This window comes from Chionomys nivalis, chromosome 2, assembly GCF_950005125.1.
Source record: "Chionomys nivalis chromosome 2, mChiNiv1.1, whole genome shotgun sequence".
In the NCBI taxonomy this organism is placed as follows: Eukaryota; Metazoa; Chordata; class Mammalia; order Rodentia; family Cricetidae; genus Chionomys; species Chionomys nivalis.
In genome coordinates, this window is record NC_080087.1 from 86,119,651 (window position 1) to 86,405,909 (window position 286,259).

Below are 286,259 nucleotides of genomic sequence, written 5' to 3' on the forward strand. Positions count from 1 at the left end.
AAGGGAGTGGCACTATTAGGAGGTGTGACCTTATTGGGGCAGCTGTGGTCTTATTGAGGAAGTGTGTCACTATGGAGGTGGACTTTGAGGTCTCATATCTGCTCAAACCATGTCCAGTAAAACCGTCTACTTCCTGTCAACATGTAAAAGCTACCTCTCCAGCTCCACGTCTGTCTGCAAGCTGCCATGTCCTGCCATGATGATAATGGACTGAACCTCTGAACTGTAAGTGAGCCACCACAGTTAAATGTTTTCTTTGTAAGAGTTACCATGGTCATGGTGTCTCTTCACAGCAAAAGACTTAGTTAAGGTTAACTAAGACACACACACATGCACACACACTGATACACACAGATACATATTCCTGATGCATTGATGTTCTTCAGACCAAACACATCAGTCAAGTGACCATGGATTAAACGCTCTGAAACTGTAAGCTAAAATAAGTCTTTCCTCCCTTTAAGTTATTTCTGTCAGACACTTGCTCACAGCAACAATAAAACCCACACACATAGCTGTAAATGGGAACTGCGTGTTCGTTTCTTAGACACCCAGACCCGAATAATCACACAAAAGCTATATTAATTAAAACACAGTTTGACCAATTGCTTAGGCATATTCCTAGCTAGCTTTTACATCTTAAATTAACCCATTTCTATTGATCTATGTATCACCATGAGGCTGTGGTCAACAGAAATATTCTGGCGTTGTTTTCCTTTGGCAGTTACATTGCATCTGCCTGACTCTGCCTTTTTTCTCCCTGCATTCAGTTTAGTTTTCCCGCCTAGGTCTATTCTACCCTGTCATAGGCCAAAGCAACTTCTTTATTAACCAATGGCAATAAAACATATTCACAGCATACAGAGGGGAATCCCACATCACATAGCAAGTGATCTCTTATGAGAGCAAGGACAAGGTTTGTTCTTGACACAAGAGACAGAAAGTTTTCTGCAGTGTGAAGTTGAAGAAATATCCACAAAGATTAAGTAAGCTGTCAGCCTGGCTTTCGCCACCGCCTCCTTTCAAGCACAGGTAGTACCTGGAAGAGAATTTAGGTCAGTTCTCCAGGTCCCTGTGAACAAAGGCTTGGCTGCCCATATCCTGTGCTGAGGCTGGGACGTCCGTTAGTCAAGTGAGAAAGCTTGGAAAGGCTTGGCTAAGGCAGACAGCTGACTCTGCAGGTGGAACCGCAGCCTGAGCACAGTGATTAGGAGCCTCTTTGGAAAGCCACCTGTGCCGAGCCACCTGCCTCTGACCTTCCCACTGTCAGACAAGCTTCAATCTATTGTCCCTCAAGCCCTAAACAGAGAGTGTGATATTGATCTTTGAGATCCAGATAAAATCGTGATTCTTCCCACAGGCTGTTTGACCCCAATGTCCAGACAGATCAAAGGAGGAAGTGAGGCTCCTGCTAGCTCACCCTGCAGCCTGTGAACTCTGGACTGAGCGAGGCAATGGCAGCTTCTTGGGTGTCTGCTAATTTTTCTGAATGATGATTGGTATTTAATAGCTGGTGTTCTGAATAGGGTGAACCCCCCCCCGCCCCAGACCCCCTACTAGCACCTGGGAAGAAGAAACCTCAACTGAGAAAATACCAGCACAGTGGTCTATAGGCAAGTCTGTGGGAGCATCTTCTTGGTTAATAGCATGGGCAGTGCCACCCCTGGGCAGGTGTGTTGTGTTAAAAACAACAACAATAAACCGAGATAAATAAGCCGTGAGAGACAACATTTCTCCATGGCCTCTGCTTTAGTTCTTGCCTCTTTTCCCTCAGTGACGGAGTATGACAGGGAAATAAATGTCAGACAAAAAAATTCTTCTCCCTGAGTAGCTTTTGCACATAGTGTTTGTTACAGCAAAAATAAATAAATAAATAAATAAATAAATGAATAAATAAATAAATAAAGGAACTAGAGAGGTGGCCATTCGGCTTGGTCAGGTCAAACCTTTGCCATGGATCTCAATGGCAGGACCCTTATCGCCAGCACAGTGGGCACAGTGCTTCTGTCCCGTGGCTCTGTTCTTGGTTCCCTGTAAGTGCTGATGGTCAAGGCTAGTCTGGGATGACCTCCTGGCTAGTCTGGGATGACCTCCTGGCTAGTCTGGGATGACCTCCTGGCTAGTCTGGGATGACTTCCTGGCTAGTCTGGGATGACCTCCTGGCTAGTCTGGGGATGACCTCCTGGCTAGTCTGGGGATGACCTCCTGGCTAGTCTGGGATGACCTCCTGGCTAGTCTGGAGATGACCTCCTGGCTAGTCTGGGGATGACCTCCTGGCTAGTCTGGGGATGACCTCCTGGCTAGTCTGGAGATGACCTCCTGGCTAGTCTGGGATGACCTCCTGGCTAGTCTGGGATGCCCTCCTGGCTAGTCTGGGATGACCTCCTGGCTAGTCTGGAGATGACCTCCTGGCTAGTCTGGGGATGACCTCCTGGATCCTTCTTATTTCCACATCCAATCCCTACCATTTTGGTCTGAATCTGAAACATCTCCTACAGTCTTATGTTTTGAAAACATAGTCCCTAGTTGTGGGGACCCCACAAACCTCAAGGCCAGGGAGACAATCCATGGGAGAGGACGAATGATAATCTATGGAAGGGTCAGTACCATCTTTTCAGGCACTGGGTCAAGACTTCCAGAGACTGACACCATGGTTTATTCTTCTTACACACATAAGCATAGTAAAACTTTGGGGGGAAAGTCTCCACTTGGCAGTTTTTCTAACAAAGCTCCAGGATTGGCTACATCAAAGTTCCCTTGCAAAGTAGAAAAGCTCCTGTGACCTTTACGGTAAGAATGAATTCTTTTGACTGACAAGCAGAGCTGGGGCTAGGGCCTAGGAAGGATACGCGATAAGCCCAAGGACAGATTTTATCGGTGGAGGATGCAAAGCCCATGGGCCTCTTTCATAGGCATGAGTTCTATGCAATGAGAGACAAAGCCCGGGATTAGGGCCTAGACACTGCTGAGGATATTGGGGAGGATTCAGGTGGAGGTTGACTCCTAATAGAAGAGCAGAAGATCTCCAGGTTGTTTGACCACGTCACTGGCATTCCAGGTGATGTCATTCAAATTTCCGTCCTTTGAAGAAGACAGGCTTCTGTGATGGACAATCCTGGCTTCTCCAATGTTCACTCTAAGCTGTGCTTCCAGCAACTAGTTGATGGTGCTGTCTGGGGAGGATCTGGAAACAAGGTCATGAGTGGGGAAAGAGGGTCCTCAGAGGTCTGTTATCTCTGCCCATTTCCTGTCTCACTCTCTGTCTCCTTATCTGTCATGATGTGATGGGTCTCTGCCACTATGACGGAAGCAGATCCACCATGCCCTTCCTGCTCTGATGGGCTGAAATGCTCTGGAACTGTGAGCAGAAGGAAATCTTTCATCCCTTAAGTTTTTTTTTTCTACTAGTCACTGTGAACACAGCACACGTAAGTGTCTAATGTAGCTGTTTTGTGAACCCCACACGAGTCTTGTTCTGTATCCTCTCATCTGTGCAGGTGGAGTTCCATGTTTGTCTTGGTGGCTCTCTCTAACACAGAAATCTTTCCATCTGAAAACACCTTCTAGAGGTTTTTCTTGCTTGAATTATTTGAAGTAGGAAACCCCACTATAAATCTGGTTCTTTTGAGGTGGGAAGACCCACCTAAAATCTAGGCCACACCTCTTCCTGGTGGTAGCCTATATAAAGGAAGAAGGAAGCATTTGCTCTTTGCCTGCCTGTCCTCACTCTGGCTTTGCTGGCATGGAAGCCTACTTCTTGGGGGTTCTGACACACACTGAAGAGCAGTTGAGACATCCAACTTCATGGACTGAGCACCTCCTGGATTCCTGAACCTTCTGCTCATAAGCAGCATTGTTGGACCAGCTGGACCACAGTCTATAAAGCCTCTCTAATAAATCCCCTTTCTGTATAGAGATTTGTTCTGTCCTGTTCCTCTTGAGAACACTAGTTAATACCACGTTCCTCCTTACTGCCCATGCTCTTTCACAAAATTCAGGGTCACACTAAGGAAAGTTTCACGTGTGCATCATGTTACACGTCCTCCAAGAGCCCCGGTGTGCCAAACTTCTTCTGACCCTTGACGTTCCCTGTACAGGAAGCAAATACCGCTTGGTCTCAAAATGGGAGTATGACAACCAGATGTCCCCTGTCCTGACTCGACGCCTGTCTGCTCACTTCTTCCTCACTACACAAACAGGCAGTGTCATGGAGGCAGAGCCATAGAAGAACTTCAGAGCCCAAGAAATGTCATGTATGCATCACCGCTCATAAACTGAAATTAAAGACTATGCCAAACTGTGAAACAAGAACCTCGGACTTAGCCAGAATAAAAATAGCTGCAGTTTGCAACTGCATTCATTATTCAGGGTAACATGGCGGGGGGGGGGGGGACTTTTCAAGATGTTATATGGAGGGACACTTGTATCCCCAGCTGATCCATCATTGTCCTATTGGGCTTTGTGGGTGTCTGTCAAGATCTTTCTATTTGGAGATAAAGTGAAGTGCTGTTGTAGTTCAAGTTTGAACCCCATAGGCTTGTCATATGCGGAGAGTCCCCAGCTGGTGGCAATGTTTGTGTAGGTGAGGCCTGGCTGGGGAAGTGGGCCACTTGGGTGAGAACTTTGGGGTATCCTGCCTCCAGCCCTCTCCTTTTTCTCTCTGTTTCTTATCCACTGTGAGGTGAAGAAGTTTTCCCACCACGTGTCGCTGGGACAATGCTCTGCCCAAGCACATGAAGTCAAGCGACTAAGCAAATCTTCCCCCTGCCCTACACACACTGGCAAATGTTTTTCTGTACATTTGGACACGTAATAAAAAAGCTAACAAACAGATCCCATACTGTTCCATCACCCCCTTCCTCACCAGAGGCTAAAAGGAACAGGATGGACAAGCTGATCACAAGCTCCTCTAGGGACTCTGGCCATGCAGAGAGTGAAGCCAGGATGCAGCGTCAGTGCAATGCTGTACTCAGGGGCAGAGGTGGTAACAACTGTCTTGGAAGCAGTGACAGCTGCTGTGGTTATGGCTGAAGGATGCACTTGGTTACCAGCTTTCCCAGGCCCCATCTGCTTGCTTGCTTTTCTTTCCTCCCTTCCCTTTATTTACTTTTTTTGGTGTATATATGCATACATGTATGTATTGTGTGTGATATATGTATGTGTTTGTGGGAGTGTGAACATGTGTATAGAGGTCAGAGGTCAACACTGGGTCCTTCCTCTATCACTGTTTACTTTGGTTTTCGAGACAGGGTCTCTCTGAACCTTGGTCTCATCGTCAATTCAGCTAGCCAACGAACTCCTGTCTCCATTCTTCCACCCAGTACAGGAGTTACAGATGTATCGTACCATGCTCAACTTTTACCTGGGTACCAGGGATCTCAACTTAGGTGCTGATTCTTGCACAGCAAGTCCTTACCTGCTGAGCCATCTCTTCAACCTCATCTGGAGTGTTTCCTAAGCCTGCTTTTCTTCTCCTCTACTATGAGATATCCTCCTCTCCGAAAATTCCTCTTCTAAGCGGGGTAGCTGAGTTGAAGGTCTGTTTGCTATTGAACGCTGATGAATGCGAGACCTTCAGAGAAGCAGGGATATAGCCAGATGGGCAGCCAGCTTGGGGACCTTGGTGGTCACACGGGAAAGCCACAGAAGAAATGGATGGGCCATGGAAGGGAAAGTCATGGAAGAGAAAGGTGATAAGAAGGCAGAGATCATGAAAAAGCAGAGGTCACGGAAGGGAAGGTTCACAGAAAGGAGAGGTCACGGAAGGGAGAAGAGAGAAGCTAAGGAATAGACTAGGTCCTTAAAGACAGAGGTTATAGGGCTAGAGAGATGGCTCAGAGGTTAAGAGCACTGGCTGCTCTTCCAGAGGTCCTGAGTTCAATTCCCAGCAACCACATGGTGGCTCACAACCATCTGTACTGAGATCTGGCGCCCTCCTCTGGCGTGCGGGCATACATCGAGGCAGAATGTTGTATACATAATAAATAAATTTAAAAAAATAGACAGAGGTTACAGGGAGGAGAGACAAGCACTGAGGAGGAAGGGTGGACGGTGTGAGGTCAGCAGCAATTCTGCAGGAGGAGATGACACAGGTGTTGCCTCTTAATCATTATCACCATTTTTTTTTTAAAACATAGAGTCTCACTTTATAGCTGTGGCAGTTTGAATAAGATTGACCTTAGGACTGGAGAGATGACTCAGTGGTTAAGAGCACTGACTGCTCTTCTTTCCTTAGGACCCGGGTTCAATTCCCAGCACCCACATGGCAGGTATCAACTGTCTATAACTCCCAGGTCTGACACACTCTCTCTCATGCACACATAGGCAAAAACATCAATACATATAAAATAAAAAATGATAATAAAGAATGGCCCCAATAGGTCATGTTTGAGATGTTTATAAGGATTAGGAGGTGTGGCTTTGTTAGAGGAAGAATTTCACTGCAGGTGGGCTCTGAAGTTTCAAAAGCCCAATTCAGGCCCAGTCTCCCTCCCTTCTCCCCCCCTCCTGGGTACCTGCAGGTAGGATGCTGGACTCTCAGCTACTTCTCCAGCATCATGTTTGTCTTGGGCTTCCATGCTCCCTGCCGTGATGATAACAGACTAAACCTCCGAAACTGTATTGAAGCCCCAACTAATGCTTTCTTTTGTAAGAGCTGCCTTGGTCATGGTGTCCCCTCATAGCAATAGAACACGGACTAAGACAGTAGGCCAGGTTGGTCTTGAATTCGTGATCCTCCTGATTGCTGGCTTATCGTACCTGTCTCAGAGATGACCCAGTCTTGATATTGGCATGGACAAAAGTATAGATGACGGCTGGGGACAAAGTATATAGGTGCTTTTCCTCAGGGCTACCCTACTGGGAACCCTCAAATGGGATGCCTTCTGAATTCCATCAGAGACCCATGTGCTGTCTCACAAAGACATCCAGTCACTTGCATCGGAGAAACAGCATACCATCACCCTTTGGGGGTTTCTCTCCTGGACACCCCCTATAGAAGCAAGTCCTCTGACTTTAGAACCTAGCATCCATACTTTTGAAATTAGAAGTTTCATTCATTTTTGTATCAAGATCTTGAAATAGGGTAATGGAGTTACACCAATGAATAGCCCAGCACCACACGGGCAATGCAATAAAGGGGAAGCAATAAAAGCGGACCGCAATCGCCTGCACCCTGGTTTGGCTCATTTTAAGAAATAAAAGTAATTATCACCTGTGCAACCCGGCCGGCCCACTCTGTTCGTGGGGAAGAAAACAATTTCAGAACTTTATTTCCTATATTGAACGTCGATAATTGGATGTATTTATAAGTCTCGCTGGAAGAAAGCAGCCTGTGATTTCAAGATGAGAAAACAGTCTTCCAAAGACCGAAAAACAATATATTCCCCATTTTCACACACACAAAAAGAGCTTGTTCCGTCGAGGTGTTGAAGGGGCTGCTGGAATGATTTGCTTTTCTGAAGCCACCGTTCCATTTCTCATCTTGAATTGCCTCGTAGACCCTGGCAAAGCACACAGCGGGGACCACTTCATCTGACGTAGTGACGGGGGCTTCACGGGGAAGGCCCCTTGGCTGCCGCCTGCCTCTTTTCTGCAGGAAGATGGATGCCCGGATGAACCGAGCCAGTGAAAGAGGGCAAGAGGAAAAGGGTGTGATGTAGGGCCTTCCTGGGGCTCATGATGTGGTCCTGGACAACACTTCAAGCCACACTGGCCTTAGAAGTAGGAAGGGTGAGGTTGGCCCAGCCATTATCACAATGGGCAAGGACTAGGGCCTGCTGGTACCATGGCAGAAGAATAAGCACCAAGGTGTGTGCTATGGTTTGAAGGAGAAATGTCCCCTACAGGCCTGTGTCTGAACACTTGGTCCCCAGCTGGTAGTCCTGTTTTGGGAGATTGCTGAACCTTTGGGCTGTGGCCTCGTTCACAGAAGCAGGCTCTGGAAGTTTTGAAAGTGACAGCTGCTTCCAGTTCTGGCCTGAGTTTTCTGCTTCCTGATCCACTGAGACGTGGGGAGCTGCCACCCCATGCTCCAGCCGCTGTGGCTAGAGCTGCCCTCGGAGCCATGCACTCCCTGCCATGGTGGACGATGACTCGTCGTTCTACTCGTTCTAGTTTTGTTTCTGACGCGGTGGCAGAGAGCAGCTTAGGAGAGAAAGGGGCTTACTCTTGATCATGGTTCCAGGTTGTAATCCATTGCTTTGGGGAAGTCAAGGCAGGAGTGCCACACAGCTGGTCCCGTCATGCCCACAGACAAGAGCAGAGAAACATGAATGCGTGCGTATTCAGTTGTTCATTTGCTTGTGTTCAGTTCTCTATCTCTACTCATAAAGTTCTGTCTAGGGAATGGAGCTGACTACAGTGGGCTGGGCTTTCTCATATCAATAAACTTAATTCAGACAATCCTTTCCCCCATGACGTAATTCAAAGTAAACAGTCCCTCACTGAGATGCTCCAAATAATGGTGGGTTGTGTCTAGTTGACAATACAAGCTTAACCATCACAGCCTCTGAAGATATGGGACCAAATTCACTGTTTCCCTTTTAAGCGCTCCTGTCAGGTTTGGGGGCACAGCAAGGAGTAAGGTAACTAATATATCATGTCCTGTCTGTCATATGCCTTCCTGTCCCATCTGGAAGAGGTGAGGTTGGAATACATCCTCCATCCCCTATCTGTCACACACACCCCATGTTGACTTGAGTCAACACGGGTCAGAGACCTAGTGGGTCAGCAGTATCCATGGAGCTGTGGGGGAGTAGTGGTTTAGGCAGAGGGAGCGGGTAGGGCAGGGTAAGTTGGTTCAACACAGTGCCAAAGGGAGAAAGAAGGACCTTGTCCAGAATGGATCTCCTGAAGGTGTGTCTAGGGCAGGGCACTTCTGGTAAGTACTGCACTGCACCAGCAACTGGGCTAATAAAGCAGCTACCTCTCAGGGACCTGTAGGCCATTACAAGGCCAGACCTCATCTCCAAGGACCCCATGACCTCAGCCGTGCTGTGGCAGAGTGTGAGGCCTGAGTGCACTGCCTGGCGCACTTCCTCGGCTGATTTACACACTCCCACACTGACTCTGTAAAATCAATCTTTGCCCAATTGCCTCCTGGCTCCCAGCAGCGTCCGGGTCTGTCCTGCATGAGTAACTCCAAAATGTTCTCCCGCACTCTGAGCGGCTTCTCCTAGAGTCCCTGCCAAGGCCTCTGCCGGGCAGGAGCAGGGGAGGGGAAGGCTCTGCCACAGCTTTTGATGGGGAGACTGGAATCTGGTGGAGAGCAGTGAGGGATCTGGCAAGGCTTGCTGGAAAGACTCTTGAGTGAGAGTGGGGGAGGGGCAGCCCCGCTGGAGCCTCTGATGGGGAAGGGGGGGGGGGTAAGGCAGGGAGTGTCTGACGTACAAAACTAATGTCTGAACAGACCCTGCCTGGAGGCCCACTGTCCAGATGGGCCTGGGTGGGCAGGAGCCGTGGGCAGGACTTCCCAGCTACAACCATAGAGCGAGCGCTCCATTCAGCGGCTGGGTGTTCTCTGCATCTCTTTTGTAAATATTTAGGATAATTACTTCTTTTACAAATTAATAAGCATTAAGCTGGCAGTTGGCTTAATTTTGACATATTTTATGTCAAAAGAAGCGGGGTTGTGACTAGCTGGGGGCAGGTTTTCCTACTACAAACTGACACGAATAGCTCTCTGCTCATCCTTAGCTATTTTTAAAGTGTCCCTTATTAGGGAGTTGAGACTCTTTAGCTGGAGATGGAGCTAATTCGTGTGTGTTTTCAAGTTCTCAAGAACAGGTGAACCCGTATAAACTCAGGCGTGTGTTACTTACCCTTCTGGGCCTCAGTCTCCTCGTCTGTAAAATGGTGCTAAGATAGTACCTACCTCACGGGGCTTTTCTGAGCAGTAACATCTGCAAAGAATTTGAACCACTGCCTGTAAGTGCTTGGGACCTACTGAGAGTAGGGAGGGGGAACGTCTGCCTTCTGATGTAGGACTTTAGTCAGATGTAGTCCATTCTCTTTAGGACTCTGCCCTAGCTCCGGACCTGGCTCTCTGCCGGCTTCCCCCCACCCCCCAGCTTCTCTTCCTTCAGCTCCTCCATTCTGCACTTGAGGAGGTTTGGACAAGATCGTATTAGATTTAACTTCCCAATGTTATATTCAAAGACCTGCAGGTCTTGCTTATCTATCTGTCCAGAGCCCCTCGCCTCTCTCCCCATACTCCCTTTCTAGGATGTTGAAGGCAACTGTTACAGTTGCTTCAGTCCTCTGCCATCTTTGACCCTCCTCCCCATGGTTTCTTTATTCCTGTATGTTCTTCCCGCGGGTGGGCTGCCACAACATAAGGTCAGGGGTTGACCTAGAATCAAGTTATCTCCTGTCTCAGGACACTTCTTCTCACGAGGAAAAGCCTGGAGAGTCGCCCTGCTCAGGTCCCTCCAGGTTGCTCCCGGGAGCCTGAGACGCCCTGCGCAGACCCTTAACCCCTCGAGGGCTCCGCCTCTTCTGTGTGCGGTCCGGAGCCGGAGGGGAGGGACCAAGGCTGTCGGCCCCGCCCCCACAGGCTTAAAAACCCGCCCCTGGTCCCGCCCCATCCTCTCGTCAGGACCCAGGCAGGTTCAGCTGACGCCGCACTCCACGTGACGCTCGCGCCGAGTGAACATGGCGTCCACCTCACGGTGAGTGCCGAGTTTGCCCCTCGCTCCTGTCCGCGGGAGCGGAGAGGTGGCCTGCCTCGGTGTTCCGGGCTGGACAGTGGGTGACAGCTCCCGGGCTCTTTCTGGGGTTGCTGTGTGGCCGCGGGCCGCGCACTTCTAATCGCGGGCACTGAAACCGAGCGCCGGGCGAGTAGTACCCGCTGTGTCCCTGCACGCTTGCGACTGCCCCCTGGCCCTTGGGGGGTTGCCCTGGAGCCCAGCGTGTGGTGGCCTCACAGTCCGTGGCAGAGATAGGAGCTTGGCAAACCTGTTCACTGCCACGCCCCTCCGATGGGGTGGGCTCCAGGTCCCCAGGCGCTTCCCCAAGAATGAGGGTAGCTTTTGGAGTGTGGTTTCTCAGGCCAGCTCTTCCCCTGATTTCTTTCCTGGCCCAAATGTCAGCTCCTCCATGACATCTTCCCCTAACTAACTGATTAGCTCTGTAGTGCCTGGTTTTCCATGTGTCAGTTGCCTCCTCTCCAATGCAGACTTCGAGCTGGGCCTCACTAGAATTAAAGGAAGGTCGGTGGTCCTGTTGGAAGGAAGTGTGGACAGATGGGTGCACTCAATCTTGGGGACAGGAAGAGTTGGGTGCATCCCTGAACTAGTAAGTGTGGTGACCAGTGACCTCTCCAGACTTTGTCCTGGGGGAGCAGGAAGGGTTATCATCTGGAATTCGCTTTTTAAAAATATTTAGATAAGGGTCTCACTATGCACCACAGTCTGGCCTCAAACTCTGTTTGCTTTGCCCTTCAGAATGCTGGCATTTCAAGCATGTAGCACTGTCCTGTTTAGGATCTATCCCTTTTTTTTCTTCTCCTTTTTCTTTTTCTTTTTTGTTGAGACAGGATTTCTCTATGTAGCCCTGACTGTCCTGGCACTCATTCTGTAGACCAGAAGGGCCTTGAACTCACAGAGATCTGCCTGCCTCTGCCCCCCTAAGTGCTGGCATTAAGGCGTGCACCACTACCACTACCTGGTGGGATCTGCTTCTTAAAGAGCCTTATAGCTTGAGCTGTGATTTCAGTGGGAGAAACTGTGGACTTAGTGGTACAGGGTGTTAGGAAGGGTGGGGTAGAAGAGGGCAGCTCTCCACATACAGGGTTGAGAGCTGAGATAAGTATAGGGAAACTAGTGGACCAAATGCATCTCTCTGTGTAAGATGGGGAAATGGAAACACATTGGCATCTTAGATAGCTTCCAAGGTTGGGAGAGCTTTGACTGCAGCAGTCACTTAGTGGGTGCCTGCTGTTTTCTAGGAACAACACTGAGCCATTAAAGCTGATGGGCATGTGGGATTCTGTTGTCTATATCTCTGTCTTTGATTTTGGTCTGTGCCAGTGAGAGGCATGGGCTCTGGGGTCATGGGGTGATCTTTGGGATGAACTTTAAACAGTGAGACATGCTTAGGGTGGAGAAGTGTGCAGACAAAGTCCTGGTAGGTGTCCAGGGGGCCAGGACCAGAACTTTGAGCCCAGCCTTTGACCCTCTGTTAAGAAGCACAGTGAGCAATAAGTAAGGGCAGGTATCTGTCTGTGGCGTCTCATCTGTTCATCTGGGCTAGCCTGGTAGTCACTAGACAGTTCCAGCGGCTGCATTTGGGTTTGAGGTTCCAGGCTGGACCAAGGCTTGTTTCTTTCTGGAAGGTTCCCAAGCTGGGATAGGACCTGGCCAAATCTTCAAAGGAAGCCTCTTGTAGCCAAGCTGATCTCTGGGGTCATCATGCAAGATGACTGAAATGGCGACCCAGATCTTGGGGAGGCATATTTATTGGAAAATGTAACAGATGTGGGGAGTTTCCACAGTTGGCCAGGGCCTCCTTGGGCAGAGCCATCTCAGAATGGTTGTAGAAGTGTCCTCAGAAATGCAGAGCCTGAGTTGAGTCCACTGATTTCCTTGAGGGGACAAGACTGGAGGATGTTCCTTAGAAAGCTTGGCTCTCTGCTGCTGCAGGCACATGATAGATCAATATGTCAATGGTTTTCCCCCTTTTTGGAAGTGCCAAGGTTGTAACGCAGGACTTCCTTGTGCCAGGCCAGATGTTCTCCACTATACTATATTCCCAGCATTTTTTTTTTAACTTACATTTTTGAGATAGGAACTTGCTCTGTATAGGTCTTGAACTCATAATCCTTCTGCATAAGCCTCCGAAGTACTGGGATTACAGGCATAGGCCACCGTGCCCAGCTAAGAGTGTCAGATTTAATGCTTCTTAACTGACTGGATAGCCGCAGGCTTCCGATGAGTCAGGGTTGGTTTCCTACAAAGTCCTAGTAAAACCCCAGAGCAGGAGGCTCATGAGAATCTCAGGTGTACCTCGTACGAGTTGAGGAGCAGTAGATGCCCTAAGTAGCATCTCAGACTCAGTGAGAAGCTTCCCTAATTCTATGCTCTGGTAGGAGATGACTGTGCTTTCTCCTTGAGCTATGCTTTGAGTTGTCCATGTACCTGTCTGCATTTGTTGCCCTGTGTTCTTGTTCTGGGGCCTGCTCACCTAATGGCCCTGGAATACTCTTGGCTTCTAACATGATTAACAAAAAGGTTGCTCACAGATTTGCAGGTCCAGTCCGGATGGTTCCTCCTCCCACTAACAGGCCTCCCGTTGAAAGGTCCCTGAACGCATCTTCACACCTGCCCATCATGAGTAACCATCTCGACTTTCTGTCATTGCCTTCCTGGCATCCTTGGGACCCAGGGCCAATTTGGTTTGTATCCCTTGGGCCATCAACTTATGATTAGAGGTTGGTGAAAGGGTGTCATGCGAATGAAAGGGACATTTACCCTATGAATTTTTCTGGAATCCTGTTCTGTTTTCCTGGGAGACAGTAGTGGCCAAGGACTTGTGGGTAGGAAGGGGAACAGAATTCCAGAGTGGGATAAAGAATGGTCTCTGGTTCTTCATCTGAACGGCACTCTAGGAGCCATGCCCAGTCAGCAAGGGCCATCGCACCAGCTGCCCTGGGTGTGTGTGATGAGCTACTTGCCATGCTGGAGTAAGCATTCTAGACAAACAGTGTTGGGAGGAATCAGGGTCTTGATCAAACGCTGTCACACCCTCGTGTGAGCCTTGCGCAAAGTCCTCATGCTGACACTGCAAAGCTGAAGAGTCGTGGAAGCCAGGCTGGCCCAGGTGCCCTTTGCCCTCTCTGGTTCCTCTCTATTCATTCTTCCCTCTTTGACCCTGCATGTGTGTGCTGGCTCTCCAGTCCTTCTCAGCGACTGGGAAGTGTCTGTGGGGTACCTGCCTCCTGCCTAAAGCCCCCCCAGTCAGGGATATCTCCCTGTAGTTAGGTAGCCAGTGGCTACTGAACATTTCAATGCCTGGTCCTTCTTGTCTGGCCTGTCTTTTTCTGGGAGTTTATCCATGTGGTTCTATCTAGAAGTGGCATCACATGGTAGCATAGGGATCTTGTTATAGCCTGTGCAGTGGAGCTTGTGGGTGTTAGTGAAACCTGTGTGCTTGTCTTCGTCTGTGTTCTGCTGCTGTACCTAAATACTTGAGGCTGGAACCTTATAAAGAAAATTCTTTTATTTTGCTCACAGTTCTGGAAGCTGTACCAGCCAACTGCATCCAGTGAGAACCTCACCTGGTGTTAGAACTTGGTGGCCAATGGGAGGAATACATATGAAAGGGACGAGTAGCTTGTGCATAAAAGAAAGGTCCTGTGGCAAGACAGCCAGCTGACCTCACTTTGTGACAACTCACTGTCTCAGTACCTGCGACAGCCCCACGATGCCTAACTCATTCCCTTGAGAATGAATAATTAGCTTTATTTCCTAATCATCTCCCAGAAAGCCCCAGACCTTTTAAAGGTTCGTGATACTGTTACACCGGGAGACAACCTTAAAGACAGACCAAAGCAGCAGCACCCTTTAATACCACTTATTTATTAGCCAGATATAGGCAAAGGATCTCAATTGTGTGGCCTGGGCTGGCCTCTGAGTTTCGATCCTCTTGCCTCAGCCTCCCAAATGCTAGGATGCTACCACGCCCAGCTTGGTGTAATGTTTTAGAATGCATTAAATGAATACAAAATTACAAGGAAAACCAATGGAAATGCAGCTATCAAAATGTTAAATGAATTTGTGGCGCGGTCCTGTGTGTTTATAATAATACATTAGATAACAGGAGCCTGGAGCAGGTCTAACAGGTACCTTGATTTTGGAGTCGTGATAAATAAGGGTGGCATCTTGAGAAAGTATTGCAGCAATCCTGTGAAGTAAAAGTGTTATGAGTTCTGTGGGTGGCAGATACCCAGGCATTGCTGATACTCAGTGTTTAGTTGCTTACATCAATAATTGAATAAAACATAAGTTTGAATGATGGCTTAGAGAAAACAAAGCAGTGATTTTTTTCATCAAGAAGATGAGGGGTTAATAGTCTCTCCATGGCTCTCTGTGGGCCCAGAAACCTTTGGCCACTGGGGGCAAAGGAGAGGGTGGTTGTGTTGGCTAGCTTTATCTCAACTTGAAACAAAACAGCCAGAGTCGTTTTGGAAGAGGGAACCTCAGTAGAGAAAATGTCCCCATCAGATTTGCCTGTAGGCAAGCTTGAGGTCCACTTTCTTGATGATTGGTGTGGCAGGTCCTGGGTTTTATAAGAGAAGCTGAGCAAGCCATGGGGAGTAAGCTAGTAAACAGCACTCCTCCGTGGCTTCTGTATCGGCTCCTGCCTCCAGGTTCCTGCCCTGACTTTTTTGGATGATGGACTGTGATGTGGAAATGGAAATAATAGACTCTTTCCTCCCCAAGTTGCTTATGGTCATGGTGTTTATCACAGCAATAGAAACCCTGAGGCAGTGGCACTGGGAGTTTGGGACAAGGATGGACTTCAGGGGCGGTGGCACTGCACTCTCCCTGGGGGCTGGCTCTGTTATTAGTCAGTCTGTTGTTGGCCCTGGGCTGCTTCCTCAGCCTTGGTGGATGGCCTGAGAGGGTCTGTTTTATGGATGTCCACCAGCCACTTTCGCTGTCTCAAACATACCCGTGCCCTGGCTGCATGCAGTAGACTGTGCTTTGTTTGTCCCAGGACACAGGAATGACATGCTTGTGCTTTTTAAATCCCAAGGGTCAATTAGTAGCCAACAAACAAACCTTCATCAGAAACCAGTTTGGTATCCTCATAATCTTTGATCCTGAGTGTGTCCCGCAGTACTCAGTGATTGCAGCACATGGTCTTGCCTGGTGGTTTAGGCTGAGCTGCCTTTCTTAAACCCAGCCCAGGACAAGGTGGGTGGTGTGACTGAGCCCTGTGGAGGGGTAAGTGCAGTCACCCTTCAGTCTCCCAGGGGCTTGTCCCAGGAGCTCCTTTAGATACCAGAGTATTCAAGACCCTTATGTGATACAGGCAGCAGGCCCCAAGTCTGAGTGTCTGAAGGGATTTTAGGCCTTTGAGACAATTCTGGACAAGAGGACAAGAGCCTTCCAGATGGAGTAATCACATGCCAGGAGCAAGCAGCACTTAGTAGACTTAAGGAGCTGGGCCACAAGGAAGGGAGCTGGGAGAGGCGGAGAAGCTAGATGAGCATTTTTAACCAGTGGTGCTGTGGGAGGGGTGATTTGGTCTGAGCCCATCCATAGCAGGGGACCCTATGCATTTGCTCATGAGGACCCTGTAAAGATGAGTTCCCCTCCTCTGCTTGCGATGACTCCTTCCATGGGTGTTACTGAGTGGGTGGGAAGGGTGTGGCAGTCCCTTGAATGTGGGTGCTAGAGGATGCACTTTTAGTTCCTGTCAGCCAGGCCACTTGGGAGCCTTGTTTACAAACTGTTAGCAGGATCCTCCTGCCCTTTCATCCTTGTTGCTGAGAATGACAGACGTCAGCCCTAGCTTTGTGAAAGCCCTGGCTACTCGTGCCCACCCAGCCTCCTGCACACTGTCCCAGGAGGAAGGAAGGGCAGATGCTGGGGTAGGAGTGAGTGTCCAGAGCATGGGCACGTGCGGATGTTCTCCTCTCCTTCACCCTTCCTGCCGCACAGTTGGAGCTGATTCGGTACCCGCTAATCCGCACAGTTGGGGTGTGGCTCCCCACAATGGCATACGCAGCATATATTTATCAAGCACTTGCTGCATGTCGGTCAGGGTGCTGGGCAAATGACACGGTGACTCAGACAGATGTAGGTCTGTCTCATGGAGGACCTGTTCCAGTTAGGGACCTGGTTGATGCCGGCAGTTCGCTTGCTACGGGGATGGTTTTACAGAACTGTAGGAATGTGAAACGAACCAGGAAGAAGAGGGGCCTTGTGGCTCTGCTGTGAGAGACTGGCTCAGGCCCTTTAGTCCTCTGGCCTGCCAGGAAAGGCGGCAAGGGAGCAGGTTCTCTATGTCCACTGTTCTGCTTCTCTCCCTCCCCCATCTCTCATGCCTCCCATAGGCTTGGCCCAGGCCGATGGACTTACCAAACTCACAGTCTGTGTGTTCAAGACAATGTAGGTGGGGTTGGCTCTGGAGGACAAGTGGACTGACCTAGTGCTTTGTGGGGCCTGTGGTAGTGGTTGGACCGGAGAAGTGAGGATAAGAGGGAATGCTTGGCATCGGGCCAAGATGTGTGGGAGGGATATGTAAGGCATGAGGGTCCCCAAGGCCTCTTCACGGTCCACTGTGGTGTAAGGGGAGGCCCAGCACAGTCCTCGTTCAGAAGCTACTGTGCTGGTAGTAGCCCTAGCTTGAGCCTGCTATTCTTGAACTCTTCCACTTCCCCCCAACTGGCCACTTCAGGGGCTCCCTCTTGTACCCCCTATCCTTTGTCTGATCTCTAACTGCCTGTCATGGTCTGCCTGCTTGCCTGCCTGAGTTCATTCGTTTACCGGGCATCCACACCAGTTCTGCCTTTGTCTTGTGTCCCCTGTCCCCTGGAGAGACAACAGCAAATGAAGTCTGTGCTTGGCACGTAGGAAGAGGCTGCTAAAGGCTGAGAAGCTCAGACCAGGAAAGCATTAGAGAGCTTTTAAAAATTGTCCAGGTGCAAGGTGGAGCTGGGCCACCTGGGGGGAAGTTCCCTAGTGGGGAGAAGGAGGTTTTAGGTATGTGTGGGTGAGGGATCAGAGGTGGAATGAGAAAGCAAGGATGGCTTGGACACTGTCAAAGTACAGCTACCTCTAGTGGCATGAGTCTTTGTCATGCTTTCTGGGTTTGAGGTGACAGAGATGTCAGGGCGGGGTGGGGGCTCTACATCTGGAGGGACATCATTGGTCTGTGGCAATAAATGGGACTTAAAGCTGAAGCGCTGAGTTAATTCAGCTATGCCCAGTGGAGGGAAGTGTATGGACCTAGCCCTGGAGTTCCAGTAGGAAGTCGGTCTGGAAAGGGTGGGGGAAAGGAACTGAGTGAGGATGGAGGAGCTGTGTTAAGTGGAGTTCAGCAGTAATGTCTACCAGTATCATGGCCACAGAAAGGCCTGGTAAAGACTAGATCAGGACCCGCTGTAGGTTCAGGAATGTAGGGTCATTGTGGCCAGATGGATTATGTTTGCTTAGGGGAGCGATGTGTAGGCCTCATGGGGTAAACTAGGGAGCATGGGTTGTCAGGAATGCCAGAGTCTGGGTTCCTCTTTAGAGCACTTACTGCAAAGTGGAGGAAGCAATAGACTGCTGAGAGCAATGAAGAAGCGTTTTTTCTGGTTTTAGGGTCAGGTTATTGTATATCTGAATGATGAAGTTGCCCCAGTGGGGGAAAATACATTGCAGAAGCAACCTGTGGATGGGTAGGAGGATGGGGGCAGGCTGTTTGTAAGCCACAGGTATGATGTGGAACTTCGGCTATCCTGGAAATCTAGGGAGGCACATTTCCCAGTGATGCCAGGCCTGGCCCTTCCCAGCTCCTGTAGACTTTTCCATAACACCAGCCTTGCAGGCCTTGAGGTCTGCACTCTATACCTGCTGGTCACAGGAGCATGGTGCTGTAGGGGTGCACTGTATGTGCATACCGAGGGGTTGTGCATTGTTGGCTATGGGAACTACCAAGGTAGGCTCTAAGGCTGGCAACATGTGTGAAGTGGGGCAGAATGATGAGTCCATGGTGGTGGCCAGTGCTGTCTGGGTCAGAGCTCAGCTTTCCCACCTGTTCTAGAAAATCCAAAGCAGATGGCAAGCCCTGAAGGGTGACACATGAGTGATATCTCTAGCCCCTGCCAAAACTTTCCCTCACAAGTCTTGCCTGCCTACTAGCTGAGAAGGTACAGTTGTCCCTCATCCCCAGGGTAAGCCAGGTGCTTAGGAGCAGAAGGATAGAGTATGACGGACAAGCCTCTGTAGCCTTGGTTGGCTCAGTGAGGGACTGGCTCTGGGCTCCAATAGGCTAGGTTCAGGCTGGCTTGCCACAGGTTGTCAGGAGTCCCTCACAGGCCCAGACCACAGGTGAGGGATGTGTGAGGGAGGTGCTAACCAGCTGTGCTGTATATGTTCATGTCTCTGCAGCCCTTCCTTTTCCCTGGGGAATGAGACCCTGAAGGTGCCACTGGCACTGTTCGCCCTGAACAGGCAGCGCCTGTGTGAGAGGCTGAGGAAGAATGCAGCGGTACAGGCCGGCTCAGTTGTTGTGTTGCAGGGCGGGGAAGAGATGCAACGTTACTGCACCGATACCTCCATCATCTTCCGCCAGGTGAGCCTTCACCCTGTTCTTACAGGCCTGTCTGCTAGAGACTTGGCGGGTTGGTTCCAAGGGTCCCTGGAGGCAACATGGGAGCAGGGATCCCACATCTGTTGGGCAGAGCTTTCAAGGCATAGAAAGATATCATTGGGGGAGCAAGCAGGCTTCATGGAGGAGCTGGTCTCTGGAGTGAACCAGAGCCAGGGTGAATTTGGACAAGAAAGAAGACAGTGTACATAGGAGGACCTATGGTCTGGGCCACTGGCTACGGTGTTGGGGGACAGCAGAAAATCAAGCTGTAGATGAGGGGTTGAGTTCCTGTGACTGGATGGTGGCAGGGAAGAGAGCTGGGTGGATTGTGTGGATCTACCTGTTTAGAGGCCCAGCCTTGATTTGATTTGGCCAGTGCTCACCCTTGGTACCCTAACTGGGCTGTGCACCCCACATATGTGTATCAAGTGCCCTATCTTCTAGAACTCTGGTGTACAGCCTAGGTATCCTGTACTTGGCTGAGAATTACTCCAGTATACAAAGTCCCTCGGGGTAACAGTGCTTGCCCAGGAAGCTAGGTTGATCCAGCATTGGGCCTACTGTCACTGATTCTAGCATATTGCCAACTTTACAGAGGAGGAGACTGAGACCTGGGGAAGATAACTTGCCAATAGGTAGACCTGGAATTAGAACCCCATCTTCTAGCCAGGCCTGATGATGTAGACCTATAATCCCAGCACTCAGGAGGCTTAATTTGTTGGATCACTAGTTCAAAGTGAGACTGGAAAACTTAGACCCTACCTCAAAATGAAAAAGAGAACTGACCATGTTCAGTGGTAAAGCACCTGCCTAGAACTCCCTAGTGAGGGGCTAGGGGCATGGCTCAATAGTAAAGCATCTGCCTAGAAACTCCCAGTGAGGGGCTGGGGTGTGGCTCAGTGGTAGAGCCCCTGCCTAGAATCCCCCAGTGAGGGGCTGGGGTGTGGCTCAGTGGTAGAGCCCCTGCCTAGAATCCCTCAGTGAGGGGCTGGGGTGTGGCTCAGTGGTAGAGCCCCTGCCTAGAATCCCTCAGTGAGGGGCTACACACACAGATATACACAGTGTATAAATACGAATTTTAAGAGAGAGTAGAAGGCAGGGTCAGAGGGGGCCCTGTCTGCTCTTGTTAAGCCACAGCATAGCAGACGGAGAGCTGGTAGCTAGATGGGAACCAGGCTGTGCAGGGAGTCCTCAGCCTCTGCTCACCTCCCTCTTGTACCTCCTGCTTCTACTCTGGTGCCTGGGTAATGAAGCCGCTTGCTCTCCGCAGGAGTCCTTCTTTCACTGGGCCTTCGGTGTCATCGAGTCAGGCTGCTATGGTGTCATTGATGTGGACACTGGAAAGTCAACCCTGTTCGTGCCCAGGCTTCCTCCTAGCTACGCCACCTGGATGGGAAAGTAAGGAGTGGTCCCTGCCTTGGGGGTGGTGATCGGGTGGGGACAGGAGAGGGGCGGTTAGTAGTCAGGTCCTTTACTGGCGTGTTCTGTATTACAGCCCTGAACCTCAGTTGGGAAGAGGGGTCAAATCAAAGCTGTGGTGTGGAGGCATGGTTTATTGAAAGCCCAGATTCCCTGCATACTAAAAGTGCTGGCAGCTTTTGTACCAGTAGGTGTTCGCTTCTGCGTGGCGTTGATAGGGGAGTGTGTGCTGTCCAGGCCTCCTTTCTGAGGCTCATTACCCATGTCCAGGGGTGTTATTAACGCCTACCTCTGTCCTTCATTGGCCTCTCTGGGAGAGATGGTGGAGGATTAGGGCTGTGCCACAAGAGGAGTTTGGTACCAGAGGCCAGACTAAGCTTCCTGGGAGAGACTGTCCCACTTCTACCTTCCAAGATACCTGGCAGCTCCTACCTGCTCACAGCACTGAGGCAGATGCTGTGTACCCAGGGATGTTTGAACCGATCAGAGGATCTTGTCTTCTGGTCTGTCATTTCTGCCTGGAGAGTGATTATTCCAGGCTAATGTGGAAATTGCAGCCCTTTGTTAGCTGCTGCCCCATCGCGCTCATTACCAGGTGGGTTGATGAGTCTGAGTCTGTGGCTGGTTTGAGTGACATGGCACCTGGCTGCCACAGGGACTCTGAGCTCTTTGCCGAGGGCCAGGGCCCCTAAAGGGCTGTCCTGCAAACTCCCTCTGCTTTGTGTGCTGTCTCTTCTGCTCCAAGCAGACTCCACAGTGTCTATGGCTGGTCCTGGCATGCTGCTCTTCTGCTGTCTTGGGGGAGGGCATCCAGCTCCACAAATTGGCATCAGTTCTGCTTTTAGGCCACTGGGCAGCATGCCAGGCTGGCCCTGGGCCATCAGTGTTGCTGTGAAGATGCAGCTAAGACAGAGTTGGCAGCAGGAGAGAAACAGGCTCTGGTTCTCCTGTGAGGTTTTCTCAGCTTGACCCTTGGGAGCGACTCAGAAAGGATGGGGAGTGGGCATGTCTTGTCTAGCTGCCTTTGGGATAAACAACATGGCTGCCAGGGGGAGGCTATACCTCATACCTCCCTAGCTTATATTCCATTTGCAGCCAAATCCTTACCACTTCCTGTTACAAGGAGGAAACAGGTTCAGTGTGCTGGGAAGACCTGTGTTGGCACTGTGGTCTGTACTTGTGGGAGCTGTGATTGGAAGTAAGGCTTACCTGTGATCTGCCATGGCCTCCACGTGGTGGCCATAAAGTTCCAGCAAGTGAGGCTGACCGCTGCTCTAATTCCTTCCTAGGAAACAATACCATCATAGTACAATGGTGTGTGGTTGGCTTGGTTACACCCGAGGTGACAGCATGAGGTGATGGTGCCGCTAGGAGTGCAGTTATAATGTCCCTGAATATCTGACCTGGATGTCATGGGATAGTTCCAGGCTGGCACTGAGCTTGTAACCTGCCTGTTCAGAAAGGTGGAATCTGTTTTACTCCTGCTTGACCCTGGTCAGGACTGTGCTGTAGGATGTTGGCTGTTGACTTCCAAGGCTAGACCATAAAGTGCATTGAGGCTTCACCCTGGTTCTCTCCATTGGGACGGTTCCCTCCAGAACTCAGCTGCCCTACTTTGAGGAAACCCAGACTCACCCATGTGGGGAACCTCCAGCTGGTGCAGCACCACCGTAAGCATGAATGGAGCGTGAGATGAATCAAGCTTCTGCTGAGGTCACAGGGGTCATGAAGCAGAGGTTAGCCCTGCTGCCTAGGCTCTGTCTCACTTCCTGACCTTGAGAGTCCACACATCAGTGACCTTTCTCATTCCAGCAGAATACCTGACAGAGCAACTTAAGGGAAGAAAGATGCGTTCTGGTTTCAGAAGGCACAGCTCATCACGGTGGAGAAGGCAGCAGTGGAAGCAGAAAACAGAACCGAGCATGTGGCTAGGCTGTAACTCAAAGCTAGCTCCCAGTGACTCAGCTAATAAAAGTTCTCAACCTTCCAGAACAGCAGCTAGGGATCAGGTATCCAAACACATGAACCTATGGGAGACATTTTAATTTCAAACCCCAGCAAGGATAAATAGTTTCTGGATTTTGTTCCACTCAGTTTTAGGGTTGGGTATTACTTCACTGAAGTGTCTAAGTCAGGTTTTCACTGCTATGACAGAGTACCCGAGAGAAACTAATAAATAAAAAAGAGGAAAGGTTAGGTCGGGCGGTGACGGTGCACGCCTTTAATCCCAGCACTCGGGAGGCAGAGGCAGGCGGATCTCTGTGAGTTCGAGGCCAGCCTGGTCTACAAGAGCTAGGTCCAGGACCGGAACAAAAGCTACGGAGAAACTCAAAAATTCAAAAAAAAAAAAAAAAGAGGAAAAGTTAATTTTGGCTCATGACTTCAGAGGTTTTGTTTTATGGTCTGCAACCTCCATGGCTGTGTGTCTGACATAAGGTAGAATACTATAGTAGTGGAGGCTTGTCACACAGCTATCCTCATGATAGAGTGCAAGGGGTAGGGGAAGACAGACAGATAGACTATGTAGACCAGGCTCACAGAGATCCTTCTACCTCTGTGATGTGGGATTCTCATCTGTATGCTATGAATATGTTTTACTACCATTGGTTAATAAAGAAGCTCTTTTGGTCTATAGCAGGGCAGAATATAGGCAGGCTGGAAGATATATCTATCTATCTATCTATCTATCTATCTATCTATCTATCTATCTATCTATCTATCTATCTATCTATCTATCTAGAGTAAGCAGAGTCAAAGAGATGCCATGTAGCTGCCTAAGGAGACAGATGCTGGATCCTTACCAGTAAGTCACAGCCTTCTTTCGATACATAGATTAATAGAAATGGGTTAATTCAAGATGTAAAAGCTAGCTAGAGATATGCCTGAATCATTGGCTGAACAGTGTTGTAACTAATATAGTTTCTGTGTGATTATTCAGGTCTGAGCAGCTGGGAAATGAATAATGCACAGCTTCCACCTATACCTCTGCTTCCCAAATGCTTGAATTTAAAGTATGCACCACCACCACCCAGCTGAGACTAGGGTTCTGAAATACTATTTCAAGGATATGCCTTCCAGTGCCTTACTTACTTCAATTAGACTCCACTTCCTAAAAGCCCAGTAGTTAATCCACTGATGAAGTTAATATCATTTTAAATGTCTCCTGAGCATTTCCTCACAGGGGAGCAGGTCTTCAACATGACATTTCTCTTCCAAACCATAACATCTATAACTGGACCAGCCTTCTCATCTGGGTGAGACGCTCCCAGAATCCTTCCTGCACACCAGGCTGTCCTCCTGAGCAGAACTGTGGCTGGCTGCTTTTTCAACATCCCCTTGGATGTTAAGATACTTTCTGGCTCAAGCTGAGCTTATTGAGATGCCCCGTTGCCTAGAGAGTCAGCTCAGAGGTTGACAGACACTGTCATCTGTGAGCTGTGGGGATGGACCATGGGGGGTCTGTTGACCTTCAGTTGACCCCACTCAGAGTTTCTGTCTGGAGAGGTGGACGGTCCCTGAGTGTGTCTCCTTTATTGTCCTCCTGCCCCTTCTTTCTTGAATGTCACTATGTAGCCTCGGCTGGACTCAAACTCAGATCCACCTACCTCCTCCCAAGTACTGGGATTACAGGCGACGACCACCATGCCCTGGCAAAAGAATGATGTGGTTACATGTGTGCATATGTGTGTGTGTGTGTGTGTGTGTGGTGTTGTGTATTGCTGGGGATTGACTCCACCACTGAGCTGTGTACCTAGATATTCCCTTCTAATGAAGAACTGGCACTATCAAGAAAGGAAGGATGCTGCCTGTGAGTTGAAGACAAGCATCTTCTACAGCTGGAAGAGTGGGGATTGATCTTGCCGAAGGGACTCTATCCCAGTTGCTGAACCTGTGTGAACTCCCATGTCTCTTACACTTACATCTTGGCAGCTAAATAGCCTTTGACTAAAGGGTTTAAAGCCCAGGATCTGATTGGTCTGGCATCAGCTGTTAGCAGTCTGTTTTCTGGGTGTATAATCTTCAAGAATACAGGAACTAAAGTCTACGCCTCGGCCGCAGCTGAGTCTCAGAGACTGTTCAAAGCTCTCCTTTAGTCTGTCGTGCTTTGCTGAGGCAGCTCATTGTCTAGTGCAAAATAGAGCCTTGAGTAACCTTGAGGGTAGAAGTGGGTCTGCAGGGTTGGCTCCCCTGGTGAATGAGGCTGTGTGTGCTGTGCAGGCTAGACCCAGGAGCTGTGGTCCCAACTGAGTGTGCTGTGCAGGCTACATCCAGGAGCTGTGGTCCCAACTGAGTGTGCTGTGCAGGCTAGACCCGGGAGCTGTGGTCCCAGCTGTGTGTGCACAGTGCAGGCTAGACCAGGGAGCTGTGGTCCCAGCTGTGTGTGCACAGTGCAGACTAGACCAGGGAGCTGTGGTCCCAGCTGTGTGCACAGTGCAGGCTAGACCAGGGAGCTGTGGTCTGAAAGGAAATTATGACTCTTTGGCCAAGACGTTTCTTTTCTCTTGTATCCTTGACTCCCTCAGCAGACCTTTCCTTTCTGTACCCTGGGGTGACTCTCTGTCTCTCTGTCCTGAGTGTTTGGGAGGAAAGGCCTGGTTGTAATGGGCAGGTGACAAAGGGGCTGGTTGTCTGGGCTTGAGCTGGGAAGCAGCCAGATCTGATGTGCTCGGCTGCTTCCAGACGCGCTTGTAATCGATAGGGCACCGGGAGCAAGGCTGATGGGATTACCTGGCCTTTGCAATCAAAACCCACCAGACTGAACATTTGACCTTAAGCTCCTCAGCTTCCTTTGGAGTCTCTATCTGATGGCTTTTGAAAATCCATCTGGCAGATACTACAATCCAGAGTCACTCAGGGAACCAGCGTTCCGCTGTGGAATCCACAGCTTCAGTGAGTGCAGCTTTGCTGTCAGGGTTGATGCTGGGGGAGGGGACTGGAAGCCTACTGACCTGTGCCTCACCCTACACCCTCACTGAAGTGGGAGGGTGGGAGTCTATCCAAAAGAGGATTAGCTGCCTGTAAGTGTGGCCTGGGGTGTGTGGGCTCCTCTAAGCAAACTGGAAGTTCCCTCTGTGACACAGCACATCAGCTCAGGGCCCGTGCAAAATGAGCAGCTTTAGGTAGGGATGGAGGATCCTCTACAGTCATGCCTGTTGCTGACCCAACTGGAAGGGGAGATAGTGTGCCTGGCGTTGGTTGGCAGGGAGGAGTACCTGTCTGGAAGAGGCTACTGTGAGCTCTCTAGGGCTGAGTCCCAGAGGCCCTGTGCACAGCTCCTTTTGAGAGTAGAACCTGTATGGGCGTGTGTATGTGTGTGTAGGGGGCATGTGTGTGTGTGTGAGGCGTTGTGTGATTTGTAGTGGGATGCATATGGGGTGACTTTTGTTGTTTGGGACAGGGTCTTGCTGTGTAGCTCAGGCTGACCTTGAATTCAAGGTCTTCCTATCTCAGCTTCCAGAATCAGAGGCACGTGCCATCACACTTGACTTGCAAGTGGGCTGTTTGTGGCATGAGATGTGGTGTGTGGGAGGTGGTCTCAATTTATTTATGATACTGGCCCCCCACTTGCGCACTTTGAGTTACAAGGACCACAGCTTCCTGAGCCTCTCTGGACCGTACTCTGGCTCCTGCCCTAATTAGGAGGAGGGATGGGCTCTGTGACAGAAGTAGTCCTTGAGAAGGGGCTACTGAGTTCTTATTGGCTCCTCCTGCACCCATGCAGTGACACCAGCACCTAGGGATTAACCAGAGTCCCAGCTTTCATGGCTACCCTTGTCATGGGTGGGTCTGTCTCCATCACATCTCCTTACAGTGTGGCCATCCTCTGCCTGACTTCTTTGTCAGGTAATCTCAGCGGATGCACTGCGGCTGCTCCAGTTCACACATAGGAGCAGTCTCCAGGCTCAGACACCTGCTCTGATTTGCAGAAGGCTACTTTCCTCTTTGACAACTTAATGACATCTTGACATGGTTGCTGACTTCTGCTCTGTACGCACCGTGTTGTGCCACCAGTGAAATAAAAGCAAGTGGCATTGTTTGGAGCCGAAGGCAGGCGCCAGGCACCAGAAACTGACAGTGACTACTGTCTTTTGGCTCTTATTACTTATTCATTAACGGCGTGCAGGTGGTCGGCTAGCCACGAAGACCCACTCCTTTAAAATTTCATTTTCTGGAGGGTTCCATCATGCCTCCATCATGTGGCATTGATTTAATGGCACCATCTCACCTGAGGCCTCACCAGGGCTTTGGGGCTCAGGCACTGTGACCAAGCATTGTCTGCCCTAACTCTGGGCTTGTGCTGGGGGCCCAGATGCTGGTGGAGCAGGCCTGCATGGGCCTGGGTGCCCAAGCACAAATCCTCTCTACAGGATGCGTATCCTGTCAAATGAGGGGACGTCTCTCTTCTGCCTTAACTGCTCTGTGCACTTGAATGAGGAGTGTCTGAGTGAGCGCAGCTTCTCTTCTGACCTGTCCCTTCAGTCTGCTTCTTTCCATTGGGCCCTCCCATGTGACAGGGCCAGGCATGAGCTGGGACTGGGTGTAGACCCTCTAAGACTGTATAGACCCTTGTGCCCTGAGCATCACAACCCTCAGAGTAGTCAGAGATTCCCAGTGACCTTCCTGGCAATGTCACTTGCCATGTCACTGTTCCCTCACTAAGTCTTGGCTGCCAGGTGTGTTCCGTGGCTGGTTTGATCATGCAGCCTGGCACACGTATCCCTTCAGGTAACATTTAAATGATTTTTACTGTAATTAAACCACAAACATGAAAAGGCAAGAACTGTTCAAACTTAATTATCTCTGCCCTTTCTAAGAAGAATGTGATGTGCAGAGTAGCAGACAAGATACTCACAGCACTTCATATTTTATTATATGTTGGCGGTTATTCCTGGCAAGCATTAATGCATGGGAGGTTTGCACTTAGCTTAGACTGTGGCATCTGCCTCTATAAGGAGAGCAAGTACTGAGCAGGGGACACTTGATGGGACTTGTACCTGTACCCGCTTCTTCCTGTTGGGGCTCTTCTAGGGGTCAGCCATCAATTGCTCTGCCTTACCACAGACAGAGGAATGGCTCGTGGCTGCTGTTGTGGCTTAAATATAGATTGTCCCCCATAAGGTCATGTATTGGATGCTTGCTTCCTACCTGGTGGTGCTGTTTTGAAGATTTAGAAACTTTAGGAAGACTTTGGAGGAAATAAGTCACTAGGGATGTGTCCTTGAGGGGGGGGGGTGTGCCCTTGTCTCTGCTGTCAGCTTCCCATCCATTATGAAGGGACCCGCCTTCGTACATGCACTTCCTGTTAACTCAGTCAGTGGAGTCAAGCAACCACAGACCAAACCCTCTGAAACAAAACGACCTGAGCCCAAATAAATAACTCTTATCTTAGAATGACTATAAGGCATCTCATCATGTAGAGGTAACTTGTATAACCACCATGTGGATGTTTATAGGTGAGCACAAGCAATGGGGACACCCACTGATCACAGCCCACTATGATCACCTTCTCTTTGCTGTCACTTCCTTGACCTGGGGCTTACCACCTGCAGACCTCACCAGGCTTCTCTGGTGTGGCATGTCTCTGATGAATCCTAACTTGTAAACTCCCTGGGGGAGGGAATGGCAGGGAGATGCTTCCTGGTGACTTCCCACTAAAGGACATTTTTGGAGGGAGGCTTCAGGTGCCCTATGGCAGTGGGCATGGAAAGGTTAGGTCCCCCATGTTAGTGGCTGGCCTGACCCTCTGTACAGAGCCCTGGAGGCTGAATCAGGTCTTTGTGCTTCTGAATCTGTAGGGAGTTTGCTTTTCATGCCTTTCCCAAGGGGTGATGAGGAAGTAACTGGGACTGGAGGTGGGACTGGGCTGAGTGGGCACAGCTGGAGCGGGAATGGGGAAGCTTAGCAGCTGTTTTGTTGGTGGCCCTGCCTCTTGCTTTTCCAGCCTGCAGCTGGTACTCCCAGGATCCAGGTGAAATGATACATCCTGTCTCAGCTCTTGAGGCCTCTTGCTAATGGAAGTGTCACATCTTGGCCAGTTAGCTTGTGAGTCCTGTCTCATGGCAGAAGTCAATGTGCCGAATTGTGCAAATTTAATTAATAACAAGAACTTGATACTCGATGGATTTTTTAGAGGTCAAAGTTGGTGGGGGGGGGAGCAGAGGGCATTCTGTGAGATCAGAGTTCTCAACCTGAGGTAGGTTTTCTACCTGGGCTGTGAGCCCCTTGCTGCTGCTTGCGCTGCCCTCCCCTGTCCCCTGAACTTGTAGTCTGCACCTCTGACAGCCAGTTTTGCTTGCTTGGGTGGAAGGAGATCGATAGTGGGCCAGAGAGAATCATGGGCTCCTTGTTGGGACTCCCAGAACTGCCTCCCCCACAATCTACAAACCCATCCTGGCTGTGGAAGTAGAATATGAGACCACCTTCTATATGATACTGAGGCCTCTGCTGGGTGGGATACCTGCTGTGAGACCTCCATAGGATGGGAAGGGGTGGGTATCTCCCCTTATGTGGCAGTCAGGTGTGTAATGTAAGGGCGGCATATATACATAACTGGACTTGGCACTTGGCTGGTGACATCACCCCCTCCCCATGTAGTTTTCTTCCATATGTGAGCACATTGCCCCAAACAACATTGACTCCTCTACTAAGTGGGACCTGGGGGTGGGGACCAGGTGGGGTGTGGTGTGGTGGCAGCCTTCTAGATTCAGGAGAGAACATCGAGAGCTGGATGAGGGCTCTCTCACCTCACCTGCTCCATGCTTTCTCCCTGGCTAATTTTTCAAGTTTGATGACTAAGCTTAAATTCTTCTCATCACACTGAGAAATACTGATGCTGACTTCCTTAAAGAGTTAGTTTGTTAACCTTCTTTTAAAGAGGTCCAGCCTGGGAGGTTACTTATTCCGTGCCCCTGAAGGTGAGGCACACAGGCTGGCTGCCCGGTGGATCAGTGATGTGGAGGGAGATGGTGGAAGCAAGAACCATCTTCCACAGCTGCTGCAGGCGGCCAGGGGCATCATGGACTGAGTCTGAGGTTCCAGGGGCAGCAGAGATGGTTCAGTGGCCTGGTACCCTTTATCAAGTCCTGGGTGTACCTGCTGGGTGCTAGATCCTCACATCGTGGCAGGCATGGAGCCAGGGCGTAAGGTGGCCAGGCTGAGGTGTCGCCAAGCTCTGACCATGGCTTTCGTTGTGCTTTCTTTTGAGGATCCATTCCAAGGAGCATTTCAAGGAAAAGTATGCTGTGGACAATGTCCAGTACACAGACGAGGTAAGTAGCCGATGTGGCACTCCTTTCTGAGCAGCCCTGGCTCAGCCATTCTTCTGCCCTGGCTTCTTTTACACTCTCACAATCTGAGGACACTGCCGCTGGCCACCAGCCCCTCAGGAGCAGTCCTGTGTAGGAAGAGCAGACAGAGAAAACACAGCGGACCCCTCTGCCTGAGGAGGCTGTTTTCAGTCTGGGATGTGCATCTCCCTCAGGTAGAAGCCTCTGGCATTCAGGTTATGGTGACCACTGAGGTCCCTCTCTGAGAGCCAGTGTGCCTGCAAATGGGTCATAAGCATATAGGTGTAATCAAAGCTGTTGGGACTTGGTCTAGATCTTCATGTGTCTGGGTCTTCATGTGTTGAGGGGACTATTTATAAGTCCCCACTAGGCCAGGTGGTGCACGCCTTTAATCCCAGCACTTGGGAAGCAGAGGCAGGTAGAATTCTGTGAGTTTGAGACCAACCTGGTCTACAGAGTGAATTCCAGGATTGGCTTGATAGCTACTGAGAAAATCCCTGTCTCAAAACACAAAAAAAATAAGCAAACAAAAGGCCTCACTAGCTATAGGTGCCACTGTCGGAAGAACCCCAGGGTAGGAATGCTAGTGAGAGGACGGGAATTGGGGGACTGTGACTTGAATCTCCCTTCCAGCCTGGTGGCCCAGCAGTGTCGGGTGGTGTGGGTAGATTTATCAGCGTCGTCCTGAGGCTGTGAGTCTGCCCCGTGTTCAGGAGGTGAAAGGGGCTCTCTTAGCTCCCACTGCTGACAGAACAGGGCTGACCGAGGCAGAGATGGGAGCACAGCGAGGAGCTCCAAGGTCTGAGTGAGCAAAGTCCTCTGATACTGTGGCCACTGCTAGGCACACAAGAGGCTTCTCTGCGTCATCCTTGGATGCTGTCACAGCTCCATGTCCTATACAAGTCAGAGCTGGATAGAAATCTGCACCTGCCACCAGAGATCCAACCTGGACCTGGCAGAGCCAGCTGGACAGGGCACTGTGGCCACATTGCCCTAAACAGATCTTGAGAGTGGACACATGCTAAGAGCTAGGGCCGCCAAGCTATGGAAGCAGCTTAGATTAGCCTGTCCACAGATGAGTGGAGAGAGGAAATGTACTGTATGCACGCAGTGGAGTGTTATTCAGACATGATGTCATTTGCAGGAAATGGCCTTATTGGATGGCACTGGGGACCTTTGTGTGAATGGAAAGAAGCCAAATGCCATGAGTTTGCCCTTGTGTGTAGCGTCTAGAGGGGTGGTTCTCAACCTTCCCAATGCTGCAACCCTTTAATACAGTTCCTCATGTTGTGACCTCCAGCCATACAATGATTTAACTGCAATTTTGCTACTAATGTGAATTATAATGCAAATATCTGATAGCAGGATGGTCTTAGGTGGCCCCTATGAGAAGGTTGTTTGATCCTCAAAGGGGTTGTCTTCCCCAGGTAGAGAACCAGTGGTCTAGATTCTAGAGAAAGCCTACCTGCCTGCCTGCCTGCCTGCCTGCCTGCCTGCCTGCCTGCCTACCTATCTTGTGTGGCGTGAAAACAGAAGGATTATTTGGGAAGTGGAAGAGGACCAGTGAGGGGAGGAGGGAGAGACGGGGAAGGATAATAGAGCATGTGATCCAAGGTACATGAGGTCATCCATGAAAACAGCACAGTAAAGCACAGTTTTGTGCTGTAAATATACATTATTAATTTCTTTTGAAAGACCATGAAGAAGAAGAGGGGTAGTAGTTGGAGAGGAGAGGAGCGTTGAGGGCTAGGGCTAGGGTTTCAGGGTAGAAGTGATCATGTCATCTGTCCAGTGGAGACCAAGCAGAAACCCCCTTCCCTCTGGGCAGGCCACAGCTATTTTGGGGTGAAAGCACCAGATAAAGAAGCAGGTTTTGGGACTCTAGCCAGATACACTGCACTGTGAGGAGCCCACCTATCTCTGCTTAGTGTTTTGTGACTGGCCCACTTGACATTTTGCACTTACAACTGAAGGGAGGAGAGAATTTAACTCCTGTTTACACCATAGGGAAAGGATGCAGGACAACAGAGGAAGAGAAAGTATCCAGACGGGGAAGTCCTTAGTGAGGGTGTAGACTGGCAGCTATATAAGCCATCTTGCTCTTAATCTTTTAAGGCAGAGGTCAAAGGGCAGAGCTGTTTTAGGGTTCTGGAGTACTCTGCAGGAGCAACATAATCATTATTGTCATTGATCAGCTCTGTTGATCACCGTGACTGCTGTTCTGTGTTTTTGATTTCTCTGCTGGAAGGAGAACCAAGGTGCTCTGAACCACACCCCCAGCTTTGACTGCTGTCCTTATCGAGGCAGGGACTGCTCTTAACAGTAGGACAGGTGCTTCACTCTGCGCGTTTAAATGATTCCTCCCACCGTGTCCCATGGTGAACCCCATTTACAGACCAGAAGGTCAAGACTGAGAGGTAAAAGACCTCATCCATAGCCCCACAGCTGGGGTGTGGCAGCATTGGGATGACCCTAAGACTTCTAGATTCCAGAGGCTGTCCCTTCCAGCTCTATACTTGGCCTGTCAGAAGTGAAAGGCTCACTTACAAGAGGCTTGCTTGTGTGGAAGTGACCCAGGCTTCTAAGCCTGTGATGATTCCTGAAACTGGGAACGAACCCCACCAAAATGAGCAAACTGCTGCCATTGAGCCCTGTGGGCTGGAAGCATCTTCTGATGTGGGCAGCACTCTGGCCTAGTCCGTCATGGAAGGTAACAGGAAACTCCTTAGGCAGGTATTCCAAGGCCAGTTCTATGGTGCTTAGGCTATCTAGCCTTGGCCATCCTCGGCCATCTTTATATACCAGACAGCTAGCTACAGGTGCATACTTGCTCTGAAAGAGGGTAGGAGTGGCCCCAGGTCATAGCTGATCCCTTGATGTCTCAGAAAGTAAATGTAGGTATCAGAGAATGTAGCTAGGTTAGTAGAGCCTGGCATTCAGGAAGCCCTGAGTTCGGTGCCTATAACCATATTAATGAAGCATGGTGGTGCATGCCAGTAGGTAGAGGCAGGAGGATCAGAAGAGCAAGATCGTTTTCAGCTATATAATGAATTCAAGGCCTGGGCTACATGAGACCTTGTCTCAAAAAACCAGACCTACACAACAATAACAAAAATCCGCAGATGCTTGCAATGACAGACTGGGTCCCCTCCTCCTCAAAGAAGAACCAGAACTTAATTACTGGGAAGTTGTCACTCAGAAAACCCCCGGGAGGGGCTCCACAGCATTGCTGTGTACATTGGGTATAGAAGCTACTGTCGCCTAACTAGCTGGGAGCTGGCAGGGTGGAGGGTGATTTTTGCACTTGCTTTATGGCACTGGGCAGATGTTCGAAGGTCTCAGGGTCAGTTACTCAGCTGTAGGCAGGCAGGGTGTAAGAGAAACAGCCACAGCTGCCTGTGGGTAGATGCTGCCTGCTCCTCAGCCTTGGTGTGGGAGGCTTCAGTAGAGGGGTCTATGATGGGACCACAATTGCTGCCTTGCTCTGAGCGGCTGCTACCTAGTCTGATTGTTCAAGAATAGAATAGTCTGCCATCCATATTGTTTGTGCTATTTTCATTTTGAAAGTAGATTAAACAAAATCTAAGGGCATTTCAGGCCGTTGGTGTGCACTAGTGTTTTGGGAAACTGCCATGAATAATGGTTTGTTTTTAAGAGTTTCAGTGCTGGGAGGGCAGAGCCCTGCACACTGGGCCACAGGGGCTTTCTCAGCAACACAATTGAAGCGTGTCTAATTTCTTTGTTCAGAGTGACTCACTGCTTTGGTCGGAGTCCTGGTTAGGAACCTGTGTAAGGTTGCCTTGGGAATCTTCTGGATTGTCCCCAGGGCAGGATCTGGGCTCACAGGGCTCTGATAAATTCTTCGGGTGCCTGTCTACCTAGTCTAGGCTGCCTGGGAGATGGATGCTGGCCATGACCTGCTGTAAGGCAGGGGCATTTAACAGCCCCTCTAGGGAGAGCGGATGAGTCCCCTGTGGCATGCACTCCTGGAAGTGAGGCCTGGGGTTGTTAGAGCTGTGCTGTCTAGTCCTGGGGCTACGTTTGGAGCCAGTGACACAAAACCGCATCTTGTTCCCTTAATTTTTGAGGCATGGTCTCCAATCGGCGTGCTGATGAGTGTAGCGCTAATGGGTCCGCGGGGAAGGCAGATGGAGCTGCTGGGCTGGGAGAAGTTCTGCAGCCATAGAGGTAACCAGGGCCCACTCAAGCAACTGTGATCAATAAAAGATGTTCGTCTGCCAGGACTCCGACGCCTGGCCTGCTCTCTATGTCCAGCCTCTGTGCATCTGAGCGTCAGGCTGGTGTGAGGGGGCTTTTTCCTCCATTGTTCCTAACCAGCATGTCCAGAGAGTCATTGCGGAAAAGAAAACCATCAGCCTGCACATTCGTTATCCAGCTCCTCTCTCCCAAGGACAATAGCAGATACAATCCCCAAGTGCCTCCGCGCTCTGAGTCTGCTGCTGTAATTGACGGCATCGTTGTGTGCTGATGAATTAGACCCTTCATGTCAACAAAACAACACACTCAGGGCCTGACACACTGGGCTCTGTTGGTTTTAATGAACCTTCTCCCCTCCAGGAGGGGCAGGCAGGAGGAAGGGACTTTGCAAGCCTCCATTTGTGCAACACAGAGGCCAAGGGACTCAGTCATTCTCTAAGTGGTTACTGAGTAGGGGAGGTAGAGGCTGTACCCGGGGAACCACTGTCTCCTGCCCAGATGACCAGACCATGGTTGGCCCTCTTAACTGGGTCACTTGATTTCTAATTTTTTGTTATTTATTTATTTATTTATTTATTTATTTATTTATTTATTTATTTATTTATTAGTATTACATCTCTATCCTTTTGTCCTTACCTTCATTTTAAGGTAGGATCCCATGGAGTCTATGCTGACCTTGAATTTACACTCCTCCTACCTCTCTGTCCAAGTTCTGGGGAAAGAGCCACATATTATTATGCCTGCTCATTTGTTTATTTGTTTGTTTTTTAAAATAAACTTCTTTTTTATGAGATAGGGTCTTATTACATATTTCAAACTAACTTCAAAGTCATGATCCTCCTGCCTCAGCTTCCCAGATGCTGGAATTATAGATGTGAGCCACCACACTGTATCAGGAGAAATCTTTCAAATAACATAAATATATGTATATGTATATATATATATATATACATATATATACACACACGTGTGTGTTCTTATATATGTGTGTGTTCTTATATGTGTGTGTGTGTATGTATGTATTACATATAAACTATATATGCCAGGATGGTCACACAGTATTTATAATAATTCATTATTAGAAATAATTTACATGTCCAGCAGAGGGAGAGATTAAGTAAATGATGCTGAGTCCATTAAGAATTTCCTATAGACACATGGTAAAATCTAGGCTTTGCTCTTTCTAAAGAGAGAAAGAATGTGTGTGAGTGAGTGTATGCGTGTGCACGCGTGGGCCTGCCTGTGGAGGCCAGAAGAGGGTGTTGATTCCCCAGGAGCTGGAATTCTAGGGGTTTTAGGAACCAACTTGGATCTCCTAGAAGAACATTCAGAGCTCTTAGTCATTGTGGCATCCCTTCTGTCCTGGCTTTGCTACTTATTAACTGTGAATTTAGGCAAATCCTGTAGCCCTCACACAGGCATTTTCATCTCTGAGTCCTGGACGTTGTGTAGCAGCGTTTTTACGGGTGGTGAAATGAGGTGACGTGTTAAGATGACTGACACGGGCCGTAATCAAAGACTTATTGGACGTTTACCATCCCCAGTGGTAGTGACTGCTAAAAATTGCATGTTTGAAGAATATTTAATGACAGGAAATAAGCGAAGCATATAATTTCATATGATCCAAATGTCATTACAGTTCTCTGTTTCTATGCACAGAGCTGAACTGTCTCTGGGGATGGCAGGTGCATCTTCTCTTTCATGGCTTTCAATATGTTCCAGCTTTTCTCTGGGAGCCTTTTAGTATTGAAAAGTGCGTATACTTATGTCAAAACTCATCAACGTATCCACCTTAAATACGTGCAGTGTAGAGTGTTTCTGCAATAGTGCAGCCAGTCCGTTCCAGCAGCCCACCTTCCTCTTCTGTGTTGAGGGTGTCAGAGAACTTACGGTGGGGGTGAGGAGCATGACTTGTGTACAGCCGGCAGAGGACCGGATTGCTCCCAGCAAGGTGGTCAGCGCTCTGGGTTGCAGGTTTCCTAGCTGGTGAATGATGAGTGCTTTGGCGGGAGGATGGATGACAGTCAGCTGAGGGTGGGTAGAGAAGGGGGTGACTGAACCTGCTTGCAGGGCTGGGGTGGGATGTGATGGAGTGCCAAGATGGTGGAAGATGGCCCAGCCGTCAGTGAAGATGAACAGAGATGAGGGCAAGTGAGCCCTTGTCCTCTCACTCACGGTACTGGAGAGGAAGCGTTCAGCATGCAGGGCAGAGACCCGAGTGGGTGGGTGTGAAAGCTAGAGTGGAGTTGAGGAACACTTAACTCCCTTCGGGTTAGTCCAGGAGATCGGGGGGGAGGCAGGCAGGGAGGGAGGCATCTGCCCCGAGGACGAGAGGCTGCTGGGGCTGGTATCTAATGGGATGGGTCTTTCCGGAGGGCAGGGAAGCTGCACACAGGTACTGGCCTTGAGAGTGGGCAGCTCCAGCTGTTGGAGCCAGGGATCTGTGTGGTGCCTGGAGGCAGGTCGCGTGATGAGGAGTGTGCCAGGTTTAGCTTTGCACCCTCTGTACTGTTCCATAGTGTGGGACTTTCCAGAGACCGTCTGCTTCTCTGAGCCTCAGTTTCCTTGTCTTAAGGTGGGGTGACTATGGTACCTGCTCCACAGATGAGTGCCGTCTCCGTTCCACTGTGTTGATGCTTGGATTGGTCCAGCATTGCTGTGGCAAGACACCGAGACAAACAGCTTGAAGAGGGAAGGGTTCTTTCAGCTCCGTGTCAGAGGGTTTCAGCCATGGGTGCAGTGTGATGGCGGGAGCACGTGGTGGCGAGTATTCCCAGCACAGCAGACCAGGAAGCGGAGGGAGGCAGGAATCAGGAGCCTTAGAAAATTCTTCAAATGCCACCTCGTGACCTGCTTCTGCCAGCCAGACACAACCTCCTAAAAGATTTGCAGCCTTCAAAGTAGTGCCACAAAGTAGCCACTTAAAACATGAATCTGAGACATTTCCAATTCAACCCCGAACACTGCTCTAAAGTGGGTTTTCTTTTGATTTTCAGATTGCCAGTGTCCTGACCTCACAGAAGCCCTCTGCCCTCCTCACATTGGTAAGTGACTGGTGTGCAGAAGCCATGCGTACTTGGCATCAAGGAGGTGTTTGTATGGAGCTAAAAGCCTGCCTCTGCTGCTTGGAGGATTGTACAATAGAACCTAGGCATAGAGGGAGGCTGAGGCAGGGCAATCAGAGTTAGAGGCTAGCCTGGGCTACATAAGACATGGTCTTAAGTAAACACAGAAGAGAAACTGAGAAATAGTCATCTGTGGTAAGTTAGGACACCGGTGTAGTCCTAATGGCTGCCGTGTCTAAGATGCTGTCCTCACATCTGCGTGTGCTGTGTCTGGTCTTGTGGCCACAGTGGGCAAGGCATTGCCAGCATTCCTGGGATTAAACAAGCCTGGGAGATGGAACCGTATCCAGCTTAAGCTCATGGCATTATTTATTGTCACTCTTTATTTGCACCCCGAATCCCCTATGATTATATAGTTTGAAAAGCACACTCTTGAACCTTAAGGAGAGCACAGCCTTGGGTGGGGCAGGTGTGTGGCGTGGGCTCCTGGTGTCCAAGCGGGGCTTGGGAGGTGCAGTTGTCCATTCGTCTACCTGGACGGTAGGACTCTCACACACAGAGCCCTTCTTGCTTCCAGAATGGCCCTTCTTTCCTTCGTCGACTGACTTATACAGTAATGCCAACCCCTCCATGTGTTCTCTTTGCTACATGCTTCTGTGGCTAAGCATGGAGCTAGCTGTCTTGATTGCGGTCAGAGCTGGCCCAGTGTGTTCCATCTGGGGTCTCAGTTGGTCAGAGACCAGCTTAAGATTCTTGAGAAAGCTGTGGCTGCTCAGAGTGTCTCCCTCTCTGGGGTGGCTTGCTTTTCTCTGAACCCCTTGTTTTATCTCAGTGTATGGCTGCGTTCCCATTGGATGTCTGTGTACAGTTAGGAAAAGGAGGCAGATGGAGGCCGAGGCCGTAGTTGTCCCTGCTTATCTATGGAGAGTTGGTTCCCAGACCCTCTGGAGATCCCAACAGTACAGGTGCAGGAGTCTCTTATTCCATTAACCTACGCATACCGTCCCATATCCAGTAAATCATTGCTAGGTTAAATATAACACCTAATGCAATGCTAAGTGCCTATCTTAGGGTTTCTGTTGCTGAGGTAAACACCATGACCTAAACGGGCAACTTGGGGAGGAAAGGGTTTATTCCATCTTAGAGCTTGTAGTCAGGCATCTTGGAAGACAGGGCAGGAACTCTAGCAGGACAGAGACCTGGAGTTGATGCGGAGGGTAAGAAGGAATGCTGCTTACTGGCTTATTCCCCATGGCTTGCTCAGCCTTCTTTCTTATACCGAATAGGAACACCTGCCCAGGGGTGGCACCGCCCACAATGGACTGGACCTTCCCACATCAATCATAATCAAGAAAAAGCCCTACAGGTTTGCCTGCAGGCCAATCTAATGGAGGCATTTTTATCAGCCATGGTTCCCTCCTCTCAGATCACTCTAGCTTGTGTCAATTGACATAAAGCTAGCCAGCACAGTGCCCTGTGTGTAATGTTACACTATCTTGTTTAGGGGACGATTACAAGAAAAATCGGCAGCTGTCGTTTTTTTTTTGGGGGGGGGTTCTTTTTTTCAAATATTTTTGTTGGGCTGGAGAGATGGCTCAGTGGTTAAGAGCACCAGCTGCTCTTCCAGAGGTCCTGAGTTCAATTCCCAGCAATCATATGGTGGCTCACAACCATCTGTAATGAGATCTGGCACCCTCTTCCAGCATGTGGGCATACACGGAGGCAGAATGTTGTATACATAATAAATAAATAAATCTTTAAAAAACAAACAAACAAACAAATATTTTTGTTCTATGATTGTTGACTTTGGTTAAGGTGTCTCAGGTTCTTGCTTGTCTTGCCCAGCTCCTGCCTGGGCCTGAGTGTCTGAGCAATGCAAGCAGTGTGCTCTGGCCATCCAGACCTGTCCCTTGTTGTGTACCCGGGATGCTGTAGATCGCAGTGTGAGCAGTGTGAGCAGTGTGCTCTGGCCCATCCAGACCTGTCCCTTGCTGTGTACCTGGGATGCTGTAGATCTATGGTGCCTCTGCTTCTTCTTCTTCTAATTTTCTTCTTTCTCTTTTGTTGGTTCCTGCTTTTGTTTTTGAGACAGAATGTCTGTAAAGCCCAAGCTAGCTTTGACTTGGTGATCAGCCCTCCTCAGCCTCCCTAGAGCTAGAACTACAAGCATGCACCGCTGTCGTTGGATTTCTGTGTTTCACACTGAACAAGGAAAGAAGTTCCATTTTGGCCCTGTGGCCCAGCTTAGAGTTATCCTGCTGTGGAGTCTCTGCCAGGGAAAAGCTTGAGGGGCAGGGCATGCTGGGCTGCGGTAGGCCTCCTTGTTCTCTTCTATTAGTCTGGCTGGAAGAGGCAGGCATCCCGAGGCAGGCCTTGGGAGTGCCCAGTGGTCCTTGTGTGACACACCTGTTCTCACACCCCCTTTTCTCCCTACAGCGTGGTGTCAACACAGACAGTGGCAGTGTCTGCAGAGAGGCCTCCTTCGATGGCATCAGCAAGTGAGTCTGACCTTTGTCAACTGATCTTTCCCAGACTGGCCACACGGGACATGAAATATGGGAGGGTGATAAAAATGGATTTGATCAAGTGTTTGGAGGAAATGTGTAGAGAAATAATTTGTGTAAAATCACTCCGTCTTTTGCCTTAAAAACACCCCTTCTTATTGGGCTCCATCTTGGAAGAGCCCTAGAGCCCTGGGCACTGTGTGACAAGAGTAGCTGTTTTCTTTGTTTTTTACATTGATCGATTGGTTGTGTGTGTATGTGGGGGGGTGAGTGTAGTGCCATGGTGTGTGTGTGGAGGTCAAAGGACAGCTTGTGGGGTCTGGTTCTTTCCTTCCATCTGTAGATCCTGGGAATTGAGCTGAGGATGACAGGCTTAGGCAAAGCAAGTTTACCCTTTAAGGCAATTGCCCACATCCACAGCCTTGTTTTGTTTTCTGTTTAGCCCAGGCAGGCCTAGAAGAGCTCTGTGCTGTGGCTCTGAGCTTTATAGTCTTTTTTTGTATCAACCCCATCCCCAGTCCTGGGCCAGCCCAGTTCTCAACAACTCCCAGTGTCTCCCACTGCCCTAATCCTTAACTCACTCCCCAGTTAGGCTCTGGGTTGAGCCCCTAATCCCTGTTTAGGAAGCGGGTCCCCTCTCTGGGCAGTCTCCTTGTCACCCCTCACCCATGCCCCCAGAGGGTGCTGCCTGCTGGCTGCACTTGTGCTACCAGGTCAGACTGAGTCCTCAGGTCTGGGCTGGAGTGGCCGGGCTGCTACTGTTATAGTTGGGCCCTTGAGGAAGCAAACAGCCCTCAGCCATGCTGTTGCACCTGAGCCACAGTGTCCCCAAGCACAGGTTCTCTGTAGCCACTTTGTCCTCTGTTGTCCTTTTGTGGACTGAGGTGGTCCCGGAAGAAGCTCCTTATGATTATGTATGAGTCTCAGCCACAGGAGGGAATCTGTGTATGTGTGATGGAGGGTGATTAGCAGGGATTATGAGCTCATGAATATGTATTGTTTCTCCCCTGATAAGAGCTGTGGGGCAGGGGCACTGGGTATCCAGTTTGCTTCTTCATGGCACAAACTGCTGAATCCTCTTGGGGATTTGCCCTAAGTGGCCTGGTAGTGACCAGCTTAGCTTGCTGAAATGCCCATTGCCTTGTCACTGGCTTCCCCTCCTAATGCCCCAGAGCTGCCAAGTGCCTGCGCCCCAACACCCTGCTCACTTTTCACAACCCACACCATCTGCAGCCTCTGCTCGGGTCTCAGCCATGTGGGAAGGGCCCTGTGCTGCATGCAGGTGGCTGATTCTCACTGACTGGCTCTCTGTCTTTGGCTACCACAATGTAATACAGCACTGCTTGGGTGGTGGAGACCAACGGAGACAGCTGGGGGCCAAAGCCTGCTCAGTAGCTCAAATCTGTTACCCCCATGAGCCTTGGTCTCCCCAACTGTGTGATAGCCAGGTGGACCCAGCATGGTCAGTGGCCTGATTCCCGTTTGACTGTAAGCTGCAGCGTCTGAACCCTGCCTGAGAGGATGCTGAGTTTCCCAGGCCAGGGTCTGCGGGATTATGTGACTGGTGATATCCTGGGGTGAAGCTGCTGTGGCAGATCACTGCTGTACTGGGAAGTTTCACCGAAAAAGGCAGGTGGGACACCACACGGCCATCACAGTCACTGGGGGCTTCACTGAGAGGATTCCCTGCTGCAAACTCCAACCTTGCTCTCCTCTCAGCAGATCCCAGCTTCTGCCCCTTGCTCTTCCCCTGAGTCTTTTTGGTCATTCTCAGAACCTCAGGGAGCTTGTGCCCTGTAAGTCTCTACTCCATGGACATCTTGAGGCTTGTCTGGTTTTGTTTTGAGACAAGATCTTGCTCTATAGCTTAGGCTGGCCTGTAGCTCACAAGTCTCCCATTATAGATGTGTACCGCCATGTCTAGCTTGGAGCTTTTCCTGAGAGCCAGGGGCTGCCTTACTTTTCCACAGTCTTCCCACTCATGGGATGCACCTATATGGTGAGGGGCTGCCTATAGTGTTCTTCGGGCCCCATAGCAGCTGAGCTGGGTGACTGCTTTCCATGCTGGGTATGGGCTGGCTTCTGCACCCATGTGATGAGCTGTTGGCCAGAGTCTGACCCATGATCTCTGCTTTAGCGTATCTGGCCTGTGTATGGTACCCATATTCCCTCCTCTCTCTGGTCCAAAGTAGGCTTTTCTCTTATACCCCTTTTCTATGGGCCTCGCCTCTCACTCTGTTGCCCTTTGTGTGATTTTCAGGTGCTCTATGCTGGGACAAGAGCCTTCATCACTGTCCTCTATTCTACATTTCATGAGCACTGACTTCGGGTCCTGGCATTGGCTTAAGTGCCCCCAGGTCCTCTCAGTTAAAAGTCATGTCTGTGTTCCTGGGCTCTGGGTGTAGCCCAGTCCCATGCCTCTTACCAGGTAGCTAACACCTTATTTCTGTCTCCAATTGGTCTCTGAGCCAGGCTAGGGAGAGACCTTGTCCTCAAGGGCCACCATGACTCAGGACGGCATTTACCTGCCTGCCGAGTGACCCAGCTGTTTGCTGGATAATAATAGCCCGTTCCCTAAGCAAGATGAGTCTTGTTGTTGTCCTAGTTTCCAGCGTGCGACTGCTCTGTCCCCTGTCACCTCTCACTGCCCGAATGAGATCCACAGTCCTGGTGCTTTTGATCTCTTGAAATGCCTCTTGAACCTATCTGACCTTTGGCCTAGACGTCTACTCAGGTTTAGCTCTCTCCATCTGTCCTGATGGCCTCCCAGGCTGCCGTTTCCCTTTGGCCTGCATGAAGGAGGGTAGCAGTAGTCTTAGTAATCTACCCTTCCCAGACCCTCCCAGCCAGGGAATTGGTTTGTGACTTTACTTCAGAGTGTGGCTTCATGGGGGTTACCTACCTGGGGTACTGTCCCATATGTGTAACCTCAGCTTCAGGCCTTAGGCCTCCTGAGGCCCACAGGAGAGTGTGCGCCTGGTCTGAGAGAGGTGGGGACAGTAGACTAGCAGAAGGAAGAGGGAGGTGGAAGTGAGGGAGGAGGTAGACATGTTGGAGGTCAAGGAGATCTTGCTAAAGCCACAGGTCACTGGGCTCATAAGAGGCTATGGCGTCTGATCATTTTGTGGTCTTTGTGTTGAGTGAGGGGTCTGCCCAGCCCATGGTGCCAGGCTTAGCCCTGTGGTCTTTGAGTTGAGTGAGGGGTCTGCCCAGCCTATGGGCCATGCTTGGGGGCCCTGCTGGATCAGAGACAAGTTCCAGGGAGTGTTTAGTAGAAGGCCTCTCCATCTGGTGGACAGGAGCAGGGTCAAGTACTCATTGCCAGGCTCTGCTGTGGGTACAAGGTCTGGTGTGTAGGCTGGAGCTGGGAGAGGTAGAGATGGGGACAGACCTGAGTGAAGAGGACTGGAGACCTCTTCTTGTGTTCTCCAGGCACAGGGTCCCTAGAGCAGTCAGCTCCTGCAACCCATGACTAAGTCAAATGGCATGGATCTTTGTTAGTGTCCGGGGAAGTAGATTTTAGGGCAGTTCCTGGGACTGGGAAACTGACCATGAAGGTTCTATGGAGCGGGCATGTGGCCTGAGCTGAGGGCCACCCATCCATCAGAGTCAAGACATGTAGTGGGGATGCTTCCCTGGTATGAGCCCATCCCCCTTCCAGACAGGCAGAACCTGTGCCCATGGGCTCTTCGTGGAGACAGCAAATTACCAGAGTTCACCATTCATGCCGTCATCTGAGAGAGAAATACGGTCCTTACGTCACATCAGCTGGCTACTGAGAAGAAGCATATTTCTTATCTTTTGGCATTTAGTTAAATTGCCTTGCATATTTGAAGACAATTGGTTACAAATTAATTCCATTTAAATAAGCAGTTAAATATGAAATGCTGAATTTGGGACTTGCTAATGCAAGGATATTAATATTCAATGATGTGAATTTTAAAACCCAGGAAGTTAGAGGGACATTATTAAAACTTGATGATTTACAGCAAAATGCCAATTTGTGGTTTGAGGACCATGACTTTTGGGTAACAGTTAACTTGCATATCAAGTTAATATTTAGGATTGGATTTCAAATTATGGCCCATGGAAATCTCCATGATGGGAGAACCTGCCCCAGCTTAGAAACCTTAGGGTAGGGGTGGGAGGAGATAGAGGCCCACCCTGGGCCAGGCCCACCCTGTTCACCCTTACGTTGTCCACCTTCCCCTGCGAGGATACCCTCTCACCCTCACGGGCATGGTAGGGTTTTGAGTTTGTGATTTTTTTGCATAATGAACATATTCTCCTTAGTGAAAGTGCTACTAGCACTGAGGCTACGATGTGGACTATCTGCGTGCATCACTTAGAGTGACATCTATCCACACAGACTCTTCGACTCTTCTGTGTGTCCCTGTTTATGTAGTTGTGGGTCTTTCCATATATGTGTGCCTGGCTATTAGAATGAGTGTATGTACGTGTCTAGATGATCCTGTGTGCTACGTATGGCTGCCTTTGTCTGGGCATAGGGCATAATTCCTCCTTTGTCTGTATTTCTGATTTCTACAGTCTCACAGTTAACCACATTCTGAAAATACTACATGGAAAATTCTAGAAATCTATAATTCATAAGGACCCCAAGTCAGTGCTCATAGCCTTCAGGATAGGGCACTCATTGAAGGCTCCTGTTCCAGCTTAGGAGCCCCGAAGACCATGCATGGGGTAACAGAGTAAGAGGTGAGGCCCAGAGAAGGAGGTAGTAGGGGACAGACGTGGGAAGGAATGGGATGCTGTGCACAGGTCAGGCACCCCAAAGCACGCGGCCCACTATGGAACTATTCTCAGGTCTCACTGTGTAGTCCAGGCTTGCCTCAAACATAGTCCTCTTACCTCAGGCCCCTGCATGGCTGAGGTTGCGTGTGTTGTTATGCTTGGCCAGTTCATAAGTTTATGTTGTTCTGGGTTCCATCTTTCATCTTTTATCTGGGATGCATGTGATACTCACCCATCAGTCTCTCAGTGGCTGTTATCAAATCAGCCAGTACTTGTGTTCAGAAAGCCTTATTTCACTTGTAATTAGTTTTCCAAAGCACAAGTCTATTGATGCTGGCAATCTTATTCTAGTATGTTGTAATTGTTCTGTGTTATTATTACTTATTACTAACCTCCTACTGTGCCTAATTAGTAAATTAAATTTTGCCATAGCTATTCATGCTTGGGGGAGGGAACCATGATCTCTTTAATGTTCAGTACTATCTGTATTCTCAGGCGTCTACTGGGGTTCTAGGAATATGTTCTTCCTAGCACACAGGTGACATATCTGTCCATCTCTAACTTGGATAGTTCTCTCTCTTTTTATTGTTTTTATTAAGCTATATATTTTCTCTGCTCCTCTCCCTCTCTTTTCCTTCCTCTTCAACCCTCTCCCATGGTCCCCATGCCCCCAATTTACTCAAGAGATCTTATCTTTTTCTATGTCCCTTGTAGTTTAGATCCATGTATGTTTCTCCTAGGGTCCTCTTTGTTGTCTAGGTTCTCTGGGATTGTGAATTGTAGGCTGTTTTTTTTGCTTTTTTGTTTTTGTTTTTGTTTTGTTTTTTTTTTTGCTTTGCTTTATGTCTAAAAGCTACTTATGAGTAAGTACATATGATATTTGTCTTTCTGGGTATGGGTTACCTCATTCAATATGATGTTTTCTAGATCCATCCATTTGCCTGCACATTTCAAGATGTCATTATTTTTTTTCTGCTGGATAGTACTCCATTGTGTAAGTGTACCACATTTTTATTATCCATTCTTTGGTCTAGGGGCATTTAGATTGTTTCCAGGTTCTGGCTATGACAAACAATGCTGCTATGAGCATAGTTGAGCACATGTCCTTGTGGCACTATTGAGCATCCTTTGGATATATACCCAAAATTGGTATTGCTGGGTCTTGAAGTAGGTTGTTTATTAATTTTCTGAGAAATTGCCATACTGCTATCCAAAGGGGCTGTACCAGTTTGCACTCCCACCAACAATGTTTTAGTGTTCCCTTTATCCCACATCCTCTCCAGCATAAGTTGTCATCAGTGATTTTGATCTTGGCCATTCTTAAAGGTGTAAGATGGAATCTCAGAGTTGTTTTCATTTGCGTTTCTCTGATGACTAAGGATGTTGAGCATTTCCTTAAGTGTCTTTCAGCCATTTTAGATTCTTCTGTTGAGAGTTCTCTGTTTAAGTCTGTACCCCCATTTTTTATTGGATTATTTGTTCTTTTGATGACCAATTTCTTGAGTTCTGTGTATATTTTGGAGATCAACCCTCTGTCTGATGTGGGGTTGGTAAAGATCTTTTCCCATTCTGTAGGCTGTCATTTTGTCTTGTTGACCATGTCCTTTGCTTTACAGAAGCTTCTCAGTTTCAGAAGGTCCCATTTATTAATTGTTTCTTTCATTGGCTGTGCTACTGGGGTTATATTTAGGAAGAGATCTCCTATGCCAATGTGTTCAAGGCTACTTCCCACTTTCTCTTCTATAAGGTTCAGTATGGCTGACTTTATGTTGAGGTCTTTGATCCATTTGGACTTGAGTTTTATGCATAGTGATAGATATGGGTCTATTTTCATTCTCATACATGTTGATATCCGGTTATGCCAGCACTATTTGTTAAATATGCTTTCTTTTTTCCATTTGATATTTTTTGCTTTTTTGTCAAAAATCAGGTGTTCATAGGTATGTGAATTAATATCTGGGTCTTCCATTTGGTTCCATTGGTCCTCCTGTCTGTTCTTATGCCAATACCAGGCTGTTTTCAGTACTGTAGCTCTGTAGTAGAGTTTAAAGTCAGGGATTGTGATATCTCCAGAAGTTCCTTTATTATACAGGATTGTTTTGGCTCTCCTGGGTGTTTTGCTTTTCCATATGAAGTTGAGTATTGTTCTTTCAAGGTCTGTAGATTCCTTTTGGTAAGATTGCCATTTTTACTATGTTAATTCTACCTACCCAAGAGCATGGGAGATCTTTCCATTTTCTGGTGTCTTTTTTAGTTTCTTTCTTCAAAGATTTAAAGTTCTTGTCATACAAGTCTTCCACTTGTTTGTTTGGTTAGAGTTACTCTGAGATACTTCATGCTGTTAGTAGCTATTGTAAAGGATGATGTTTCTCCGATTTCTTCCCCAGCCCTTTTATCATCTGTGTACAGGAGGGCTACTGATTTTTTTGAGTTAATCTTGTATCCTACTGCATTACTGAAGGTGTTTATGAGTTATAGAAGTTTCTTGTTAGAATTTTTGGGGTCGCTTATGTAAACTATCATCAGCAAATAGTGAAAGTGACTTCTTTTCCAATTTTTATCCCCTTGACTTCCTTTTGTTGTCTTATTGCTCTAGCTAGGACCTCAAGAACTATATTGAATAGATATGGAGAGAGTGGACAACCTTATCTTGTTCCTGATTTCAGTGGGATCGCTGTGAGTTTCTCTCCATTTAGTTTGATGTTGGCTGTTGGCTTGCTGTATATTGCCTTTATTGTGTTTAGGTATGTTCCTTGTATCCCTGATAGCTCCAAAGTGTGTGTTGGATATCTCTTAAGTACGCATCTGTGTATGTCTTCTGTCTAGTCTTCTAAAGCTCACAGCTGTCTTTGTGTGTGTGTGTTTGTGCAGCTGTGTCTGTGTGCCATCATCTTACCCTGTTCCACCTTGCTGCCTGTGCGTGCATGTGTGTTTGCACAGCCGTGTCTGTATGCACGTGGGTATATGCATTGTGTGAAATGAGATACAGCTAGCTAGTCCACAGTTGCGAGATGGGAGGAACATCTGTATTGTCCTGATTTGTGTGACTTGCTGCTCTGTTCTCCATTCTGAGCTACATTGGCTGTCTATAATCTCTTTGATACTCCACAGGTAGGAATTTGATTCTTTTGTTCTCAGATTCATTTATTTTTATTTTATGTGTATGAATGCTTGCCTGCATGTATATCTGTGCACAACATGCAGGCAGTGCCCTTAGAGGCCAGAAGAGGGCACTGGATCCCCCGGAGTAACAAATGGTTGTATGCTGGTAGGTGCTGGGAACTGAACCCAGGTTCTCTGTAAGAGCAGCAAGTGTTCTTAACCACTGAGCCATCCTTCTAGACCCATGACTTTGATTTTGAAGTATTTAAGTTGATTTAGAACCCAGATGTCTTGCTTGTGTACTTCAAGGTCTCCAAAACTTCAGAAATGAATCCTCTAAGGCTGCTGGTACCTTTTCATGCCCATCCCTATTCCTTTCCTTGGTCAGGGTAAGGCTATTTCTTACAAACATGGCATTAGATCAGTTCAAATTCCATTTATGAGGTCATGAAGAGTCCCTGGGCTGTATGAAGTCAGGAACTCACAGCTCAGCCTATGCCTCTGTGGAGGAGATTGTGGAATCCATAAGGCCAAGTGCTTACCCATGGGTCCTCTGCTGATTCTCGTGAATAGGGTTGGTGTGCTCACTGAGTTATGTGACCACCATCTTTATCAGTTTGGGAACATTTTCATCATCCAAAGGAAGCCCTGTGCTCCCCTATGGTCAGTGTCATTTCTCCAGGCCCCTCACTCCAGCTCCTAATGACCTGTCTCCCTGTTTACCCGACGCTTGATGTTAAATGGAGTTAGCCTGTTTGTGGGCTTTTGCATCTGATATCTTTCTCTCTTTATTTTGTGTGTGTGTGTGTGAGCAAGTGTGCGTGTGTACATGCATGTGTATATATGCACGTGCATGTATGCATGTGTCTGTTGGTAATTTTTAAGACGTTACAAGCAAAAGCTACATTTCTGCTATCTCCATATTTACCTATATGGTCACTGGTAAAGGTTAGTGACCCCTGCTAAAGGTTTATTTTTATTCATATCTGTGTATGTGTATTCAAATCTGTGTGAGTGTATATATGCATATTTAGTGCCTGTAGAGGCCAGAAGAGGGAATTAGATCCCTTGGAACTGGAATTACAAGAGCTACCCAAAATGGGTCCTGGGACTCGAACTCCTTTCTTCTGGAAGAGCAATATATGCTTCTAACCACCAACCATCTCTCTGGCACCAACCTCTGCCTTTAAAAATAAACCAAAAAATCCCCCCCTTTTACATTTATTCATTTGTGTTCGTGTGCATATGTAATGTGTGTTGTTTATGTGGAGGTCTGAGGACAACTTGCGAGAGTTGGTTCTCTTTCACCAAGTGGGTCCCAGGAATTGAAGTCCAGTCATCAAGCTCACAACAAGCGCCTTTACCTACCGAACTATCTCCCTGGTCCATCAGTGCCTGTTTCTTCATGTAGAGCTATGCCACTCTGTAGTGCCCGTTCAGGCTGAAGGAATTCTTGGAGGACAAATGTATTAGGGAGGATTCCCTCGTATTTTGTTTATCTGAGGTGTTTTAATTCTCCTTTTTTTTCAAAGCAATGCAGGGAGACTTTTTGAAGGATTTGGCCGTAACTGTAGTGAACATGCTCCAAGCTGTAGTCTGTCCTTTCCTTCATCCCCATCTTCGTAGGAGTTGATGCCTACTTCCTTGTAATTCTTCTCTAGGACAGCCTTGTCCTTCTGACCTCAAGAAACTCACCTTTCCATGTCCTTCCCCTGATACCAGTGTACAAAAGTCCCCTTGGCATACTCCAAGTCAAACTCGTGGTCCGTGCAGGCCCAGGCCTCTACAATGGCAGGCATATTGCTCAAAATACAAAGCACACTGCGCTCTGGCCAGACTCCTGGGCACCACACTGGGAAGCAAGTAGTTGATACAGCCTTGAAGTCCATGGGGCACCAGTCCACATGGCTGCTATTCTTAGTTTTGGTGGCAGTGATGGCGGCGTTCCCATCCTTGGGTGGCACATTTCCACAGTATGGGAGACGGCAGGCCATGTGTTGGGCTGTGCTGAGGGTCATGTGTTACCGTCTGATTGGCAGGTCCAGAGCAGCTGTTACTGATCTCTGCTAGGAACAGTTCTCACAGTGGCCTCTGCAGAGATGGCTGGGGCATAGGCAGCCGAGGGGAAGTAGGTACGAGGGTAGGGTACGAGCTGCTCTAGAACTCTGTCAGATTCATGGCGGGGCCCCTTTGAACAGTGGCTCCGTTATGCTGGAGGAAGCATTTGAGTGAGGAGTGGCTGAGGTTGGCATGGGTTGGGGGTTTGATGTCACACAGCCTCATTGTCCTCCAGGAAGCCACAGTTTGAGTGCTCCAGGCGGGGTGGGGATCAAGTTAGAGCTATAGGGTATGAACACTTGGAGAACGCCAGTTCAGACATATTGCCACAGTCGATAGAGAGCCTCAGCATCAGCAGTGAAGTAGAATAAGAACCTTTAAAGCTGAGGAAACCAAGGAAGCTGCAAGTCCAATTTGACTTGGTCACCTCGCTAGTGATGCAATGGACATAGTGTTAGTGGCATCATTTGGGTAGCATAAGTCACTTTGGGGGATCTCATCAATCGCCATGGGCTCCAGATCTACAAAGACTGTCCGTGACTCACGGATTCTGGTCTAACAGAAAGTGGTGAAGGAGTTGGACACTTGTCAATCAGACTGAATCCTGTGTTCCAGACAGTTGGGCTCACAGCAGGTCTTACCCTTCTGGACATACAAACTGACATGCATTCCCACATGATGAGCCCTAATGGTGCTTCTCATATAGTCAGGGTCACAGGTCACAATGAGACCCTTTTCTTTCATTTTTGAAGCATATCTTTGCTGAAATTTCTTTGTTCTCAGTTTTTTTTTTCTTTCAGTTCTTTGAACAGTCTCCCACTGCCTTCTGGTTGTCATAGTTTCTGGTGCGGAATTGGCCGCTGATCAGAACACACCAGGATCGTACCCTGTGTGTGGTGAATTGAGTTTCTCATTATGCTTGCAAGATGCAGAAACTCCTTGATTGACAGCTGTGTTGTATCCCATCAGCCTTTTGTAAGGTTAGAAACTGAAAGTTGAACCACTCAGTTGTAGAACCTTCTCATTAAATCCCAGTAAAAAACCTTAAAACTTCAAAGTCTAACCACTGTGAGTTCAGGACCACCAACATATGCGCTGTTGTTTGGCATTTTGACTATGGTATTTCTTAGAGACTCAGTCCCAGGGATCCAGCATTCTCTTCTGGCCTCCACGGGCACCAGGAATGTACACAGCGCACAGATACCCATGTACCTGAAATGAGTTTGTTTCTAAAATGGATGTGTAGATTTGTGTTTTCATCACATTCATGAAAAGCTCAGTTTCCTCATCCCGGTATTCTTTCTGTTTTCTCTTTCTGGTTCCCCCATTGTGTGTGGGTTAATAAACTTGATAAGGGCCTGTCTAGTAGGGAAGAGGACCCCTCTTTTATTTTATAGTCAAATGCTTGATCTCCAACTGACCACACTTAGAGGTGGCAGCCCAGGCTTCCAGGCCTGCAGGAGGCGAGCAGCAGCTTTCTCCGGGTCAGAGAGTCAGGAAGTTAAAAGGTGGGGCTGCTTTTGGTCATGGTGTGTTTGTGTTGAATGAGGTACGATATCGGCCATCCAACCAATGCCATTGTTGTGTTTTCTCTCTATAGGTTCAATGTCAACAACAAAATTCTTCACCCAGAGATTGTGGAATGGTGAGTCCTCAGCTTGTGACTACCTGGGCTAATTGTACTCAGTTCATGGATAATGGAGACGGTTCTTTTGACCACCTTTCTTAGAGAACATCTTGACATGTGGACCACCCTGTTACCCATGTTCTTCAAGGCTGTGGCTCTTCCATAGGCAGCTCTTACATGCAGCACGGCTGGCTTGTCAGGTGGCTTTGGGGGTGAACCTTCTCAGGCTGGGCATAGCTTCTCTATGCCATTGCTTTTCTTCCCAGGCCACTGAGATGCTCTTCAATGGTAGCAGAACAGTTTTTCTTTGTTGAGTGGCTGCACTTCCTGTGGAAGTGGGAGAGAGACAGGCAGACTCCACTGGGAGGGGTGCAGAAGGCTTCTCACTTCTGATCCCGAGTTTGTGTGGTGACATTTTTCTGCCTAGTTGGGAGATCTGACTTGTGAACCCTAAAATGTGGGGATACTGTGTGCTAAACACAACGGAGGTGAGGGTGGTGCATGATGCGGTGGGGGTTGAGAACCGTGGGCTAGGGAACCCTATGTTCAAGGACATGGGGGACCTTGTGTGGCTGTGCAAATCAGGGAAGTGGACCCTGAGTGGATGGAGGGATGTTGTTGCTGTCAGGCTTTTGGCTTTGTCCCGAGAGGAGTAGAAAGCGCAGGAAACTTGAAGGGCTTAGGAGAGTACAGACCAGGTTTGTATTTTAGCCTCTAACGGGAGATCACTAGGAGTCAGAGGCAGTTGCACTGAGGGGACTGCTCAGGAGCCACATGGCCATGGGCCAGCAGGTGACAGAACTGGGAGTAACAGATCTGGGACTTGTCTCGGGTGAGTTGAGTTTGAGGCAGGTGCCATGGGAGACAGGAGCAGCTGACAGGTGTCAGTAGTAACCCTGGCCCTGCGCCTGTCACAGCCACTCTGTTACACTCTGAGGATGGAGACTATCCTCCAGGCTCATGGCATCTCTTCTTCAAGTAACCAGCGTCCATCTCTCTGTAGCTCACTCAGCAGAACAAGTCCCCAGTACTCGAAATTGTCCTCTGTCCACCATCTGCCTCACTGTGATTTTCCCCTGAGGTCATTGACAGTGGGGAGTGTGTTGGAGACCACAGCTGGCTTGTGAGCTCCAGCTTCTCCCTGAGGGATGAGCCATTAGTTCGTCAGTTTAGAGCAAGCTCACTCTAATTCCAGTGACATTTGCGAGGCTCCAAGGTGGAGTCTGCGTTTATAAGAATACCGCTCAGCTTTATTAAAGCGAGCAGCAAAAAGGACTTATTTGGCATTTGATGGTAGTAGAACAATTTCAGAAATGTCACATTGTCCTTGCCGCCTCAGGGGTGTGTTTTAATAGCACAGGGCCCAGTCTCTGCAGGGATACAGTTGAGCTTGGCAGATCCATCATAGCCACAATTATTGCCCTCCTTGCCAGAACCCAAGGAGGGGCTCAGGATGCAGCAGCAGCGGGTCTTTCATCTCCCAGAGCAGGTGGACTTTCTATGATATTAAAGTACCATTTGGTGTCACATTTTTGGGAGTTCTTGGGTTTCGCTTACTCGGGGGTGGGGTTGTTACCATGCAACTCAGGCTGGCCTCAAACATGAGATGTGCCTGCTTTTTCATCCCCAATGCTGGAACTGTAGGTCCATGCCACCACACTCAGCCACTCCTAGGTCTAGAATGCTCTGGGTGTCTGCTCTTTCCTACTCGGCCCCATGGTGGGAATCTGACAGGGAGACTGTCAGCTCAGGTATAGACTAGCCCCAGTCTCTGTCCCTTTCAAGACCACCGTACAGAAGTGTGGTCATGCCCAACTTATGGTAAGAATGGAAGGATTTACCAGTCCCTGTTTCTTCATCTGCAAAGCTGATGAAGTGATTGCATGGTGTAGTGATTACATGAGACAGGAGTCAAGCTGGCGTGCCTGAATAGCGCTGGTCCCTATCGAGACTTCCCCTGCAAGGCCAGTGCTCATAAACACTGGACATGCCACTCTATTTCAAGAGGTTGTTGCTCCTGACATATGAGGCAGCTGCTCTAGTTATTCCCGTACTACAGATGAGGAAACTGAGGCCCAGAGAGTTAGTGACTCACCCAAGGAAAAGCCATGAGTCCAGGCTGTTGGCTTCATAGTCTGACATAGCCTCTTGTTGCTCAGCTAAATGCCCTGGAGTCTGAGGCTTACCTGAGTGCCAGCTTTCTCCTAGCTCACTCCTAGCCCCTTTGGAATCCTTGGATTGAGTCTAGGGTCAAGTACAGCAGGGCCAGAGAGCAGGGACTGTGTAGGAAAGCATCCCTGGCATCCACCACAGACCCAGATTAGCATTTGGGCATGTGGGGGCTTTTTCAGAACCAGTCTGATTGGGAGGTCTCCCGGCATGGGAGCCGGCGCTCAGGTTTTGTGTTTAGTTTTTGGGTGGCATTCATTTCCTTTGTGTGACTGTTTTATTGTTTTCCATCCTCTCAAGCGGCGCCTTTTTTGATTTCCTGTAAATTCCTCCATAATTGTACTCTTCCAACAAACACAAGATCATAACTGCACATTTCTTTCCTTTTGCTCAGCATTGCGGCCGGAATGTATAGGTCAAAAGTTGAATCTCACTAAGAGCAGGCATGTCACTGCCATAATTCAGGCTGGGCTTCTGCTTTGCTGTTTTGTAGAGGATGAAATTGATCTGGAGGTAGGGTAGGAAATAAAAGGAGATGCCTTCATTCTTCTCATAGCTGCGTGCCAGGGGCTGCAGCTAAGTACTCACGGAAGAGTGAGTGTATCCATGGCTGCTGTGTATCTCCTTCGGTTTTAAGTGAGACCGTGTTCATTTGAGTCATGCGCCGCTTTTAGAAGTGTTAATTACATGGAGTTAAAGCGGCCTGCATGCATTAAAATGTGGCCTGTAGGTACCATTTCTGCTCCCCTGACTACTGCCTGTACAGGATATAAACTTTAGGGGCTTCAGGACAGAGGTGCACCCAAACATGTCCCAAATTTGTGTGCAGACCATGACCTAGATACCTAGCATATGGGAAGTACAGACCACCATCTGTGTCTCCTGAGTAGTCCTGGCACCCTTCACAGATCCTTTATGTAAGGACCGGAGAGTCCCCAGGCAGAGATAGTACTTGGTTCCTGCACACCAGAAAGTGGGGAGACAGGTCGGGGAGCATCACTTGCCCAAAGTTCTGTACCAGACATCTGACCCAACAAATTGGATCTGGTCACTAGCCTTAGGAACCAAGCGGAAAGGAGTGTAGTCACCGTGACTACATTGGGAAGATGGAGAACAGGAGTCTCAGCCATTGGTGAGCGTCATGTGAGTTTTTGAGGGGGGCAGGTAGGACTGAGAAATTTGTACAGTTAAGGAGTTTGGGTCAACTTGGGGTCCAGCTGATCCTTGTGTCAGTTCTGGTTCTGGCACGTGACTCCAGAGAAGTCTTAGCACTTGAGGGAACCATCTGTTTTCATGAGATGCTTGCTCCTGCTTGGGCAGACAAGACGCCCTTCCTTTCTCAGTGTTCTCAGTCCTTGAGACACTTGCTCCATTCAGGGGTGATCTGTCTGTGAGGCTCTTCTGTTCTCGGCATGCAAAGTGACTAAAGGCTCAGAGCTATAATTGGGGACATTGACATGTCTTTAGGGGGTATCTTAGTTAGGTTTCTATTGCTGTGATAAAACGCCATGACCGGGCTGGAGAGATGGCTCAGTGGTTCAATTCCCAGCACCCACATGGCAGCTCACAACTGTCTGTAACTTCAGTTCCAGAAGGTCTGATACCTTCATACAGACACACATGTAGTCAAGACACCAATGTACATAAAATAAAAATAAATCATTTAAAAAAAATAAAACACCATGACCAAAAAGTAATTTGGGGAAGGAAAGGATTTATTTGGCTTCTTGCACTGGTATATCACAGTCTATCATTGAAGGAAGTCAGGGCAGGAACTCGAGGCGGACCCTGGAGGCAGGAATTGAAGAAGAGAGCATGGAGGAGCGCTGCTTACTGACTTGCTCCCCATGGTTTGCTTAGTTTGCTTTCTCATGCTCTCCAGAACCACCTGCTTAGAGACTGCATCACTCACAGAGGGTCAGGCCATTTCACATCAGTCATCAGTTAAAATACCCCATGGACTGTTTTACAGATCAGTCTTATGGGAGGCATTTTCCAAATTAAAATTCCCTCTACCCAGGTATGTCTAGGTTTGTGTCAAGTTGACCAACAACCAAGCAAAAAACTACCAGCACAGGGCATTAGACTAGGATGTTGTAAAGTTCATAGTACCATACCTTAGTTAATATTTAGTTTTGTGTTTGAGACTGGGTATCACTACATAGCCCACACTGGTCGTAAACTCTTGAGCCTCCTGTTCCCTAGAGGCTAAATACCTTAGTTACTCTCTATGCCTTGAGCCTTGGCGGGGGTGGGGTGGGGGGGATGATCTAGGTCAAGTTTCATGGGATTGTAGACAAGCATTCCTTCAGTCATTAACGTGGCCTTGAATAGGAATCTGACCCAAATAAAGGAAGCATTCACAGGACGAGAGCAGAGACTCAAAGCTTCCTCCTGCTCTGTTTGCACCAGTGCCCAAGGAGGAGTCTGTACTTTGGCAAAACCCATGTCTGAGTACCTGTTCTGTGTGTGCCATTATAGCCCCAGTCGGGTGTGGTCCGGGTGTCTGAGCACCTGTTCTGTGTGTGCCGTTACAGCCCAGTTGGGTGTGGTCCGGGTGTGGAGTGGACTTCTTCTCACCTGCCTGTCCCCAACTCCTCTAGGGGCTGAACTTGGCTCTGGCTTGTTGGAGAGGACTTGCTGGAGGAGCCTCCCGAGGGCATGGAACTCCAGCTAGCCCCTTTCTTTCCCTCCTGTTATTGTGTGAGCTATCTCCCTTTGATTGCTCAGTCTCCAGTGTGGAGGGGATGTTGGGGGCAGGGCCTGGGGAGTCCTTTGGTATTGAACTCCTGCCCACCTGGCTCCCACAGAACCATTCCCTGTGCATTCATCTTTGGGAGAGATGGAATTCCTGGCCCTTTTAATGGGTTTTATTCAACAAACTGGCACCTTGATGCTTAGAGACTGATCTGGGAAATACTTCATCCTGTCTTGCTACTATTTTAATCAGTGCTGCATTCAGACCTCAGTTAATTGATGTCTTAATCCTGGGTTTAATGCCTAGAGGCAGTTTTGTGACCTGTGAATATTTAAGGAGAAAAAAGATTGCACAAATAAATCTCTGCCTCGTATAGTTCTTGTCATTTCAGGCCTGTGGCAGGAGACTCCAGTTTCTGTTTCCAGGGTGAGGCCTGAGATCCCTCGTCTCCCCTTACACACGTTGGTGCCTCTGTGTATGTGGAGGGGGCACATGTATGTGTGTGTATAACTTCTCTATTACTGAGCTTCATATCCAAGCCATTGGCTTTTTGCTATACCCAGGCTGGCCACAAACTCATGATCCTTTTGCCTCCACCGACTGAGTGCTCAAGTTATAGGTATGTGCTGTCAGAGCCGGTTTGTTGTTGCCTTTCTGTGTGAACAGCCCCCTGGGTATAATGATACTCACAGCCATTATCCCACAGCCAGGCAGCACCCACATCTTCCAGCACCTATGCCTCATTCCCCATCTCTAAGCTCAAGCTGCCTTCCACCCCAGCTTCATAAAGGACTCAGGTTGTCTTAGCCTGCACCCTGCTCTTTGGTTGCTTCCCTAGGAGGCGGCCTTGACCTCTCATGGTGGTGTCAAACTGGTAGGTGGATCATATAGCCATCTCATGCCTCCTTAGATGATGAGTCCTTCCCTCAGGCTCTGACCTATAGAGGAGCACCCCCTTTCCTTTTTGCTCAGACATGGTAGACGTGGCCTCATCACTTGGGAGAAGCTGTGCAGTCTATTGGACAGACTAAGTATTGTCTGCAGTACCAGAGCATGTGTTTTGTATAAACCAACCAGGTAGGGTAGGCACTATCCCTGGCACCCAGGAGAATCCGCAGGCCAAGAGCACCCAGGACTGTATAATTAGTTACATACCTACTTAAACTTTGATTAAAAGTCCAGCCAGGCCTCTGAGTTCTACCTTTCCAGGGTCATTTGCCTTAGTTCTATTTTTGTTTGGTTGGCTTTGCTTTTCTGTATTTGTTTTTTGAAACAAGTATCTCTAGATAGTTCAGGCTGCCTTCAAATTCCAGCTTCCTGCCCCAGTTTCCCCAATTCTGGGATTATAGGGATGGGCTACTCCAGCTCGGTTGGTTTTTTGTTTGTTTGTTTGTTTTGTTTTGGGATTTGTTTTTTTCTTTTTTAAAGTAGTCCTCATAAATCAGTTAGAGTCTTAATGGCAGGGCTCTGAGCCTCCAGCCCCACTGGCTGCTCGTGAGCATATCTCTGCTTGGGGAGAGAATTGTTGGGATCTGACCTTCTTTCTCCCACGGTGGAGATGGCAGTCCACTGTGGGGAGGAGCCGGGGGTGAGTGGGGGGGGATGGAGGGGTGAGAGTAAGAGAATTGGTGTCAGGGGTCTAGCCTGGGCCTCTTGTAAGGATGAGTGTGGGGAATAAGGGTGCTAGAGGGGGATCTAGCCTGGCTCTCTTCCAGGGATGAGTGTGTGGGGAATAAGCTCATTTCCCACACATTCATTCCTAGCCTGGGCCTCTTCTAGGAACGAATGTGTGGGAAATGAGAGCACTTCAGTGAAGGGGGTCTAGCTTGGGCTTCTTCCAGGGATGAGTGTGGGGGCAGTAAGGGCACCAGGGTGTTCTAGCCTGAACCTCTTCTCTGCGGCCGAGCAGTAGTTCCCAGGAGGTTGTCCTGCTCGCCCGAGAAGACAGCAGTCCAGTCCTGGTGGGCGCCCCCTGGCTCTGAGTGGGACTGAAAAGGTACCTGGCTAGGACTAGGAAGGCAGTGGCCTCCTTTAGCCTACCTCCAACCCGTGAGAGACAGGGTCTCACTGTGTAGCCCCTGCTAGCCCCAAACTCGTGCTCCTCCTGCCACAGCCTCTTAAGTCCTGGGGGTTACAGCTGTATATTAGCATGCCTGCCTTCTCTTTTTCTGGAAGTGAGGTCAGTCATGCTTCAAAAGTCCCTAACCTGTGTGCTGTCGTGCTGTCTTATTAAGACAAAGACTGATGAGTGCAAATTCCTCGGCTCTGGGCCACAAATGTCCTCCACTGTCCCTGCTCTTCAGGTCCACTCTAGCCTTTTGAAAGACACTTAAGGAGGTTCTCAGTGCATTCATTCTAGGAGGATCCCTCTCCTACCTGGGAGCAGAGACGGACTTGACCTGGAGGGGACGAGGGAGCCCTCTCCAGCCTTGAAAAAGTTGCTTCCTGGCATTTGGGGGCTACTGAGCCAGGTGAAAGGGCAGAAACTGGTTCCTGACAGAGGAGAGGCTGCGTGCAGTTGCCTGTGAGAAACAGTCAGGGTCATGGTGTTTTCCTTCATCTAAGGGCTAACTAGGGGCTACTGAAAGTTTGTGAGCAAAAGGAAGGCAGGGACTGCCCTGCCCCACCACGGCCCCAGATTCTGTGTGCAGCAGGCAGGGCTGGAGCTGACAGGCCGCAGATGCAGAGATGTTGTGCGGGAAGCTCTGCAGGTGAAGGGCAGCCTTGGGCTGTCAGGAGACCAGAGGGCGAGGCCTAGCATGCTATGCCAGGGGTCTGCCTTCAGCTGCAGGAGGGCTGTGAGACCAGAGCACAGTGGGAATGTTCCGTGCTGGGTTCTAGTGGGAGACCTAGTCCAGAGGCTTATACCACAGACAGGGAAAGGTATAGAAGGCAAAGTGGAAGGGAACCAAGGGCAAAAGGTAATCAGCGTGCCTGAATTCACTGGTGAGCCCTGGGTACGGGGATAGGTGAGAGGAAGGTTGGCAGAGGCTAAAGGGGCAGGATAGCCAGAAGGAGGAGTAAAGGACAGAAGGATAGCCAGAAGGAGGAGGAGGAGAGGAGGTTCCTGGTGTATGAAGAAGCTGCTTTTGAAGGACATGGCTGGAAGAGAGGGGAGTGAATGCAGGGGATTTTACTGCAGAAGATCCAGCTACACTGGCCCAGGTGGGCAGCTGGTGTGGTGCATATGCCTGTAAGCCCCAAATGCCTGCTAAGGCAGGAAGGGCTAGAGTTCAGAGCTAACCTGGGTTATATGGTAAATTTGATGCCACCTTGAGCTATAGAGTAATATCCTGTCTCAAAAACCGAAAACAAAGAGGGTAAAAGAGGTGTTAGGTATCCAGAATCCATGGGGGGCGGTAGGGCAGAGAGTAGCCTCAGGAGAGAGGAGGAGAGGATGTATCTGGAAACACTTGGCAATTGTGGCAGGAGAGGCAGAGTGGCCGACCCCCTAGCTTGGTGTTCAGTTGTTTATCTGCTGGGAGGAGCCTGCAGGGAGGGTAGAGCAGGAGGAAGAAGTTGAGAGTCTGCACCTCCTGAATGCTCCCTCCAGAGATGGGGACCGTGCACTGATCGGGTGAGGCAGGTGGCTGGCAGCTTCTGTGCCAAATACCCGATCCCATGTTTTCCCTGTTCTCTGCGGTGGGGTTCTGTGGATGGGTGGACACAGGTTGAGGGACTGTGATGTATTGGTAGGAGCAACCATGAGAGGGATAGACCGGCAGTCTAAGCCCAGGGAGTGGGCACAGAGCCCGAGGTGGCACACCTACGTCTGATTTAGCTGCGTTATTATTCTGAGCATCACTGCATCCAAGAGATGCCTGCAGTCTGTGGAGGACGGCAGTGAGGAATGAGACGGTGGTCACAAGGTTATCCTGTGGGTAGATTTGGACCTCTACTGTGAGCTGCACCTCCCTTCTGCAGAATACCAGTGAGCATTCCAGTCCCCTGGCTGTGGAATCAGAGGCTGCTCTGACAAAGTGTAGTCGGGCTTCAGGAAAGAGGGTGTCTGCTTGGGAGCAGTCTCCTCGTTGTAGTTATTCTGCCTCCCTATAATACCCTGACGGAGTGCTCTAGAGCCTGTTTTACTTTAACCAGGGGCTGGCTGCCCCAGATGAGTGTCATCGTGGAGACACAGCTGCTTCTGTGCTGCCCTGAGGGCTGACTACTTCTGGTGGAGTCTGAGGAATGACTCAACTCCTTGCCACTCAGAACCCATCCTGTTTCTGGCCATTCTTTCCTCCCTCTGGCTCTCTGTTCTGAGCAGCACCACCAGACAAGGTCTGCGACCAGTAGAGGACAGACAGGTGGACAATAGGTGCCTTCTGGACAGAGACACAGGTCCTGGCCACTCCAGCTTGGCTGATCTTGGAATGCCTGGTTGCCCCTTTTGAGAAGGAAAGGTGGTCACGTGGGAGCTTAGTGAGGTGAGTAGCCTTCAGCCTTCCACAAAGGAGCTTAACTGACCATTAGAGGAATGTGCAGAAGACCCTTGACCCGTTCTCCAGTCTCCTCCGGGTCCTGCTGTTGGGGGCCTCTTCATGCCTGGGTTCTTCCTTCCCATCTTCACCTCCTGTAGCATCCAGAGTCTCCCCGTGGCAGCCTTCTTCCTGCTTTATAATTGCTTTTTCTGTCTCTTTGAGAGAGGGACATTCTTAACTCAGCACCAGTGCTGGGAAGTCAGATCGGCATGTCCTTATTAGCAAGGTGAATGCACACTGACCACATGGTGCTCCTCATTATAGACTTAAAAGTGTTACCCAAGCAGTATATGTACCTTGTTAAAGAGCTCCGCTAGTTTTCTCGGTAGATAGCCATGCTGGCAGAGTGAGCTGGGAGCTCAGTGCATTTCCCTGATGGCTGAGGCTGCTGAAGGTTTTTCTCATGTGTTTATTGGCCATTTTGTATGCCTCCTTTTCAGAACTGCCTGCTCCATACATTGCCCATTTATTGATTGGGCCATTTATCCTTTCAGTCTTGTGGTGATTTGAAAAAAGATGGCCCCCAAAGGGAATAGCACTGTTAGGTGGTGTGGCCTTGTTGAAAGGAACATGCCACTGTGGAGATGGGCTGATGGCAGAAGTTACAAAATAATCTCACACCAGTTCAGAATTACATATAATAAAGATTTATTTATGGGAGACTTATAGATCACTGTCCTAGATCACAGTCCTGTGCGCGAACAGGGAACAGGAACAGAGTCCAGCAGCCGGAAGTGAGAGCCAGAAGCAAGAGAGTGAGCGCAGGCTTTACAGCTGCATTTATAGTATAAGAGATGATGCCCAAGTGGGCTGGTATCTTAAAGGCTACTGGATGAAGGAGCTGAAGGAGCTCCCACAGCAGTGGGCTTTGAGGTCTCATATATGCTCAAGTCAGGCCCAGTGAGTCAGTTTACTTCCTGATACCTGCATATCAAGATATAAAACTCTCAACTCCCTCTCCAGCACCATGTCTGCCTGTATGCCGCCATGTCCCACCATGATGATAATGAACTAAACCTCTGAACTGTAAGCCACCCAATTAAATGTTTTCTCTTATAATAAGAGTTGCCATGGTCATGGTGTCTCTTCATGTGATAGAAACCCTAGTGAAGACAATTTTACTTTTCATTTTTTAAAGAACACTGGGTAGTAACCCTGTCGGGTGAATTTTCTGCCACTTTATAGGCTGTCTCAGTCAGTACAAATGTAGACATGTAGAGCCTCTGTGAAAATCAGTGTGGCAGTTCCTCAAAAACACAATAGAACTAACTACTAAGTACTGTATGATCCAGAATTTACCAAAAGACACACCTGCACACCCGTGTTTATTGCTGTACCTTTCACAACAGCTGTTCTGTGGAATCAACCCACCAGCAGCTGAAGAAAGAAAATGTGGTGTGTGTACACTGAGGAGCTTGACTCGGCGGCAAAGGACAAAATGGCGTCATTTGCAGGAAAGAGATGGAACTGGAGATCGTTTTGCGTGAAATAATCAAGGCTCAGAATGGGAACTATCACCACACAGCCCCCTCCTATGTAGAGTTTAGATTAAGGTATGTGTGTGTGGGGGAGAGTGTGATGTAGGAGGGTAGGGAGTTGTGTGGTGTGTGTGTAGAAGGGGGACTAGGAAGAGGAAGTGGTCCAGCAGTAGAGCAAGAAAGGACAAGGCACGTTGCACACATATCTGCAAGAAACTCGGCATGATGGACATGCCTTTGATCCACTCACCTAGGAGGCTGAGTCAGCCAGAGAGTCATGAGTTCAAGGATGGCCTGCACTACTATAAAAAAAATGAAAGTACAAAAATATCAAAGTGAAGCCCATCATTCTGTATAATTAATATATACTAATTTTTTTTCCTTTTTTTTTTAAAGAGAGTTGGTTCCTCTAGTGCAGAATAGTACAGGGAAGGTAGACTGAAGACCGGCCATGCACCCTGCCTGACATCCCTCACAGAACGGCTTTTAGTGCTGTGGTTTCTTGGGCTCTTCCCTGGGTTCTGTTTGCCAATTGGCCACACACAGGGCTCTCCTTTGTGACCTGCTCTGTGCACTCTGCATCATCTTCCTTTCCCTCATAAGCCTAGCCTGCAGGAAGCCCCCATCACATCCCATGCTCATCTTCAACTCTGAGCATGTATTTTTGGTTAGGATTCTTACCATTTCCTCTGTGCTTTATTGAGCCATAAATCTTACATGTTTGGGATGAGACAATAACTGTAAAAGGTAAAAATAACAGCAAAAATAAAAATGAGCAAACCACAAAACTGGGTTTGCGTAGACATCACCGTGACTGTGGTCTATGCAGAGCTTTGGAATGTTTCCCAGCTGTCAGTGCCTTCTTGTCCTGGAATCACCATCCAACCTTCCTCAAGGACAGACTTCTAGTAGCAAAACAAAGAGATTTTTCCCCATGCATAGCCACCAGTGTAGACTTCCAGGGCTTGCACGGAGCTCTGCAGTAGAGCCCTCGCCTAGTACACACGAGGTCCTGGTCCCAACCCCAGAACTGCAAAGAAGACAAATTCTTCCGTATTTTAGTTTATTCCCCTTTGGTACACCTCCCCCCCCCCCAATAAACCCCTTTCGTTAAGGTAAAAGCAGCATTTGTATGCTTTTAAAAGTTAGGGAACAACATAGCTAGAGCAAGGAAAGGATGTGTGGGGAGAGGGGGCAGTTAGTGGGCACAAGGGTGCAGCTGGAGAGACAGGACTGAGAACAGCCAACTGATTGTTTGGAATTAGCCACTGGGAAGGAATTTTTGAATATTTTTTAGTATAAAGAAATGATATGTAGCTATGTATGGTGATGCGTACCAGTGACCCTCGCACTTGAGCAGAGTGAGGAAGATGGCAAGTTCAAAGCCAGCTTGCCTAGTCTATATAGTAAGACTCTGTCTCAGAATAGAATAAAATATAATGGAAAAGATGTATGCCTGAGGGTTTTTTATAACTTGCTAATTATTCCTATAGGATCATTAAACATATTGAAATGCCTTGTTGTACCCATAACTATGTAATTTGTGTGCCTGTATAAAACAGGTTAATAAGGAGTGGCTAGGGAGATGGCTTAGCAGTAAAAAGTGCTTGCTGTTTATGCTGCCTAGTTTTATGATAGCGTGATACTAGCTAGAATCAGTTTAGAATGGGAACCTCAATTGAGAAAATGCCCCCCAATATACACACCAAATCTGTGCCTGTGGTCAAGCCTGCGATGTTTTTGTTTGTGTGTTTGTTTTTAGTTGGTGATTGATGAGGGAAGGCCTAGCTCACTGGATGGTTCCACCCCTGGACTGGTAGTCCTGGGTGCTATAAGAAAGCCATGGGGAGCGAACCTGTAAGCAGTACCCCTCCCTGGCCTCTGAGATTTCTGCCCTTAATTCTCTGGATGCTGGACTACAAGCTATAAGATGAAATAAACCCTTTCCTCCCCAAGTTGCTTTTGGTCACAGTGTTCTGTTGCAATAATAGAAACCCTACGACCTTGTTCTTGCAGAGAAACCTGGGCTCAGTTCCTGCACCTATCAGGGAGCTTACAAGCACCTGTAACTACAGTTTCAGGAGACCCAGCATCCTCTTCTGGCTTCCTCAGGCATCTGCACACATATGATGCACATACATATGCTCAGGCACACATATACACATAAATAAATTTATAAAATATGCAAATGATGAAGCCTTTTTTTTTTTAAAAGTTAGGTGGTGGCGCATGCCTTTAATCCCAGCACTCGGGAGGCAGAGACAGGCAGATCTCTGATTTTGAGACCAGCCTGGTCTACAAGAGCTAGTTCCAGGACAGGCTCCAAAGCTACAGAGAAACCCTGTTGAGCCCCCCCCCCCGAAAAAAATAATAGTAATTATAAACAGTAATTTCCCCACTTTCCTTGACACACCCAGTGTGGTTCCCATATCTTCCCTGGATGTAGTGACATTTTCTTACCCATGATTCTTAGTCATCCTTCTGCTACTGTGACAACCCCCCCCCCCCCAAGATATTCAATGTCAAGGAGGAAGGGCTTGTTTCAGCTCCATTTTCAGAGGTCCATGCCGCTCTGGGTCTGTGGTAAGGCCAGATATGTGTTTTGAAAGAGAGCTACTCAAGCTAAGATCAAGAGAGAAATAACTAGCCACCCAGTTTCTCCTGACCACCACACCTTCCTCCATTTCTGCCCCGCCCACTCGGTAAAGGTTCTACCATGCCTCCATGTCACTGCAGGCTGGGGCTGGGGCTTCAGTATTGGCCTCTAGGGGGACAACTAAGGTACAGACGATAGATAGTCCTGACTTCTGAGAGGGGTGGCTGCAGTGCGGCAGAACATTCTGCCTTCTGCATTCGCATTGGCAGCATTTAGTGTGCTCCGTCATATCCGTGTTGCCTGCAGCCTGGACATTAGCGGCACTGTAAGTGTAGGATAAGTGCTGGGATATATTGAAGGACTGCACTGCATGAAGATGCAGTAATCCTGAGTTAGCCTGCTTCACCTTGAGACTCCAGCTTCCACTTGCACGGGGAGGTATTGTGCACCGTGTTACCCTGACAGCCCTGTGAGTCATTATAACTCCTGTGCATCTGGGTTAGCCCAGAGTTTTATTTGTCTTTTTCTTCTCTTGTTGAGAGGGAAACTGTGTGTCTCCTTCAGCACATCACTGAGCATTCTTAGGCGTCTTGCGTCTCTGTGTGGAAATGAACTCACCTAGTACTCGTGGATGCTCTCAAAGCCACATACTCTGAGCACTGAGTTTATTTGCTTGACTTGCTGGTGACCTTACCTTCTGCTGCTTGTCAGAACAATGCCATTTTCTGAAAACATCCCAGGGGTTGAAGAGGTGACTCAGTGACTAAGAATGCATACTACTCCTATAAGACCTGAGTTCCCAACACCCACATCATGGCTCACAACCACCTTTAACTTCGGCCAGGTGGATTCAGCGCCCTCTTCTGGTCTCCATAGGCATTGACACTTGTGTACATGTACAAACCCCCACACAGACATCCTCATAATTTAAAATAACAATAAAAATAAACCTCAAAAGTGTCTCATATCCATTCATCATCTGATTTGCTGATGTGTGCCTGGAACTATATCTCACATTCCTGAACTTTTGAATGGTTGAACATGACATTTCTGTTGTATTTGATCTGTAGTTTGAGTATAGAGTTCCTGTTTTGTGTGGAGTGTAAGGACAAGAGAACTACTGAGGCAGAGTGGTGGGCCATACAGCCTTTGATATTATTTTGGCTAAGTCTCAGTTTACCTGACTGCAAAATGGGAATGAAGATGTCTTTTTAGTCTGAGTTCCCTGGAAAACTGATCAGGAAGTGTACTGAGGAGGGCCCTTGGTGAAGGAGCAGGCGTGGACTGGGCTATAGACACATGCATACCTAAGCTGAACCCACCAGCAACATCCCCAACTGAAGTAAGGGGGCATTGAGACTCCTGCAGAGGACTGGTTGGCTACCAGTTCTCTCAGCTGTTGGGAATTGAGTGCCGTGGTGCCTGAGAGGGTGAGTTAGGCAAAGTAGTTGCCGTGCAGGGGACCTGCATAAGTAAGACCCCGGCAAACGGCAATTTAAGAAGAAAGGAGACTGTGTTTATTTTCTAAGTTGTGTTCATGTTTGTTGATGGGCCTGCTGTAGATGCTATATTTGGAAATAAAGTTATCCCCCATTTCCATGGGTTCAGCCAGCCACAGTGGGGAAGAATTCCAGAAGATTCTAAAACCCAATACTTGAAACTACTGAGCACCATGTTGAATGTAATCTAAAGGAAGTCATGGGAACAGCCTGGTCTAGCCTCTGCTATCCCCTGGACCATCGGTCCTGCCCCAGCACTGTTTTTGTGCACACTGTTCACGTGCTCTGTGGTGAGTCCTGTGGTGGCTGTCTCAACTCCTGTCAGTCACCTTTGCGTCCATGTTACCAAAAGACCTCCCAGAGCCACTGGAGGGAGGGGGAGGATTTGTTTGGTTCATGATTTCATCCGTAGCCATTTGGTCCTGTGCTCTTGGGCAGAGCATCAGGGCAGCAGGAGCATGTGGGGAGAAGTGCTCACTCCCTGCCAACCAGAAAGCAGAGAGAGCTCATGGGAAATAGTGGTATGTTTTAAGGGCCCGCCCCAGTGACCTGTCCTCCATTTAGTCCATACGTAAAATTCTCCCCCAAATAGTGCTCTGTCTGGAGAGCAAGTAATCAAACATAAACCCCCTGCAGGACACTTCAGATCTAAGCCACCATGTAGTAGACTTCCAGAGCCCCATTTTCTTGTCATTTCTACTTGAACCATGCATAGCACCCCTCACTGTGCATGTCCTTTGTGTTGGGTAAGCCAAGTCATCAGGAGATGGCCCTGAGTCCAACAGGATGTGTGGAGGCTGTGTGCCATTTGTGGGTTTGCGTGTAACTGGGGTCCCAGGAGCAGTTCCTGTGAGAACTGAAGGGTAGAGTTCGGTGGGTGAGGGCAGCTCATCTAAGGCTTCAGGTGAGCAGTGTGGATGAGGTGGCAGCTCTGTTTTTCTCTCTGCTCACGGGCCAGACACAGCTCTGGCCGGTGCCTGGCATTGCTCTTGGTGCTTTCCAAATGCAAGGCTCTGCTGGGCACACACCTATTGGAGAGTTTGAGGCCAGCCTGGGCTACATAATGAGACGTGTCTTAAAACAAACAAACAAACAAAAAGACCAACTCTTTAATTCTCACAGCGCCCCTTCGGGCAAACAGACGAGGAAAACAAGGCAAAGAGTGGGGCATCTCAGCCACAGCTGGGGTGCAGTGGGTCCCTGGTCTGTCTGCCAGTGCTCTTAGTACCTTCCATGCCTTCCATGCCCATGGAGCTGGTGTTAGTTACTTCAGATGGTGGAGGCAGAGAACAAGCATTTGCTCCTTTTACGTGAGTCTTACTTAGGGATAAGACTGCAGCAGGGCCTGGAAACTCGGCACACCCAAGCTGATACATTACCAGGAGTTTGCCGTGAGCTCCCCAGATGCCTCTGGAATTGCCTTGTAGGAGACTCCTCAGGGTCCTCTGCTGATACATCTTCGCTTCTCTCCTCTTGCCTTCCCCAGGCTCCTGGTCTCTGCAGACTAGCTGTTTCCATGTTGTACCTGCACACAGGGTCGAAAGACCCGCCGTCCCCTTCGTCTCTTACTCCCCAACCCTGTCTTGGTCAAAGATCTGAATCACATGGTACACCTGGGCTGCCCCAAGGGCTAGAACAGGGCAGACCCAAGGGGTACCTTTGGTCAATGGGGCAGGTCCCCGGGATGCCAGCAGCACCCTGATTAAAACCCAGCACCTCTGCCATATAGATTCTGTTCTCAAGTAGGCAGGATGGGCCCTCAGCAAGCTGCCGGCAGCCATCATTCCTGCAGGCTGCCTGCCCATGGCAGGAGCCAGGACAGGCGCAGCTGCTCTGTTCCCCCAGGTTTTCTTCTGGATAGCTCAGGATCACACATTGTTATGGGTGTTGGGCCTCTCTGGCGTAGCTCCTGGAAGTGGTGGTCAGTCTCCTTGGAAAGGTCTAGGCCCTGCTGGGTCACTGACTTGGCCCTTTCTTTCTCTCTCTCTCTCTCTGCAGCCGGGTGTTCAAGACGGACATGGAACTAGAGGTTTTGCGCTACACAAACCGGATCTCCAGCGAGGCCCACCGTGAGGTGAGTTGGGTACCAGCTCTGGTTGGGCGGAACAGTAATGACCTTTCCAATTGTTGGGAAGGAAGGCTGTATTCAGGCTCACAGTCTGTCATGGTCACTCATGGGGGTGGGTGACTCCACAGTGGTGGAGCATGCAGAGACTTACATCTCAGCTTATCAACTAGGGTGAAAGTAAGTCTGGACTGTAGCCCTCAATGCCGGCTCATTGGCACCCCCTTCCTCCCAAAGGCTCCACAGCCTCCCCCAGGCAGCACCACCCACTGGAGACCAACTGTTAAGACCCACCAGTCCATAGGGGACATTTCACATCTAAGCCATCACAGACTGCATTGCTGTGGCAGGAGAACTGTTAGGGAGATAAATGTTAGTGACCACAGCCTGGACACCAAGGCAGGAAGTTTCTCTCTTTCTTGGTGGGTGCAGGGAAGGGTTGAAGAGCCTCTGCTCCCTCCATCTTGAGGCACCCACCTCCATAAAGGTCATGATCCCAGTCCTCAGGAACTGTCCCAACCAAATGCTCCTACTTCCAAGAGAGCAGGGCTCTCCTTCCTGGCATGCTGGCGTTTCCCAGTCATGTTAAAGCATCTTTTGTCTGTAACTGCAATTTCCGCTCCTATCAAGTGTTCTATTGTTGCAAAGAGACACCATGATCATGGCAACTCTTATAAAAGAATTTAATTGTGTTAACTTAGAGTTCCAGAGGTTTGGTTCATTATCATCACGGCAGAGAGCATAGTGGCACACAGGCAGACATGGTGCTGGAGAAGTTGAAAGTTCTACGTCTGGATCCAGAGGCAGCAGGAAGAGAGAGACTCTGGGCTTGGCATGGGCTTCTATAACCTCAGAGCCCACCTCCAGCCATACACTTCCTCTAACTAGACCACACCTCCTAAACCTTTTAAAAAGTACCGCTCCATGGTGACCACACATTCAAATCTGTGAGCTTATGGAGGCCATTCTTATTCAAACCACCATACCACCATCTTTTTTCTTATTTTTTAAATTTAGATTATTGTTTATTTGTGCCTGTGTGTATTTCCATGTGTGTCTGTAATACATGTGCATATGAGTGCAATGGCTTTGGAGGTCAGAAGAGGGTGATCGATCCTTTGGCGCTGGAGTTACACAGTTGTGAGCTGCCCAGTGTGAGCACTGAGATCCAAACTCCAGCAAGCACTCTTTAACCACTGAGCTGTTTCTTCTTTTCTTTTTGTTTTGAAAGACAGGGTCTTGCTATATATCCCAGGCTGGCCTTGAGCTTACCATGTAGCCTAGGCCGTCCCAAAATTACATTACGATCCTTCCACTGCACCTCCGGAGTGCTGGTATTACAAATATGCTTTACCAAGTCTACCTACCCATCACCCATTTTCCAAAAACATCTTCACATGTGACAGAAGCCAGTGTTTCAAAGCCACTCAAGGTGTCTGGGATAGTCGCCTGCTCAGGGACCGTCACAGCTTGGTGACAGGGATGACAAGGATGGTTGAAAGGCCAGGTAATCTCTTGTCCCAGCGAATTTCTCTGTAAATAAAAATTAGGCAAGGGCTGGTGAGATGGCTCAGTGGTTAAGAGCACTGACTGCTCTTCCAGAAGACCCGGGTTCAATTCCCAGCACCCACATGACAGCTCACAGCTGTCTGTAACTCCAGTGCGCATTAAATAAAGTTTAAAAAAAAAGTAAAAATATAGGCAAAAGAAAATAAATAATAATTAAAACCAATCCTTCCTTCCTTCTTTCCTTCCTTCCTTCCTTCCTTCCTTCCTTCCTTCCTTCCTTCCTTCCTTCCTTTCTTTTCTGAGGCAGGATTTCTCTGTGTAGCCCTGGCTGTCCTGGAACTACTCTGTAGACTAGGTTGGCCTCAAACTCACGAGATCCTCCTGCCTCTGCCTCCCAAGTGTTGGGATTAAAGGAATATGCCACCATCGCCCAACATAAACCCTTTCTTAATATTCAGGATTTGCCAAACATCTTGGTCAGATCTTTTGTCTTTAAGTTGCTGGCCGCCTGCAAGCCATAGCATGGGGTTTATCAGCTTCCAAATGAATGTGTTCCGCAATGGTTTAAATAAACTCTGCTAAAAGGTCCAATTTGTCACTTTTCTGCACCACTGTGCATGGATCTCCCCTCCTTTTTTTTTTCTTTTAAAGAAGAGCTTTTGAAACAGTGTTATACATTATTTATAAGGCCGTGTTAGTTATCTGCTTAATACAAATGTCTTTGCTTCATACCCACACTCTAGGTAATGAAGGCGGTAAGAGTGGGAATGAAAGAATACGAGATGGAAAGGTAAGCTGTGTGTCTCTGCGTAAAGATTAAAATGTAAACACCCCAGCTGTTTATGTTCCCCAAGCAGGTAACAGATGGGGGGCTGGCGCACTGTGTGCAGACCAAGTGGGGATTATGTGCAGCACTGGGATCCCTCTGGGGTGGCCACCTCTCTGGCTCCCGGCAGAGTGTTTGATGGTAATGGGCCCTGATAACTTTCCAGGCTGGTTTAGTGTCCCATCATTCCACTCTTGGACTTTGTTTTCTGTAATTTGTTGGGGGGAAACTTTACTAAATAGCTGCTATTGTGCCTCCAAAAGCCACTAGTAAAACAGCTTGCCGTTTTTATGTGTAAGCACCACCATTATGTCTGCTGTGCTCTGGCGACTAGGTCGAGGGATGGTTAAGTGTCTCATAAAGCACCCTGGAGAGCCCTACCTGCCTTCAGCCCCAATTAGACTTGCCACACGCAGGTTGGCATGCCCGGGTGCTTCCTGGGGCTGCCCAGCTCTGCTCCAGGACCCAGGGGTGGACTTATGGCTGCTTATGCTCAAGGAATCCCTTGACTCAGATCAGACCCACCCACCCACATCCTGGGTCTCCCACCGGTGACCACACCACTGGAAGCTCTGGGAAGTGACACTGGAGACATGAGTCACCCTACCCATCCCAGGTCCCCTGTCCTGGGAGGTCCTCATGTCACTGTGTGTCCTGTACTCAGAGGGCTTCAGCTACTTCTTGATAAAGGATTATTATAGAGACCACCTGACCACACCCAGGTCTCTGGCTCCTTTTTTTTTTTTTTTTGAGACAGGATTTCCCTGTGTAGCCTTGACTATTCTGGAACTCGCTCTGTAGACCAGGCTGGCCTCAACCTCACAGAGATCCACCTGCCTCTGCCTCCTGAGTGCTGGAATTAGAGGCATTCATCACCACCATCCAGCCCAATTTCTGGCTTCTTATTAATTAGCCTAATCTTGAACTTTTAGCTTCCAAGATTATAAGCTATACAAACCTCTTTTCTTTATAAAATAGCCTGTCCTGGGTATTTTATTATAGTAACAGAGGAAGGACTATCATGCACCCCACACCTATGGCCTTGCCTGCTACATCGGTGCCAGGAGCAGCACTGAGGCCCAGGTGGGGTCAGCAGTGGCCAGCATGACACATCTGTCCACTGTGGGCTTACAGATGGAGTTCTTTTTTAGAGTTTAACACGGAAGGGTGAGTTGAGTGTCTCTAGTTCTCTCTTCTTTCCCTGAAGGGCACGGAGTTGTTAAAATGGCTTTCTTCTGCTGATGTGATGTCCCCGGAGGGGGCATGTAACAGCTGTCCATCAAAGCTGAGGCTCTGTCTCACCAAGGACACTGGGGAAGGGTGTGCACAGTCTCTGATTGCAGTTTGCACAGCATTCCCCGTCCCTCCTGAAGGATCTGAGGTGAGAAGAGATCTGCTAGCCCAGGGAGGGAGGAGGACCAATGAGTTCCTCAGACTGGCACTGCCCCAGAAACCTGTTCTCAGTTGAGTTGACTCATAGTGACCCATAACAGATGCCTCAAATAAAAATAGCCAAGAAATCAGAGCAAGAATAGCTTACCTCAGTGTGGGCCCTCACAATCTCTGCCTGCCAGACAGCTGTGCCCTGTGCTGTTGGGGGTTGGGTCTGGAAGGGACCCTGAGACACTCTTCCCTTAGCTCCTGACCCTAACCCTGCTGCAGCTATTAGCAGGGCTACATGGGCTTTGGGTCTGTGACAAGAAATATCTTGGTATAATGGAGGGCTCTTGTTTTTCAGAAACCTACAGGACTAATAATAGCATAACGAACCCCGAGGTCCTCATCCATTGTTGTTTAGTTCTGTGTTTGTGGTTTGGTTTGCTGGCATACGTGAACAGCCCAGACATCATGTCATTTCCCATGTATGTATTTCAGGGGGTTTCTCAGTCAGTGAGACTTTTTCCTTTCTGTAACCACCCTGCCATTATCCCATCTAACCAAATTAACAGTGTAAGCAGATTTCTGTACCTGAGCATCCTGCATCACAGATTCAGCCACCTGACATCTGTGGCTGGGGCACACCTTTTTTTCTTTTAGCATGAATCAGTAAATGAACATGTACAGACCTTTCGTTGTCATTTTTCTCTAAGCCTCACAGTATAACAGCCATTTGACATAGTGTTGGGCCTTATAAGTAACCTCCAGTTGTGCTGAAGTATTAGGGAGATGTTTGTGTACAAAGGATTTGGCCATCTGGGGAGTCTGGTTGGTATCCACAGGGTTCTTAGAGCGAGCCCCCTTCTTCTTCCGAAGACTGTCTGTGATTTAGTTAGTTAGTGTGTGTGAAGGCACATGCACACCTGAGCATGTCTGTGGAAGTCAGAAGATAATCTCTCTGACCCTTGAGTCCTGGGGATCCCCCTGCTGTGGGTCCTCTGGAAGATCAGGGAATGCTTTTGACCACCCAAGTCCTCCTTCCAGTGCCCTGACTGTAATTTCTTAGGGTTATGTTTTGCATTGGTCTGCATTGCTGTAAAACTGTTTTTTTTGTTGTTGTTGTTGTTTTTTTTGTTTTTTAAGCTTAGATTCAAACAGAGCCTGAACATTGTACTAGGCTGTTGAATCCTTTTGGAGCTGAACCTGGGGAGAGCTTTCAGGCTTCCTTGTCTTGGTGACTAGATCCCTGAGTTATGGATAGCCTGAAGCTTAGCTGGCTTGCTGGGAGATGTCTGACCAGGTACACAGAGGGTGCCAAGTGGACAGATTTCCATGATGACCAGGTGGTTCTCTAACGTGTACAATGTGTGCCACATCCACCTGTGTCCCCAGTAGACTATCTAGAATTTTAGATTCTAGAGTAGTGGTTCTCAGCCTGTGGGTTGCAATCCTTTTGGTGGTGGTGGTGGGGGGGGGAGGTTGTCACATATCAGATACCCTGCATATCAAATATTTAATTACAGTTCATAACAGTGGCAAAATTACAGTTATGAAGTAGCAGTGAAATAATCTTATAACCGGTTAGGGGTCACTGTAGCATGAGGAACTGTATTAAAGGGTCATGGTGTTAGGAAGGTTGAGAACCACTGCTCTAGAGGAAAATAGTGTTTGTCCCACTCAGCCAGTGGGAGCACCTGATCATTGGGTCTCTGAGATCTTAGTGTAAAGGGGCTGGGGGAAGTGGGCGTGCCCAAGGGAAGAGTGGAAGCAATGGTAAGCAGAATGAGATGAAAAGTCTACACATGAAGCAGTAGGAAGATACTTGTCCATGGGTGTCATCTCATCTGAGGATGTGTGCCTACATTTCAGAAGGGCACACCTCTGCCCTGTGAACACCTCTAGCCATGAATTGGACTAATTCTTAGTCCCAAGCTCTCTTCCCACAGGCAGGCCTGTCTGTCATTGCCTGGGTCACTTTCTGGCTCCATTGCATAGTCTGCATTCATGAGAACCTGAAGATGCCTCAGGAGCTGTATCTCATCTTCCTGTACAGTAGCTGGTGTCAGGAAACACGTCTGAGTTGTTTGGATGGATGCATGGGTGGATGGAGAAGAAAAGGATCTGAGCTATTTTTCTAACACCCTGCATGCCACTGGAGTCTTCAGAATTACTGTCCTAAATTAGAAATCAAAGCCTTCTAAAGCAGATGTTGTTGGCTACCCAGGGGATGTGGCCCTTTTAACACGGGCTGGACTGCTGCCCAGGGTGGCCCAAGTGTTATGTGGGCAGTGGACTCAAAGTGGGACCAAAAGGAAGTGAGCTTCCTTTTTGTGTGTGCTAATGGAACCCTGCACTCATGGTGGGTATTCCTCAAACCTGCTGGCCACACAGAGGGGTTGGGGGTAGGCAGAAAGATTCTAAGCCAGGACTGGAGGCTGGGGTGGAGGATGGCAGCGCCAGGACAAACAACTTCACAGATTGAGATGCCAGCTAGAGATCACATTCTAAGCCTTGTCCCCCCCTTTTTTAATTATCAGAGATTTATTATACAATATTGAAGGCATGTTTAAAAAAGCGTAAGCTAGCTGATGTCATTTGTGAAGACACCACCTTCTCCTCTGCGCTTCGCCTGCCAGCAAGGAAATGAAAATCATTTTCCAAAATTGAGGTGCAGTAAATTGTGTTAAACCAATAAGATGTTAATGTTTGGACAAATCAGGCTCACCCAGCATCCGACTCCAGGCCCAATCAGGCGGTCCGTTTTACCACCTCGTATTATTTAATGTTAGTGGCGTAACCGGCTTGTAGCCGGCTGGCACCGGGCTGGCAGCTGAATCAATTACCTGCAAACACTAATTTAGAGCATGCTCAATTGGCTGTGTAAGCAGGTCCTGGTTCACATTTAGTACAAGGAGATTAATAACTTGATGCCATTGACAGCCTGGGACCTTAATTGGGATTGCTGTCTCCCTCACTTCCAGCTGTGAGGGGGCCGTTTGGGGCTCTCAACAGCTAGGGGAGGGGTAGTGTGAGTAAAGACAGGTTCTGTGGGTATGACCTTGTTCCCATGGCCTTGCTCCACCCTACTCCTCTCCCCTCCTGCAGCCATCCCTCTTAGCAGACCCTCAGTTCTGTCTGGAACCCCTCCACTAGGTCTGGGTTTTTCTGGGTTCCCATCACAGGCAAAGGCTCACAGTGGTAGCCTCCTGTTTTCTTTTAGGCCCGTGTTAATGAAGAACTTGCCCAGCTGTGCCTTTTTAAAATTAAAGTCTTATTGCTTTTTCCTGCCCTTTGGACAGATGGAGTGAGTCATGTGTCATTTGTCCTCAGGGTGCCTGTTGGGTCCAAATTTGGGGAGCTGGGGTAGGAACATAGCCTGAGGGACTCCATCTCTTCATCACACGCATGCCACACCCCTAGACACACTAGACACTGCTGCCTTCCACACACATCCCTACACCCCCACGTATACACCACGCAAGCATGTCTTCTGTATGCCCACTGTGTACACACTGTGCACACATCACATCTACACACACTAGCGCACTCCCGTCATACATCATGTAAATACACATACACCCCTAGTGGCCCCCTAACTTCACCCCCCAGTTTGTCCAGTCCACTCCAGGTCCCCAGGTGCTGGGACAGTGGCGAAGCGTCCAGTTTAGCAAGGACTTAGGTTGCAGAATCCTAGCCATATTTGCTTTAGGCAGCTCAGGTTCTTTGTGGGTAAGGATTAGGAACTTTAGCTCCAATAAGGACAGGAGGGATGCTGGAGAGCCTGTAGGCAAAGCCCCACTTGCTTCTCCCTGAGGTCCGAGCTGCAGGGGAGCAGGCAGCCTGCAGCACATGGACTCTATGAGCCCCAGTGCACCCCTCACTGGGTAGGCAAGCCCTGGCTGCTCTGACAGATTCCTGGAGCCATGAGCTTTCTCAGGTTCTCCTCTTCCTTATTTCCCTCCTCCTCTCCTTCCCCTTCCCTCTTCTTGTTCTCCTCCTCCTCCTTACTTCCTCACATTCCTCTTTTTTTTTGTTTTTGTTTGTTTTGTTTTTTGAAACAGGATTTCTAGGGGGGGGGGGCGGGGGTGTAGCCCTGGCTGCCCTGTGTAGACCAGGCTGACCTAGAACTCACAGAGATCCACCTGCCTTTGCTTCCCAAAGGTGTGTGCCACCACCACCCAGCTTTCTTATTCCTTTCTTGTGTCTTGTGGAAATGAAATAGGACCTTGGACACAGGCAGAACACTACCACTGAGCCATAACCCCAGCCTTTGCTTTTTTTCAAAATCTTACTATGTAGTCCAGGCTGACATGAAATTCAAAAGCCTCCTTGGCTTGTCCCGCCCCCCACCAAGTGCTGATTTTAGACATTCGTCACTGTGCCCAGATACTTGCTTCCTTGTTCATCAGTCCCTGTAAGCACACCACCATCATCTCTGAAGAATGACCTGTGTGCTCACACTGTCCTCCTCTTGTTCTGCTGTCTTTACTGGGCATGAGGTCAGACCTGGCTTTGTGTGTCCATAGCCAGAGTTGGAAGCCCTCATGGGTCATTCAACAAGATTTGGTTTTGTTGGTGATAGGTGTCACTCATAGGTACTTCCTTCCTGGAAGGTTCTGGAGATGCCCAGTTTCCCAATAAGGTACATTCTGACCTAATCTGGCTTCAGCCTGAGCATAACTGGGCTCCAGTGAGGTTGTCCTTAGTTTACTGTTGTTCCCTCCCTTTTAAAAAAGATAGTTGGGTTTTGTGGAGATGGAGGTTCTGGGGACAGGTATCGTGAGTGAGCAGGCTGTCTCAGACCTGGGCCCCATGAAAGAGATGATTGATTGATTGATTGATTGATTGATTGATTGATTGCCCTTCTCTATGAGCCTGGTTATTGTCCATATCAGACACAGGTGCACTCAGCCAATGTTGTATGCTGAGAGCTGTGTTATGGCTCATTTAGAAAGGATAGCCCACTGAGAGCCCGCATCTAGGTATGGAAAACCCTTCATGGCCTTGGTGGCCTAGTGTGGATTTCTTGCCCGTACTTCCTTGGTAGTCTGCCATGACAGAGGTCAGCAACACCCCCATCCCACCTCCCCCGGAGTGCACACAGGCATTCGTGGTCAAGTGATGAACTAGTTCAGGCTTTGGAAACAACACCAATTGAAGCACACATCCTTTCCAGTACTAGAGGTGCCGCCCGCCCCAGAACCTCAGTGAGTACCCAGTGGGCACCTTGTGGACATGCAGTTTCATCACTTAGGGCTTCTGTTGATTTCAGATAAATGTTTATCAAGAGTTCAAGGAAGCTGTCTTCACGACTTGCTTGGAGATTGTATCAGGAAAGGGTGTGGAGTGTTATCAGCTGCCGTTTAAGCATCTTCCTGGTGGGGGAGATATTCAGGAACCTTTCTGTTTTATTTTTTCAAATGTCTTTAACATTTTTATTTTATCTCTGTTTATGGGTGTGTCTGTGTGCTGTGTATGTTGAGGGAGGGGTGTCCCCAGAGCTCAGAAGAGGACATCAAAACCTCTGGGACTGAGGTTAGAGGTGGTTGTGAGCCACCTGATGGGGTCCTGGAAACCAAACTTGGGTCTTCTGTAAGAGCAGGAAGTGTTTTTAAGAACAGTTTTAGTCCCATCTGTCTTCACCTTTGCTGACGTTGCTATGGAAGCATCACTGATAGTGAGGTTATTGCTAGCTAATCTGCTCTAATTTCCTTAGTTCTCACCCAGTGTCCTTTTCCTGGCTCGGGAAAGCCTATAAAATCTAGTTGTACTGTTCCCTGGAGCTCTTCTGAGCTATGACAGCCCCTCACATTGCCCTTGTTGTGGTGACCTGAGAGGTTCAAAGAGTCACGCTTGGGTAATGAGAAGGATGTCTCCCCAGTTTAGCCCCTCAGGCTGACAGTGGGGCTGTGCGATACCCGGAAGAAGATCCCAGGTGAGGTGCCCCTGTCATCAGAAAAGAGCAAGTCCACATGCTGTCACATGACACATCCCGTCACCTGCCTTTGTCTGGTTTCTCCCTGTGAGGTCACTCCCATCCCTTCCCTCTCCAGGGTGCTCACTCTGCCAGAAGGCTCTAGGCACAGGCTGCACTTAGGCAGCAGGAGTCAGTTCCCCTCCTCGAGGGGCCGCATGCCTTATTTATGAGGCCTTGGTGCACGGTGCTCTCTTCTCTCCTGGTTATTTATTCAATATTTTATACGTATTTCTATTTAGACTCTTGGATGTTTTATTTTAGATTTTGGAATGTAATCTGGGCCCAGGCTATTCATCTCAATGTTTCAGTCATTCTAACTTTGAGAGTTGAAGGCTCTTTCTTTTGGCTCTTGTGTCCCCTTGATAAACACCTGTCATTTTGCTTTCGGAGCACTCCCTTGGCTTTCTTTCTGATTGCAAGATGCTCCAGGCTCATCTTGTTTATTCTTTGTTCAAGCCCTTGAGGGAGACGTTCCTCTAAGGAATGCTAGTTGCTGTTACTAGAGAATCATGCCAGAAGCCAGGATTGGGGGCTGGAGAGACCTGCTGCTCTTGCAGAGACCTGGGTTCGGGTTCCCAGCACCCACACGGAGGCTCACAGCCATCTGTAACTCCAGTTCCAGGGGATGCGTGGGCACACACACACACATTTATGCATACGCATAAAATAATAACTAATTTTCTTTAAAGAGCGCAACCAAGATTTAGTAGTGGGCATGCCTTGGGTGATTGATGGTAGACTTCTGCCAGAGCCAGTACAGCCTCCCAGCACACACTCTGCTTTGCTGGGGCACGTTGCTGTTTTAGACTAGCTGAAATTGGGGGGGAGGGGTTGTAGTTTTGTGGTTAGCGTTCCTAGAGACAGGTGTCCTAGGTTTGGGTCCCAGCTGTGTGATGTTGGGCAGGCTGTACCTCAGTTTCCTCCTCTGAAGTCTTTACTAATAACCCTTTATAGCCTGGTCGAGTGAACTCAGTGAGTTAGATATTGGTACAGAGAACAGGTCAAATCAGCAACTCTTAATAGCCACCATATGGGGTCACCCTATTACCATTCTCTATTTGCATTTTAAACAGTCCCAGAACAGAAGATTTAGCTCCAAATGCTTTTTTTTTCCGACCCCCTACCCCTTAGCCATATTTTAAGATCATAGTTTTGGGGGAAAGACCACCTCTGCCCCCAAGTTTCTTTCTTGGGGGGAGCGATATATAAAGCATAGGGCCTGACTGTCCCTTGAAAGGATAATAGAAGCTGGGCAGTGGTGGCGCACGCCTTTAATTCCAAGCACTTGAGAGGCAGAGGCAGGCGGATCTCAGTGAGTTTGAGGCCAGCCTGGTCTACCAAGCTAGTTCCAGGGCATAGAGAAACCCTTCTCAAAACCAGAAAATGGAGGGAGGTAGGGGGGGAGGGGGGGAGGGAGGGAGGGAGGGAGGGAGGGAGGGAGGGAGGGAGGGAGGGAGGGAGGGAAAATGGAAGGATGGATAACATCCCTGTGCTGTGGGTGGTGGGTTTTCCTGCGACTATTCAGGCTCCCCTTGGAAGGTCAGTGCATGGAAGGGTTTTGCTTTCACCAAGGATTTTAAATGATGCATTCTAGTCTCCCAGGTTTAAATTCTCTCCTCCGTATCCCTAGTCATATGTCCTTTCACTTCCCCTCTGTGGATCCACGTTCCTCCTCTATTGATGAGTTTGTAACAATTGGATCTGCTTTATTGATCTTTTCATACAATCTGTTCTTAAATTTCTTTTCTGGTTCTGTTGTTTATTTGACTCATGGATTTCCAATTTCATCATTAACTCCTTTCTCTTCCCTTTCCAAAGCGGCTTTTGAACATCCATCTTTTAACCTTTTAGATGAATCTTAGTTCTTTCTCAATTCTCTGGTAATAAATAGATTTGGGCTAGTTTTTTACTGTTGAGCACAGCTTTGGTCATATTCTAGTGAGTTTTGATTGATTTGTTTTTTGACCCGAGAAATATACTAATTTGTTTCAGATTGATGTTTTTGGATTTTTTTTGGTTAACTTTTTGTTATTAGTTACTGGGTTTGTCACCATTTGTAATAAGAAAATGTGGTCTTTGTTTTAAAAAAACTAATTAAATTCACTTTAAGATTTTTCTTCCTGTCTTATAGTATTTTTGTCAGTATTTTAGAGTACTGAGACTTGTTTAGTTTTTAATTTAGAGTGGATATTTTGGTGCACACCCATCGGGTTTCTAGCCTCATCTGGTTCCCTTTCTCTTATCTCCTTACATTTGCCCTCAGACCAAGAGATATGCTTTATGAGTTCCCTCATGAGTGCTGGGTTTGTACGCTCATTTCCAAGACAGGCAGTTGGAGGTATGCAATATGGCGCTGCATGTTATGTGTTCATTATAGTCCACCTTTTCACATAGTGCAAGAAATCCCTCTTAAACTATTTAATCATAGTCCTTGATTTTACTTGCATCTGATTTTCTTGTTGGTATTATATGCTTCCTTTGTGTTATAGTTCCTGATGCATCTTTGTTCTTTTGTTTACTTTGGTTTTTGTTGTTGTTGTTTTATTTTATGTTTTTGTTATTTTTTTTTTTTGAGACAAGATCTTGCTATATAATTGGCCTGTCTGCCTCTTCCTTCTGAGTGCTGGGATAAAAGGTGGGTGCCAGACATGTAGCATTATTTGTTTTTTCAGATTTATTTATTTATTTTGTGTGTTTGGCCTGCTTGTAAGTGCACCACATGCATGCAATGCTTGTGAAGACCAGAAGAGGGCATCGGATCTCCTGGAACTGATGTTTCAGCAAGTTGTGAGCTACCCTGTGGGTACTGGAAACCAAACGGGTCCTCTCTAAGGGGAGCAAGTACTCTCAACTGCTGAGCCCTCTCTCCAGCCCCAAGTTTGTTGGTTGGTTTGTTTATTACTTGTTTTTTTATTTTGTGGTGCTGGAGATAGATCCCAAGAGTCTTATACACACAGGACAACTGCTGTACCTGCCAGCCCTCCTCTATTCTATTTCATTTTTGAAATAGGCATCTACTGACCTGAAACTCAATATGCAGCCTGGGCTGGATCTGTCTGTCTGTCCACCCCAGCTCTAGACTTACAGGCACAGAAACACCGTCTCTAATGATTCTGGGAATTGAAGTCAGGTCTTCATTTGCTGGCTAAGCTATGTCTCTAACCCCTCTTCCTTTATTTCGGTATTTCCTTTCGCTTCTTATTTGGAGTTTAGTCAAATAGAAGGGCCTGCCTGCCTGTGTTAGCAGAGCCCGTGGTCACATTTACTGTGGTGGGCTGAGGTGTAGGTCTCTGGTAGAGCCTCAGCCTGGTGTGAGCCAGGTCCTGGATTTGGAACCCAGCATTGCAGGGAACAGCAACAACCACAAAACAAAGACAGAAAATGTCTTCTCCAACACATTTACTGGGGAAGCAGCATGCCTGTTCTCTTCCCCACTGTTCCCATTGCTTTCTGGTTTCTGTTTTAACTTTATAGCTTTGATTTTTTTTTTCCTGCTGCTTTGAACAGTTGAAGTGTCCTCTGTGTTCTTTCCTATGCGTCCCACTTTCTCTGCAGAGTCACCTGTAAATTAAGAAACAGATGACTTGCATTTCTCTGTTGTCTCTCTGTGTTAGAATTAGTTCATATCTCTGTCTCAATTAAGGAATTGGAAATTGAGCATGCACTTGCCTTTTAATCCTTTTTCCTTCTCCCTCCTACTTGTGTGGTTTTGTGGTGGGTTTTATATGACTTTATATCTCCTTTAATTGCTTTCCATGTGTACATTCTTTTGTAGTGATTAAAACTTGTGTTGCTAAAATTCTTTCCCTGGGGGAGACATAAACAGCACCTACCCTTCCTGCTCAGGTCCCAATGACAAACTGAGGTACTAGTCCATCAGAGTTCACTCTGGGGAACCAGTGACTTTATTATAGAGCAGTGGGTGGGGTTACAGCCAAGCATGGGGGTGACCCTCAAGCAGCTACACTAGAAGGTCTACACCCCACGTGCATAATGGCTTCCCTGTGGCTGCATACATGGAGACCCTTCTTGAGTCTTTCGCAGCCTATATCCTTCTGACCCTCCCCAAGGCTACGTGAGATTAGGGCAGAATTAGATACACTGTTTGGCGGGTGTGGGGGGACATTCTGGTGAGGGTCTCATGACCCTCTCCACCTCTTCTCAGATCTATGAGGGATCATCCCCTCAGTAAGCCCCACTGTGATAGCTCTTCTGGCGGGCACAGCTGAACTCATGAAAACGGCAGCCATTTGACTTAGAGGATCGTCCTCTGCAGCAGCTTGAGGCTGTCTTAGCAAAGGCTTGTGTGGCCTTTACTCACCAGCCTCGTGCTTGCGCAGTCTTGGCTCCATATTTTGGGTATCTCACATGTGGGAAAATCTTTTGGGACCAGTGTTGGCATAAATGAGTTTTGGGTCTTTGTTTCCAAAATGATGGAGGTCTTTGACAAGTTACCCTCTTGCTCTTTTCTAGAGAACTTTTAGTCTTTTTGCCTAGACAGTTGCCCCTAGGATTCTTGAGAGAGATGGAATTTCTCATGGCTCTCTCTTGGTGCTGTTCAGAAGGAGGACTGTACTCAGAAAGTCTGAGGGTAAATCAGCACACTCACCAGCTCTCGGAAGACAAAGATTAGGGAGGCTCCTAGAGCGAAGGCCTGAGAGGGGCCCTTGTAAAGCTTTCAGTGGGTGACATCTTAGGTAGCAAGATTCAGGGTGGGTTCTGACGTCAGCCCATCAACATTGACTAGAGGAGCAACCACACTAACACAGAGCAGATGAGGTGAAGGAGGGGCAGCCTGCAGACTGTAATGTGTGTGACAGGCTTATGGAGACAAGGACATTTGATGGTCAGCAAGGCTGTTCTGCTGACAGTATTCTGGGCCAGTAGTCCTACGCAAATGGTAGCATCACATGGCATATCATTACTGTTGTTATCCCCCTGGCCATCCCCAGCAGCAAGCCTTTATAACCCCTTAGGTCAGGTGGCTTAGACAGGTGATGGTTTATCCCCCGAATCCCCACCTCTCTGTGGTTTCCTTCTGTGTTATTAAAAGTAATATGGCAGTCAACTGTGGGCAGAAGTCATGCACATAGGCCTGGGGCTGTCCCTGCAAGCCCATATGACACCTGTCTTTGTCTCTGGTGCGTCTTTGAAATCCTGCTCTCACAGACTAGGGCTTCTACAAGGCATTACTGGTATTATTACTGCCCTTCCTCTTGCTCATCTGAAAACCTGCCTCTGCCTTATTCTGAGCCAAGTATAAATGACCATAACCCAAAAATACTGATTGAATTTATCCTGAGTGGCATTTTTACTATAGAAGAGGGTGTATGACGTTTTATAGTCACTAAGCAGAAGTAAGCTGCATATCAACACATTTACCAGTTACATTGGTGGGGACAGTGAAGTGGGAAAATCTATAGGTTTCTGGTGTTGTGTTCTAGCAGAGGGTAGACAGCAGAGGGTAGGGGTCTCCAAAGCTTGCCTCTGCATTCTGAAAAGTTCCCCTGTTAGTCAGTTACAGGAGTCAAGGCCATCGACCAGCAGTGATAGCCCAGAGTCATTTTGGCTCTAGGCTTGAGCCACAGTCTCTGAGCTCTGCTCTGTCAAGGTCAAGCAGTCTTCAAGACCTTTAACATAGCCAGGCCTCTTTAGAGACCTTCAGCTGTGTAGAATCAATGGATTTCCAGGTCGCCTCTTATAAGGGATCGCTGACATTTGTAACTTAACCCCCTTCCAGCTTGAGCCTCATTGTGACTGTGCTCCCAAGCCCTAACTCCCCACCCCACACTCACCAACACTGCAAGAGAATATTCCCAGAGCCACACAAAGAAACAGGCAGAGGTAAAGTAAACCCGCAAGGCAGTTTCCTGTTACAAAAGAGGATCCAAACCTGCGGACTAAGTGGGGGAGGCGTAAAGCTCACTTCATTTTCCTCCCAGCACAGGTGGTAACATCTCAACCCCACTGCTGGGAGCTGGACCTCACAATCTGGCACAACTGGCTGATTTTTGTAAATGGGCCTGAAGGGGCAGGGTATGATAGCAAATTGAGTCAGGAATGTTGAGGGTCACGCGCGTAGTTTTACATGGTGGAGGTTATGGGAATGTAGCCATCTTTGGTAGAACAAAACGTCTCTCTCATGCTGGAGGCTGTCTGAATTTCCTCTCATTCCCCATAGGGAGTGAGGTTTTTATTTGTTTATTTTTCCCCACTGTGACTAAGAACATGAGGACACCGACAATGTGAGGAAAAACTGGTTTTTGTCTCACAGTTTCAGAGACTTCACAGTTTTGGCCTCGCTGCCGAGCCCTGGTAGAAGTGTGGATGAGCGAAGTTGCTCAGCTATGGAAGGCAGGAAGAGGGCCCAAGGGAAACAAGGTCAGGCTATATTCATTGACCCCTTCCTCTAACCAGCCCCACCCCGTCCTCATACCCCAGCTATAAACTTTTCAGTGACAAGTTAGTGTCCTAGTATCCATCAGCTGCCACCAGGACCGCCTGCTGGGAGAGCCTGCCACACTGGAGCTTTTAGGGAGACATTTTATATTTTAACCACAACAGGGATTGTGGCTCCATCTCCATCCACTCGGCAGCCTGAGAGATGCCAGGTGGCCCCGGACGCTTTCTGAAGGTACTCAGGTACAGAAGAAGGAGAGTGGACATTTGAGTTGTGGACAGGCTTTGGAGGGCTAAGGAGTCGGGTGTGATCTTCACCAGCTCTCCCGGCTCTTAGGGCACCTATCAAGGTACACTTTGGCCCGTGGGCCAACCTCTGGGGTAGGTTCCCTCAGCCTCACACCGTGTTGGCACCCTCCTGCTTAGCCACACTGCTGGCCCCTGCTTACTTCTTTTTAACTTTTGAAGCAGGGTCTCACTGAGCTGTCCAGATCATCCTTGAACCTACTTCCTAGCTTAGGTCTTGAATGTGTGAGCCTCCCACCTCTGCCTCCTCTGTAGCGGGAGGGACAGGCCTCCTCCTTGAGGAACTTATCATGGCAAAGGCCAGAGTTTATATTCTGGTAGCCTCTGGGTTCTGCTCAGTAGTCAACCTCAGTTTGGTCCATACAATGCTGTTGGGTTTTTTAAATAATTTTTTTGAAATTATAATTATATTATTTCTCCCCTTTCCTTTCCTTTTTTCACTCCAGCCCAACTCCAACTTCCAGGGAGGGAGTCTCTCTCTCTCTCTCAAATCATGGCCTCTTTCTTTTTCTTGCTTGTTCATTTGATTTAATTTGAGTCAATGATAAAAAGTCAGGCAGTTTCCCCAACTTTCTCAAGAAGAATAGCACAGTTAGTAACCTTGAGCTAGAACCCCACAAAGCCGTGACCTCTGCATGGTAACAGCAACCTTCAGATGCAGGCCATGGCATCCCCCCCAACCCCTCCTAGTCCCCGCCCTCACCCCAGGGTGACTTTCCATCATACTCAGAATACTGATTCTCTCCTAGGTTATATATATATAAAAAAAAAAAAAAAAAAATCTCATACCGATGTCTCAATCAAGAGGAGGCTAAGGGTAGGGGAAGGGAAAAATCTAAAGGGTCATATATTTTAAAAAAGAAAATGGCTGTGCTATGAGTGAAAATCAAAAGGCTTTGGTATTTTATACCTAAATATCCGGTGGGCTCTGTTCCTGGCCCTGCTCCCACCTCAGGAGCCCCTTGCCCTTCCTAACACACCTCTGGCGTCCTCCGTGAACTGTCAGGAGCACTGTGCTGTGGGGGTCTGGAGGATTGCCCCAGAGGAGAGGTGATAGCAATTTGGCTCCTGGAGCAGGCAGACAGTTATGATTAGCTGCCAGCTTCCTTGCCGGTTTTTAGAGAATTCTCATCCAGACCTTGTACATGCCGGTGCAAAACGACGTTCCCTGTGGGAGCAATTATTCTGGGCTGGGAGTTTTTTCCCTCCCAGCTCTGAATTCTGTGGATGTGGTGGCGGGTTTAACCCTGGAACTTTGAAAGGTGTTTCCATATCTGCCAGTGAACACATCTGCTCCTGCGATCTGAAGTTAGTTTTTGAGAGTAGCGGGGGGTGGGATGGGAGTTCCCCTGTAGAGACCCCAGATCCTGGGGCAGTGAAGCCTCCTAGACCATGCCGGCCTCTGCTCTGCCCATGGCTCAGACTGTGTTTGGCATTCCTCAGTCAGGGAGCGTAGATGGTGAATGGTGTAAGCCCTCTGGCTTCTAAGAGCAGGCCACAGTGTGGGACCCAGACTTCCTTCCCCATGGCTACTCCAGAGCAGGTAGATGAAGAGAGCCTGAGTCAGCCAGCAGGTCAGGCCACTTCCCCCACTTAGCCACCATACCTGCAGCTGCCACACAGAGTGAGGGACTCCCCACTCACTGGAAAGAGTCTGACACCCCAGGGAGCCAGCTGCTGATGGAGGATGATGCCCACTGTTGTTCACAGGCCTCCGGCCAGGGGACAGCGTTAGCAGGATCCTGACCAGGAGCCTGGTAGGGGTCTTGGGTACCAGAAAGGACCTATAGTGGTTGCCTGCTGTTTACAGACCTAGCCAGCTGCTTTCACATGACATCTGCCCTCTTTGACAGGCTGGTTCTGGGCTGGAAGAGTCCTGCTTGATCATGATCCTGCATTTCCTTAGGCTGCGCTCTCTCTCTCTCTCTCTCTCTCTCTCTCTCTCTCTCTCTCACACACACACACACACACACACACTCTCACACACACACTCTCTCACACACACACTCTCTCACACACACATTCTCTCTCTCTCACACACACACTCACACTCATTCTACAGACTCAGCATCTCTCTAATAACACCATAGGTCCTCCTTATTTATGAGTGGAAAATTCTCTCCTCTCTGTCTGGCCTGGGTTAGTGCTGTTCCCAAGTCACACAACATTCAACAGCAACACCAGTACCTGCTCAGGACATTCTCCTGGCATAGAATTCCTGGGGCTGCTTGGTAGAAGGCTCTTCATGTCTCCCCTGCCCCTGCCATGACAGGTGCCTGGGTGGCTGAACCTGGCTTAGCTTCATTTGTGATGGTTTATTTTTTACCTGTTCATCCAAATAAGAGAAGCAGGCTCAGTTCCTCCCTAGATAGCTGATGGTAGTGGGAGAAGATTAATCTGAAAGCTGTATGGTGGAGAAAGTCTGACCACCACTGTGAAGGGAGGAGGCTGAGGTCCTCACCTTGGGATGAGCATCCACGGCTGAGCATGCCCTGTGGTGGGCTGAGGCAGATCAGATCTTGCTTTCTAGGCAAGAGAGTGCCAACAGCAGGGCTTTGGGATACAGTATGCAAACAGTGCCCCCTCCCTCCCTTTAACCACAGCTAGTTGGCATATACCCTCGGGTTGTCGATGGCATTGTGCAAGAGGTAGCGGGGACTTGTCCTGGCTTGGACACTCAAGCTACACAAGCCTCATCATTCCACATATAACTGCAGAGAGTGTGTGGTTACAGGGCGAACCAGAGCAGCAGCAGCAGCGTGCTGGCCGGCACTGGCCTCCCTTCTGCAGCTTATACAGAAGCAGCTTTCACAGTCTATATATTTCTAGCAACAGCCAGAGTCTTTGAATCATTTATCTCGGCAGCTCTTCTTAAAGCCAGAGAAAGGTGGAAATTCATCTGGGTCCTGAGAAAAGAGCCTACAAGAAAAAAGTGTCTGGTGGCTGCCGTGATGGGTGGCGTGCCTGGAGATAGTGCTGGTGGCTAGGAGATCAAACAGCTGAGAAATGGTTTTGTAGGAAGAACCTGGGGAATTCTAAGTAGATAATGAGGAGTGACTCTCTTTTGATTTACAGCAAGGCTCGGCAATCCATCTAGAATGCTTTGAAGAGGAAAGAAGGGAACCCAACAGACTCAGAATCTGGTTAGGACCAGTAGTAGTACCTGGGGGTGGGGGGTGCTCAGAACCCCATGGAGGGACAAGCAGGTCCTCTCCTGTCTCCTGACAAGCCAGGTCTCTCCTCCATGCTGCAACAAGGACTGGCCTGGAGGAGAGGGCTCCTCTGTCTTTTTACTGACTCCTGCTAAGATGTTAACTTTGGTCCAGGTAGAATTCTGGTTTAGAATTCAGGTCAGAGTGATTCAGGTCTCAATGGTTTGTGACCACAGCCTACAAACAATATCATATCTGGGGACCTACATTATACTGGGGGACCCTTCTGTCACTCCTCTAGCATAGAGGCACAGAAATTAGTCAACCCAGACTTCCATAACAAAATACCACAGACTGGGAGATTTAACAACAGAAGTTTCTTTCTCATGACCCTGGAAGCTGGTAGTCTAAAATCAAATTATGCTTTGTGTGCTCTGGAATCTGAACTCAGGTTCTCATATTTATGCAAGCAAACACTCTTGTCCACTTAACCATCTCTCCAGCCCCGTGTCTGCTTCTGTCAAGCCCCGTTGTCTCCAAATACAGGCATATTTTCTAGGATCTGGGGTCCCCCTGTATGGATCGAGAGGAGCACTGTTCAGTGTACAGCAGCGCCACTGTTGGCTCAGTATCATCTACCTTCTGAAAGATTTTACTTTTTTAAAAATTGTGCATGCACACGTGTATGTTCCTTCAGAGTCCAGAAGAGGGTACTTAGTTCATTATCATAATGACAGGAAGCATGGCACTGGGGCAATAGCTAAGAGCTACATCCTGATCTGTAGACAGGGGGTGAGGAGAGACAGACAGACAGACACTCTCTCTGTGCCTAATGTGGCTTTTGGAAGCTCAAAGCCACCTCCAGTGACACACTTCCTCCAACAAGACCACACCTACCCCAGTGGGGCCACACCTCCTAAACCTTCTCACGCTGTGCCACTCCCTGACGGCTAAGCATTCAAATATATGAGCCTGTGGGGCCATTCTCATCAAACCACCACAGAGGGGAAATGTACGTAGTAAAAGTCATCTTTGCCCATGAAAATGAGGAGCTGGCTTTGTAGCTGCCAAATGTTGGGAAGGTGTGCAGCAAAGAGTGAGACAGTCTTTGCGGGGAGGAGATGAGTGGGCAGCAGAGCCAGTTCTCAGTAGGGCTCACAGCAAGTGGGCTGGTCTGCAGTCCCATAGGTGAGGCTGGGTCTCTGGGCGGCCAGTAGATGGAGGGAGGATGGTGAGGAGGCTGGTGAGTGTGCCTGGGCAAGCTGAGCATCCCTCATACATGGAGTGGGTGCTGGGGTGAGAAAAAAGAAAAATGGCAGTGAGGCCCAGCTGCCAAGTGGTGGCCTTGGCTGGTGAGCATGGCCTATCCCCCGAGGGAAGCTGACCCAGGCAGTTCTGGGCATCTTGACTTGTTTGTTAACTTCATCCCCTGCCTCCTATAAAAATCAAAGGCTCTGCCTCCTGGCTATACTTTGTGAGCCTCATGAATGTGACAGGGAGGATCTCCCCGGGACTCTGGTGCTGTAGTGAGACACACGCACACACTGGGGGAGTGTACTGGTGGGGTGTCTATGAGAACTGAACGGACCTGTGTCTGCACTACACTCACGTCAGAACATGCCACTTCTGGCCCATTCGTTTTCCCTGCAAACATTTATTAAGCACCTCCTGTGTTGGACGTTATCCCAAAGTCCAGGGATGCGGTCCTGAAGAAAGGGGCTGCCCCATAGAGCATACTTGCATTTCCTACCTCTGTGATGTGACAGGAACCACTTAAGGGAGGAAAGGCTTATTTTAGCACACAGTTTAAATGTGGCAAAGATGTGTAGCTGTTTCATATTTTAGTAAATTAGGAAACAGAGAGCTTGAGTAGGAAGCAGGGGTGGATATAACCTTCAAGGATACCCCCACTGGTCTATGTCAGTCAGTTGGATACCTTGTTCCAAAGGACCCAAAATTTCCCCAGTGCCACTGACTGGGGACCAGGTGTTCAGATACCTGAGCCTAATGGGGAACATTTCAGACTCCATAGCAACAGTTCTTGCGACTTCCAGTGGACATTGCCAAAGACTTGTTTACAGGCCAGCTCTGGCCTAGGCCCCATTTGTGTCTGTAATTAAATGAGGGTATGATCCATCAAATATTCAAAGCATCCCCGAGAACATAGTGACCATTATTAAGCTTCTTTAATGACTGAGGAACAAAGAGTCTGAGTAATTTGTCCATGTTCATGCCAGGGGCAAGTTGGGGAGCTAGGATTTAAAGATTGGCTGTCACCCCGAGGCCTACTGCAGGGCCTACGGTGTGGCCTGATACCTAGCAGGTACCATGAAGCATGAGGTGGAATGAGACCCACAGCTCACTAGGCACGTGGGTTGGCCAGCTGCTCAGGGCAGCATCAGATCTGGTCACAGTCACCTGGGTCTCTGTACCCTTCTAGCCATGCTTCCTGGGGATGTGGTTGTCACAGCCCAGTGGTTATCGAGGAATCGGCTCCACGCTGCTGGGATGGCAGATAAAGGGCATGTTGGTGGTGTCGCAATGAGGTGTGTGCCAGTTGGTCCCCACAGCCTCCCAGAAAAATGTTAAATGTCTGCTTGTGCTTCTGCAGAGGACATCTCAGGAAGTCTTGGGGCTTCACAGAAGCAGTGGGAACCCCAGGTTCATTGTCCCTTTAAGATCAGGGGAGAGAGTCTGTCTGTCTGTCTGTATGTCAGTCTGAGATAGGGTATTGCTATGTAGTCATAGCCCAGGCTGGCCTCTGTCTCCCAAGCTTCGTGCCTGTGAACCCTGAGGTCTGGGTTTATAAGCACCTCCACACTTGTCCAGACCAGGAGTGACTGGTATTGTTTCTACAGACCCTAGGGCCTCCCCAGATCAACCAGGAATTCCATCTAAGGCTGTCTGTTAGAAACTCTTGACTTGGAGCCAAGCAAGCCGACAGGTACCACCACTCATCATCCTTGCTGGCCAGGCGTCCGGTTCTTGCTGCCTGGCCTGGCGTGTCCCCGGGCTGCCTGTGCTGGTTTGTTAAATCACAAATACTTACTGAGTAATGACAAGTGTCAGGCCCTCTTCTGGGAGCTGGGGAGGCAAAAGCAAGGAAAAGCTGTCTTTAACACTCTGGGAAATAGATCAGATTAAAAAAAAAAGTCAAATATTGCTGGGTGGTGGTGGTGTATGTCTTTAATCCCAGTGCTCAGGCGGATCTCTGTGAGTTCGAGGCCAGCCTGGTCTCCAAGAGCTAGTTCTACAACAGCTAGGGCTACACAGAGAAACCCTGTCTCGAAAAACAAAAAAAGTCAAATATGGCATGTATTTGGTGACAAATTCAGTGTCAAAAATTGAAGTCAGGGAAGGCAATGAGGGGACTGTTGGGAGCCGTTTGCCATTAGTTTTAATAGGGTGGTTTATTGGCTTCCTGTCACAGTAGTACACCCTTGGGCGGTCAGTCTATAAAGAGAAGGGTTATTTTGGCTCACAGTTGTACTGTTTCTAGTCCACCATCCATTGGTTGCATTGCTTGGAGCCTGTGACAGGACAGATGTTCATCTTGTGGCTAAGAAGCAACAGAGAAAAGGGGGCAGGTGTCTTATTGTCCCCATTAAGGGCCTGTGCCCAGTTACTTGAAGATCTCCAGCCAGGCCTACCTCTCAAGGGTCCCATTACCAAAGGAGCCAAGCCTTTCCCTTAAGTAGTGCTAAAGGCCTTCTCTATGGGCATCAGTCTAGTGAGACCCGGGGTGGGTGAGAGGCCCTAAGAGGCCCCAGGCTGTCAGAGAACATAAAGGAGGCTTAAGGATAGAGGAGCCGGGGGTTGGGGGCACAGGGGTGAGCCCAGAAGAGCCCTTATAGTGAGGTCGAGCAGATTGAAGCGGGGAGTTTGTGGAGGGGCCTGGAATCAAGATGGAACGGATGAGAATGGGTGGGCTGGGGTTGGGTGAACAATGCCTGTTGTGTTAATTTTTACTCTTTTGGCTTTTTAGAGGGCCCAACACTCAACTCCCAAATAAATCAAACATGGAGGATTATTCTTAGTTTTGAGCGCCCGACCTTTGCTTGGCTTGTTTCTTGCCAGCTTTTCTTAAGTTAACCATCTACCTTTTGCCTCTGGGCTTTTACCTTTCTCTTCTGTATATCTTACTCTTACCCCATGGCTGGCTGGCTGGGGGGGGGGGGCTCTAGCATCTCCTCCCCTTGTGCTCTCATTGCTCTTCCTCGGCCGCATTTCTCCTTCTATTTATACTCTCTCCTGGCAGCCCTGCCTTTCCTTGTTCCTGCCTCGCTATTGGCCGTTCAGCTCTTTATTAGGCCGTCATGTGTTTTAGACAGGCAAAGAATCACAGCTTCACAGAGTTAAATGCATCATAAACAAAAGTCACACACCTTGAATAGTATTCCCCAACAAATGCCTGCCTCTTTCTCACAAGGTTTCAAAGACAGCAAAGTAGGCTTTCACCCTTTACGTCCCAGACATGAACGTGTGAATCCAAAGCAGCCCCACTGGAAAATCTTCTTCCAGCATAGAGGATCACTTCTCCATAGCCCCATGGAGAGTGCCCTCTTCTGCGAGCCATCCCCAACATATACACCCTAGCACTTCCCCAGAGACCCAATGAGTGTGCAGCTAGGCAAAGCTGTATACAAATGGCTGGAATTGCTGGACACACAAGTGAGGGCCCAGTGGCCCTCCCCACACCCTCTTTCTAGGAAGGGATGTCATAGTTCACAGGCTCAGTCTTGGTGACATTCCCAAGTCTGCACAGCTGATCTCACGAAGACGTCTGCAGTGTGGCGTCAAGGATAGCACCTGCTAACACCATGGGACTGGGCAGAGAAGGGCCGGGTGTGGCGGGTTTCTGATGACTCAACAGCTGCAAGTGTGGACTGCTGAGTGAGCAAGGGACCCACGCCTGCCTAGGGAATTGAGACAACAAAGAAGAGCACATGGCAGAAAGGTTTTCCAGTCTGGGGCACCATCCATGGCTACAAATTAGGATTACATAACCCATACTATGCTTGAGGGAAAAAAGAGTGATGAACTCACATTTCAGAGCATTTAGATGGGGGCAGTGAGTGTGACTCAGCAGATACAAGCCTTCCATCAAGCCTGATCCTAGTTCAGTCCCCACGTGGTAGAGAACTAACTCCCACAGGTTGTTCTCTGGCTTTCCCACATGTGCTATAGTGGGTATACACACACACACACACACACACACACACACACAAAAGCATTTCTTGGAACCAACATTAGGCATTCACTCCTGAGAGTTTATGAGAAGTTCAAGGGTGGCAGCAACTTCAAAGGCTGTGATTAGACTCAATCACAGGACAGAATGACACTTGTAGGGACAGCCTGACAAGGACGATGCTGGGATATTGAATCTGTTGTCACTTGAGGAACTGTCTTGGCCCATTTATAGGCCAGCCCTTAGGTGGGTGGAGTAAACAGACAGAATGCTGGGAGAAAGAAGCCGAGTCAGTGAGTCGCCATGATTCTCCCACTCCAGACAGACGCAGGTTAAGATCTTGCCTGGTAAGCCAGCTCATGGTGCTACACAAAATATTAGAAATGGGTTAGATCAATATGTAAGAGCTAGCCAATAAGAGGCTAAAACTAATGGGCTAGGCAGTGTTCAAAAGAATACAGTTTCCGTGTAATTATTTCGGGGCATAAGCTAGCCATGTGGGCGGCCGGGTGCCGGAGACGCAGCCCCGCCGCTCCTATTTCAACAGGGCACAGTGTGACCCCTGTGAGAGTTGGGGTGCAGAGGACAGATGGTGTCTTCACTCATGCCTAGCACAGTGGGCATGCCCTCCAAGAGTCTTTTCCAGTTCTTGGCACTCCCCCAATTGTTGTGGAATATTAATTTAAGATGTGTTACATTGGTTTACGGTGTAGAATATTTGTTTAATGATGCAAAGATGTGTTGCATTATTTTATGTTGCATTTGTTTAACTCTGTGAAGCTGTGTTACTCTGCCTGTTTAAAACACCTGATTGGTCTAATAAAGAGCTGAATGGCCAGTAGCAAGGCAGGAGAAAAAGGACAGGTGGGGCTGCCAGGCAGAGAATGAATAGAAGAAGACTGGGAAGAGAAGATCAAGGAGTGAGAAAAGGAGGAGAGGAGGGCATGAGGGGCAGCTGTCCAGCTACACAGCAAGCCTCTGAGTAAGAAGTAAAGAAGGGTATACAGAAAAGAGAAAGAGCCGGGCGGTGGTGGCGCACGCCTTTAATCCCAGCACTCAGGAGGCAGAGGCAGGCGGATCTCTGTGAGTTTGAGTCCAGCCTGGTCTACAAGAGCTAGTTCCAGGACAGGAACCAAAAGCTACGGAGAACCCTGTCTCGAAAATCCAAAAAAAAAAAAAAAAAAAAGAGAGAAAGAAAAGTTCAGAGGCAAAAGATAGACAAGATAATTTAAGAAAAGCTGTCTAGAAACCAGCCAAGCTAAAGCTGGGCATTCATAAAGAATAAACCTCTGTGTATTTATATGGGAGCTGGGTAGTAGGCCCCCGAAGAGAAAAGCACAAGAGTTAAAAAAAAAAAAAAAAAAAAAACTATACCCAGCCTTGTTCGTTGGTGATATCCTCGAAGTTTGTGTCTGAGCATTGGGTCAGCCAGAGGGATTTGGGTTTGGGGGTGACCTCCAGCTGTCGATGAAAATCACAGAGTGCTTTCAGGCCTCCTGCCCCATGTCCCACCCTTGCATCCTGCACTGCGTTCTCCTGCGTTCCTTTTCCCTCTCCTCGAGTCTGCACAACTTGGCCATTGCTGGGAACAGCATGGGCATTAGAGCCCACGGGTTACCTCCTCCAGCAGCAGTGCACCCACATGATGGGAAGTGGTGACCGGGAGAAGATAGAGCTCATGCTCCATGCGTTTCCAGAAGGCCGTCTCTGAGTTGCATCTAATGACTCCTCCTACCTGAAAACTCCCCCGCTGATGTCACCTCCTGCTCACCTGTAGTGAGCAATTCGGTTGAATTTATGCCAATGGGCTCTGCACTTAGCAGTTAAGAAAGATATTTGTCATTTTGCTATAAAACATCAAACCTGTCATGACCTAAACGATTATGACAGCAGAAGGTTCAACCATAGTCTAAAATTTTAGCTTTATTTATGATGCTTGGAGGTCTGGTGCCTACGGTGTCTCCTTAATCCAGTCTCCATCCGGAGTGCTGTCTCCTGGGCTTGCCCGTGTGTCTCCCAGGGCTGTTAATAACCACTGCTCCAGGCGCCCCATTTGCCGGCGAAAATCCATCTGAGGTTTTTCACATGTCACGTGGCTGTTAAAAATTGACATCTCTTATTGATGTCACCGGTTCCTGCCAAATACTCAGGGACAAATAAAAGTGGCTGGACTCAGAGACAAGCAGAAAACCATTTGTTCGTGAAATTGCTAGCCAATTGATGTTGGCAGTTAAACAAGCCATCATTTAAAAAAATCCTGAAAGGAAAAAGCTGACAGTTGTAAGACGGGCCTGTGCGGGCCTTTGCCGGGCCCAGGTGGTGCTGCCTTTCTGTGGGCCAGCACCCAGTAGGCCTGGAGGCCTGACACTTTTCCAGGCTCAGTGTGTGTGTGTGTGTGTGTGTGTGTGTGTGTGTGTGTGTGTGTGTGTGTGGAGACAGGGTCTTACTGTGCAGTCCCAGCTGTCCTGGAACTTGCTATGTAGACCAAGCTAACCTCAGACTTATAGGAGATCGGCCGGCCTCTGCCTACTGAGTGCTAGGATTAAAGGCGTGTGCCACCGTGCCTGGCCCAGGCTGCATTTTTTAAGGACCCCAGCTTGGCATGGTCACTGCTTCTCTGACACACCTCTGCATTCCCATTTGCTAATTCTCTGTAGGTACCACTAACTCCAGGGACTTCGCTCAAGGCCCATCCCATGGCTGTGTTCTCCCAGCACATAGCTTGTCTTGTTATGTTCAGCATTCCTGTGAAAAGCCTTCTCTTCCACATCCTGGGAGCCTGGCTTTGCATGTTGTCACAGCGCTGTGTGACTGGCACGCAGTAGGTATGCAGTAGGACAAACGAGCCACAGAATCTCAAGAGCCAGCACAGTGTGTCATGACAGCTGTCTGCCACCACTTCCCTCTAGAGTCTGTTACAATTCAAGCACAGGTACATGAGTGCCCTACCAGTGCTCCACTCTGGGAGTGCTGGCCAGGTTCTGTCTGTCCTCCATAGTGACTGCTGTAGGCAAGCAAGTGTGGGAAGATGGCTGAGTGCTAAAACCAGTTTTACCACACAGGTGTAGTTTGTCGTGTAAGAACCGTCCTGGCATTACCCCATCCTGCTCCCCAATGAGCTCTGACTGCAAGGAGACAACAAAGGGCATCTTGGACAAGAGTTACCCGTGGAGTCCGGTCCTGTGGCCCAGGGCAGTACACGGGGACAGGTGTCTCTTTAGCCTAGCACGACTGTAATCATCTTGTACAGGCAGGAGCATCCTCATCTGGGCCACTGGGAGATGCTAAGAGGTTTATACTCCCTCTAGGTGAGGTGCTTAGGGCCCGAGCTCTGGTCCTCCTACTCCCGTCTCTGTTCGTTGCCATCATCCCCCACTGTCTTCATTTCCTTCCCCTTTCTTCTCTTTTCCCACCTTCCCTCCATCCTCACCCCTCCACCTCTTTCCCCGAACCCCTTCATTATACTTCTCATCCCAGCCAGAAGTGGCACAGCATTTGTGACAAGCATGATCTGTTCTTCATTGAATTTGTGTTGAGACTTGGCCTCCAGTGCTTTTGTGGGGACCTTTAACAGGGCTTGATGGTAGTCTTCTGAGATTGAGAGCGCTCACTGCTGCCAGGCAGGTTTGGCCATTACAAGGAGTTGTCTGCCTGGTGCCTCAGGCCCTTACCCACTCAGCCTCATACATACTGGCCACTCTTACACATGTTCCTGCCATGTGATGTCATCTGCTATGTTGAAATAACACAGTGCGTCCCTCACCAGGAGCAGCCAGCATCCTCTGGGCTTCCAGAACCGCGAGGTAAATAAATGAGCCTCTTTGCTTGATAACATTCCCAGGCTTAGATATTCGTTGTAGCAGCAGGAAACAGACCGAGGCTTAGATATTCGTTGTAGCAGCAGGAAACAGACCGAGGTGAGACAGTGAGGTCAGGGAGATCCGGGGCTGACTGTAGCTGGCCTGCCCCAGTCTCCCCCTCCCTTCCATCCTTTTTGCTTCTTTCCCTCTCCGTGCCCACTCTGCCTGCCCCCAGCATTTACAGAGTTCACTGCTAGACACCTTCCTCCTGGAGGAAGGGAACTACCAAGGGCCTAGAGGGAACATCTGCATGCCACCCAGCCTCAGGCCATCATGAGCATCCCATGGAGCTGGTGTCCGTAACCCAGCTGGAGGATAACCACAGGAAGGTGGTTGGGTACGTGAGCTGGGGCATCTGTGCCTGTAGCCTTCAGCAGTTCTCACCCTAGGTTTCTGCTAGACATTAGGGCCTTCCTAGTGAGCAGCTGGGAGACGCAAGCCCACAATGACAACCCCGAGAGCACTAGTGTCCCACTGATAAGGTAGCAGAGGCTAGAGGGACACGCTTAAAGATCTAGGAGCCTGCCACAAGGGCAGCCATATCCAAAACCAAGGAAGGGAGTGGGTTTCAGGAGCAATGGAGTCCCCCAGACAAACTGGTCCCCCATGACTTTTGTTCTTGACTGTAACTGAGAGAGTGACTTGTCTCCTCCTGACCGTCTATCCACGTGAGAGGCTGAGAAGCAGGAACAACAGGAGCTCAGCCACTAGCTCACTTGTCCTGGCCTTCCGCTTGGCTCCAGAATTCTGTTTTCCATCATACTAATTACATTTATTCATAAACTGCTGAAGCTGGCTTCTGGGGCCCCAATTTCCCAAGGCCCCAGGCTGTCACAGCAGAGGCTCCTCTGTGTCGGCTTGCCAAGGGTCCCTCATGGTTTTGGGTCAGGATCAGACATTTGCACAGCCAAGGGGCCTCAAAGTTTGGAAATGAAAACAAAGGATGCCTGGGCTTGGTGTCTTCTGCAGCCACAGCTGAGGGTGCCTGGAAATGCTGGCTGAATGAGAGAGGGCCACCCCCACCCACTCTCACCCAGCCTCATCCTATTCCAGCTCACGCCTTTGATCATCTTTCCAGTTTTTTTTTTTTCCTAAATTTTGACTTTATAGGTTGTGGAGCAGCGATGGAACCCAGGGACTTGTGCATGCTAGGCAAGCACCCACCACAGTTATGCCGTGAGCAGAGTGACTTTTTAAACTTTATCTGTGGTGCTGGGGGTGGAACCCAGGGCCCTATGCATGCTTGGCAGGCTCTCTAGCCCTGCACTTCACCCCCAGCCTTTGTGACTTTGATGTCTGAGTCTTGGGCCTGGAGCCACTCTCCAGGGGTCCCTCCGTGGAGGCTAGTGTCCACCTTACTTCCTTCATTCCAGGCTATCCTCAGATGTTTGCAGCTGTCCCAGGCCATGAGTGTCCTTGAAGAGGGCAGAGAGGTCCAGGCCTGTGCTAGGCAGGCCCCACATAGGACTTGCTGGACTTCCTGCTGCTCTTTCTGGCTTATTTCTGATCCTGTTCCCAAGGTCTACTAATGGTCCATTGACACTCCGAGGGCATGGCCTCCCGTCAGCCATAGAGAAACACCCCAGCTGGCAGCTCTAGCTTTCTGTTGAATGGAACTTGTGAGAATCTGCTCCACCCCAGGGAAGCATAAACATTACTGCCTCTTTACAAGGTCCCAAGGCAAGGCAAGGCAAAGACTGGGCACGGGTAAGGGGAGGGACCACACACAGGAGAGTGAGGAACCCCTAGAAGAGCGCCACTGCAAAGGGGTGAATGATGGCACTCCACAGCCACACAGATGGAGTTTTCCCTTGACCTTCCCCAGCCTCTGTACTCTAGTGCCTCACAGGTCTGCAAGGCCAATTAGACAGTTCTGTAGTCAGGGCAGAATTGCAATCAGATGACTCGGAGAAACAGCTGGAATCTCAGATGAGGGGCCAGTCACCCGCCCCACCCCTTCCTTCTCTAATGGTCAACCGGACCAACTTTAGGGGTCCCTTGCAAGTGGTCCTAGCTGCTCTGATGACTGAGGCTGCTCTTTTGTCAGCACCGAACAATCTCTCTCTCTCTCCCCCCTCCCCCTCACTCCCTCTTCCCCTCTCCCTCTCCTTACTCTCTTACTTTCTCCATCTCTCTCCCCTCCCTCATTTCCTTTTCCATGTAGTCTCTACTTGTAGGAAAATCTCTGCCAAGAGAAGGCCCCCTGCTCCATCACCCCGCTTCTGCCTGAGGTGAGAAAGACGGTGAACAGTAGGAGTCATGGTGACCCCACTGTTGTTGCAGTCGAGTTCAGGTCTCGGGTCCATGCTGTGGTGTGTTTGAAGGTTTAGTTTCTCTCAAGGGAGAAAGCAAACAGAAAATAGAGATTCCAGAACTGTCGCTGAAAAACAGCTGTCATCAGCTGCTAAAACTGAGCATTCCACATCTGACGCCCCAGCAACCCCACCTAGCAAGTAGCACCTAGACAGAAATGTGTAAGCACACTTGCTACCCAGACCAGCATAGGTCTGGAGCTGGGCAGAGTTTGGGCCTGTAGAGCAACTGTGCCCCAGTCACACAGTGGGGCCCAGGTCTGGAGAGCAAACCAGTGCTGCTGTGCACAGGAACACGGATGGGTGACTCAGGAGGATGATGTCAAATGACAGAAGGCTGAGTTAAAGACAGGTCTCATGGGGACCATGGAAGAGGGGTGAAGGGGAGGGGAGAGGCAGGGAGGGGAGCAGAGAAAAATGTAGAGCTCAATAAAATCAATTTTAAAAAACCAGGTCCCATTTGTTTATATAAAACTCTCAAACAAGTAAAACCCTGGTGAATGAGGAGCAAGGAGGAGGGAACAGCAGTAGAACCCCGCAGGAGACCAGAAACCCCTGGGTCTCAGAGAAAGGCTTATCGGACTTTCTCTGTCTGTGCACTTGAGATGCCTGGGTGTGCTGGATTTAGTGTGTATTTCAACAAATAAGCACAACGCAGGGCCACCCCACTACTCAGGCAGAAAGGGCACAACAGCCTCGAAACTCCCAGATCAACAGGTGTTCTCTGGAATTTAGAGCCGCCACAGCGACCACTGTCTGAATTAGTCCACTGACAAATGCAACGAATGTAAAGCCAAGACAGTCAGGGGAAGCACTGCCCTGCTGTCTGTCAAGGCCAGGACCTGAACACTGAGTCTACTAGAAGCAATTATAAAAGGGACAACATCTCTTAATGTGTCTCATTTGACAAGAAGCTTTTTAAATGTGGGGCATTAGTTAATAAAAAAAAAAAAAGTCCCCAGCAGCCCAATGTAATATATTACCTAATTCCTTGCTCATAGCCACTGGAATAGGTAAAAGGGAGGATGTAAAATTAATATATAGTTATTATTAAAATTGCCTTATAAATTAGTTAAAGCCCCCGGAGGGACAAAGTAGCCATCGTTATTCTAGGAGTATCTCAAGGGCTTTGCAGTGCCCTGTGTGTTTGCAGAGTGGGACTGACCCCTGTGCATGATGGGGCGGGCTGGGCACTGTGGTCTAAGGTTAAAATACTTGTTCCCACCATGGAAGCAGCAGCCAGGATACAGGCACATCTAACAGGAACTCTTCCTTGGTTATTGAGGTTTCCAGCGGAGCGAGCACTCTGAGATAGCACTTAGCGGATTCTGTGCTGGAGGCAAGCAACTCCAGAAAACACCTCCCCATCCGCAAGGGTTGGGCATGGCCGAAGTCTCACACCAGCATTTGTATAGCTCCTAACGCCTTGGGGTCATACTGGCTTGTCCCAAGCCTGGTAAGGAAGAAGTAATTTCCTGAAGTGTGCCCCAGGTCGTGAGTAGGATGGGAAGGAAACCTGTGATTTTAAACCTGTGATTTTAGCTGAGGCTGTCTCTTAAAAACAAAACAAAACAGTGACAACCCGTAGGCATGACTTGGATCGTCACTGTCCCCAGGCCTTATGTGCCAGGAGCCCAGGAGCCTCGACTTTTCAACCTTTGCCATGCAGTCATGTGTTTAATTAGGGGTCTAGAGGCCATGGCTGGAAATCCCTTCCCATCCGGGCTGTTTGAGAATCTCAGTTTTCTGTCCCAGAGGATTTGACCACGTGATAATCAGTTCCTTTGAGGTGACTTCCTTGGGCGTGTTGCTTCCGGGCCATGTAGATGGCAGCTGAGGTTTTCCCAGTGACAGCACTAGAGGCACGTTTGGCTGTTTTAAAAGCTGCAGGTTAGCCCCACTCTGTCCCTGGCCCCCTGGACTGCAGTGGAAGCCCCAGCTGCCACACTTTGGATAGGAATTGTGTCTTACCTTGGTGGCCTGCAGACAGAGTGCAGTGTGCATGAACGGGGCGGGTAGAGGAAGCCAACGAGGTTGCTTCCAGCCGTTCTTCCTCCCTGCTCACTATGCGGGGTTGTGAGTCCCTCTCTGTGCAGAAGGTTTTCAAGAGCCCAGATTCTAGAGAAAGACTTTTGAGGCAGAGCTAAGCCACACCAAGAACCTTTCCATACTTTCTGACACAGCAGAAGGCACTCGGGAGCGCAGTGTAAGGGGACTGGCGCACTGTCTCTAAGAGCGTGGCCTGCCCTGGTAAAGCTGCTTCTTGGCCCCTGCCTTTAACAGGCTCCTGTGGCTCCTTGACTGGTGGCCACTTCGAATGTACTTCTCAGGAAGCAAAAGAGCAATGCCATCCCCAGAGACAGGCACCTGACTTTGGGCAGAACTGTTATCAAGTGTGTGTGGTAAGGCTAGAAGGAGGGAGAGTCCCTGAGGGGGCTAACTCTCCTGGGAAAGATCTGTGCCCAGGAGACAAAGAGGCTCAAGATGGAGACCGTGAAGGAGGCACTGACAATAAGCTTTCCAAAAAGTTCCCCTCTGAGGAAAGAAAGTCCCTGTGTAATTAATTCCTGGGGTGTTGAGCCTGGGACCCTCAGCAGCATTGAGACTATGGGTGACCTCAGCCTGTCTCTGGGTTTCCTGATTTGGAGTCATGGCTAGAAGAAGGCCTGGGTTATATAATCTGCTATTTGTCTATAACAGTAGTCTGGAAAACAGATGGTCCTCACAGTCAGCTTAAAGGTATTTCAAGGTGCTCCCGGTTGGAGGCTGTTGGTGTGCACGTGCGACCTCTTGTGGCAGCCCTGCAAAGTCATCCTGGGTCTGGGCTACACTACACAGCCTCAGGGAGGGACTCAAGGCTGGTAAGAGGAGAAAGGCTGGATGCAGGGAGTCCATTGCTCTTTGATGATAGGCAGCTTGGTCACTCTCAAAAAGTATTCAAAGATGAAAATAGCTTCACTCGGAGAGAAAGGTAGAACCTCTCCCTGCTCTGTCTGCACAGAACATTGTAAACCAGATTTCCGTAACAGCCTGTCGTGCAGAAGCTCACCACCTCCGAGCCCACGGGCTGGGGGTCTCTCTGGTCACAGATGGTGCTAATGTGCAGGAGGATCATGCTGGGTGGGCATGTCCCTCCTTCTATAAGGACCTGGGGCCCTCTGAAGGGACCCGTGTCGTCTCCCTGTCCCGTCTTCCCCTGGGACTGGCACTACAGCGACGGTCTGCCTGCTTTCTCTATTCTGTGAGGGAGTCTGACGATCACTATTGTGGGGTGGATGCCTGCAGTGGAATTTCTGGGAATATTTTGAAGCACAAAGACCTGCTGGCTTCCAGGAAAGCTGTCCAACTCCTGGTGGCAGCGTTTGATGCGCAGCTGCTCAGCGCTAACTGGGATTTTCAGCTAATCTAGTGAGGGATGAGCAGCCACCACCCTACTTGGGAAGAACAAGCTAGGAGGGCTTGAGAAGCTGGGCCAAGGCCTTGGCCTCATAGGAGCTAGGTGAGTCTTCTCCAGAGGCTGCCGTCTCCACTGCTGTGCTGGCCCGTGTACCCACTGGACCTCAAGAGTAAGAATACTGTCTCCGTGCTGAGTCGTCTTCGCCTGACTGATGAGAAATGCCTCATCCCATCTTTGCAGATGCTTCCTGGACAGTTGGGGAAGTTCATCTTCACCTCTCAATACTTAGCTCCTGACCCTGTTTGCTCTTTGTCTTGTTGTTAAGGGGACATGTGGTGTTGACAGACTGCTATAAAAATACCATGTGGTGGGGTGGATGCTTCATGTTTTTCCTGTATTTTGAAAATACGTTTCCCAGTGTGATATCAAGAAATTTTAGCTGTCAACTTTCAGACTGATCCTCTCCTGTGTAATTCACACCTCTGCTTAATCACGTTTGCACCATTGCTGTTCACACTACTGCAGTACAAGGGGGGGGGGCAGTATTGTCCCGTCTTGACGGTTCTATGTAAAGATTTAAATTAATTTGCTATTTATATATGAAATTGTATTCAAGCACTAGTACATATCGCCCAGCACATGTGCATCCACAGGGGTTTGCTTTTTGCTGTTGTCTCTGCCCTGTTGGTTTAAAACTTTACCTATTCTAAATGTGTTGATTAGTCAGCAGAGAACAGCTGTTGGCAGTAATGACAAAAATCCAATTCTGTGTGACTTAGTACAGTCAAGGCTCATGTCTTGCTCATGTTGCAGCCTGTAACTGGCACATGGCTGTCCCCAGCAGTGACTCCAAGCTGCTTCTGCTTCCTACCTCGGCCTGCTCTGAGCAGCAGGAGGGAGAGCATGGAGTACATACCTCTGCTCTTAAAGAGCCACGTGTGCTGCAATTTCTTTTCGTATTTCTATTGGGGGGAACAGTCATGTGATCTTAATTTAGCAGCTGGGAGGCTCTGAAGTGAGCCCAGAAAGGGGAAAAGAGTTAAGTGGCCAAATCTCCACCTGGGCCCATCACTGGACAGGTGGAACTTAAGGTTTGCAGGAATGTGTGCATGTGCATGTGTGTGAGCACACACCATTGTATGCAAAGGTTCTGTTTTTATCGTTATGCTTGTTAAGGACAGTTCTTCGTGCCCTCTGTGGCCATGTCATCTTGTACTTTCTGAGGACCTACAGTGTATGCGTAGGTCCCTTTAAGGATGGTGTGACCCTGCCTTTAGGAAACAATACAGAAAGAGGCCAGGACTGTTGTCAGCTGCATGCCAGACTGGGAGCTCCATGGAGTTGGAGTGGGGCTGAGCTCAACCATGCGGGGATTCTGGCAGTGACAGGAGGGAGAGACTGTCCGAGAGGGGGAGACCGTGTGAGGGAGAGACTATCCGAGGGGGGGACCGTGTGAGGAAAGCCGGGGAGTTCCTGTAGACGGCGGTCATGTCCGATGTGTGGAGGCTTGCAGTGCAGGTGATCTTGGCGCTAAACAAGAGGTGAAAGTGCCTTCCTTCCTCAGCTCCCAGAGACCCCTGAGCCAAGCAGCTAGTGCTGAGAAGCCACTGAGACCCTCCACCTATCACCTCCTGGGTGGAGTGGGCCAGGAGCATAGTTAAAATTGGGAGATTACCACGATGGCGTGCTGCAAGTTTGGGTTGGCTTCTGAGTATGGACATGTATGTGATGTGGATGCTTCCCACCCTGGCTGAGCACAACAGTTGGGAAAACTGGACTACCACAGGTAAGATTTGCTCATGCCCAAGCCCTCCTTTATGCTTTATGAACCTTCTCAATGTTGATGTCTTGTGTGGCTCGTTCTAGTGAGGGCTTACAGGCTAAGCAGTAGCCAATTCCAAGGACATCCTGCCACATGGCCCAAGAGCGAGAGGGCCCAGACCTTCATTACATGTAATTGCTACTTCTGCCTTAGAGAGTGACTCCATAGGAAGCCGGAAGAGTCCTATCCATCAGTCCCTGCCTGTGAGGATAGGATACCCCGAGCTCCCCCAACCACTCCACAGGCCACTAAGATGGGGATTTTACGCATGGAAGAAATCCTTCCACTGTCTACTGGCTTCTGTGAGTAGTGTTATTAACATAAAGAAAGAATGTTTAACTTTGCATCGATAGGCAAAGAATAATTAAAATGTAATTAAAAGCATGGAATCTTCTAATTATTGGCTTTGTATAATGTGTGTTTAAAAACAAGACATCTGCAAACGCTTTCTTTTGAATACATCCAGAAACAAGAGAAGGTAGCATTTTAATTAAAAATGGATTATTTCAAAAACAGTTTAATCATCCTGTCATCAAAGGATGTAGGCCTTATTAATTAGCTATTGATATGCAGGCCTAAGTTACCAGAAATTTAAATTCCTAGGGGTTGTCTCTGGCACCCCTCTCTGGGAAGAATTTTTTCAGACTCACCCTGTGTTTTTAGGACGTCAGCAGGAGAAAGATCTGGGTCATGTGGCTCTGTCTCCTCTCCTTTATGGACAGGGAAAGATGGAGAGCGCCATGTGGCTATCCCACCACTCCATCTCCCACCTCTGTGATCTGGCATGAATTGGTACCCAGGTCCTGGTAGGTGGCACTGCTCACTGTTGAGTTCCTCCCATCTGAACCATGCCCAAGACCACTCTGACAAGTGCAGAATGTGCTGGAAAACACTAGCCAGGCAAGTCCTGGGCCCCACCCACACTGTGGCAGTAACGTCTCCTCTTGTTCAGGGCAGCTTGAGCACGGCCCCTATCCATCATCCTAAGTGGATAAAGACTTACAGAGTGATAAATTGTATTCGTGTTGCTCGCTTGGCCTGCCGTGGCTAAACTAATGCTCAGGAATCACTCAGCGCCCTGAGCAGGGATGAGACGAAGGCTCTTGCTTGCCCAGTCAGCACACTCAGCACACAGCCCCATGATGGTGGAAAGGGCTCCCTCCCAACACTCACCAATGACCCATTAGGGTCTGGTCCTGCTGGACAGCACCCCAGCCTCCCTCCTCTGTAGTTCTGGCTCCATCTTGTCCTCTGAAGTTCATGGCTGCTTCAAGAAATTTCTCAAGTAGGAAACAGACACTGTTTTAGGTCTCTGGAAGTAGGCCTTGACTGTGAACTTTTATTTCCTGACGGTAGCAGGGACTTGGCCTGCTCCTTCCAGGTCTCTCCAAGCTGGCATGGCCTCCTGATGATCCACTGACCACCGGGCTGCCTTTAGCTCCTGAGTGACTAGAGCCTTATATTTGGTCCTGTAGCTAATAGCATCTCTGGTGACTGTTTCTCTGCCTGCCTGCAAGTTAGCAATGGCTGCTTCCCCCTCTGGCCCTTCAGTATCTTCACATCTGCAGAGACATGTGGACATGGAGCCCCAAAAGAAGAGCAGGATGTGCAGAGACTGCAGAGGACCACCCAAGACTTAGAGCTTAGGTGACACGTGCAGACCAAGCTGCCGAAAGGCACTCATCCAAAGCGGCATTTCCTCCAAGTCATTCCTAAAACAGCTCAGGTGTTTGAGTTTATAAAATAGTTTAGATTATAAGGCTGAGAAAGGAGTTGACTATCTAGAAATAACGTATCACTGGAGTCTTTCAAAATAAAACAAACACCTTGGAGGGGTTCACAAAGCGAAACACTGTCTTTCCTAAAACAGTGATTTGGGTCTGCTGCCCCTCCCGCCATGGCTAGGACCTGGATTTCCTGTTTCCTGTGGGTCCAGGATCATGGAAACACCTGTCTGCTGGAAGATCTCAGGTTTCATTCCTGAAGAGAGAGCATGGAATGGGGGAGCCTTGAAGGGTTCCCACTCTCCAGTGGAGTGAACAACCACTGGGCCTTTGTGGTGCCCTTGAACCCACAGCCTGATAAATCTGATGATTGATGCCTGGGCCAGGCTGCGTCTAGTGACCCAGTCTCATGACGCTGAATAAAGCAGATGCAGCCGTGCCAGGCGTGACTGCTGCCAGCACTTTGGGCTGTGGGCGGCACCTACGCCAAGCCTCGTTAGCAGAACAGGCCGTCCTCATAAGGATTTGGCACCTGCTTAGTTAATGCCCTCCGCTGCCACATTTGCTTGGAAATGACTTCAATCCCTGACATTTCTCAGCACCTTGGGTCCAAAGATCAAGAGGCCTGTTTGGCCTTTGTCCACAGGGTCCTCTCTGGCCTGCTGTTGCCTGCCAGCTGAGCCAGGCAAAGAAGCAGGCTCAGACACAGAGGTCAACTTGGAGTCTGTTGGAGTTCATCACATAGCTACCAGATGGAAACTCGAGAGTACTGGGAAAGGGGTCCAGGCCCCAAAACCCTCTCATCTAGAACCAAACCCAGGCTTTAATTCCAAGAAGCCTTGGAGCAGAATGGCCCAGCCTTGGCCATTCACAAGACACTTGCACCGTTTTAGCCAACTTTGTATCCCTCATCTGATATTATATTTCCTACTTCTACTTTCTTTAAATGGAGACTTGTCCCTGTAAGTATGCTCTTTAAAGATTTATTTTTATTTGTGTGTATGTATGTGTCTGCATGGGTTTGTGCAGCACATGCAAGCAGGTGCTGTTGAAGGCCAGAAGAGGGTGTCAGATGGCCTGGAACTAAAATTACAGGAAGTGAGCCACCTGATAGTCATGCTAGGGACTGAACAGGCCTCCCACAAGGCCAGAAAGTAAGCCAGCTCTCCAGCCCCTTTAAAGATTTAAAAAGCTTTGTTGTTGTTGTTGTTTGAGACAGGGTTTCTCTGTGTAACTCTGGCTGCCCTGGAACTTACTTTGTAGGCCAGACTGGCCTCAAACTCAGAAATCCGCCTGCCTCTGCCTCTCCTAGTACTAGGATTAAAGATGTGTGCACTACCACCCCGTCTTAGTATAATTTTCTAGTATGACCAGTAACAAAATATGCAGAGTAAATGTCCCTCGGGAAGAAAGTGGCCTGTGGATTGGGTCAGACTGCCATCACCTTCCTCCACGGTTGGAGCCTTTCTGTTTCTCAGACATCGTATGGCCTGGGTTCCTCTGGGTGATTCCTGTTCCGGCGGACATGCAGTGAGTGGGCCAAGAACAGTGCAGTTGCTGAAGTCATGATTGTGGGATCTGGTCAGTTTGAGCAGACCTGAATCCCAGCCAGAGGTAGAGAACCATCAGCAGGCTGTACTTCCCTCCTTCTGCAGGGCCTTCCCACCCAGAGTGCCTGTTAAGATGGATGCTCAGACCTGGAATTTTCCACCTGAGCCACGTGCTGTGGGCTTGGAGCTTCTTCCAGTGTGTACTCACGTGGCCACTGCCTTATGTATCCTGCCCCAAGTACCTGTTACTCTAAAAACCATCAAAAAAGATACTCGACAGAGTCAAAGTGTGCCAACTGCAAGTCCCAGTGAGGGCAGGAGACAGTCCCTGCACTCAAGAACAGGCAAGTGGAGCTGCTGTGTGCATTGCATCACCCACCCCTCCTCCACCCCACCTTACACACACCCCTAGAGTGTAAAGAATTCATCTTTGAACAAGATGGTGACCCAGGTCAGTGTGAGGGCAGTTCGAGAAAACCAAAGGGAGCTGTTGTTACATTTGAATATGCGGTGTCTGAGAGTCTGTAGAACCTCTAGGAGATGGACCTGGCTGGTAGAAGTGGGTCACTTAGGGCACCTGTCTGCCCCTGACTCCTGCCTGCTCTGTCTGCCTCCCGGTCTGCACCATGTGAACAAGCCTCTACCTCACCCCCACCACCACAGATGGAACCACACTGTCCTCCCTTGCTGAGATGGTGAAGCTGATCAGCCCCACCCCTTATCTGTTATCCTCACCCTTCCCTTGTTAACCCCACCCCTTCCGTTGTTTTTGTCAGGTGTTGGTCACAGTAACACCAAGGTAACTAACTGGGCCCTGCCTCAATCTAGTGAATTCAAGGCTGGCTGATGAAGTAAGTGGGGAAACAGCGCCCCCCCCCAACACACACACAGGGATAGTTTATATAGTCACTGGGATAGGAAAGAGCAATCTTAAATATGATGCCAAAGGAAGAAGCCATAAAGAAAAAAGTCAACACCAGACCAATAAAAATGTAAATGATCTGTCCAGAAATACCATAAAGAAGATGAAAGAGCAGAGGGGAGAATGTTACATGGATGAGAGGCCAAACCACTGCCTAGAACCCTCCATATATAAATCCCGTAAGGATCAATAAGAAGAAGATGAACATCCACACTTTTCAGAGAGGAACAAACCATTCAGAAAGGAAGAAATATGAGGACTAAGCATGGTTAAACGTACCAGTTTATTAGTAAAATACCTGCGTTTTGCCTGCCAGATGCCCAGCTCTGTGAACAGATAAAGCCCCGAGGTGTGTTGCCCAGGACCTTCAGAGTCTTTTGTCAGTGTCCCAGGACCCGTTTTGCAGAACGTTCCCTGAGACTAAACACCATGCATATGTTTGGTCATTCCACTGGTAGGAACTGAGCCCACGCCAGTGTGAAGGCACATGGCCAGGAGCGTCCATCGTAACCCAGGTGGAAGTAACCTAGATATCTGACAGCCTGAGGCTCGCTACATGAATTGTAGGCTGTGTACTGCCAGCTGTACTTACTCAAAGTTAGTTATTCAATCATTCTTCAAAAATATAGCACAAACCTCCTGTGCACCAAACACTAATACGGGCTCCGGAACAGACTGCAGTGAACAAAACATAAATCCCAGCCTGTGGCAGGGGAGAGACGAAGGGAGGATGGATGGACGGACAGATGGATGGACAAGTAGGGTTGGCTGCATGAATGGGTAGCATAGATAAATGGGTGGGTAGGTAGATGAGAGAGAGTGGGAGATGGGATGGAAGGATAGATAGGTAGTAAGTAGACAGACTGACAGACGGATGGATGGCAGACAAATGGTGAGTGGAGATATATATATATATATATATATATATATATATATATATATATATATATATATATACACATGTGATGATTAAAGCAGGAACAAGATGCCCTTTACCCAGAGACTTAGGACTGGCCTCCCTGGGGTGAGTCTTTAGAAATGGTACCTAGAAAAGGTAAGAAACCACACTGTGGGTTTCTGGGTGAGATGGACCCTCTTCAGAGAGAATGGGGCTAACCTAGTGGCCCAGAGGCAAGAGGTCACCTGGCAATATCAGGAACAAGGAAGAAAACTAAGAAAATGAGTGGAACTAAGGCAGCGAGAAGGTGGGCTGTGAATGTTTAGCTTAAGCAAGGGAGGCCTGTGATATCCTAGGCTACTCAAGGGGACACGTGGGGAGACCAGCCAGGCTGCTGTTGCCAGTGACCAGGCAAGAAAAGGTGGGGACTGCACCAGGGAGAGGGCAGTAGCAGGGAACAGTCCTAGACACAGCATTCAGAGTGGAAACACGTGGACATGTGTACCTGACAAGGGAACAGGTTTGCTTTAGAAATACTCGGTGCTCTGGGACGGGATAGGCTGTTTATCTGCAGACTGCGTGCAGTTCGTCTCCATGCACAGGTGTGAAGTGAAGAAGTCCCCAGACAGACAGTGCATGTGGCTACCTGGAGAACCTCCTGGCCTTTCTCTATTAGAGAACCCAGGCAGGACCCTGTGACACAGTGCTTCTACTCCCAGATGTCAGCTCGACAGAGAGGCATACACAAGGGCCCCGAAAGACCAGATGTTTCCATAGCAGCAGCACTCAGAATGGCTGCGCTATGGGAGCAGCCTGAAAGCCCACTGCTAGAATGAAGAGGTACGCTGCCAATGAGACGTGACCATCATGGTGGCTTTCTACAGGTGTATTTATTTTTATCTTATGTGTTTGAGTGTTTTGTCTTCATATATCTATATATACCACATGTGTGCCTGGTGACCATGGAAGCTGGAAGAGCCTTTAGAACTGGAATTATGGATGGTTGGTTGTAAACCACCATGTGGGTGCTAGGAACTAAAACCAGATCCTCTGCAAGAACAGTCGGTCTTAACCACTGAGTCATCTATCTCTCTGACCCCAGTGGTTAATTTTTTAAATGTGTGTGTGTGTTCATGTGATATATACTTATGTGTGAAGGTGGCTATACTTGTGCAATGAATGGCACAGGTCTAAGGACAACTTTGGATATCGGCCCTTGGTGTGTTGCTACAGTATCTCTTTGTTGGTTTTGGATGTATACACTAGGCTATCTGGCCCTTGAGCCTCCTGAGGTTCTGCCTCCACATCCTGTGTCTTCCTGTAGGAGTACTGGGATCTGGGATACTAACTCAGCTCTTCACATTTGCATGGCAAGGAATTTTACCTACTGAGCCATCTCTCCAGTCCTCTGCAGACTAGTGAGCCCACTTGTGGGTACGTCTTTGATGGCATTTTTAGAAACAGTCTGTTAGCCAGGTGGTGGTGGCACACACCTTTAATCCCAGCACTCGGGAGGCAGAAGCGAAGCAGGCAGATCTCTGTGAGTTCAAGGCCAGCCTGGTCTACAAGAGCTAGTTCCAGGACAGGTTCCAAAGCTAAGAGAAACCCTGTCTCGGAAAAGGAAAAAAAAAAAAAAAAAGGCAAAGAAACAGTCTAGTCATGAGGGCTCCAGCCTGAACAGTGGTTCAATCCCTTGATGGTGTCACAATGTGACACATTACTGAGAGGTGGTGAGCCTACTTGGAGGAAGTAGTCATTGGGGCTAGGTCACTGAGAATGTCTTCTTGGGACAGCATCTTGCCCTGACCTCTTCCTATGTGTTCTTTCTCTTTCCCATCCACAATGAAAAAGCTCCTGAGCTGTACTCCCTGCCCCTGCCATGATGTTCTGCTTAAGTCATGGGACTGAGCAACCAAAATAAGTCCTTCAGCGTTTGTCACCTGGTTAGGTTCCAGTGATAGGAAAGCAACTAATGGACCAGTGACTAGGACAAATGGGCAAGAGCACCCTCCACCCACACAGACCTCACGCGCAGGATGCTGGGTGGCAGGAGGTGTCAGACACTAAGGAGAATATGCTGCCTGATCCTACTTAGAGCAAGCTCAGAAACCAGCAAACCCAGCTAGAAGTCAGGCCTCGTGGGGAGGAGGGGCCCACCGAGGGGAAGGGGCGCAGGTTGTTTATGTGGTGCTGGTTCATTACGCTGCCTCCTTAGGATTTGAATCCTGCCTGCTGGATGTCATGTTTCAGTAAAACAGTTGACAGTTAATTATATTTTAAAATCTGTGTTTATAAATTTTAAAAATGCCTCGAAGGGTGTTCAAAATATTTGATAGAGGTTATCTATCATTGGGTGATAAGATTATGGGGTGACTGTGTGTGTTAGTGTGCATTCAAGTGTGTGTGTGTGTGTGTGTGTGTGTGTGTTTTGACAGAGTCTCACTATGAAGCCTTGTCCAGCCTAAGCTCTCTATGTAGCCAGGCTGGCCTCAAACTCATGGAGATCCACCTGCGTCTGCCTCCTGGGATTAAAGGTGTATGCTGCCATGCCCAACAATGTGTATAATTTTTAACAAGGTTTATTTTTAGTTTATGTGTATGGGTGTTTTGCCTACATGCATGCTAGTGGACCTGGAGGTCAGAAGAGGGCTTCAAATCCCCCTGGAACTGAAGTTACAAATGTGAGCTGGCACATGGGTACTGGGAACTGAACCCATGTCCTCTGGAAGAGTAACAAGTACTCCTAGCCATTGAGCCAGCTCTCTAGCCCCCATTGTACATAATTTGTTAAGGATGTCACACACACACACAGATAGAGAGAGAATTTATTAGTAGTCTGCAGCCAGGGCTTTGACAGTTAAAGCAATATGAGCTCCAGTTTGGTTTGGTGTTTTTTTTTTCTTTTTCCAATAACTGATACGGACAAAGTCAGAAACTCAGCTTAATCAAGCATGTCAAGAATAAAGGGGATGATTTGTTAATTGAATGTCATGTTATGTCCTCAGTTATGCTTAATAGAAGATAGGCAATTTAGAATTCCCAATTATCCAATTAAAATGCTAATTATCTCATACCTTGATAAGGCCTTTCCAAGTGAGGGGAGCTGCTGCACGGCGGCTGCTCACCTTCTGTCTTCCGCCGTGACCACTGCAGCCCCTGCTACCGCCCTCGCCTCTGTCCCTGGGGTTCCTGCATCCCAGCATCCTTTTCCGAGTACCAGCTGCTACTTCCCACCAGCCACCTGAGGCCTCTTCACCCCTGACTGGGTGGACCCATATGTCCTTGTAGACCTGTGCACAGCTGTAGAGGATTATTGTAGCGCCCTCTGCCACCAGGATTTATGCAGCACCAGGCCCTTCCCTGCAAGATCTCATCCAGTTTCCTAGAAAGGTCTGTGATAGGTGCCCTTCCAACCCTCACAGGCTGACAGGCCCCAGGCTTTGGAGGCTTTCAGATCTGAAAGTCTGCACAGACACCAAGCCCAAACCCACTGGCCCGATCCTCCCATAACAGACCTCAGATTGCAAGAGTCGGGTTAATCTTCACTTACTTCCTGACTGGGTTTAGAGTCACCTAGGAGGCACACCTAGAGCTGTCTGTGAGGGCTTCTTCAGAGACAGTTCTCCATGGGAAGAAGACATATCCTGAATGTGGGCAGCACTGCCCCACGGGCTGGAGACCTGGATGGAAAGATTTAAAAAGTCAGCTAAATGCTGAAACTGGCCCATAAGTGAGCAAGCTGCTGTGCCTCCCCCAACAGGATGAACTAACTGCACCTTCCCATCTGAGGCAAAATAAGCCCGCCCTCTCTCCTTCCTTCCTTCATTCCTTCCTTTCTCCTCCCTCTCTCCCTTCCTTCTTCCTTCCTTCCTCCAGCTACTGCTTTTCAGGTATTTGGTCACAGTAAAAAGAAAGGTAGCTAATGCATAGAGGTACCCCATCAGGAGCAGAAAAGTTAGGACTAGTGGCTCAGGATGGTCTATGCAGGCCCAGGATGCCCGGGACCCATCCCCTGAGGTAAGATTGGCAGAACCTTTGTCTTGACTAATACAAGGGTAGTGTTGGTGGGAGGAGGGACTGTGGACACTTGGGGAGCATCTGGAAGCAGAAGAGGCTGCTAAACGCAGAGATGTCATCACAGTGATTGCAGATGGGCCTTGTGACTAATGATGCCATATTGGTGCAAGTTGTGTTGGGCCACTGTCAGCCCTCTGCTACGAGTGGCTTCACTAATGATGCATTGCTGGTTTTAGTATAAGGACTTCACGCCAGGCCCTTCTTGGCGACATACTATGTGAATTCCACTTGATCATTTAAAACACACGGAGAAGCCGGGCAGTGGTGTCCTGTTTGTCCCTAGCCTTCTCTGGGTCCATCCTCACTTGTCCCAGTGTCTGCCCTGCAAACGGCCCACATGCTGAAAGAGCTGGCAGTGGTACACGGAGGCAGAGCCTGTTTGCCGGGAGCCTTCTGATGGCCCATGGTCGCCTCAGAGGAAAGGAGTGCTGCTGTTTCCACGTGTCCCTTCTGCTGACATGCTGAGGCCAAATATCTGGTCTGAACAACCTCAGGAGGAACGGTGTGTTTGGGCTGACGGGGAGTTCAGTCCACGATGGTGGCAGCATGTGGTTGAGGCTGTTCTTCAGTTCTGAGCAGAGAATGCCAGCACTCAGTCGCCGTTTTCTTTGCCCCTTTTTATGTTGGTTGGCCCTGGGATAGGCCCAGCCGCATTTAGGGAGGGCCTTTTTTTTTTCTCTCACAGTGAATCCTTGCGACACATACCAACCCTTTCCCCGAATTCAGTTAAATTGGCAGTCAGGATTGACCACTGCACACATGTGACTCCTGGTCTCTGAAGACTGGAAACGGGAAATACTCCGTGTCTCTTGTGATGCCTCTCTTCTATGATGGACTGTGTCTCTCTTACCCTGAAAAGGGACTTCCAGTCACACAGGGAACGAGCTTAGTTAGGTATGGTATATTAATACATAAAGTATTCTTACTTAGCAAACATCATAGCTCATATAGTATAAATGTGAATTAAAAGTAACTCAGACATTAAAAAGTTACTTAAAAATAAAAAGTCAGGCTGGTGAGCTGGCTCAGTGGGCAGTGCTTGCCACTCAAACCTGATGGCCCAAGTTTGATCCTGAAATCCATTTAAAGGAGCAAAGAGAGAACCAGATCCACAAAGTTGCCCTGACTCCACACACATGTGCCAGAGCCCTCCTCCATCATATACTCAATAATAAAAAATAAAATCTCAAAGCTAAAGGTGCTGCCATACCTGATTACCTCAGTGCCATTCCTGGAACCCACAGAAGGCACTGGCTCCCGCAAGTTGCCCTCTGACCTACGCACACACACAAGAAGTGAATAAATGTGTTTAAGATGTTAAGTATCTCGGTGCTGAGACATTTATATATGACACCATTGTTTGACACACACGCCCCCAAAAAATACCTTAAGATACCTCTCTCCTCCCTGTTTTTACATGGCCAGGGCTCTGAGACCCCTGGATCAGCCCTGCCTGAAGTCACCATGAAGGGCCAGGTAGCCATTATGTGAGCTTGAATCCTGGAGCTGTGTGATGGCAAACATTTGCCTCCTCTGTGTGATGGCCTGTGCAGGGAGCAGAGTGGCAGGACTGATGCGGGAATGGTGTGGATCTCTGCAGGTTTCGTTTGGTTTTCAAGAAAGAGCCAAGGGCCAGGCATGGTTGTGTGTATCTCTAATTCCTGAACTCACTCAGGAGACTTAGGTAGATGGATTTCTGTGAGTTCAAGACCAGCATGTTCCAGGCCTATATAGTAAGGGGGGGATGTGTGTGTGTGGTTGCGTCCGTGCATGCGTGCATGCTTGTGTGTGTGTGTATGTGTGTGTACATGCGTGCACATGCGCCAAGGTCTGTTTTCTCAAAGGCTCCCATAAACTCTTTCTGTTTACTCTAACTTGTGGACACCTCTTAAGACCTCTGAACAGTGACCACAGAAGGAATGTTCTGTTCATGGCGCTCATTGTATGTCAGTCACCAAGCCACATAGTCTAAGGATTAAGTAAAAAATCCCAGAGGAAGTGGGGTACCGCTATCCTGTTTTCACAAATGTGGAGATGAGGCCCATCAGGCGCACACAGCTGATGAGTGGCAGGGCAAGGGCTTGGTGTTGAAGTCCTGAGGTCCGCGGGGCCCAGCTTGAGGAGTGATGTGGTCGGAGGCAACCCCGCTAGTGGCCTCTGCTGACCTCGAAGGCTGCAGCCAGGGAGCTTGCACTGCCAAGGGCTTAGCTGACTTTGTTAGCAGGGCAGGCTTCTGCTGTTATCTCAAGTAATTATTGGACTGCTTATCATTATGTATTAGATGATAAACCTTCCTGGGCTAGAGCTGGGCTACACGCCCAGGAACCCTCCCAAGGACACAGAGGCAGGGCCAGCCACGCTGTCCCTGGGGGTTTGTTCCTACAGGCATGGGTCTGAGTATTTGCTGCGTTTGCCCCATTAGTCATCTCCAGGCACTGACAAATGGTCCTGCCCCACTCTGTCACTGCAGTAACTCCATCCACCTTGTTATTCACTGTGCAGATTCTCCCAGGTTGCCTGGATACAGTGCAACTTTTACCTGAGCCTGGCTTGGGAAAAATTTATGGCAAGGGTGTTGGAGGAATGGCAAGAGCCTCAGCAGCCCAGGCAGTAGGGATGTGTGGAAGGCTGAGTGGCCAGGACATTGGCAGCTCCTTTGCCTTCAGAAAGTCCCTGGGTGGGAATCCCTAGTGCCTAGTCACATACCTGACTTGGTCACTGCTCTTTTGCTATGAGGAAGCACCATGACCGTGGCAACTCTTATAAGAGAAAACATTTACGGTTTAGTCCATTATCATCTTGGTGGAAAGCATGGTGGCATGCAGGCAGGCGCTAGAGCGGTAGCTGAGAGCTACATCCTTATCTGTAGGAAGAGCGAGACTGGGCCTGGCTTAGGCTTTTAAAACCTCAGAGCCCAACCCCAGTGACACACTTCCTCCAACATCTCCACACCTCCTAATCCTTCTCAAATAGTGCTACTCCCCATGACTAAGCATTCAAATATGAGCCTGTGGGGGCCATTTCCATTCAAGCCACCACGGTGCCCAGTCGTGATGCTTCCAGGTGAGCCAAAGGAGCAGGATTAGCAGTGGAGCCTGGCACCATGCCTGTGCTGTGTGCAAATCACAGATCTACAGAAAGAACAGGTTTTCCCAGAACTGTTTTGCTATCTGTTACCCTCATTGGGGAGACTGGTCACTGCCAGTTCTTCATAAAATCTACCCATTCTCTTTCCATGCTCTGTTTAAGTATTAATTATGTTCTATGTGTGTAAGGTCTTGGGCATTGTTTCTAGAAATTCTTGGGTTAGGGAGGGTTTGTTGTGTCTGAAAATTTTGTATGGAGGGGGCATGATGGGTGCGTGAGTTCATAGTGGGGGGTGTGATAGGTGTGTTTGTCCATAGTGGTAGGGTGCATTATGGGTGTGTGAATCCATAATAGTGGTATGGTGTGTCATGGGTGTGTAAGTCTATATGATGAGGTGTGATGGGTGTGTGAGCCTGTAGTAGTGGGGGTGGGGCACAAAGGGTATGTGAGTTCATAGTGTTGTGGGGGGTGATATGTATGTGACGTGTATGAGCATCACAGATGCATATATGGTCTGTGCTGAGTATTCATGTGGTATCTAGAATATGACATGTGTGGAATGTGTGGTGCGTGTCTATGAGGCGTGTGTGTGTCACGTGCGAGTGACCGTATATGTGTCATGTGTGACATGCATGTGTGAGAACTGCACTGTGGTTTGTATATGGTTATGTTATGTGTGTGACACACTGTGTATGGGATGTGTATGACTTGGTGTAAAAGCCTGTGCTGTGGGTGCATATGTAGTATGTATGATGTGTGTGATATGCTGCAGGCCTGGGGTGGCACATATGTGGCGTGTGTATATGTAAGGCCTGTGCTGTGGCGGTATCTGTAGTCCTTGACTGGCCCCTTTGAGACTGTGGCCATCCAGTTTGGATTCAGTGTGCCCTCCTGCTAGCGACTCCAGTATCATAGTATGGCTGTTTTCTTCATTCCTGCTTGGAAGTTTCTAAACCCTGAAGATCATTCCCATTTGAACAGGGAAACCCAGGGCACATGAACCTGTGTGTATGAACCCTGAGATATGTGTGTCCTTGCATAGCCCAGCAGGCTAGATTCTAGCTGCTTGCTTTGTTACAGAGTTGCCCCAAGTCCTGTGTGTGTGAGTGAGTGTGTGTGTGTGTATGTGTGTGTGTGTCACCATGCAGGGCCCTAGCTCTGTGTGCATACGACCTCTTGGTTCTAAGCCTCTGCCTCTCATTTTTCCATATGGATTCTAGGTCCCCAGGCTGACTCTCTGGCCTCTGCTCCTTTCTCTCTTGCATGCTGCTCTGCATGTTGTGTTCCATACTGCACCTCTGTGTGTGAGAGGCAGAAGGGTTTCTGGCTGCAATTCTCCATCAATTCACATACTGTAGTTCCAGAGGGGCAGCTAGCTGGTAGCCTGTAGCAAATGGTGGCCATGGGCTTGGGTGCTCGGCAGTTGGCCTTTCCGTTACTGGCTTACTCCATCTTCCATCATGCTGCAGAGGGCTCCTTTAGAAGTATCCTGGCTGCTGATGTGGGGTCAGGCTGCTCTGATAGCCTGGACCATGCTTGCTCATCCCAGCTCTGCCTGCTGAGCTCAGAGCAACCTGTACAGAGCCTCACATTGCCTCCATGTGACAGCTGTGGCTCAGTTGAAAGCATTTGATCCTCTGCTCTTCCCATTTTAAAGATCAGAAACATGGCATTACCTCTTCACGCCCCTGCATCACCCTTGCTTTCCTTAGAACTTGGGTACCTTTTCACATCCACAGCCCAGGCTAGAAGCCTGCAGAAAACTGGCCCACTTACTTCACTTATTATGACCTCAAAGCATCCGTGTGTCCTTGGATGCTTCTATCCTCTATGAGGAAAAAAATCAAAACACCAAGGGCTTAAGAATGGTTCGGTGGTGAAGTGCTGGCCTAACTTGTATAAGGCTGGGTCTTGATTAGCTGCCTGTCCTATGGCTGTGACAGAACAGGAAGGGAGACTTTGCTTCGGCTCATGGTTCAGAGGCTATCAGCCCACTGTGGCAGAAAAGGCTTGGCTATAAGAACTGCTCTGGCTGTGGCCCAGGGAGACTCAGGCGGTGTCCGTCTCCTCTCCAAGAATCAGCGTGTGGACTCAGAGTGGAGCGGGCTACCTGCGGGCCCGCTCCCAGTTACCCTGTCGACCAGCAGGCCCCATGTTCCAAAGGTCCCACAGCCTCCCCAAATTCCAGCAGCAGCTAGCCAGCAGCTGTCCAGATAACCATTTAAAGCAGAACATGCCATTGTCCAGTGTGAAGAACACCAGCCTCATTTGGGGTGGATTTTCTGCATGGGTAACTCTAGTCCCTAGAGTCCCTGCTTATGGGGGAATGTGGGATCATGCGTGTGGCTGGAAGGTGGCCCATGTCAGACCACTGAGTTTCCCTTGCCTATTAGCTACTTCTGCAGACCATGCCCTGTACTGGGCATTGCCTTTTTCTTCTACGGAAGTCAAGGATACAAGGAAGGTTTGTCTCTGCTGAGATCAGGCCCCAGGCAAAGGTGCCCAACCCACCCCAGGCCCCATCCTGGTAGAATATGTTTGCCACTTGTATATGCCAGTGGCATGGCTGTCCCTCTGCCTATCCTCTCTGAAGCCAGACAATCACAGTAGCACCTGCGGTCATGTGCAGGCACCTGTCTACACCTCTGTGAACATGGCCATATAGTCCCCTGATGTTTTGTGAAAGGACCATCTCTCCAGAAGCTGAGGGAGCCCTGAGGCTCCATGGGGTGGCTTAGAGGCTTCCTGTGTAGAGAGGGAGCTGTTTCAGAGGCTTCCTGTCCATCAGGGGATCTGTAGAGGGAGGCTGCCTGCTGGGGTGGTGGGAGAAGCCCAGGGATATGCCTAGCTCAGGCCAGACTCGGCTCTCTGGTTTAGGTCTGCTCTCATGGCCCATGTCTCCCGTTGTGAATATGAGACCAGCGAAGGAAGGAGTGGGTGTCCCCCCCCCCCCAGCTCCTGAATCCTTTGCGTTGAGAAAACATCTTACTTGTAAGGCACCCAATTATCCTGGAAGGTTTGCAGGCAAGTCTGGAAGCCGATCGAATCCAGGGAAACGGTTTCTGCATAACAACTACTTAATACCCAATCATAACAATTATACATAATTTGTGTTTACAGTGCCTAGAAGATTAAACTCCTCCATGCAGACACTTTCCAAAACAGGCCTAGAACGTGCAGGGCAGGCAGGGCTGCCACTCAGCATGCCCACGGGCTGCCTTTGATACTCTACAGATGGCATAGGCGGGATACAACCTAGGCCTTCTTCTTAGAGCAGGGTTGAGCCAGGGCCCAGCTGGGAACATATACTGGAGCCTCTGGGATGGGGTGAAGGCTTCCCCATCACCACCCCTTACCAGCTATAGTCTGCAGAGGCTGGGCATGTTGTGTTCCAATGCTGAGGTCCAAGGCATTCAGGAGGGGTGGGGCCTGATGCATTCTAAAGCTGTGGCCAGTGCAGCCTCCCTGGGGTCCATCTTTTTCTCAAAAAAAAAAAAAAAAAGAAAGAAAGAAAAAAAAGAGATTTATTTTTGCCAGGTCCCTTTAATCCCAGCACTCAGGAGGTAGCGGTAGATCTCTATGAGTTCAATTCAAGGCCAGCCTGATCTAGAGTTCTAGACCAGCCAGAGCTTCAGAGTGAGGTATTGTCAAAAAGGGGTATATGTGATTCTTTTTAAAAGGTTTATTTTTATTTTATGCTTATGAGTGTTTCGCCCACCTGCATGTCTGTATGTGCACCACATGCATGCCTGGTGCCCATGGAGGTCAGAAGGTGTCAGATCTCCTGAAGCTGAGGCTACAGGCAGCTATGAGCCTTCCAGTGCAGATGCTGGGAACCAAACTGCAAAAGAGTGCTCGCTTTTGAACGCTGAGCCCTCTCTCCAGCCCTCACAGTCTTCTGTTCGCCACTCTTGTTTGCTTGCTTATTTAGGCTTGGATTCTTGAAGACAGGATTTTGATATGTATCCCTAGCTTATCTTGAACTCATAGCAGTCTTCTGCCTCAGTGTCCCAAGGGCTGGGATTACGGGTGTGTACCTTCTGATATGACCTGTCTGGCCCATCAGTGTCTGAAGAGCCTCCTCCAAGTCTGCCCAGGAGTCCCAGTGTGAGGAGAGAGCTCGCTGCCCCTCTTTCAACATGGATACTCTCATTGCTGAACCTTCTAGAAGGCTGGACCACCTCCTACCCTCCTCGTCGCTCTCTCAGATTGCACAATATTATAATGATCCCCCACTCTCCCAAAGACACCCCTTGTCACTGGGGTCAGGGCCCATCTGTTCCTTCAGTCCTTGCTGCTGGGCCTCCCTGCTTAAGATGTGAGCATGTCCCTAAACCCAGCTGGCTTATTGCTTTCTCAAGCAGGGAGATGTGGAACCTGCCCCAAGACCTGGCCCTCCTCACCTTCCTGGAGATTGCCCTACTTGCCCACTTAACCAGCCCTGCCACCCCGTCTGCAGCCCAGGATAACACTGGGTCATTTGCTCCTCAGCCATGCACCAGTCACAGGTTCACAGGGAGACCCTCCAGCCCTGTAGAACTGTGTCCCTCGACACAGCTTGTCTCCCAAGAGTCAGGCTCCAGTGCTCGTCTTGCCCTCCTGTTGTGCCCACCTTCTTACCCTCCTGGTGACACTCTGGCCTCCATAGTTCTGTGCCCCGGCTGGCCCTGTGCTCACGCTCACTGGCGAACTCCAGCCTGCTCAGGGGCGTGGCAGAAGCAGGTCCCTTTGGAGGATCTGCATTTGAATCTGAAGACTATTCAGACCCCAGTAACATCCTGCCCTGTGTCTCTCCCCACAGCCTGTTCCAGCACTACTGTTACTCTCGGGGCGGCATGCGCCACACCTCTTACACCTGTATCTGCTGCAGGTAAGTCTTGGGCCTCATGGGAGGGCAGGCAACAGGGGACACTCCATCCTCCCAACCTCTGCTTAGCTCAGGGGTACTTGCTCACTCTTGTGCCCACCCCAGAGCCCAGAAGTCTCCTTGCCCTCTACTGCTGGCATCCCGTGCTCTGTCACATATGTGCACAGGTAACATAGACAAACAGGCCAGCCTCTAAACAGGTGCTTGTGCCATGGAGGAAAACATGGATGGAGCTGTGTCGATACAGGGATTGAGTCCTTTTCTAAGAGTGTGTGCATGGTTGGAGGCAGATGTTGTGCTCTGGGTGGGTGTCTGTGTGGCACACTGAGGCTGTGCCATCTGCACATGACGGGATATGCTCCCACGTACATATGTGGTAGAACTAACGATGACCGTAGGGGCAGCCACTGACTCTGACTGCACTGAAGTGGTCTCCTGTGAGCACGCACAGCTGTGTAAGTGGCTGGGTGCAGGTGCCATTCTAAGTGTGACTGCACGGGTACATCCTAACTGTGTGTCTGGGGCTGACCCTAGCTTGCCTCCCAAACTCCATTCCTCCTGCCTGGTCCCTGCTCAGCCTGGACAGAGGTGGGCGGCTCTCACTGATGTGAGTGCGCATCCTCACACATGAATAATACATTCAAACATCTCTGTCCTTGGAAATGTTCTTCTCTGGTGGATAGGGAGAAAAATCATTATTTCTACTTTATGATTCCTGAGACTCCTAAATGGGACCATAAATATTACACACCCAGGTGGGGTTTTCCCCTTAGGACAGACCTGTAAGTTCTTCCTAATGGCATTACTCATTAGGGTAGCTCCATGGACCAGGGAACAAGGAGCCACTAGCTTCTCGTCTCCCTGGTCCTGGATACGACCCCCTAAGAGGCTCCTGAGACAGCCAGGACCCGTCCATGAAACCTCCCTGCCATTTGCCCTTCTCCAGGCCCGTAAGCCTCTGCTCTTTGTTTATGCTGCCTATATCCCCAGCCCAGAAAGCAGCTATCAGACCCAAGGAGCTGCTCCCAGCTCTGGCACACGGGGACACCATGTTCCTCTGTTCCTGGCTGTGGGCCTGGTCAGCCTCCAGGTCCTGCTGGGTGACAGTGGGCTCTTAACTACTCTCCTACTCTCCGTGGCTCTTTGCAGTGGTGAGAACGCAGCCGTGCTGCACTATGGCCATGCCGGGGCCCCCAATGACCGGACAATCAAGGATGGAGATATGTGGTAAGTGAGGCTGCGCTGCTGTCACCCCACTGTGCACATGTCCATCTGGGTCAGCCAAAGGCTTCTGGGCTCCCGTCCCAAGAGGGTTGGCTACAGCAAAGCCCTGGGCCTGCTTTCAGCCAGGCTTCTCTGCTGTAGATGTTAGCCTGCATGCTCCCTTCCCCAGGCCTAGGCCTGCACCCTAAAAGTGAACACCATGAAGCATAGGCCATCAAGATTCCCTGTGGTTTCCTGTGGAGCTAGGAAGGGGCTGGGGGGCAGGGGCGCTTTTTGACTATCCCTAGCCTCTTTCCAACCTTTGAGCTGCTGGTGTTTGGAGCTCCCCATTCTGAAACCTGTTATCCCTGGTCACCAGGCTCATTGCCGTCTGCGGCCATTGCTTCAGCTCTGCCATGGTAGGGCAAGTACAGGCAGAGCATGCTGGACTGCCATTCTTGGGCTTGGAGGGATCTGCACTCACTGATACAGCTGTTCCTCAGTCACTCCATGATCCCAGCCAGACGTTGGCCAGGGCATGCTCAAGCCACGCTGCACTCCTAAGAGCCCCTCTACCTTGGCCTTCAGATGTGCTGTGACCATCAGTTGACCAAAGGGTTACTATCTTGCCTGGTTCTTAGATGTCCGTTTTGTGTGAGGGTCTAGATAAAGCTAGCCAAGAAGGTCGCTAGCCAATTTAGAGCAATCTTCCTGCCTCTGGCTCCCTGATGCTGGGATTACAGGCATAAACCACCAGACCTGGTTGGTTCTTAGATGTCATTCAGTCTGTTGTTCAAAACTGGGCTCCTAGGCAGCGCTGCAGTGTAGCTGGCTGGACCATCAGCTTCCTTCTCAGACACCTGCGGCATTCATTCCTTGTGGTGACTGCTCACTGTGTGGCTTTGGCCCTGCTGCAGGGAGTGGGAGCCTGCTCCACAGAGTTCCCAGCCCATGTCTACTGAGGACAGACAGATAACTAGCGTGCATGGACAGACAGATAACCAGCCACTGAGAAAGACACCATGCTCTGAATAGTAACTACCATGCAGAAGACAACCACTCAGTCCCAGGGTCCACACTGGCACATGACTGCCAGTCTGCCTACCAGGGTCAGCCACTAGGTAAGACATTCTGGTTCAAGCTGCTTAGCTCTCTGTAAGGAAAGCTTCTTCTCTCTGTGCCTCAGTTTACCCATCTGTGAGTGGAGATAACATGCACATCTTGGGACTCCCCATGATAATGACAGAAAGGGCACATAAGGAACAAAGAGGCTGCAGATGAGCCAGCAAGAGGTGAGAGGCAGGAAAAGCCCTCAAGACCAGCCTTTAGGACTGCTGGTCATTGCTACTCCTTCCCCTCCATGACTACAGCAGGACCTCAGTCAGTGTCAGTCTGCCTGAAGACTGCTCAGAGCCCTTGTCTAGACCTTAGAGCCCTGTGCGCTCACAGGCAATGGGCGCAATTGGGCCCTGGCTGGAGCTGGAGTGACTGAGGTTCAGCAGGGTGCTGGGCTCACAAGTGGTATCATGGGGACTGGGGAGAGGGGTGGCTGCCTCAGACTTGGCTCCGTTGGAGATGCATAGAACGGGTCCTCCCTCCCCCTCCCTCCCCTCTAGGCCTAGGTGGAGCCAGTGGCAGCAGGAGAGGCTGCCTGGTCCCTTCAGGCACTATGATCGCCCCAAGCTTCCCCCTCCGTGACCTCCTATATTCCTCACCTGCACCTCCTGACACTTCTGAGTACCTAGGGTCTTGAGCATGTTTGGCAAACAGTCTAGCATTGAACCATGCCCAGCCCAGCCCAGCCCAGCCCTCTTTTCATTTGGTTGGTTGTTTGTTTGGTTGTTTGTTTGGTTGTTTGGTTGTTTGGTTGGTTGGTTGGTTGGTTGGTTGGTTGGTTGGTTGGTTGGTTGATTTGGCTTTTTGAAACAACGTTTCTCTGCAGCTTTGGATCCTGTCCTGGAACTAGCTCACGTAGACCAGATCACAGAGATCCACCTGCCTCTGCCTCTGCCTCCCAAGTGCTGGGATTAAAGGCCTGCGCCACCACCGCCCAGCTCAATTGTTATTTTGAGACAGAGTCTTGCTAAGTTTTCCAGGCAGGACTTAAAGTTTCAATCCTCCTGCCTCAGCCTCCAAAGAGCTTGACACTTTGGACTGTATCATAAGCCCCCAGCGCCTAAGAGTCTTTCTGATGATCTTTAGCTCTGGCCTATTCTGGTTAGGACTGGGGGAAAAGACACTCAAACCCAACCCCAGGGCAGTCTGAGGCCAGCCACATCAGCAGTCCCTGCCATCCTGAGTGAGCTCTGACTGGAGCCCCCGTGGCCATGAGTTTGGCTCTTCTTGAGTTCCACACACCCCAGAGGAAGCAGCTACTTCTACTCTCTCTGTCCAAAAGGGGAATCTTGGTCGGGCGGTGGTGGCGCACGCCTTTAATCCCAGCACTCGGGAGGCAGAGGCAGGCGGATCTCTGGGAGTTCGAGGCCAGCCTGGTCTACAAGAGCTAGTTCCAGGACGGGCACCAAAGCTACAGAGAAACTCTGTCTCGAAAAACCAAAAAAAAAAGGGGGGGGGGATCTTGCCTGTGAAAACGCCAGCCCTACCTGCATTCCTGGGGATCCTGGAGATGGGTAGGGGCCAGTGAGGATACTTGTGTCCCATAGGCCTCTACATGACCCAACTGCTGTGACCTCAGTCCTCATGGGCAGCGTGTGGCACCTGTGCCTCTGGATACAGCTGCGAACAGGAGTGAGCTGAGGAACCCGGTGGATGTTCATGCCAAACTCAAATTGGTGATTTTGTTTTTCTAGTGCTAACTTTGAAATGTAGCCAGTGGAATCATTATGAGTTTATTATAGTCAATTTATTATGCAGCATTTAGAACATGTTTTGTTGATTACTGCTACTGCCAGATTGCTGGCGGCATTTATAATCCATTGTTTTATTGAAATTGATCTGCCAAGCACCTAGTGCGTTTGGTAAATAATAAATCACACTGTTATCCCAACATAAAGCCACAGCCCTTCATCATAAGGTAGGGGACCAGAATATGTGTCTAGAATGGAGTCTGTCCCAAAGCTGAGTGCCACCTGAGACAGGGCATGTGCTCCAGGCATTGAACACAGGGGTGCACTCTGGGCTCTACCAAACTTTTGACATGAAAGATAATTGAACAGTAATAGGGCTGTTTGGGGAGCAGTGAGGAGAGGAGATGCTGAGTGACAGTCAGACCTTCAAGTCTCTTTCAGTAGTCCCAGCAGTGAGTACACCCACGCTTCTCAGCACATATCCACGCAAGCGCACCAGGAGCCATGTTGTATGATCCTGAGCACAGAGGCTCCCCGCCCCCACTGCAGTTTTTCAATCTGTCTATGGGGTCTTAGAGCACTGACTCCAAGGGGTCGGGAACTGGTGAATGCCAGAACCTAACTGCAAAGCCAGACAGGCTGGACATCTCCCCGCTTTCTGTGTCTCCAAAGAGCATTTTCCAGCCCAGGGCCAGGGCAGAGCACAAATCAGGCCTCCTTTATTCAGGCAACTACTTTTTAAAAACAGCTGAACTAGGATCTCACACTGTAGCCCAGGCTGGCCCTGATGTATAGCAGTATCTTGACCTCCCAAGTGCTCGGATTGCAGACATGCATGACTGTTGCCTGCTTGTGTTAACCTTGGGTGGGGCTGAAAGCCAGCTAAGGCCACTTCTAGCCACTATGGGCCACAGTCCTGACCTGTGAGGTCTAGGTGTTGCCCAGGCTGGTCTATGCTGTATATCAAACTTGTCAGCCAAGTCCTGCAGGCCATCCCACATCCTAGCCAGTGCTCCCAGGCCCCACACCCAGCTGCTCTGTGTAGATCCCAAGGAAGGAGTGGAGACATGTGTGGCTTCAGATGTCTGGGCCTCCCTCAGTGCAGAGCCAGGAGGCCTGTGCAGAGCCTGTGGCTGTTGAGCCTCTTGGAGTTTTCCCATTGGCTCCCAGAGCACCTTCCGGCTGTGTCCCTGGAGTCCCCTGAACCCGTTGGTCAGGTCACTGTCTTGCAGGAAACATCAGCTGTGTCTTGTTTCCTTCTTCAAGGCAAGCAGGCAGGGCTTTGACAACAGGGCTTGCCAAGTGTGGCGGTCTTGTTAGTCAAGGCTTCCAGCATGTTCACATAAAGGGTGGTGTTGAATAAGGTCACCGGAGGCCCTTCCTGAGTGGGCGGCCACAGAAGATGCTTCCCACTGCATCTAGCTCCAAGCAGGTGGCTGTGAGCACATCTAGAGAAACAGGGAAGTCACTGGCTCTGGGTAAGGAGTGGTCCTTAAACATCCCTCTGAGCCAGCTCACAGACAGGTAAGGGCTGCACCTGGGTCAACATGCCTAAGTCCACCGGGAAGAGGGCATCCCAGGTTGGGTCATTCTTGTCCAAGACTCTCCAGCTGAGCTATTCACCCCACATGGCAGAGGATGCGTCCCCACTGGGGTTCTGATTCAGGAAGTAGATGGGGCATGCCTCCTCAGCTACCTGCCAGCCTATAATAAGAGGGGAAGCTAGGTGCTAGGACTCCTCTCCAAACCTATCAGAGTACAGGTGCACGTGTGCACCAGGTCCAGGTCTCCCAAGTACAGGTGGTGGCTCACAGATGGTGTGCAAGGCTTTCCAGCGCCGGCCAGAAGAGGGCAGTGTAGCCTCAGAACTTGGCCAGGCCTCTCTCTGGGTTGTGGTTTGCTATGCTGCCCTGGGGTGTGGGAGGTGGGCCTGCAGCCCAGCTAGGGACAGGCCCATCCCTAACTTTGCACTTAGCAGCTTGCCAGTGCACCCTCCCATTCCACCCCTGCTGTGGCCTCCGGCCTCATCTGTCTCCCTGTTCTGATAATGGCCATGTATAGAGGTCACCAAAACCCAGAGAAACGGGGGTGGTTTCATCCCAGAACAGTTAGTATTAAAAGGTACCCAGAACTGTGCTGCTGGCCCTCTGTCTGGGTCACAGCTGGAGCCTGGGTGGCATCCAGGCTGACTCACATAGCTGTTGCCATCTCAGGTTTACCAATCCTTACCCCTGGGCTGCAGATACCAAGGGCCTTAGCAGACCCCACATCACTTGAGCCCTGCACTGGGTTGTCCTATTCTGGTTGTGTGTCTGGCTGCCAGGTGTGGCCCCTAGGTAGGGTGAGTCTGTGCCCGAGGCTCTTCCCCTGCTGCAGAAGGTGTGGAGTAAGGGCAAAGGGTGGCTCCACACTCCACGTTATCTATGCCTAGGATTCCAGTCGGCTTTAGAGACTGTCATCCGGGTCTAGCTCCTGCTGTAGGCTCATTTCACATCCCTTCCCCAGCCTTGCTAGTTCTAAAGGCTTGGTGGCCACTAGGGGGCCTCATCCAGAGCATTTCATATTGGAAGATATACCAGCCTTTGGGGCAAGTGATCTCTCCTGCAAACATAGTCTGTCCAGATGAGTCGACCGAGGCTTTCCATGTCCCATTGCAGGAGACGTTAGCCTTCTAACCAGGGCTCATATTTGCAGATATGCCTCCTGGCCATAAGCAGATGCCCTCCCCACGTGTTTCCTGTCCCTTCTGTTTAGTTTGTCACTACTTTGTGACCGCACCCACTCCATTGACGTCACAACCCATGGTTTAAAAAGTGCTAGTCTAGACAGCCCGAGTGCTCACAGACATCACAAGACACTGGTCACCAAAAAAGAAAATGAAGCATGTGCCGTCTGCGTGATGATGACTGCTGCCCCTCCCCCCAGCAGCCACTGACCTGGTGCTGGCTCCCCCCGCCCCCAGCAACCACTGACCTGGTGCTGGCTCCCCTCCCCCCCAGCAACCACTGACCTGGTGCTGGCTCCCCCCGCCCCCAGCAACCACTGACCTGGTGCTGGCCCTCCACCCCCCAGCAGCCACTGACCTGGTGCTGGCCCTCCACCCCCCAGCAACCACTGACCTGGTGCTGGCCCTCCACCCCCCAGCAACCACTGACCTGGTGCTGGCTCCCCCCTCCCTCCACAGCAGCCACTGACCTGGTGCTGCCCCCCCAGCAGCCACTGACCTGGTGCTGCCCCCCCCAGCAACCACTGACCTGGTGCTGGCTCCCCCCTCCCTCCACAGCAGCCACTGACCTGGTGCTGCCCCCCCAGCAGCCACTGACCTGGTGCTGGCCCTCCACTCCCCTACACAGCAGCCACTGTCCTGGACTGACCTGGTGCTGGCTCCCCCACACACACAGTAGCCACTGACTGTCCTGGTGCTGGCCCTCCACAGACACCACCCACAACAGCCACCACCCTGGTGCCCAACCCTAGGCCCAGAAGGCTGAGGCAGGCAGCAGCTGGTCCAGGCTACAGGATGGTGCTCTCTCCTTGGCACTTGGCCTGGCACTAGTGTTCTGCACCTCTGTGACATCCCTTAGAGGGCAGTGCCATTTCTCTGTGAACATAGGGGGACCCCAGCAAAGGACTATTCTCATTAGAGTGTACATCAGAGATTTATAGGTCTGGGCCTTGGGGATGGAGACCTGCTGCTGGCACGGGGGACCATCCCTGCCTACCTAGACCCTGAGGAGCAGCTGGCCCAAGGAGTCTGTAGGAAGAGGTTCCTTCCATGGGTCAACCTGTAACCAATGGGAGCACTGGGAATGGCTCTGCTGCTGCTGCTGGCCCTTCCCGGAAGCTGCCATGCACAGAGACCTGCTGGTAAGCCGAGAGTGGGCAGCTGACCTGTGAACTGGGAAGGGGGTGTCCACCATGGCCAGCCTGCTGCAGAGACAACATGGCTGGCTACCGTCCTGTTCCATCCTCTGCTGAGGTCTGTTCAGAACCCGTCTCTCTCCCTCTCCCTCCAGCCTGGCATACAGACTGTACAAAGCAAGCATGCGTAGCACACGTGCATGGAAGATGTCAGTCTTGGGTGAGAAGCAGCCGAGTGTGTGTTGCATACTCAGATTAAAATGAGGCTACAAGCTGAGTACAAAGTGGCCCTTGTATAAATATCGCAGCATTTCCCTTGGAGGCCTTCTGCCTGTGGGCTGGCTTGTCCCTGCTCAGGGCCTAAGGGAGTTAAGCAGGACCTGGAGAGGGTCTGGGTGGGCCAATGGTGGCAGGTAGCCCAGGCTTGGCGCTGCCCCATGAAGAGCCAGAGGAAGACAGAACGTTCATCCCAGCCAGGACCACAGCCATAGGAACACATGTGGGGAGGAGACGCCAGCACATTGCTTGGAGACATGTCATCTCCCAGATGTCTCAGATTATCACACAGACCCACTCGGCCAGTGATGGAGGTGTCTCTGGTGGATGTCCCTACACAGCCAGGAAGGGGAGATCTTGCATTCTCGACTGAGCCAAGAATGATGAATTCTCCATCGTCGTTCTGCATGGAAAGGGCCGGCGCAGTAGACAACTGGAGGAGATGATTTGTAAGAACCATGGCTTTCATCCCTGGGTTCCAAATGGCTCGAATCGGAATCACTGATGCATGGGAAAGCACTGAGGGAGGATTTAAAAACAATAAACAACAGCAGAAAAGAAGGCAGAAAATATGGGGAACTGAGAACACGAAAATAGACTCCAGCCCGTGCCCAAGCGTCGCCGGGCAGGATGGAGCTGGCTGGCGGGCTGTATACTTCCTTCTCCAGAAAGTGGATGATTTTAACAAAAAATAGAGTTGAGGCCTTTAGAAACTGAGGAGAGAGCTCGGCTGGCTGAAGAAATCAGAGCGCCCATCATGCCATCTCTGGAGGAAGGTTTGGAGAACTTGGCTCAGTCTGCTATGCCCCCCAAGAATCTTGTTTTGTCCCATTCTAGATGAGTCTAGCATTTCGTGTCATCTTGTGAGCTTCCTGGTTTTTAAAAATAGTTCATTTCTGTTTTTCCTTTAGACTAGCACTGGTAGAGCCCTCTTCCCCAGGGGCGACTGCAGGTCACCCTTTATGTGGCACCTCCCAGGAATGAGTGTCTCTACATGTCTGCCCAGGCCATGTCTTCTCAGATGCTCCAGCCCCCAAAACCACAAAGCATTGTTTCCCTTACTGAGTCCGGGAAGCTCAAATAAGTGTTCTTCCAGCAACCCGAGGCTGGACCCCTTTGCAGCTCTGTCCCTACTGCTGCCTGCACTGGCTCTGAGCCCCTGCACACCTGCAGCTTGCAAGGGTCTCCTGCCCATTTTAAAGATGGGGAAATGAGGTCCCGAAGACTAAGTGGCAGAGGCAAAACAAGGTGACTGAAATGTTTCCCTCCCTTCAACTGCAGGCTTTGCTGGGCCTGTGTTCACAGCCTCAGTTTCCCTTCCGTCTGGGGCTTCACCCTCTAGGCTGGTTCGTATCCTACACAGGAGTTAACCTGCAGGCAGTTTCTGGCTCCAAGGGCCACAGAGCACCCTAGGGAGCAGATGCCTGGGTGTGTCTCTGGCCCCTTAAGTTTCATGGCCCTCTTTGTAACTGAGCTGGGTGGTTTCTCCTGAAGTGAGGCCCAGGTCTCTTGAGTCTGCTCCACACAGGGTCCCCAGAGACTTTGACCCAAGCCAAAGTTCCCTGTCATGCTTTGTGGGGAGGGTGCCTCTGCCCATCCCCAGGAATCACCTGAGATGTTATCTATGCTTCGCCTTCCGTACTGTTGACCGTTCGTTCGTTTATGGTGTTTTGCAACCAGGAGTCAGGAGATTAAAAAGTGCCCCGATGAGGACTTTTGATTCAGGCATCCTGGGTATTTGCATTTTTCCTTTAAAATCAGCTGCTGTGTGGTAGCTGGTACTATCTGGCAAGCCATGTGGCCAGAATGCATGCTCTCCATGCAGGGCCAGGGGCCCGCCCTGCCCCCCAGCTCTGTCTCTCAACACTAGCACACAGGCAGCTTCTGGAATGTCTGTGGTTACCGTTAGAGTAGGATTTGGGTGCAAGGGCCTCATAAAGAAAGCCACAGATATGCCCTGGGCTCAAACTGGCCAGCATGCATCTGGCTGTAGATGGACATGACCACCCCCACCACACTAAGCAGAACTAGCCTCTGTCGGTACAGGAAGACTGGACCATGGTCCCTCAGCCAGTTTGACTGGGATTAATGTCATGACCCCAGGAATAGGCCCTTGCTCTGTGTCTGTTGCAGGACCTTCCTGGGGGTGCTAGACTGGGGCAGGTTGGGAAGGGGTGCCCTGTGTGTACACCCCCTCGCCTTAGTCACACTCTGGCATTCTGAGGTGACCCCATACCATGGGAGACGGATCCTTATCCCCAAAGCCAGGCCAGAACCCACAGGTCGCCTTCTTGCTCTATCCCAGATGGTGCACAGGGCAGAATTCTTAGCTGTCCCCATTGTTGGGCCCTGTGGCCCACTGTGGGTTCTGCTATACCAGGAGCCATGAACGGTATCCAGAAGGGTAGCTCCATGGTCCTGACTCGGCAGGCCCAGCTGTTTCCTACCATTGTCCAGCCTCTGCTGGCTCAAGGCTCCGGCAAGTCCTCTCTACCGCCTCAGCCTGCACAGCCACCCACCTGGGGACCACATGACAGCACCTCTGTCAGCCCCCAGGAAAGCACTGCTAAATAAGCTCCACACACCTGACGTTTCCTCTGCCCCCTCAGATGCGGCCGAGACACATCTGCCCTACCTGAGCAGATGATGCCAGACAGCGGAGCAGCACCTGAGGCGCCGGCCACCTGCTGGTTCCTCCTGAGTACTGTGGGCCTGTCAGAAAGGCCTGGTGCAGCTCAACCCACTGGGCAAGCAAGGTGGCCGTAGGGAGTCTCTTGGCATGCTCATATGGAAGGCAGTTAGCATGTGGGAATCTGGAGACCAGCCATCTCCCATGGGTCTCTCCCACTGCTCTGAATGGGTCCCCACAACTAAAACTGCTGGTGCCAGTTTCCTTTTGCCTTCCCTGGACAGGCTGAGCCCGTTTCCCCCTCCCTCCCTCTTCTTCTCCTTCCCTCCTCCTCCCATCTTTCTTTCTGTGGTTCTGGAGGTTGAGCCTAGGATCTCATGTGTGCAGGCCAGTGCCATCTAACAAGTGTCATCTCCAGCACTCTTTCTACTCTTTCTAAGAGCAGGCTAACTTTGAACTTGCTCTGTAGCCCAGGCAGATCTTGGAGATTTTTTTTTTCTGGAACTCACTTTGAGATCGACCGCCTGCTTCCGCCTCTGAGTACCGGGGTTAGAGGTGTACCCCACCACCACCCAGCTTGGTCCTAAAGTTTCAGTCATCTGCCTCCACCTCCCAAGTCGCTGGGGTGACAGGCCAGCACCACCGGGCCTAGGCCCCTGTGTCGCGCTCTTCTGTTGGAAAGGAACCTGCTACACCAGCCCCATCTCCTGATCAGCCAGCCCCCAGCAGAAAGAGTGGAGGGGTGGGGTGGGGGATGGCACCCGCCAGCATCTGCCCGCCTGCCTCACGACGCCCTGTCCCTGCAGTCTGTTCGACATGGGTGGAGAGTACTACTGCTTCGCTTCTGACATCACCTGTTCCTTCCCGGCCAATGGCAAGTTCACAGAGGACCAGAAGGCCATCTACGAGGCGGTGCTGAAGAGCTGCAGAACTGTCATGAGCACTATGAAACCAGGTGAGGGACAGGAGGGCGGGGCTGCTGAGGAGCTGCCCTGCAGCGGGGGTGGTGGTGGGGTACTGGAGGGACATACTGAGTGACAGGCACCCGCAGGCAGCAGACATGAAGTCTGTCTACACCTACTCCACAGGCTTGGCCAGTTCGAGTCCAGGTGGTGTGAGCCCCCAGAGCACCCAGAGGGCACAGGCTGACCATGAGTCAGGGACAGAGCTGGCTCTGGAAGTTCAACCCCTTGTGACCCATGGCCATCCAACCCCATCTCCCTACACATCCTTCCACCCACACTGGTCATTGGGACATCAACATGCCCTTCCCTGCCCAAAACAGAGTCCACTTGAGGAAGGTCCAGGCCAGCTTTGGATACTGGTTGAACCCCAGAGCAAGCTCTGACCTCACTCAGAGGCCACGACCTTGGGTCATGAAGCTCCCCCTTGGGACTGTTTTTTGTCTGCATGTGAGGCAGCACCTGTTCGAGTTAAGCAGAGTGGTAGGAAGCACACAGACTGCCAAGCACGAATTAGTTACTTGCTGTGATCACTGTCCCTGCTGCAGTGGTGGTATTGGGCCTGGTGTCCTCTCCATGGAGCCAGCTGCCCCCCGCCACTTCACTGTATGGCCACTGCCTGGGCCTTTTCCACATACTACCCCCCCCCCCATAGTGCTGAGATGTGGGATTAGGAACTCGCAGCACTCAGCCACAGCTCTTGCATTTGCCCTATTGCCTGCAGCACGGGAGCCCCGCCTAGTACAAGCACCTCCGTGTAAAGGGAACATTTAGGGCTATGTGTGGCTCTGCTGAATTCTCTTTGAGCCCACCCTGTGGGTTTTAGGTTCCCCACATCCTGAACACAGCTTTCAGATGCCAGTCACCCCCCTTTTGCCCCCCACCTCAAGACGGGCCCTCCATGGACACATGGCTACTGGGTACCACCTAAAAGTTTCTTTGCTGCAGCCAGACTCCATCTAGACAGGGGGCAGCTTTCCCCGCCTGTCTCCCACCTGGTGGTCCACCCACACCAGCCCTGGCACAGGCGTCCCACTGAGGCCTCTGCATCTTCACTTGTAAGCAGCAGAGTCCTCGCCAGCAGGGTTAGGTCGTTGGGTGGTCACAGGCTCAGAGAGGTAGAATGGCCTGCCCTGGCTATGCAGACCCCAACTTAGGGCTGAAATGATAAGTTGTGATGCTAGCTCAGAGTGTTGTCCAATCCCAAACCCCGCTTCTCTGTCCCCATCCACCTCCCTCATCCTAAAGAAGCAGCTGAGCAGTGGCAGCGCAAGCCTTTTCTAGAACCCAGGCATCTCCCTACACCATGTGGGGGCCACTATGCAGAAGGCAGCAACACAGTGAGGGTCCAAGGCATCTAGAATACAAGCCCAGCCCAGCAGCATGCTGGTTGTGAGCCAGGCTCCTGCCCTGCAATCTTCTTGTACTCCACCTGGCCAGGGTAGCTCCCCATGCTACCAGAGCCCACTCTAGGGCAGGCTTAGCCAGCTCTGGTCCCTGGCATGTACATTCTTAAGGGCCAGGGAGCTGGCAGCAGCCATCCCACTCTTCTGTGATGTGGAGGTGCTAACTAGAAGCTTCAGGGGTCATAGGGGCTCATGGGGGGCCTGAAAACTGGATTTTTTAAAAAGTATTTCTAAGGACTCTGGTGGCCAGATTTGTTCATCCATGGTTCCTTGATGAGAGAGGGTGGGGAGGGGAGATGATCCTGGTCTCCAGAGCTGTAAAACCCCAGGATGTGGCATACTGCGGCCCAGAACTTGATGGCTCAGCATTTGGCTAAACAGTTCCCTGTGACCCCATGGCCCATTGCTGGAATGATTTACATTGTGATCTCAGGGCCCTGTTCAGTGGGGGGGGGGGGGATCGTCCACCATTGACACCAGTCATTTTCAGAAGAGGCATGTTCAGTACAGCCCCCAGTGTAGCCCAAGGAGCTCCTACCAGAGGCCAGGAACTACAGGAGAGTGTGGTTGCAGTAGGACCCTGGAGCCAGAACCCAACGCTACAGCCCCATACCCTCACTCAGTATGCAGGACCAGAGCTTGACAGATGGGACAAGTCCAAAGACAGAAAGTCAGTATGCCCCGGAAGGAAGACCAGGAAAATCTGAAAGTAAAGCCTTCCTATGGGCAGCAGTACTGACTGGCTCACCTGGGCTGCTGCAGGTCACAGCAAGCAGCTAAAAGCAACAGCCCCTCTGAGCAGTAGACAAGGCAATGCCAAGGCAAGGGGAAGTCAGACCCGCACAGGGCACTGTGGCCCTCCAGGCCGTTTCAATCAAAGAACAGTGTAAGGTCTGTGATTGAGCCACTGGAGGGAGCAGGAGCTGGGGAGTATGTTTAAAACTGAAGTCAGCGGAGCAGCCACCTAAGGGGCACATAGCCTCCTATCTTTACACCACAGGCGAGCATTTTTGCTCATTTTGAATATTATGTCATTTAAATGATCAGTATTCCAAAGTGTGCAGTTTTGGCTAGAAGGTGGGGTCGACTGTTGTCTCCCATGATGTGTACTGCTGTCACTACCCCCAAGAGACTGGGCCGTCTTCCTCCTGAGGACCCTCCACTGGGCACAGTCCAGCATCTGTGATGCTGACCTCAAGCCGTTCTCTGCAGACAGTGGTGTCATTAAGTGGGCTGAGCTGGCAGTGGCCCAGTCACATTGGTTAGTGTCTTCAAACCTCTCCAGGCAGGCTGGAATGCAGGTGTTGGGCCAGAAAAGGCGCTCTCACTGGTCGAGGCAGAACTTGCCCCAAGGCCAACCTCAGCCCAGTCACCTTCAGGTGTCATGATGATAAAGCAGCGGTGATCAGGTGATCCTCAGCATAGGAGCCGCAGTGTGAGCCTTGTGTCGTGTCCCCCTCCCCTCCCTGCCTCCACAGAAGAAGGGTCTGGGATGATCTGCCACATGCCACAGTGGAGGCTGGAGGAGGGGCTAGGCCTCAGGGGCCTGGATGCAAGAGGAGCAAATTGGAGAGGGCATCCTGCTTGTCAGCACGCAGTGTCTCTCCATCTGCTCACCTGGGAGTGCCAAGCTTCCGTTCGTCCATGCTACCTGAGTCTCGGGCACTGTAATGCCTGTTGGCAATAAGCATTATGACCATAGCAGTTTGGCCAACACAGTAGGCCCCTCAGCCCACTCCAATTGTCTCCACTTGGTACTCCGGGAGGCCACTGGCTGGATGTCCACACCCACCTGGTCACCTTCCCTGGCTATGTGAACTATTTGGGACAGCCACTAGGCTAGAACATCCAGACACAGTTCCTCTGAGTCCACCCCTACAGACACATGAGGCAGAGCCTCCCAAAAGTCCCATTCTTGTCAAGGCTGGGCTCCTGGAGGCACAGATGTGGCTGGCCTAGGTGAGTCCATGCTGGTGGCTTGAAGACACCTTATGGGAGGGTGGAACAGAGCTCCAGCTGTTTCCCACAGATTATGACACTCTGAGGGGTGACTAGGGCAGAACTAGACTCTTGTCTGGTCACACAGTGTAGGCTGGCCTCCAGGGTTCAGAGTCCTGTGGTCACAGAGAGCTGCTCAGCAGATAGGGACAGATCGCCTCACCATAATGGTGAATTGGCAGTGGCTAGCCAGCCCCCGGCCCATCTCAGTGGAATTGCCCCTGGTATGTGGGTTTAGCTTCTGAGCCAAGACAAACGCCCTGCTGAGACTGCCCGGCTGCTTCCTGAGACCTTCCAAGGAAGAGTAAATAAAGACAGGCAGGAAATCACACAAGGACGCCCAGGGGAAAGGCAGAAACGAGAATGATCAGAACATACATGGACCAGCAGCTGCAGCCCCAGGGGATTGAAGAATGCAGGCCTTGGCTCCTTGTCCTGGGCCAAAAGGAGGAGTAGCCTCTGTCACTCAGAGAGCAAGGGTGGGAGGTGAGTTTTGCCAGAGAGGTCACTGGAGAGTCTGCAGGAGTGTGGATAGGCTGTGCTAGCATGGGAGAACACTGCCCACCCGTGCTGGCTGCTGGCAGTGGAGTCTCAGGGCCAGCGGCCCACACTGTGCAGACTTTAGGATTAAAGGTACGTGCCACCTCACCCAGCCAGGTCTTGAAGTTTCCGTCCTGCCGGCCTTCATTGGTTCAGTCACCTCCCAGGACCCACCATTTCTCCTTCTGCTGCCTAGCCACACTCTGCCCCACAAGACCCGCCTTGAGCTGCTATTGGCGAAGGTTGCTGTGGTCCTAACTGTGAGCCAGCACTCCTGACTCTGGTTCTGCTTCAGGCTCCTGCTGTTTGTTGGGGAGGGGCATGCGCTGGGGCAGAGGTAGGGTGGCAGCATGAAAGCAGAGGGCTGGCTATCAGTGACCAGCAGTACTCCGGCTCCCAGAGTGAGCCTGAGAGAGACATAGGTGGTGACCAGGTGGAGTGGAGAGGGGCACAGTGTCCACCACAGCTGACTCCATATGTCTTCTGTTGACCTGTGTGGGGACGGGAGAAGGGGTCACCTTTCCTGGATCCCTCCTACTCTGACAGGTAGGCAGGGGAGGATGAAGTGGCTAAGATTTCCTACTGGCTATTGTCCCTAGAGATGGGGAGGAATATGGAGGTTGTGCCATTAGTTATACAGGGACCTCATGTTACCCTGTGGTGCCCCTTGCCAGCCCTGGGAGGGCTATGTTGGTCCAGTGCTCACATTCACACTGGCTGAAGGATGAGAGAAAGCTCACTGCTCCCTGCCTAGCTCCAAGCATTTGCGTGGGTGCTCCCAGAGTGTGGAGGGAAGAGCTTCAGGAAGTGTGCACACGACGGCTCCGCCTCCACCTCATCAGCAGCATCAAGGCGCCTGCAGCCTGGACACATGCTGCTTCCTGCCCCTCTGAAGGGTGAATGAGTCCCCAAGGTCCTGAAGTAGACACTGCAGGGTGGGCTGGGCTAGAGGCCCTGGGCATGATGCCAGCTTGGCCTGCCATGCAGCTAGCTCACTGCAGCTCCCAGGGCCTGCCCTGAGACCTGGGCTTTATGCCTTTTGCTCCCACACCCCACAGGCCTGGCTCCCACATCAACCATCCCGTGAGGGCCATTGTCCACAGATGAAGTGAGCTCTTTGTCTGACCAAGTAGCTTAGGGGTGGGTGAGGGGGATCTGCTGCCTTCCTGGCTTGGCTGGGGAGCCCCCCAGGGCTGTCACACTCTGGGCAGGAAGCCTGGGGCCGTGATGGATGCTGCTGAAGCTCTAAGAGGCCTCCCTGGCTCCAGCAGCGGCAGGCTCCAGGCCCACTGGAGTGCTGGTAAGGGAGGCCAGGTGGAGCAGGGGGCCAGCAGAAACCCATCCTGGAGCCTGGGCACAGGACCTGTCACCTCTCTGAGCTCTTGTCATTAAGTGGGTGCTAACCTCTAGGATACCCTTCCCACCCCTGAACTCAGTGGGGTGCAGGTCCCACATGAATCCAGGACAGTGTATTTCCTTCGTGGCTGCAGAAAGCCACAAGGAAGGCTAGCACTTTGCCTACTCCTCACTCTTAACAAGTGCTGGGCACAAAGCAAGGCTAGAATCCCACCCTCAGACCCAGGCTATGCCGCTCTTCTGTGCTGTCATGGATTGGCTCTGGTAGGCCAGGAAGGGACAATCAGAGGACTCCCTGGAGGAAGTCCCTCAGAGGCCCAGGATGATGGGGACTGGGGGCTTGAAGAGGACTGCAGAGAGGAAGGCCACCCAGAGACAGGTGAAACCACAGGAGGGGTAGGGCCTTGTCTATTGATACCCTGGTCTAGCTGCTCCCCCAGAATGGGGAGTAAGATGCTGCTACCAAAGCCTGTGACAGTATGCAGGGGTTCGGTGGAAGGAGAGTGGGTAGGGATCCAGGAATAATACTGTTCAGAAAGTCAGGGTGAGGGTTAGCAACATGAACGGGATGAGGTAGGAGAGCAAGGCACCATTCACCCGGGTGCTTTAATGTCTAATATGGGCCTGCTGGGGACTCAGGGATGTCTCCCAGCTCAGGACCTGGGCGTTCAAGGTGCCTATAGGGTCTGCAAAGGTGGAAGGAGCCCAGGAGTGATTTGTGCCCAGCCTCAGTCTTGCCAGGGGATGGCAACCTTCACACACTTCAGGGGCCCCACCCCAGGCACAGGTGGTGGTTACAACACCCATGGCTGATGCCAAGGCCAAGTCACCGGAGGTTTGATAACTGTTATAACCTGACCACACACAGGCAGAAAGAAAGCCCTCGCTTACAACCTTGCATCTGCTGATGTACAAGCACCACGGGGGCCCAGGTCCTGTGTTTGGCCAGGTACCAAGAGTTCCCCAGGAGCCACCATGAAGCGTGGGGTCTACCTGATGCTCCCTCTCAGTCGAGGTTCCAGCCATGCCTGTGAGCCCACCATTGACAGTAGCCAGGCTGAGAGGTTAGAGCCAGCCACTCCTGGGCTCTCTTTGTGACAAAGGAAGGACCCCATTCAGGGAAAACCTTTTCTAAGCTCCCTGTGCTGGGCTGACTAGAAGCCAAGTAAGCTCAGCTCTTTGGACACTGCAGGACTTGAACTCAGAGCACATGGACTTACATGCTCTGCCAAGTCTTGGGGTATCATGGGGGACACTACTGTTCCGGTATAGATACATGAGAAGTAGTTAAGCAGGAGTGGACAAGGAGCAGCAGTAAGGATGGGGGATGTCTTTAGGAAGGTAACTTGATGCTGGGACACTCCACCACCACCTCGCAAGGATAGCTTAACCAAGGCCCAGGCCCCAGTGTAACTTGGGAAGATCGTGTGCTTCTGGAACAGAAGGTAACCTAGTCTCTGGAGAATCCTCCAGGAGTGGCTCTGGTGAGGAGGACAGGACTACCCAGGCCTGGCCACTTGGGTCTTAGGGAGGAACAGTAGCCGAAGGTGAGGCAGACTTGACTCACACTAGATCATTGTGGCCAGAGTACTGAAACCGGGCTCTGGCTGGTCTTAAGTGAGAGGTCATCAGTGGCTAGTGCTGGAGATGCAAGACCAGCCAGCCCTCTGGGCCAGCTCTGTGGCTCTTGGACAGAGGTAGCACCTGTGGATCATGGATCCCCACTTCTGAAATGGCAACCGTTGAAGAAAACCCTCACAAGGGTGTAGGCTGGGTTGTCTAGGAGGGCCCCAGATGTGAGGCAGCAATAACCAGAAGCTCCCCCAGGCTTGCCCAGTAGCAGATTCTAGACCCTAGGAAGGCTGGTTTCACCTCAGAGCCAAACTTCTCCCACCTTTCCATACATACAACAGTACCCTATAAAGCACCTATGCACAACCCTGTACCGCCAGCCTTGCTGGGTCTATCTCTGGCAAGGAAAGGGACCGCTCACCAGCCTTCTATCAGCCATGGAGGCTCGGCAGTCTGAACTTCCGGACCTGGCCATTTCTGGTTCATTATCCGGTAAAGCAGTGGTTCTCAGCCTTCCTGATGCTAGACCCTTTAATACAGTTCCTCATGCTGTGGTGATCTCCCAACCCCAAGATTATTTTTGTTGCTACTTCATAACTGTAATTTTGCTACTGTTATGAGCCATAATATAAATATCTGATGAGACCCCGTCAAAGGGTTGACTGCCCGAAGGGTTTGTGACCCACAGGTTGAGACCACTGCTGTAGAGCCTTGAATCACCTAGGATTTCCTGCCTTCCCTTCTTACAGTACTGTTCATCAAAGGGTGGGGTGATGTGATGGCAGGTCTGGCTCTGAGCCAGAGCAGGATATGGCAGGGAGGCCTTTGGAGGTTGATGTTCCACCCATGGGGTCAAAATTGACTGGGAGGTCAATGTTGTCTACCGTCTGACCTAGGCTCGACCTTCATGGGATCAGAGCTGAAGACTCCCCTGGACCTAGGTCCTTGTCTAGTGGTCTTCCTGGAGATCACCACAGCAGGCAGGGCTGGCCCTGATGCTGTTTGAGGCCCTACTACAGGGGCCTATTAGTCCAAGCAGCGTTGACTGATCCACAAAGCCCATCTGGCCCCTGAAGCTATATGCATGGGAGGTGTCTGAGTTAGGGGTTCTATGGCTGTGATGAAGCACCCCCCCAAAGCAACTTGGGGAGAAAAGGGTTTATTTGGCTTCTATGAGGGAAGCTAAGGCAGAAATTTAAGCAGAGCAGGAATTGGAGGCAGGAGCTAAGGCCATGGAGGGGTGCTGCTTACTGGCTTGCTCCTTATGGCTTAGCCTGCTTTCTTATGAAACCCAGGACCACCAGCCCAGAGGTGTCACCATCCACAATGGCCTTCCCTCACCAATCACTTAAAATGCCCTGTAGGCTTGCCTGCAGCACGACCTTATGGAGGCTCTCTCCTCTCAAATAACTAGCCTGGGTCAAGTTGGAATAGAACTAGCCAGCACAGGAGGCTCTCCACAGTGACCTTTGCCCAAGAAACATGGGGCAGAGATGAGTTTGATTAGCAGCCTGGGCTTAGACATCCAGGCAACCATGGAAATGGTTCCAGACCCCTGCCCACCAGAGGGTGAGGCCATGCCAGCTGTCCCTTCCCCCAGAAACCTTTGTCCCCACAGTAGCTTCCAGATTGAGGCAGCCATTCTGGGGAGTGCAGGGATGCCTTCTCCCAGGCTGAAGCTCCGCAGCCTGTGGGACCGAGCCAGTCAGGACATGGCCAGGCCCCTGGCTTTGGGTGGCAGAAGCTGGTCCTGCAGTATGACAATGCAGTCTGGGTCCTTACCCCTTGGTCTGCAGAGCCCTGGCTTATCACAGCCTCTTCTTAAATCCTAGGTGTCTGGTGGCCTGACATGCACCGGCTGGCTGACCGTATCCACCTGGAGGAACTGACACGGATTGGCCTCCTGCGTGGCAGTGTGGATGCCATGCTCCAGGTCCACCTGGGAGCAGTATTCATGCCACATGGGCTCGGCCACTTCCTTGGCCTAGATGTGCACGATGTGGGAGGCTACCCTGAGGTCAGTGTGCACGCTGCTCTCCCTCAGCCTGGCCAGTACTGGGGTAGAGTGAGGGGCTTTTTGGCGGGGCGGGGAGTGTTTCTGGAGATGTAGTGAAAACAGGAGGGATGGGTCTTCCTATGATGTACAAAGGAATTGGGGTCCTGGACACAGCAGGGTAGGTCAATGAGTGATCTTCCCCAGTGGCTGCACAGACCTCAAGACACATGCGGTGTATCTGTGCAAAGGTTCCCCAAAAGATATGGAACTAAAGCCAGGTTTCACAGACAGAGTTAACACTAAACTACCCATGTCCTTCATTCAAGCTTACTTCAGCCCTTAGCTCAGTAGCAAACCCCCTTCCAGCTCCCTACAGACTAGCTCACCCACCCTCGGCCTCCCAGGCCACTGGCAGGAGAGGAAGGCTTGAAGGGCATCTTCGGACAGGGCTCCCTCTCCTCTTACTGCCAGCTCTCCAAGGACCACCCAGTGGGTGCCTGCGGGCTCCTGGGAAGCCCTACTGGGCAGGTGGCTACAACCCCTCAGGGCCTGTTCCTGCTGCCCAGTCTGGCCTGGTGCCCACCGTGCAGGGGGCGGATTGTGCAACTGGTGCACACCCTGGGACCCACCAGCCAGTTAGCCAAGACTAGACCCAGCCTCTTGGCTGTGGGGTATTTTGAAAGCACTAAGAATGATTTGGGGGAGGGGAGGATTGCTCAAGAGAAGCATTATTATTCAATTATTTTTTTTCTCAAGTGTAAACAGTTAAATTTGGAGAAACAAAATCAGTTTTAATTTCCTAATTTCTGTCCATCCTATTGTGTGCAGGGAGCCAAAAGCAGGCCCTTCCAGACATTGTTAGTTGAGGTTCGTTATTCATTAGTCGCCAAAGTTCTTTTTTCCACCAAAGAAAATTGGCAGCAAACTGTTTTCATCTTTTCCAGTAAGCAGCCCTTTGTGCTCGGTCTATTCTTCTGACAGATAAACACTGTGGAAAAAATATGGCTTTTCCTATAAAAGTCATTTGTTTTATTTCAGGCCTACAGACACATCTGGGTCTCTTCTCAGAGTCCAGTACAAGTTGAGGCCTCACTGAACCCTCTGCCCAGGCAGAGCAGCAGGCATGGACACCCCTAGCATAGCTGGCATCCCCATCCCTTGGCTGCAGGTCACTTGGACTAGCTCACCATGCTCTGCTAAGCTATGTCTATTGGAGACCATCCTGTGGCCCCCAACCTAGCAGACCCTAGGAGCAGCTGCTCTGCAGAAATGCTGGCTCAGACAGGTATATCCTCGCTACAGATCCTTCAGTCTCCTCTAATCCCCACTGGAGTGGTAGTCTGAAACGATCATGAGTGGCAGGAAGCTGTACCCCTACACATCCATAGCGTAGGATGGACTGAATGGACCTACTGGGTGTAAGCTCGGTGGCAGAACACTCGCCAGGCATGCTCAAGTCTCTGAACTCCAGTGCCACACACACAAAAGACAAACCCAAGAGACGTGACCTGATCAGGCCTTGGTCCGCCATAGGCGTTCACAGCCGTGGTTAGAGAAGGAACACGCACTTAGGATGCAGCAGAAGGTTCAGGCTTTCAGTAGCAACTAAACAATTCTGGAGCAAAAGCCTGGCACAGATACGAAGCAGGCTCCTGCCCTTGACAGAAGTGCCTCTCACCTAAACAAAGGCCACAAGTCCTTTCTTCCACCAAAGAAAAGTGCTCCTCCCCACAGCCTCCACGCCTGCTGATGCAGAGGCAAGTGTTGCAAGGCTGACGATAGCCAGCCACAGTTCTTCCAGAACATGACCTACAAGACGCATGGCCCTTTGTGCCTCATCACCACCTTCATCCGGCCTGCTCACACCAGGTCACAGTGGCTGTCCCTACCCTCACAGAATCCCAGTCACAGCCCTTCTTGCTGTGCCCAGCCTTGGAGGCTGAGCCAGCCTGTTTCTGGTTACCTTACGTGAACCACTAATTGAAGTCTGATGTTCTTGGCCCCCAAACAGTCAGAAATGACAGCTCCGTCTCCAGCAGCTGGGTGTCCTTGGAGGAGCCACAAGTGGGGCAGGCAAACTCAGATCCTGACCAGAACGCTTAGTTTGCTGCCCACTTGCTCAGAGGCCCTGGCCTATGCCCCGGGGAGTTGGAGGAGCAGGGCAGTCAGAGCCTCAGCAAACAGCAGTCATCACTAGCACCCTCAATGGCACAGCACTATTTCCTAGGGCCCAGGTGTAGGCTAGACACAGGCAGGTACTTACATGCCAGTGCACTGGTAACAGTTCCATCTTGATGACAGCACCTGTCCCTTCCTCTATTGAAAAGGACTTGGCCTAGAGGAGCCAGGACCAGTCCAGTTTCTACTTGAGTTGCCTGGAAGAAAAGACCAGGAAGGCCCTGCAGGCCATTCAACCCCTAAGAGCTTTTTTGGCTTTCCTGGTTGGCTTCTGACCTGCAGAAAGGCCTGAGTGAGGGCAGCCAAACACCCAGCCAGCCCCATGGGGCTACCTGACAGCTTGGCCTGCATGTGTGCATTATCAATGTCCTGAAGGCAGACCTGAGGGTAACCAGGGTCAAAATGTCCTGAATAAGGTGTGTGCAGAGAGGGCAGAGGGTTTCTGTGGTTAGACTGAGTCTGGTCAGGGGAGAAAACCCAGGGGGCTGGAGCCAATCCTGTCTGATTGCCTCTCAATGCTGGCACATCCCAATCAGCCTTGGAATGTTCAGTTGGGTTCCCCCACCTTTTCTCGCTCCACAGGGTGTAGAGCGCATTGATGAGCCTGGCTTGCGGAGCCTGCGCACAGCAAGGCATCTGGAGCCAGGCATGGTGCTGACCGTGGAGCCAGGAATCTACTTTATCGACCACCTCTTGGACCAGGCCCTGGCAGACCCAGCCCAAGCCTGCTTCTTTAACCATGAGGTCCTGCAGCGCTTCCGCAACTTTGGTGGGGTGAGTACCTGGGGGCCCCACATTCTTATTCCCAGAATGTCCACTACCCCACTGGTCCTCCAGGGAAAGGTGGAAGGACAGCTGGCTGTGTTTAAAGCCTGGCCACACCCTGCTGTCAACAGACAGATGCCTTGCCTCTCAACAGGAAGAGATTCTTCAAAATGCCCCCCAGTTCCAGAGGCTCCATGTGCGCAAACAGTACAAACAGAGGGCCATAAAGGAGCCTCCCTGTCTTCCCCAGAGACTTTGAGACCAGTCTGTCTCATCAGAAAGACTAGTCCTATCCCTCAGCCAGCTTCTCCCAGGTGGAGCAGGTTGGCACTGCTAATGTGACAAATTAAGCCAGCGTGGTCGTAATGGCATCCTGTCTGTATGGCACAGGTCCGTATCGAGGAGGACGTTGTAGTGACTAACAGTGGCATGGAGCTGCTGACCTGTGTACCGCGGACCGTGGAAGAAATTGAAGCATGCATGGCGGGCTGTGACAAGGCCTTTACGCCCTCCTCTGGCACAAAGTAGAGCCAGCTGGGCACTGGTCTTGTGACCCTTCTGTGACATCAGCCTGCCCACGGCACCCCAACAGCAAGAGGCAATGCTCAGCAACAAATCTTGGAGCTCACGCTTGATCCAAAATTATCACTGTCATTTCCAAGGGAGGACAGCATTTTATTAATCTGCAAGATCACACCCCTAACCTTGACTTTGCTTAAATGACTGACTCTGAGTGCTGATTGAAAAAAAAAATCCTATTCTAAAGTCGCAACTCAATTTTCTTGCTGCCATTTCTATCCATGTGCTCAGGAAAGATGCTCTTGTTGCTCTTCTCAAAAAAATAATCAATATGCAGAATGGAATTTGCAATAAAAGCTTTTCTAAATTCTAAATACCCAGATTCCTCTTTACTCCTTCATAAAAGAGCATGAGAGCCGTGGCCCGAGATGATGGCTCACCAAGTATCAGCTTTAACAAGAATCTGTCTTGTCAGCACAGGCCTGTGCCCTAGACTTCTGCCTCGGACTGGCCTGGGAGAACCGGGGAAGTCCTTTACCAGGAGCTTTCATTGCGCTCCAAAGTTACTGCAACACTGTCACCTGCTGCCAGGATTCCCAAGCAGACACCAGAACCACTAAGGATTTGGTAAGAGGTTCTGGGCCCCGATTTCATTTTTATACTAGCAAAAATAGAGCATGTCAACCAGCAGCACTGCCCAATACAGCAGGGTGACAAAGGAGGGCCTGCTACCCAATCAACATGTCTGTTGCACCCCAAATCGTTGACGCAATTCCATCCCAAGGCTGTAAGCCATACAGGGCCCAGCTGGGTCCATGGTGGACCACATGTCCTCCTCTCTGCTTGACAATGTGTCTCATAGTCCTAGGGACCTGCCCCACCCCCAGAGCTGCCTTCTAAAACTGACAGTTCCAGGATACAAGTGAGAAAGGTTCCCCAGGGTGTGGCTCAGTGGGGTTCCCTTCCCAGTCCTACCATACCTGTGATCCCAGGACAGAGGCTGGAGGCAGATGATCCGTGGATTGAAGATGAATCTGGGATGTGAGACCCTATCTCAAAGCAAAGGCAGGTCAATCTCTGTTGAGTTCCAGCACAGCTAGGTCTACATAAAGATCTTGACTCCAAAATAAAAAAATTAAAAAAATAAAAGAAATGGAACTGTAACGGACAAAAAAAAAGGTCAAAGCTAGAGACTTTAAGCAGTTACCGAGGGTTTATATTCACTAGAAATTGGCTTCTTCCTATGGCAATTACATAAAAGTGCTTACAGTGTGGCCACAAGAAAAACAAATGCCGATTTCAGGCCCAAAGCACTATTTATCTCATTTACTTTTTAGGTTTACAACACCCGATCTTAGGGGTTTTGCTGGTCCAGATGGCCCACCAGAGACATGGCAGTCTGAGTAAACATGGGCTCACTTTATCCCATGTTCCTGAAGCTGTATCCATCTCCTCCAACTTCTGCAGAAATGTGTGTAGCTTCAAAAGTGGATTAGAAACCCTTCCAGAAAGTTCTACAATGCTAAAGCCTTCCTCCCACACACTCTGGAAGGGCCCAGTATTAACTGAGCATCTACTCCATGAGATGTGAGCACACTCCATGTGCTCAGACCTAGTCTCCTTGAAGCTTTACGTTAACAGTCTGACATCAGTACTGCCTGACAATGAGACAAGCCGTGAAGGAAAATGACAGGACTGGCCTTGTACAGAGGCCTTGCAAGACTAATCCAAGAAAGGTCTAAAGTGAAAGCAAGAGATGCTGCATTCCAAGGAGAAAGAGCTGCAATAGGGAGCAGGGAGAACGGCAAGGATGATGGCGCCGCATACCCAGACTGGGGAGCCTATGACACTGCCATACAGGAAGAACCGAGAGCATCAGTCCATGCAGGAGAGGGTGCCGGCTCTGAGCTGGACAGGCTTGAGGCAGGCCAGTCCAGGGGTACACGAGGTCCAACTTGACCTTGGTGCCGCAGAAAGGCACCTGACAGCGGCTTCAAAGGGAAGCCTAAGAGTTGGGGACTGGCTGTGGCAAAAAACAATCTAGAGGTAGGCCTTTTTTTTAGTGCACAAGATACAGTAATGAATCCTTCACACATGTACAGGCACTCCGAGAACTGGTCATTCTAGGTGTTTTTATTAAGACCTGGTTTCGTCACAAAGTCTAAAATTTTCTAATACAAGTTATTAGAAATAGAGCAGGAGATTATAGCTTAGTTGGTAGAGTACTCACCTAGCATAAAAAAAAGTCCCAAGTTCAAGCCCCAGCATCACACAAAACCAGATGTAGTGGTACACACCTGCACTTGAGAGGCAGAGGTGGAAGGTTAGAAGTTCAAAGTCATACTTGGCAGCATATCAAGTTGAAGGCCAGGCTTGGCTACATGAGAACATCTCACTAAAACTAAAAACAAAAAAATCACAACTAATTCATTTAAAGTTGGATAGAAATGATTACTGTGCTACATTTTTTTTTTTTTTTTCTGAGACAGGGTGTCTCTGTGTAGCCCTGGCTGTCCTGGAACTTGCTCTGTAGACGAGGCAGGTCTTGAACTCAAAGATAATCCCCATGCCTCTGCCTCCCAAGTGCTAACTAAAGGCATGCGCCACCACTGACCAGTTTTGTTTAAAAAAGCAAGGTCTCAACAATACTCACACTAGCCTAAAATACGAAATCCTTCTTCTGCATAATGCTGGGATTATAAATGTGTTCCACCACTCAGCCACACAATTTTCATGATCATGCAACAGTCAGAAACTTACATCCCCAAACACGAAAAGACTCAAAGAACCAGAGGAAAGCATCTAATTGTTTTCCTTGAAACACACAATTTAAACTGGTTTCATGGACCCACGATTATTTCTGAAATCAGCTAATTCACTCCCATCCCTAGGCACCATGTAGGTAGATGGTGCTGTTAGGAACAGGTCTCAGATGGAAACCATAGGCAGGAACCAGCAGGAGACAGCCCCTTTCATCATGTCCCCTACTCCAGGATGCAGTTTTAAGTTAGACCAAACAACTGAAGATGCATTCCAAGTTTAGAGAAAACTACTTCACTGTCTACTCAGGGAAATCCAAACTTGTACAAAAGCACCCTCCTGACCACGTCCCCCAGCCCAGCCCAGGACAGCAGCAGGAGGTACCTTGCAGGCTCTTTGGGGCCAATTACAAGTGAACTTCTTGCTCACCTCCAAGATAAAGAAACCCACAAAGAAATCCAGTCATTGTTCCAAAGGTGTTTTATTTTTAAATTCATTGAAGAAATAAAATTATATTTAAAAAAATAGAGTAATCTCACAAACTGAAAGCCAGGAACAAAAAGAACAAGTTAGTATTTTTCCTGAGAGGCAGATCTGATTAGCTGTATGGAATCTTACCTAGCCTGTCAAATACACAGGTATCGTTCCTATTTCTAAGGCATCAGAAGCACTCTAGGTGCTACAAGGGTTGTTCAGGCACGAAGCTTCAGCCCAGGGGGCAGGAGCGGCTAAGAAATATCAAAAGCTGCTGCAGTTCCTTTCTTATCAAACTGTACATGTTTCTACTTCCATAGATTGAGAACTACAGAAAATGAGTGGACTCATGACCTGGACTTCAAATCCCGGGTCACATTTTAATATAATCCTTATGAAGATTCCAAGGTCACCTGTCACAAAGGGCCAGGACAGAAGGGAAGCTCTGATCCCTCCCTCTGCAGCCACCCCAGGGGACACAGGTGTGGCTAATGCACAAGGCAGATCACTCTAAAGGTTCCCCAGTAACACGCTATCTCCAAAGTCCTAAACTTACCCACTCCCCAAACCTAGTTCCCTTCCATTTTACACTGAGAACTCCATCAAGCTGAACATCATCTCCACTTTAGTAAGAAAGTCCAAAGCCAGCTAATAACATTTGTGTTCTATGTGGAACTGCTTGCTTGTGCTAACCATCTGATTTACAAAGGTTAAGAGCATTTAGTTAGAACTGATTTGTATCTTCTGATTAGAAATATTGAGCACTGCCTTCCCTATGGCTTACATCCTCGCACCAGTAACCACAAATTCCATGAAAACATCCATTTGTGAAAGCTGGTGTTTGAAAGTAGGAGTTTCCAATGTCTGCGTACCTACTGTAGGTACTTACATGTTCAACCAGGACCTAACTATCTCCCATTAAGTTCACTACATAGTATCAATCAGGTGGTAAAGATTAGGATTGTACGGGTGCATCCTTGTTAGTTATACAAAACATCTATCAATCTTTGTAAGTGATGGCTATTACAACCAAGGTAAACTGGTGCTGGACCCTAACTTTTAAGAACCCCTCTCATTTCTTGGTTCCCTAAGAACAGTGTCAACTCCTGTCTTCAGCACAGTGGCCCTAAAAGGCTTTGCTGAGCTGCAGGACACCAACAGCTTCTGCACAGAAGAATCCGTACTCTTCTGCCACACTCAGGGAGCAACCTGAGTTATACTGGGGCGCAGTAACCGAGTCTTAGTAGGAAACCAGGCCAGAAATGACCATGTTCAAGCAAGATTCCCAGCAACACAAACTGTGATCATGCAAGACTCATGTTTTCGGCACCCTCTCAGGAACCAACAAACTTTAGCTGGAACTGTGCAAAAACTGTGAGTTACCAAGACAATCTACACTACAGCGCTGACAAAGCGGACCCTAGAGACACCCTAGCGGCTCTGCAGTTCACAACAGAGTCAATATCCTGAGTTTTATCAGCTTTTTCTCTCTAAAATAATTTATACAGAACATAAAAGCATACTAATGGATAAACGGGCAATGAAACATCAAGTCTGGAAGAACACCCCACTAAACTAGAAAAGAAATTCCTCAAAAAAGTATAAAAAGATTTAGTAAATAAATTAAAGATTGAAACCTTGTACTTTCAAGTTTTCTTTGACTATTCTTTTGAGAGATGTCATCAAGTTGACACATTTTTCTAATAATCATTTAGTTGAGATCAAATGCCAAAACGTGCCTCTTCACACAAGCACACACAAAAAACTATGCCTTTAAAAATCATGGCCCCGTTGGGAGTTATTCTGAACACGGGAGAAACCAAATCAATTGGTATTCTTTTCTTTTGTTGTTTTTGAGACAGGGTTTCTCTGTGTAGCCCTGGCTGTCCTGAGCTCACTCGGTAGAGCAGGCAGATCTTACAGAGATCCATCTGCCTCTGTCTTCCTAGTGCTGGGACTAAAGGTGTGTGCCACCATGCCCAGCATAAATTAGTATTCTAAATCATGGTCTGTATCATCAAGCCAAGGTGTTTCGCTTACTAACTTGGCTGTCAGAAAATGGGTTTCCCCCACTAAAATAAACGCTACCTTGATCAGCATCCACAGAAACTAAACTGTCAGTACACAGTAGATACTGTTTTTTAGGACACAAGATAATGCTAATCCAATAAACCAAAGGACCCCAAAACTCAATCCCACTCTCTCTATGCCCTTTAAAACACACAAAGGGCAGGGAGCACTTCTTTCATTCCTAAATGCAATTTGTATTTTGACATGACCTGAATGGGGTTTCTTTACTTTGCCTGAAGTCATTTTTAAAAAATATATACTTGTTGAGATAAACAATGCCAATTATGGTAACACAAGTTTATACTAGCTGTAAAACAGGGCCAAATTATTATGATTGGTTTCTGAAGCCCTAGAATTTACAATACACAATTTAAACTAAAATCACAAATCGATAAACACAGATGGAATCCAGCTTTTCTTAATCCACGGTATTGTCTCATTAAAACCCAAAACCTTCTATATGCCCCTCCACTTTCCCATTCCTAAAAAAAGATGCATTTCTGGGGAAGTCAGGATTTATTAAGAATATTAAGGTCCAGGAATTTTGTTTTAACCATAAACCCTAAGTCTTCTTTTAGTGCTTCAAAAATCCATTATCATTTACGACCAGATAAATTACATGGCTAATCAACTGTTCAGTGCTGAGCCTAGAAAATAACCTCCAATGGAACAAGACCAAGCTCAGCCATTGAACCAGGCGGTACAGGATGGTCACACCTCTCATGTTCAAGCCACAAAGCTGTGGTGCCTGGAAGGAGATCTACTGCCCTGTGTCATCAGAATTTGTCGTCGTAGTTTCAGTGCTGATGGGCTGCACGTTGTCAGCGAGGTTGTGTGCATGCTCCAGAAACAAATCTTTCAGTACACTTAATTCCTTTGTCAGCAACTTAATTTTGGCTTCCAACCGTTCATTCTCTTCTTTGAGCTGGTTCACTCTTTGCAGTGTATCTTGAGCTTTCTGTTTGCTTTTTAACCGGCTCTTCTTCACAGCCATATTGTTCCGCTCTCTGCGCTGGCGATATTCATCACTATTTCGATCCATGGGTGAGCTCTTTTTGCTTTGCTTGCTTGGAGGCACAGCTTTACCTCCTCCCCCAGGCCCAGCGGGCACCAGCTGAGGAACCTGCTGTAAGCCACTGGCATGTGCCTGAGTATGAATGACACTTATTCCGTTCACTCCTGGAGTAGTGGCTGGCTGCGACAGCTTGCTCATTTGGGCGTGTTCCTTTGCCAACACAGAACAGGCAGAAACCAAAGCAATGTGATCAGCAGAGGCCACACTCAACTGCCAAAAATCTTCACATGTACCTAGTTAGAAAATAAGTTGCATTAAAATATTTGAAATGACAGGATCAAGTAAGACTAAACCTGATGGACCTATTGCAGGCAACCATTATTTGGTTTTTCTGACACAACTGCCAACTATTGCAGTGCTTCCAAATTTCAAAGATAAGTTGGCTCAGAAACACCATAAGCTGAAGGCCAGCCCCACCTGTGCATAGCTGTGATTATCAATAAGGGGAGGGAAAAAAACAAAAGCATAGCACAAATTAGGTAGCACATGTGAGCTAACAGCACTTGGACAATCTGAGCTATCTGGATGGAGTGAGCACGGAAAAGCAAGTTCAATATTGTAAAAGGGACACCTGCAATGAGAGGCGGGCGTTTCAAGTCAGGTCACAACACTCAGTGTGCAGAACCCAGTGTGCGGCTATGATGGCAGCACATCCCTTACTCAATATTCCCAGGGTGACTTCTTCACATTATGGACTATTTTTTTAAGGCAAGGTATTTTGAGTTGGTTAGCTGATTTGCCTTTTTACATTTTTAGTAACCTTATATGATAGTTTACTGAAATTTACTCAATTGGGTTCTTGTATTTGGGAACACAGACATCCAATAAAGTACCCCCATTCCAGCCTGCATCTGTTTTTATTCTTGACAGAATCGCCTAGTCCAGCAGTTCTCAACATACAGGTTGCAATTCCTTCTGCAAACTTTTATCTCCAAAAAATATTTACATTATAAATCATAACAGTAGCAAAGTTACAGTTATGAAGTAACAACAAAAATGTTATGGTTGGGGGTCACCACAACATAACGAACTGTATTAAAGGGTCACAGCATCAGGAAGGTTGAGAACCACTGGCCTAAACATACTGATGAAGAAACAATGTTCTAACGATACAGTCAAGGAAGGTAAGGTACTGGAACCCAGGCAGGACCAAGGACAAATGCAGCCAGTGTTAGGACCCACTTCTCCCTCAGGGAGCTCAGCAGACATTGAAACACTTCTGTGGAGAAACTACTGAGAGCTGGCTAGCTGTGGCTGTAACTAACCCCTCTGGTCACCCGTGAACTGTGGAGTGTGAAAGCACACCCCACCGACCCCGGCCTTAGAGGACAGGTCACTACAAACTGAACAGCTGAGTCAGCTGTGTCCGCCCTGGAGGACAGGTCACTACAAACTGAACAGCTGAGTCAGCTGTGTCCACTAGGAGACACGGCACCCTTACAAATGCATGCCCGGCTCTCTTTTTCCAGAACTGCTAAAACAACATCAATGGACAAAGCTGGGGAAGTTCACTAGAGTTAGGAAAATGCCCCAATGAGTACACCCAGTGTAAACACCAGTCCAGTCAGTAAACATCATCAGCTTCACCCAAACTTTGGTCAAGCCTTCCTTCAAGCATGCTTATTAAGCTGGCCTTTTATTATTTATTACTATTAGTCTTTGCCTTTAAATGTCCATATATCATTACTTTGAATTGTTTTTAAAAAGCCACTTGGCCAGCCCTGAGCTAGTGGGTCATCTGTTCTTACTCCAGCACTAAAGCAAGACAGAAAGCTTCCTTCCAAGCCATGATGGATATGGACTCCAAGTTACGCTCAGTAACAGACATTTCACAATTTCCCTTAAAAAATGATTATGTGGCCTAATTTTTCTCCCACTTAAAAGGTGGTTGTTCAAAATACAGAAAGTAAACAAATTAATTAAAAAATAAGAAGTGGGTATTAAGCCACCCTAGCTGCCATGGAACACTGTTGCTTATCAAGCTGGTATAATGTTTAATCCAACTTTAAAGACTTGTATGATTTAATGCCTCTCCTGGGATTCTATTTCTTATATTCTTCTTCAGAACCAATCTCTAAAGTCAATCTGTCCTAGCTCAAAAACAGCCAACAATCCAAAGAAGTGCAACTAGACACCAGATCAAATCTTTCCTTGGCTCTGGCTCCCTCATTTTTACCCCGGACATACCCCTTCCCTCCTGTAAGCGTTAACTGACCATCCATACAAGAGGGGTGGAAATGGTACAATGCCCAATGAACAAAATACCATGAACTCCAGTCACTAACAATTTACTCACAACAGGCTTCAAATTCAGTGATATCCTGCCTATTTCTGAACCAAAATACAAGAATGGGGAAGGGTTCTAAACAATCTTACTAAGGTGCTAACCAGAACAAAAGGAGAGGTTGTGAGTGCACCTTTGGGCTAGAAAAACAAGAATATTGTTTATTGAAGTGCACCTTTGGGCTAGAAAAACAAGAATATTGTTTATTGAAGTGCACCTTTGGGCTAGAAAAACAAGAATATTGTTTATTGAATGTACAAAGTTGCAAGAAAAAGGGAGTGGAAATAAAAAGTAACTCATGATTGTCAAAAAAAATAAAAAAGTAGGCTGGACAAAGTGGTGCATGCCTTTAATGCCAGCTTGGGAGGTGGAGTCAAGCGGATCTTTGTGAGCTTTGATGTTAATGTGCTCTGCTGGTCTGCGAAGCAAGTTCCAAGACAGCCAGGGCTATGTAGAGAGATCCTTTCTTTATTTAAAAAAAAAAAAAAAAAAAAAAAAAGGTCAGGCAGTGGTGGCACATGCCTTTAATCCCAGCACTGAGAAAGCAGAGGCAGACAGATCTCTGTGAGTCAAAGTCAGCCTGGTCTACAGAGAAAGTTCCGGGACAGCCCTACACAGAGAAACCCTGTCTTGGAAAAAAATAAAAACAAAAAACAAACAAATCTTCAACCAGTAGATAAGCCAAAAAAGTAACTCTTAAAATGAAGAGTAGACAGAGGATTAAGGAGTAACTAACTTTTTTTGTTTTTCGAGACAAGGTTGCTCTGTAGCTTTGGAGCCTGTCCTGGAACTAGCTCTTGTAAACCAGGCTGGCCTCGAACTCACAGAGATCTGCCTGTCTCTACCTCTCGAATGCTGGGATCAAAGGCGTGCGCCACCACCGCCCGACCAAGTACCTAATTTACCAGGCTTCTAACAGATCACAAATGTCTGCACTGAACAGACACTTGTTATGTATGCTTTTGTTCCTTTCACAAACATTTACTGAGCGCTACAGCAAAGCAGTCTGACATTAGGCATCTCGATATTTAACCCTAACTCGGAGTCTGGCTCCTGAATGGACTAGTCTATTCCAAAGTTCAGTCCACAGGAAGCTGGGTGGTGCCTCCTTCCTTGTACTTGTCAATCACCCAAGAAGCAATAGGAAAGCTGAGGAACAATAGACCTCAAAGTGGTCTCTGGACCGAACACCAGCAAGTCTTACAAGTGCCAATTCTCAGGCTGCCAGACCAAGGAAGGAGTATTCTTTCAGGGGTGCTCCCAACATGATTTTGGTGGCACTGACAAAGGAGAACTATGGCTACGTATAAACAATGAATCTTAAGAATGTGGGGCTAAATGAAATGAGTTAACAGTTCTTTTTCAAATGCAAATTTAATTCAAGTAATGTTCTTTCAAAAGAATAAAACAATGAAGCACTAAAATGCTAGAATAGTAAAATAAAATAAGATTTTTCTCAGTTTTTACTTGGAACAATAAACCTGTACAGAATTTTCCTAGCTTGTCTTTTTTTTTCATAAATTTGGATAGAATCACATATTTCCCCCATTAGCCTCTCAAAATAAAATTTTTTACTCAATTTCCTTAATGAAGGTTGAGTCTTCAAATTTACAAACAAAAATATGTCATCACATCTATTGTCCCTCTTAATGCCACAGGAATTACCTCAGGCTGACATCATCTCTCAGGGGCCCTAATCTCAGGTGTAGTAGCCTGAGCTCCCCAAGCACTCACTATCTAGACTACCTAGGGCAGTGGTTCTCACCCTTCCTACTGCTGCGACCCTTTAATACAGGTCCTCATGGTGTGCTGACTCCAACCTAAGATTATCTTTGTAGCCAATTCATAACTGTAATTTTGCTACTGTTATGAATCGTAATATAAATATCTGTGTTTTCCAATCTTAGATGACCCCTGTGAAAGTTTTGGTTGTTCGACCCCCAAAAGGCTTGTGACCCACAGGCTGAGTTGCTGATGTAGGGCAATCTTCTACTCAAACCTAATTATGTCACATCTTGCTCCTGAAAATCTGTGACTTCAAAGTTCATGTCCTAGCCCTCTACAGTTCCTGCTTCCTTACGCCCAACTCAAGACCACTACACTACCAAGTGTCTTCCAAGTGGTCTGTCTTCTCTGTGCTTTCTGTCCTTATTGCTCCCCCAGTTTCTTTGGCAACTCCAGCTTCACTGTGTCTCCATGGAGACTGTTGGAGGCAGGGTCCATGAAGGAGAGGACACTCCCTCAAAGAGTCCTGTGAAGTGTTCCACTGGAGGATGGGAAGAAAATACATGCTTGTTTGGGTACTATCCCTTAAACCTACTCACAGTATTATTTATCACATCCAAAACAAAAACCTTGTTTATAGATCCTGTTCAGGTCTCTCCCCTGCCTCCTTTCTTCTTTAATGGCAGCAGGGCAACAGGGTGGGTAGGGACCAATAATAGTGTTAAGAACCTATGCAACCACCCCACAGAGGGAAACCTAGAACTGCCATAGTAGCCACTACTGCGACTGAGTGAGGCAACTCTGGACCAGGTCCTGTGTCTCTTTCCCATGAGCTCAGGAGGGAATGTTCCCAGGGGCTTTTCCAGGGATCATTTACTTCACCAGGGATGAAAGCAGCTCTCCAAGATCACAGAGCCTGGCTGACAATCAGGACGTGCTTGGGAGAACTTATACTGGGGGAGGGGTGGTGTCTGTTCCCACTTATTTGTTTCTGATAGGTAATAAAAATAACTGAGCCAGTCAAGCATGGCCACCAGAGGCAGGAAACAGCTCCACAGCATCCTGTCATTATTTAGCTTTTCAGAAACAGGGAAATAACCCCAGGGGTTACTTATCAAAAATACTACTCAAGTGGCAACAGCTGAACAGACCTTAGAGACGCCTAGGAGTGTGGCTCAGTGGTGGAGGGGCTTGCCCCGCCATGCAATCAACTCTTCTATGTAGAATTCCTCAGTCAATTTCCTCTGTGAAGACAGGTCTGCATTCAAATAAGGATTCAAGTGGGTGGAAACTCGGAGACACAACCCCCAGCTGTTGTGCAACCCACAAAGGTTAAAACCTTTCTAAAATTGACACATCTTATGATGCAGCTTACCGAAACAACACACACACACGCACACACACCAACTCAAACAAGAGCAAAACTAAACATGCCAACGTTCTTAGGACCAGACACCCAAGCGCACTCGGAGAAACAGACCATCCTTCCCCTCACACATGCACGCCGACCTCTCCACCTGGATACCTCCACTGGCTCTCTTCCCGCGTTCCCTCCAGCAGTGCTAAGGAAAGACTTCATGGCTCGACCTTCTGCTTCTAGTGAACTGGTGGTCGATGGGCGATCTAGGATACCCTCCCCCTCCCAGTGGACTGCAGGACACGCGACCGTCTCCAGAACCAAAGCCAAACACCCCTCTTACAACGTTATGTGTTTAGAAATCGAGTGTTTTCCCTAGGTGGCCACTAGATTATTAACTCCAATAGGACCCGGGCCCTCCCCACGCCCGAGATGTTTGGGAAGCGACAGGAAAGAGTCCTAGGTGGCTCCAAAGTAAAATTCGGTCCACCTTCTATTCTAGGAACACCCTCCATCCCCAGGGGCCAATGCGCGCCGGGCTTGTCACGCTGCACGTCGCAGGGGGCCGGGTTCTGGAGGGGCCACCTGGTCCTCCATCCCTTCCCCGACTGGGGTGAGGGGCGCCCAGGAAAGGGGGGAGCGTGGGGGTCGGCGCCGTACGAGGCGGCGCTGGGCCGCGGCCAGAGATGAGCTCAGCCCCGCCGGGTGTTGCCCGCAGGTTGCATCAGACGCCGCTCCGGGCCCCCGCCCGCGCCACCAGCCGCCAGGGGCCTTCCGGGCCAGCCTGCCGATTCGGGCAGGGCTGGGTCTCGTCGGGCCGGGCCGCCGCCTACGCAAGCGGCGGGCTCCACCGCGGCCTCCTCCCCAGACCCCTCCGAGCGAGAGCCCGCGGCCTCCTTACCTGCACCTCCGGCCGGCCCGCCCGCCCCCAGGCGGCCTCCACTCCGAGCGGCCCCGCGCGGCGCGGCCCGACCCGACCCAGGCCTCGCAGCCCGCGAGACGGCGAGGAGGAGCGACGGTTACGAAACCGGCAGCCTCCGCCCGTTCCGCCACCGCGGCCACCACCGGCTTTCCCCCTCCTCGGCGGGTCCGCGCGCTACCGCCGCCGCCGTGGCCAATAGAAGCGCGAGTCTGAGGGCGACGCGCTCGCCCCGCGAGACGGGCAGCGCCACCAGCCAATCACAGGCCGTGTGACGGCGGGAGGCGGGCGCGCGGCGGGGCGGGACCGGCGGGCGTGGTGGGCGTGGCGGCACCGGCGGTGGCTGGAGGCGCGCTCGGTGGTTCCCCCTTGGGCTGCTGGCGCTGGCGGGCGGCGGCCCCGAGCTGTGGGAGTGACCCGCGGAGAGGAAAGTTCTGTCGGTGTTGGAGGCTTGAGAAGACGGTCACCTTGTGAGGCTACCTGCCTTTGGGAAACGACATTTCCTAAGGTGGTTAGGCCTTAGGGCCCCGAGAGTTTGGGAAACTTTATTTTGACAAAAGCAAGTTATTCGGTCCGAAGTAGGGTTGGTACACTTGTCACACTTGAGAACTGCGGACTGTGGCTCCCTGTCAAATCATGATTTCCAAAGTGTGCTCGCCTCCGTAAGGACGGGTGATGGACATGACATGGTCTCTTAAAAGTCACTAGCAGTCCTGGTTCTCCCGAACACTTCACGGGAGGATCAGAAAGCATTTTTGAAAAACAGGAAGCAGCGCGCTGGGTGGAGGACAGAGCCCTCCTGATAGGTTTGATTGCTTCCTCTTTAGCAATGCTTAGCGTTCAAAACTCCCAGGCTTTCAAAGAGGAAACGTTTCTTCATCGCCAAGGCCAGAAGAGCAGCACTCCACGGAAGACTGTTTCGAGGAATCCCTGGGAGATGAGAATACCTGCGGGGGGGGGGGGGGGGGAGAAAAGAGCCACCACACAGTGAACCCTGATAACCCCGTGCCCACTTGGGAAACTAAGAATGTCATCAAAATCAGTATGTCTCTTTAGGCTCGGATCTCTGTGTTGTGAGCCGACCTTTCTTCAAGACTGTCAAAGTTGGACTATGCTCTCTGTTCCTCGCAAAATCATGATTTTTATCTCTAATATTGTCTAGTCATGTAAAAACTGTATAGAAAATAAAAACAGAAAAAAATTTAAAAAAAACAGCCTTGCATGTCATATGTATATTGAGTTAGCCTCTGGTTTGCCAGCCTCTCTGCTAACTGCGCTCTATGTTGTGTCTAGACAAGCCTTCCACACCCAGCCGTCAGGCAAAGTCCGGGAGTCTTGAGATTTCCTCCTTAGCTGGTTACTGGTAGTGCTTTTCCTGTTTACAAACATGTATTTGGTGCCAACTATGTGCTAAGGTGTGGACTAAGAGTTGGGAGTCAGCAATAAAGAAGACAAACTCACAGTCCCTGCCCACATGGAGCTTACTGTGAACACAAGAGAGACATGACTCAAGCCCCATTTTCATAGACGCTCAAGGAAAAAAGTCCAAGATGCTGGGAGAGATTGTAAAATGGGGAACAGACCTGACCTGATGGGTAAGATGAGGAGGGTTGGCTTGGGTGCCGCTAATGAGATAGGTCACCAGTCCCAGGCAGTGTCTGCCTAGAGGCCCTGTGATGGGAGGAGCTTAACGTCAAAGTGGCTGAGGCAAGAAGCCCCAGTGGAGACTGATGGGGTAAGGCCGACCATGTGACTCCAATAAAGGTTTTGATAAGGGGGTGCTTGAACCCAGGGTGTCCATACAGGGTAAGCCCGCTCCCATTGATCCAGACCCCAGGCAAGGGGTACTGTTGTTTACCCTCAGGAAGTGGAAACACTCAACGTAAGAAAATGAGAGCCTGAGGAAGAATCTGCTTCCAGGTTGTAGAAATCTAGGCCGCTTTCTTACAAGTCACAAAGAAAGACACAGTGAAGGAAAAATGTCCTGTGCCTCATGAATATGTCTTAGAAAGCCAAAGATGCTGTAATGCAGCAGGATATTAAAATACCCTTTCAAAGGACGTGAGAAGTAGGGCATCCTGCTGGTTGAATAATCCAGCCACTTGACAGCTACTCTGACTAATCCCGTGTTGCCTAAACCGCTGTGGTCCAGTGTAACTGGAATATTTGTTTACACTGTGGGTCTCTGCCTAAGGCGCCTTCTGGATGGTTTAATAAAGAGCTAACTGGCCAATAGCTAGGCAGGAGAGAATAGGTGGGACATACAAGGAGAGAGAGAGAGAGAGAGAGAGAGAGAGAGAGAGAGAGAGAGAGAGAGAGAGAGAGAGACTGGGAGGAGGAATCTAGGTGGAATTTTGCCAGTGGACCAGAGCAAGTCGAATGTACTGGACTAAGAAGAGGTAACCAAGCCATGTGGCAGAATGTAGATTTGAAAAATATGGGTTAATTATAAGAGCTAGTTAGGGGAAAGCCTAAGCTAAGGCCAAGCTTTTATAACTAATATGTCGTCTCCGGGTCATTATTTGCGGGCTGGCGGTCCAAAGACCGCCGGACCGACAAGAAGCTTGCTACAGTACAGTCAGAATGTTCCTGCACAGCTTCAACTCTTACACAGAGTGTGACCTTAGGCAAATTAGTTAACCTCTGCATCATCTGGAAGTGGGAGAATGTTCCTGCACAGCTTCAACTCTTTCACAAAACTGTGACCTTAGGCAAATTAGTTAACCTCCACACAGTCTGGAAGTGGGGGTTGTAGTTGGGGTTTTCTTTGGGCCACCAACCAGCTCCCAAATAAAAACACAGAGATTTATTATTTGTTGTGAATGTTTGGCCTTAGCTTAGACTTGTCCCACTAGCTTATTTATTTATTTATTTATTTATTTATTTTGGTTTTTTTCAAGACAAGGTTTCTCTGTAGCTTTGGAGTCTGTCCTGGAACTAGCTCTTGTAGCCCAGGCTGGCCTTGAACTCCGAGATCCACCTGCCTCTGCCTCCCGAGTGCACCACCGCCTAGCTCCCCACTTGCTCTTTTAATTTAGTTTAACCTGTTTCTATTCCTCTACGTTTTGCCTTGGGCTTTTTACCTTACATTCTGTGCGTCCTGTTCTCCTGTTTCCTCAGTGTCTGGCTTTCTGGCCCCTGGTGTCTGCCTGTCCTCCCCTTTCTCCTCACGCCTAAATTCCTCTCTTTCCTTACTCTCTCTGCCTGCAAGTTCCACCTATACCTCCTCCTTTCCTATTGGCTATTCAGCTTTTTATTAACCCAATCAGGTGCCTCAGGCAGGCAAGGTAAAACAGCAACACATCTTTGCATAGTTAAACAAATATTCCAAAACAAGGCATGAAAACAGTGTTAGTGTGAGGATTGAAAGAATTCATGTTAGGCCTCTGCCTCCTACATGGCAGGGACTATTAATATTGACTAGGATTAATGCGGTGCAAATAATGAACAAGTATGTTCATAGAAGTAGATGAGACTGAAACACACTTCAGAATTAAATCAGAACAATGTCTGCATTGCTCTAATGACTCAATCACTCAAATGCAGATAATATTGAAAGTGTTGATATTAATGTGCCCATTAGATTATTTTTCTAATAGTAAATTTAATTACCTCATCTTCATTTATTTCCATGAAAAAAGGATGGGGGAAAAATTAGAAATCCATTTTTTTCTTTTAGATATATTTTTTAAGTTAGATATGTGTATATATCTGCATGTTTGCACACCTGAGCATGTAGCGCGCCATGGCATCGCCATGTTCTCGGTCTGGCACTAAGCCCGTTGCCGCCATTTGCTAGTTGTCCCTAGTTAGTAAACAACTTCTGCGCACGCTCGCCTCTGGCCCAAGAGTGGTTTGAATCCACCTATCAATTGCTCACACGTCTTGCTCATACGATCGCATCAGTGTGGGCCGAGCCAATCAAGCAATGACACATCATAGGCGGACCAGGCGCTGTATATATTCCCCGCGCGGTTGGGCTCGGGGTCTTTTTGCCTCCATCTTATCTTCAGTCTTCTGCACTCCAATAAAGTACATTCCAAGAAGAATCCTGTTGTGGTAGTCTTCTCTGCTGGCGGAGTTGCGTGCCACATGAGCGCAGTTCCCAAAGAGTCCAGAAGAGAGTGTTGGATTCATCTGGGGCTGAAATTACAGGTAATTATGACCCACACAACCTGGAGACCAGGAATTGAACTCTCCCAGACCACTACACATGCAGTAAGCACTCTAACCTCTGAGTCATCTCTCCAGCTCATGGTCTGTTTGTTTTTAAGTTGTATTTTTATCTATTGGTTTATTTATCATGTGTATGAGTGTTTTGCCTGCATGTATGTGCACCATGTGTGTGCAGTGCCTTCAGACACCAGGAGAGGGGGACATATCTCTTGGAACTGGAGTAACAGTTGTGATCTGCCATGTGGGTGCTAATCACTGAAACCTGGCCCTCTATAAGAGCAGTCAGTGCTCTCTGAGCCACCTCTTCATCTCAGTTTTTGGAATCCCAGCACTTGGGAGGCAGAGGCAGGTGAATCTCTGAGTTCTAAGCCTTCCTGGTCTACATTGTGAATTCCAGGACAGTCAAGGCTACACAGAGAACCCTGTCTCAGGAAAAAAAAAAAAAAAAAAAAAAGACTTGGCCTCACACTATAGCTCAGGCTGGTCTAGAGCTACTACTCCAAGCTGGCCTTGAACTCACGGGAATCTTCTTTCATTTTCTTGAGCTTTACACACCACAACCTGCTTGAAACCTCTTATCTGAAATCCAGATAAACTGAAGTTTCTTTTGCAAACTTAAGGAAAGTTTCTTAGAAAAATTAACACAGCAAATCACCCTGGCTGGTGGTCTGATCTGGACTGTGTCCTATCCTGAGAACTGAGAGACCAACCATCACAGACTGGAGTCTCTCATTTTCCTTGCTTTATTAGCACTTTCAGAGATTATTATACCGTATTGAGTAAGGATCCTTTGATTAGAAAGAACTTGACCGTTTGGGTTTTGTTTGTTAATTTTCTTTTTGTTTGAGGATTTAATTTTTGTTTTGAGTTTCTGTTTTGTTTTGCTTTGTTTTGTTTTGTTAGACTGAGTCTCACTATACAGCCCTGGATGGCCTGGAGACCAGGCTAGCCTCAAACTCAGAGACTTCACCTGCCTCTGCCTCCCATGCCCTGAAATTTTTATTTTGTTTTTACACAATCTTTCTTTCTTCCTTCCTTATTTTATTTTATTTTATTTCTCTGTAGTTTTGAAGCCTGCCCTGGAACTAGCTTTTGTAGACCAGGTTGGCCTTGAACTCACAAAGCACCACCTGCCTTTGCCATCCAAGCGCTGGGATTAAAGGAATGCTCCACCACCACCCAGCCACAATCTTTCTATTAGGCCTGTGTGGCCTCAAACTTGCAATCCTCCTGCCTCCACCTATTTAGTACTAGGATTATAAAATAGGGCATTAGGTGTGGCTTGGTGCTGCTCATCTTTAATCTTAGAACTCAGTAGGCAGATATAGGCCTTTGTAAGTTTGGGACCAGCTTGGTCTACACAGAGAGTTTCAGGTCAGCTGGGGCTACACAGGAAGACCCTGCCTAAGTGTATGTGTGTGTGTGAGTGTCACGAAAGATTTTCAGGTTCTCTTCATTAAATATCTTGATCATGTCAGAACCAAAACCAATCTGTCTCTCTCTCTCTCTCTCTCTCTCTCTCTCTCTCTCTCTCTCTCTCTCTCCTCTCTCTCCTTATATTTTTCTGCTTGCTCTTAAACTGGCCATGGGTAGCTTCTATGTAAGTTCTTGTTCTAAGAGTTTCAGGCAAGCTCTCTAGAACTGGCCTGGTTGGGTCAAGTGCTCCTCCATTAATGACTGAATGACCAGGGACAGGGCACAGTGCACTAACATGGAGGAGCTGTTCTCAGTGAAAATGAGGGGTTGCTGAGCCAACAAATCAATGGATATCACTTGAGATAGTAGATCTTCCTTTTGGAAGCATTAGTCACTCAGACTGACAGGTATGTTCTCTCTCCTGAAACATGGGCCTCATCCTTGAGGTTTTACCTATGAGGACACGATCTAGAATTCTAAAAGCTAAGACATAGAACAGCCTCGGGTCCATATATGAATCCTACGCATAACAGAGAAAGTCAGCAATGCAAGCTTCAACATCAATAACTACTAAAAACTGCTTTCCCACATGTTGAATATCATTATCTTATGCAGTAAGATGTCATTGTGCACAGAAGGCGGTTGTGTGCCATGTGAGTATATGTGAGTCTTTGCGCATGAGGATAAATACTTGCCATCTGGGCATGTAATGATATCTCTGCCCACTAGGACCAATACCTGGCTTCTGATACCAACTCCTAAAATACCATGACCAAAGTGACTCTGGAAAAAAGGGTTTACTATGACTTATGGTTCCAGAGGGGGAGTTCGCAATGGTGGGGGACGCATGGCAGCAGGCAGCCAGAGCAGAAAACAGAAAGATCACATCTCTATCCATAGGCATGAAACAGAGAGGGAACTGAAGTGAGGTGAGGCTATAAACCCTTAAAGCCTTCCACCAGTAGCGAACCTCCTCCAGCAAAGCCACACCTCCTAAGGTTTCATAACCTTCCCAAACAGTGCCACCAACTAGAGACCAAATGCTCACATACCTAAGCCTACTAGGGACATTTCTCACACCAACAACCACAATCTATTTCAGGTTCATGACATTATCATAATAAAAAATGCATAGCTGGTGGTGGTGGCGCACACCTTTAATCCCAGCACTCGGGAGGCAGAGACAGGCAGATCTCTTTGAGTTTGAGGCCAGCCTGGTCTGTAGAGCGAGTTCCAGGACAGGTTCCAAAGCTACACAGAGAAGCCCTGTCTCAGAAAACCAAGAAAAATGCATTTAGTTCAAATTTTAAATCCTTTATTCCCATGGATCTGAAAGGCTGTCATTTCAAGTCTTCACCTCACAGAATAAGCACAATGCCCTGTCACATAATGGGTGTGAGGTAAATTACTTCAGTATCTGTGGAATCTGAAGACAAACAGAAATTTGTGTATCTCTGCATAGGACACCAGTCTTCATCATAAAAAGTGGATTTTCTTTCTTTTTCTTTTTTTTTTCTTTTTTTTTTTTTTGATTTTTTTCAAGACAAGGTTTCTCCGGAGATTTTTTTTTTTTTTTTTTTTTTTGGTTCCTGTCCTGGAACTAGCTCTTCTAGACCAGGCTGGCCTCGAACTCACAGAGATCCACCTGCGTCTGCCTCCCGAGTGCTGGGATTAAAGGCATGCGCCACCACCGCCCGACAAAAGTGGATTTTCTTTAGAGACAAAGCAGGATGGCAGGATGATGCTGGCTAGCATTTAGCCTAGCTTAACATCCCTTCCTATCTGTAGAGTGACAGTGTCTACATCGTAGTGTCATCCTGAGGGTTAGGACAACAGACCTGAGAAGAAGCTAGCACCTGCTCCCAGAAGGCCCAGAATAGCCATCTAAAACACACTGCTCTTAGGAGTCAGTTCTTAGCTTCTGGTACCATTCTCCAACCAAAGCAACCACGTTCCTCGGAGAAGTGACCGATGCTAGAACCAGGGTAAGAAATGCAAAGAAGAATGTGTAGCCTGGAGTGACAGACAGGAAGAGCTCAAAACAAACCAACGAGGATGTGTATTTCAGTATGCAAAAGCAACATTTCATAGCTTGCTGGCGTGAATAAGACTAATTAATTTCTCAATATCTGTTGTAGGTTATTGGAGTTTCTGTTGTTGTGTTTATTTTTATTTTTAGGTTTATGGGGTTTTTTTATTTGTGTATGTGAGCGTGTGTGGATACACATGTGTCATGCCATGGTCGTGGAGATCAGAGAACTTACAGGAATCGGTTTCCTCTTTTCACCGTATGGGTCTTGGGGACTTAAACTCAGGTCATCAGGCCTGGTGGTAAGCACTTTTATCAGCTGAACCATTTCTCCAACCAAGTTTTTTTTTTTTTTTAATGCATATGAGTGTTTTGCCTACAAACATATATATGTGTGTGTGTGTGTGTGTGTGTGTGTGTGTGCCACGTGCATGTTTGATGCCCATAGAGATCAGAAGAAGGTGTCAGATGCCCTGAAACTGGAGTTAGGGGTGGTTGTGTGTCATTATGTGAGACATAAGATCCGAACTTGGGTCCTCTGCCAGAACCACCTCTCCAGCCCTGTTGACTAAGGTTTCTGTCTCGCTCAGTCTCACAGTCATTCAGTCCCATATAAACACACAGAGGTCTATATTAATTATAAACTGAATGGCCTAGTATCTCAGGCTTCTTATTAACTCATAACTTCTATTAGTTATTCTTATTAACTCATAACTTCTATTAGTTATTCTTGTCTGTGTTAGCCACGTGACTTGGTACCTTTCTGGGGGAAGCGGTCACATTTTGCTTGCTCTGTGTCTGGCTTCCTCTCTGTCTAGGTGATGACTGCAGACTGAAACTTCCCTCTTTTTAGAATTCTCGTTGCCCCTCCTCTACTTCCTGCCTGGATGCCTGGCCGCCTAGCTAGCTTAGACCCAAAATAATCACACATAAACTGTATTAATTAAATCACTGCTTGGCCCATTAGCTCTAGCTTCTTATTGGCTAACTCTTATATTAATTTAACCCATTTCTATTCATTTATATATTACCACATGGCTGTGGCTTACCGGGTAAAGTTCACAGCATCTGTCTTCCGAGGCTGCATGGCATCTCTCTGCCTCTGCCTCCTTTCTCCCAGCATTCAGCTTAGTTTTTCCCCACCTAGCTCTGTTTTTTTCACCCTATCACAGGCCAAGACAGTTTCTTTTTTCATTAACCAATAAGGATCTCCCAAGCATTCTTCTTCACTACTTTCTGTCTGGCTACTGGCCAGTCACTGTTTGTTTAAAATACAAGTAACAGGGCACAGACCATTGTCCCACAGCACTTTCCCCCTTGTTTTTTTCAAGACAAGAACTCTGAATCGAATCTTCTTTGTTTAGCTTTTCTACTGACCATTATTCATAACAACTTGTAACCAACATTCTAAACAAAGGCAAACATCCATAGTCCATTTTTTGGGAATGTGGGTATTGTTTTCCAAGCTACTTCCTGCTGATTAGGGGTCACTGAAAATCTTACGGAGATCTAAAGAAAATTTACAAATATGATCAAGTCCTGACTGGAGTATTCTGTGAGGCTTGATCATCTCAGGCAGCAGCCTTTGAACTGTTCTGAATATAGAACTCAGACATCTGGGCCATTCCTCCTATTGGAGATTTAAGGGGGGGCTTCCTTGGTCAAACCTGATTTTTCTTAATGCGGAATGAATCCACAGTCCCTCATTTCCCAGGGAAACAAAAGCAAAACCTCTTCTCCAAAGTAACATATCTTTTGACTTAAAATTTAAAGTCAAAGCATTATATATATATATATATATATGATTAATCCAGCAACATTTATAATCAAATCTTTTAGCAGCTTTTGCTCCTTCCTCAATCAGCAAACAATTAAAAAAAAACACAATAACATACAGTATACAGACTCTCTGTGTATTTTTCATCTATTTGTGGCTTTATTTTAACCTCTATTTCTTTTATTTTATTTTTAATTTTTGGCTTTTTGAGACAGGGTTTCTCTGTGTATATTTAGCTGTCCTGGCATTCACTCTGTAGACCAGGTTGACCTTGAACTCACAGAGATACACCTGCCTCTACCTCCTAAATGTTGGGATTAAAAGTGTGTGTCACCATACCTTGAACTCACAGAGATCTGTCTGCTTTTGCCTCCCAAGTGTTGGGATTAAAGGTATGTGCCATCACACCCAACTACTCTCTTTTTTTCTTTTTTCTTTTAAGGACTTTATCGGTTTTTTTCTCCCAAGCCTACATATATTTTTAAATACATAGTAAAACGTTTAGAGGTTTTCTTTATCCTTGGATCTATCTTTACTGTATATCTCTCTTTTTCTGACCACGGGTCTTTAATTTGCTAAGCAATATGGGTAGGATTAGAGCCGTGACTTGACAGTTGGATACAGCTCATTCCTTAGAGTCCAGCCTCATGGCAGAGGTTTATTGCCACAACTCTATGGCGTTTCAAGGTCCCTGCCACCACCAAAAAGTATGCAGTCATCTTTTCAGCAACACCATTTAAGTGTTTCGTGGCAAGACCTCTTAAAAGAGCCGCAAGGTTTTGCAGCTAAAGCTGAGTCAGGAAGCCTCTCTTTAATGAGAGTGCTTGACTCTAGCAAGCAGAGCCCACCCGAGAAAGTGCTGCTGTCAAGAAGCCATGCTTAACTCTATTCTATTCTATCTAGAATTACTTCCCAAGCTCTCTCAGGCTTTTAAGTGGATTTGGTCAGCCCCACGTTGGCACATCGTTCTGTTGGCTGAAGTTTCTGTCCTACTTGGTTCCCACAGTCATTAAGTCCCAAAGAAATCACACAGAGGTCTACATTAATTATAAACTTATTGGCCTAGTATCTCAGGTTTCTTATTAATTCTTATAACTTATGTAGCCCATAATTCTTGTCTGTGTTAGCCATGTGGCTTGGTATCTTTTTCGGCGAGGCAGTCACATCTTGCTTGCTCTGTGTCTGGCTTCCTCTGTATCTGGGTGACAACTGCAGATTGAAACTTCCCTCCTCTCAGAATTCTTGTTGCCCCGCCTCTACTTCCTGCCTGGTTGCCCCACCTACACTTCCTGCCTGGCTACTGGCCAATCAGCATTTATTTAAAATACAGATCACTGTCCCACAGCACAGCCACTTGTTCATTTATTTGTTTTTGTTTTTGAGACAATACTAATAGGTTTTCTGTAGCCCAATAATAGGTTTCTCTGCGGACGCAGTAAGCCAGATCAAGCCAAACTGAGAAAGTAGAAAAACAGGTTAGGTTCCAACCGAACAAACACCGTTCCCTATAGCCCAGGCTGGCCTCAGCCTTCTGAGTTCTGGAATTGGTAGTCATATGATGCCATACCTCGTGGTAGACATCAGTTTGTCAGTGTTTACCGACTCCCTGTGATCTCTGTACACAGGCTGGGGAGAGGTTGCAGGACTGCAGAGGGCTAGTTCTTCGTATCTTCTTATAAGGCACTAACTTATCAAGAAGGCACCACCCTCATGACCTGATCAGATGCTCCTTAGTTACCAGCATATTGCAGGTTAGGCCTTCAGCATACATGCAGGTAGGGATAAACATTCCCATAGTATGCCAAAGGGTCACAGGATCCAGGGGAGAGCTCTTTATGCCCAAAGCTGGGCTGACCTGAGAGCCAAAATAAAGACGGTAGTACTGGATTCTAAACTGGAATGTAAGATCAATATCCACGAGTCCGTAAGCTCGTAAGTGACTGCATAAACAGTAAGGAGGAGCTAGATCTGCTATGCGGAATCCCAAACAATCCATTTAACCTGTCGTTGGTAGCCAGTGTGACGTGTATGTGTGTAACTCCTGTGTGTGTGTAACTCCTGTGTGTGTGTGTAACTCCTGTGTGTGTAACTCCTGTGTCTATAACTCCTGTGTGCATGCATTGCGCGTGTGTGTAACTCCTGTGTGTGTATGTGTGTAACTCCTGTGTACGTATGTGTGTAACTCCTGTGTGTATGTGTGTAACTCCTGTGTGTGTGTGTAACTACTGTGTATGTGTAACTCCTGTGTGTGTAACTCCTGTGTGCATGCATTGCGTGTGTGTGTAACTCCTGTGTGTGTATGTGTGTAACTCCTGTGTGTGTATGTATGTAACTCCTGTGTAACTCCTGTGTGTGTGTAACTCCTGTGTGTGTAACTCCTGTGTGCATGCATTGCGTGTGTGTGTAACTCCTGTGTGTGTATGTGTGTAACTCCTGTGTGAGTATGTGTGTAACTCCTGTGTGTGTATGTATGTAACTCCTGTGTGTGTGTAACTCCTGTGTGTGTAACTCCTGTGTGTGTATGTGTGTAACTCCTGTGTGAGTATGTGTGTAACTCCTGTGTGTGTATGTATGTAACTCCTGTGTGTGTGTAACTCCTGTGTGTGTAACTCCTGTGTGTGTATGTGTGTAACTCCTATGTGTGTGTGTTTGTAGTATGTGGAGATCAAAGGAAAACTTGTGAGAGTCTGTTCTTTCCTGCCGCAGTGGGGCCCTGGTACTTGAACTCAGATCATCAGCCTTGGTAGCAGGTATCTTTACCTTGAGAACTCTCTCTCCAGCCCTCCCCCAACATTAAAATAAAAAAAAAAAAAAAGAAAAAAGAAGATAAAAGTGTGATGGTGCATACCTTTAAGCCCAGTGCTTGGGAGGCAGAGGCAGGAGATCTGTGTAAGTTTGAGGCCAGCCTGGTCTACATCCAAGTGCCAGGCTGGCCAGCGGTAGAGAGTGAGATCCTGTCTCAAAAAAACAGACAGACAGAAGGCGGGGGGAGGGGGACACGGGGGGACAGGGGACGACGACATGACGACAGACAGACAAAGAGAGATGGCAGGAGGGAAGGCAGAAAGAGAAGAAAAGAAAGAGAAAAAAGTTGTTTTTCAAAATAAAAGCCTGCACCTCAAAAGAACACTATTTAGAAAGGAACACACTGGGACATTATGAAAAGCTCAGGACAAAGTGGTCTCACGGTGGGAAAGGCTGACAAACACAGGAGCCATGGGGTCAAAGTCAACATCAGCGGACACAAATCACGTGACAGCCTCCAACTTGATGGCATCCGATGAAAATGGCACTCAACGTCCTTGTCTTCTGGGCCCTGGGAGCTTAGCGGATGAACTTCAGAGAGAGGCTGTCTGCAACCAAGCAGCCCTCCCCACAGCCAAAAGACCCCACAGGGAAAGCCAGGAGTCTCCCAGTTTCTAGGATCCTCAGACAGGACCTGGAACAGATAGCAAGCAAACAGAAGGATACAATGCAAAAATTAAGGAAATCCAAATGGAGTAGGGACTTTAGTTAATAACGACACATCAATGCATGTTCAGGAATTGAAACGAGCGTGCTATGCTAATGTAGAAGGTTGATGGGCTGAGTTAGGTGTAGCAAGAATACAAAATGCATTTGACCTTCTCAAGCTGTGGATCCAAAATCACCGAGTATACTCGGTCTAAGACTTATTCATTTTTCTTTTATTTGTATGAATGTTTTATCTGCATTTATGCGTATGCACCAGGTGTGTACTGCCTAAGGCCAGAAGAGGGTGTCACGTCCTCTGGAACAGGATTTACTAGTGGTCGTGAGTTATTTGTGTGTACTGGGAATAGAACTTGGGTCCTCCAAAAGAGCAAAATATGCTCTTAACCCCTGAACCATCTCTTCAGCCCCCTAAAGCTTGGGGGGGTGTTATTGTTATTTGCTTTTAAAAAGTATTTGAACGCACTACATTTTGTTTGGTTTGGTTTGGTTGTTTTTCATTTTCATTTGTCTCAGACTTGAGATCCCCCTGACTCCACCCCCTTCCCGAATCCTGGGATGTCAGCCATGTGCACCCTCTGGCCTTCTAGCCCACCCCCCGACACAGACGCGACCATGCTGGACTGCACTGCAGTTTTAACATCAACTGAACCACTGGGTTTTTTTTGTTTGTTTGTTTGTTTGGTTGGTTGGTTGGTTTTTTTTTTTTTTTTTTTTGGTTTTGGTTTTTCGAGACAGGGTTTCTCTGTGTGGCCCTGGCTGCCCTGGAACTCACTCTGTAGACCAGGCTGGCCTCAGACTCACAGAGATCCACCTGTCTCTGCCTCCCGGGTGCCGGGAATAAAGGCGTCCACCACCACAGCCCAGCTAACTGAACCTCTTTTAAAAAATATTAATGAGTCTCAGGACTGGAGAAGACTCAATAGCTAAGAGTACTTCCTGCTCCTCCAGATGAGAGTTCAGCTCGCAGCACCCGCATCACGTGACTCCCAACAGCCTGTCAGGCCAGCTCCGGGAGATCTGATGCAAAAATGAGTGACTCTGACTGAAGCCTGGAATGTCACCAATACAGCTGAATCCAGCCAATGAGCTGCTAATAGTGACCATGTTGCCAAGGAAAGCCAGCGTCCTCCCTAAGCGTAGCATGAGAACTGAAGAGCAGAGAGGCACAGGGAGAGAAGCGAGTGGACAGGATGAAAGGAGTTGTGGGGTGGGACCACGCTGGAGCTGCAGGCTGTGCGGGAGCCCAGCAAGCCTCACCTGGAGCTCCAGATACCAGGGCAACCCTACAGGCCACACTCCTGAAAACTGGAGGCCAACCTGGGCTACACGGAGAGACTCCGTCGAATGAAGAAGGGTCCTACTTACTAGAGGAAGATGGTTGTCAACTGTCCAGTTACCCGTTCTTCCTCCTCCTCCTCCACCACCATCATCATCACTTAAATCTGTCTCAACCGATAGATGTTAGCTGAATTTCCACCCTGCCATACACTGTCCCAAGTGCTGAGAATCTTAGAAGGAACAAGGTTGGGACTGTGAAGTTGGGGGGTAGGGGGCTGTTACTCAGTGCATATAAATTAAGGCAGAGGAAGCTGCCAAGCTGAGTGGGCTTGTGGGGCAGAATTCCTGGGCTTAGAGCCAGCTAGGACTTTGTGTTCCCTTCCACACTTTCGTCATTGTTTCTTCCCCTTTCGGGTTTTTTTTTCCCCTCTTTTGAGTTTCTGCAGTAACCACGGTTCCTGTGTGAACCTGAACTGAGGGTCAAATGGGCTTGGGCCTTGAGGGTGGGACCGAGAGTATTTATATGCATGAGAGTCGGTTGGGGTGGCGGGTCCGAGGCTTTCTTTTCCTCAGCAAAAGTGTTTTGGGGAGAAGCTTGAGCTGGGCAAGAAGCGGGAATTGTGGGGTGGGGACAGTGATGTGAGCTGTTTGTCGTCATCACAGGGAGTGACATTTCCCTTACCTCTGTGACAGACTCCCTGTGGCCTGGTAGGAAGAAGGATGAATACGGAGCCACTTCAATGATTTTAGAACCTGGTGTTTGTTTAAAAAAAAAAAAAAAAAAGGAAGCCACACCCTTAGCATCAGCTTTGTAACCTAAGTAGGGAGTTGAAGGGGGCTGTCCTCAGGAGACTAGGAGAACCTTCGGAGCTAATGGTACTTAGTGAGTACCCAGAAACAGACTAAGGTAAAGCACCATCCAAGGATACACTCAGAAATATGCGGTGATGGAGGCTGGAGCGCGGTCCTGTGACTGGTAGACCAGCTGTCCCTGTAATGAAGCGGTCAAGGCCAACAGCAAGGGTTTGAATAGGAAAGGCCTAAAGGCTCACGGGGTCCCTTACCTCACCAGGTCACCCAGCTTGGTGCTGCTTATTTGGGAGACAGCAGAGACTTAGGGAGTGGGACCTGGAGGAAGTGGGTTATAAGATGTCTTCCGCTCCTCCCTACCCTATTATACCCACCCCTGCCAAACACACACCTCTTCAGGGACCTCTCTCCCACACCCATCAGCCTGGCTCCCTCCTCTCTACTCCATGGGCAGTCTATCTCCTGGTGATCTCAGTCTAGCTCTGTGAGTCACTATGTGGGAATTATCTCTGTGGTCTCCCCTCTTTTTTTTTTTTTTTTTTTTTGTTTTGTTTTGTTTTTCGAGACAAGGTTTCTTGAACTCACAGTGATCCACCTGCCTCTGCCTCCCGAGTGCTGGGATTAAAGGCGTGTGCCACCACCGCCGGGCATGGTCTCCCCTCTTGTACTCCTCTCCCTCCGGGACCTCCCACCCCCCACCCCTCCTTCACACTCTATAAATTGTGCCCTCCTCTAGGAACTTGAGACATCATTTCTCAGTGCTCTCAGGTAGACATTGTACCTTCTGACCCCACAGGCCTCCCAACAAAGTACCCAACTCCCTCACTGCCTGAACTCCAGATAGAGAAGCAAACCGGAAGAGCCGCAGCAGGAGGCCAAGGAGAGGGCCAGCCTAGGCTGTTGAGCCAGTAGTACTGTTCCGGCAGACAGGCTTCTCTCAAAGACCAGAGCTTCAGCACCAGTTCCATCGAAGGAAACATCGTCTCGGCCCTCCTCCCACTCAGGTCTCTCCCGCGCGTCGGTGTGTAACCGTTGTGGAAAGGAGAGCAGCTATGGAAGCGGAAAGAAAAATGCAGCTAACAGGAGTATGACTTGGAAGGTGTTTTGTCTATGGCTCTCTCTTGTTCTCCTCTCCACTTCCTTGACACCATGAGACCAGCAACTTGGCTCTGTGGCAGCCTTCTGTCCCCATGGGGTTCTGCTTCCTCACAGGCCCACAGCAATGGAGTCTACTGACCGTGAACTGAAACTGTCCGAACAAACTTCCTCCCTTCAGGGTGTTTCTCTTGGTGTTTGTGACAGCAACACAAGGGCCAGAATAGGAAGCCACGTTCCTTTCAAATCACTCCGATTTGGCCAGGCGCTGGTGGCGCACACCTTTAATACCAGCATTTGGGAGGCAGAGGCAGGTGGATCTCTGTGAGTTCAAGGCCAGCCTGGTCTACAGAGCGAGTTCCAGGACAGGCTCCAAAGCTACACAGAGAAACCCTGTCTCAAAAAAAAAATATATATATATATATATATATATATATATATATATATATATATGCACTCCAATTTGATCTCGGCTCCACGAAGTACGAAACGATTGTGACTGTATCCAGATGGCTTATAAAATTGGACTGTGTCTAGGGGAGAAGAAAAGCTAAAAATGTCCACCAACATGTTGGAGAGACAGTTCTGTGGTTAAGAGTACCTGCTGTTCTTGCAGAGGACCAGGTATGGTTCCAAACACCCACACGGCAGCTCACAGCCATCTGGAACTCCAGTTCCATAGCACCTAGTGGCCCTCTTCTGACCTCTGCAACCAACAGGTGCATGCACACGGTGCATTGCCTGCATGCACACTAGACACTCGTATTTTTTCGATAAAAATCAATAAAGCATAATGAAAATAGAAATGCCCGCGGAATTTTGATGGGCAGGTTGGTGGACCATTCCTTCCCAGCTCCCACATGTCCAAAGTCTTTCCTATTCCTCAGGCCTCGACCCAAGTCTGATCTCTGGGTGTCTGTTGACTATTCAAGCTCTCACTGGTCCCAGTTTTCCCTCAAAGGGGCATAGAATCCAACACCAAAATACACTTGTTTTGGCCCATGATAGGGTTTTGCTTTGCTTTCTTTCTTTCTTTCTTTCTTTCTTTCTTTCTTTCTTTCTTTTTTTTTTTTTGATTTTTGAGATAGGGTTTCTCCATAGCTTTTGGTTCCTGTCCTGAAACTAGCTCTTGTAGACCAGGCTGGCCTTGAACTCACAGAGATCCGCCTGCCTCTGCCTCCTGAGTGCTGGGATTAAAGGTGTGCACCACCACCGCCCGGCTTTGCTTTCTTTTGAGACGGGGGTCTCACCAGTATATCCCAGGCTGGCCTTGAAGTCCCAGCCCTTCTGTCTTAGTTTCCTGAGCACTGGGATGAGAGGTGCTCCCCACCACTCCGGGTCATGCTCCCCTCTTATCTGAGAGAAGATAAGGCTGTGCCTCACTCATACTGAGAGGACATAGGCGTCACTCAGGGTTTCTGTTGCCCTAATGGAAGCGCGTGGGGAGGAAAAGGTCTAGTGCACTTCTGTTCCACAGCCCACCATCGACGGAAGCCAGGGGAGGAACCATCGGCGGAAGCCAGGGGAGGAACCATCGGCGGAAGCCAGGAGAGGAACTCAGAAGGCAGGAACTGAGGCAAAGGCCACCACGGAATTCTGCTTACTGGCTTGCTCATCTTGCTTTCTTAGAGGACACAGCCCAAGGGTGGCCCGACCCACAATCACTAATTAAGAAACTGCACCACAGGCTTACAGGCCAGTCCCACGAACACATTTTCTCAACTGTGGTTCCCTCTTCTCAGATTAACTCCAAGCCTGCATCAAGCTGATAAAAACAACAGCAAATCAGGACACCAGATCCAGGGGAATGGATGTCTCCACCCTGAATGGGGGCCCGGAGGACTCACCACGACATCTGTAGCTGCCCAACTCTTGCCCTGCTGAGAAACTTAGTCCCTCGGTGAACCGTTTCTCTGTGATTCAAGATGGCCTCCTGTGTTAATTAGGCCTTGTTGGTGTCACAAACACCTGACATAAAGGATCTGAGCAGGGAAGATTTTATTCTAGTTCACAGTTCTGAAGGTGCCAGTCCATCAGGGCAAGGGAGCAGGGCGGAGAGGAACAGCTCACATCACGGTGGCCAGGAAACAGAGCGTTCTTAAACCCGTCTGTCCAGCTGGCCTGGGACTCACTGTGTGAACCAGGCTGGCCTGGAATTCACAGAGATCCACGTCCTGAGAGCTGGGATTAAAGGCACGCGCCACCCCTGCCTGGCTCAGATTCATTTCCTCAAAGTGAAAACGGAAGGTGATAACGTTGCCCTCAAACGTGATGGGTACCTACTCAGAGTTCTGATGTGTCATTACCATTTAGTAATGGTGACGAAATTTACAAAGCCAGAAATTATAATGCTGGTGTAGGGTATGTGCTTGTCATCCCAGACCTTGGGAGGTGGAGGCAGGAGAATCAGGAGTTCAAGGTCAGCCTCAATTACACACTGAATCTGAAGCTAACCTAGGCTACATAAGTCCCTGTTTGGCCAGATATAGTGATACACACCTTTAAATCTCAACAATCAGGAAGCAGAGGGCAGGAGGGTCTCTGTGAATTTGAGGCCAGTCTGGTTCACAAAGCAAGTTCCAGGACATCAGGAACTGTTACACAAAGAAACCCTGTCTCAAAAAAATCAAAATAAAATAAAATACAAAACAAACAAACAAAAATCAACCAAAACACCAATAGCAAAACAGAAATAAGAGGGGGAAAAAGCAAAATAATCTAAACTTAAACTTCAGTAAAAAGACTCAGGCAGAAGATTTCACAATTATAAAAATATAACCAGTGAAGCTGAACATAGATTAGTATAGATCATTGTCTTATTTTATAAGACAATGTGATTTAAAAAAAAAAACCCTGCTGCCAGGCAGTGGTGGCACATGCCTTTAATCTCAGCACTTGGGAGGCCGAGGCAAGTGGATCTCTGTGAGTTCGAGGCCAGCCTGGTATATAGAGTGAGTTCCAGGACAGTCAAGATTACACTGAGAAACCTTGTCTCAAACAAACAAATAAGCAAAATCCCTGCTAAAACAATGTGAGGAAGAGCTATTTCAGCTCCTGGTTCCAGGGTGCTTTTCGTTATCACTGTGGGGAAGTCCCGGTAGCAGGACTGGGCAAACGGCCACACTGCCCAGTCGGGAAGCAGAGATGAGTGATGTTGAGTACACTTTCTCCCATTCGGTCCAAACACCAGGTTTTGGAGAGATGCCTCCTTATTTAGGGTGAGTCTTCCCGCCTCAACCCAAACCAGAAACTCCCCCAGAGACACGCCCAAGGGCTTGTTTCTTTGGTGATTCTAAACCCCATCCAGTTGACAAGACCAACCACAATTATGTAAGCAGAGGCAGAGAGAATTTTTACAAAGGAAAGTCTAAGAATCTAATGAGAGAGGACAGAAAGGAACATTAAGAGTACGCTTTTAAAAGACTCTTTCGAAAGCAATCTCAATATTTGAAATTTCCCTAGTTTAAGCGGGGCTCAGCACAGCACGCAAACCTATAATCCTAGGCTCTGGAAGCAGATGCAGGGGATGTCAGATTGCATCCAGGACAGCCTGGGCTATGCAGGAAGACTGTGTGAAAGGGGGATGGATACAGGGATTGCATGCATCCAGGACAGCCTGGGCTATACAAGAAGACTGTGTGAAAGGGGATACAGGGACTCTGGGTTCAAGAGCGCTGGCTGCTCTTCTAGGGAAACCAGGTTCAATTACCAGCACCAACCATCTATAACTCTAGTCCTAGAGGATCCCTTTTGTGACATCCTGGGGCACCAGGCACACATGTGCTATACAGACATACACGCAGGCAAGACACTCATACATATAAAATACTAAATAAATAAATCTAAGAAAAGAATGAAAAGGGGGTGTGGTCTGGTGATAGGGCTCCGTTGGTAAAGCGTGCATGTGGTTGTTACTTAGAATCCACTTTAAAAACGCAGAAGAGATGCAGAAGAGGAGATGTGGAAGAGGAGATGCGGAAGAGGAGATGATGCAGAAGAGGAGATGTGGAAGAGGAGATGCGGAAGAGGAGATGATGCAGAAGAGGAGATGTGGAAGAGGAGATGATGCAGAAGAGGAGATGCAGAAGAGGAGATGCGGAAGAGGAGATGCACCTTTCCCTCCCAGTGCTGGGGAGGTGGAAACAGCTGCACCTGGGGATGCCTGCCTGCCTGCCTGCCTGCCAGCCTAGCCTGCTTGGTGAGTTCCAGCTCCTGTCTCAGGCAATAAGGTGGGGCCCCAGAGATGACTCACTGGTTAATTAATAGAATTTGCTGCTCCTGTAGAGGACCCAGGTTCAGTTCCCGGCACGACTCACAACTACCTATAACTCCAGTTCCAGGGTATCCAAAGTCCTCCCCCGGCCTCCATGGGCTCCTGTGTGTCCATCCATGTGCACAGACATACACTGAGGCACACACGCATAAACTAAGCTAAATTAATTTTGACTAAATAAATATTCAAAAACTTTTAAAAGTAAGGACAATAAAATTTAATTAAAGATGAACTATGCGCATATTTAAAAGTCAGACACAAGGTGAACAGCCGCGGTTGGGGAACGATACCCCCAAACTGTCCTCTGCCTCCACTGCACACACCAATGAGCACACACAAAGTGAAGGGATATCTGAGTAATCGCACGGTAAATTCTAAGTTATATTTAAATATTAAATATGTCAGTGTTCTGTTAGCCAAAGAATATACGTTCTTTTCCAACAGTCATGAAACATTTAGTTAAAATAAAGATTTCATGTTGGGCAGCAAGAGAAATGTAAATATATTCCACAGAATTTCCAATTCCTATTATCTACAATAAAACCAGATGTAAAATAAAAAGAATCAAGAAAACAATCAAGTAACTCACCAACCAAAAGAAAAATACCTTTTTTTTTTTTTTTTTTTTGGTGTGGTAGCGTTACAGGAAAAATAATATTTTTAAATCTCGGGGTAGAGTAAGTCTTTTGGATATATTTGAAAAAAACAAATTCAGGTATAATTAGAAAATAATAATGAGAAGAAAATACATTCACTTTTGGAGCCTTGGGCCAGGCATAATGGCACATGCCTTTAATCCTAGCTTTTAATCAGGGATCAGTAGTAGAGGAAACAGCTCTCTGTAAACTGAGACCAGCTTGGTCTATCTACATAGCAAGTTCCCAGCTAGCCAGGACAATATAGCGGGAACTGTCTAAACCAAACAACAAAGCTGGAGCCTAGAGCCAAAACGTCGTTGACTATTGGCCCACAGGGGAGCCAGTTTGTATATCAGTCAGCCATTCTAAAGGGCGACGCTCTGCTGGCCACAAGATGAGCTCTAAGACACACAAAGTCGATCCCCTATGCTCGAAGCTACAAGGCTTGGATGTCATAATTTGTGACCGTCATCCTGACAGCCTGTGTCACAAGCATAACCACTGACTTGGGTGGATGAAACAACATTCATACAGGCTAACAGCTGCCAAAGGGAAATCAGTGGATTCAGGGTCCTGATGGACAAGGATCAGGAAGGACACTGGGAAGACAGATCAACAAAGCCAGGCTGTTGCATACTATCTGTCGTAGCAATTACCACCTCAGGTTTGTTTGTTTGTTTGTTTTTGCAGAGTGAAAAAGAGTTTATTTAGTGGGTTATGGAAAGGAAAGGATAGGGAGGGAGAAGGGATGAGGGGAGAGAGGCAGAGAGAAAGGGAGGGAGGGAGGGAGAGAAGAGAAGAGAAGAGAAGAGAAGAGAAGAGAAGAGAAGAGAAGAGAAGAGAAGAGAAGAGAAGAGAAGAGAAGAGAAGAGAAACAGGGGGAAGAGGAGAGGAGAAGCTATCTCTTTGGGAGAGAGACAGAAAAGGAAAGCTTAGTTTTCTAAAACATAAAATCAACCCAACTGTTCCTTAGACTTGTCTAAATCTTCAAGGTAGACCCCGTTTGTATCTTTTTTTTGTTGTTGTTTGTTTATGATATTCAGTTCCTCATTGTTTCGTTTGGTTTGCTTTTTGTTTGGTTATATTTTATTTTGAAAAGCCAGGGTCTCACTGTGTAGCCCTTGGCCACACCCAGCTTTTTATAGGGGCCAGAAATGTGAACTCAGGCTCTACGTTGGCTAGAGTCATTAGGGAGGAAGGATTCTCACTTGTGACAACGCCCCCAATATGATTGGCCTGTAGGCAAGTCTGTCAAGCATTTTCTTGATTGATGGGGATGGGCCCAGCCCGTTGTAGGCAGTGCCATCTCTGGGCTGGTGGTCCTGGTCCTTTAAGAAAGCAGGCTGAGCAAGCCACCAGGAGCAAGCCCGTGAGCAGTACTCCTCAACCAATATTGTCGATATTCTTTATCCTAGAATAAAGAGATGCCTGCCACTTAGTCTTTTTGTGGTAACTCTTTTGTTTTCCTTACTATGTGGCCCCAGGTGACATGGAACTTGCTTGGTAGCCCAGGCTGGCTTTGACCTCCCAATCCTCTTGCCTCTGCCTCCCAAGAGCTGGGATGGCAGGTACACACCAACGACGGTAGCCATTAGTTCCTTACTGCGCACATCCTTTCCTGACGGCAAAGATTTCAAGGGAATGAGCAGGAGGGAGGCCTTTGGGACAATCAGGCTAGCGCGTCAGTGGAATTAGTTGTTGTTACCACCACTGAATGTCCCACACACACCAGAAGGGCTGCATGCTCAGGGAGTCTTCAGAGGAGGGGCTGTGATGCCTGACTCCACTTTTTCCTGGCCCACATGAAGTGGGAAGTGGGAAGGCAGCCTAGTCGGGTCCCAGGCTTCTCGCTGCGGTTATTCTCAAACCTCAGGTCTAAACACTGATTTTTCCTGAGTCATCAGTGTAAACTGTGGTAGCCTACTTTCTGTTACTATACCAAAACAACACAGGCTAGGTCACTTAGGAAGAAGGGGAGTTTATATATGCTGCTCATGGTTCTGGGAAGTCCAAGCATGCCGAGATGGCATCTGGTCAGCTGCCAGTGATGGCCTCATGTCTTAGTGGAAGAATGAAGGGAGGTGAGTCGGGCAAGGGGGTACGGGTGTGAGCCAGCTTGCTTCCTAACACCCTGCTCCGATAACAACCCATCTGTTCAAGAACACACTCACCCTGGTAAAAGCACCATTAAATACTCAAGTGTAAAATCCCCAAGACCCACATACTTCTTCCAGTTCTTATTAGGGGGAACTGGAGGAAATGGGGGCCAAATTCCAATGCAAAGTTTGCTGAGGTTCTGGGGTTCTTCTTATTAGTACATTTAGTGTGTGTGCATGCGTGTGTGTGTGTGTCTCAAAAGACTTCTTGTTGGAGTTAGTTTTCTCTTCTGCTATACATGACTCTGGAATTGAACTCAAGTCTTTAAGTTAGGTGGTAAGTGCCTCTCTACCAACTAACTGAGCCATCTCACTGGCTCTAGAGGTGAGTTTTTTTATTTTGTTTTGTTTTTTGAGGCAGGGTTTCTCTGTCATTTTTGGAGCCTGTCCTGGAACTCGCTCTGTAGACTAGGCTGGCCTCGAACTCACAAACTCACAGAGATCTGCCTGTCTCTGCCTCCTGAGTTCTGCGCCACCACCGCCCAGTTTTAGAGGTGAGCTTTAAAGGGGAAAAACCATAGGAATAATTAAATGGGAATCATGTATTTGATTGATTAGTTTTGGCTTGATTTTTTTGTTGTTGTTTTGTTTTTAGTTTTTTAGACAAGGTTGGTTCAGTAGCCCATGCTAAAACGTAAAATTCCTCTTCCTTGGTCCCCAGGGTCTCAGGTGAGTGCCATTGCAGCCAGTCTGTGGAAACCAATCTTCCACATGTCTGTCTCAGCTACTCGGCTCTCTCTTCTGAGAGTCAGACAGACTTCCAGTCCTGTGGGAAAGTGGCTTAGGAGGTGCATGATGGGTGACAGTACCCATGCCTCCCAGGGCCGGCTCTCCTGCCTTTTAGGAACCATATGAGTCACACATGACGGGCACCTTTGAGCTGGCTGCCAGTATCGGTGTCCCAGGTCTGGATTGACAGGCATTTGTTTCCTTGGAGCCTTACATTCCAAACTCCAGTGCCAAAGCAAAGATGTGTTTGACGGAACCCACGGCATGCCCAGGCCTGCTCCAAAACTTATTTTTGGTTTTGTGCTCCAGACCTGCATACCACTGCTCAGCGTGGCTCTGATAAAGCCAGTGCACTCTCTTTCTTCCCTTTTCTTCTTCTTCTTTTTATTTACATGTCTGTTTGTTTGTTTTTGTTTTGTTTTTGAGATAGTGCGTCACCATGTAGCCCGGGCTGGCCTAGAACTCTCTAGGGAGAACAAGCTGGCCTCAAACACACAGAAATCCACCGCCTCTGCTCTCCAGTGCTGAGATTAGAGTGTGCCACCATGCCTGATCTGGCACAGGCATTTAATAAAACTTAGCCATACTGTGTTTTGGGCGGCGAATGGGAAGGTCTTCAGTGTCACTGGCGGTGTGACTGTTGCAGTTTGCCTTTCACCTGCTTTTGGGGGATGGTCTTTGGAGACAGGCTTCTCTGTGTAACTGTCCTGGCTGTCCTGAAACTCATTCTGTAGACCAGGCTGGCCTTGAACTCACAGAGATGTGCCTGCCCCTGCCTCCCTGAGAGCCGGGATTAAAGGCATGCGCCACCACACCCCCAGCTGCCTCTCACCTTCTTGCAGAAGATCTAAGCATCTTTACTGAGAAAGAACTGAAGATCAAGTATTTTTTCTCTTGTATAGGAGGAAGATGTGTATGTGCATGTTTGTGTGTGTACAGATGCACATATACAGAAAGAATATATGTATAGACAAATTATGTTTATGGGTGTTTTGCGTGTATGTATGTAAACACATATACACACACTGCGGGGGGGGGGAGGTGGTGTGCCACTGCATTTCAGGCTGGCCTTGACCTCCTGATCCTCTTGCTTCAGCCTATGTGCTGGGATTATGACACCTGGCTCAGAAAGTAGATCCTGTTAAATTAATTTCATGTTTAAGTAAAACATTGGGTTTGCTATTTCTATTCTATGTATTCTATTCCAGCTAACCTTGAACTTTTAAAAATATTTTTAAATTAACTGTGTATGTGTGTGCATGTGTGTGTGTGCATGTACATGTGCGTGTGTGTGTGCACATGAGGATGTGAGTGTGGGGCCCCTGGAGACAAGAAGAGGCTAGTGTATCAACTGGAGCTGGAGTTACAGGCAGTCGTGAGCCACCTCACATTGGTTCTAGGAACTGAACTGGAATCATCTGGAAAAGCAACCTGTGTTCTCAACCCCTGAGTCACCATCTCTCCAGCCCAGGCCTTAACCTCTTGACCTTCCTGCTGTAGTCTCCCAAATGTTGGGGTTACAGCTATGGAGCACCAAGCGTGGCTTTCTGTGCTCATTTTGCACTTGTGTGAGTGTCTGTGTGTACCCGCCTGTCTGTATCCACGTGTGTGTACACATATGTGGAGGCCAGCGGTTAACACCTGCTGTCCTCTCCAGGAGCTCTCCCTCCACCATATTGTTCTAGGCAGGGTCTCTCACGGATTGCTTAGCCTAGGTGACCAGTAAGTTCCAGGGACCCTCCCGTCTCTGCTTCCCCAGCACTGGATGACAGACATGGACCTCTGCACCCCTCTGAGCCATCTTCTCTAGTCCTTATGTTCTCCCCCACCTCCACAGGATTTCTCTGTGTCGCAGCCCTGGAACTCACTCTGTAGATCAGGGTGTCCTTGAACCCACAGAAATCTGCCTGCCTTCCAAGTGCTGGGATTAAAGGTGTAAGCCACCACCACTTGGCTCATTGTTTTAATGCACACACCAATGAGCAAAACCCACCGCCTGTAAACGTCTCTCAGCACAAGCAGGGCTTTTCTTGGTTTGCGCACTCTTCAGCATCTCCAGGTTTGGGCATTCATACGTTTTCTGACCTTCACCATTCCTGGGGTCTTTTTTTTTTTATATTTATTTATTTATTTATTATGTACACAATATTCTGTCTGTGTGTATGCCTGCAGGCCAGAAGAGGGCACCAGACCCCATTACAGATGGTTGTGAGCCACATGGTGGTTGCTGGGAATTGAACTCAGAACCTTTGGAAGAGCAGGCAATGCTCTTAACCTCTGAGCCATCTCTCCAGCCCATCCTGGGGTCTTTTTTTTTTTTTAGCCACTGTTATTACCATATGTAGGGTTTTTACATTTAATTTACCACCAAAAATATTAATAGCAGCCCAGGGAGATGGCTCGGCATCTGGAGCACTGGCTGCTCTTGCAGAGGACCTGGATTCAGTTCCCAGTACCCGCAGGGCAGCTCACAGCAATCTGTAACTTGTTTTGGGGGATCCCACAACTTCTGATCTTTTGGGGCACCAATTACATATGCGGTACAATACATATATGCAAGCAAAACACTCATGCTCATAGAATAAAATAAATATTAAAAAAACTAGTGCTTGCAGCCAGGCGGTGGTGGTGCATGCCTTTAATCCCAGCAACTGGGAGACAGAGGCAGGGAGATCTCTGTGAGTTCAAGGCCAGCCTGGTCTAGAAGGACAGGCTCCAAAACTACAGAGAAACCCTGTCTCGAAAAACCAAAAAATAAAAAATAAAAATAAAAATAGTGCTTGCTATGCAATCATGAAAGGCTGAGTTCAAATCTCCTGCACCCTGTAATGAATCTGCGTTCCTGTAACCTCAGATTTGGTGCGAGAACGGGGACAGATGCAGGTGAACCCCAGGAACTCGAGGGCCAGCCAGCCTCACCAAAACGATGGGCTTCAGATTCAGTGAGAGACCCTGTCTTGGGAGGAGCAGGAGTGGGATAGGCCAGGGTACCTGATGTCCACCTTTGGTCTCTGCACACACAGATACACATATACCACACACACACTCACACACAAATAATAACTAAAAACTAATTTAAAAATGTCAATGTCACTGGTCAGCTGGACCTACACGTTTTACCCCTTGGGTTTTCGAATGCTTCCCATCAACTTGTGAGTGTCTCATGCATGACTGTAGGGATTACTCACACCTAAACAAACAGAACTTGATTTCCCTCTTTGGTTATTCTAATTCATCCCGTCCATATATCTGTCATGGTCCCGAAGGGCGTGTGCAATTATTCCAGTGGGAGAATCTCAGATAATTAAGGCCAACCTCAATGTTTTGAAGGTGTGACTGTTGTGGGAAGAGACAGATAATTAATTAGATTTGAACAGTCTCTGTGCCCGATGTCTGTCCTTGAAAATAATTGAAGCCCTTCCAAAAGGAAAAAAATAAGGAGAAAAAAAATTACTTGTGTTCTTTAGAACATTCATCAAAAAAAAACAACTTTAAAATGTTTCAATAATTCTTAAAATGTCCATAATTGCCCTAGTTCCTTGTGCTTAAAGGGATTTATTAAGAGTTATTTTCCCATGACAACTTAAAATGAAAAACTCCGAGTTGAAAAAAAAAACGAACTGCAGTAATTGGCTTTGATGAATTCAAGTCGCTGTCCCACACTGTTAACTGTGGGTGCCGAGCGAGTGCTTAAAGGAACACATGTGCCCTGAAAACACAGGGGGATGAACCCAGGCGCTGTGGAAGGGAGAGGGAGTTGGGGGGAGTGCTGTCGTTTGCATTTACTCCATAACTGGGTCAGCCCAAGCTTAATTCTTTCATGGTTTCGGGAGCAGACACCTTATAGCTTTACAGATAAGATCTCGTTGATTGGGCCAAGATACAGGAAAGCCTGTTGCTACCTCAGTCATACAGAACCAACCCAGCCGGATGCCTGAGGAACTGACACAGCCCTTCTCGATGCCTGGGCCGGAGCTCAAACCCAGCCTGGTTTGGGATTTCCCATAGCAAACAGAGGGGCTTCCAGTTCTATTCCTGTGGCTTCCTGGGTAATTGGCAAACTTCAAGCAGGTCCCAGGGAATAAAGGAAAGAAACTTGCATTTCCCAGTTTGATTGAGAAAGACTGAGCCTGCCTTTGACTGGTGAAGGGAGGGTCAGAGCAAGTAAACAGTTTCTTTTTTGCTCTTCTGGTTGGCGTTGAGAGTTGAATCTAGAGCCTTGTATATGGTTGGCTCACACTCTGCCACTGAGTTCCCGCCCCAGTCACCAGCCCAAACCACAGTTTGCCTAAAGTGAGTTTCACTCTCTGCCCAGTGGTTCTTAAACATGCTTTCTAAACTACAATCATCCGTGCTGAGAACAGAGAGAAAGAAAAGATAGTCTTCCCAGTGAAGACAGGCTCAGAAACTGAAGATTAAATAAACCAAACACATGGGTTTCTGGAAGCTTCCATGAGCTCACAGGTTTAATGGGAGCTAAGAGGCGAATCTGCTTTAACTGGCTTGGCCATCACCACCTAAGAACAAGATGGAACACAATGTATCCTCAGGTTTGGCCTCTGCCTGCTGTGGTCACCATTCCCTGGCTTGTACTTTGCGTCATTGTTTCAGATTCCAAGTCCTGGCAGTGGACCTGGGAGAAGGTTTGAATAATTTGTGCTCCAATTCATGGGTTGAAACCCTGGTTCCCAAGATAATGGTATTGAGGGCTGGTGGGACCTTTATTTAGGAGATTGTTATGTCATGGGGGCTTCACCTTCATGAAGTTAGAATTAATGTTATCTTCAGAGCAGGCTGCTATGAATGGAGTCTGGTGTCTCTACCCACGCTTTCAAATGTGCTTGCTCGCCAATCTCCATCTGATACACTTGTGCCATGTGCTGCGCTGTAACAGTTTGAGGACCTGGAAAGATTTGGCTACCAGGCTGGGGGTGTGGCTCAGTCAGAGAGCCCCTGCCTAGAACCCACCAGGAAGGGGCTGGGGCCGTGGCTCAGTGGTAGAGCCCCTGTCTAGAATCCCCCAGTGAGGGGCCTGGGGCGTGGTTTAGTGGTAGAGCCCCTGTCTAGAATCCCCCAGTGAGGGGCTAGGGTGTGGCTCAGTGGTAGAGCGCCTGTCTAGAATCCCCCAGTGAGGGACTGGGGTGTGGCTCAGTGGCAGAGAGCCTGTCTGGAATCCCCCAGTGAGGGGCCGGGGGAGTAGTTCAGTGGTAGAACTCTTGCTTAGCATGTGCAAGGCCTGTTATTTTTGTAGCCATCAGCACTGCAAAATAACAATGATAACATTAACTATTTGGGGCTGGGTGTGGTAACACATGCTTGTAAACCCAGAACTCAGAAGGGTAAAGGGCTTTATAGGCTTCATTCAAGGACCCAGCCTTGTCACAAAACAAAATAAGATACAGCTGCCCAATTTCGAACATCTCAGCCTCTAGAACTACAAGCTAAAATAAACCTCTTGCCTTTATAAACAACCCAGCCTTGGGTGTTTTGCTTTAGCAACAGAAAATGGACTAAGCCTGCAATTGACAGAATTTGGATCTCATGTTTCCTTCTACCCCCAGCATCCAAGAAGGGCTGGCCTCTGTACTTAGAGAAGTTAGGGGACAGTGGAGATAAAAGACAGTGACCTGGAGGTACCCCTATGCAGAGATGGGGATGCAACAGTGCTAGTGAGGATAGAGGTGTCACCACTAAGAAAGACAGGAAGTAGACAGCTAGACTCAGCCAGTGGTCCCTGGCTGGCTGAGAATGTCAAGGGTACTCCACAGTTAGGCTCCAGGATCATCATAGCTCTGACGACAGCTTCTTCTACTTCCTCCTCCTTCCTTCCTCTCCTCCTTCTCCTCCCCTTCCTCCTCTTCTCTCCCTAGATATCTACAGTGGACTCCAATCAGTTGTCACAACCTATCACGAACCCAGGGTTAACAGGCATCTCCCAGCTAAGCATTGGGCTTCCTACAGAGATCTCCAAGGAAGCCTGCACCATGCTAGGAACACAACAATTACTCAAAACATATGCGCTGACCGGGAATATGAAACCAAGGACATATGCGCAGAATCCTGTGTTCTGGAAGCTGAGGAGACCATCTGGGGAGAAGCTCTAGAGAGGAGCAGCCCGAGGCTCCCCCTCAGCTGGGGTCTGTGTGACCTTGAGCTGGCTGTCTCTCCTCTAGGTCTTTGTTCCTCTGTAGACCTGCACGCTGATATATGCTTCTCTTAGGAAAATTGAGTGACGGATGACAGAGTGCCTGGCAGGAGTCTGGCATCCAGTTCATTGCTTGGTCCCTCTAATGGCCTGTCAGCCTTTTCCACATGACGTCTCAAACACTTCACGCCATGATTAAAGACAAATGTGTCTTTAAATTATTCTTCAGAGGATCTTAATTTAACCCCAAATTCACTTTACATCCTAGAATATAATTCTTCTGGCATTTTATACCTTGATATTAGGAGATTAATATTTACAGATAATTTTTTAAGATTTGTTTTTAGTGTTTTAAAGTGTGTGTGTGTGTGTTTGTGTGTGTATGTAGGCGTGTACCTGTGAGTGCAGGTGCTCGCAAAGGCCAGAGGCATCCAATCCCCTGGAGCTGGAGTTGCAGGTGGTTGTGAGTCACCTGACATGGGTGCTGGGAGTGAGAGTCAGGCCCTCTGGGTGAGCACTTAGTGCAAGCTTCTGACCTCTGAGCCACTACCCCAGCCCTAATAATTCATTTCTAAGCGGAACTGCAGACAGAAACAGCACAACCTGACACAATAGCTTTAAATCTACTATAATATACTTTGGGGTGACACCAAAGAGTTTTTGTTATTATTTTGCAGTGCTAGGGTGGGAACCCGAAGCCTTGTGCGTACTAGACAGATGCTCTACTGTTGAGTTAAGGCCCAAGTCCCTTACAAAGACCTTTAAAAGTTTTTAATTAATTAATATGGAAATGAACATGCCAACCCTATGGAGGGAGGTCAAAGGACAACATGTCGGAGTCCGTTCTGTCCTTCTGCCATGTGACTTCCTGGGATCAAACTTGGGTTGTCGGACTTGGCAGTAAGTGCCTCTGCACACTGAGCTATCTCCCCCTGACATCTGAATAAAATATTTCAGTTTGATTGCAGGAAAAAAATAATTTTAAAGACTTAGAATTTGATTAGTGAAAGCACTGGATAGAAAAAAGAGGTGACATGAACACTGTATTGAAAGCCACAGGCAGGGAGGTAGGAGGAGGCTGAGGGGGAGGGCATGTGAACGGTCTTTGCAGTAGTAGGTCAGACTGGGGCTATAGCTCAGGCCCAGCAAACTCACCCAGCGTGTCTCAGGTGGTGGGTCCATCTCCAACAGTATAATACAAACAAAGGAAATACTATAGTCGGGGTAGGCCTCTGTGAGATGAGATGGGAGCAAATATATAAAAGGCAATTTCAATGAGGTCACCAATTCCCGCTCCCTGTTAAAATAGACCAAGTGGTTTTCCACAGGAGACATGCGACCTAAAAACCACATGCTTTTTCTTCAAGGTACCTGCCATTATGGACTTAATCCCAGGTGCTTGTGGGAGCAATCCCCTTCCTGCTTTCTTAGGACTGCATAGAGGACACGTGCTCAGAGAGGTGGGGAGCTCCTTAGAAAAACAAAAAATCAAGGTCTTCTGTCTACAGACATTTGTTCCTGAGCTGGGGTATGTCTCAGTGGGTGATCCAGCACCCCCATGGAGAGCCAGGCATGGTAGAATTTGTGTGAAATCCAGCCCTGGAGAAGAGGTGGGGACAGGAGGACCCCCACACACACACCTGGAACTTACTGCTCAGCCTAGTAAGTAACTTACTGGTCTAGCCAATCAGTGAGGTCCAGACCCGAGGAGAGACCCTGCCTAAAAACAAACCAGGTGGCCAGGTGGTGGCGGTGCACACCTTTAATCTTAGCACTCGGGAGGTAGAGACAGGAGGATCTCTGTGAGTTCGAAGCCAGACTGGTCTACAGAGCTAGTTCCAGGACAGGCTCTCTCCAAAGCTACAGAGAAACCCTGTTCAAAGAACCAAAAACAAACAAACAAACAAAAAAACAAAAACAAACCAGGTGGAGAGCAATCAAAGCCTGATATTGACCTCTGACTTCATAATATGTCACACACATGATCATTTGTACACATACATAGGTATACACATTACAAAGAAAAAGAATTTTGTTCTTGTAGGAGTTTTTTGGATAGATGTTTGATTTTTTTATTGTTATGTATGGATTTTGTGTACATGTGTGTCTTCGTACACACATGACACAGGGCATGTGTAGAAGAACAGACTATGGGAGTTGGTCCTTCTCCTCCACCATGTGAGTCCCAGGTTGAATTCAGGTTGTCAGGCTGGGTGTAGCAAGTTGTTATCTGCTGAGTCATCTCATTGACTTCATAAAGCTTTTTTCGTTTTTTGTTTTGTTTTGTTTTGTTCTTTTCCCCCCCGAGACAGGGTTTCTCTGTGGCTTTGGAGCCTGTCCTGGAACTAGCTCTTGTAGACCAGGCTGTCCTCGAACTCACAGAGATCTGCCTGTTTCTGCCTCCCGAGTGCTGGGATTAAAGGCGTGCGCCACCACCTCCCGGCTCATAAAGCTTTTTTCTAAGATTAATTTTTTCGCTGGGCGGTAGTGGCACACACCTTTAATCCCAGCACTCGGGAGGCAGAGGCAGGCGGATCTCAGTGAGTTTGAGGCCAGCCTGGTCTGCAAAGCGAGTTCCAAGATAGTCAGGACTGTTACACAAAGAAACCCTTCCTCGAAAAAACAAAACAAAAGAAAATTAAAGTTTTCATTACATGTATTTACGGGGTGTTCGTGTGCCTCAGCATGAGAGTGGAGGGCAGAGTTAAATTTCAATAGCTAGTTCTCTCCTGCCAACTGTGTCTATTCCCTGGGTTCGAACTCCAGTAGTCGTTCTTGGCAGCAAGCACCTTTACCCCTGTGCCATCTCATCAGCCCTTCTTATGCTTTTTGAGACAGGGTCTCATGTAGCTAAGGATAGCCTTGAACTCCTGATCCTTCGGCCTCCACCTCCCAGATGAGTCTTTCTGTATATCAGTATACACACACACACACACACACACACACACACACACACGGGTGGAAGGAGGTCACCACGGTGAATTTTACTTAAGATCTGAAATTTAAATAATATTCACCCAAGCTGCTACCTTCTGAGCAAATTATTCCTATTATTTTAAGCACCTCACTTTGGTACTGCGATCCGACCCAATTCACATCCGCTGCAAGAGCAGCAAGTACCTTGACCATCACTCCAGCCCGAACTATTATTATTATTTTAAAGGCCTCATCGGTCTCAAACTTGTCCAAACAAGAGCTCTCAGGAAGCACCGGGAATGGAGCGTGTTCTCTTGCTCGCGGACGGACAGGTTTTAGTAGCTGCTACGCCTACTTCCAAAAACTCCCGTGAGACCTGCCAGGATGCCGTTCTCCTTAGGTGGAGGGCGGAAGGGCCGGGCCTTGAGCCAAAGAAGCACCAGCTGGGTAGGAAATCCCCACCTGTGATTACTCGGGTATTCATTAATCCAGGGTTGTGGTGAGAAAAAGAAAATGAAGCTGGTTTTGATACAGAATTCTGCTGGAATCACATGAGGTCCGCAGATGCCAAATCCGGTTAAGAGTCCAGGGTAAATCAGCAATTCGCTCAGTTTCACCCACCCCTACGCCCACTCCCACCCACCCCCGCGTCGGTGCTATCCAAAGCTGCAGCTTGGAGAGCTCAGCTCTGCCCCCTGGGATAAGGAAGAAGAGGGTAAGGGTTGTTTTTGATTACAGGTTTCTATGGTAACCGGGACTAGCAACAGAGGGGTTTGGGCATAGCAACTGCAGACTCAGCTAGCTCTGGGACACCCAAAGCCCGAATTCGCCTAAACAATCCGTGGGGGATAAAGGAAACGGCGTCTTTTAAGGGAAACCCATGGTGAAAATTAGTTTTGGATTCCTCGGGGATCGGAATCACATCTGGGTAGCTGTGTCGGGTCTATTCTCGTCTTGTTTTTCCCCAGGTTGCTCTCTCCCCCCCTTCTGAAACCTCTCTCCTCAATTCCATAATAAAGAATACTTGAGAAGCCCAGGTTTGAATGGTGTGGCCCTACTAAGAGTGGATTTGGGTAGTGGTGATCAGAGATTTTTTTCAACAACGTGAAAACATTAAGAAAAAGATAAAAAAATATTTGTAGGGGATATGATGCGAATCAGCTACTGCAAAATACATTCAGAGGCTGTAAAAGGCTACAGTTGATCAAAATGGAAGCGTGCAGATGCCGTACATGACCGCACGATGCCATTTGCAGCCCAGGGAGATGTAAACAAGCGGACAGATGCGGCATTAAATCATAATTGCATAAATTAACTGCAGGACATACCGTACTGCGTTAACAATGCCCGAGCCTGTTGCTGTGGGGAAATTACAAGCAGATTGTTTTAGTGCACGGACGGTTGGCACCTATAACTGTCAGGTAATCTCTTAGCTACGCTGAGAATAGAACAGTTGATGTTTCTTTAACCACGAAAGTTAGCTTTATGGCTGTTGTTGAAGCAGAGTCGCAGGTACCCAAGCTGGCTTTGAATTCTACATAGCTGAGGATGACCTTGAACTTCAGTCCTCCTGCCTCTCTACCTCCCCAGCATTTTGACCCATCCGGGTGCTGCCACACCTGGCTTTATGCTGTGCTGGGCCTTGAACCTAGGGTTTCATGGGTACTGGGTAAGCACTCTACCAATTGAGCTTCATCTCCGGCCTCCAAAGTGTGGTCTCCAAGGGGGGAATTTTGCAAGCTGTTCATGGTAGTGTTAGCTAGAAATGCTGTTGGGAGCTTGGGTCTAATACTCAGGATTAGAATTCCTGACAACAGGGACATTAGGATTGTCCTCACAAAGGTGTCTGCTTGCTTTTAATCAGGTGTAGACCAGAATCAGGCTGGTTTGATGCTATCTGTCATCTATCTATCTATCTATCTATCTATCTATCTATCTATCTATCTATCTATCTATCATCTAACTATCTATTTTGGTTTTTCAAGAGAGGGTTTCTCTGTGTAGCCCTGGCTGTCCTGGAACTAGCTCTGTAAACCAGGCTGGCCTCGAACTCACAGAGATCTGCCTGCATCTGCCTCATAAAATGCGGGGATTAAAGGCGTGTGCCACCATCACCACCCCAGCATTTATTATTTATTTTAATGAACTCATATGAAAAGGAAAATGTACCTCTCTCCAGAATCACATGCTAAGTACTGGATCAAGGAACTTTTTCTCCTTCTTTTGAGACAGGGTCTCTCTGTACAGCTCTGACTGGTCTGGAACCCACTACGTAGACCAAGCTGGTCTCAAACTCACAGAGATCTGCCTGCCTCTGCTTCCTGAGTGCTGGGATTAAAAGCGTGCATGCCCTGCTCTTCTGTTTTGTTTTGTTTTTTAACTTAATTTGTTATCGTGTGTGAGGATGTATGTGGTCATGCCACAGCTCATGTGTGAATATGGAGGTCTCAAAATCAAAAGTTAGACGAGAACTGGGGTTATAGCTAAGTGGAACCTAGCATTTGCAACACCCCAGGTCCAGTCCCTAAAACAAAGCAGAGCAGAGCAAAGAACAAAACTCAAATGTGACTACATGAAGAAAAGGTTTTAATGTTTTGCATTTATTTATTTTTTGGAGGGGACACCTATGTCGTAGCTTGCAGGTGGAGGTCAGAGGACAACTTGCATTCTCTCCTTCTGCCAAGTGAGTCCCAGAGATGGAACACAGGTTATCAGGCCTGGTTGCAATGACCTTTGCCACATCTTTGTAAACAAGAGCAGTTTCATTTATCTTTCCATTCTTATACCTTGTGTGCATGTGTGTACATGCAAGTTCATGGGTATGCAGGTGCCTGTGTGTGTACATGCAAGTTCATGGGTATGCAGGTGCCTGTGTGTGTGCATGCATGTTCATGGGTATGCAGGTGCCTGTGTGTGTGCATGCAAGTTCATGGGTATGCAGGTGCCTGTGTGTGTGCATGCATGTTCATGGGTATGCAGGTGCCTGTGTGTGTGCATGCATGTTCATGGGTATGCAGGTGCCTGTGTGTGTGCATGCATATGGAGGGCAAAGGTTGATCCTCAGGTCTCATCCACCATTTTTGTTTGTTTGTTTGTTTCTGAGACATTCTTTCATCAGCCTGAAACTTAGCTAAACTGGCCAGAGAGCCCCAGGGGTCCCCACCCCCTAACCACCACCCCGCCTCCTCAGCCCTATGATTACAAACCTACGGGACCACATGCTTGTTTGTTTGTTCCATCCTGAAGATCGAACTTAAGTCTTCACGCTTGCATGGCAAGCGTTTTACCAACTGAGCTATCTCCTATGGACCCTGTCTTTATAGAGGCAAAGTAGCTCAGGCTGGCCTCTGATTAGCAGTAATCTTCCTGCCTTGGCTTCCGCAGAGCCAGACTCACAGGCATGCGCCGCCACAAGTTGACTGCCTCTTTACTTTCTTTCCTTTCCTTATTGCATTGCCTAGATGCACCAGTGCAGTGCGATCAAATGGGAGCAGTAATAGACAATACACTTTCCTTACAGTCTCTTCCCCGCTGCTGAGAGCAGTTTCCTTGTTTCATTTGTTTGTTCCTACTTGATAGGTATTTTAGGCATCCTACAATTTATGTTTATGCTAGGAGGAAATTTTCCCAGTTGGCTTTTCTCTTGCAGTGATCAAACACTGACCCAAAACAACTTGGGATTTATTTGGCTTCTGTGTCCCACTCCTTCGCTAAGGGACACCGAGGCAGGAACCTGGAGCCAGGAACTGAAGCAGAGGCCGTGGAGGAACACTGCTTACAGGCTTGCTTTCCCTGGCTCGCATTCAGGTAGCTTTGTTGAACAGAGCAGGCTCATCTGCCCAGGGATGGTACCACCCACAGTGGGCTGCGCCCTCCTTAATTAGCAAGCTAGAAAAGCCCCTCCAGACCCGCCTACCGTCTGTTCTGATGGAGTCATTTCCTCAGCTGAAGTTCCCTCTTCCCAGGTCTGTCAAGTTGGTGGCTGACGCTAACTATGCCAGAAAGTGTACCATGAATGAGTGCTGTATTTTCTGTTTGTTTTACATACCTGTGCGGCCTCTATTGAGGTAATCACACGATTGTCCTGGAAAATGACCATTTGTTTAAAATACCAATTTCAACAGTTGTGGGGGGGGGGGGAAGCTGGGGCAGGAGGATTGCTGAGAGTTCAAGGCCAGCCTGGGATAGATCTTGTGACCCTGTCTCAAAAGAAAGCAAACAGAAGCTACCAAGCCGAGGTGAGCCTGTAGGGTTAAAGGCTGCCCTGTCCTTTAGCTGTTGGCCGGTGTCCCCTGTTAGCAGTTCCTGGAAAAACAAATATTTGCTGTCCTTTACTGCTTAGTGGGGCCACCGCCTGGACACAATGTATCATTTCTAGGAAGAGATAGAATCACACACTCGGCTTATTCACTAGATGTGACATTACTCGGGTTTTGCTCACTTTTAATGGATTGTAGGGTTTTTTTTTTCCTAGATTGTATTTGAATTCCCATATTTATATGCATAAAAATATCCTCAGATTCCTTGTTTATTGTATCCTTCCCTACCCATGTCTCTCTTTCTGTGTGTGTGAGTAGTTTCGTATTTTTGAGACAGTGTCTTACTTTGTAGACCAGACTGATCTTGAATTCACTGAGATGCATGTGCCTCTGCCTCTCTCAAGTACTGGGATTAAATCCCTGAGCCTCCACGTCTGGCTCAAACATTTTCATCCACTAATTAAATTGCTCATCATTTAAGATCGCTTACAACTAACTCCTGCAGAATACCCAGGATCAGTTCTCAGCACCCACGTGGCAGATCACAATTGCCAGTAGTTCCAGGGGGGACTCAACACCCTCTTCTGGCTTCCATGAGCTTCTGCATGCACGAATGCTGGGGTACAGACACACACGCACGTGCACACACACACACACAAATAAATAAATAAATAAATAAATAAATAATCAATCCTAAAAATACATCTTAGAACTTTAAGATCATAATATGAACGGTTTCTAATTAATTCAGGGAGCTCTTCCAAGATAATTAAAAATAGATTGGACTACTTTGTTGCAATCTTCCCCTGTGGTGGATGCGTTCCACACCCCACTGAGATCCCTTGGCACTGGCCACTCCCTTGCATGTTGGCTTAATTTACAGCTCCCTCCATCTGTGACTCAACTACTCCTGAGGGCTTCTCTGGATACTGCACTAGGAGCACAGAGCAGCTTGGAAGAGCCGAGAAATGAAAAACTTCCTGGAGTCGTGCCCCATCAATTAGTGACCGCAGTTGCCGGGTAAATATCCCAGTTTCTGTTCTCTTCGTGTGGGATGAACTCAGAGCAGAGTGCTCCGCGCTGGCTCCCCACGTTCCCGATCCAGTGACTCAGTGATAATTTGTTGGCGCGTGCGCTTTTCATTTGTTTTTGCACTGCTGGGATTCTGCAGTGCTTCGGCCAGGCGGGCGCTCTGCCACTGAGCTATGCCCCAGACCCAACATGCATCCTATTGATTTCCTTGCCTTCCTCGCTCCCTCAGTCCCAGAATGAACCGTCAGACTTAGCTTCCAGATATTGCTCTAATTGTGGTCTGGTTTTGCTTCTTGTAAAATTTCTTAGGCCACTTTGTGACATTGGTATACTCTGTGTGTGTGTGTGTGTGTGTGTGTTTGGCTAGGGTTTTTGTTTGTTTGTTTGTTTTGTTTTGTTTTTTGTTTTTCTTTTAAGACAGAGTTTCTCTATATAGCCCTGACTATCCTAGAACTCTGCCTCCCGAGTGTTGGAATTAAAGGCGTTCACTACTACACCTGGCTTCAGAGCAAATATTCTGGTATTATGTGTTTATAAAGACTGCTGTCATCATCTTTGCTTTATATAGCCAGTATTTGCTTAGAGACCAGGTCTCACTATGTAGACCAGGCTGGTCTCAAACTCAGAACTCAGAGATCCATTCGCCTCAGCCTCCTAAATGCTGGGATTAAAGATACGTGCCACTAAATAAACCAGTGGTTTTATTCCTTAACTCTGGAATCAGCTTTCTCCCGCTCGAATAACTGCTTTTTACATGTCTTGTGCCTTCTGTGGCCAGTTGCACAAGTAGCTAACTCCCCCGTTACTGACTCTAAGCACTGTCTAAACAGTCCACTCACTGCCCTCCCCCTTTTTGGAGACTGAGCTGTGATCCAAGCTGGCCTCCTGCTCTCCATTCTCTTGCCCAGCCGCCTGGGTGCTGGGATTACAGGTGTGAGCCACCACATCCACCGTTTCTCGGCTTTCTCTCTGAAGCTTGCCGTCACTGGATATAGGTTGGCGATGATCTGCTTTCAGTTTATTGAGGACACTATCTTCCAGATGGGGTGAAACACCTCCAATCCTAGTCCTTACGAGACGGGTAGAGAGGCTCTCAAGTTCGAGGCTCACCTCGTTTATGTAGTGAAACCCTGTCCCCACTTCAGGAGAGCAACCTTGGATCTGAGGTTCAAGGGGACACTGACATAGAATACTGGGGGGTTGAGAAGTTTATTAGAGGAGCTATTAATGTCACAGACAGACCGACAGACAGGCAGGAACCTCAACAGAGTTCCGGCCCCAGCATCAGATATAGATAGTTTGGTGGGATAGTATGGGAGAATTCAGACCCCAGTGCTAGTCCTCTGAGCAAGGGGGTTTCAAAGCACAAGTCCACAGCTGGGCTCTTGGATTCCCAGGCAATGGCAGGGAAGGGGTGGGGAGCAGGGCATGGGGCCAGCCACACCCAGTTTGATGTGAACTCACTTTCCAGGTGAAAAATCCTAATCCCCTGAAGTCTGTTAACTATGGGTTCACAGTGTCTCAGCAAGGAGCCTGTCGGTGTGGGAGTGGGAGGGGCTGCCGCAGGTATGCCTAACCTTCGTCCTGTATTATCTTCCTTCTTAGTTTCTGGGCCAAATTTATGATTCCTTTTGAAGACAGTGTGCTTTCTCCTCAAACTTTTTTGAGATTCCATCCTGTTTACTTGTGAGATTTTCCTTGCAGCTATTTTCTTGAGCAATTAATCGACAATTATTAATTATTAACAACTATTAAATAATTAACAACTATTAAATAATTAATAATTATGAAACCAGGCTGGTGGCACAGGCATCCCAGCACTCAGAGGCAGAGGCAGGTGGATCTCTGTGAGTTCAAGGCCAGTCTGGTTTACAGAATAAGTTCCAGGCCAGTCAGGGCTACACAAACAGACCCTGTCTCCAAGAAAATTTTTAAAAATGTTTATTAAAATATATCATACTTCACTAGAGTTCTAAAAATAGGACCTAGCATAAGGTGCGTGCACACGTGTGTATAAATAGGTAAACTATAAGGAAGCAGCTCATGTGAGTATGGTGTCTGAGAAGCCCAGATTCAGAAGGATTCATAGTACAAGCTTCAGTTTAGGTTCCTGTCTAAAGACAGGAGGCCGATGTCTACCTCAAAGATAACTGCTTCCCCCACAATTTACATAATTTCATTATTTAAAACATTTTAAAAACTTATCTTTATGTTCAAATGATGTGTGTAAGAGTGTGCTGTGTGTGTCTGTAGGTGCGCACGGGTGCAGTGCTGGAGTCCAGAGGAGGACTGAACTGTAGCTGCAGCTGCAGTTACAGGAGGTTGTGAGCCACCCCACGTGGGTGCTGGGAACTGAACTTGGGTCCTCTGGAGGAGCAACAAACACTCTTAACCGCTGAGCAGTCTCTCCAACCCCAACAGTTTCATCCTTTACAGCTGAGTCAGACTGTCTTCTATGTGTGTTCGGCTTTGTCTCTCTGTCGGTCTCTCAATGGGGCTCAGCTGCCTCCACATGGTTGAGTGTTGCAGACTGCGCCGCCAAGTATGCTGTGTCCTGAACTCCAGGCTGCAGATGGCTTTGCTTCTGTTTGTATTTGTTGGTCAAACAGAATCATATGCAACATATTTATTTTCTATTTCTACATAATAAATTCACCCACACTTCACTGCTTACATGAAAATATTTATTAAGTCACGCTTCTCCTATGGGTCAGGAATCCACACGTGGTTGGAGATGTTCTTATAACTTCAGGCATGACACCTGAAGTCATCCTGAGTTTGTTAAGCTCACCATTAGGAGGATGGTCAAGAGTTTCCCTCACTTTGAAAGTTATCAAAGTTATCTATGAGTACAGGACAAAGAGTGACAAAGAGCAAGAGGGAGGGGCAGAGAGGGGAGAGGGAGGGAAAAGGGTGCAGGGGGGAGGGGACGGGTGCAGGGAAGGGAGAGGAAGGGGGTACAGAGAAGGCGAGGGGAGAGGCGAGGGGTGCAGAGATAGGAGGGAGAAGAGGGGGGATGCAGGGAGGGGGAGGGGAGAGGAGGAAGGAGAAGAAAACAGGTCGAGATTCCAAAGAACAGATTCCCCCAATAGCCTGGAGTTGTTAGGACAATCCTACTTTTAATTGACTGGGGAAATGAATATTTATCCTAACTGGTGGTGTGTACTTAATCCAGTCTGTAAATCATTGACTTAAAGACTGTCTGTGTTGTAAAACCCGAAGAACTAAGATCACGTACGGTAATGACACCAGAAAAGATGTTTCAAAGTTATTCTATAATTCAGCTTCTTCTATCTTCTTTCCCTAAAAACGTGTGAGGCCAGGCGATCCAGGAATTAGTTTGGTAATACAAAAGACCCCAAGCAGCCAAAGCAAAAGGAGTAATACCGGACAGATCCCAGGATCAGATTTCACACTGCACTGTAGAGCCGATGCATGTAAACCAGCCTGATGCTGGCACAGACACAGATATGGGGACCAGCGGAGTAGACGTCCGGGCAGAATGAAGCCGCATGGCTATGTGTGTCCGAATCTCATGCACTGGAGAAAGGACAGCTTCCTGACAAATGGTGCTGGACACTTTGGATGTCCATGTGTGGAAGATTGAATCTCATCTCTTACTCGGAACAAAACTCAACTCAGGAGGAATTGCAGTGTAAAACTCAGTTTTCCGAGAGCTAATGGGGAAAACTTCAACACAGACATAGGCGGGGACTTTCTGAATTGGGACTTCAATGACTCCCAAAGAGCAGCCAGGAGTGACGGGTAGTTACGTGAAATGAAAAACCTGCACAGCTGCTGGGCAGTGGTGGTGCACGCCTTTAATCCCAGCACTCGGGAGGCAGAGGCAGATCTCTGTGAGTTCAAAGCCAGCCTGGTATACAAGAGCTAGTTCCAGGACAGACTCCAAAGCTACAGAGAAACCCTGTCTCAGAGAAACCAAACCAAACCAAAACAAAACAACAAAAGCCTGCACAGCAGGAAGCTGTTTCTCTGGTTACTGCACTCTTCAAGGCTACAAGTATTTCCTTGGAGTCTATGAGTTTCTTCAAATTCATTTAAATTAACCACACACCGTTTCTGTTGCTTGTAAATCGGCAAGGCCAGTAAGATCCCAGTATGTACTATGAGGCAATTAGCTAAGTTGTCCCTTGGCAGGATAAGATGAAACAGACCTCAGAAAGGCAAGACCTGGACTGGCCTTGTACAAATAATATATGCTGTGATGTCACCTTAAGCACCAGGCACACGTGATGAATTGACATTGTCTTAGTTAGGGTTACTATTGCTCTGATGACACCTCTCCATGACCAAAGCAACTTGGGGAGGAAAGGGTTTATTTAGCTTATACTCCCCTGTCCCTGTTCATCACTGAAGGAAGTCAAGACAGGAACTCAAGCAAGGCAGGAACCTGGAGGCAGGAGCTGATGCAGAGGTCATGGAGGGGAGTAGCTTACTGGCTTGCTCAGTCTGCTTTCTTATAGATCCCATGACCGCCAGCCAAGGGATGTCCCCATGCACAATGGGATAGGCCCTCCACTATCAATCAATAATTAAGAAAATGCTCTACAGGCTTGTGTCAAGTTGACATAAAACTAGTCAGCACAGACTAGTATATATGCAAGCAAAAGAACCACACACACAAAGAAATAATAATAATAATAATAATAATAATATAAATGGAATGAACCAGGCACAGTGGCACAGAGTTGTAATCTAAGCATCCATCAGGAGGATCATGAGTTCAAGGCTTGTCTGGGTTATATTAGTGCCACCATGTTTCTCAAAGGAGAAGTGGGATGAAGAGGAGGAGGGATGAGAAGGAGAGGGATGAGGAGGGAGGGAAGAGGAGGAAAATAGGCCTTGGGTCCATGCTCTATTCTCTTTTTAAAAAATGTAGACGTTGGGGGACTGGACAGATGGCTCAGTTGTAGTGATATTTCATTTGTATTTTAATAAATAAATCTTGCCTGAAGGTCAGTGCAAAGCAACCACACTAGTCAGCCGTACAGACCGGGCAGTGGTGGCACACACCTTTAATCCCAGCAGCCACACTAGTTAGTCACAGAGGCCGGATGGTGGTGGTGCAAGCCTTTAATCCCAGCACTAGAGAGGAATATAAGGCAGGATGAGACAGGAACTCGCTCTCTTTCAGTCTGAAGATTTCAAAGAGGTAAGAGCTCTCTAGTGGTTTGGCTTCTTTTGCTTTTCTGATCTTCAGGTTGAACCCCAATATCTGTCTCTGGGTTTTTATTATCCGTGCTACACTCAGCTGTTAAGAACATCTGCTGCTCTTGCAGAGGTCCTAAGTTTGGTTCCCAGTTCCCACGTCAGATGGCTCACAACTGAGTGGAACACCAGCTCCAGGGGATCTGGTGCCCTCTTGTGTCTTCCTGGGACATCCACATGCACATACGCACACACAGAGATACATATAAATAATAATTAAATCTTTACAAGACAAAACTTAAAAGGAAAATAAAATCTTTTCGTGTTTTAAAACAGAAACTGAGCCCAGTGAACACCAGCTCCCCACTCTTTCCCACCCCAACATGCATCTCCCTACTTACTGTTTCTGTGAGCTTGACCACTTTAGGGACCCCCCAGGGGGAAGCGTGGCTGTGTGTTGCAGCTTGCTCATTCTGCTTAGCACAGTGTCCTCAGATTTCATCCACATCTCAGCAATCCCTGACGCTTCTTCCTGTAGGCTGTGGTGGCACATGCCTGTAATCCCAACACTCAGGAGGTTGAGGCAAGAGGCTTGCAGGTTTGAGGCCAGCCCTCGAGTGACACCCAGTGCAAACAAACAGAAAGTGTTCACTTCCTTTTTGAAGCTTATTGATATTGCTATGTGGCTCCTCAACTTTTTGTTGATCGGTTGTCAGTGAACGCTGGAGTGGCTCACAACATCTGGCCTCTGTGAATAATGTTGCTTTGAAGAAGCATGAACAAAAACATTTTGAGACCTTGTTTCCAATTCTCTTGGATATATACACAGTCGCTGGTCCTAAAAAAATTCTACTTAAGTTATTTTGTGTGTGTGTGTGTGTGTGTGTGTGTGTGTGTGTGTGTGAATGCATGCACATGTATACATGCCTGTGGGAGTCGTGGGGGGTGGTATTTGATCTCCTGGAGCTGAAGTTACAGTAAGTTGTGAACCATTTGACGTGGGTGCTTGAAACCACGTCTGGGTCCTTGGAGAAGTAATAATGTGCATGCTCCCAACCATTGAGCCATCTCTCCAGCCCCGGGGAATTCTATTTTTAACTTTTGAGGAACTATCATAGCTTTCTCCAGGCGGGGGGCATCATTTTACATTTTCGCTATTACTGTGTGAATGCCTCCGAGTCCCTGCACTCTTGCCAACACTTCCTTGTCTAAAAACAAAACAAAACAGAACAAAGAAAGCAATGGCTATGGTTATCCTGGTTATGTGGACCAGGACAGTTCAAGGCTTGCCAGTGATTGATTTGCAAAGTGTGACTTCCTAGAACGCAATGTAAGGCAAGTCTGGTGGCGCTAGCCTATAAATTCCAGCACTCAGAAGGCGGAGGCAGAAGAAACACTCAAGCTCAAGGTTTAACAGAGTGAGTTCTGGGCCAGCCTGGGCTACAGTGAGAGCGGCTATCAAAGAGGAAAACACAGTGCACGGAGTGCTGAAAGTGCCAGGTTTGCTGGCATCACGGCCGGCGGAGACACCGCAAAGACCGCGGTAGGAGAATTGTCGCAGGACAGTTAGTAGCTGCTAGCCCAGGAGAGCCAGCAGCAGGCTCCAGCCTCGGAGATGAGGGAAGTATAGCAGGACACCCTCCTAATAAAAAACCTGTGCTTCATTGCTGCTTTCTACCACAGGAATGTAGAGAAAAGGCCGGCAGATTGCAAAGAGGAACCAGAGCTATTAAAAGAATGGAGGAATTAGCTTGAGACCCGAGTTCCGAGGGATGGCCTGGGTCATCTGTTTCCCTCTACGTACTGATACATCACGGTCCAAACCCACAAGGAAATTTGATGGTGTCTTAAGTAGGCAAAATATACTAGACACACAGGAAAGCCTTTTTGGAAGAAGAGTCTGAGCTCAATATTAGACCCATGCCATCCATAGCAGGCTACACAAGACGCCGACTAACTAGACCAGAAACCCAGGAAGTGCTATTTTTGGAGCCCTCTGCACTAAAAGCAGTTTCTCTTAATGGAGGCAAAGTTCATTCTTTCTACAGATCCATTGAGGAGCAGTGGGGAGCTCAGTCTCCGTCTCTCCTTCTTTTTAAATTAGCGTGTGTGCCTGTGTGCGTACGTGTGTGTGTGTGTGTGCGTGCGTGCGTGTGTGTGTGTGAGTAGTTAGGCATAATAGTGTGTGCCTGTCGTTTCATCTTGTGAGAGGGTAAGGCAGGAACATCACAAATTTGAGACATGCCTGGACTATAGAGTGAGTTTTAGGTCAACTTAAGCAATTTAGTGAGACCCTGTGTCAAAATAAAAAGGGAACGTATAAGCTAAGGGCTTAGTTCAGTAGGAGAATGATGGTTCTGCGTGAATAAGGGTCTGTCTCAATCCCCAGCACTGACTGTATACAGACATAATACATATGTACACACATATATGCATATATGCACACACATACATGTACGCACATATGAATATATGTATATGTGTATATATATGGCTACATAAATATATAGTTGTGTTGAGCAAATATTTCCTAGTTTCTATTTATCTCAGCAAGTGATCAAATTGTCTCGGTGTATCTAAAGACAAGCCCCTCCCCCTCCCCTTAGAAGCCTGTGTGAATGGGAAGGACCCTCCATAGGCTCAGGCACTGGGGGCTTGGCTGGCATTGACCTGCTCATCTGAGAACTCTGACCTTGAGAATGGATAATTCTGTGGCCTTCTTAGGGGTTCTGGGATCTTAGGCGGTCGGTCGAGACCTGAGGAACACGACAGGGCCAGAGAGGGAGGAGCAGGTGTGGAGACTGGTTTTATTGGCTAACTGGAAAGGAACAGATTGGAATGCAAACATGCTCCAGGCTCAGAGGTGTCGACTCTGAGATAGCATCTGTGAAATAGACAGGTGGTGTGGCTGGGTGCTGAGAAGTGGCGTTCCCATGCAGCACCTGGGCTGAGGACACAGTTTAGGACTGATCAGCAGGTAGCACCCAAAGCCCTGGAGGAGAGAGATGGTGCATGCCTTTAATCCCAGTCCTCAGGAGTCAGAGGGATCTCTACGAGGCCAGGGCTACACAGTGGGACCCTGCCTCAAAACAAAAACAAAAAACCCATGGAAAGATGCTGCTGTGGATATTATTTGAGCATCTCCCAAAGGCTCAGGCCTAGGAGCTTGCTTCTCCTGTGGAGATTATGGAGATGCAGAGAGACAAGGCAGTGATGTTGACTGCAATGAGCTGTCACCCTCGCTGGAGATTGACTGAGTTTCAAAGAATCTCAGCTCCCCCAAAACTTAAGTTGTTCAGAAAAAAAGTCTAGACTCTGAATCTTTGTTTCTTCATTGTGGGAAAAACCATATATATATATATATATATATATATATATTACAACAACAACAAACAATCCATACCACCATCGCCACCACTGGTCTATCACTCTACATAAAGTCCTCACCACAGGACAAACACATGGACTGCCAAAATTTCCAGTCTACAAAACTGAGAGACAGAAAAAATCTTTTTACTTTATAAAGTGTGGGGAACAGAAAACAGACAAATGGAATAGAGAAGAGAAGCAAGACCTGAACCTGGAGAAGGAGCTGGGAAAGGGGCTGAGAAGCAGCAGCTTGAAGGCAAGAGAAGAAAGAATGTCCACAAGTGAAGAGTGTCAATGTTGCCCTGGAGGGAAGGGAGGCGAGGACCGGGCGGAGGCTACTGGATCTTCTCACCAAGGGCTGTTGTCGGACTAGGGTACAAATACCCACAGTGAGCGAGCGAGATGTTAGGTGGAGTCACTTCTGTCACAAAATTTAGTCGTGTACAAGAGTCAACAGCTGGGGAGATGAGCCGGGAATGGTGACTCACATCTGTGACCCCAGTCTTTAGGAGGCTGATGCAGCAGTATTGTGGTGAGCCGGAGGCCAGCCTGGCCTTCATAGTGAGTTCTGGGCCACTCTGCTCTGGGATGAGATCCTGTTTCAGACAAACCACACTAAACAGGAGAGGGAACCCCAAAGAATTGGAGTTCAGGGGAAAGAGTGTGAGCTGGAGAGAGATACTGTGGGTGCTTTTTGTTTGTTTTGTGTTTTTAACTGGGAGACCTTCCAACAAGGGTCATGGAGAAGGAGAGAGAAAGTGAACAGAAGGCAAAGAAGAGACTTTGCCCCAGGGAGGGTGGATCGCTTCCCTTGTCCCAACAGTAGGGAGAAAGGAAAGGGCTGGAGATGCTGTTCCCTGGCAGAGCACTTGTCTAGTGTATACAAGGCTTTTTATTTTATCCCAGCATGGCAAGAGAAAGCTGTTTGGATCGAAGTGATGATGGAAAAATAAGTGAATAATGAGGAGGAGGAAGTATGAAGAAAAAGCCCACCCTCTAAAACACACATGCGTGCGTACAGACACACACACACACACACACACACACACGAGAGAGACAGAGAGAGAGAGACAGACAAGAGAAAGACAGACAGCACACACGAGAGCAGATTACCCACAAGGCAGTGAGGGTCCTACAAGCATAGTATCTCACTTTGGACATTGACTGATATTAGAAGGCATAGTGACGTAGAGATGTCCTCAGAGATGCTTACTATACGAGCCTGAGGTTTCTGCCAAGTCCAGCCAGCATTCAAATAGAAAGCATACAACAAAAACATTTTCAGAGTCAGGCGTGGTGGAGCACACCTTTCATCCAGCACTCAGGAGGCAGAGGCAGAGGGATCGCTGTGAGCTGGTCTACAGAGTTGCTGTCTACAGAGCCAGCCTGGTCTACAGAGCCAGCCTGGTCTACAGAGCCAGCCTGGTCTACAGAGCAGCTGTCTACAGAGCCAGCCTGGTCTACAGAGCGAGCTCCAGGAAACAGAGGCTACACAGAGAAACCCCATCTCGAAACAAACAAAAGACCTTTTCAGTTATCCAAAACCAATAAAACTTACTGTCCATGTCACCCCTGAAGTTCACTAAGGTAAGAACTCCAGGGTCAAAAGTGAATCTATGAGAAAGGGGAGTGAAACTGAGGCAGCCAGGCAACAGGGTGTGCTCGAACATATATGTGTACTTATAGTTGAGTCTAACCATTGACGGCTTTTTAATTTGATTTGGAGTTCTGATCTGGAGGCCGGAGCGATGGCTCTGTGACTAAGAGCTCATGTTACTCTGGTAGAGTTGGGTTCCCAGCTTCCATCTCCATCAGCTCACAGCCACTGTCATCATGTGACTCCAACATCAGGAGACAGGAAGCCGGGAAGCGTCCATGGACACCTGTCCTTGTGTTGTGCATACTCACACATGAACATACATAAACACACAATTAAAAATCTTAAATTTTTTATTGCATCACGATACCTATGTATGTTTACGGGACACAGACTAGCTATTTTGTAAAGCGCAGTTTGGAAGCCAAGTTTAAATGATGCAAGCGTAAGAGATGGGAGAGAGGGAAGTGAACCTCACTAAGTTCTTCTTCTCGTTCAAGGGAGGAAATAGAGATCAAGTGCCTCTTGGGATTGACAGAAAGATGTCTCTAAACTGGAACTATCATTGGAGAAAATGGAGGATTTATAAACTGCGTATTCTTTTTTTAATTAAGAAAATTTGAATTTTTTTATTTTTAGTATGTGTGCATGTCTGTTTTACCGACATCCATGTATGTGTGCCACCTGCCTGCCTGGTGCCTAAGGAGGTCATAAGAGGGCATCAGGTCCATGAAAATGTGCTTACGAATGGTTTTGAGTTTCCATGTGGGTGCTGGGAACCAGACCCAAGTCTGCTGGAAAAACAACAAGTGTTCTTAACCATGGAGCCCTCTCTCCAGCTCCCAATTCTATATATTCTAATTCCTAGAGGAATTCAATGTAGAAAGTTGTCCTAGCTAGCTTTATGTCAACTTGACAAAAGCTAAAGTCATCTGAGAGGAGGGACCCTCAATGAAGAAAACACCTCCTTAAGATCAGGCTGTAGGCAAGCCCGTAGGGCATTTTCTTAATTACTGATTAATAGGGAAGGTCCAGTCCATTGTAGATGGATGGTTCCACCCTCGGGCTGTTGGTCCTGGGATCTATAAGAAAGCAGACTGAGCAAACCATGAGGAGCAAGCCAGTAAGCAGCACCCTCCATGGACTCTGCAACAGCTCCTGCCCCCAGGTTCCTGCCCTGCTTGAGTTCCTGTCCTGACCTCCTTCAGTGATGGACTATGATGTAGAAGTGTAAGCCAAAGGAACCCTTCCCTCTCCAGTTGTGTTACAGTGTTCCATTGCAGCAAGGATAACCCTAACTAAGACAAAAGTGCTACTCATTGAAAGCAGGTGAAAATGTTTTAAGTATAAAAGGTGAGACAAGTTAGTCATGGTGGGCCCCACCTACGGTTCTAGTAGTTGGGCGGTTGAAGCAGAAAGGTTGCAGGTTCAAGGCCAGCCTGGGCCAGAATGAGACCATGTCTCAGACATTCAAAAGAAGTTAATACATGAATAAATTTATTTTTAGTTAGAAATAAAAATAGAAACATCATACAATAGCATAAACTCAAACATATCTCACTGAGAAAAATAGAAGGGCAAGTTAATAGTAAATATAATAAATGATTTGGTCAGGTAATGTTCTCTTTCATTTTTTTTTGTTTTGTTTTGTTTTGGCTTTTTGTAGACAGGGTTTCTCTGTGTATCCCTAGCTGTCCTGGAACTCACTCTGTAGACCAGACTGGCCTTGAACTCAGAAATCAGCCTGCTTCTGCCTCCTGAGTAATGGGATTAAAGGTGTGTGTCACCACCACCCAGCCAATAGATTCTTTTTAGTAGTATGCCAAACAAAGATGACATACAGCATGGGATTTTTGTTGTTGTTCTGTTTTCTTTTTCATACTGTGGGGACCAAGCCCAGGACCTTGCAATGCTAAGCCTGTATTCTCCCCCACCCGCTGTTTGTTTGTTTGTTTGTTTGTTTGTTTTTCAGATGGTACACTGCTCTGCTTCTCAAAGGCTAAGATCTCAAGCACCGGCTGCCACACTCAGCCACCCAACTTGAAAGCATTCCTAGTCCACGCTGTGTCCTTAATAAATCCTTTACTGAGTTTCACAGCTTTCTTCCATTCCAGCCCTATTAGAAACACAATCAAGAAGATCAACTCCTTGGTATTTCAAAGAAATATGGGTGCTGGAGAGATGACTCGGTGGTTAAGAACCCTGTCTGCCCTCCCAAAGGATCCTATTTCAATTCCCAGCACCCACGTGAAAACTCACAGACATCAGTTTTAATCTGATGTGTTCTACTGGCCTTCTCAAGCACTGTACATGTTGTGTACACTCACACACACACACACACACACATATGTAAAACACTTAAACTCTCTAAATTCTTTTTTTTTTTTTTTTTTTTTTGGTTTTTCGAGACAGGGTTTCTCTGTGGTTTTGGAGCCTGTCCTGGAACTAGCTCTTGTAGACCAGGCTGGTCTCGAACTCACAGAGATCCGCCTGCCTCTGCCTCCCAAGTGCTGGGATTAAAGGCGTGCGCCACCACCGCCCGGCTAACTCTCTAAATTCTTAAAAAAGGAATGGGTGGCGGTGGTGGTGCACACCTTTAATCCCAGAACAGAGGCAGATGGATCGCTGAGTTTGAGGCCAGATTGGTCTATAGAGTGAGTTCCAGGCCAAACAGGACTACAGAGAGAAACCCTGTCTCAAAACAAACAAACAAACAACAAGAAAAAATTATGAGCAGAACAAAACCACAAATAAGGCCGAAATAAAAGAATATAAAAATATACCAGACATTGTGAGAAAGATAATGCAGGGCGAAAATATTAGGTAATTTCATATGTTTTAATCTTATAGGTAATCAGGGGAAGTTTTAAGATGGTATTTAACAAACACTTATAGAACTCTGACTGGAGGGTTGCTTGCGCAGGAGTCAGGGAAGTATAGAACGCCACCAATGGCAGGCGTGTGCACACCGTATCGATTTGCAGGGTGTGCCATTATATTGCCTTATGGAAGATAATTTCGGTCTCTGTTAAATTTTAACCCCCCTACCCTTTGACCCGACAACTCCACTAGTAACAGAATCTTTGCTATTCAATACTGTGTAGGGTTTTTCTTTCTTTTCTTTACTTCCCCTGTTGCCGCTGCTAATGCCAGTTTGTTTGTTGCAGAGTTAGAGCTGGGACCCAGGATTGCACATGCTGGGCAAATGTACTCCTCCTGAGCTACACCTCCCATCCGCCGTGCACTGTTTGTTTGTTTGCTTGAGGCAGGGTCTCAAGTAGCCCAGGTCGCCCTCGAAATCCTTATGTAGCTGAGGATGATCTTGAACTTCTGGTCTTCTTGCATCTACCTTCCAAGTTCTGGGATTCCAGGCATGCATCATCACATTGTCTGGTTTTCTATGCAGTGTTTGGTTTTTTAATAGATGAAAAGAAGGGATGGAGGCACGGGGCAAGGGGGGGATAAATTAGAACCAAGTAGTAGGAGACACGTGTTGAAATGCCATAATGCAATCCTTTGCTTTGCATGCTAGCTTAATAAATAATTAAATAAATAAGCAGTTGTGAGAGTCTTCACACAGCGATGTGGAGGGCAGTCAAAATGCAAATGAAATAAAGAAATGCAATCAGAGACCAATACAGATAGCAGGAGCGCTCTTGCTTCCTAAGTTAAAAAATTACTTCATGTGTCCACACCTTGTTTACTTATGTACACACACACACAAACACACACACTCTCACACACACACAGGACACACAAAGAAAGGGTAATGTTACACTGATGACAGTGGCTTCTTCTCAGTATTCCAGCAGAAGTTCGGGGCAAAGGAGTAATTCGATATTTTTCTTCTATGAGCCAGTATACTTTGAAGCGCTTTCTTCAGAAATATTTCTTTATTTGCTTGTTTATTTATTAATTTATGTGTTACTCTGTGCCTTGTGCATGCAAGGGTACTCAGAGGTCAGAAGAGGATGCTAGAGGCCCCTGGACTGGAGTTGTGGATCACATGGGTGCTCAGAACTGAACCCCAGGGCCTCTGCAACACTAAGACCTCTGAACTGTTGAGCTGTCTCCCCAGCCTTTGCTTTGAACTTCTTCACAACAGCACAAACATGCAAGCTATAAACTTTAAAAATTAAAAGGTCTGCGGTTGTAGCTGTGGTAGAGCGCATGACTAGCACGCCTGAGGTCCTGGGTGCAGCCCAAGCATGCAAAGAGCAAATAAATCAAAAGAAGACGGATTTTAATATATATATCTATATATATACACACACACTAGTTTTGGTACATATATAAAGTTTTGGAGGGAACTTTTGTTTATTTCTTGCATGCTGGAGATTGAGCCCAGAGTTTGTGCATGTTAGGCAAGTGCCCTACCTACTACTGAGCCACACCCCAGTCCCTCACTGGGGGATTCTAGGCAGGGGCTCTACCACTGAGCCACACCCCAGCCCCTCACTGGGGGATTCTAGGCAGGGCTCGACCACTGAGCCATGCCTAGTTCTCCTGTTTGTAAAGCCTTCCAGTGATTTAAATTTTTTTCTTATTTTGATAATTTTATTTATAGAATTTCAACTGTTTTTTCCTTTTCTTCCATTATTTTTATTTATTTGGTGTTTCAATGCAGGGTTTTTCTGTGTTGCCCTGGTGGTACTGGAACTCCCTCTGTAGACCAGACTGACCTTGAACTCACAGAGATTTGCCTGCCTTGGTCCACCTAGTGCTGGGATTTAAGGGATGCACCATGGTACCCAGCTACTTTGTCCTTGTTTTGTTTTTTCGAGACAGGGTTTCTTTGTGTAACAGCCTGACTGTCCTGGGACTAGCTCTTGTAGGCCAGGCTGGTCTCGAACTCACAGAGATCCGCCTGCCTCTGCCTCCCAAGTGCTGGGATTAAAGGCGTGCACCACAACTGCCAGGCTTCAACTTTGTCCTTTGTAAAAATTTTTTTTCTTGAAAATTTTCTGTTCTCTTATTTATGAGCAACATTGCATCACACTCTCAACCCTTGTTGGGATGGCCACGTTGGAGTTGGTCTCTGCTCATTTATCTTCCCTTAGAGGAGCTGGCAATTCCCTTGGTTTTTTAGCATGTTTGGTGAGGTTGCATTACAGACATCATGAATGACACACGACAGATGCTCTGGATGCTGCCAGGTTCTCCTGACGAGCATTTGTTTCCTGTTTAGCTTACAGTTAATTTGACTGAATTCAAAGTGGACATTCTGTGTCCCCTGTGGTAGGTGGCAGTTCAGACTTAGCTGGATAGCTGTCCTAGGCCTGTGAACTTCACAGATCAAACAGAGGAGTAGACAGTTCACAGAATGGGCTTCTTGGCCCCCACTTCTTGGATCACCCACACCTTCTTTTTTTTTTTTTTTTTTTGTGAGTAAGGTCACTGTGCTAACTAACCTTGTCCATTAAGCAAATAGCACTGCGTATTTTTCTATCAGAATTTTGGCTTCCTCCTCTGGTACAAGCGGGGGCTCATCTTCAGGAAAAGCACTATTTAAAGAGAGAGAGACTCACTCTGCGATGTCTTTCCTCCAAATGTCGACTCCTCTTCCATAGCTGTCCGCTATTATAAATTCTCCATTATTTTGGATGGTTGGTTTTTACTTATTTTTTTAGGAGTTTAGAGCCTGAGATAGCTGTGGATTTTTGTTAATTGATTCTAAAGGAGTCAGTGCCCAAAGGCGGTGGGGGCGGATGGGGTGGTGATGGACTGAGGGTGAGGGATGGGGTGTGGCTTAAGGCTGTTCTAGCTCGTCAGGGGATTTTGGTTTTGATTCCATTACAAGCAATTTTAAACCCCTCTCCATTCATCTAGGTGTCAAGACACAAGCGTCCCTCTGCAGTTCAAGCTGACGCTGACCTCAGAATCACACCGGCTTTTCCTACCTGCTAAATGCTGAGGTTACAGGCATACACCATCACACCGGGCTTTAAGAAAGAATTTCAAAACGCCCCACACTAGCCATTTTATTTTCCTTGCTGACAAAGCTAATCTTCAGTATTTATGTAAGAGCTTACTTATTTAATCCCTGCAGCTCTGGAAAAGAAGGTACGTTATCCCCATTTGAAAGATGAGGAAGCGAAGCAAGAGAAGCAGAGGGCCTGCCAAACTCACCGCGCATGAGCAGTGGCCTTTAAACCGGCCGCTTTCTGCCCCGTGCTCTCTTCTTGAACTGAGAAGTGGCTCGTAAAGAGGGCCAGGTGTCAGGATCAAGGTGGTAGCTAGGAGGAGGAAGTGGAGGAGCCGTCGTCTGTGACTTTGAACTTGGTCAGGTCCTCATTAGTCATCCCAACCAGAGGCTTATCCCAGGACTGTGTACAGAGTTCTGGCTGGGGGGGGGGGGGGGGGAGAGGGAATTATTCAGCCCAAAGCAGAAACAACAGCATCCACTTCAATTAAAGAAGAAACAAATGTAACAGGATGTGAGGAGTTGGCCGCGGCTTTAGGAAGGACAGAGGATCCAGTCCCCAGAGCCAGTCACAATAGCCACAGAGTGGGAGACCAGCTGAGTCTCCCACTCCTTCCCATTGCCCCCTCTAGAGTTGGTAGCTCTCACTGGGGTGGGAGGTTGGCAAATCTTCCATCCCATGCCTCCTCTGGCTTTGAGGGACTCTTTCCAGGTTGGGAGATGGGGCTCCAAGGGCGAGAATATTCCCAGACAAGGGTAGGGAATCTAGCGTTGCCAGACAGCCCAAGAATCCAGTCAACATCGATCCCGGGGAAGGTCCCTGTCAGGAAGCCACTAGGCATGTTCCATGTGACCTATTTGCCTTCAAGTAATTTCTCCCAGAAAAACAAGAAGGCCAGAGCAACCTTATCCTGTGAGGATCACCTGGAAGTTTCCCTCACTCCGAGAAACACACTGAGCTGTGGAAGCGCACTGTTTTATTGGGAGTCTGACTCACTCTGGTTTTCATTAAACTCTTGCTGCACCTTGAGTGAGATTAATTTTTTTTTCCTTTTTGAAAAGAAAAGATTGCATTTGGGATGGATGTAGGTCAGGTTTTCTAAACAAATATATTTTTAACTGGCTTGTTGAAACTCAGTGCTCCCAGTGCCACCTCTACCTGCTCAAGTAGACTGGCAGGGCTAACTGTATTTTCTTGCTCCCCGGCTTGGGGCTTCGGGATTTTGGCCTTGGCAGTTATCTGGCCAGCAGGGAGTGTCACAACAGTGGGTTCTGTGCTTTCCTGTCGACCTTTGGGTTTTTGACTGAAAGGAATAAAATGGTGACCAACCTGAGAAGTGGGCTGGGCTGGCGTGCCCCACCCATGCTCCCTAAACTGCTAACCAGTACTGATGGGAAAACCCAGCTCCACGCAGGGGAAGCAGGTTTGTGTAGGTAAAAGGGCTACATTGAACCTGGCAGCTTTAGGGGTTTTCTTGGGGCCACTGATGAAGACAAAAGTCCTGTGTAGGCCCATTTATGTTTTGTCCGTTTGGCTCTTCAGCTCTGGGAAACTGAAGCCAAAGCCTTCTTGTGATCGATCCTAGGACTGGTGCGTTTTGAGTAGATAAAGATATACTTCGGAATTGGGACACAGTTATTGCGTTGTGTGGCTTAAGTCTTTCATATATCTTAACATACAGTGAAAAAATGTCCCCCCACTTGCAAGCCCCTTGTAGACGAAAGGTCCCAGCCTATCTTCATTCCTCTTTGCATACATGGACTATCTAATACATGTTTTCTGCAGTGCCTCTCTCTATATGCATACACACACACACACACAGAGACACACACACAGTGTATCTATCTATGTATTTTACTTCCTTTTCTATTGCAATTCCTTTGTAGTGAACTGTGGAGGTTCATTTGTTTGTGACAAAGTTTCTCTTTGTAGTCAAAACAACCTGGAATTTGCTATGTAGCCCAGCCTGGATTCGAATTTACAATCCCTCTCCTCCCACAGCTGCCTCTGAAGTACAGGGATTACAAATTGATGGAGGAGTTATTTTCATTTAATACAGAAACTGCCTTGGCCCATTTATAGGCCAGCCCTTAGGTGGGTGGAGTAAACAGACAGAATGCTGGGAGAAAGAAGCCGAGTGAGTGAGTCGCCATGATTCTCCCACTCCAGACAGACACAGGTTAAGATCTTTCCTGGTAAGCCAGCTCGTGGTGCTACACAGAATATTAGAAATGGGTTAGATCAATATGTAAGAGCTAGCCAATAAGAGGCTGGAACTAATGGGCCAAGCAGTGTTTAAAAGAATACATTTCCGTGTAATTATTTCGGGGCATAAGCTAGCCATGCGGGCGGCCGGGTGCCGGGGACGCAGCCCTGCCGCTCATATTACAACAACAAATTATTGTGGAACTGTTTCCTCGGAGATTGAAACAATCCATCCTGCAGGGAAGCTAGCTCCTTAAGCAGGAAGGTAAACAAATTAGCTTTAGGAAGTTCCTGAAACTGACCATATTCACTAGGCCCCTCCCTGCCAGAGGAAGCAATAGAGGCAATATTTCTCAGAGGAAGTAAAGCTGGGCTGCACAAAATACTCTCAGATGAGTTGAGCTTCAAAAAAGACTCTCAAAGGAAAAAAGCCTCAATGGCCAGCTGCTTGGAAGAAGCAGAACCCGGCTGAGCAGACCAGAAGAGGTTTAGACAAACTGTGGCACCTGGAAAGGCCACCCTCCAACCCAGCAGCATGGGCAGTGTGCTTGAGCTTCCTGCTTAGTGAACTCACACCACGCTGTGCTTTGGTGATGCCACTGCCTTTTGAGGCATTTCTGCTCCTGCAAGTAACCCCTCCTTGATATTCTTATAAATAGTCCCACGAAAACACATTGGTTCACAAAATTGGACTTCAGTGGTATTCGTACTTCCATCCGTCATGGGTTCCCTAACTGGGATGAGTAAATGTGTCTCTGAGAAAGGTTTTGTCACACCACACAAGTGTGTGCCACCACGCCCTGCTAGGAGTTAATGTATCTACACAAGTGAGCTCTTTTTCCTTTCAAAAAAAATGACTCATTGTACGCCAAATTGAATGTGGTTTAGTGTTGATAACTGTGTAGGGCTTTCCCAAGAGAAAGCTCACACATCAATAAACAGTCTTTACTAGAACATGTTTCCTAATCCATCTTTCCATGTTCCTCTCACTTTTTAAAAGGTATGTGTGTGTGTGTGCGCGTGTGTGTGCGATGGCAGGTGTGTGGAAGTCAGAGGACACCTTCGTGAAGTTACTTCTCTCCTCCCGCCTCTACGTGGATTGCAGGGGTTGAACTCCAGCTTGCAAAACAAAAGCCTTTACCCACCAAGCATTCTCACTGGCCCTCCTCTGGCTTTTTAATAGAGGCACGGGTTTTTATTAACCTGTTTGTTTCTAGTTTTCCTTTGTTTTGTTTTTGCAATTATTAACAGCAGTGTTGAACATGGAGCGATTGAGGTGGGAGGAACATGAGTTTGAGGCCAGTCTTAAATTTCGAGGACTGAAGTTGCTAGTGAAGGAAAACTGCCACTCTGAAGTGGGATAGTCGCTGTCAAACTGTCTCCCAGCTAGCTCTACCCGGTTATTGGTACCGCACAGTAAGCGGGTGTGGTTTTAGTGTGTCTCTCATTCACATCATTAGCACTTTAATGTATCTTTTGTATTTATGTGTGTGTCATATGCACACGCATGTGTGCAGGTGCCTGCACCTGTGTGTGCACCTGGAGGCCAGAGGAGGAGTCCGGTGTCCCGCTCCACCCCTCTCTGCCTTTCTTATTCCCTTAAGACAGGGTCTCTCACTGAACCAGGAGCTGGGCTGGTAGCCAGCTATCCTCTTACCCCCTCCTAACGCACAGCCTGGGGTTACAGGTGCATGTGACCATCCCATCGTTCACCAGACATTCTGGGGATTTGAACTCGGGTCCTCATGCTTTGCAGCAGGCCCTCTTGAAACCTCTGACTCTTAAACATGTTTAGGATTCATTTGCACTTTCTGTACCTTTGTTTTGATTTTTGAGATCAGGTCTCACTGCATAGCCCAGGCTGGCCTGGAAGTCACTGAAGACTAGACTCACCATTCTCTTCATGCCTCAGTTTCCCACGTGCTGAGACAAGAAGCCGGTGTCACCAACATTAGCTGTTTTTAAAATAAAGCCTGAGTATTCTCATTTTCTTTATATTTGATTCCCATTCATTCTGACTTGGATTTTTTAAAATGATTTTTCGAGACAGGATTTCTTTGCGTAGCTTTGGAGCCTGACCTGGAACTAGCTCTTGTAGACCAGGTTGGCCTTGAACTCACAGAGATCTGCCTGCCTCTGCCTCCCAAGAGCTGGGAATAAAGGTGTGTGCTAGAATCCCCCAGTGAGGGGCTGTGGTGTGGCTCAGTGGTAGAGCCCCTGCCTAGAATACCCCAGTGAGGGGCTGTGGTTTGCATGGTTTTATACATACATAAATAACCTTTTGATCTTCAAGATAAGAATGTCATATCAATAGCAGAGATTAACATGAGTCAGTACAGTGTGTGTGTCTCTGTGTGTGTGTGTGTGTGTGTGTGTACAATGCCTCATCTAAGAAAACCCACGCAGCAGAGGGGAAAAGAAACAAAAAACATTCTCAAAGCATGGTTGAACTATTCTCTCTGAAAAGTATGGTCACTAAGAAGCATTCTGAATGTCTGGTAACACCAGGAAGTCTTCAGTGTGGCATTTTATATTTGTGGAGTAAATTAAAACAGCTTAAAATGTTTTATAGTATATAAAACTATAAAAATAATAAAACTAGTAAAGTAAGGTTCTTAAGATATTTTTATAGTTTATAAAACCACAAACATAATAAATACATACTTACCTGTCCAAAAAGTGCAATAGCTCTGAGTACTTAAATTACAGACTTCAAAGCTATGCTCTTTCCCACATAGCCAGAAACCTTAATAGGTGTGTGGTCCTACTTCTTCCTATACACATACATTTATGAATTTAGTGAAGTTTTGTTTCCTACTTTTTTGTTTGTTTGTTTGTGTTTGTGGAGATAGGACCCTGGTTGTCCTGGAGCTCACTATGTAGACCAGGCTGTTCCTAAGCTCATAGAGACCCACCTGCCTTTGCTTCCTAAGCGCAGGGATTAAAGGTGTGCACCACCACACTTGGGCTTGTCTCCCCTGCACCTCCCCGGTCACAGGGATTGAATTTGGGCCTTATGCATACATGGTAGGCAAATGCTTTTCTACTGAGCCAAGCACCCAACCTTTCACTGGTGAATTCTAGGCAAGTACTTTTCCACTGAGCCACGCCCCAGCCCCTCACTGGGGGATTCTAGGCAGGGGCTTTTCCACTGAGCCACACCCCAACCCCTCACTGGGGGATTCTAGGCAGGGCCTCTACCACTGAGCCACACCCCAGCCCTCACTGGGGGATTCTAGGCAGGGGCTCTACCACTGAGCCACACCCCCAGCCCCTCACTGGGGGATTCTAAGAAGGGGCTCTACCACTGAGCCACACCCCAGCCCTCACTGGGGGATTCTAGGCAGGGGCTCTACCACTGAGCCACACCCCAGCCCTCACTGGGGGATTCTAGGCAGGGACTCTACCACTGAGCCACACCCCTGATCTGCAGCTGTGCTACATTTACAGCCCTTTTTTCACCTTTTGAGACAAGATTTCACTCCATTGTGCCAGAAGGTCTTAGATTTGTAATCCCCCTGCCCCTTAACCATTCCAGTAGCTGGGGTGGTGGGCCTGTGCCACTAGGCCTGGCTTACATTACGCATCATTAATGCTTTCCTAGCTGAGTGGAAGCAGCAGGTCGTCCATCCCACAGCTTGCTTTATCTGCCGTCAGGATGCATTCCGTTGTCATTCCAAGCGTAGTGACTTTTGAAGTCTGCCTTTCCCATCTGACCATACACTGTCACAGACCCTAGAAGACTGAGGAGAGCTTCCTTTAGGGAAAAACAATGACTCTTACCCAACACACCTGAAACCAAGTAGCCCACCGTGTGCCTCTCTTTTCCCCCAGAGCCTCAATGTCACACTCCGAAAACATTTCACTCTCTTTGGGGGTCTTAGACTTGGAAGAGTAGAGTCTAATAAAATCAAAATCAAAGGACTTACATTGGTATCAGCCGCTTTTTAATCTCTTGATTTTTTTTCACAAAATTTGGTTTCTTACTTTGTTCAGAATTTGTTTTAACCTACCTTGAGGGCATGAAGTCTTGGGATTGACAAAAGACATGATAGGGTCAGGACAAGAGTGAGTTCAGACGAGTGTGGCCGCTCCATGACCCCTGCCTCCCACAGGAGCCTGGGCCCCCAGGGAACTAATGCCCAGCCTGTCCGGGTTCTACATCTGGCTCAGCTGGGCCCTCTGCTAGCTGTGCCCTCCAGACCCATCTTACAACAGAGCCAGGGCAGCTTCAGGACCCAGCTCTGGGGACCTTTGCTGGGAAAGACTCTTGTCCTGCCTGGATTTTCCCCCAGAGAAAGAGGCCCTTTCTCCTCACTCCAAGGCATTTTTTCCTCAGCCAAGCCCCTGGGGATCACATCTGCTGGAGGGGGCCCTCTTTCCAGTCAGCAGTAGGCACCTCTGCATGCAGTCCAGCCTTTTGGGAACTGCTTCAAGGGGTTCTGAATTGGGTCTGCTTCGGAGACAGGGACTGGCCCTGGGGGTCAGGTCTTCTTCAGCATCTTCAGGGCTACCCTTCAGCAACCCTCCTTGGCTTGAGGACAAACCGAGTTCTAGGAGGATGTCTGGGTAGCTGCTTTCTTCCACACAGTCCATTCTGTGTTCATTTAACAAATATTTGAGGCTCTCCTCTCAGCCAAGGCCTGTTCTAGCCAGGGGAAATATGCAGAACAGGACAGACAAGGTCCCTGCCTTTGTGAAGCTGGCATTCTAGTGGGGGAAGCCAGATAAGGAACAAGCAAAATAAGTCAACAAGCGCATTCTGAGTGAGCTAAGAGGAAAATAAAGTGGTACGGTGGTGGCCTAAGTGGCGTGGGGGAGGGTACGGCTCACACCTTCTGAGAAGGTGGCTCTCAGCTGCCAGGAGGAAAAGGGACTGTGCCAACACAGAACACTCCAGGGAACAAGAAAAGCAAAGCACAGCCCCAGAGGCTGGGCAAGCTTGTAGGAGGGGAGGCAGGAGTGGATTCATGCTATGCTCTTCCAGAACCTTCCTTCCTCCCTCATATCCAAGGTGTTAAAGACCCTGACCAAGTGTGTTGTTTTGAAGATACTGGGGAGGGGAGTGCCTGCAGTTCCCATCTGTAGACAGACCATACACTGTCACAGACCCTAGAAGACGAAGGAGAGCTTCCTTCAGGGGAAAACAATGATTCTCAACCAACATGCCTGAAATCAAGTAGCCCACTGTGTGCCTCTCATGTTCCCCATAGCCTCAATGTCACACTCGGAGGACAGTGAGACAATGGGGGAAGCTCAGTGAGAACATGGTGTACTGCAAGCAGGTAATATGGGAAGGAGGGATGAATTATGGGGTGTAGATATGGAGCTGTGTCTGTTGTCAGGGACTGGACCTAGGGCTTCGTGTGTGCTGGGCATGTGCTCTACTGCTGAGCTACACCCTCAGCTCTCTTTTTCTTTTCATTTTGAGACAAGGTCTCACTAAGTTACTGGGGCTGGCCTTGAATTTACAGTCTCCCTAAGTAGCTGGAATGACAGGGTGCAACTACCAGGCCCTGCTGCTGTCTCCCGACAGGATCAGGGACATCTACATAGATGCACTCACTGCTCTTCTGCTGGCACCGAATAGCTGCTAGCCAGCCCACGACACTGGGACTCTACCTGGCATATGTCTGGCCCCACACCCAGCCTCAAGCACAAGGGTTTGCACAGTAGCTGGCTCCTCGTGCCCTCCTATGGGGATCCCCTTTTCTTAGGAGTTTCCTGACCAAAAGCTCAGAGCCAGTTACCTATACTCCCATGGGCCTCTTTACCACGTGCTAGCCCATATGTGTATCCCCATGCCCAGTGATTGGCAGGGCAGAGGTGGCATTTCAGCTCTGTGCTATGGATGCATTGACCTGCCCGTGGACTAAAGACCCACCGGGAAGGCTCTAGGACAGGGAAGAGGAGGGACACTGTTGGCTTTCATAGCATCACTATATATATATGAGACAGAATCACACTGTGTGGCTGTGACTGGCTTGAAACTTTCTTTGTAGATAGACCAGGTTGGATAAAACTGACAGAAATCCACCTACCTCGGCCTTTCGAGTGGATTAAAGGCATGTCCCCACCCCTTTACCCACATCACTATTTCTCTAAAGCTGAAAATCTGGTGCTGTAGCACATTCTGAAATTTGCTTTTTGTTTATTTTGCTGTACTGCAGAGCCACACTCAGCTTACTAACGAAGTCAAGGCAGGTGTTCTACCACTGAGCCACACGTCCAATTCCTTCCTAGTGGAGTCTAGGCAAGTGCTTACCACAGGGCCACACCCCTAATCCCTCACCAGCAGATTCTAGGCAGGGGCTCTACCACTGAGTCACACCACAGCCCCTCACTAGGGGGATTCTGGGTAAGCACTATCACTAATGTTATTTAAGACAGGAAATTTAGAATAAATGTTACATAATGGTTTCTAGGTTGTGGTTCTGGTAATTTTTGGAGGATGGAGTTTGGGTTTGGTCTCTCTCTCTCTCTCTCTCTCTCTCTCTCTCTCTCTCTCTCTCTCTCTCCACAGTGTTCTTCTGTGGCTTTGGAGCCTGTCCTGGAACTCGCTCTGTAGACCAGGTTGACCTCAAACTCAGAGAGATCCACCTGCCTCTGCCTCCCAAGTGCTGGGATTAAAGGAGTGCCCCGCCACCGCCTGGCTTTTTTTTTTTTTAAGGCAGTCTCATTATGGAACTCAGGCTGGCCTGAAACTCACTGTGTCGCCTCAGCAGGTCTTGAACTCTTGGTGAGTGTACAGAATCTGTGATCCTCCTGCCTCTGTCTCTGAAGTGCTTAGATTATAGCCACGTGTCCGCAAGCTCTGACTGAGTGGTAATTTAATAAAACATGAAATGGGGGCTGTGATTTGTACCATGAATCTTGGTCACACAGGCACATGAAGAAGAGGTGCCCATACCCAGCATTTGCTTTAATCAGGGCTCCTTGCCCGATGGGGGCTTTGGGGGCCATCAAGAAGCTTTAACAGCAAAAAAAGTATCAAGAACTTCTCTCTCAATTTGCTAAACAAAACTAACAATGAATTTTTAAAACTTTTCTGCAGTTTGATCTGAATTTTTCCTAGAATCTCTAATGTCTGCTTTTACTTATCTAACCGCTTCGAGCCAATGGGCAACATGACATAAACAGCAGTAGAAATCACACGCGTGCTGTAGTCGGTGGATGGGAAGAAGAAACCGGAAACACTGCTTCTCAGAACTCAGGATTGTTTTTTATCTATCGCATAATTATGATCTTATGTGGCATCCACAGTTATGTTTCCTAGCAGACAAATCACTGTTGGGGTGTTTGGTAGAGAATAACCTCACCTGGGTTTCCTAAGATCGGGCTGAGAAATCTGGCATAGTGCCACACCAGGCATCCCCTAATCACGCCAAAGTCAGTTCCTCAATGTGACAGATTTAGTGTATGCTACTGGAAGCCAACAGGGCCGAGAACAGCGCAAGAGGGTCCTATTCATCAGCATCCACAGCATGCCCAAACAGAGCTCAGCACGTTCTCCCTTATCCTTCCACATGTCCTACAACGGGCATGTGGAGAAATTCCGTAACTTGTCTAAGTTCACTCAGCTAGTAAATGATGAGGCAAGGATTTTAATGGAGCCCCTCATTCACTCAGGGCCTCCTGATGAGATAGGGCATGTAATCTACCGGGTGATGACCGTAGCTTCTCCAATAACTAATAAACGATGGGTAAGAAACACTCCACTCCGCCATAACTCACGTCAGTGCCCTCCAGGGGCTTGGAGATGTCCCAAGATGGCAACTCCAGTCAGAAGCCTGGCATCTTGCTTAAATAGGTCCTGCCCTCTGTCCCCGTCCTAGAGGGCCTCTGTAGCCTCATACCTGGAGGAGTAGGTTGAAACAAGTTCTTTCTGTGTGGCCTAGACTGTCAATGAACCTGTAATCCTCCTGCCTCAGCCTCTAGAGTGTTGAGATTACAGGTATGTAGTCCCCATGGTTTCTCACCTAAATAAAAGCCCCCCTCCATTCCAGCCAGAGTAGACCTCTCAGGAACCCAAATGGGACAAAGACGCACCCAGAGCAGCCACCAGAGGATAAATGCCTCTGAGATAAAGCCTTCTTTCCCTTACCTAGTATGGCCTTGGCCATCAACCCAACCCTGTCTGTGGATCCAGTCTTATCTAGGCCCCTCCCTAGCTCGCCCACACTCCAGCCTGTCAAACACCTTGTCCTTTGTTACCGGCACAGGCCCTGTGCGGAAGCCTCTCCACCTTTGCACCTGCTGTTCCCTCCTTCAAGGGGGGAAAAAAAGAGGCTTTCCTTCCTTATCCTTCCAGCGAATTCCTGCCTGTTTTCAGGAAATACCTCCAAGGTTCACTCCTACAGGAAGCCCTTTTCTCACCTCATGTTTCAGTCTGCCTCTGTGGGATTCTACAAACTGAGTTCTGTAAAGATACATGGTGGATCCTCACTCCCCTAGAGGCTGGAAATCTGAGACCAAGTCAGCGGCTGGCTGCCTTCTCCAGAGCCCAGTATTGGCGGGGGCTGGGTGTCTCCATGGTATCATATAGAGCCCTAATCCCCGTTTCCATTTCCAACGCATGGGACCATTTCATGGGGATGGCTTGGCCCCTGCTCTTTTGGTGTCTCCTCTATGATCCTCTTCTTACCAGCTGACTGAATATGACATGTCTGTCCCTCTACCCCGGCCCCTCCCAACTGAGAAAGGTAAAAGGATCCTGTCAGTTATTCAGGAGCTGCAGGTTTTGGGGTGGGAGCCCCACTCCCCATCCGTCACCTCACGCGCTCCTCACACCTTTCCCATTGATGACTTCATTCCTTGTGCTCCAGCTTCCTCCAACCCTAAATTCCTGCGCTTGCGCAAGTGAGCACAACCGTGGATACGTCTGGTGTCAGCCTCCTGCTTATGTCTCTCCTAGCTAGGAACTTTCTCACAGCGTTCCCTTTCCCCTCAGGGGGAAGACAAACAAACAAACATTATTTTTAGCTTAGTAGAAAGCTGAAGATCCCATTTGGCTTTTCAGGATTTCTCTCCAGGGGACATGCCACAGGTGCATGGTATATAAACGGGTCGCGCATCTGGCCCAGGGAACGATGCGCCACTCACATCAAGTTATTTATTTAGTGTATCTGCTTTTTACTCTTTCCTTTCAAAAGCACCAAGCTAAAAATATCTTGTTTATGCGCTCTGGCCCGAAAATGAAGCAGTTGGGCCATTAATCACCGAGAATATGTTGAATGGGAATTTGATTAAAGTACAGAATGCGTTCTCCAGACGAAGTCGGTTCTTTACTGTAACCACAGTGGAAGCACAGAGGGCCTCCCCAAGTGAGTGAATTGTTAGTCGCGCCTCCTTGAGCCTCCTGGGCGGATCGCAGCGCCTTTCCTGGGCTAAGAGGGTCATTGCATAGGGGGTCTTAACCTGCGCACCCTGGAGTCTCAGAAAAGGGGACCCCCAGCCTGGAAGGCAGACAAATGGGGCTCGGGAAGATGTCAGGCCTCAGCTCAAGAAGCCACAAAAGATTCCTAGGGTGCAAAAAGGAGACTTGGGTGCTCACCAGGCCCCAACTGCCCCCGACCTCCGCTGCCGCGATCCAGGTGGAGAATGAACCGGACGCCACGTGGCTGGGGAGCCTCTGCAGGCAAACTCCTACCCACAGCTGAAGAGACTGCAGGCGGCGGGAGGATCTCGAGGACCCGACAGTGTGTTCCCAGTGGGTGCTCAGACTCCGTAGCCAGGAACTGGACGCCCGGGCTATGGAGATTAGTGCCCACCTGTATGACAGTAGGGAAAGAAAACCGTGGCTTCAGGCCCCTGACTATGGGTCCCGCTTGGGGATCACGCTCCCGGAGTCAAGTTCACCTCCTCACTCTCCCACACCCTGCTCCCTCCAACACCCTGCCCTCTCCCCGCCCCCGCGCGCTTGCCCTAGTGTCCTGTTTCGCGAGTCTCGGAGGACCCACCCGCCAGTCCCGAGGGGCGGGGGGGACCCAAACACTTGACCAGAGGCTCCACACAGGGTAGCAGCACCCGCCTTGTAAGCCTAGCAATCCTAGCGCTCTGACCTGGAGACGTAATTAAAAAGAAAGTTTTCCAGCCAGAGCGGACGGACCGGCCAGGTCCTCCGGGCTCCCGGGTTAGCGGCCGCCTCCGCTCCCTGCTGGGTCCTAGCGCCCTGCTCTGAAGATTCCCGTGGGACCCTGGGGTAAAGACGCTGGGTGGAGAAGAGGTGCTCTGCCTGGATCAGTGGGGTCGCCTGGAGTTCAGAGATAAAGACGCACAATCTCAGCGCTCTGGACCTCGCCACTCGGCGGTGCGCGCGAGGTTGCTGGTCCAAAGCAGTCCCCAACCTCACGCTCCTCTGCTCTCATCCACAGCTGGGGACAGGCCTAGTCCTAGCTTTTAAGACCAGTCTGCACCACAGTAGCTCAAGACTGACAGTCTCTCTCCACCCGCTACCCCTCCCTGCTCGGCCTCTGGATGCTCCCGGGCTCCCTAGTGTTGGCTGGAAGTGGGTGACTTAGGGAGGCTTAAAGGAGGGGCGCCCAGCCACGGACCACGTGTGTGCGGGGGCGACAGCGCCGCCAGGGTGGAGCTGAGCGCAGGCCGGGTTGCCTTGCAGCGCAGGAGGCTGTGGGCGTTGCGCCACCGCCTCTCTCCTTTAGCACTGTGCTCCCGCCCCACTCGCCGCCTTGGAGAGGCACACACAGAGAGGGGCGGACTCTAAGACCCAGTAGGCCCCATCCTGCCTTCGCCCTCGGTCCGAGACCCGCTTGGACACCAGGGGGCGATGCCCCGACCTATATAAAAGCGGGTCCCGCGCGGGCCTGGCCATTCGCGACCCGGAGCTGCGCGGGCGCGAGCTAGTTGGGGCTCTGGGTGGGCGGCGGCAGCAGCGGCGCCACGCGCAGGCTGGAGGCCGCCGAGGCTCGCCATGCCGGGAGAACTCTAACTCCTCCATGGAGTCGGCCGACTTCTACGAGGCGGAGCCGCGGCCCCCGATGAGCAGCCACCTCCAGAGCCCCCCGCACGCGCCCAGCAACGCCGCCTTTGGCTTTCCCCGGGGCGCGGGCCCCGCGCCGCCCCCAGCCCCACCTGCTGCCCCAGAGCCGCTGGGCGGCATCTGCGAGCACGAGACGTCTATAGACATCAGCGCCTACATCGACCCGGCCGCCTTCAACGACGAGTTCCTGGCCGACCTCTTCCAACACAACCGGCAGCAGGAGAAGGCCAAGGCGGCCGCGGGCCCCGCGGGTGGCAGCAGCGACTTTGACTACCCGGGCGCCCCGGCGGGCCCCGGCGGCACGGTCATGTCCGCGGGGGCGCACGGGCCCCCTCCCGGCTACGGCTGTCCAGCGGCCGGCTACCTGGACGGCAGGCTGGAGCCCCTGTACGAGCGCGTCGGGGCGCCCGCGCTGCGGCCGCTGGTGATCAAGCAGGAGCCCCGCGAGGAGGACGAGGCGAAGCAGCTGGCGCTGGCCGGCCTCTTCCCCTACCAGCCCCCGCCGCCGCCACCACCACCGCACCCGCACGCGTCTCCCGCGCACCTGGCCGCCCCACACCTGCAGTTCCAGATCGCGCACTGCGGCCAGACCACCATGCACCTGCAGCCCGGCCACCCCACGCCACCGCCCACGCCTGTGCCCAGCCCGCACCCTGCACCCGCGTTGGGTGCTGCGGGCCTGCCGGGTCCGGGGGGCGCGCTCAAGGGGTTGGCTGGCACGCACCCTGACCTCCGCACGGGCGGCGGTGGTGGCGGTGCCGGTGCGGGCAAGGCCAAGAAGTCGGTGGACAAGAACAGCAACGAGTACCGGGTGCGGCGGGAACGCAACAACATCGCGGTGCGCAAGAGCCGAGATAAAGCCAAGCAGCGCAACGTGGAGACGCAGCAGAAGGTGCTGGAGCTGACCAGTGACAATGACCGCCTGCGCAAGCGGGTGGAACAGCTGAGCCGTGAACTGGACACGCTGCGGGGCATCTTCCGCCAGCTGCCGGAGAGCTCCTTGGTCAAGGCCATGGGCAACTGCGCGTGAGGCGCGCGGCTGCGGGACCGCCCTGGGCCGGCCCCCTGGCCGGGGACTCGGAGAATGATTTCGGGTCGCTGGATCTCCAGACTGCCCCGGCCCTGAAAGCCAGGACTAGGAGATTCCGGTGTCGTCTGAAAGCTTGGCCTACTCCGCGTGTCCCCTCCCTTCCTCTGAGCCGGACTCGGTGTGTCTAAGATGTGGGAGTCAGGCCGTGGTTTCTTCTTGAGACGGGGAGACTTTACCGCGGAGCTGAGCTGGGAGCCCGGCCATTCTAGTATTAAGGAAGTAACCCTGTGCCTTGGATACTCAAAACTCGCTCCTTTTCCTACCGAGTAGGGGGAGCAAACATGTGCCTTGATATTTTATTTGGAGGATTCCTGCCTCCTCTGAGGCTGCAACAGGCCCCCCACGAGAGAATGAAGGGTGCAGGCCCAGGGCAGGAGGAAGATTCAGGAAGCTGAGATCCCGGCAGCGCTCTGCAGCGGCCCCTCAGTCCTGGTCCTTAGAGGGGAGGGACTTAGGGAGTTGGGGATTTAAGTCTAAGAGTGCCCCCCACCCCAGCTACTTGGAGGTCGAGGGTTCCTAGTTCCTTGCTTTTCCACCTCCACCTTCACTCCCCACCTCAGCTTGCAACAGGCTAAGTTTCCTGGGTGAGTTCATGGAGGTGGGTACCACCCCCAGTCAGACCAGAAAGCTAGGTTGTTAGTAAGCCTTGTGGATAAGGGGGTAATGGGAGACAGGAACCCAGGTTTCTGGTCTTGGGGGTGGGGAAGGAGAGACACCGGGACCATCAGCCTTGTGTGTACTGTATGTCGCCAGCCGCTGTTGCTGAAGGAACTTGAAGCACAATCGATCCATCCCAGAGGGACTGGAGTTATGACAAGCTTCCCAAATATTTTGCTTTATCATCCGATATCAACACTTGTATCTGGTCTCTGTGTCCCAGCGGTGCCTTGTGCAATGTCAATGTTCATGTCTATGCTAAACCACCATTTTATTTGGTCCTTTGTTTTGTTTTGGTTTTGCTCAGATTCTTGCCAAAATGAGACTCTTCGCTGGCGGCTGGGGGAAGAAGCTGAGGCTCTCTTTCCTTTTTGGTTTAGGGATTTTGTTTTTTTCTTTTGCTCCCGGAGGACCAGCGAAATGAAGTGGGCCTCTACCCTTCCCCACAGTGGTCCAAGGGTGTCCTTGTGGGTCTTAGCTTCCTCCAGCTGAGACTGCGCCCAGCCCTCTTCCCCCGCCCACCCCCACCCCCAAAGGCCCTGACTCTGGGTCTGGAAAGAAAGCCACCTCCAGCCGTTTGTGCACTGTGGCTAGGAACAGGGGTGGACTTCTCTTTGTTGCGGGGAGGGGGAAACACACGAAGTTTCATGCTAGATGTCGTATGTATTATATCTATAATATAAACATATCAAACTCAATTTTGGTGTCTTTTTACAACCAGAAAGGAGCCACATGTAAAGTGTGTTCTGGGTTCCGCTTGAAAAGGAGTTTTCTGTGTCTGAGGTCTTAAGTTTGCATCTCTTGAGTCTCTCTTTACCTTGGTGATGTGTGTTGGAGGGTGGGCTGCCCCCCAAGGAAGCCACATAGCAGTCAAGGAATAAGGACTCTAAGCTGAGAATGCCCGGAGTCAGAAGACTGAGTTCCTTTGGAATTTGAGGGTGGAGGGGTAGTGTTGTCTTCAGATTGGGGTCTCTCTTTGCACCCCAAAATAAGAGGGACCCAGAAGAGAAGCACTCTGCCTGAGGGGCAAGCCCACCCAGAAGCTCTCTGTGTAAGAGACCCTTTGGCCACATTCCCAAATCACTCAGCTCCTCACTAGAGAAAAAGGCTTACCTGTACCTTTGCCCAGCCTTCCAGTGGGGCCTTGGGAAACAGGACTCTTCACCCCTCCCTACTTTGCAGACTCCAAGGATGTCCAGAAGGACAGCTTGCAGGCTGAGCACCCCTTTGGACCTGCCTTACTTCAGCTTACCTAGGGAGGGGGGCCACAGCCCACATAGCACCTGTCTAGGATTTATTAGTCCCACTTTCTCCATCCTGGACCAAGCATTGGATTGGCATTTAATAATCACACACCCACTGCTGCAACTGCCCCATAGGGTACAGGCATTCCATTGGCTGCAGTAACAGCCCAGTAAGGAAAGGGTGGCCTTCATTGCTATCCCTGCCTAAACCAGGCAACTGGGCTCTTTTCACCTGGCGTGTGATTGCTGAACAGCTTACACTACATACTGGTGAGAAATAGCAAGGACTTTTAAATTTTGCACTTTAGAGTTAGCAGCCTTGGCCGACAACTTGTCCATCCGGCCAGCCCTTTCCCCCTCTACTCTCTGTCCTGGGCTTCGCTCTCTCCTCACCCATGGCTGCCCTTGGCAGAGGAGAGGCCACAAACCCAGTGAGGAGGCGGTGGCCTGCCTCATCAGCCTGGGAACTAAGGAGGCAGAGCCCCACCGCCTGCCTAGAGGCTGGGGCAGGCCATGGCTTGCAGGCCCCAGCAAACCCTCTCTGAGTTCAGTGCGAATTCCAGTTTTTCTTGTTTACAGGGAATGATCCTTGACTTCCCCCTTTGCCCCCAGAACAGGTCCTTGGCTGAGCGGGGGAGGGGGCCATCTTGCTCTCCTTCCCCTACCACCTGAGGTGTGTGTGTGTGTGTGTGTGTGTGTGTGTAGGGGGAGGTCCTCTCTCCAGGGGCTTATGAAAGGGCACCCTTTCCTGCACATGGAATTTCCTGCCTAGAAGCTGCTCTGGGAACAAGAAAGACCCAATCACACAAGGGAAGCCTCCAGTGTGGTCTGGTAGATAGTGTTGGGGGGAAGGGGACAGTGGGGTGGCCCTGTTCAGTGTGTGCTCTATGCCTACATAGCTGGGGGTGGCCTTCCAGGCAATTCAAACTTCATGAATAACTGAATGTATCCCTAAATATTCATTTGAATGCCTTTTATGCCAAGGTATCACTGAGAACAGACCCAGGTCTTACCCTTGGGGAGCTGACAACCCTGTGTCCCCACGCCGTGTCAGGGTGACAGATAAAGGGCTTTTTCTGACGTGGAAACAGCAGCCTGAACCCTATACCTAATGAGGCCAGCTCCACATGGACCCTGTCTTCAAATGGCTGCAGACTTCTGCCATGTGTGAGCCCTTCCCAGGACAGACACTGCCTGGCCTTCTTTCTCTGTCACAGTCCTGAACCCCGCAGTCTCCAGGAAAGGAACACAGGCAGAAGAAGAGAGAGGGAGGTGACTCCTTTGCCACCAGATAGCTTAATGCTGTCACGAATGTCACCCTTATCTCTTAGATCTCCTGGGAATCTGTGAATATGGGGTTTGGCCCTGACACCTGCTATGAGCCACTGGGAAGGGTGAGGAGTGCCTGCCCCTCCCAGATCTCCCGCCCCCTCCTTCCCAGTCCAGGTGGAACCTGCCAGGCCTCCACCAAGCTGCCGATTTCACAAGAGAGGAGGGGGCCTCTCGTCTAGAAGGTTAAGGGGCGTAGAAGCTCTGGTTTTGCTTAACCAAGGGGCCTCTTTTTCCAGGGCACCCATGGGCTTTCTGTAGCCATGAAGCATTGTTCTTGCCTGGATGATGTTGACATTCTAGCTGCTGTTTTGTTGTGCTGGTAGATAGAGGAAGCCCTTTTCTCTTACCTCCTTCCTTTTTCCCCCTTTGTATCATCTCCCCTTCCTTCCCCTCCTCTCACCCCCTTCCCATTCCCCTAATCCACCAACTTTTTTTTCTTACCCCTGTAAGGCTACCTCTTCTTTCCCACCCTCACCCACCCCTCCCCACCCGTATCCTTCCCCGTGGATGGAGCATTTAACGAAAGCTGTAACCTAGGAAAGAAACCAATTCACTATCAAAGCATCCTAGCCCCATCCCAGAGCAATTAAACAGCCAGATGGAATCTCTGGGAAAACGCATTAATAACGCGAACAATCTGTGCAGGCCGGCAGGAGCCCAGGAGCCTGGAGCAGGGGTGGGGCTTGGGGGTGGGGTGGGCAGAGGAAGGCTGGGGATGCCGGAGTGTGAGCTCCCAGCCACATCTTGTCCATGTGGTGGCCAGCAAGGGACAGGGCCATCCCAAGGGTATGCTAAGTCTGCCTGCGGCTGTGCTGTGCCCTCTGGCCTCTGCAAGGCCCACTGTGCATCCCGGATCCTGGTGACTGCAAATAGAGCCAGACAAATGTGGAACCCATTACTCAGCCAGCCACAGCCACAGCCAGCCCCATTCTGGCACCCGAGCCCTTCGCTTCTCTTCACTTTTGTTTTTATTTGTTATTTTCAAGCTTTCTGGCCCCACCCATTAGGAACTGGCCTCCCTGGGTATGTGTGGAAGCCTTTGCTCTCTCTCCCTTTGCCGAGCCCACATCCACTCCTCGTGGACGTGGACAAGAGCAGTAGCTTGCCTGAGCCCCTGGAGCTCCCCGTAGAAGTGAAAAGTCCGGGGTCCGTGTGGCTGGGCTGCTGTGAGGGCCTGGAAAGGGCTGGGCGTGAACCACAGGACCCACTTCTGTCGTTCCCAAGCCTGGTCTAAGCAGAGCTGAGAAGCCAGACTCTTCTATAGCAGTTCTGCTTTTGCAGGCTAGGGGAGGGGGGGGGCGCACGGAGGTACAGTGAAATGAAAAAGCGTGTGTGCTCTCTCTTGTCTCTGTGCTGGGGATTAAACTTAGGGTCTCATGCATATTACACAAGTGCTCTACTAATGAGTTGCAGCCCGGCCCTTTTCAGCATCATTATCATTGTTATTTTGAGACAGATTCTCCCTGTGTAGCCCAGGCAGGGCTCAAGCTGGTAATCTCCCCCCCCTCGGCCCTTTGCGTGCCTAGGATTACCAAGCAAGCTTCACCTTACCTGGAAATGATGGTGTTTTCTTATAGCTATCAGACTGGGGTGGAAATACGCTTGTTTTAACAAGTCTCCTTTGGGGAGCTGGAGATATGGCTCCGTAAAATACTTGCCTGGCATGAGGACCTGCATTCAATCCCCAGAACCCACGTTAAAAAAATAACAATAAAATAGAGAAAAAGAAGGGCTTGGTTAGTGGCAAATGTTTGCACTGGGGAGGCAGAGAAGTGGATTTCTGGGGCTTGGCCAGACTACCTAGGCTGTTTTGTGAGCTCCAAGCCAGTAGAAGACACACACTCTCTCTCTACATGAGGACTGTACATCTGTGCACCACACACACACACACACATACATGTACACACAAACACATTCAGAGCGAGAGTGCAAAAGAGAGACACAGAAAGGAGAGACAGAGACAGGAAATGTCTTTGTGATTCTTACAGACCAAGAGATCTATTTCCTGACCTTCCCCTTTCCACTGTCTCTGGGTCTCCATCCTCCACCCTTATCCTCCCTCAAGGCCGCCACTAGTTCTTAGAACTCCTGTGGGTCCTTGCTCGGCGCCTTGCTGACCTTGGCTCCGAGCAGGTCAGTCAGTGAACGCAGCTTTGAAGGCCAGTATCTCCTTCCAGCTTATCTCTCCCCATTGCGGAACACCCTTGCCCTCTTCTTTCTAGTTAAGGGTCTACTGGGTTGGTTTAAGGCCCACTGAGCACAGACCTAGGTAGGCCACCATTGTCTGAAGCAGCATGAAGACAGATCATAGAGACCCTTCCCCCCACCCCACCCCCATAACCTCTAATAGATAAATTTTTTTCTGGAAAAGTACTGTTCAGGTTTTTTTGTTTGTTTGTTTGTTTTCTTTTTTGAGACAGGGTTTCTCTGTTGCTTTGGAGCCTATTCTGGAACTAGCTCTTGTAGACCGGGCTGACCTCGAACGCACAAATACCCACCTGTGCCTTCCGAGTGCTGGGATTAAAAGCCTGCGCTACCACCGCCTGGCTGTTTTTTTGTTTTGTTGTTGTTGTTGTTGTTTCTAATTTATTTATCTATCTATTAATTTATTTATTTTGAGACAGGGTTTCTTTGTGTAGCCTTTGCTGTCCTGGAACTCACTTTGTAGACCACATTGGCCTCGAATTTACAGAGATCCACCTGCCTCTGTTGGGATTAAAGGTGTGCACCATCACACCCAGCTAAAAATTTACTTTTCAAGAGTGAGCTTCCCTAGCAAGGTGACCTGTGTAGTCTGCAATAGCTCTCAGTGGTTATGTGTGTGACATCAGTTTATCATCAGAGACAGAGGGTAGTCAGGGTCACGCTGTATAGGGGCACTAGATGGGGAAGAACTAGGTCCCTAAAGGAGAGGTCAGGGAGTAAGGACACAGCATACCTGATATATCCCTTGAGCCACTGATACTGCAGAGGTGAAGGGGCCAGCATCTGAAAAGACCTTCGCTGGCCCCAAGCCCACCTTGACCTAAAGCTATTTCTACTCCTTAGCAAATGGCATGCCCAACCTTTCACTTGAAGTTAAAGCCTCTCCTTTCTAAGGGACCCATGTCCCCATCTGAAGCCACAGAAGCCTTAGAGAGAGCCCCACTCCACTCCCTGCTTCTCCTGAAGCTCACCAAGAGCACCCTCCCAGAACGCCCCCCTCCATCCAAGAACACTGGATCCCCCTTGCTGATAAGGAAATGTGAGCCAGCCTCTAGCGGCTTTCCTGTGCACGCGTTGGGCAATCTAGTCTCAGCTGGACGTGGTTGTTGAGCCCAGACAACAGGTGGCAAGGGTGTCAGGAACCGGGTACCAGCTCTTCAGGGAGCTGCCATGACCTTCACCATCAGGTTAGGACCCGTCAGAAGTGGCCTCCTTGAGTGATTTACAATTTGCAAACATGTTTTATTTGATTCCCGAGTTCTGCCGGGGCAATTACAGTGACTAAGCATGACAAATCACTCTCGGCACAGTGTCTGCTTGCTGTTAAGAAATGTGTTTGCCTCACTGTTTTGCCTGGTGCGGCAACATTTTAAAAATAGACTCACTCACTGTACTCGAAGGCAATTTGTTCCAAATTTTCCCACTAATTTGATTTTAATCTGATATTTAAAGTTCATGTGGCCACATTCCCACTGATTTATAGGGAATAAGCCCTACCTGGCGGCAGTGTAATTGGCTTTGGCCCAGGAGTCGACAGGACAGAGTGTTTATCCCAGAACAATTTGAAGACACTTGTGTCTCTAATGTTTTAAATATAGTCTAATTTAGCCTCGCAAGTTCTGATTCCCTGGGGGTAGGGCAATGAATGTAAGGTTGCCGAGCGCTCTGGTAGAGAGGGCCTTGGCAGGTAGTGGGCCTTTGGTGGTGCACACGGCGGCGCACAAATGCAGCCCAGACATCCTGACTTGATATACGCTGGCATGTGTTTGTTTAGGAGCATGCATGGACGGAAGCAATTTGTTCCCCTGATGATAAGTGGAACTTTCCTGTTCCTCCTGTCCCATTGCGGCGATGACCTGTGAAGCCGGACCATGCCGTCCTGGCTTCAAACTGAATTCCGGCCTTGCCTCTTGCTGACTGGGTGGCATTCACCAAGCCTCTTTGTGCCTCCCTCCGCGGTTCAGTTTCCTTTTATGCAAAATGTATGCAAACCAGGCACCACGTCATCACAGAGTTGTGAAAGGTAAACAGGCTTGAGAGGCACTTGGCCCAAGTGAGCCATCCTCGTGTGGGAGGAGGAAGGCACACCTCTGTCCCCGAAAAACTGTGAATAATGTAGGGCAGGAACCCTGTCCCAGGATACCCGAGGACATGCAGCTACGTTAATGTCGCTTTAAAAAAAAATCTTTCCCTACCTAAAGGATGCCTGTTCTTTACTTCCAAAAAGCATTTGATGAGCTTCTCCTAGGTGCATGGAAGAAGTCAGCCCTTCTCACTGCCAGCTCAGCTGGCCTGACCGCTGTGCTTCTTAAACACAAATGCAGAGTCTAAGTAGTGACCACTGGACAGTAAGGACAAGCATCGTTGCTGGAGTGAGAGCCCAACTTTCATAGGGCATTCAGCCCCGTGGGGGGTTCCTTTTGAATTCTTTCTTCCTTCCCTTATTCCTCTCTCTCTCTCTCTCTCTCTCTCTCTCTCTCTCTCTCTCTCTCTCTCTCTCTCTCTCTCTCTCTCTCTCTCCCCCTGTTTTGTAAGACTATATAGGCCTCCAACTTTTAATCCTCTAGTCTCGGCCGCTGGAATGCTGGGATCTTAGATGCATACCAGACGCCATGAACACCTTTCTATTTTAGAAAGCTGTTCCCTGAATGAGCAGGAAGGCTTTAACTCTCCTGTCCTGCTGGGAGCAGAGCTGAAGGCATAAGCTGTGTTTGAGAGGTGTGGCGACCATCTCCCATTCCTCGCCTCCTTCAGTCCCCCCTGCATCGTCCTGATCTAGCTTGAATCCAGGAAACAAAGTGACAGAGACTGTCCCTTGCCCTGTAGAAGAGCTGGTCAGGCAGGGCCTCGGACAGCTAGGGAAGTTCTTGGAGTCCTGGGGAATGAGCACCTAGGCAGGTAGGAGACCATCTTGGTGAAACTTCCCTAGAACCAAGGTTGCTAGAAAAAAAAAACAAACCTTTGGAAACCTACCCTTCCCTTTCCCTGTCACTGCCAGGAATGTCACCATGAGGGTAGTTCCAGTTAGTGAGCAAACTCCTCAGACGAGGCAGGAAGGCAGCTCTCAGGCCTCACTGTCAAGCACAGGAAGCAACTGGATTCCACTTGCCCAGCCTAGGGACAACATCAGGTCTTGAGTGGGACTGAGGCCTTACATCATTAGCTTCTCCACACCCAGGCCAGCTGGGCTCTCAGCACAGGGCAGCAGAGAGAAGAGGGGACAGGCTCCAGGTGTGGGCAAGTCCCAGGGCGGTCCAGGGAGAGTGGCACTGTGTGGGTGCTGGCATGGGGACAGGAGCACGCCACATGCAGACACACGTGGGTGGTTGGTTCTAAAGCTTTGGTGGAAGCATTCATGCCAGGAGGGGTGGAGGGATCCCCTCTTCCCACCCCAGGAAAAATTCTCCCGGTCCAGCAGGGACTGATTTGCCCTGCTTGAGGAGAAATCTCATGTGAGAAAAGTGGAGAGAGGTGAGTCACAAGCCAGGCCCCTGTGCTGAGGGGAGGTGGGGACGATGGCTCTGAGCCCGAAATGTGTCAGAGGGGAGATGAACATCTCGAGGGACGCAACGTTTATGTAATTATGTGGGCCAGCACACTGCTCAGGTGTGTGAGATCCGTGCTAGGAAAGAGAACAGCCGGCTCCGTGTCCCCTGCCTCCCTGGGCTATACCAACCCAATAGCTCGGCATTTGCGCAGGTGGCCCGGCCAGTTGCCCACAGTCATAGAGACAGAGTGCCTGAGGATCATGTCTTTCCAGGACCAGTGGGCTAGGACTGGGTCAGGAGCCCACTAACTCCTGGGCTTCCCTTCTGCCCATTCAGTAGAATAATTTTAACCCTCAACACCCCCACATCCACCCAGGAAAGGAAGACACTCATTTTTTTCTTAACATGTGAGTAATTGGCTCCATTTCACATTACTTCCCCTGGCCAGCGTCCCTCTCCATTGCTCAATCTAATTTACTTTAGTTCTTGTCCTTAAGTGTGTGTGTGTGTGTGTGTGTGTGTGTGTGTGTGTGTGTGTGTGAACTTTCAGGAGCTGGTTCTCTCCTTCCCCGATGTGGGTCCAAAGGATCAAACTCAGACTTAGTAGCAGCTCTGCATCATCTCACTGGGCCTAGAATTTCACTTAGAAAAGTTAAATCGGCGGCAGACTGTTTAGAGCCTCTTGGAGCACTTGAAAGTTGGGGCAGCACATCTAAATCATCGAGAAGGCCAGGTGTGGGCGGTCTCCATGGCTTGTGTCTTTAGTCACGATGGGCGGCCAGCCGGCTATCTCTTTCTGCCTGCCTATGCGACCAACCCCTTGGAACTGGTGTGGTGATGACAGGATATCCTTGAGACTCTGAGCTGCCGCTCACAGTGCCCAGGCTGTGATGCTGGTTACACAAGGGCTGAACCGGCCTTCCCACCCACCGGGAGCGTGAGACCGTATGTGCCCTGGCCCCCACACACACCTGCTGTGTGACCGTCTGCAGGTTTGGCAGCCTCTCTGTTTGAGCATGCCTGAGAGGTGTGCCGGGATTCCCAGAGGCGAGGTGATGTATGGTGTTCCTCTAAAACACAACAACCGCAAGAACCCGATCCCAGGACAAGTCACAAAGAAGAGAATAGGGACTGAGCCACCTGGCCACCAAGAGGGGGAAAATGAGTCAGAGACAAACAAGCCAGCTGCCAGCCAGATTGTTCACTGATCCAAGAGAGGGAAGGGTTGCGAGCGAGAGGGCTGTAGACCCAGGTTGGGTAATTCCCCGCCAGCTTCTGGAGCCTCCATCCTGAGTTCTTGCCAGCCAGGTCCTAGGTGATGCTGATGGGCTGGATGGTAAAGGGCATTAGTGTTGTTCAGTGGCACTGGGGCTGAGGTTGAGAGCCCTCAGATGGCATGTGTGTGGCTTCTAAGGTCGTAGACAGTGACTATGCCAGCGTTCCTTCCTTTTCCAGATACCCTCTTCAAGCTAGGGCCGGGAGTCAGTCAACCACTATTTTTCTACCATGTGCCCCTCACACCCCACACCACAGCCCAGACTGAACAAGGCAACTAAAGAACAGAAGGGAGACAGGCTTCGGGATGAGGGTGTCGTCCTCAGTGCCTTCCTCACCTCAAACCCAGACCACTAGACTCCCAGTCTCCATGGCTAGGAATGAGTCGTCCCCAGGGTCCTTGGGAGGGGAAGAGGAACGGGACGGGACATTGAGGTCAGGCTGCCCACATAGTTTGGTGGAAGGCAAGCGAGTTAATTCTTCCGTCTTTGATCTTGTTTTCATGTGTCCTTTGCTACATTTATTTCTCTTGCTATTGTACAACACAGTGGCTTGGGGCCAAGCGCAGACTTCTTCCAGAATCTCCCAGTAGTGTTTTTTTTTTAAAGAGCTGTGGGTTCTGGGAAACATGGACGTGAATAGATTCACTAAAGTGTCACTCATCATGGCTTCTCTCCATGGTCATAAGTTCCAGAAAGTTCTTACCTATCAATCCTTAAAAACATCATCCTTGAGCCAGAGAGATGACTCAGCCGTTAAGAGTACTGGTGGCTTTGCAGAGGACCCGGGATCAATCCCTAGCACCCATATGGTGGCTTACAACCACCTCCAGTTCCAGGGGATCCAATGCCTTCTTCTGACCTCCGAGGGCACCAGGTGTGCACATGATCCACAGACATACACAGAAAATGGTAAATCTTAAAAACAAAAGAACTGGGGACTGGAGAGATGGCTCATTTGTTAAAAGGTTCGGAGGACCTGGGTTCAATTCCCAGCACCCACACGGCAAGCAGCTCACCACATCTGTGATTCTGGTTCCAGGGGATCTAATACCTTCACACAGATAACCATGCAGGCAAAACACCAATGCACATGAAGTAAAAGATGAATTTGAAAAATAAATAAAAATCGTCATCCTTGCTGTGTTTTCTCCCTCGTCTCTTTAACAGACACTGTTAGATATATAGCCTCTCCTTAGCGCATGTTGTGTCTTCTGCAATTTCCTTTTGATGCTATCTGATGGATTTGTGATAAGTTTCTTCGGACTGCTTCTCTAGTTTGCTGACTCTCTTCTTCAAAATATTTTTTATTTTATTTATTTGTTTTTAGTTTGTGTGCATGACTGTTTGCTTATATGTCTGTGCTCCATGTGTCTGCAGTACCCACAGAGGCCAGAAGGGGTGTCAGAATCCCTGGCACTGGCGTTACGGATGGTTGTGAGCTTTTATGAGGATTCTGGGAATTGAATCTGGGTCCTCTGGAGGAGCAGCCAGTGCACTTGACCCTCTCCGCCCCCTCAAAAATCTTAATCAACATGACCATTCATAATCAATGTTCTTGATTTGGGTTAATGCTGTTTCATTCCTAGAGATGAAATTTCTTCATTTCTTTTCAAGTCTGTCATTGCTGTTTGCCGAGACAGATCTCTCAAAGTGAATCACACTAGTGTGGAGTTTGCAATCCTCCTGCTTCAGCCTCCAAGCACACACTGCTATACCTGACACAATCCCACTTTTCTCAGATTCCTGCTGCTGCGCTTGTATTTAAGCACGCTTTATTACTTTAAACATTATGTGCATAATTATAGTCAGTAATGAGAGTCCTCTGGAGGTCTATTTCTGTTTTGTTTATTCTTCTAGTGTTAGGTCATGCTGTCTTGTTTTCTTACGTGTCTGGTTATCTTTGGCTAGGCATTAGTCATTGCTCATAAGAAAACCTTGAAATTTAGGAGAGCAATTTTTTAGACTTTTATTTATTGTTTGACAATTTCATAAATGTATACACTATACCTTGATCCTATCCACCCCCCCCAACTTCACCCTCCTTCTCCATTCAGATAGCCCCTCTCACCTGCATATAGGGGAGCCTTTTCATTGACACCAGTCTAGGACTGTTGCCAGTCTAGGACCACCTTGATCCAACTTTAAGGTCCTGTGATGTGCCCAAGAGACAGAAGGACAGATTGCAAGATCATCAGAGGGCTGGTTTACTTCTGGTTCACCCTTCTACTGAGGGTGTAGCCCTTTGCAGCCCCACATCAATGTGGGATGGGTATCTTATTTATTAGATGCCCCGCCTTGTGCCAGCCCTGAGGTTTGACTGCTGTCTCTCATTTGGTAAGGTTAACAAAATAAAATTCAGATTAGTCAAGATCAGAAAAAGTTTCTGGGAAAACAGTAGCCTCTCCTCACATTTACCCGCCAGGATTCCTTTCTTCCTCAGTTCTGGTCTGGCAATTCCCTTCATTGCTTTGAATAAATTATAAAAATCTTATCCAGCCCTTGCAGCCATTTTCAGTGAGATGAACGCAAGCAGTCTAGCACGGCGTGCCTGGAGCTTGAAGCGCTTTCTCCATTCATCCAACAAGTATTTGCTGAGCATCTGCCATGTGCCAGGCACTGTGCTGTGGCCCCAGCAGTATGCCTGACCCACAGAGCAGGCTCTTACGGACTGTACAGTCTTCCCTGTAGAGACAGAAAATAAACAGTTACACAATCGATTAGTTAATCGCAGCCGTGACACATACTGAAGGAAGGAAACTCAAGGGTGTGAGTTCTCCCTGCTTTGTGAAAGTCATCTTTAGGGATGGGATTTCAAGATGAGATCTGGAGAGATGTATAAGCAGGCCGTCAGAGGCTGGGATGAGAGACAGAATGCATGCGTGCAAAAGGAGCAACAGCACACACAAAACTCAGACGTGACAAAGGACTGGAAAGGGTCTGATGCGTGTGAGCACAATGCAGGCTGGGGACAAGAGGGGATCTGGGAGATCGGCTGGACTGCTATGCTCTAACACACACGTGTTAGCATTTGATCAGCAGCCCAGAAGCAAAAAGACTCATGGAGCACACTGAGGTTACGGGTGTTTATAAAGATGATTGCTCTACTGGGCATGGCTGCTCACAAAACCTTTAGTCCTCGCCCTTGGAAGGCTGAGGCAGGAGGATTGTGAGCTCAAGGTTGGCCTGGACTACATAGTGAGGTAATGTCTCAATAACAAGAGGTTCAGTCTCCTGATGTATAGAGGCTGGGTCATGATGGGCAGGGTGATCATCAGTCAGGCCAGGGCTGATGCGGCTCCATGGCTCAGAGGTGGTGGGTTCAGGAGATGCTTAGGGATAGGTTGGGAAGACATAGAATCATCCCCCCAAAACTTTGCTCACTCAAGCCCACTTTTCCTCAGTCATCCCAGATCTGTACACACTGTATCCCTACACACCATGTCCCTGACGTTGAGAGGCTCCCGTGCTCTGTCTTCGCCCGTGTGAAATAGCAGCAGCTCCCCAAGAGATAAAGAGAAAAGAGGCTGGGATGCCTGTTCACTGTTTCAGGGGCTCGCTTAGGTCTCCCTAAAATTATACTCCTGTCCACCCCAGGGCTCTCTCCTTCAGTTCTTTCTGGGTCTGGGAGCACGCGTTCCTTCTCTTACCATTTCAGCTGTGCAGGTAGCTACAAGGGCTGCTACGGGCTAGGTTCTGAGAACACGTTCTCAGCCCCTCCCACACCTCTCTAGTCGACCCCATTGCTAACAGCTCTGCAGTGGATGAGGTGACTTGGATTTTTATTCGAGGTTCCGAGTGATCAATTATCCAATACTTAGAGAAGGTTTTGTTGTTGTTATGATGATTATTCTTGTTTCATTGGTTGGTTGGTTTTTTTTTTTTTTGTTTTGTTTGTGTATCTGTTTGCCTTAAAGACTCCTGTGGCTAGAAATGTAGCTCAGTGGTACATTTTAGGCACTTGCCCAGAATCCCCCAGTGAGGGACTGAGGGCATGGCTCAGTTGTAGAGCCCCTGCTTAGAATCCCCAAGTGAGGGACTGTGCATGACCTAGTGGTAGAGCACTTGCCTAGAATCTCCCCCCCCCAGAGGCTGGGGCGTGGCTCAGTGGTAGAGCCCCAGTCTAGAATCCCCCATTGAGGGGCTGGGGCATGGTTCAGCAGTAGAGCCCCTGCCTAGACTCTCCTCATGAGGGGCTAGAGGCACAGTTCAGGGGTATAGTGCTGGCCTAGCTTGTACAAGTCTCACGTTCCATCCCCAATGCTTATGTGGGGGATTGAAAGCAGCAGCGTGTCTGAGAGTCCTGGAGGGTGGCCAGTCCCCTGGGGCAGTCAAACGAGTGGTGTCAGCCCACATGAAGGCCCTGCTGCTAGCCACATTGTACAAACAAACATCCACATGTGTGTGCATGGCGAGCCAGTGCCAAATGACAAACATGGCCGCGACAAGTTCGAGGAGCTGCAGTATGGAGGAAGACAGAGGTAATTAGGAAATCATGAATGTGTGTCGTGATGCCTCTTGTCTGTGCAAACCCTGCCTGTCTCCTGGGAATTCCAGCCTGGAGATGGGTGGGGAAGACGGTTTGTAATCTCCATTCAGACCCAAACTCCAAAGCCTTCTCTGATGAAACAACCGAAGGATTTGGGTGAAAGTACCTCTTACTTCTGAGGTGGCCTCCTAGGCACCATTTTCTTCCTTTCCTTGCTCTCTGTACCAGCCCAGATGAAGTTTGCCTCAGTTTACCTTTAGAGACACAGAAGCACTTCCTCAGAGGTTGGCAGGTTCCCCGGGAGAATTCAGTGCACCCTCCCTGCCTGCCTCTGTGAAGGATCTCAGACACAGAGCTCAGTGCAAGGGGAACACAGGTCACAGCTTGTGTCTGAGTGGAGATATGTGCTCAGGGAAGGGCTCTTGGGTAGGTAGTGTCCAGTATGGGCCAAGGTGACAAGACCGCTCCCACTAGTCAAAGGACTCTCTGGGTAGAGGAACAGGGCAAAGTTGCAATGGAAGGTTGATGGCTCCGTAAGGAATAAGGTGGGAGAACAAAGCCAGAGAGAAAGAGGGTCGCGGTTCCCTAGTGGCCATGCGGGTGGGGCAGCCGTGCCTCCCTGTTTACCTGGGTCAGCTCTGGCCTGCTGCTCTTGTTCTATCTACTTGTTTGCAGCATCCCCTTTGACCTGCAAAATGTGTTCCTGCTTGTTCCGCCAATGACGTAGTCGCTCCACATACAGGACACAGCAAGAAGCCAAGGTTTAGTGCACAATCAGAAGCCAAGTTTCAGTATTTTGACTGCAGTCGGGGGCCACTGATGGTGGGACCCAGATCCTTCCTTCAGTCACTAGTATTCACTGAGTGCCAGCGTTGCTCCTGAACCCCGGGATGCAGTCGCAGCCGTAAGCCGCATTTGATCGATCGAATCTCTGTCCTCATGAGGCTTATGCTCTGTGGTCAGAAAGGATGATGTCTAGGGCTTTAAACCAGATCTGTGCACTCCCCAAGCAGAGCACGTCAAGGGCCTCTCTGGACAGATGGGAAGATAAAGGGAAAGAATGTTGCGCTGGATCTTTTTTTCCTAAATTTAACAATCAGGGCACCATGAAGCCTACTCCCAAATTCATCCCAAACGGGAGGTCTTCCCAGGGGCCACGTGCAGCCTGAGTTGTCCATGAGCCCTGCTCTCAGCCACCAGCCCAATAACTGGTGTATAAATTCTCCTAGTGACACACACCTGTGATCCCAGCTCCGTAGGAGGAGGCAGAGGGAGCCATGAGTTAGAAGCCAGCTACATGGTGAGAGTCTGTCTCAAAATAACGACCGAACAACGAGGTTCCCAAAACCCCAGTCTGAGTGGCCGAAGTAGATATGGTCACACGGCCTAGATACTCTCAGCAAAACTTCTCACACTGAGCTCTGCTGGGGTCTCAGACCCAGGACCCAGTACAATAGGAAAACAATGCACACAGCAGGATGTGTCTCTGGGTGCTCTGTCATCTGGAGCACCCCCCTCACTCCCTTTATTCCAGCCTTTGTTTTGGCTTCAGTCTCCATCTGGTTGGAGGTTACAATAACTCACGATCCCCAAACAGACACCCTCTGAGTAATTAACTTCCAAGCAATTCCACCTGAAGTCCTGCAGCTGACTTTGTGCGGTGGCTCATACGTGCAATGCCAGTACCCAGGGTGCTTTGAGGTAGAGCTAAAGAGTAAGTTCCAGTTGAGACCTGGTCTCAAAAGAAAAAAAAATCAAGCTCTGGAATTGAGCTCTGTTGGGCCTTAGGCTCCTCACTGATGGAGTCCCTGAATGCCGGAGAAAGGAAGATGTTGACAGGCCAACCCTCTCCACTCAAATGACACAGAATGGGTGAATGTGGGGACATGAAGATCTTCAAAGAAAATGAATACGGAGCTTAGAGGAGAGAAATGGACGCTGAGGTGGGAGAATGGTTGGTGCCCACTGCGCCTGTCCCTTTTCCTGGGGGAAAGCACGGAGCGCAGAAGAGCGTGAGATGACTCAGGGTGACTCCATCATCACTGCTCCAGAAGAGAAAGTCAGTCTGTGAGCCCAGGGCGTCTCTGGAGCCAGCCAATGTGGTCTGGGCCTTAGACGAGCTCCTGTCTCCTGCCCTGCCTCAGTCTCTCCTGACAGGTAACACAGCCCATCATGGGGCTCTGGTTATGCAGTGACCATTGGAAGGACCTTGTCCTCTGGCCATCGAAAGGGCTTCCAAAGAAACAGGTTGTATCTTTGGCCCCTTACTCACTAGGGTTGAGAACAGTCCTTGATAGCGAGGAAGGTGTCTGGGCTAGTTTTTACTGTCAACCGGTTACAGCCTTCTGATGAGAGGGAGCCTTTGCTGAAGAATTGCCTCCATTATGTTGGCCTGTGGGATGTCTGCAGGACACTGTCTTGAATGCTAACTGACAAAGGAGGGCCTAGCCCACTATGGGTAATTCCATTCCTTGGCAGGTTATCCCGGGTTATATAAGAAGCTAGCTGGATGTGAGCAGAGACCATAGCCAACACTGTCCCTCCATGGTTTCTGCTTCAGTTCCTGCCCTGACCTCCATCGGTGGCAGACTGTGATCTGGAAGCGTAAGCCAAATAAACCCTTTCCCCCCTTAAGTGACTTTTGGCCAGAGTGTTTATCAGAGCAAGCAGAAAAGCGAACTAGAGGAAAAGAAATCTGTTCGCTGAGCACCAATGCCATACAGATGCATTCTCTGACAGATCTCTTATTTCCTTTTGAAATCATTTTCAAAAATCAGCTACAAAGTAACAGGTTTCATTATGATGGTCAGATTTCTCCCTTCAAGCTGGTAGCCACATCAGAAGTTGGTCCGACCGTCAGCTGAAGCAGATGCTGTATCCAGGAGAATAGAAGGTGTTGATTGGTCAATACAGAGTCACGTCCTTGCCCTGTCTACATTAAAGGTGGGGTCAGCCTCACCCAAATTGTCTAAGATGAGTATTGGGAGGTAAGGGATCCCCAAAGGATCGCCACAGTGTACCCCAGTTGTCAAAGACTACAAGTCTTAAAGTTACAATCCCTTTACAGCCTCACTCTGGCTTGGAAAAATAAGAGGTGAGTTTGGGAAGGCAGAGGGAAGAGGCACAGGGAGGTGACAAGGAGTCACAGAACTCATCTGCTCTGGGACAAGAGTCTCTAGCTCAGGAAAGGAGGTGACAGTGAGTTCCAACCCAGCAGAGTGTGCAGCCCCACCAGGGATCTAAAGAACAGCTTCCTCTTGGTGTCTTCATGCCACAAGATGTAAAATAATCCCCTCGGCTCAGAAAAACACATTTTATGGCTGTCTGACTCATTTCCCACAACGCTAGGTTCACCCCCCCCACATGTTTATAGCTTTTTGTTTTGAAAAATAAAAAAGTATGTTGAAGATTTTAGGATGACTTTTAGACATAAATTGTTCCCTTCTTCACCCTCGTCCCAGGCCCCCCTCACCTAATTTCTCAAACGTTGGCTGACAGAGCCTGTGGAGGACCTGGTCCAAGTGGGTGTGGGAGGACTTGGGGAACTCTGGGCCGTTTAGCCCTGGGGCAGGGCAAGCAGATGCCTGCTGGGCATTGAGCTCTGGGGTGGGGATGGGGGGTGTCCCTGAGCCTGCTGGTTTGGGGTCTTAGGCAGTGATGTCACTCAATCTCCTTAGGGGGCTTGAGGGACGAAGGTCACATCAAACTGGTTGCTTTTTTCCGCTGACACCCAAGTTAAAAATGGAGTGTTACAGGGTTGGCCAGGACATAGCCCCAGCCGTTGGGGCTAGACTGCAGCAAAGGCTCGGCACCCTTTAGCTCACCAAAGTGAACTTGGGTGTTCTTGGGTCTCTGACTCCATTAAGAATCTCAAGTTGCTGTACCATGCTCGTGCATACCCTGTCAACAGTTCCAGCCGATCTCTAGAGAGCTAAGGGAAGAGCAAAGGCAGGAACATGGGGATGAAGCAAACTTATCCCCAAGGTGACTGGTTTCAGGCACCTGTGAGGTACCTACTGTCTACAGAGCCTCCCTGACTTTCAATTTGGCACATTTAAGACATAATGTCTAATTGGCTACATCTCGGTTTCTTCCTGGGTCTCCTAGGATGAGGGGGTGCAGGAGCCCCAGAAGTGTCAATCTCCATCCAACCTGGGTCCAGCCAGGCAGGTACCTGCCACATCTAAGCCAAGTGCCTCGGTCCATGGACTTGGGCTCCTGGGACATGAGGTGAGACTAAGGATCTCTTCCTGACCTCTGGAAACCAACTCCAGATCCTATTCTTCAGAAGTTCACCTGAGTAACTAGGCCCTTCTGAGGCCTCTAGGTCCTTGAGCACTGTAGGATTGGGGTCCTGGTACCTGCCATGTTCTAGATCTCACAAGCTGTAATCACAGGGACACAGTATCCATTCAGAAGCACAGCCACCTCTGACAAGAAGTCCAGGCAGAGACCACAAGCCCGTGGGAGCTGCCAGGTGTGCCCAGGTCTCTCCGCATCCCCTGCTACCTGCCCATTCTCATCTCTAGATATGCCCCTGGCCCGGCTGTGTAGGGCTTTGGTTTTCTGCCTTGGGGACAGGAGACAGATATAAGAGGACGCCCAGCCGTGAAGAGTCTTAGAGTCAAGGCCTGGAGCTCAGACAGACATGACTCCTGTCAGAGGGGGCTATTGACTGGGGGTCTCCCAGCCTGGCTAAGCCCACAGGCATCAGGGGACAGGCGTGAGTTGACCAGGACTTCCCTAACCACCAGAAAGTGATTCAGCTAAATTGAGGAAGGCTTCCGTTTCGGCAGAATACATTTTCCACTATGGTAAGAGCTTTTCACCCACGGGCTCTAGAAGAGCAAAGCCCTTCAGGGAGGGGTTGAGAGAGTTTCAGTTTGAATAGTCAATGCTGATTCTTAATCATTAGTTTGAAGAGGCAGTTCTTAGTTTTCCAGCAGGTGGCTGGGTCTTGGGGCAGCCAGGCTAGGTTTGTATGTGAATGCATGTGTACATGTCATGTGAGCATTTGCGACTTATGACCTTGGAGGCCAGGGAGGGAGGCAGTCACGATCATTCCTTTGGTCAGTGGTGAGCCCTGTCCAGTTCTGCAGAATGACCTGGATTCTCCACCCTCACAACCCTGCCGTGAGAGCCAACAGCTACACTGAGGGTTCAGTGTGTGTCAGGCAGTAGGCTGTGCACTTACTATCAGCTGAGACTCTGAGGAAGGAAAATATCAGTCAGCGTTCAGCCAGACGCACACCCAGGCAGCATGACAGCTTCACTTTCCTCGTGTGGCCAATCGCGAGACGGGGACCCTAGTGACTTTCTTGATGTGACCTAGTTCAGAGGTGAAGGAAGGTGAGGGCAGCCGAGAGGGATCCTTAAACTGTGATCCAGAGCTGTACCTGAGCCGGCACCATCTGGATTTTTTCCATGGCAAGAACCCTCAAATTCCTTTTCTGCTCAAACCAGTGCAAGTCAGATTTCTTCCCCGGCACACCTTCTCACCCAATTCAGACCCTAGCCTAGCCGAGGCAGACGCCACAAATGCAGAATAGCCCCAGGTGCACAAACCTCCAAACATCTGCACAGAGCTGGCTTGAAGAATAGTGCCTGAGGGGGGACCTGCCTGGCTGCGCTGGGTGTGTAAAGGGGCCATGGGGGATAGGCTGGGTGGGGCCTGGTAGAGACCAGCAGAGAAATCAGGTTGGTCCCTTGTACAATTGGGAACCCTTGAGATTTCTGAATGAGGGGTGCTGAGCACATGGGTAAAGTTCATGGGCCAGGGAATGTTGAATGTTACATGGGTGCAGACACACACACACACACATACATGCACACATGCACACACATGTGCATGCACACTGAACTTCTTTAGGGGCAAGAAACATTCTGTGGCCCACTCCAGGAGCACTTGGAACTCCTTCCAGTGCACAGTCTGGATACTGGCTGTGCAAGGCACTGGGCCCAACAGGTTCTCTCTCCACCTGTTACTGTGTGGTTCCCAGGGACGATGGCCTTCTCTTTTCCAGCATGGCCTAGGAGGGTCTCTTGGGCCCATGCAAGAGCAGAGAACTGGCCTCCTAGCAATTCAGCTTCCATGAGGTCTGACCTCACAGGGTCTGGCTCAGAGAGAAGCCTTTGTTCTGATGCCCAGGGCGTCCCGGGTAGGAGAGTCTCCCAGACACACAAGGTTTCAGCCACAGCAACACAGATATACCCGTGAGCAGAAGAACTCAGATACAGCAACTCTCTTGTGAGACCTGGGGGTGGGGAAGGTGAGGGTTTCTATGCGGGAAGAGGTCAAGGGTAATAACTGGGAAGGTCAGAGGCGGTCCTTGGTAGCTCTCTTAGGAGCATTCCACTCCACAATCCCAGCTTGGCTGCTGCAAAACTCCCCAGGCTCAGGTGCATGCGGGGTCGGGGGTGTTTGGAGATGTCCCTAAATCCCTGCCGTGCCGCCCTATCCCCGGTGGCCCCTCTTCTCTCCCTGCTTGGCCTTTTGTCAGAACTGCTTGTAGCTTTACCCTTCTTCTGATTTATTCCCCTCATCCTTGCTGACCCCATTTCTGCCTCTCTGATGGGGTCCCAGGACAAAGGCCTCCCATTTGATCAGTCACCGCGAGGCCAGCCTCCATCTTTATGCTGGCCCCTGCCCTGCTTCCTCTGGCCAGAGCCAACCTGCCCTTTGCTCCGGAGCTGCCAGTACCCCTGGGGACTGCTGGCCTGGCTTCCTTCCTGGGCCTCTAAAGCCCCTGTCACTCATCTCTAGAGTCCGGTCACCCAGCTGGTCCTTGGAGAGAGACTATCAAACCAAGACTTAGCAGTAAGCAGACACCTCACTTCAGCCTCAGCCACCAGAACCAACCCCATTGGCCAGCCCTGATCTGTCCTCTGAAATGCCCGGAGGCCCAAATGTTCTCCAGCCAGAGTGAAGCAGGTGGAGCAGGAGGAGCAGGTCCCCGTAGGACCCAGGTTTAGTCTGTAATGAGGCAGGAAGAGGGTCCTGCACCTCGTCACCTGCCCCTCCATCCCTGGGAGGATAAAGTCTTAGAGAAAGGCCTGCCTAAGGACCAGGAGACCTGCTGACAGCTGGGGAGCTTGCCTGTTGGCAGCAAATGCATGGTCTCCATGAGGGTGGGGGAAGGGGTACCTTCCCGCTCAAGGAGCCTCTGCCTGCGGCCAGTACTTCCCACATCTTGCTACCACTGCCCAGGTCAGGATCTGCTACTGAGCCTCCAGGGTCCCCACCTGGGCTGGCCCAGGAAAGGGAGGGGTTGGAAGCAGTCGGCCTTCTGCTCCATCAGGCTCTGAATCAGGGTTTTCCTCGCCATACTTGTTAGGCCAGAGGTCTCAGAAGACCCTAGCGGCCGCCCAGCCTGTCTAAGGTCCAGCACTGCCTTAGTGATGCCCCAACTCTATCCATCCCCCAAACCAGGGCAAGCTCAGCTTTTGTGTTTTAAGTGCTGGGATTGAACTCGGGACCTCAAGCATAGTAGCAAGCGCTCAACCGCTAGCGATAGCCTCAGCCCTCTTCGTCGCTATCATATACTGAGCCAGGATCTCGGTTGAACTGCAATCCTACTTCACCCTCCCCAGTTGCTGGCTGGGTCTGGGTAAATAGGTCTGGGTCACCATACCTGGCTTCAATGTCGTCAGCCCTGGGTGGTGTCGGAGATGCCAGGGACAGGAGAACCTGAAGGTAGGGTGGCTGTTGGGAGGACTTTGATGGTGAGGATAATGCAGTCATGGTTACTTGTCACAGTTCTGTCTGGCCAGCCTCTTAGTGTGACTAGCATGGCAGATGCCATTGCGAGTCCCACATGTCAGCGTGTCCACAGAAACCGCCGTCAGGAATTATAGGCGTTGAGACTGCTGGTTTCCCCAGCTGGAAAACCCAATATCAGAGGTACCACAGACTATGCCTGGGGTTTGGGTTGGAACAGGGGGTAGGCCAATGAGGGGTGCTAGGGGAAAGGGCCCCACGTGTCCAGGCCGTCCAGCTACTGCTTCCATTGAAATGTTGAGAAGGGGGGAGTAGAGCCTGAGCCATGAATGCCAGAGAGGGCAAGGGGCAGAAGGGCCAGAGGGGCCCAGCAGGCTCCAGCAGGCTGTGGACACTTGGCCAGGAAGGCCTGTTTACTGAGAGGCCCTGGAGGTCAAGGCCCGGGCCCAGAGTTAATCATTAATGGCTCACCCTGCTCGCGGCTGCCTGGTGTGGTCTGGACCAGGACCCAGTACACAAGGACTGTCCCACCGCCACCGCCACAGTGTATGCGCATGGGGGCGGGGGAGGTACCAGTGTGCTTTTCAAAGACACCGGCTTTCTGAAGCACCCTAGACTTAGGACAGGCCTGTGGTGGGGTCCTGGAGCCCCTCGGCAAAAGCCAATTACTTCTCACTGATCACTCCCTGGAGCCTCACACCTTAGACCCTGGCTAGGAGAGGATCCCACCAAAGCAAGGGGTCGAAGAGAAGCTGGTTTGACTGAAATAGGCGTGGGGGCAGGATGCAGAGCCGAGAGTCGGGGATCAGCACCTTGGGTCTTGCTCATCAGGCCGTCCGTGTTCTGGAGCTGCCCGTGGGACTGTTTGCTTGTGCTGACCCTGCTGGGAGAGAGGGCCTGTCCACTCCAGGAAGGAGGTGATGGAGGAGAAGAGTGGCTTTAGCAACTGTGTCAGGACAAGCCCTGCTCCCTGTCCCAGGCTAGGGAAAGCAGCAGCCAGGAGGAACTGACAAGGACATGAATTCCATCCCCATCCTAGGCTCCCGGCTTGAGTGTAGCCCTGTTCCCAGTCCTGAGGCCACACCATGGGGACAGAGGTGGAATAGCGGAGGCTCAGTTTTATCACAGTGAGTGGCTGCTCCCTGGAAGCCCCGCATTCAGCCAGCTCTCTTCAGTAGACAACAGAGGTACCTGGTTATGACCCTAGAGCTGACTAAACAGGTGGGCGTGGCCTAGGACTGCATTTCCCAAGAGCTCCCACTGGTGAGGCAGAACCTCCAAAGGTTCTATGCTCCCAAATAGGGTAGAATCCACTTGGGACTTCTGACTTCCTTTTGGATGCGTGGACCATCTCTCTCTCTTCTCTCAGAGTTTTACGTTTATTTTTTAAGGCTTTGGGGCATGGGACAAATGAGAGGTACAGTTGCCTAGTGGGTAGGAGTCTGAGCCTGTATATAACTCTTCTTTCCTTATGTGGAGCTGTTCTTACCTCCATTGTGTTAAGTGTGTGTGTGTGTGTGTGTGTGTGTGTGTGTGTGTGTGTGTGTGTGTGTGCTGGGTTTACACCCCAGCCTGTGCAGCCAGAGAACCCTAAGGAAATGTTTTAGGACGTTTTAGGCTCTTGTTTGGGGACAAGGGCTTCTTATGGCTGCCCGTGATGACCCAGTCCAGGCTTAGAATTTGTACATGGTTTCTTGGCTTCAGCCCCAAAGGGCACTGCCCAGTCCAGACCCTCAGGGTCCACTTAGGACATAATTGTTCCGTTTTCACGCACCACTTCTGCCTGACCAGGAAATCCTGAAGCAAGGCTGCCCAGCCCTGAGTCAACACTTGTCAGGAAGGAGGGTGGGGGATAGAAATGCAGACTATAAGGTCTCCGCTCAGCCACACAGACCCAGAGGGGTTCTGAGGCCAGTAAAGTTTAGGCCTGTTCTTGGGCCATCATCGTGCACGCTGCATACACACAAGCATACCCACAGTCACATAAGCACGCTGGTGTGCGGATATGTGTACACTTGCATGGACACACAGGCATATGCATACATGAACAGGCACAGGCCTTGCTGCTTCTGGCAGCCACCATGAACTCCAGGCTGGCATGGGCCATGCTCACCCACACAGACGCTCACACAGCTCGGCTTGCTCTCCCCAGGTCCCTTTGCCGTGTTCATTGGTCTTCTACACAGATACGAACCACCTATCACTCAAGAACCACTAAGGGAGAGCCTGCACCCTTAAACCTCACCACTAAGGGAGCCTGCACCCTTAAACCTCACCACTAAGGGAGCCTGCACCCTTAAACCTCACCACTAAGGTAGCCTGCACCCTTAAACCTCACGACACTACTCTATGTCTTTGGGGCCAGCGCTATCCGGAATGCCCAGGTGCCACCAAAGACATGGGGACTTCAGAGAGAGGGGCAGCATCTGACATGCCTCAGAGAGGGGCCTTTGCTTGTGGGAGGTGTGCCCATTTCAAGGTTTGTCCTAGGACCAAACACAATTGTACCCCATAGTCTGCCTGCCAATATGGCCCTGTGGTGGTGTGTGCGGGTTCTGTTTGGCACACAGTAGGCCTCTGCTTACAGAGTGCTATGATGAATGGACAAACTCCTAGCAGGAGAGGGCCCTGTCCCTTGGGCTTGCTTCGGGGGCCCCAGGAGTTCTTTGCCCCTCCTCCCCCTGCCCCTGCTGCTTTCCTTGTCTCTGGCTCTCTTCCACCATAGGAGAGCAGGACCCAGGTGAGCCAGTCTGCCAGGAGCGCCTGTGTCTGGGGATGGCAGGCAGGCAGCCCCAGGACTTGCCCACACACAGCTCCCCCGCGGCCGCACGCCAAGCCCACGCCAGAAACAGGCCAAGAGTCGCAGTCTCAGGGCCTGCCCACCACCCACGTCCTGCCGAACCTAACACGCCTGCTCTGTCTGAGGGGAAAACCTGGCAGGATCCAGACACTTGGCCACATACCAGCCACCAGGAAGGACAGGCCTCTCACACTGCCAGCCCTCCTGAGGTCACTGCTCACAGGTAGTCAGGGGCCTTTGCAAAGGTCAATCAGATCTATGGGATCGCTGTCCGGGCCCAGCCCACAGAGGCTCTCCAGAGCCTTAACCTGCTGTTAACTAAGCTCCTTGCATTCTATAGGGACTGGCCACCTAGCCCCTTACTGTTGGATTCCAGACAAGAATTCTGCCATTGATATCTTCAGGCTTCTTTCTCGTCACAGGTAGCCTGTAGAACTTAAAACCTGCCTTTGCTTCCAGAGTTGTTGGAAGTCACAAGTATTCCTCGGGCTTAGGTCATCTTCCAGTTTTGACTGTCTATGTCACCTACCTGGGAAAGCCCTCCCAAAATGTCTCCTGGGCACAACCAGGCCACATTTTGTTACCCATTCCTCTTGATTTCTGAAATGGCATCAGCCACATGAATATGGCTATTGCCTCTTGTCCATACAGGATTGTCAGTCCCGTGAGGGCAAGGGTCATGTCTGTCCCAAACCTTGATCTAAAAAGGGCATCTATGACAGATTAGGACAGACTGTTGACATTCTGTGAAGGTTTTTCTTTTGACTTTTCTATTGTAGTGTGTGTGTGTGTGTGTGTATGTGTGTGTGTGTGCCGGAGACCAAACTCAATCTCAAGGCCTTGAGCGTGAGAGGCCAGCTTTGTGTGCAGCACACAGCCAAATCCCCAGCTCTCCGTGATGTTTGTGGAATAAATGGATGACTAGCCGACCAAAGGGGACAAAGCTGAGTCTAAATGTGGAATGGAAAAGGCCCTGCCAGGGTGGCACGGACCTCCACTTCTCCATCACTCGGGAGATGGGCACCCAACTCTTGGCATTCAGCCAACTCTGCTGAGCCCATCCAGGCTCTGCTAACCCTCTGCTCCTTCCAGGGTCACTCTGGCTGCTCCTTGTCCTACCTAGTGAAGACCTTCTTGTGGCCATTCTAATGAACTCATGGAGGCCTTGTCTTCTGCCAGCTTCTGTTTCCACACCTGTGTCTTGGACATTCTGCTTCCTAGAATGTCTCCTGTGGATCTGCCCAGTTCCTCCCCACCCTGGTACATAACCAGGGTCCTTTGTTTGCTCCAAAACTCCTTCCTACCGTATTCAACCCCGAAGCTGCATCTGACCCCTCTGTTAGCTCCTCTGTTAGCTCGCCAGGCTGAAGGTAGGGCTGTACTTGGGTAGGTGAGGTTAAGGAGGTGGCCTATACCTCCCAGGTACTCCATGGCTCCTCTTAGGACCCTCACAGCCTTGGGCAGGTGGGCAGGAGCGGGTAGGGAAGATGCCTGCCTACAGGTCAGTGAGGAAGATTGGAAGAAAAGGGTTCAGTTAGGACTAACGAATCTCAGAGATGGGAGCTGCTAACTTCAAACCCAAGAGCAAGGGCCTCATTACTAGCTGGTCGGTTCAACAGTGGCTTAGCTATTTCGTTTGTATGTCGGTTCCCTTTGTTTGCGGGGTATGCACTGTGCCTGGAGTAGAATAATTCTAATTCGCCGGGCGGTGGTGGCGCACGCCTTTAATCCCAGCACTTGGGAGGCAGAGGCAGGTGGATCTCTGTGAGTTCGAGACCAGCCGGGTCTACAAGAGTTAGTTTCAGGACAGGCTCCAAAACCACAGAGAAACCCTGTCTCGAAAAAGAAAAAAAAAAAAAGAATAATTCTAATTCTTCCTTCTGTGCAGCAGACTCTGGGTCCTTATGGGATAATGGGCTACCCTGGTCTCCAACAAGGCTGAGGCAAATTTACTTGGTTCTCACCCCAGACCAGGGATCATCCAGCAAAGCCCCCATATGGAGAGGTGAGTCGGTGGTTAAGAACACTGGCTGGTCTTCCAGATGACCCAGCATCTGCATGGCAGCTTACAGCCACCGGTAACTCCAGCTCCAGGGGATCTGATGCCCTCTTCATGCCTCCAAGGGCTTCAATGCATACATGCGATGCACATACGTACATGCAGGCAGAACTATCATATACACAAAATGAAAATAAATCTTTTCTGGTGAAAAAAATTAAAAGAACATTTTATGGCACATGAAAATGATAGAAATTCACATCTCACAATCTGCCAATAAAGTTTTATTGGCACTCAATGATAGTCCGTTTATTTGTGGATTATTAGTGTTTGCCTTTGCAAAAGAAGCTGAAGAGCTGCAGCTGTGGCCCAAAACCTCGACCACTGGATATTTTCAGAAGAGGTTTCCCGCCTCCCTGCCGCTAGGTCCTGTACCTACCATCCAACTGGCCATGAACAAGTTATTGCTGCTCCCAGGACTCAGTTTCCCCTTTTTATGATACTGGGGATGGATGTGTGCTGCGAAAGTATTGTATCTCAACTATACCCCCAGTCCCTTTTGTACTTATTTTGACACAGGGTCTCCCTAAGTTGCCCAGGCTGGCTTTGAACTTCCTCCATCGTCCAGGCAGGGATTGGACTAGCTGTGGTGATCTTTGACCTTTTGGAGAATACAAGGACCAGCAGGATCCTTAGAGTACATAATAAGAAGCACTTACTGGGTGCCAGGCAGAAGCTGCCCTGCTATCCAAGGCTTGATTTTAGGAGTCACACATCCAAGGACATGGTGAACATGTAACTAGAAGGGCCAGGGCCAGGGCCTTGATACCCAAGCTTAGTTTTAAAATACACGTACTGGGGCTGGAGTGATGGCTTGGAGGTTAAGAGCACTGGTTGTTCTGCAGAGAACCCAGGTTTGGTTCCCAGCACCTACATGGTGGCTCACAACCACCTGTAACTCCAGTTCTAGGGGATTCAGCCTCCTCTTCTGACCTCTCTGTGGGCACTGCACGCACACGCATACACACACACACACAAATCTTTAAAAATAAAAATAAAATATGCATAGAAATTTTCTAGGTGAATGGCCAGGGGTGAGCAGGCTAAATGGCGGGAACAGCTATCTTAGTGAGCAAGAGAACAAAGGCTTAAAGAGCACGCAGACCTAAATCTGATGGGGGCGGGGGAGGTTAGTAGAGCCAGGTCATGGGGAACTCTGGGTAACCAGAGTCCAGCACCCTCGCCTGCCCCCTCACCGAGGTTTTGCTCTAGGTAGGGCGTGATACCAACTAAGTGCAGATGTCAGAATCTGGGGGGAAAGCGTAGAGCATTGGGTTCAGAGGCGGGATACGCTCAAATCCCCATTCCTGGGCCTCTGCACACAGCTGGTGGTGCCATTGGAGTTGGAGGAGCTGGCTGCCAGTGGGAGGAACTTAGTGGGCTCTGCTGCCAGGACTGGGGCCGCCTGGTCCTGCCCCTGGCCCCGGGCAGTTGATGGAGTCCAGAGTGGAGGCAGGCTGCCACAGGTGAGGTGGGGGGGAAAACTGGCAACAAAGGCCTATTCTTCAGGGTTTAAAAGAGACTCAGAGCCCATCCAACTTTCCTTCATTAGATGCTCCAAGATGTTTCCCCTTCCAGGCTGCTTGAGATACGTGCCTGATAAGGGTGTGATTTGAAGAGACTTAATTATGGCCCCGAGACCATGATGTAAACATCCACGGAGTGTTTGTTTTACCCTCCCTGCTCAGTGTGAATAGGGAACACGACTCAGGTGCCAGGGAAGAGGACCCAGTGACCCCTGGCTTAGTGGAAGGAGGAAGCCAGGACCAGAGTGCAGGGTGCGTTTCTGTGGTGGAGCCATGGGCCTTGGGTCCTGCCGTCACAATCTCCTGACCATTGGTCACGAGAGGCTTATCTGTAATAACCGTAGTGATCTCCCATGGAGGCCCCAGGTTTGGTAAGTGCTGGCCAGCGCCATGGAGGAGATAGGGAGTTTCCCAGGCTGGCCTGACCCCAACGTAGGCCTCAACCCTCTAGGAGGAAGCATCTGGTTCCATAGCTCTTTCTGGCCAGCTGGATGACAGTGAGGATGAGGCTTTGGCCACTCAGTAACCCCCTATGTTTCCCTGAAGCTACCACCAAGCCATATGATGGCCAAGGGTTTCCCAGGCCTCTAGTGCTGTACCTTCTTGAGGGAGGGAACATGGCTGCAGTGGATCAAGGTTCCACTGAGGCGTCAGGCTGAAACCCACCCGAGTTCTCTGGTCATGCCTCCCTTCCATGCCCAGTTCTGGGTATGTAGAACCCTAAGCAGCCACCTGCATAGGAGTCTCCTGTAGAAAAAATTAGTTTATTCCTATGTTGTCCCAAGCCTAGTGACCAGCAGAGCACAGCTAAGTTAGAGGTGGGAGGAGACGGTGCCCCCTCCCAGTCCCACCCAGATGCATGCTTACCTGATACCCACATATACATATGCCCAGCAAACTCATCAAACCAGGTCCTCCACTGTTTCAAGGATGCTCACAGGTGTGTGTGTGTGTGTGTGTGTGTGTGCGTGCATGTGTGCACATGTGCACATGTGTGTACAATAGCCAATGATGCTGCTGAGGAGTAGTCAACATCCCCAAGAAGAAAAAAGAAAAAGAGAAACCCCATGTATATAGCAACAAGAGAGAAGGTAACTGTCCAAGGTCGCTTGGGCAGGGCCCTTTGTGACGTCAGGCAGGTGTTCTCATTGAAGGCCTCATTGGAGGAGCTTCAAGGACCTCATTAGCAAGAACTGTAGCTCAGCCCTCAGTGATGTGCCCCCCCAGATCCTGCTTCCTTCTGTAGATGTCCCTTGGGCTATTTGTCCCAGCACCCCCCCACCCCCCTGCCTCCAGTTGAGACCAGGAAGCCATTTTGGTCCGTGATGAGAAGAGGAAGTCCTGTGGCCCCAAAACAGAAACAGGAACCTGGGAGGGGGATATGGATAGGGAACGGGAAGGGGGGCACACACCCAGCAGATGCAGCCAGAACACCCCAGCCTCCCCTGACCCCACACCAGCAGGCAGGACCAAGCATCTCTACCAAGTCCCGGCGCTATGGTCCTCTGTTCATCCAGATGTGTTGGATGAAGGCCGGGCTCCTTAAGGCTCCCTCAGAGGCTGGGGGACCAACTGTTGGGCTGTGTTCAGTTGCCCAGGCTGATCTGTCCCATGGAGGCCTTGATGGGACTTTGCCATCCACTCGAGTGTCACCGCATGCCTGGCCACCATGTTCCTGGCTCCTGGGTATTGCTACGTGGGATGACACAGAGTTTTCCTGCCTCACCGCAGCCCACTATGTCTGTGTCACCACCCAGCCCATCTCCCGAGAAATCCCAAGTACCCAGCCCTGGTCACGAGCTTTTTGGAACCTTCCATCGACCAGTGAATGACTCCTGCCCACTCGGATGTGCCAGGTCCATAGTCTACCCTTACTGGGCAACCATACTCAGGACTGTGCCGGTCCATTCACCGCAGGCCAGAACCAGGAATCTGCCCCATGGGCACCTCTGCCTCCGAGGTGCTATCCTGGACCTGGGCCAGGACCATCCTCAGCTAGTATCTCCTTTCCAAGCTGGGCTATGGGGATGCAGGAGAACAGCTCTCATTCGGGGGAGCCATTCACTTGCTCCTCCTCCTTGGGTTTGGAGGTTCCTACGGGAAGACTCTAGAGGCGGGTGGGTGGCGGCCAGAGCCTAGGGGACAGAGACATATGTCACCAATTTCAGTTCTGCCCCAACTGGCCTGAGGCAGTTTGGGACTTCCCAGAGTGGAAGGACAGGCGGGGGTCCAAGCCACCTGGTGGCAGGACAGGCTCTTGGGTCCCTCTCCACATCCTCACTGTCTACAGGGGAGGTAGGAAGTTCTCTGCTGCTTGTGCCTCTATGGGGTACCTTTGTGCCTTTTCCATTCCTAAGCCCCCCAGAAAAACTTTCCAGGACTTCCTGTCAGACTACCCAAGACTATCGCATAGGAGACTTTCTTGGCCTTCTGCACCCCTGATCCAGACCAAATGAAGCCTTTAAGGGTTACAGATGCCCCCAGGGTATGTGGGAAAGATTCTCAGTATGAAACTCCGACGTGCCAGATAAGATGACCTCCTTCCCTGGGTAGACCACTCTCCCCCCCTAGACTGAAGGAGAAGGCAGAAGCCGTAGGACACCCAGCCTAAAGTGCCCCTCCATCCCAGTCCCCCAACGTGGGGAATGGATCCGGCAGGTGAGCAAAGCCCCCACCTCGGCCTAGGGCGGTCAACCCCAAAGTCAGCTGGGAAACGGCTTGGCCCGAGGTAGCACATCTGACCGGACCCTGCGCTTGGGAGATCAGTTGTGAAACTCGCTTCAAACCCCCAAACCACAAAAACGGCCGATTTTCCCAGCTCTGCTCACATTTCTCAGATCAGCCAAGGAGTCTGCATTATTTCCATCCGAAAAAAAGCCAGGCCAACCACCTGCCCTGGGGGGTGGGGGGCAAGAAAATCCCAAAGGTACGGTGTGGTGGGTGCTGCAGAAGCCCCTCCCATATTGGCACCCTGCTCCTGCCAGATGTGGGGCCTGGAGAAAGGGCAAGGCCTTCTGGAGAAATCTTGAGAGCCAAGTAGAAAGATCTAGAGGCTACCAGGGCTGCCTCAGAGAGAACTCTTCAGCAGCCTGGCAGGAGGAAGATGGCGTCTGGCAGATGTACGATCAAAAGGTGGGGTACTGGGGACATGAACTTGTGTTGGAGAGAAGGTCCCTGAAGCTGAGGCTTCTCTTCAGTCTCTTTGCATGTGAGGAGGTCTCCTTCTGCCAGGACTCTGTTAGGATGCTAGACTTTCATCTGGCAAGTGTTCCAAGTGTGCTCAGGAAGGCGAGCACACTGCTGTGCAGGGCTATGCAGCTCTTGGCTTTTCTAACTATATTGTGAGCGACAGTTAAAACCATTTCCGGGAGACAGAAGCTGCCTCTGGGCATTCTGGGTAATGAAGAGCCTGGAACCCCCAAAGCTCCATTCCATCAACAGGGCAGGCAAGGCTATTGCAATGGACCTGTCTCTACAATCAGCCTCCTCTGCTTCCTCCCAGAAGAAGTCCCATCTGGCCTCTGGCCCCCAGACAAAGCTAATTAGAAACCCCAGTGCCATCACTGCACCCTGCATTCTGCTTCAACCACTGCACATCCCGGAAGCCCTGCTTCTCATCATGGCCATCCATCCAGATCCCAGGCCTGGCCACCTTGTTTTAGCTGCAGGGACAGACAGATGCCCTGGCCTGTATTAACTTCCAGCGTGAGTCTGCAAACAGAACCTTAGGCTTTTGCTGTGTGTGCCTGTCTACATCTCCCTGAGCACGGAACTTGGCTTAATCCTGTCACATTTGAGGGGATTAATACTGTGTTCTGTGCTAACCACAGTGCTGGTAAATACTGTCTGCGATCAGCACAAAAGCCGCTTTCTGTAAGTGGAACACGGCACTATCACTCTAAGACTCAGAGAATCCTTCCTACCCAGGCCTATCCTCTGAAGACAAGGTTAGGGCCACAGAGTCCAGGAGACCCACAGGGGTGATGGAGGCTCTCTGGAGGGCAGACTGAGGAATCCACTAGCTAGGTAACGTGATGCTGTGGGCCTGGGAAACAGCAGCAAACAAAGCGTGTTCTTGTGTGGGTTTCAGCTGTGTGCACCTATCTGGGTACTTTCGAGTGTATGCCCACATCTGCCAATCTGCATGCGAGTGTCCGGATGAGCCAGGGCCCTGGGCTCATCTGAGTCTCAAGATGAGTTTATATTCCTGTTTGTTCAGCCCAAGCCTAACGTAGGCCGGTCCCAGGCCAGGTTCCAGACAGACAGAAGAGGGCACAGTCCCTGTATCATGTTGTTCACAGTCAGGCGGGAGATGAGAAAGAATCAGATCTGTGACAGCATACTTGTGCTTTGAGGGTAGAGCAGAGGGGACCTGGTGTGATTTGGCATCAGGGACCTTGGATGGTCTGAGAAAGGATCTGGACAGCTGAATGACCTAGGCTATGTGTGTGTGTGTGGGGGGGGTGGTCAGGGAGCCTCAAGCAGAGGGAATTGCATGTACCAAGTGAGGCACAGAGGAGAGGAAAGGGGCCAGGCGATAGGAGCTACAAAACTCAGGAGTGTAGAAGTGTGGGTAGAAGCAGGGTGAGAGCCGCACCATGGGCCTATAGGCCAGGAGGAGGATGGGAGGATGACCCTGAGGGCTGTAGGAAGGCTGTGTGAGAAGAGTCTTCCAATCGCGTGGCTATTAGATGCTCAGAGGTGATGGGCTGTAGGAACCCTGGATAATGCCAGCACAACCCCGTGGTGACCGTGACAGTGGTCAGGGACTTGGGGTGTACAGGTGTGCACAGACAATGGAGCTTAGTGACAGGCGACACAGGCAAGGCCTGCAGGCTTCCTGTGTGTCTATGCCCATGTGTATGCACATGATTGCCACACGTGTTCTATGCATGTATGGCTGTGCACATACCTGCAAAGGGCTCCATCCGGCTTGGCCCTCTTCCTCCTCCCTCAGCTCGCCAGCCTTGGGGCCTGTCTGCCACAGCCTCGCCACGGACATGACAGTGACGGTAAGGCAGACTCCGTGTCGCAACTGTGTTTCCTCTAGAATCCAGGTCCGCCAAAGATTAGCGAGAGCTCCGGGTGCACTGGGTGATAACACCCCCACCTCACCCCCCCATTTCCTAATCTCTGATTCATTTCCAACTGATAACAGGATGAGGGCCTAGGTGACTAAGAAATAAAATACCCAAGCAGGTCCTCACCAGGCAGAAGGCACTGGCCGTCAGAGACCCGGGACACTGAACAGAAAGGGAGGGATAGAGAGAGGATGAAAGGGAGGGGAATCAGATGGCAGGAGATATTGAAAGAAAAGAGAGAGTGAAGAGGGAGTGAAGGGGGAAGGAAAGGAGAACGAATGCAGGGGTGAGGGAAGGGGAGAGGAGAGATGAACAAGGTGGGAGAGGCAAATAGATGGAGAGACAGAAGAGAGGAGGGGGTAGATGGAGAGAGAGAGAATGGAGAAAGAGAAGAAAAGAGGCGGAGACCAAATACAGAGACTAGAAGACAGAGAAAAGGTTGGGGCTGAGCTAGAGGCCGCTCACAGCTGGAAGAATAGAGAGAGGGGAGAGAAGAATAGAGAGAGGGGAGAAAACAAGAGGCAGAGAAAAAAAATAAGAAATAGGGCCCAGACAGGAGGCAGAGACAGAGAGAGAGGTGGGAGAGAGGAGAGAGATGTGATGATTGGTTGTAAGCGCAGGGAAGGGTCTCGGGGTGAGGCCGGGGACTTGCTAAAGAAGCAAGAAGGACGAAGGCAAAGTAAGGAAGGTCCAGAGAAATGGAGCGTGTATGAAAACGCCATCACATTGTAAATGAAATACGCTAATAATGAGAGAGGGAGCGGGGAGAGGCAGGGGCTCATGTGGAGACCGAGGTGGGATGGGCAAAGCTGGCTCGTTTGGCAGTCTGGGTAGCCTGGACATGGTGGAGGAACAGCCTTGCCAAACTGACCTCTGTGAGCACAAGTACCAGCTGGGACCAGGGGGTCAGGGAAGTACCCCTGAAACCCTGCCTTGCGTATCTCTCACTGACTCAGGAAGCCAGACCCTCACCACCTCAAGAGGCTGGGGCTGAGCTAGAGGCCGCTCACAGCTGGAAGAGGCTGCTGAAGACTGTCCATTGGGCCCACCAGAAGCAGGACTGAGCTAGGGCACAGGGAATGTAACAGTCTGTTTGGGAATCTTGGCAGAGTCTGGTGGGGCTGAACCGTGCAGTCATGAGATCTGTCCTGAAGGCAATAAAGCACCCCGGGCCTCACTGTGAGGTGGAAGGACAAGGATACCAGGAGAGGCAGGAACGCCATGCCAGGCTCTGCTGAGAGCTGGGAAGGGAGGATAGCCAGCTTCCTAGCTCTTCGCTTCCTGGCCCAGCTTGCCTTGGGCCACAGAGGCCTGCCCATGCTCCATGATGCTCAGCATTTAGGGGCAAAGAGGAGGGAGCCTTCTAGCCACCACCTTAGCTTCGGGACCCCTTTGCCAGCCTCTTTCCTAAAGTAGAAGGGAATGCAGACAATTGCTGGCCTGGGGGGCACCAGGAGCTAAGAGGACACCCCTGGGCTTTTGATGAGATAAAGACAGGCAGGTCAGTACTCCCGGCTCCCCAAAGCGGAAGGTGTCAAGATGCTCTAAGGGATGCATACCCTCTGTGCTCAAAGACAGGCAGAAGGAGGGGCATTTTTTTTAAAGAGGAAATGTGATGAGCAGATGCCAAGAAGGTGCCAGTCCTAGAATCATAAGGCCCAGGGCAGCTTCAACCACAAGCGGGTGAATTGTGGCATTTTAGTAAGTCCTTCTGTCTTCTCAGGCCATGATGGACAGCAGCTGGCTGTGCCTGACAAAGGGGACTTACTCCTCAGGCCTGGAACCAGAGACAGCTCTCTTGGTTCAGGGAAGCCACCCCCTGATTTTGCCATGCCCACCCCCTGATTTGCCATTCGTGCCCGCCCCATGCCCTGACTACCAGCGACCACAGGAAGCGCTGCCCCAGCTCGGCACTTCCCTTTTCTGAAATCTGCCCCCAGCAGCCTGGTGGCCAGGGAAGGCAGACTTCCCGCTGCCTCCACCCTGGGCTCTTCCCACCGGTCACAAGTGGTTTGTTCCTGGGCAGAGGTGACCTTCTTGCCACAACCACAGATCAGTTATTTATCAGAACAGGAAAGATGGCACCAGAGATATGTCTTCACCCCGCCCAGGAGGGCCTGACCTGCTCCAACGACCACACTCCCTGGTCCCCACATCATACGGTGCCTGCTCACCACATCACACAGAGGGGTGTGACTGGCGCGTGCCAGTGGGGCTGCGTTGGTGAGGGGGGACAGAGCAGGAGGTCTGGTGGGCAGGTAGGGTGGAATGTGGGGCCAATCGGCTTGAGTGAGGCTCTCTGTGTGGCTGGGAGCTGTTGGAGCACCTGGCAACCTCTGGGTACCATGGAAACCACCTTTCCCTCAGACCCACTGGAACCCCTAGGGATTGGGGCCCTGGTCAGAATGGAGATGTGCCTCTACCTTAGGGGACCCAGAACATATCAGTGAAGAATGGGAGAAATGGCATCAATAGCATCTCCTTTGACACAGGAACTAAATAACTCTATTCTCAGGGACATCATCTGCACCGTGGGTATTTAGCTACATTTCTGGCCAGGACCCACTCAGTGCCAATAATACTTTTCCATCACTAGCCATCAATCATGATAATCCCAGTTGTCTTTGGACATTGCCAAATGCCCCCCGGGAACGCAGTATCATTCCAAGTCAAGCACCATTAATCTAAGTGCACAAAAGACCTCAATTTATTTTATTTTATAATTTTGTGTTCTAGAGTCCTGGATGAAAGAGATGACCAGCCAGCATCTGGAATTTCTCGTTAGAAGACTCTGGCTGTAAGGACCCCTCTGGGGTTCTAGATATAACTGTGGCCTGGAGCCCGGAACCAGAAAGGGCTGTTGTGAAATGGGGGAGGATTCTCTTGAGGGAAGATTGGGGAGATGTACTGTGGGGTAAAAATGGGGTCACACTGGGGCCACATGGTACACAGGGTCTTGAGCCACAAGGAGCAGGAACTCAGGGCAGAGACAGGGACAGGGTGTGCCCTGGACTCCCTGAGAGGGTGAGCTGGAACTGACTCCTTCCCTAACGCCTGGGGTTAGAGGACGCAGTGTGAAGGGTTTGTAAAGCTGTCCTGGGAGGACGTGAGGGTCCTCCCCTAAAACCGTCGGTGCACCATGAACATGTGTGGTGCCCAGGTTTCCACAGCCTCTGCTCCAGCCCTCCAGACAGTTCTGTTCTTCCTGTTGTTGTTTTGAGGTAGTTGCCTGTCAACCTTAGCTGGCCTCAAACTTGCTTTGTAGCCAAGGATGACCTTGAACGTCTGCTCTTCCTGCCCTGCCTCCCACTTCTGGGAATATAGATAGGTGTGTACAACCTAAAAGAGGTGTAAGGAGGGCCTGTCTAAAATAAAATAAAATAAAATAAAATAAACAGATAAATAAAATGGCCAGTTAAGTCCAAAAGAAATCAGTTTGTGTTGGTTAAATCTTAACTGTCAGCTTGCCTGGGCTGAGAGGCACTCAGGTTTGTAGAACACCTCATGGCATATCTGCACTTAGGTTTGTAGAACACCTTCTGGCATATCTGTAGGCCTTTCTAGAGAGGATGGGGTAAGGCGGAGGACCCACCCTAAGTACGGACATGTGTAAGCACACCACAGGGTGGAGATCTTCTTCCGTAACAGGTGGGATAAGAAGGGATGAAGGAAGAGTTCTAAGAACTCTTCGGGGGCAATCTGTCTCTTTTCCCAGCTACCATTTGGGGTTTTTTTTTGTTTTGTTTTGTTTTTTTTGTGCACAACAATTAAAGTCTAACAAGTTAGTGCAGTCCTTCAGAATGACTGGCGACCCAGTACTAAAGAAGTGTTCAGTGGGTTGGGTTATTATGTAGAAAATGAAGAGGGGTTTAAAGTGGGATTAGGAAACTGGAAAACACATTAGGGGAAATTTCACGAGCGACAGCACAGAGGAAAATGGGAGAGGTTAAGTCTTGCTATAGAATAAGAAGGGCCAACCTGTACATAATGTTGAAGTCTGTGCTAAAGCATCCAAGACCTAATCTTTGAGAAATTTTTGGTAGAGAACATCTTCATATTGAAGATACACACCGAATCCTAAGGATTGATGCGTAGTGCCACATTCCTGTAAATCTATGCTCAGGAGGTTGAGGCCAACAGATCAAGATTAACCTTGGCTACATGGTGAGAGCCTGTTTCAAAAATAAAATAATTAAAAATTTTTTAAAAGCACTTCATACCACAATAAAAGAACATGAAAGACAAAACTATTTCTCTAAGATACCAGGGAGAAATGAAGGCCACTGAAGAGTGGCAGTCAGTCTAAAGGCAGCCTTATCAGCACTGACTCTCAGAAGACTGGAGGCTGGCATCTCTGTGGATCAAGAAACAGAGAGCTTGGGAAGACAATCTTCCAACCAGTGAACCAAACTACAGACCAATAATCAGGATGACTTCACTTTGGATGGGTGCTTTCTACTTAAAAGTGATCAGACCCAGGCGAGTAGGCAGTGATGGTGCACACTTTTAATTCCAGCACTCAATGGGGTGGGGCAGAGGCAGGAGGATCTCTCTGAGTTCAAGACCAGCCTAGTCTACAGAGCGAGTTCCAGGACAGTCAAGACTACATAGAGAAACCCTGCCTCCAAACAAAACAAACTCACAAAAACTGGTGAAAGCCAAGGTCAAAAACTGAGCTAAGTACCCGAGGAAGCGAGAGTCCTGCCTGGAAGTAGGGTCAAAGGTCAGGGATGGTCAGAGGATAACCCTATCTCCTGAGTGCTGTCACCCCTGCCAACATCTCACGTGACTTTTCTTTGCATTCTGTTCCAACCCTGCCTCTTTCATATGCCTTCCCTGGCCCTTCATCTAGTGCAGCTCATCAGCCCTATGTGGTGTTAGAACTCTGTCATTCCTCCCAGTAGAGAAGGCATGTGGGAGAGAGAACAGCGCCTGAGCTTGCACAGCCCAGCAGGTAGCATCCTCAGCCAGAAATGCTGAGGGCACCTGGGTAAGTTACTTCCTTTGCTGCTGTGATCCAATAAACACACAACAGGAGCCACTTAAGGCCAGAAGGAGTTGCCTCTGCTCACCATTTACGGGATTTCAGTTGGCAGTGGCAAAGAAAGTGGTTGACTGTGGTGGGGGGAGCTTGTAGCCTGGTTTGTTCTGGGGGAATCAAGAGGCAGAGAGTACAGTCCAGAACCAGAGTCAGATATCACCCTCAGGGCTCACTCCAGTGACCTACTGCCAGCCGGTTCACAGCCCCGAGGACTGAACAGACTCCCGGAGCAGGACTACCAGGCGCTCAGACATAGCGGTAGGGACCAGGTGCTCAGACATAGCGGTAGGAGACATTTCATATTTGGAACACATTAGCATTTGCATTAGCACATTTCCACAAGGGGAAGCTGGTACCACGGGTCTCTTTTCCAGTCGTGGCTGTAGGCAAGGCAGAGCAGTGTGGGTACCACGCTAGACAGAATAACAGTGACAATAAGATGAAATCCACTTGGATCTTGCTTCAGCCCCTCTCACAGCTGAAATTCCAGGAAAGTACGACTGTGCCCAGCTTAAACTCTATAAAGTCTTTAAATTAGACACCACCCAATCTCGAATCTTTGTGTGTGTGTGTGTGTGTGTGTCGCGCGCATGGGTGTGCCAAAGCAGTACAAAATAGATAAAGTGGAGAAAGCATTGAGTCCATCCACCCTGCCAGGCATCATGGCTTATCAGTCCAGAACCTTGGAAATGTCAGTTCTCTTTTTGTATTCCCCTGCAGATGGACCAGGAGCCGCGGTTTACTGCGGCCGCTGCCCAGCATCACAAGAGAGAATCACACCAAATACCAAATGCCCGAGAAAAGTCTGCATCCAAAACTCGGAGCAAGACTCCTATCGAATGCATGTCCCTTTTGCGGCATCATAAAGGAAAACAAAGTGCATCTAACTGTTGTAAGCCTGGAGCTAGCTATGTGTGCAGAGCACCTGAGGTTCACCAGGCCCTGCTAACCCACTTTGCATAGAAACTCCCAGGAGAGACCTCCAAACCTGCTGAAAATGGGAAGACTGCTCCCCCACCTTGATGATTGTCTTAGTTGGGGTTATGATTGCTGCGACAAAACATGTGACCGAAGAGACTTGGGGAGAAAATGGTTTATTTGACTTATGCTTCCACATCACAGTTCATCATCAAAGGAAATCAAGGCGGGAACTCAAACGGGGCAGGAACCTGGAGTCAGGAGCTGATGCAGAGGCCATGGAGGGGTGCTGCTTGTCGGCTTGCTCCTCATGGCTTGCCAAGCCTGCTTTCTTATAGCACCCAGGACCATCAGCCCAGGGATGGCCCCACCCACAACGGGCTGGGCCCTCCCCCACCATCAATTATTAATTAAAAAAAATGCCCTATGGGCTTGTCTGCAGTCTGAACTTATGGAGGCATTTTCTCAACTGAGGCTCCTTCTTCTCTGAGGTCTCTAACTTGTGTCAAGTTGACATAAAATCTAGCCAGTGATGGAGGCCACTCCAGGGCATCAACAGGAACCCTGACTCAAAGCCTGCTGTATAGGAAAGAGATCTAGAGCCTAGGCCTGTGCAGGTCTTGATATGGGACAGAGGGAAGACATCCTGCTGGGGCAGGATCCAGCAAAGGGTTTACAATCAGCAGCTGTCGGTATGGAAGTCCTCAAAGGCTCCAGATGCCTGGCTTTTTCCTGGGTGCAGCGGGAACCCAGAAAATCCTTGCGAAAAGAGAGACAGAACGGAGCTCTGTGTCCCACTTTTAGGTGAGGCCATGGGCAACTTTACAGGCTGGCTTTTCATGGACCAAGGGACAGCAGCGATATCACAGGTAGTGACCCTAGGAAGTCCCCAGCAGGCAGCTTGAGTATGGGTCCAAGGAAGGCAAGTGTGGAGGCCTGTGGCACTTCCTAGAGACACAGTAGAAGGTTCCCGACAGAGGGTGACTAAGGCTCTATTCAGGAGCAACCACCCCCGCACCCGGAAGGAATGGCAGGCGGACGCTTGCATGGCACTGGGGGCCACTTCCTAGTTTCATCTTGTCCTTGCTGGGAGTATGAGTCCTGCCCAAGCTGACTGGCTCACCAGCCTCTGAGAGGACCACAGCGGAAAATGGAGGGTAGCTGACCAGGAGGAGACAGGGTCCCCACAGAGCCAATTTAGGCAAGATGTCCTTTGCCAGAGCAAGTATGGGAACCTCTAGAGAGAAGGTATCTCTCATCCTGTACCCCCTGAGGTACATCTTCCCAAGGGCCCCCCTGCACCAGGCAGGAGTGGCCATGGATGTTTGACCTCTCAAAAATCTGCATCCTTTTGCTTACTTTCTCCAGAGATCAAAGTGGCCTTTACTTCCACCACCACTGACGTCTCTCAGACAGGGAGGCCAAGAGGCGGGGAGGCAGTGTTCACAGTCGGCTCAGTGGGCAGGGAGGAATCTAGAGTGAAGGTCGGCACCATTTTATCCAGGGACACACCGCAGCTATGGTCACCTGCGTAACACCAAGCCACCATTCCAGCAGACAGCGCTAACTAGACTCAGCGGGCTCTTAACAACAGCAAAAGGTGAAACCGGGCCTGGTGGTGCATGACTTTAGTCCCAGCACTCAGGAGGCAGAGGCAGAGGGATATCTGTGTGTTCCAGGCCAGCCAGGTTTGCATAGCAAGTTCCAGGCCAGCCAGGGTACATTGGGAGACCCTGCTTCAAAAGAAAAAGTGGTCGGGAGTCGGGGCAAATTGGGGCAGAAAAGCATGTTCAGTGCCTTGGAGGAGTGAGAAGGGGAAGTTGGGTGCAGCAAGACATTGTTTACATGTATGAAATCATTGAGAAATGAATAAAAGATCTACTCTTTTAAAAAAGTGGCCGTCACGAGGGGGCGTGGCCTTGCTGGGCAGTGACACTGATCCGGCATGGAATGCTCTGTCTTGCTTAGAGGGACCACAAGGCAGTCCCTCAAAGTGCTGCCTCAGCCCAGCACCTACCTGTCCAGCCTCTTTTGTCTTTTTTTTTTTTTTTTTTTTTTTTTTTGCGACGGAATCTCACTCTAGCCCGAGTTAGCTACAGATGTCAAAGCGTCCGCCCGGCTTTTCCAGGGCCATGATTCTAGGCATTTAACCACCAACCACACCTGGCTCTGCCTTACCCTTTGCACCCTGCTGCTGTTGAGCTGACCCACCCCAAGGAAGGCGTGGCAGCCTCGGTGCTCGGAATCCCACTGCCCACTGCCTGTGACCTCTCAGAAGAGCCCTCCGGCCTACGAGAAGTCAGCTGTCCTCAGTAGCCCACACGAGACCTCACCTGCTTTCCCTGCCCCACCCTTTCCAACTAATTCCCAAACAGTCACTGGTTGGTTCACATTTTAGTAGAGCCCGGGGCTCTTTGAGGTAACAGGGTCTAGCTCCAAGGTGGAATGTCAAACAGTGAGTCAGAGGCCTCCAAGGCCTTGATCTCCAAGACGAGCCTTTGGTCTCCATCAGCTCACAGGTCAAGAATTTGAGGCTTGGGGAAAGGCCTTCTTGTGGCCTGGGGCATATGGTAGGTCTTGGCTCAGATCAAAAGGCATCTCCTGTAGGACAAGCCATTTGTTCTGGGCATAAGATACGAGGGACCCTCACTCACATCTCAAGTCCTGTGTCTCAAGCCACAGGGTTAGCAGGAAGGGTGGGTCCTACCAGACACCTTGGGTCAACCAAGGAGTAAGTGGGGTGTTCTGTATCCACTCAGACTCCAGGGTATAGGTAGTGACACCTGGCTCTCATGAGGTCCTTGGGGCTGTCCCCTAATCCAAGGCGTCTGCTTCTAGCTCCCCATCAAGAACTGCAACCTGACCCCTGCCTGCCTCTCTAGGTCTTGTAAGTCCCCCACTACCCTCTTCCTTTGTCCCTGTGTCCCAGCCCTCCAAAGCATCAGGGTTGATATCTGAGAATGTCTGGGAGTTAGGAGGGGCTCCATGCGGCTCCAGGGCTTCTGCAGGTCCGCTGGCTTTGCAGTCTGGCTGCGTACAACAAGATGGGCAGAGTGAACAGGGCACCTTGTGTACCTGTAGGTGAGGTCAGTGTGTCTTTGCGTTATTTGATATCTGTGGGCTGCACTGGGGTGGGGTGGTATATATGTGGGGTGTGTGTGTGTGTGTGTATGTGTGACATCCCTGGGCTATATCTGTGTGCTCTGAAGGGTGAAAAGCACATATCTGTATTAGTATTATGATTATCTGAGCTATATCTGTGTGGTTGTGCCTTCCATATGTGTATAGCATGTATCTATACGTGGTGTGCATATAGGTTGCGCCTGTGTTGTATGTATTTTTAAATTTTTATTTATTTCATATTTTATGTGCATTGGTATTTTAGTCATGGGTGTCAGGTCCCCTGGAACAGGAGTTATGGACAGTTGCTGCCATGTGGGTGCTAGGAATTGAACCCCAGTCCTCTGAAAGAGTAGTCAGTGCTCTTAACTGCTGAGCTATCTCTCCAGCCCAGTGTATGTATTCTGTATATGTGATGTGTGTCTGCTTGTGTATTGTATGGCATTTGTGGCTTGTGTTACTATGTGATGTGTGGTGTCTCTGGATTGTGTCTATATGATGTAGCTGCAGTACATGTGTGTGATTCTGTGTGCAAGGCATGTGTCCATGGCCCCGTGGGGGAAGCCATCTCAACAGAGTCCCCATGAACACTAGGCAGCGCAGCCTGTCATGCTAAGCCTGGCTGCACCAGATTTATGCCCCAGAAACAATGAGAAACGAAGAGAACCTGGTTTCTCTCTGGTGGACACCTAGTCTCCAGGCCTTGTGAGGGGCCAGCTCAGAAGCCTGATCCCCACATTCTCCTTCCTGGCAGATGTTTTTTAGTAGACTCAGGGCTGGGGAAACTGGTGCTGTTATCCTTCCCTTGTGGCCAAGTGGGTCTCTGGGTACTCACAGAAACAGAGAATCTGGTGGCAGACCCACCATGGTCTTGCCCAAGTTTCTCTACTTACCCTGGTGGAAGGTTTACAACAGGATGTTAACTCAGTGCCCAGGGAGTCCACCCAAGCTCCAAATCCATCCCCAGGCTCTGAGCCACTGGAGCCAACTCCCTTCTCAACCCTGCTTTCCCAGGAGGTCGACCAGGAGTCCCAGATGCCTGAGAGGGTCCATCTGCATGCTATGCACACAGCACTCTAAGTCAGGACCCCACGGCAGGGTGGAATAGATTATTCCTACCTGACAGACTCCAACCCTGGCTAAGGAGGCCACCCATGTTCTCAGAGAGGCCAAAAGGCTGGCCGAGGGCTGGTCAGAGACACAGCCAAGGCCATGGTGTGGGATGCAGGCTTCAGAACCATTATTTAGCCAAGCCTGGTGGCATATGACTGTGATCCCAGCTACTCAGGAACTGGGGAAGGAAGATTACATACACAGGGCCTATCTGGGTAATTTAGTGAAATCTTGTCTCAATGCAAAAAATGCAAAAAGAGGGCTAGGGAGTGTGACTCAGTGGTAGAGCCCCTGCCTAGAATCCCCCAGCGAGGTGTTGGGGGTGTGGCTCAGTGGTAGACCACTTGCCTAGAATCCCCCAGCGAGGTGTTGGGGATGTGGCTTAGTGATAAAGCACTTGCATACAGTCCCTCAGTGGGGATCTGCAAGCATTGTCCAATGGTAGAATACTTGCTTAGCATACATAGAATACTAGGTACAATCCCCAGGACTGCAAAACAAAACAAACAGAAAACCACAAGTTGCCATGGTTGGACAGTCTGCACTACCCATTGACCTCTGCGCCTGCTGCCTTTGTGGTCATCTGTGTATCTTCTGTGTATCTGCTATCTTTTTGTCCTGATAGTTTCTCTAGGAAAGCAGTCAGGCAAGACCTGGACAGGGCACGAGGGTCCCTGCTGTGGTCAGGACTTTTCCTAGGGCCAATATGCTCAAGGCTAAGGGGGTTAAACAAGAGATGAGAGATCCCAGCACTCTGGGGCCAGGCCCATGTGAGCATCCCTCCTCGCCTTTCCTGTTTACACCCCTCCCTAAGCTTGGGTCCCCATCTCCAGTGTGCTCCCCACTAAATGCTCACCCACATCTTCCGTGTTAGCGGACAGCCTCTCACAGTTCGCCCTGTTCCCCTTCCCTGCCCTTCCTCCTCTGCTCCTCTTCCTCGCCTGGGAGGGGAAGTTCGTCTTTGTTGGACTCTCTGAGCCATTGTCCCTCCCTGTGGCAGATGATCATGGACCTGAGACACACAGTGCCTGAGCCTATCTGAAGGCCAGGGTGACTGGCCTTCTGAATACCCAGGGAGCAGAAGGCATCTCCTCTCAGGAGTCAGGTAAAGCTCATATGTTTGTTGCCCCACAGTCTCTGGGTCAGTGATGTCTTCCAAGGAACTCTGGAGTCCTTAAGTTGCAAGGTGAGTGGGTCAGAAGAATGGGGTCCTGGTACCCCCAGTAGATCCACCAGCAGACAATGTACAAAGCTTCCCAAGTGGAACAGGAAGAGTGGGCAGGACAAGAGTGGGCACATCAGTGGCCCTCCCAGTGGAGCCACAGGGCACATGACCCAGGGAGCACAATGGAGGCCTCTGAGTCAACCTCTCATTCCCAATCCAAGCTGCAGGGCTGCTGGGTCTCGGGTTGGCAGCGTGCTTACTGCTGGGAGAAACCTTCTGGCTGAGAAAGACAGTGTCTCCTATCCTCAAGGTTTGTGGACTGGCTCTAATGTTGGCTGTATGCCATCTGCTACCATACCCCATTTCAACCAGACCATGCTGAAAACTGGGCTGTGAGCCCCAGAATCCAAGCCCAAGGCACAGAAGTTTGACTCTGCTAGGCACCTTTGGGGACACTGGAGAGAAAACAGGAAGGCACCCCGAGCCAAGGCTGGAGCTCCCACGGCCCCTTAGCTTTAGAAGGGCTTTTCGGATCTTTCGTTCATAGCCTCCCTGGGCTCTGGAGCACCAAGGGGCCTGCACACAGAGCCTCCACTGCATGCCTCACCCCTGGTCTAGAGGAAGGGGAAGAGACTGGACCTACAGGCCTCCCTTCCTCTCTAAGCCTGGACCAGAGCCAGGGGCCAGCCCCTCACCCACCCCAGAGACCAGGGCAAGGATTGGTGGAAAGACCAATAAGTTCAGGGGTCACCATGTGTGACCAGGTCACAGGTCAAAGATTTGCTGACAGTAGCCTGGAAGGTATTGATCTAATGGGGGAGGTGACAGAACTCTGACCCCTGCCAAGGACTGTGGGCAAGGCTGGTGGTCAGCACGCTGGATTCCACACAGCCTGCTCAGAGCAAGGCTGAGCTGCTAGTGCCCCTCCCATGGCCCTAGGTCTCTCAACAGCAGGGACAGATGATGGTGCCACAAGTGACTTCATTGTCACCCTTGAACTGATGTACCAGCATGCTGGCCAGGGGACAACAGGGACCAGAGGTCATGTGCTCCAACTTCTGAGGTTTGAGACAACCAAAGAATTGAAGAAATTGAGAAGGCCTGTCTTGCTGGACATGTTGGCACACACCTTTGATGAGTTCGAGGCCAGTGTGGTCTACATAGTGAGTTCTAGATCAGTCAAGGGCTAGACAGAGAGACTCTGTCTCAAAGACTTGAAAGATGAAGAAGGAGGAGGGGGAAAACGAAGAGGAAAAGGAGGAGAAAGAAAAGGAGGGGAAAGAAGAGAAGGAGGGAGATGAAAGAGAAGGAAGAAGAGGAGGAAAAGGAGGGAGAGGGGGAGGCAGGCGTCCCCACTTCTAGCCAGGTCCAAGGGACTGGAGGTCTTTAAGACAGCAGCTGGCTGGGGGCTGAGTTGCTCAGCTTCAAGATGCCCCCATGACTCTTCCAGCCCTTATGGTGATCACAGCACCCACCCTAGCTCTCCGTTCAGTTCACTTCCATGGACGGCAGGAGGGATTTCGGCTCCTCCACCCCAGACAGCTGCAATGGGTGAGCCCGGAGAGGCTCCCCGGTCTGACCAGAGGAGCCCCAGTCATGACTGAACACTGCAGCTGCCCCTCAATCTTCTCATACACCCACCAGTCCAGATGGGGCAACATCTGGAAGATGCACACGGGAAGAGGCTCTCTCCCAGCTAAATTCACCCCGGGAGCCTTTCTGCATTTACCTTCAAGAGTCTGGGGACAGAGAATGGGAGTGTTTATGAGTGAATGTGTGCGTGTGCTCTGTGTGTGTGTGTAAATGTTCATTTTCACAAGCATCTCAGTATTCAGTTCACTTGCTTGTGTGTGCTTGAGTTATTTGTGCATGTGTGTGTTGTTGGTGTGCATCAAATGCATGTGTGTGCATATGTATTTGTGTGTACATGTATGTATTTGTATGCAATATGGGTTCATTTGCTCGTGTTGACATGTGGTTGGGTTCTGTCCAAGGCTGGGATGGACCCCTTTGAGGCCCTACTGGAGAAACACTGCAGTTGTCCCTTGCAATGGCTTGGCCCTGACTTAAAAACTTACCAGTCCCTGCAGTCCCGGCCTTGGCCAGGGCTTCTGTAACTAAGGGCTACTGACTAGCGCGGGCCAGCTGGTAACATGGCCAGAGGGCAGCTCTGTCCACTGGAAGAACATGTGGTGGCCCCTGGCTTAAAGCAGACCCAGGCTGGAGGTCACTAACATTAAGGCTGAAGCACGTGAGCCCTCCTCTTGGGTCTGCAGCTTTAATATACCCAGTGCCTGGTTGGGACTTCCTCATGGCAGTGCCACCTACTGGACATATTTGGTACTGCAGGATGACTCTACCATGTCTTGTCATAGTAACAAAAGGCTCCCTTTAGAGGAACAAGGTCCCACCCTACAGTGTACAAAAGCTGGAATTTGGTGGAGCACCTGGAAGTCTCTCGGGTTCCTTAAGATTATTCCAGAGCTCTCCCCACACATATACACATTGAAGGTTCATGGCTCTTTACTGCCTCCTTGAAAAAGAGACGTTGGATTTATTTCCCTACAAGTGTTTTAAAATCTCTCAGCTAGCTTTACCTGTGTGCATCTCTATAAGACCTTTCTGTTTGAATGACAAAATGGATTTAAAGGCATTTACAACTCAATTATGTCTTAAAGGGTGTGTGAAATCACAGGAATGATGCTGTGTGTACCCAATGCAGGGAAGAGCTGATTTAAATATCTCTTGGAGACCAAAAGAGGCAGTGGGAGTTGGGATCACCCCTGGAGCTGAATGGCCTCCATGGCCCATTCCTGGGAATCTCCAAGGGGTAGTTCTGCCTCACCACTAAGCTCTAATATGGGGACCCTAGTGGCAAGACATTCCAGTGACCCATGGCTCCTCTCCAGAGGGCACAACATCCTGATGGCCTGACTCTCCTAAGGCATCACCTCTGTCTCACCATGTGTTTTCCTGACTCCTGTATGTCCCCCACAATGCCTGTAGCCCACACCTTGCTGAAGGGAAACCTCGAGTGACTGTGGCTTGGCCACATGGGCCTCAGGTGGTCCCCCAACTCTAGCCTAGACAGGCCGTAAGAAGCTCCCCTCATGAGATTTTCTACAGGGAGCGGATGAAAGCTAAGGCCCAAACCCTTGTTCTATGGCCAGATGAGCTTAGAAAGGATGGAGGCCGTCTTGAACCTTGTTCCTATTCATTTCATTCATTCACTCATCCAGTTATTCACTCATTGCTGGGTATGAACACTGAACTGGGCTGTATGAGCCAGGTTCTGCCCAAGTGACGAAGCCAGAGTGGCCAGCGTATAGGATAGAGTGGGTGATGGAAGAGATAAATAGGTGAATAGCTAAGTATTACTAAAATAGGTGAGTAGTGGGCCTGGTGGCACAGACCTGTAATCCCATACACTTGGGAGACTGAAACAGGAGGATTACAAATTTTAGGACAGTCTGGACTATATAGTGAGTTCAAGGCCAGCCTGGCCAACCTAGTGAAACTTCGTGTAAAGACAAGAAGTAAAGAGAGAGTAGTAGGCTCTACTCCTTGGTAGAGCCCTTAGCTAGAATCCCCCAGTGAGGGGCTGGGGTGTGGCTCAGTGGTAGAGCCCCTGTCTAGAATCCCTCAGTGAGGGACTGGGGTGTGGCTCAGTGGTAGAGCCCCTGCCTAGAATCCCCCAGTGAGGGGCTGGGGTGTGGCTCAGTGGTAGAGCCCCTGCCTAGAATCCCCCAGTGAGGGGCTGGGGTGTGGCTCAGTGGTAGAGCCCCTGCCTAGAATCCCCCAGTGAGGGGCTGGGGTGTGGCTCAGTGGTAGAGCCCCTGCCTAGAATCCCCAGTGAGGGGCTGGGGTGTGTGGCTCAGTGGGAGAGCCTCTGCCTAGCATGAGTAAGGCCCTGAGTTCAATACTTCAGTATTGAAAGAATAAAACAAAAAAATAGTGAAGTGGGGGAAAAGCAAGATGGTCTGAAGCGAAAGAGCTGTTCAAATGACTGATCAGAGCAGGCCTTGTTCTTGAGGGAGTGAGGGACTAGGCTCTGAGGATTACGGGGAAAGAACTTCCCAGGTGGAAAGAACAGCCAGTACAAAGGCCCTGAGGCAGGACAGAGCTGACTTAAGGAGCAAGCGGCATGGCTAGTGCCAAGTGGGGGAGAGGAAGGAAAGCAAGGTTACAGGGGCTGTGCATGTCGCTGTCATGGTTGGGTCATGGGTTTCCTAAAGTGGGGGGCAGCAGAGACCAACTCTGCCCTGACAAGGAGAGCCCTAGGTGTCGTCTCAGGTTCTAGCTGCTTCTCAGCTCGCGATGTAGGGCTGGGTCCTGTGTGACGCCTTGGAAATTGCACCCTCTCTTTGCAGCCTCCGCCGGTTCCAGGCAGTATAGACACAGCAGCTAGAATGTTCCAAGGTTTTGGTTTTTTGTTTTTTTTTTTTTTTTTTTTTTTTTTTTTTTTTTTTGCCGAGGGGCTGGATCCTGGTGAGAAGAAAGCAATATGACCCAAAGCTCCCAAGGTCCACAGTAGCCTGGGTGGGGTCTGGGAATCTGATTGTCAAGGTAAGATCTGGGTGGGGTAAGAGTGGGGATGGAAATTAGGAACTACCTATTTCACAGGTAGAGGAGGCACAGGGTGGGGTACTTTGACCTGGAGGTGCTACAGAAGGTCCCCTCAGCATGAATCTGTGTGGGTGGGAGCATAGTAGTTTCTATAATGTGTCGTCTTGAATAAGACGCTAAGCAGACATCTCAGCTGGTGGCCTAGACACCGTGACAGACTCAGGAGCGCCCTCTACTGGCGGGAGTGGGAATAACGGAGGGATTTGGGGCTCTTAAGTGGAAGGTGCGAGAGCTTTTTCAGTACCATGGGCTCCTGGTGACATCTAGTGGCCAGTATTTTCTTTTGAATTATCTGCCTCCATTCCCCAAACTTCCTTCCATCTTCTGGGGTTATCCGCCAAGAGCAAGAGCTCCCTTTGCTGCCCAAAGTCTCCACCCACAGACTCGTTCTCACAGTCTACCTCCCCCCACACGGGCTCTGGGACGTTTGCTCCCACACGCTCACTCTCACGCTTTCTTTGGTGGTTCATCCCTCCCACACACACACTCAGTGACAACTCATGGGGCCCATGACAGGGTGTCCCTCAGGCCTTCTGGGCAGAGAGGGTCTTTTCCAGGCTAACAGCACCTCTCCCCTCCCAGACACATGCGCCTGTCCAGGAGCACCCCCTTGTAACCCTCTAATCCGTCTAGAGAGGTTGGCCTAGGAAGAAAGACCCATGGCGACCCTGGACTCCTGTCCCGTATCCTCCCCAGCTGGGGTTCCCCTGCTGATAAAGTCAACCGCACAACAGAGCCAAGACAGGGTCAAGAAACAGCCCGAACCCAGGTAGGAACAAGGTTGCCATTTGACCAGACGCCTAGAAGGACTCAGCCCAAAAGCAGGCCCACAGCGTGACAGCCTCTCTCCTAACTCAAGCCAGGCTCACGTTAGCCAAGAGGCAGCCTCTCTCTGAGACACAGCCAGGCTGCCTGCGTCATCCAGAGAAGCCAAGGAACTGGGGGAAAGGCCTAGTAGGCAACGGTGCCCAGAGCCCTGCCAACTGAGGTATGGGGCACAGGCAGCCAGTCGCACATGGCAGTGCCAGGGGTCTGAAGCTTCAAGCCCAGCTGACCTGAAGAGTCCCACTGTGGACAAGTCACCGAAAGAAGGTGCCGGTCACGTGGCCCCTTTCTCTGCTCGAAGCACCAAAGCCCACAGCGGGGCATGCTGGCGAGGCGAGTGCCCTGCCTCTCAGTTTGGAAGGGGAAAGCTGCTCAGTTTTGACTTTCAGCACCTTCCCTGGACCCCGGTGGCCTTCAGCACTGCATGCCCGGGCCTGCCAGTTTGGAGGTGGCATCTCCTTCTGGGCACTGTCTGCAGTGACTTCCAGTCTCACAGTACAGGGCAAAGCAGGATTGGGACAGGGTAGGGTTTCTGTCTGATGGCACTGGGGACCCAGTGGGACTGAAGAATGGCTGGATGGGGGCAATCACAGCCCTTTCCTAGTCACAAGCCGCAACGATTCTGGCTGGGCAAGTAGATGCTGCAAGTTACCTGCCTGCTTACCCAGGATCAGTGCCCAACATCCTAGGGACCCTTTGGGAACTGGAAATTTAGGTTTCCCAGAGAACTGGTCCGAAGCCATAGACTCCTACAGGATCTCCTGGAGGGAATGAAGGTGCCCCTGCCTCCTTCTGATCTTTTTCTATTTGGATTAGGGTTGTTGTTTCCTGGCGGGTATTTTCAGACAGAGAAATCCCATAATCATAATCCGCCCGAAGGAACTAGAGGAAAGGGCTGGGTAGGCAATGGTGCTGAGAACCGTGCCAACTGAGGCACCTGGCAGACTCCCCCCACCCCCAGATCCTGCAGAAGAGGCAGGAGCTTTGGGCAAAGAGGCAAGATTACAAGTGGTTCCCCAAAGGATCCCAGGGACTTAACCTTGTCCTTTGTGGCCCCACTGTCCCTTCAGGTCTGTATGTGTTTCCAGGGGTGGGGCAGGAGAAGCCTCCGAGGAAGCAGATAGAATTGAACTGAGTCACGGTCTCAACTTTGCCATTCATGTTTCTGATGTCTTTCAGCAGACAGCCGGGGCCAGGACTCACTAGGAGGCTGCAGAGGGGAGAGGAAAAGCCCTAGCTGCAGCCTGGTGAGAAATATGATGGGAGCTGCCAGGGAGCAGGGGGAACCCAGATCTGGGGGAAGGACAGCTCGGGCGGCTCCCCAGAGAAGGGCACCCGGGCTGAGGAAGCTCCACCGGGTCAAAGATGTGGTCCAGTTCTGAAGGAAAGAGGAATGGTGGAGGGGGAGTCATGGTTTAGGGAGGAGACTGAAGCAGGGAGCAGAAGGGGCCACAGGAGCCCCTGCTTGGAGGAGAAATGAGGGCATCGGGTCTCACAAGAGGTGGGGGAGCTTTGCTGACCCCCTGTAACCACTACAGTCAGGAAACGAGCGAGTCAACATGAAGCATGGGGTGCTCCTTCCACTGTGTGGCTTGGAAATGAGAGAGAGAGAGAGAGACAGAGAGAGACAGAGAGAGAGAGAATATGAATGTTTGTTGTTGTCTTGTAATATGCTTTGTCTGTTTTCTGCCATATAGAAAAAATTTGAGGCTAGTTAATTTAGGAAGAATAGAGATTTTGGGAGTTCATGGTCCTAGAGAGTTCACGGTCCTAGAGGTTGGGAAGGCCAAGTATCCAGGTGGTGGCACCTGGTGAGGGACTCCATGCTAATGTGGCAGAAGGCATTATGTATGGAGTCAGAGAGCGCATTCTCTTAGAACAGAACCACTCCTGTCAGAGCCTATTCTTCGTCAGGTGTAGTGCTACATGCCTGAAATCCCAGCACTCATGAGGCCCAGGTGGAGAATCAGGAGTTTAAGGCTAGCCTGGGCTACATAGTGAGCCCCTGTCTATAAACAGACAGACAGACATACAGACAGAGAGAGACAGATAGACAGAAAGAAAGAAAGAAAGAAAGAAAGAAAGAAAGAAAGAAAGAAAGAAAGAAAGAAAGAAAGAAAGAAACATGGGTTTGGAGATGGCTCGGTTGGTAAAATGCTTGCCAACAACAATGACTTTGGATCCCCAGGACTCATAGAAAACTGATCATGGTAACATGCGCCTATAATCCCCATGCTCTTCCTTCGAGACTGGAGGTAGAGACAAGAATTTCGGAAGGCCCACAGGCCAGGTAGCAGCAATGACAGACCCAGTCTCAAACAAGGAGGAAGAAGTGGCTAACACCCGAGGTTGTCCCTGATCTCCACACGCGTGCGCTGTAACACGCGTGCAACCACACTCACACACAGTCACATTCTCCTCCTTAAGAGAGAGACCAGCGTGTCTGATCGTGTTCATGGGAGCAGTGCAGGGAAGGGGAGCGATTGCCCCTGCGCGTTCTGCTTGTCTGCCTTTGTTTAGCAGCTCTGGGCACGGGACTCAGGACCTTGCGCACATTTGGCAGCATCTCACCCTCTTCTCGGGCTCTTGCCTGGGGAACCACAGGCAGCAGATGGAGGTGTGCCCTGCTTATGTAAGGAAGGGGGGGGGCTAAGGATGAAAATAACCCCATGCTTGGGTGCTGCCCACCCAACCATCGGCTTGAGGGTAGCTGGGCACAAGCGACTGAGGTCTGAAGAGAGATCCAAAGTGGACATTGCAGACCTAGAATGTACCCTGGGAAAAGGAAAGAGGCCCGAGGGGCAGTGCAGGGCTAGGTGGAGGACAGGAGCAGGCCTTGTATGTCTTCCCCCCTCCTGTTTTTTTAAGACAGGGTTTCTCTGTGTAGTCCTAGCTGTCCTGGAACTCGCTCTTATAGACCAGGCTGGCCTCAGTCACAGAGATCCGCCTGCCTCTTCCTCCCGAGTGCTGGGATTAAAAGCATGCGCCATCGCCGCCCGGCACCTTGTATGTCCTCATGGAGAGCAGGAAGGGGGTCAGGTCCAGGGTGGCTTGGGGTGGGAGGATGTAGGAAGGACTAGGAGCTGTTCCTAATGAAGACCGGAGTGGCTCTGGGGTGATGGAAACACAGTGAGGCCTAGACGCCCTCTGACCTGTGTGGAGGTTTCCCTCTGAGATCGCCATTCTGGGAAGAAGCCATCAGGCCCCACTCAGGCCCCTCAGGGTGAGGCTGGCCATGCCCTGCCACTGGCAGGCCTGCCTATCAAACTGGGCAGGGCCGTGGTGAGTGTCTGGACTCAGGCAAGGATGAAGCAGAGGCCCCGGAGCATGTGACATCCCCTTCCAGGGACTATGGCTTTACTCTCGGGCTGTTTCAACTCACCACTGAGAGCCACTTGACCTCCTTACCTCCCCTCTCCATCTTTCCGGTTCCCACTCTGAAATGAGGGGATAACAGGTCCTATGTCCCACCCTCACAGGACACCCTGCCTGAGCTGGCTAGACAGTGCTCCTTCCTGGCATAGGGCCGCTCTGGCCAGGTGGCCTCGGCCCCACCCACCAGCAGCCTGGAGCACCCACCCTGCCAATTCCTCCTCCCAGGTGAAATGGCCTTAGGCCAGTGTCCTCATCGGGACAGCCTTTAGGCCAAGGTTCTTCCCAAGCTCTCTTGGTCAGGCCTCCAGAGGCCCTCTGTGACTCACGGAGAGAAGGGGAGACCCATGTTTTTCCAACAGAGGTCTCAGACTAGTCCCTCAGAGTTTTGGGTGCCTTTGTTCAGAGAGGAGAGGCTGGAGGGGGGCGGAATCTTTAGACCCTGGGTACATGACAGCACCCAGAACCTATCTGAGTCCCTGCAGAAGTACACTACAGGCCTGTTTCCCCACTCCATCCTGGAGAACACAGAGTCCCCCAACTTCTGCACTAAAAGCAGAATGCAGACGCAGGCAGAGAGGCACCTCAAATAGCCTTATGATCAGATTTGTCTTTAAGTCCCCCCCCCCCAAAAAAAAAAGAAAACCGAGGGCACCCTCAACGCCCAGGACAACTCCAGCTCATGTCTAGAAGAGGCTGCCTGCCTCACACCCCACAAAACCGCTTGTTCTGTTTGTGTTTTGTTTTTGCAGATTGGGTCTCAAACTCTCCATCTCCCCACCTGGGACTATAGGCATGGGCCATGGTGCTAGACTCCAGCCAGGGCAGTCTTAAAGCCAACACAGCCCCGCTTTCTCAGTTTGCCTTAGAAACATTTGTTAGAAGTAAACACCTACATTTCCGCATTTCTGCACCCAAGTTTAACCTTTCTTTAAGCCTCAGAGAAGCCCACGTGGCTCTCAGCCCCAAGGTGCCCATCATACTGCCTCGGAGGCCCAATCGGGCCACCCGCGCTTTTCCCATGCTCCTGGTAGGTGGGGCCCTGAGCCCAGGGCCTGCCGAGCACTCACTGTGAGACCTCCACGATGGCTCTGGCAGGGCCGTTCCACTATGTTCCACTACGCTGTGAGAAAAGTCCAAGCCCATCAGATAAGTCTGGGGCAGCCCCCGCAGCCACCTGGGCCGCCATATGGCCTCCTAGGCCCTCCCAGCCTTGGCCCGGGGCAGGTGTGCTGCACGGAATGAATCTCGCTACCAGATCATTCAGGTTTCACTATGAGTTTCCCGCCCCAGGCCAGCACCCACGGCCCCTCTCAGGGGGCCTCCTCTACACCTTCCAGGCCAGGAGGCAAACCCCACTGGGGCTGCAGCATGAAGGCGCCTCGGGGACTGCCGCCTGGCCCTCACGACCTCTGAGTGTCTTCAAAGAAGCCAGATCACCATGCCTGCTCTCCTGAACCCTCTACCGCATCCAGCATCCATAACCACGCAGAAGCTGGAGGTCCAGCCGAGACTTTCAGGCGGTGAAGTCTGAGAGACACACTGCCCTCTAGTGTCTATATTTGGGACGGACCGTGCCGTTGAATCAAAGACAGAGCATACCCCTATGGAGTAGGGTTTCTCTATCCCATCCCCACTCCCAGTCCAGGAAACTGGTTTGGCTCAGTTCAAGTTGGGACCTCTTGAGAAGGAAAAAAGTTCCAGGTTCCAGATCAGAAACCCCAAACCCACCTTGTCGGTGTTCCTTACAGATCCTGCACAGGGTGGAGGGCAGGAGTCTCCAGAGCCTGGAGGCCAGGAAGGAGTCCACAGAATTTGCCACCTGAAATGCTCAGAGAGGCCACGTGCTCTGTCACACAGAACAGGGACTCCAGAGATTAAGGAGGCATCCAGTTGCAAGACGAGGCAGAGCTAGGGTAACGGCTGTAGCTCAAATTCTAATTGGTCTTAACAAATAAAACCCGAAGTCAGATATTAGGGGGTGAAAGCCAAGACATTAGAGAGGGAATGTGGTCAGCCACTAGAACCTTCTACCTCTACCAATGCTCAGACCAAAGAGGCGATCCTGTCCTCAGACCGTATCCTCAGACTGCATCTGTCTCCACCAAACTTGAGACTGCACTGAGTTCTTGCCTCCTTCCACCTTATATTCCTCTCCTCCCAGCCATATCGCTCCTGTCTCCACCTCCCTAGTGCTGGGATTAAAGGCATGGGATCCCAACTGTAGGGATCACCTTTGGGTGAGCTCTGTTTCTCTTCAGCCTTGTGTAGCCCAGGGTGGCCTTGAACTAACAGAGATCCCTCTGCCTCCTTCTCCAGAGTCCTGGGATTAAATGTGTGTACCACCACTCCCTGGCCTCTACTGGCTTATCTCTGCACTCTGATCTTCCGGCAAGCTTTATTTAAAACACAAACCAAATATCACTACAGAAGATGATGCCTGGGTCAAATGCTTCTTTGGAGACCTGTTCAAGACCACCCCTTGAACAGCAATGTGGGCACCCATGATTCACTCTGAGGACTGGAAAGGTCTCCTGGAGAGGACAAAACCCTGACTCACCGGCTGCGTAAGCCAATTCTCATGTGCAGATTAGAGTGACCAAGGCTGGGTGTGGTCTTTAATCCCAGCATTTGGGTGGTAGAGACAGGGAGATCTCTAAGAGTTTGCTGTCAGCCTGGTCTACATAGAGAGTCTCAGGCAAGTCAGGGATGCATAGTGCGATCCTGTACCATCAAATTAAATAAATGATTAAAAAATAAAAGTGATCACATGCCCAGCTTGTGTCAATACCTTGCCTCATACCCGTGCCCTAGATTAATTGTTAATAGTGACTTTTTTTCAATCTTAAAAATCATTTCCACTGGGGACATGAATGGTTTGGCTGCCAAAACCTCATCGTGTGTGTGGGGGGGGGGTGTGGAATTCTTGTCACCTATGGCAGCACCGGGCAAGATGGCTTGGGATGGGGGAGGGGACTAAATGTGCCCTCTGAAGCAGCAGGAAGAAACCACTGCCCACTTCAAGAAAAGAGTGTGGGATGTATGGGCGGAAAGGGGTGGCAGTTAGTGCTCTGGGCAGGCGCACTAGGCTCTGGGCCCCGATCACAGGAGGAAGCTGGTGCTTTGTTGCATCTGACCACTCCAGAAACCTGGGAGTGACGTCCTCAGGTCATTCTAAAAGCTCTGACAGACATGGAGCTGGACCACGCACGGCGTGGAGCTGGAACACACACGGCGTGGTGCCTGGGCGAGATGACTGACGCTGTGGTTTCTACCATGACTACCACCACAACGGGAAGGCGGGGCGTCACCTGCATTGCGTCACGACGTTTCTCAATCTCAGCGCCCAAGGTGTCTAAGTTTGACGGCTAGTGGGGCAGAGGGGAGAGGTGGGGGAGGTGTGAGCAACGAGGCCCTCATATGAAGAGAAGGCTGGGTAACCGTGGCACGCATGTCCGCGCGTGTGACAGTGACTGCGTATTTGAATTTGTGTGGGAATGTGTGTCTGTGTGCGAGGTGTGGGTATGATTCAGTCTGGGTGGGTGTACCGGAATTCAAGAGTGTGGCGTCTCAGCATGGCTGTGTGAGTGTACCGGAATTTGAGCGTGTGGCGCATCAGCGTGGCTGTCCATGTGAGTGTACCCGAATTCGAGCATGCAGTGAGTCAGCGTGGCTAGGTCAGTGTCCCAGTATTTCTCTGTCGCTATGGTAAAACACTCACCAAAATCGATTTGGGGAAGTAGGGTTGAATTCTGGCTTCCAGAATTTTAGGGTGCAGCCCTTTAGGGAAGAGAAGTAGAGACAGCAGGAAAGGGAGGCTGCTGGCCACCTGGCATCCCCAGCCGGGACGCAGGGAAAGATGAATGGGGCCACTCTTTTCTCCAGCCATGGGATGGTGCCAGCCTCACACACTTGGGGTGAGCCTTCCTACCTCAGTTAGCCCCATCTAGAGGCTCCCTCAGATACGTGCCTGGAGGTTGTTGGTAATATTAACCACCAAAGGGTTGTAATAAGCACCCCTTCACCCCTTTCCCTCTTCTGTCCCGGTTGGGTGTGGGCCCATATTTCGGTTTGGCACAGTAGCCATTAGCCTGGTCTGAGCTAGGCACATAGCTCTGCAGACAAGCTGTCGCCTCCTTAACAAAAGTCAGGATGTGCTGCTCCTAGTTTCTTTTGTTAGAATGTGGATTACCTGAGGAGAGATGTTGGCTAAAGCTGAGAGTTTCAGAGGTTCGGTGCTTCCTTCCTTTTGTAACTAAGAGGATGTCTTATAGAGATGCTAATTCATGGCCTACCTGACTGCTAGATGTGGACGTGACCTAAGCCCAGGCACCTGGTTGCCTAGGAGACAGCCTAATGGGTTTTCCCCCCACTGGATGTAGATATAGGATGTTCCGAGAATAAAGAGTCATGCTGGCCTTTTCCAAGATGACCTTGTAAGCTGTGTCGGTTTTATTCCTCGCGACTCCGTTTCAGCCGGGTTAGGGAATCTATGTTGGACCCACATGGGCTCCGACATAATGGCGCCCAACGTGGGGCTGACGACTGAACCCCGAGAAAAAGACAATGTGGTGCTGATGAATGAACCCCAAGAAAAAGACAACGTGGTGCTGGCTACTGAACCCCGAGACGAATGCCAGAGCAAGAAGTACGAAAAGGAACGTGGTGCTGACCGCCGAACTCTATGACCCTGGAGAAGGGACAACACGAGAGAGACGGTGAATGCTGATCACTGGATCCCAGAGGGAAAGCGGACTAACGACAGAGGAGAACGTGAGGCTGATCAGCGCACCCCAAAAAGCAAGGAAGAGGTGACCAGACATGAGGAACCTGCGAGAAAAAAAAATCGGTAGATGCGTGAGTAGTGAGCGCTCAGAAACAGAGATATAGAGTAGAGAAAGAAATGTAGGAAAAAGGGGGCAAAATTTAAATTGGTAGTAAAAATTTGTAAATAAGTTAGATATAAAATAAGGAAAAAGTATTCGGGTATATATGTTGGCAACTTAATTTAGAGTGGAGCAGAACAATGACAGAGTTATTGAAAATCTGTAAGCAAGATAGATGCAGAATTGCAACTTTTATTGCCTGCTAAATTAGTAGGAAAAGATAAGAAAAAAATGACTTGGCCCGAGAATCACCAAGTTACTGCAGAGATTGAATAGCCACATGCTCACAGCCAGTTAATCTAACCCACCTGCAGGTAAAAGGCAAGCAGTAGCAAGAATAAGTTTAGAGAGCAAATTTGACCTCACACAGTCTATAGAACAGAGGAGAGGATTCAGAAATTCTCCTAATTTTATGATTTACAAGTTAAAATAAAAAAGATAGTTAAAAATCTGCCTTCCA

General features: G+C 49.5%; 3 protein-coding genes across 4 annotated transcripts; 2 read left to right on the forward strand and 1 right to left on the reverse strand.

The window, feature by feature from the left end:
- The first annotated feature begins 10,602 nt into the window (after nt 1-10,602).
- Nucleotides 10,603-146,009, forward strand: Pepd (peptidase D). The gene is made up of 15 exons (XM_057762671.1): nt 10,603-10,670; nt 19,104-19,287; nt 20,576-20,703; nt 29,930-29,993; nt 37,226-37,273; nt 39,731-39,792; nt 51,311-51,355; nt 68,257-68,332; nt 70,576-70,622; nt 121,508-121,576; nt 122,723-122,800; nt 133,156-133,304; nt 142,016-142,200; nt 144,940-145,131; nt 145,513-146,009. Exons 1-15 carry the CDS (start codon nt 10,654-10,656, stop codon nt 145,648-145,650), a joined length of 1,482 nt encoding a protein of 493 aa, XP_057618654.1. The 5' UTR covers nt 10,603-10,653; the 3' UTR covers nt 145,651-146,009.
- Nucleotides 146,010-150,548: 4,539 nt separating this feature from the next.
- On the reverse strand, nt 150,549-158,419 carry Cebpg (CCAAT enhancer binding protein gamma). Of its 2 annotated transcripts, XM_057762648.1 has the most exons (3): nt 158,288-158,303; nt 157,181-157,287; nt 150,549-152,253 (listed from the first exon to the last, which is right to left on the reverse strand). In XM_057762648.1, exon 3 carries the CDS (start codon nt 152,156-152,158, stop codon nt 151,706-151,708), a length of 453 nt encoding a protein of 150 aa, XP_057618631.1. In that variant the 5' UTR covers nt 152,159-152,253; nt 157,181-157,287; nt 158,288-158,303; the 3' UTR covers nt 150,549-151,705. The 2 variants fall into 2 exon arrangements, with proteins under 2 accessions (XP_057618631.1, XP_057618630.1); XM_057762647.1 differs by lacking the exon at nt 157,181-157,287 and having other exon boundaries at nt 158,288-158,419.
- Nucleotides 158,420-225,581: 67,162 nt separating this feature from the next.
- Cebpa (CCAAT enhancer binding protein alpha) lies at nt 225,582-228,207 on the forward strand. The gene has a single exon (XM_057763155.1). The coding sequence runs from the start codon at nt 225,728-225,730 to the stop codon at nt 226,799-226,801; it is 1,074 nt and encodes a 357-aa protein (XP_057619138.1). The 5' UTR covers nt 225,582-225,727; the 3' UTR covers nt 226,802-228,207.
- The last annotated feature ends 58,052 nt before the right edge of the window (nt 228,208-286,259 follow it).

Excerpts from the sequence above, each read along its gene's own strand:
- Cebpa (XM_057763155.1), top strand. The coding sequence starts at position 225,728 with ATGGAGTCGGCCGACTTCTACGAGGCGGAGCCGCGGCCCCCGATGAGC.
- Pepd (XM_057762671.1), top strand. Across the intron at positions 19,288-20,575 it reads CCTCCATCATCTTCCGCCAG|GAGTCCTTCTTTCACTGGGC; the intron begins GTGAGCCTTCAC and ends TGCTCTCCGCAG. Across the intron at positions 122,801-133,155 it reads ATCAAGGATGGAGATATGTG|TCTGTTCGACATGGGTGGAG; the intron begins GTAAGTGAGGCT and ends CTGTCCCTGCAG.
- Cebpg (XM_057762647.1), bottom strand. The coding sequence starts at position 152,158 with ATGAGCAAGCTGTCGCAGCCAGCCACTACTCCAGGAGTGAACGGAATA.